The sequence below is a fragment of the Anastrepha obliqua genome, chromosome 1, assembly GCF_027943255.1.
Source record: "Anastrepha obliqua isolate idAnaObli1 chromosome 1, idAnaObli1_1.0, whole genome shotgun sequence".
NCBI classification, from domain to species: Eukaryota; Metazoa; Arthropoda; class Insecta; order Diptera; family Tephritidae; genus Anastrepha; species Anastrepha obliqua.
In genome coordinates, this window is record NC_072892.1 from 134,854,669 (window position 1) to 135,127,840 (window position 273,172).

Consider the following 273,172-nt stretch of genomic DNA (forward strand, 5'->3'; position numbering starts at 1 on the left):
TCATTCGGCTACTTTCAGGAACATCCGTTTGGAAAAGCGTTGCCATTTCCCCCATAGCGTAGTGATACTTATTACTATCGCTTAAGTACCATCCGGCTCCAGACCCTATTTCATTCTTGGACCCATCGGTAAAGAAAATATGCATCAAACCTCCCTGATTGTTCCATTGCGTGATATTGAATCTGACATCAAGTTTTCTTCCAAATGAAACTATGGCTATCAGGTCGTCTTAAGGGGCCAAAAACAATGGATACTGCTCAGATAGCAACTTAAAGATGTTTCTGTGTCCAGAAGTTCAGTCTTCATTCCAGAAACCATATTTATGGAGTCTACACATTGCTTTTATTGCTTCCTGTTGTATCTTAAGATCCAAGGGGAACAAACCTAGCTTGCCAATAGATGTTTGTGTATCGTAGGAAACATTTGTATCACTGTCGCAGGCTGATGTAAAATTGGACTTAAAGAACTCAGCAAAGAGATTAGCGGCATCAGCCGGAGTATTAGCAGCTTTGTCACCGAAGAAAAGAGCAAACGGAGTATTGAAAACAGATTTCTTAGAATTTATAAAATTTCAAAACGCGTTTAGATCAGATTTTAAACTTTCTTCGAAGCTTAGAACGTAGTTTCTGTGTAAAAATTTCTCTAAACAGACGAATTTCTTATCATCCTCTTTATAAAGGGTTTTTTTAGAGGTTAGGTTTTCAAGTTGGCACTACTTTTTTCGTATATGGTCTTTTTGACAGCTGGCACTTGATTTATGCTCAGTTTGGTTTGCCATTTCATAATGAATAGACTTACACCTGAACAACGTTTGCAAATCGTGCAAATTTATTACGAAAATAATGGTTCGGTTCGCGCGACGCATCACAAGAAAATTTTGTTCAGCGATGAAGCTCACTTTTGGTTGAATGGGTATGTCAATAAGCAAAATTGTCGCATTTGGAGTGAACATAATCCACAAGCCATTGCTGAGACGCCGTTACATCCTCAAAAAGTCACTGTTTGGTGTGCTCTATGGGCAGAGGGAATCATTGGTCCATATTTCTTTAAAAATGAAGCCAGCCATAATGTTACAGTCAATGGAGAGCGCTATAGAGCCATGATTAATGACTTTTTCGTGCCTGAATTGGACGATGTTGATGTGGACGACCTTTGGTTCCAACAAGACGGCGCTACATGCCATACAGCCAACGCAACAATCGATTTATTGAAGGAAACTTTTGGTGAGCGCATTATCTCGCGCCGTGGACCTGTGGCGTGGCCTCCAAGATCGTGTGATATAACACCGCTGGACTATTTCTTGTGGGACTATGTGAAGTCGCTTGTCTACGCAGATAAGCCCGAGACGATTGACGTCTTGGAAGAGAATATTCGGCGCGTTATTGCTGACATACGGCCCCAATTGCTGCAAAAAGTGGTCGAAAATTTGGCCTCTCGGCTGGAATTTATTCGAGCCAGCCGCGGCGGCCACTTGCCCGAAATCATTTTTAAAACATAACGGCAAACCCTTATCTTTATAATAAAGCTAAATTCTTGGCCATAACATTAAATTATATACGTTTTATTTCATGTTCAATAAATGAAGCAGATGAAGATGAACTAGAGGACAACGTCGTAAAAAGTAGCGATCATCAAACAGACTCTGAACAAGAACTTTCTTCGGCTGAAGAAGAAACTAGAAGCCTACGCAGAGAGAAAATCAGATGGCCATGAAGATGAAAAGAAAACATTTTAAGGTCTGGTTTTATTGAAATGATTGATTGGAAGAACGATCAACCATTCGAAACGTGTCAAAAGAAGTGGGGCGCCGAGCACGGCACTTACTTGGCTTAGAAGACCCCTTACCGCCTCCACTACCCGAGGTAAATTGTATTTAGCGATGCTATATTTGCGCAAGGAGTCATAATAAATCCAGCGCCTAACCGCGTGAGTAAAGTCTACGCGCCTAATGGAGGGTTAAAGTACAGACAATTTATTATAAGGTGCGATTCATATTTATAAGACACCTTTGGTATACAATTTTTGAACTGCGACAAGGTCGTTTTTACTTTCCGGAGTAGCTTTTATTTGACGTTATTTTAACAATTATAGACTTAAGACATGCATCAAGTGTTTCTGGTGCGAAAGATCACTCTATTTCGTAGAACCGTAACCTTTTTCCAAGAAGCTGCACGTTTGCTAGTCTTTTCGGCGTTTCATAATGATAAGACACTAGTCGAAAATAAGCTTCTGAAGATATAGAAGGTGCTGATTATTGTTTTGGATGACTTTAATTATAATTTTATTCAATTTAACCTAAAATGCCGAGGGGTTTAATATTATCACAAGAGGAGCGTGGATAAGATTTTGGCCTAAAAGGATTCAGGCTTGTCAATCAAATTAAATGCAAAAAAAGGCAGAAGTCGTCATGTTATCCGGAATTTTTTGCGGAGTCCTGAGAATTACAACATTTTGAAGTCCGTTGGAAGAAAATTATCACTATTGAGTCGAAAACAGCGAGCAATCATAAGAGAAGCTTTTAAGTCAACACAGTCTTGCGCCAACTTGGCCGCCGTTTTTCAAAATAAAGCTTCAAAAACAAACAGTGTGGCGCACATTACAGATATGCAGTCATTTAAAATTATCAAAAATAAGAAAAGGACCCCATCTTTTACCACGGCAAAAGCTGGCGCGCCTTCAGTTTGCAGAAAAACACCTAGACATCAACTGGGACACAGTAAGATATTTGAAATATTTTTAATGTTGCCCAATTTCATATAATTTTTTCAAAAGGTTATATTTTCGGATGAAAAAAATGGAACCTTGATGGACCGGATGGTTTTTTAAATTATTGGAGAAATTTGCGGGAGAGCCCTCTCTTATTTTCGAAGCGCAACTTCGGTGGAGGTTCTGTTATGGTTTGGGGTGCATTTACATTGAAATCAACTCTTGATATACAGTTCATCATCGCGAATGAATAGTGGTGACTACAAAAACGTTTTGGAAAATAGTCTCCTTCCTTTTTTTCACGATAATTGGGAAGTGCTCTACGTGTTTCAGCAAGACAACGCCTGAATCCACGTAAGCAGGGAAACAGCGCAGTATTTGACCGATTGTTCCATAGAAACTATGGACTGGCCGGCGTGTTCTCCAGATCTAAACCCAATATAAGACATTTGGGGTATATTAGTCAGAAGAGTTTACGCCACCAATCGCTAATTTGGCCACACCGACGAGCTTAAAGCGGCAATTAAGGCAGAATGGGCTTCTCTAGATGTAAATTTACTTAAAAAGTCAGCAGCATCGATGAAAAAAAGATTAGTTTGTGTCGCCAAAGCAAATGGTGCTTCCATGGAATACTAAAATATTCTAGACGACAGAAAAAAAATTCGAAAAAAGTATACTTTTGTTAAACGATCACTTCAATTAAACAGTGTCTTATCATTTTGAAACGCCTCGAAATACGTTTTTGCTAAAAATTTTCTTTATGTATAGGGTTTTTCAGTAAGAGCGCTTCAACTTTTGAACTTTTTTGAATAAAACACAAACGGTTTGACTTTTTTAACTAATTTTTTTTTATTATCGAGTTTGAACATATACATTTAAGTATGAAATTCGATTTCTTTTGCATGACCACCGCGTGCACGTTTTACGAAGTCCAATCGTTGAACCCAATTTTCGACCACTCTTTTGCATAAATCGGCCGAAATTCCAGCAATTTCGCGTTCAATATTGGCTCTGAGCTCACAAATCGTCGCCGCCTTGTTACTGTAGACCAATGACTTCACATAACCCCAAAACGGGACGGCTTGTTAAATGGACCGTAAAATGGCCGTATTGCTCTTAAATTAGCAGCAACAGAACGATTATTTTCATAAAAAATTTGCACGATTTGCAATCGTTGCTCAAGTGTGTAGAGTTCCATGATGAAATGTATACTAATGAAGTTTACAAATGACAAGCGAAAAATAAAAAAATTGCGTCGTTCGCCCTCCCTATCGGAAAAAAGTTGAAGCGCACCTATTGAATAACCCTATATTAAAGAAAGTTCTAAATACATAACTTTTTTTACTTTAATCAATGTGTAAAATTTTTATTTTCCTCTGAAATCTATAAATTAAAATACTTTGAAAAATTAGGGGTGTCCTATTATTATGAAACGCACCTTAGATGAATAGCTTTGTGAAAAATGTCTACCTAACTTTTGCGGCAGACGACTTTTAATCCTGCGTTGGGCAAACCGGTCTGACCAGACTGGCTTTTTTCGACTTTGGACGTGAATTTAACATATTTCTGTTGTAGCTAACGACTACAGCTTCCAGGTAGCTTCCTAAAATTTACTTTTCTAACGATTATGCATATAACCGTATGCAAAGGATCTTAGAACAGGGCGAAAAAAGGAAAAAGTTGCATCTTCGGATGGGTGTATGGGACCTTTGCTTACTTTGGATGTCATGGCATTGGCGACGTTTTGTATTTACAATGAAGTTAATGGGCTCAGAAAAAGTAATGAAAAGTGTAATTTTTTTACATCCTTATCGAACTCATTGGTCCTTGCAAACATCGAAAATGGCAAAAATAATTCAGCAGTTATTTCTCAATTCGCTACTCGTTTGGCTTGTGGAAACATTTTTCAACAAACCAATCCACACAAACAAATCTCTGGGAATATTGTAGCCAACCAACCAACAGTAGTCGATAAACTCCCAGCGCAGATTGTCGTCTTCTCGACTACAAGGAGGCGAAAGCTTCGTCGAAAAACTCGTTTCTATTGCATTGCTTGCAAGAATCCGATATGTCAGCAGCACTCAAAAATCTCTTATATACATATTCCGTAGACATAGACTCCGCTGCCCAAACGAAGGTTTTAAAAAAGGTGTCCAACAGAGGGTTAAATCCTTTGGTTGATTTAAATGAAGTTAAAAATAGCAAATAGTTTTTTGAGTTTTTTGTGAAAAATAAATGAATTTATTCCATCTATCTATCTATCAAGTAGCAGGAATACCTCTCTATCCGTCACGGCTAAAGAATGCGGTGAACCTGTAAGGAAGGGAATCGAATCCGCCTTATTGCGAATATGCGCCAACATGTTTTTCATATATACCAAGCAAGCAGAAATGCACAGTAGGAAGCTGAGCTAAGAAACCACAACAGAGTGACCCAAATAGTAATAATGAAGGCATAGTTTAAGGCGTCGTGAGTGTAACGCTGGAAACAAGCCACGCGAATTTGTATCCTTGCTGAGCATTTCTGCGCGCCTGGTATAAGTGGTAAAATTTGAACGCTGAAATGATACGGTATCATGGGCACCTTTCAACAACACAGGGCGACGCATATCTTTTGCGCGAAAAATATGGAACTACAAGGTTTTTTGTTTTTAGTTTTATTTTATTTTTATTTCGCCACTTTCTGCTATTTTTTATGCGCAATGCAGCAATTTAATTTAATTAAAATTTAAATATACTTACGATCTTCAAATTGTTTTAAATTGAAATTGAAAAAAAAAACATTTTTTGCTTTTGCTTTTGTTTTTTTGAATTTATTTTAATTATTAATAAAATCCATTAACTTTAAGAATAGTCAGCAATTTACATATAGTATAAAATCGGTATTTATTATGATTTTTAATTCTTGCGAGAACTTTCATCGATACATACAAACATACATACATGTGGATGTGCATGCCGTTTTTTATAATCCTAATTATCATTTTTTATATTGTATAGAATTTCTTAAAAAAAACGTACATTTTGGTTATTTTAAATAGCATACAAAATATTCACACGAATATAAAGCAAATAAATTGTACTGAAAAATAAAAATCGTTGGTTTGTTCGTTTTTATTTGATTGCCTTCAATACATACAAACTTAAAGTTAAACCCTTTTATAAGAAAAAGGTGTAGTCATACATTTTGAAAAATAAAATTTAAACTACATAATAAAATAATTTACTTTTCTAACTAATCAGTGATGATATGCGTGCAATTAGTTTGGTTGTTGCTGTACATTTAAAGCGCTAATCTGTAGAATCCTTATAAGAATACTTAACTCAGATACAAGTAAGTGTGGTGAATGATTTGTGGAAAGGAAATAGTGAATATTTTCGAGAATATTTTTTGTTATCGAATACTCACACATTTTTTGGTCTGTTTGTAGGTGAGACTCTTCAAACTATTGCCACCACGGCAGGTCTCAGATTTCAAATCTCGCCGGGCGCGCTGAAGGGCTATTTGCCTTTGCCTTTGTACTTCTAAGGTCTTCCATTCTAACGGTTTCTTGCTAAATTTTGCCTAACAGTCTCAAATGTCTGCAGTGAAAAAGAGTCTCAGTTAGATTTAATTCGCCTTCGAACATTTTGCCCATAACCTTAAATGGAAGAAAGACGGCGCTAACAACGCGAGTTTATTCGCGTCCTTGCTTCGATTTCTTAATTATTAATATTTTTTTAATTTGTTTTTTAATCATAGATTATTTCAATGTTGTCAACTAGTTCATACTCATTTCGTATTCTTTTAAATACAACGTTTTGATAAACGCAAATCAATTAAACATACAACTACAACTTAAATGTGTTAACACTTAAAAAAAAAATTAGAGTTTTCAACAGTTCTGTGCTTATTTACAATATTTTGAGCTTTCACCGAAATGTATGTTTTTTTTTGCGACTTAAATAGCTGTAATGATTTATGCTCATGCCTATGCTAAAACTTACTGCACATAAGATTATAAAAAAAATATATTTTAGAAGTTGTAAAGATGGTGAGTTGATCTCTGTTGGGCGAGCGTTGGCAAAAACCTTCGTCAAGCCTGTACTCCAACGCAAGTTTCAATGCTCGCTGATACTAGACAACACCTCATATTTTTTCTCGACTTATACTAGCTCACCTCTCTCTCTCTCTCTCTCTTATTCGCTTACTCTCCTTCTTTCTTGCTTTCCGCGCCGCTCAGCAGTTCATATAATTGGGCGCTTCAGTCGCTGTTTCGCCTGCCGTACCCTCTTTCACCAAATCCTTTGCCATTTCGCCCTCTTTGATGTGTTCCAGATTAGAGCCGATATTCTGATAAACCTCTGCCTGTACCTCAATGCTACCCACCTGCGGTACTGCCACCTGTTTCGGCTTGAAGGAGCTGCATGTGGGCGATGCTTTCATCAGCTTGCCGTAGATGATATTTGAGCGTTCGTTAATTTTGATTGGCTGCAATGTCACACCATTTTGGTATTGATGACTGTTGCTGCTGTTGGTAGTAGTACCAGTAGCAACACCACCACCACCACCATCGTGTTCTTTTGCCTCCATTATTGTATTCAGATAGTTATTGGGCTGTGATGTTGACAGATTTTGGCTGGTGTAAACAGGTATGTTCGATGGAAACATCTGGTAATGCTCGCTGCCGGTGGGACTTGTCGGCATGTTTAGCCTTTGGTGTGATGATTTCGGTGAGGGAAAGACCAGTTGATGACGCTCTTCGCCGGGGGTTGAGTTAGGTGTGAGCACTGGTCGCGGGGGTGGTGGTACGAGATAGTTGTCCATTAACGTTCCAGGTGAACCGAGTCGACAACCAAAGCGTCGTTCTTCGTGGTCGGAGTGTGTGCCGGAGTCACCTAATGATGTGCCACTGCAATTGCTACCAGTGCTGAGGCGGCCTGACGATGAAGATGATGACACGCTCTGCAAGCTTAGTGAGCTAATGGGACGTTGTGAAGATTTGAAGCTTGAACTGGTTGTGATAGATGATTTGGTTTCATCGAGCGCACTATCCGTGCCGACGGTTTTATCCGACAACGGCGTTGTAGACTTATGGCGTGAGAAGAGTTTCTTAATTTTTTCGAATGGTGTCTCCCGTTTTAGCTGCGATCTGAGATTGTCCTGTATACGCTCGTATTCCTTACGCATCTGATCGATTTGCTCTTGCTTTTCACGAAAGCTCTGTTGCACATCGTTGCGATGCTTCCACTTTTCAACCAACACCTCCACATCGCGTATGCTGAGCACATTGTTCTTGAAGTCGTGCATTATCTCGGCCAGCTCGTCATCGGCATTCGAACGCGTTGTCGCGCTCGATGCATCCGAAGCGGTGCGTTTTAATGTGCCGTACGTGGGGTTTTGTCCGGGACGCGAAGATGAGCTCAACGAACGCGTCAGACTGAGCCGGTTTTGTGGCAATAATTCATCCTCAACCGGTCGATTAGAGGGTTGGAAGAGATAGTTGCCGTCATCAGAATTCGCGCTGGCTATGTCTGCTGGCGTTTGTGTAGCAACCAGCTTTGGTGGAATTGGTATATTGGCGGGTTGTAGCACATAGTCATTACCAGCTGTGGTGCCGCTGCAGTTCTCGAGTAATTGTGAGCATTCGTGACTGAACTTGTCAGTTTGATAGGGCGAATCGGTTACATCGACAGATTTGTTCTGCTCTTTCGATTGATAATAGGGTGGCTCACTTATACGCAGTTCATTTGTAGTTATCTCCGGTGTGGTTAATACTTTCTCGAAATTCTTACATACGTCTGCGGACGAGCCCTGCAAATTCTCATCTTCTGCTTCAACGCTAATATAATTCAAGTTCGAAACGGCTAATGTTTCCACCTTCGGCTTAGCGTCCGGTGTGTTTTCACGCTCCGAACCGCTTGACATTTCCATATATTCCGCAGACAGTGTTTCCTGTGGTTCTTGCGGCATGGGCTTCTGTGGTTTGGGTTGCTTAACTTTTGGTGAGGCTGGTGTCGATTTTACCATCTCAATCACGACCTTGTTGCTACTCGGATGGTTGAGGTTTTGATTGTTGTTATCTATTTTGCCATTTACCATTGGCTGATTGTTGTTGTTTTGCGTGCCAGTTCCACTAATACCCTTAAAGTAGTGATACATTGTGGTGAGCTCATGAAACTCGGAGAAGCTGACAATGTTCGTCGCCAGCTTGTGATGTCCCTCCTGTTCGGCCAATTCAGCTGGTGTTTTGCCAGTGCAGTTGCGTATGCCGCATGCTGTGTCACCGCCCGGGCACTCCATCAGCTGTATACAAAGACGATTAAGACCCCAACGTGCCGCGAAGTGTAACAGCGTGGGATATTCCTCGGGACTTGATTCACGTATGGTTAGGAAGTGGTGCTGCTTCTCGTAGGGGCCATTGAGCAAATGAAAATTGGGCGGCATATTTTTCTGGAAGCACTGTAGCAAATGCAAATCGAGCGCATCACGCTCTGCTGGTCCGATACCCAATGAGTGGCACATGAATTCAATGGGTGAGTCTTCAGTGCGTAATAACTGTTCCAGCTCACGCATGCGACTCTCACATTTGATTGGGCGCGCGCCAAGACTCTTCTCGTTCTTCTCAATGCGTATTTCGACCATGGTGGATATTTCCATGCAGGACTCTGAAGGCGATACAGAAAACAATAACAAAAATATATTAGTTGTACTGCATGCACATTACAAAAACAATTTTCTTTGTGCATTTTTCAGCTTTCCTATTTACCTGGTATGGAGAACTGCACTGTGAATGGATTACGACATTTGAAATTTCTGATCTCAATTAGCTCTCCCGATTTCTCTACCATTATCTTGATTGTATCATCCTTTTCCAGCGGTTCGGCTAGCATAGCCACAACCTTATTTTGTCCAATCTTCACTTTCTTCGGTAGTATAGTAAAACCCTCGGAGCAGCTGGAGAAACTGCGCGATATGCTGCTGTGATCGTGGCACGGCGGGCGCTGGCAGAGTGCGCGACCCAAGATATCTGTGGCTATTCCAAGTATGTTGCTTATTTGTGCCTGATCGTTATCGCGTATAGTGCAGCGACGCCACTTATAGTAGCTCGGCAGTGCTGGAAAAAGCAGAAGGAGAAAAATACAAATAAGTATTAAAATAGAAAGCCTTCAACCATAAGGATAAGTGAGTTTAGCGGTAAGCGAAAATATCCAAAAAATTGTTTTTATGAGGAGGTGTTTAATGAAGATGAGGATCTCTTGTGTAGACCTTAAACATTTCATGAAACTTAAACATTTTTTTGATAACGTTTATGGATAAGTGCATTATAAATCATCTTGTTATTGAAACACTAGAAAAGTCCTTGAGGGAAACTCGAGACAAATAAATCAAACAGACGTAAGCAACTTTTGATTTTACTAAAGAAAGGCAGAATCGCTTAAAATGTCTGCGGTAGGTATGAATTTTGACCCAGATACTACGGATAGTCTTTTGGTTTCAGCAACAGGTGAGTTTCAAACACATTAGATTGAGGTTCTATCCTTCTGGGAAGTCTGCCGCCTTTGATAACGCTTTGAAAGAAGAGCGATTTGAATGTCAGTCGCTGTTGTTGTTGATAAAACAAAAAAAAAAAATGGACGAAAATTCCCGAAGATGTATTGTATGGAGTTCCCTAACCGTTGAGCATCTAAACAATTTAGATTATGCGGACAACATCGTTCCTTTCTCAAGTAAACAGTCTCATCTGCAGTCCAAGTCGCATGATGAAATCAATTAATATATAATAAATGCTGCCCAGTCTAATAATATTACCATTGCTGGCCAACACATTGAAGAAGTTGAAGCGTTCAACGTGCCTTAATAGCCAAATTGCTGCCAAAGGTGGCGCTTTCGATGATATAACAGAAAGATTAGCCAAAGAAAAAGCAGCCTTTGCGATGCTCAACAAAGTGTGGTACTCTCAGCAGCTTACGGAGAAAACGAAAATACGTATTTTTAATTTCAACATCAAATCGGTCTTGTGAATCATGGCCAACATGAGTGGAGAACTTTTTTAAATTGTAAACGTTTGTAAATCGATAGCGAATTCAACAGAAGGTGCAATCAAGTAACAATTGACGTCAAAATCCGTAAGAGGAAGTGCCTTAGACACACCCTCAGAAAACCAGCCCAAGAAATACCAAGAGAGAAATGTAGAGGCAGGGGTAGACCAAGGGAATCCTGGCGACGCAGCTTGCATGACGAAATAACCAGCAATGGTGTTAGCTGGACTCAATAGAGACAAAGACAAACAAAGTGGAAATCAGTAACTTTCGCACTATGCGCCATATAATCGGCGCCTAAGCAAACTATGGTCATACTTTTTACTATCTACGGATAGTCACACGGTGGCGAGAATTTAGAAGGTAAGCATCAAAACATCATATCGTTAACTAACTTCCAGCGATTTTTTCCCATTCTCATACACTTTTTCTCTCAGGAAGAGTTTACTTATTTGTCTTTGAATGGATACATTCTTACAGTGAAATTAGTAATATAGTTACTAAAAAAACGATTTAAGATGGTTGACTATGCCATACGGTCATGTAAAACCAGCACCAGAAGAATTGAAAAACAAATTTAGATCTGTACATCTCTTAGAAATCGGAGCATTCATCCCGTAATTAGCTTTCGAGAAACTAATTTTCAAGGTTTCGTACTGTCGAAGGAAGAAATATTAGGAAAGAATATAAGGAATATTAAATAGAATTTTAGTTAAAAGTAAGGACCATCAATAGTTCCAGTAATGATACGAATAATAAATGAGCACAATAGAACAGATCGTCTGCTATCAAGGGGTTTTAAGTCAATCAATAAACATCGATAGCGGTGCGTTGGTAACGCTTCAGAAAAGTTTAAAGATTGGAGCGAAAAACGAGGAAAATTTTTTGAAAAATTTTTTCTCAATCCGGTCAGAGAGACATATTTGGTACGGTCTACAAATAACAGCGGTATACTCCAATCTCGAACTAAAAAAAGCACCATACAATGTTTTTAGAGTGTGTGGGTTAGTCAAAGCAGAACAATTTCGGCGTACGAATGCCTAGCATCGAATATGCCAGTCTTATTACGTGGTTAATGTGGCTAGTGAAATTCAGCTTAGAGTCAAAAATAAGGTTCAAGTCTTTAATTTCTTCAACGGATTGCAGAGGTAAGCCAGCAAACTATACGCAATATGCAAAGTATCGGTTGATTTAGCAAATTTTACGTGAAAGCATTTGTTTATATTTAGTGACTAACGATTTTAATAGCACCAGTTCTGGACATTGTGTCAGTCGGATTGCAGCTTTTCAGAGTCACTAGCACTGTTAATCACCGTAAATATTTCAAGATCATCAGAATAGAAAATATAATTTTGAAGGAGTCAGCCGCAACAGGGGATGTGACAGCGTTTGTTTACGACAAAACTGAAAATGTATTCGTGGCAAAGGAAAAAACCAAGACAATCATTGCTCATGTCAATTCATCATAGATAACTGCACGCGAAACTTTCTCATTTTGAGTGAGAGAGCGCCCAGGAACTCGTTTGAGTATTTGACCACATTGCCAATACCTGGGCTGGTGAATAGCTGCCAGCAATAAGACGCCAAAAATAACTGACGAAAACAGTTTGTTTTTTCGTTAAAGCCGCAAAATATATATTTCGCAAGAATTAATATTCAAGTAAGAGGGAAAAATAAAATTGGAGAAGGTTAAAGGACACACACACTTAGTGCAACGTCAATGCTTTAAGATAATAAAATATGTTGCAATGCAGGAGCTCGGCCAAACACCCAAAAAAGGGTGTCGCGCCAATTATATACATTATATTATATATAAAATTCTGATTTTTCTGCAAGAAAATACTAAAGTAAAGGCTCAAGACAGCGTCAAGAGACAATGAGTTTTCAACTTCCCAAGTCATTTGTGGCACAACATTAAAACGCACACCACAATTGGGAGGAGGACCTCGGGCAAACACCTAACAGAAGTGTACGCGTCATCTATTTATTTATTTATTTTTAAGGAGATAATTAAATTATGATCTGTTTAATTTGTGATATTTTACAAAAAAAAGTGCGTGTAGCGTAGTACACATAACAGAAGTGAAACTTTCAAGGCAGACAAAGAAAGAGGGAGAGATCTGAGATAGAATGAGAGAGAGAGAGAAAAAAAAATATTTATATCTAAATAAATTCACAACATTTGCAGAGAATACAAATATACAAAATTTACAAAAAACGGAGAAGGGTCGACCGGTGTAGGTAAACGCTGGACACAAACCGTGGCAACAACGCGCACTACTCTGAGCGCTTATCATCCACCCAAACGCAGCGATTCCAGGACCGTAACAACGGCACAAATTACCGTAAGGCAATACCAAATACCAATAAATCCGACGCCGGAATGGTTAGCACTTTATAGCACGCACAAGCACTAGCCAGGAAACGGAAATAAACGCCAAAAAGTAGGCACCAAAAATATATTTCCTACAAGTTTGCACCAACAAAAAAGCGCCAAAAAGTAGGCAGTGTTATTTCTCACAAGAAATTAGCAACCAACAGGAAAAACTCAGGAAAAATAGCCTAAAGTGTATCTGAGATATATATAAGGTATAGCTTTCTCTCTCTCCTTTTCCTCAACGTTATACCTTTTTTCTCTCTTGCGGAACGAAAATGCCCAAAACGTTGCATGGCCTTGAAATTTTACTCTCCATTCTCGCTCGTCTATCGACGCCTAAGAAGTTTCACTTGAAACATTTTTTTTCTGTGCTAATTTGTTTGTTGTTTTTGTTACCCACTTTTTATGTTATATTCGAAAAATGCAATATTTTTTTTTATATCTTTAAAATTATGGTTTCCGCCTGCATTATTTTTGTCTGTCAATGTTTGATAAATTCGTTTAAATCTTAATTTTTGAAGTTTTGTTTATTTATTTATTTTACACCGATAGTGCTTATTTTTATTGCATTGTATTTCTATACATGTATGTACGAGTATGTGTGAAGTTGTGATGCGGTTGTGTGATAGCTGCAAAATTGACAATTTGTGAAAAAATATCGAGTTAAAGATTCTACCTATGTATCATACCTGCCTAAAGTTATAAAAACTGCACATTTTTACAGGCTCTCACGAGAAAAAGAGTTTCGCATCTTGCCATCTATATATGACTTCGGTGCCATCTGTGACTTCGGTGCCATCTGAACAATGACTGATTAGATGCATGTGTGACTACCTGTGATATGAGCGGGTGGAAAGAATTGTGAAGGTGTGACCGGAACAGACTGTTATCCGGCTCTCAGCGAGTTTGACAGAATCAGCTGAGGAGTTGACGTAACTTGGGTCACGAAGCGGTCTGTTTACGAAAAAACTAGAATTGTATTAGTCCTATACGAAAAAAATCAACACAACGTCACTTCGTTGCCGCATGAATAACGGATAAATGGACGAGTGTGTGCGGAATGATCGTGCAGAATTCGACTGGCGAATCTGCCGTGACGTGGCAGCCGAAGTTGCTCTCACAATTTTGTTTTTCAGCATAGTAATTGGCCAAAGCGCGTAAATCTATCACCCTAGGCGGAATTCGGCTACCGAGTATCCGGTGACGTGGCTGCCGAAGTTGCTCGCACAATTTTGGCTTTCACCATAGCTAAAGGCCAAACATCATGGTGAAAAGATTTTTAGAGGTGTACTACCTAGCAGACAGTTATCCGGCTCTGAGCGAATTTGACCGATATACCGACGTCATTCGTTTTGCGTTTCACAAAATTTAGCTTTAGTTTACTGAAACACAAAACGAATGACACGGAATCCAAAGTTTTCCTGAAACATTTTTTTCCACTATACCTAGTATATATCATCCTTGGCCAAACACGGTAATATAATATTTTTGGTAAATAGTGTCTACCAGGAACTTGTCTCATGCTCTATAACTGCTCTGCTCTATTGAAAGGCAAACTTCCAAATCTGAAGACACCACATTTAGAAAGCCGAAACCTAATGGTTAACACGATTATAAGACTATCAGTCAGTACGAGGCTCACCAAAAGAACAAAACAAAAAACTGACTACCACCTACTTATCTACTAATTTGCGAGCGCGTATTAAATTTATAACAAAGTCTCTTTTATTTAAAAAAAAAACATACCTGTTTTTTGTATTTCCTTGACTTTTTCTTCGGTAATATCCAACAAAATACCCAACACTTTCTCTACACGTATAATAGCGGTTAACTGTGAGAGTAGAAATGAGTGGGAGAGCGCCAATAGTGCCGGACAGAGTATGACAATCTGTAAGGCTGTGTTTTGGTATTTGTGTGCGATCTCCTCGCTGAAGGGGCCATCTTCGATTTTGATATGTAAAAAGCTGGAATGTACAAAAACAAAAGAACAATATTGTCAATATATAAAATATCTTCCTTCTTGCGCTTTCTGTAACTTACTTGAATGGCTTGCGGCCACGTTGCTTTGTGATCTTATCGAAGTGATTCTTCAAGAAGTTGGCGCGCAATATGGCGCGTTCGCTGTGCTTCGCTGTGATAATCAGTATGTCGTCCATATTGTAGGGACCCGAACCGTTCGATGATGAGTTGCTTACTGTGCCGCAGTTATCTGCAAAATGAAATGAAAATGGAAAGTAGAGGTTAATGGAGGCACTTATGTATGTATGTATGTGTGTATGAACAAGCACCATGATATCTATGTAAATAGAAAGGTATACAACGTAAGGTGAAATATGTGGGTGACATGTTCGTATATGACACACTCACACAGGTATGCATGCAAAGTGTGTACTATATGTAAGTAACTATAATTTAAAGTTCGAAAAGTGTGCGCTTGTATTTACAAGTGAATTTCAAACTCTGATAAGCCACGCACACTCCCATACCCACACATATTGGAGAGTGTGGTCGCGCATACAACTGAAGAGTGATAATTTATGTGTGTATTTATTTAGGATTTATTATTGGCGATTTATAGGCAGACGTTTGATGCAAGAAAGTGGTTGAGCCATTTAGAGTTGTGCAGTGTTTTTGTATTATTTTGTATTTTCAAGTGTCATTTGTTTGTTGGCTGAGTGACAGCAGCAAGACAGCAAATACGTACATATGTCATGAATTTGTTGATAGCTGACTAGTTGGTGAACAAATTGTGCAAAGACATAAAAGCAGCACACCGCCGCACCGATCACAGAGCTGTGCAGATAAGCAGCATGCAGCCGCAGACATAGAGGAATCGCTCGGCGAGATGGGTGCACTAAAGACTTTCTAACATAACTTTGCCTGCCGTGGCATTTGCGTGTGTGCCAACAGTTGTCAACGAGCTGTCAAATAAAACAATATTTTTTTTTTACTATAGTTCAATGCGGAAGAAAATTTATGGCAACGGCCACGGCACAGCATTTGGACCTAAGATCTCGATTTCCTGTTGACCGAGTTCTCATCGATTGCGCGCGTTAGGCCATTGCGATAATGGAGATTAAAAGAGAGAATTTATTAGCTATCAGTTTAAAGCAGTTTGAAGCTGCAACCAGCAGGCAAGCATTGCAACAGAATGTTAAAAATCATTAAACATACGCACATACATACAAACAATGGGTAACAGGATTAGCTTTTAAAGGCGATTGAGAAAAAGTCTTAGAATTTTGAAATGATATGTTTCGTTGTGCTGCTGCTGGAGGAATTCGAAAAGGAATTCCTGGCGCGAAATGTTAGCGAGTGAAATGTAGGCGCTGTCAACATTTATTGTTCTTGTTGTTGTTGCTAGTCTTACACTTGCAATTGCTTTTCATAACGCCTCTGTTGTTTTAATTTTTCGTATTTTGGATTTGTTTTTGTTATTTCCTTGCATTTTCTACAACCTAAGCGAATGCCTTCAGTTGAACCCTTCCTGCTCGCTATTTCCCTTGTATAATGCATTTGTATGATCATAAAATATATATGTATATGTCATATGTATATGTATGTATGCATGTAGATCTCTACCCACTGCTCTGTCATGGCGTGTCGTTGTGGCGTCATAATTTTTTGAGACGTGTCTGCGCTACTTTGGATTATATGGGGTTGTCCCCAAAAGAATTCTTCGCCTGTTGTCTGCTGCACACACCAAACACACTCACATGAGTACACATGTGAATATAGACATACATACAGACATCCATATATACAAATTCATGGCATAGGAAGACATTATTTGGCTTTGCTATTTTTATGCGCTTAGTTTTATGTGTTGGTGTCATAAAAAATGTTATTCCGCTGATTTTAATGCTAAGTAGGGGAATTGAAAGGATTAGTTGGAAGAATTTGTGAACAGTTTTTAAAAGTATTTATGCGCATACAAACATTAATCTTGCATTCAATAAATAAAAGAGAAATAAGTAAAGCATTGGAATTTGTAGTGCTGCGAGGTGGAAATGAAGCTTTTTTCCACGCATATCATTTCAAATGTAGTACAGGAAGATTTACAAGGAAAAATTTTATATAAAATTTGGTTGAAATTAAAAAAAACTAATTTAATGGAAAACTAATTTAACTGAATTAAATTGTTCGCGTAAGATTTATGATCCTTGTCAAACTCCGCTAAAATCTGTTAGCCCTCAAGTTAACTCAAAACTTATAGGTTTACGGACATGGAAAATTGGTATAACTTAAATATCGTAATAAAGGGGGTTGCGAAGCGTAAATACCTTTGGGTGATCAGAATATTAAACCTATTTTGTTACGTAAATTTGTCAATATAACACAATCATTAAATCATTTTCTAAATGCCATTTTAAAAGGACTTGAACTATTGGTTGAAAACTTTTGAAAAAATCAGTGTAAGTCATATCAGAGTAGGTTGCTCGATGAAATTTCTTGAGTGCATTTCCGCCATGAAAAAGCTCCTCATAAAAAACAAATATCTGCCGTTCTCGGCTTAAAACTGTAGGTGCGACCATTTGTGGAACAACATCAAGACCCACACCACAAATAGGAGGAGGAGCTCGGTCAAACACCCAGAAAGGGTGTAGGCGCCAATTATATATTATATATAACTAATTCTACAGTGCAATGCATGGCTAGATCTGTTTGCATGCCTTTTTGATTCTCCTCACCCCTTATGTAATAATTCTGTATGGCCCTCTAACACTACGGGAAATCGACCTCAATGAAATTCGCCCTCAAAGTGCTTCTAGCATCTCCCTCGCCATCGAGCAACACGCGGTCATAAACTGTGCTTTTTGTACCGAATCATCACGGGAGATGAGAAATGATGCCTATACATCAATATGAAGTAAAGAGGGTAGCTCCAGGAAATACGCCAAAGTCGAGAGTCAAGCCGGATCTTCATCCAAAGAAGGTCGTGATATATGTTTGGTCGGACTGGGAGGGCATGGTGCACTGGGAAATACTCGAAAAGAATGCCACGGTCAACAGGAAGCTCTGCATTGTCCAGCGTTACAGCGTGAATGAGGCTATTCGACTAAAAATACCTGAAAAGACCGATCGACATGGTCAAACTATGTATACTCCTTCACGAGTTGCACTCCAAGAGCTCGAATGGGAGGCCCTTCAGCATCCGCCGTATTCTCCGGACCTTGCACCGACTTATTACCATCTTTCGAACTATATGAGGGGCGTTACCTTCGATAACAAAGAGGTTCTTAAGAACTGGATCAACAACATCGCGATCAGACCAGGCGATTTTTGGCAGAACGGCATCAACAAATTGGTCGAGAGATGGGAAGAGGTTGTAAACAGTAGTATAGGCGCAACCCACCGACTTCAAAAACAGATGAAAACATCAATGAAGTGAAAGAAAATTTGATCAATAGACGCAAATAAATCATCAGCGAGGTAGTAGAGGACATGAACATGGCTTATGGATGCGTCCAGGGCATTGTAGTTAATGATTTGAGTCTGCGCCGGGTTGCTGCAAAGTTGGTCCCAAAGCACCTGAATTTCCTGCAAAAACGGGGCCGTGTTGATATCGCCCAGGACATAATTTCCAAGACTGAACATTCCTTAGGCGACCCAACATTCATCAAACTCATCATTACCGGAAACGAGCTGTGGGTTTATGAGTGTGACACGCAATCCAGACATTAGGCGAGTGAATGGAGAACTCTGAATGAACGAACTCCAAGAAAATCCCATCATTTTCAGTCAAAAAACAAAGCGATTTTTATGGATTACAACGGTATTGTACACCACGAATTTTTACTGAGAAAGTCAGACATTTAATAAGGACTATTATTTGGACGCTTTGAGACGTTTATGTGAAGCGATACGCCAAAAAAGAATGAATTTGTTGGAAAACAACTCCATGAAATTTTGCACCATGAAATTTCGCACACCTGAATTTTGTATCAAGAACTTAACGAATGTCATCAAACAGCCATCGAATTCAACTGATATGGCTCTCTGCATTTTTTTCTGTTTGATCGAGTAAAAAAGCCACTGCACGGAACCACTTCGGCGTTTTAACGGCGGAAAGGAAGTAATGCAAAAATCGCAGACGGCTCTTTTGGTTGTACCGAAAATAGAGTTCCAGAAATGCTTCGAGAGCTGTATCAAACGCTGGCATAAGTGCGTTGCAGTTGTTGGGGAGTACTTTAAAGGCGATAATATCACTTTTGAGAAATAAATTTGTATTTTGAATTTGCTGAATACACTCCGTGAACTTTTTGATCACGGATATATGTGTCAAGGTGATTTGTAATCACGTGCTAAATTGTAAAAATTGCTTAATTGTATGTAAACAGAGGATTTCACACATGACCGAGGTGGTATTTTCAATTTTTTTTCAATTTCTATGAAAATTGTTTAAAAAAAATTGAAATTTCATATGAAAACTAAATATTTCAATGCATTAAAAAAGTTTAAATTATTAACTTTTTTTAAATGAAGATTAAACAAAAACATATACGGCCTTATCCTGAATTAAAGGTGAATAAAACATTTCCATAAATTTCAGTACGAAGAAAAACCAAAATAGGAAAATTTGTTCCTGCATTTTATTGTAATTTACGGGAGTACTTGGTCACATGGAATCCATTACAAGGCCGATAGAGTGTACGAGGTGCGATGTCCGTTTTGCAACAACTGCTTTAATACCTAATTTACATATTTTTTAAGCGTCAATTTATGTAGCCAATAAGCCTTCATTTGGTGATTGTGAAAAAAAAAAAAAATTGCGAGCAATTAAATTAGAACAGATAAATTCACTTATTAATTTACCTTTACGTTTTTTCGCACGCGCCAATACACAGGCAATATTTTCATCAGGCATTGCAATGGCGGCAAACCACTTTATTATTCACAAATTTCATAAATAAAATTAAGCTCAAAAACATTATTTGAACACAATTTCGGCCGCATTTGAATTGTTTCAAACTCAATTGCGTACATAATAAATAATGCACTAAGCCCTTTTAACAACAAATTGTAAATCCTTTTTGGTGAAAGTAAACAGCCACTCATACAAAAGCTCAATAGCACATACATACGCACATACATACATATGCATGTTTCGATGAAATAAAAATGCGCCACACAAACTATAAATTTAGTCACGTTTCGAGCATTTAAATGAAATTAAATAAACACACAACACTTTTTGTAATTGCCCGCACAACAACAGCGCACGTCGGTGTGTAGGTGTGTAAGTGTTTGTAAATGTTTTTATGATTTTTATGCTCGCATTGTGGCATTTACTCGCTTTATTTGTTGTTGCACGCTTTTGTCTTTGCTGGCAGGCAATTTATTTTCGTTTGTTGACTATTAAAGTTAATAATAAAATCACAAAATCCGAAGCCAGCCACAGCAGATGCTATTTTCTTTGCGCGCCGGTCATTTTTCCAGTCCGCGTGCATTTCCGTTCCGAAAGCGTAGAAATTAAAAACATAAAAATGTCCTCAAAACCTTGGGCGCGCGCTTTTGTACCGGCGATTAGCACCAAAACATACGTTGTGTAGCGCGGCGTGCAGTCAAATGCAGTTGCAACACCGCGAAGACACACTGAGAGCCTTGAGTGAACAAGATGTTATCGCTGCTGGGCGAAAGAGCAAATTACTGTTGTCTCTACTGCTACCGCCTGCGAACTTCTTGACACCCACCAATGACAGTGGCGGCGACCGCGGCGCACAGTGGAACGCCGACGTATAAGCTGCGGCCAAAAAGAGTGAACGTACTCCGATTTTCTCTTTTCTCTTTTGGTGCACGCAATTCTGCTGCTTGGAAAGAAGACAAAGTAGAACGATGGTAAAGATGGGTTCTCTGCCACGCTTACCTCTTTCGGAGCGGCTATAAAAAGCGAGCATCTAAAATATGGTCATCACGAGTTTTCGCTATGGTTCCCACTGAATTTTTTTTATATTATTAAAAACTAATAAGTTCCAGTGAAAAATTATTTTGAAATTGTTAAAATATACCTATCACCACAAAACTTGGAGTCCTAACCGCCAAAAGAGCGTAAGCGAAAAAAATCGCTATAAAAAAATGTATGGATAATTTGGGATATTTTTTTTTAAATTCACCTCGAAAACTTGCCTTAATACTTCTTTGTTGTTTGAAAGAAATCCCATTGATAACGTCCCAAAACAGCTGATGAAAATTGTACAACAAAAATCAGCTCACCCAGATCGTATAGAAGTTTCATGTTTTCCAGAAATTCCATATATTTTTGGCCTTCATCCTTTCTTTTTTGTGTTTAAAATAAGTAAATAATAAAACAATTTAAAATAAAGCGTATTTCAAAGGTGAGGCTTTGATGTCAATAAGGAATAATTCCCAGACAGGAACTTTTTTATGCCATCTTCGTCATTTGTCGACTATAAAACAAGAATACCCAACGGAAAGGATTGGCAGACCAGAGTCATATCAGATGATAGTCGTCACCATATTTTACTGACGGCTCAAAGATAGACACTGGCATTGAATTGAGACTGTACTCGGAACAATTATCTTTAAGTTTGACTCCCTCTAGACTCCCTTACACGCTGAGATCTACGCTAAAGACAAGGCGACAAAAACTGTAAGACTAATGGACTTACCTCCGGCAACCTTACCATTTTTGTTGATAGTCAAGCAGCGATCAAGGTACTGGTCTCAATTCCAGATGTATTAAAGAATATAGGAGGTCACTCTCGCTTATCCAACAACACATTGGCGCACTTTGTTGGGTCCCCGGCCACTCTGGAGTGAAGGGAAATGAAAGAGCGTGTGAGTGTGCGAGGAAAGACTCTGGGCTGGAAATTCAGCGAATGGTATAGGATATAAGCACACCGAACACCGCGATTGACTTGAGCGTAAACGCGGAAATCAGTAGAAGGTAGTCTCTGACTCAACAGATCAACTACTAGCGTCCTCACAGGTGTTACGAGTATAACGGGTCACTGCACTATTGGCACCCTAGCCAGTAGAATGGGTGAACCTCAATGACTTCTGCAGGAGTTTTGGAGATGAAGAAGAAAATGAGTTGATACAACCCCTCCTCTGTGAATGTCCTGCATTTTAAAGAAGCCGTGCCAAAATATCTTGACGATTACTTCTTTCAAGACCTGGGAAATTCGCAAATTGTCTCACTGGATTGACGAGTTACCTTCTTATTATAAAAATGGTCGATCTTTTAGTGCAAAATATCGCAAAATTCCTAATTTTTTGGAGGAAATTATCTTCCGAATGAGTTGACCATTCAAAGGTTAGTGAAAAAAGCTCAAGAAACTGGTTCTGTCCCGGATAGAAAAAGGGCTGGAAGATCAAAAACTGGACGTTCTCTTAAGAGTTATTGCTGCTGCAGCGCAGGAATTTCGTGAATTGGTTCTGTGACCATAAAGCTGGTTTTTCACGCAATATTATCTTGAGTGATGAAGCTCATTCCGTGTGAATGATTTGTTAATAAACAAAATTGCCCCATCTGGGCTGAAGAAAACCCCCCGAGTGATTTCAGAAAAATCAATACATTCACTAAAATGCACTGTTTGGTGTGGTTTTTGAGCTGGTGGAATAATTGGCCAGTTTTTCTTCGAAGATGAAAATGAAAGAGTTGTTACTACCAATGGAGATCGCTTAAGATAACTTATTGACGTTTTTTTGTGGTCAACAACAGGGTGGAATCACAAGTCCTACAACACAGGAAACATTGCCTTACTGCGATTTAAGTTTCCCGGTCGATTAATTCCTGGAAATGGTGTCATAAACTGGCTACCTAGTTCATGTGATCTAGACCCGAATGCTGTGCTTTATTTCTAGAACCGTTCTTGGCTTATTCTCATATACTCTACTTTTCATAAACCCCACAAAAAAAGTCTATGTGAACAAGCCAAGAACGATTCCAGAGCTTAATCACAGCATTCGGGTCAAGATTGCTGAAGTCAATGCGAGATAATGTGTGAGCGAGAACTTGAAAGTTCTATCTCTCGTATGCCAGCTTGTAGACGTATGGGGCATTTAAATGATGCAATTTTCCACATATAATTTTTAAGAGTCATATTTTGAATAAAGATAGTGAAACCTAAATGAAATTAGATTTTTACATTTTTCATTTTAAAACAACCTCTAGGTGTGACTTTCGAAAGATCCTGTATTAACTTTCCAGCTCTAGCCAATACAAATGTTTTTATTACCTCAACTTTGAAGCTTTGCCATATGATTTTAGAAAAAACAAATTAATTTTTCGTTTAGTTCGAGTATTGGTTGTCTTCATTAGCACAAATCCTACCATAATTTTAACATAAGATTAGCCGCATTGTTACACTGTGCGGTGGCGGCGGCTGCGTTTTTGCCGGTGACAACGTCAACGAATTCTGCTAAGGTTGGGATGGGCGAGCGCAACGAAAACAACGAACGTAAAACTTACCGCACAGTAGCAGCAATTGTTGGTTGGTCGCTTCGCTGCGATATGCAAAATATTGGCGCTCATTATGAGCATATAAATAAAAATACGACAAAATTCCCTTTTTATAGTATTCATAAACATTTGAATGTGAGTTTCACTTGTTTTTTGCCGTCTTGAATTTGGCTCCGGTAGACGGGTACAAGACTGTCAAGTACATATGCCCCTACGTACAAAGGCCTGAGCAAGAACGTTCTTCAGCATAAAAAGTAAGTATGTTGCACACCCACAATACGCATACATAGCAGCTGCAAACTATTTTTTGTGCGACTTTTTTTTCGTGACAAAAGGAATACAACTTCCAACGCCAGCACAAACAGAAGCTGTTAAAAATAATATAACATAAAATAGTCAAACACGCAAAAATGTACGCACACAATCAGAGTTGCCGTTTGAGTCTTAATAAATATCGAATTCCTTAAATCAAATGCTTTGCTTTTTATGAGTAAAAGTCATTCAAGTTTTTGGAAGGCAGAAATATTAGTACTTCATATAACATTGAGGTTGTTTTTGATGCACGATTTACATTTATTAATCAAATAGACGTTATTCTGTTCTGAAGCGAACTCCATTCTTGATTTTATAAGGAGGGCTAGCTCCAACTTTGAAGACCTTTATACTCTTAAGTTGCTATTTACCGTAAGTTGCCGTATTTATTTGGAGACCTTACCACCAATTCTCTATCGACAGAATTGAACGAGTTCAAGAAGTTTTATTTAAGTATGCTCTTTCTTCTTTGAATCCTCCCCTACTCCTATCCTGCCCCATCATCACAGGTATTTATCCCTTACTTCTAATTAACATTAAACAGCTAAAAATTAGAAGATCGATTTTGTCGGTGTCTTTTTTGCTTGATATTATCAGCGGGGAAATTTACTGTTCCTCTGTTTTAGAAATGATCAACTTTAAACTTTAAACGTAACAAATATCAGTTCCATTTGAATAGGATCAGAATAAATTATGCCTGCAATGTTGTTGTTGTTGTAGCAGTAACTTTACTCTGTCAGTGTAGTGTGATCACTGGTCGTTTTTGTCTAGGTCATCTAACGCTAGGCCCAGGAAACTTGATGTTTCGCAGGTTGGGCCCAGAGGGAGAGGGGTGTTAGATGAGTGCGTTTGATGGGGCATATGAAAAGGTAATTAGTGTCGTGCGGGGTGCCTTCACATGTCGGACATATGTTTTGTATGGGACCCTCGGGGAAGTTGGAGCACTTAATTGTCTGTCTGTACACTGCCCGATCCAGTAATTGTCGGTCTGTTTTGTTCTGGATCTCGTCCACGTAGTTAAGGAGATGCCTCCTGAAATGCCTGGGAGGTAAATGTAGATGTTGTATTGGGGACATCAGTAGACATCCTGTGTCAGCGGAGCATAGTTTAGAAACGACCGGTATATTGCCTTAAATGTCGATAGCAACATTTCTTTGTCCCAAGTGCTGCCGGCAAGCGATTTGACTCTGGAATTTAGTGGTAATAGCGGTTGTATGCGCTGAGAAGGAGAGCAAACTGTCGAAGGTAACTCCCAAGATTTTGGGGTTGTTAACAGTCGGAATTGGTGTGTCATCGACTATTACCTTAAGTTGCAGTTTGACCTCCTTTGTCCAGGTGGTGAAGAGGGTCGCCGTGGACTTCGTGGAGAAAAGTTGTAGATTCCTCGCAGTAAAGAAGCAAGAAAGGCAGGCGAGGTAGTTGTTCACCTTAGCGCACAGGCCATCAATGCCATTGCTCTACGCCATTATCGTGCAGTCGTCGGCGTAGGAGACAAAGGCGACTCCCTCTGAATAACGACCACTCAGGTAGTTGGCGGCCCACCTCTTCAGCTCTGGCGGGAGTGTCGACTGTAAAATATCATCTAGTAGCGTGGCATGACTGCCTGTGTCGAAAGCCATTTTTAGGTCCAACACTACTAGGACAGCCCTTTCGCAGGAGCGGTTTAGGTTGAGTCCGCGGTTTATCTGAGCGTTAATGACGGTGAGTGCTGTGGTGGTACTGTGCACTCTTCGGAAGTTAGATGTTTCGTGTAGAGTGGGAGTAGAAGGGCTTCAAGAGTCTTCACTACTAGGGAGCCTGCAGTGCTCATACTGCTCGCCCTATTCATGAACTCAATGAAATCTCGAATTCTATTGAATTCGATTTTACTTTACTTAAACTGTATGTAATATGTATATACTTATAATTTGTTTTTGGCGCTGACACCCCTTATTTGATGTTTGGCCGAGGTCCTACTCCAATTTATGATGCTCGTCTTAAGGTTGCTGCTCGAATGGAGGGACCTACAGATTTTTCTTTTAACTTTAATTAAAATGGCGGGATGAAAATCCACAAAACGCCAGAGTATTCCATCGTCTGTGGGACCAAACTGTATTTCGTACTTGAACTGTGGTCATGGAATTGTACTTATCTGTATCGCTACTGCGACCGTTCTTTATTAACTTTATAGAGTAATTTTTTGGATTGAGTGAAATTATTTTAATTTTTCATCGATGGTTTGAAATTCCTTTTACCAGTGTATGCTGGTATGAAATTGGAAGGTATTGATGACATGAAAACAATTCTTCTTTTGCATGTAGCATTAAATTATAGGCCCTTTCAATTAGTATAGAAATATCAAATTGTTGTAATATGAAGAAGGAGTTCCATCAAAAAATATTTGGGGAGTTTTGCGTGCGGTACAATGCCTGAGCGCATATGAACCTGGATCAGTCAGGTGATGGGAGCGCATCTATAGAGGAGATGAGTAAAATAGCTATCCATCTAATTTCGAATGAATATCGACTTTTCACTAAATGCAGCATTCTAAAGACTGTAAAGGAAAAACATCAAGGCGCACACCACAGATAGGAGGAGCGAATTATTTATTTTTATTTTTAAAATTAACAGAAATATTTTTCAGAATTGTTTGCCTTTACACTGAGTTTGAATTTCAATATGCATTTTTTCATTGGATAAGATTACCAGTTAGTGGATAAAATACTACCTATTTGGCATCAGGGATGTCTGAAAGTTTTAAGGAGTTAGGGGTAGTCAGAATTTTCAAAAAATTGTTTTTTTTTGCATTTTCTTAAAGTATAATTACTTTAAAATATTGAAGTGAAAATTTGAAATTTGAAGTGCATACGGCAAATACTTTTCGAGTTATTCAACAATTAACAAAGGGCGCTAAGGTGCACCGGAGCTCGATAGCAAAACTTAAAATGCGTTTTTCTCAAAACTATGTTTTTTGAACTGGTGATCACTGTAACTTAAAAACCGTTTGGTAGATTTCAATAAAAGGTATACTGCTTTTGCTCGTGCAAGCTCGTGCCTGATGGAACGATTTTTTTTTTTTAATTTCGATTTTTTAAAGATCTAATTGCCGGTTTTTTTCTCGAGCATCTGAAAAATATTTCCTAAGGCCGCCATATTGTTAATTTTGAAAAAAGCTTCGATCAAGCACAAGATTATCTATTATTTAATAAAACTAATTCCTCTTGTCCGATTGATTTTGGATGAATCTCCAAGGACTTGCGATGATCACCGCAAGGAACTTCCGGAGAAACGAGCCCCACACAAACAGCGATACCTTTTACAGTTAATAATTTTTTGCAAAATAAAGCAAGTGACTAGCAGAGAAAAAGCCCCTTAAGTCAAAAATATTTATAATAAATTTTTCTGCAATTTAGTATTTATTTCTCGGAACTGCGTAGATGATTGTAGGTTTATCGAGAAGTAATTCTTCTTGGCCTTAAATCATGAATATGATTCGTACATAAATTTTATAATTCGTGGGTTGATTTTAATATTTTTTTTAATATTTATTTATTAAAAAATATTTTATCAATATCTGAATATAGTCCCAATAAAGTTACAGTTTTATATATTACAAATCAGTTAATAGTTTCTGCTTTTAGATCAATAAATTCCGAAATTTTATAAAAAGTTTAAAATTTCAATTAAGTTTTTAAGAAGACATCTGACTCAAAAGCCACACGCATTAGAAATAGTTTAAATATTGCATTGAAATCTATAAATTTAGTTCTTGGTAAGATACAAATTCCAAGCCGATTTAATTTGTTTCATCAAAAGGCCACATAAATGCCTTGTTAAATCGATTTTAAATATTTTTTCAATCTGTTCTTTAATCAATTAAATCCAGCAGTACTAAATCTAGCCAGGTATGGGAGGCCTTTTGGTGGCAATCAGATAAATACGAGTGGCAACTCTGCACTAGCACACTCGCTTGTAGCGCCAACGACAATAGCAACATCAAACGTCACTCACAAGATACCCCTCGCATGAACAGCAGCAGCAACTGTGGCAACAACAGCTGTACCAACATCAGCAGCCACATCTCCACTCAGTCCGCTGCGGCACTTAAATTTGCTACGAATTATTATTCTTTGTTTTGTTTTTGTACTACACAGGCTTTCTTCAGTAGTGTAGTTATTTTTATTGTTATTGAGGATTTTATTTCTTGTTTTGTCTGTTGTTGTGGTTTTGTGGCTACATTTTTTTGTTCTCGTAAATATAACTTTGCCATAGTTAGTACATAAAAATACCGCGAACGATGCTTAAGTGGCCGAGTGCTATCGCAGTACAGAGTAGACAGTTGACAAACTAATTAAACTCGAAAACTTTCGAAAAATCATTTGAGTAAATGGCTTTCGAAAAGTTTGCGCAGCCAGATTCGAGGAAGACACGCATGACTTAGACCGAAGTAGCAGCTTAGTTTTCGGCGAAATTGTTTCGTCAAGTTACTTAATTCCACATTTGATTAATTCCTTCTTGCAAAAATTAATGGGCTTTGAAACCGACGTTGTGATGACCGCAACTTTTGGGCGGCTAATGGACGAAAGTGAAGGCGGTTGGCAATTGCGTTAAGTAAATGACAAAAAAAAAAAAAAAATACAATACAGAGCTCAGAGGTAAATGAAGCAACGAAGAAAAATATTGAAAACGCAATTACCCAGACTTTTGATACAGTTATGTAGATATGTAAGTACATATAATGAAGCCGAGCACAACTCCAGGCGAGAATTTATTTTTAAATCAAAGTCGTTACGAAAAAAAAACGAAAGATCAAAGGGCTGTGTCTAAGGGCAGTCTAGAGTAGATTGACGTGAAATGCTTTATAGGAATTGGACTGACATTTTTGACACTAAATGCATTTTTTTATTGCCAGTCTGTTATTTTTGTTTTTTTTTTTTATTTATTATTGTATTATTTGTTGTATGCCAGTTTGTTGGATAAAAAATTGATTAGGCCCAGATTAGCCTAAAGGAAATGCTTGTGAAAGCGGTAGTCTTCAACTTAAACTATGTACATAAATATACGAGGGTCGTCATTATATTATGCGCCATGGCAACACTGCGTGTGATGAAATGTTATTCGATATTTTTATCGAAAAGTTTGGAATTTTTTAGTATGAACTTACATATAACGTTTTTACTTACGAAATTTATTGCACTTTTTTTCAGTGTGTTGAAAAATGTATTTCGCGCAAAAAATGGAATCAACTCCTGAAAATTTTCGTGCGACGATTTATAAGGATTTTCGACGTAGATTATTGAGACAGAAGTGCATTTATTAACTACTTTTGACGTTGAAGCACTTAGCTACTATGAAATGTTGGTACCATGAGTTCCAACGTGGTCGTCTATCCAGTATGAAGTCCACCCAAAAACGGTTGTTGCGCCCAAAACAGGCGATGCTATTTGCCATCATGTGACATATCGTGACATAGAGCCATCCTTGGGCATTAGTGGGACCAGTATTCATTCAACATTGCATGAAAATTTGGTCTTCAAGAAGATTTGTTTGCGTTAGATACCACATAATTTAACAATTGCTCAAAAGAGGACTCGTATCGATTGGTGTAAGCAAATCTTGAAGAAATTCAGCCGCCGAGGTCCAAAGCAAATCTGTGATATCTTAGCACGTGACGAATTTTGGATCTATGTATATGAGTCAGAAACAAAACAGCTATCGACAGTATCTATGTTCCGAGGCGAACTTAATAGACTAAAGTTTTCCACGGAAGAAGCATCTCAAAGCAAATGATCGCCTGTTTTTTGGGAAAATCTGGTTATATCGTAACTGCCCCACTAGATAAATTTAAAACCGTCAATTCAATGAGTGTTACACAAACGTCGGTTTACCAGAAATTTTCGGAGAAATAATGAAAACCAACTGGCGAAGACGAATCATACTTCACCCTCCAATGCGAGCTCTCAGTTATCGGCTCACACTACTGAGTTTTAGAACACTTAAAAGATCGAATTAATGGATCATCCCCCTTATAGCTTTGACTTGGCAACCAATGATTAATTATTGTCCCCGAACATCAAAACTAAAATGCGAGGTCAACGTTCTTCATCAACGCCTGAAGAAGCTGCTAAAGCCTTTAAACAGCTTATTTTGTAGGTAACCACTTATGAGTGGCAAGAGTGCTTTGAAAATTGGTTCAAGCGAATGTAGAGGTAGGAGAATATTTTGAAAAACAATAACGCCATTTTTATTAGGCGAAAATGTACTAAAAAACTCTTGCATGTATATACTTATATGTCGAATTATCTAAGAAATTACAAGCACGGACAGAGCACAGAAGTGCGAAGGTTTCACTGCCCGTAGACCATTTAAGTTCGATAACCTAAAGAACTCACTAGCAAAAGCAGACAAATCCATCGTCCTAGACGAGTCATGAGTCAATTGACCCTGCACAAAAGAGGTATCGTATGGAGTTTCACCAGACATCTTGAGGACCTGAAGTTCGTCGATGACATCTGCCTTCTCTCTCACAAACTCACTAGCATGCCAGCGAAGGGGAACAGACTAGTTACGCAGACACACACTGTCGAACTGGGGGTCAATTTCGCCAAGACCGAAGCCATGTGAGTGAATCACAATAAAGCAAGACCTATAATGGTAAAGGGCTGCCCAGTGGAATCTGTCAAAGCTTCTGCTACCTCGGCTGCACTATCACAGCAGACGGTGGAACAGATGAAGATGTTAACTGCAGACTAAACAAAGCAAGTATGGGAAAGTTCGCAAATCACCAGGTGTTCTAAACTGGTGCTCAGCCTATGTGTGAAGTCAGTATTGTTGTACGAAAATGAAATGTACGGCTGGTCTCTAACACCATCCCACGAAGGCTACAAACTTTTCTCAATAAATGTCTCTGCATTATCTTTAGAATATTCTGGCTGAACACCAGCAGCAACGACGCGCTGTGGAAATCAACGAATGAGAAACCCATTCAATGAAAAATCAAACACAGAAAGTGGCGATGGATAGGACGTTCCCACGACAGTCGGCTCTACGTTACCGGAACGACCCGGATTTATATCCAGCCAAGGACTGTCACTTCAGCAGCATTCCCCACATATGCTGCTACAACAACAAAAACATGGATAGGTCACACATTGAGAAACTCATCAGATAGCATCACGAGAATGGTAATGGACTGGAACCCGCAAGGGAGCAGAGATCGCGGTCAGACAAAGATTACTTTGAGAAGGACGATGTTGCGCGATAGCAGATGCCGACATCACATTGGACGGTGCAAAAGCAATAGCACAGAACAGTGCACCATGAAAGAGTCTTATCGAGGCCCGATACTCCCGAGCGGAGTATTCATAATTTTATAGAAAAACAAAAACAACATTAGTACTGCTAATTAAAACTCGCCCACTCAAAATCTGCATGTGCATGTAACCTAAATCCATGACACTGCATTGAAGCTTATCGAAGGCAGACGCAATTACTTTGCACCACTGCGCCAATTACAAAAATGTCATATTTGGCATAAGGCAAATCCCACATTACGAAAGGCATGCAAATTGTACTTGGCCATATGTCTACGAATTCCAAGAGTTACACTATATTTGTTGTTATGTGTGTGTGTATATAACATATCATCCAAAGGACTTACTTATGCGCCCCACACATTCATCTGTACATATGCGAGTATGTGCGCACGCATAAGGCCTGTTGAATGACAAAGTTAAAAGAACGATTGCAGCAAAAGTGTTACAGTGGGGCGAGGGAATTTCTGCAAAATGCGCTTTTAATCTGTTTAAAAATAAATTGCAACAGCCGGTGTCTCAGACTTCAAGGCACACATCTGTTAAGTGTTACATTCTCGTAGGAGATCTCGTGCGCGCCAAGAATAAAGGGCACAACAGACGACGCGGTCCAAGCGACCCTTATCTGTCTGCCGCTTTAAAAATATATACTTAGAGTTTTAATGCAGTGGTTTATATACCTATATAAATGTATATATATGTATGTGTGTATATACATGTTTTTGCATATAAGAGATTTAGTATAAATGTGCGCATGTGTGCGTTTTCATGGCAAAAGACATTTGTTTAAATATAAATGCTGATATTATAAACAAACAATGTGTTGCACAAAGATTTCTCATATCGCATGCAGATCTAGCGAAAAAACAATACCTTTGTGTGGACTTATGTGTGTGTGTATGTATATATGTATGTGCACTTGTTTGATCAACTAAAGCGGATTTTTCGATGACAATTAAATGCTACATTTGAGAATTTTAAAGTGAATATATTCTTTGTTTTTTTTTTTTTTCAGTGCGCTATTTGGCTCACTTGAATGATTTGGGCCAGCTCTTCACTGTCACGTCCACTGTTTTTTATATATTTTTTCAAGCAAACCTTTGTTCACTTTACAGGCATACATACATATATATTTGTCGATAAGACAATTTACGTATGCGCTTGCCAATTTAAAATAATTGGGAGACAACTTGGGAGTGCAATATATGTACATACATACACTAGTGTTCACAATAATGTCAGCGCGACATGCATGGGGCAAAATTCTTGGACTATTTGGTTATTTTTTGTTTAATTTTTTTTATACAAATTTAATTTACACTACAATAAAATCCATATAACTTAGACTTTCAAATTTATAGAAAACTAAAAAATTAAAAAATTTTTTTTTTTTTAATTTTCATAAAATTATCAAACTTTTTAATCATTCAGCATTTTTTGAAAAATTTCAAGTATGCAGTTTCATAGCCGATTGAATTTTAGTATAATAAAGTGCAAGTGCGGAGTGACTCAAAACTCGCATTTTAGACAATTTTTTTTGCTGCCGGTATGGTGGATTTTGTTCATGTAAAAAAAATGTTGAACATTCAGTATATGGACGAAAATGCGTAACGCTATCAATAAAAACATTATCAAAAAAGGGTACAATATTATTACTCATATTGAATGGGCTACTAAAAAATTTGAAATTTCTTTTTACTTTTTACAAAACTTAAACTTTAAATTATATTTTTATAAAAAAATAACATAAATGAATAGGCTATCAAAATTTTTCTAAAAAGTTTGAAAACTTTTGAATTGAAAAAAGAAAATTGCGAAGTTTGGAAGAAAATTTATAGCACCGTCAAAAAAAAAATTATAAAAATAAAGCTTGAAACTTTGAGTTACATGATTGTTGATTGTTGTTGTTGTATTATTAAAAAAGAAAATACAAATAAAAAAATAAATGAATAAGGCTACAAAATTGTTTAAAAAGTTTGAAATTTTTAAAATTTTTTAAAAGTTTGAAACTTTGATTTACATGTTTGTTGTTGTAGTAAGAATTATATTTTTATAACAGAATAAAACAAATGAATAAGGCGACAAATTGACTAAAAAGTTTGATATTTTCATGGAAATTTAAATTTTTTTTACATTTTTTACAAAGCTTTAAACTTTGAGTTTCATGCTTGTTAATTGTTGTTGTTGTATTAATAAAAAAGGAAATAAAAAGAAAAAATAATAAGGCTACAAAATTGTCTCAGAAGTTTGAACGAAATTTTAAAATTTTTTTTTTAGTTTTTTAAAAAGTTAGAAAATTTGAGTTGCATGATTGTTGTTGTAGTAAGATAACATTTTTATAAAAAAATAATTTACATGAAGATGCTGCAAGATTGACTAAACAATTTGATATTTTCATGAAAGTTTTTAAATTTTTGTAATTTGTTACAAAGTTTCTACAAAGTTTGAAGCTTTAAGTTGCATGATTGTTGTTGTAGTATATAAATGAATAGGCTACAAAATTGGTTAAAAAGTTTGGTATTTTCATGGAACTTTTTGAATTTTTTACAAGGTTTTTGTTATATGAAAGTAAGAATTATATTTTTATAAAAAAATAAACTAAATGAATAGGCTACAAAATTTGCTAAAAAGTTTGCTAAAAAGTTTGAAATGTTCATTAAATTTTGTAATTTTTTTAGCAAAATTCGAAACTTTATAAAAAAGAAAAATAAAAAAAATAAATGAAGAGGCTATAAAGTAGAGCAAAAAGTTCGAAATTTTTATTTAAATTAAAAAAAAATTTGAAGTTTGAAATTAAAAAAAAAAAATTACAAAGTTTGAAACTTTGAGTTCCACTATTGTTGTTGTAGTAAGAATTATACTTTTATAAAAAAATAACATGAATAGGCTACAAAATTGACTAATAAGATTGAAATTTTCGTGAATTTTTTTTTAATTTTTTGTTGCTGTAAAATGAGCTATGTTAAAAAATAAATAAATCAATAGTCAAAACTTTGCACTACGTCGCACTGCTATTTTTATGAACATAGGTGTACATATGTACACCAATTGCTTGCCAGTTTGTACGTTTAAATGACAATGTGACAAATCAATTGCCGATAAGTTTCAATAAAAAGTTGATTTATCGCCAATCGATCGAGTTTAATATATTCACAGCCAAACGTACAGAAAAGTTCAGTGAGATTTTCTCTTTAGTTTTCCCTTATTTTATTTATCCAGTTATCCGCTCACCCGCCATTTCCAAGTCAGCCAATTCTGGATAATCATTTGTGGATGTTTTGCGTGGAAAAGCACAACTCACGAATAGTTGACAGGTGCTGCACGCTTTCTTGCCACCACCCGACGACATATTCACTTACAACTTTTTCGCTTCTATGGAAATATTTATATTTTTTCTGCTATTGAATGGTTCTACACAAACGAATATTTCTTTAGTTTCAAATCACTGGAACGAATATTGAAGATACTCACTTATCGGTCGCCCGTTTGCACTAATTGTCAGTTTAGCAATTAAGTCGCTACTAAAGTGTGGAGCTAACGATCAGCCCCAATTTGGCGACGGCCTAAGGCACGCGAATGTTATTAGTAACTAAATTTTATATATCCGTAAGTAAGTGAGTATTTAAATATGGATGTGCACACATAAAGTTAAGTAAAATAATTTGAGTTTTATCTTGAGGAATGCGTCGGACATTACTGAACTTAATTGGCTAATTGAAATGGCGTCTAATACGAAATAGGACGCGTGTTCGGTCATTACAGCGACTACTGGTTGGATGCGGATTTTAGTATGAACTACTAAATTTAATTAGACGCATACAAAGGAAGGCGAGAAAGCAAGATGTGTATGTATATGTGTGTGGTTGAAGGGATTGAAATCCACTGATGGACTCAGTATATAGGATTGCTGTATTTTCTCACAAAAAAAAAAAAAAACAAAAAAAAAAATAAAATAAAAAATAAAAATAAATATAAAACAAATAGAAACAAAATTGAAGAAAAAAAAATCAAAAGGGAAAATTTGAATAAAACATTTCAACAGGTTTGAGAGATAATGTAACCGCCTAAAAACGTCATCGCTTCGATTTTGATGAAATATTATATTATATATTCAAGACGTTCTACACTGTACAGTATACAGTACGAATACAGTGGTACACCTCGACCTCGACAAGACTCTTCCATCATACACGGTTCTGTGCTGTTGTTTTTGCACCGTCTCATGAAATGTCGGCATCTGCTAGTTCGCGCATATATATATATATGTATATATATATATGTATACATAAATCTATAGTTCAGAGGGATCACTCCAAGTAAGTTGAGCCTTCCATCAGAAATGCGATTTTAGGCATTTTACTCTGTTCACCACTTGCGGCCGGCGATATACCCTTTTTGCTCATGTGGGTACATATCGGGTGTTTTTTAACAGCTTGAGAACTTAAAATGATAATACAAAACAGAAATATTGTTAGAATGATTTTTTCTTATTATAATTTCATGACATTTATTTTCTGAATGTGATATTTGGCATATATCCGCCGCGGCTAAGAGTTCCATGGTCCATTCATTCAGCCCAGCATATCGATTGCTAAGCGCGCTGTATGGCAAGTTACGACGTATTTTTGGAACCAAATATCGTCGATATTTAGTTGACCAATATTTAGTAGCAGAAATTCAGTCAGCATAGCTCGATTATGCTTGCCATTCAGCGTAAGTTACTTCCTCAATTCGAAGGAATAAGGACCGATGATGTTGTGAGTGATCTATAAACTTCGCGAACAGATTTATTTATTTTTTAATAAATTTCCACATTTTGGAAGTGTTGTTTTAAAACCAGAGATTAGATTTATGACGACGATGACTTGCCAAACTTTACTGAACAGAAACAACAACAACGCCTTTTGCCATTCTTAGCTGACAAACCATAGTTATCGACAACGGCAGTTCTCATGCAGCCAAAAAAATACCCATGCATTTTGCCAATTCACACTCCACTCATAATTGCCACTACATACATACGGAGGCCCCATACGGACGCATTCAATAAAGTGGCTTTTAAAATAATTTTTCTTAATATATTTTTACGAGGTGAAGTCCAAAATAAACAAGACTGGAGTCATAAAAATGTTTTTGGCGACGCCCTTAATGAGTTAGTGCGTTGGAAGCTACATCCCTAGCTGACTCCTAGTGAAAGGTTGGGGACATTCGGTTCAGTGGAAGCGAAGTTATTGCGTCTCAAGTGTCAGAATGTTTGTGTCATCGGTACAAAAATGAGTTTCGAACAAAGAGCTAATATCAAATTTTGATTTAAAATCGCTAAAACGTCTACCAAAGCATTTGAATTGATGAAAAAGTCTATCTATCTCGTGCCAGAGTTCATGAGTGGTTTACACGTTGCAGAGAAGGTTGTGAGGACATAAATGACAATGAACATACGGAACAAAATCAGTAATCACCGAAAACTCTATCGAAATTGTTCGTAAATTTATCAAAAATGATCCGAAATCATCGTTGAAATTCATGACGCGGCTGCGAAGATTCTAGCGGTGCGAGAAGCAACTAAGAAAGCCGGCCTGAAGATGAATATCCAGAAAACCAAAGTCATGCGTATAAACACAGGAAATATGCAACATTTCTCAACTATGGCATCGATCTCGAAGATGTTCAATATTTCTGCCTATTTAGGCTGCGTTATATCGGCCTCTGGAGGTTCAAGCGATGGTATCAAAAGCTGAAAAAAGAAAACTATGACGGCATCTGGCTCCCTGCAAGCAATTCGGAACGCATCACACAATTCGCAGCGCACAAAACTGCGAATGTTTGACTCCAATGTAAAGTCGACTTTACTTTATGGTTGTGAAACGTGGAATGCGATGACAGCTGAGACAAGCTCATTACAAGTTTTTTCTTTCAAAAAATGTTTAAAATATTCTGACCAAATATTATCGCGAATGCTGACTTATGGACCAGAAGCCAATACTATTAGAGATTCAAAAGAAAAAATGGGGCTGGATGAGCTATGTTCTACGAAGAGGAGATGGTGCCTTAACAAGGGCCGCCATTGACAAGAACCTCCAAGAAAGCCGCAGCGGTGAAAGACCAGCGAATACCTGGAGTCGACTACTGGAGTGAGAAACCCGCGTCATGCAGCTTAGCTAGAATCAAAATTAAGAGATTGGCGCAAAACAAACCCGAATGGAAGAAATTGATTGTGGCTCTTTGTTCTACACTGGAACTCTAGGAATTTATGATGATGATGAAATAAATATGAAATGTACTCATGTAAGTGAGTTAACCACATATTGAAGGTGCAAGGGAACTAATTATAAGGTGTTTCATTATAAAATTCTATAGGGTTTTCCCAACAGAGGTGTTATTTTGTTAGTCAAAGAAACATTTTATTTTTTAATATAAATGATCGGATTTTTATTTCATTGTAAAGAGGAAGGTATGCCGTTAATAGTGGAAAATGACTACCACGACCACGCTTACAGGACAATACCCTTCTCATGAAATTTTCCATAACCAAATTGCAAAGTGGCTGCCTATGTCCTCGATAGCCTCACGAATTCTATCCTTGAGGTGATGAATCGACCCTGAGCTGTTGGCGTAGACCTTCTCTTTCCATTGGCCTCCAAGAAAAAAGTCACAAGGTGTTAAATCACAAGATCTCGGTGGCCAATTGTGATCACCTCTTCGAGAGATAACACGGTCCGGAAACTTTTCCCGTAAAAGATCAATGGTTTCATTGCTTGTGTCACACGTAGCGCCTTCTTGTTGAAACTAAACGTTGTCCAGATCAATACCAGCCAATTCCGGCCATAAAAAATTGTTAATCATCTCTCGATAGCGCAATCCATTCATCAATAACCCTCAACAAAGTTTTATAATGTCGCAAAACGACTATAGGGGAGTAAGTTTCAGGTATGGAAAGTCATATAAGGTATGAAGGTCGCTACCGAAATTGTGAGCACTGGGCAGGTACATAACGCGATGAGTAAGATTAAGACTCATACAGAACCTGCATCTTTACATGCTATATACTTAGTTTGTTGACAAAACAAAAAAAAAACACACAAATACAAAAACAAACAAAGGCCATAAAAACGCTTGAAAAAAACACTTCGTTTATATCAATTAAAAAAAAAAATAGTCGCTCTTAATGAGACACCCCTTACATTGTAGACTTTACTCCCTTTAAAAGAAGTCATTGCTTGTTCAAATATTGTATTGAGCCTCTTTCATTCGCTTGATCACCGAAGCCCGAACAGCCCAGCTGGTCAATTTAAATCAATGGCTTTGTTTGACACAGCATTTGGTGGCGCATAAATCAAAATTAATGCGAAATTAAGATTTTTAGCTTTACAATATTTTTCTGCGGCATTCAGTAGGCTCATCCACATGTATGTATGTATGTATGTATATTTGCAATTAAAATTGAGATACATAAGAACGCGAGTACATCTATGTAAGCACACATACGCGTAACATAGCTGCGTGTATACTTCAAGTGTTTCTCTTTTGCTCTTACTTTGTTGTTGTGAACATTTGCAGCAAAGAAACGCACAACCAAAAACAAATTAACCCCAAAAAAGCAATAATTGTTAAATAATGTCAACTTTAACTTAATTAAGTCTGTTCTACAAACCAGCAAGCAACCGAGTGTGGTCCGACGTGCTTGCGGTCGCAGCGTTACGTGAGGGGCAGCGAGAGTTTGTATGAGTGTTAATATGTAGCTGAGCTAGTGTTGAAAATACCAAACTGGAGCTCAGTGTAATCACCAGAACAGTAATTTTTTTTTTTTTTTGAATTAAATGATTTTTGAGAGTTTGCTTGAAATTCTTTGCTGTGAACGGCTGTGTTTGCATTTGGTTTGTGCTGTGAGTGGATTCAAACGAAAATTTCAATGAGAATAGATACAGAGATGTTTTTACGAAATTACTTTTACTAATTGTTTACATCCTTATTATGTTGAGAATTTTAAGAAAGTGAACATTTTTTAAAGCGTTTTTATGCTGAACCTTAAAACTAACTATGTAGGTGTGTGTGTATGTATGTGCGGCCTCGGTAGCGTAAGTGCATTAGTCTGCCTTCTCATTCCTCAAACCCAAAACCTTATCCATTCCATCCTTACTTCCGCACAATAGTCAGCGCATTAATTGCATTGTGGCTGCTAAAACAAGCAAAAACAAACAGTTACACATTACATTAGTGGCGCCAGCAAGAGCAAGTGGGCAACCGCAGTGATAGCGTAGACACACCAAATTTAGCGAAGTCATCAACCATCTGTGCGATCCTTCTGGCAGAAAAATGTGAAACACAGTTGGCGCTCCAAGCAGTAAGAAGGCGTTGTTCCCAAGCAACGACAGGTGGGCATTCTCACCACTTAGGACTGGTAGCGGCTAAGGATTAGGACTGATAGAGCGTAATCACCTACCCTGTCAGAAATCAAATAGATTAACGAAAACAACGCAAAACAAGTTTTGTCGAGGTCCTATGCTCCCGAGAGGAGTGAACAAGGAGAAAAAAAATGTATGTATGTATATTATTAATAATATTTTCGAATAATCGATGTCTGATTAAGCGGTAAAATGGAATATGATTAGTAGATGGCTAAAAAGTAAATTCTGATTATCTGGCAAGCGAACATCTGTGAGTTACGTTTTCAAAAAGTTTAATAAGAGATATGCTGCCGGTTGGCTGCTAGCCAAAACTAAAATTGGCTGCTGAGCGTGAGAATTTATAATTTCGTTATGCAAATTTATAATTTTAAAGTTTTTTTTATATATTTTAAAGACTTTTTTTAGTAATGGAGCATTTATGACGAATTCCACTTTTATTTATTTTAAGTCAGAGCTTTTTTACTACTCTACTCATTACAACAATGATTACTGATGAGTTTGGATGTACTTTGTACTTGTACTTGTACTTTATCCATACACCTTTTTTAGGTGTTTGGCCGAGCTCCTTCTACAAATGGAGAGACATACAGTTTTAAGCCGACTCTGAACGGCAAATGGTTTTTATGAGGAGATTTTTCATGGCAGAAATACATTCGGAGGTTTGCCATTGCCTGCCGACGGGCGACCGCTATTAGAAAAAACTTTTTTTCATTTTAGCCTTTCACCGAGATACGAACCTACGTTCTCTCTAAACTCCGAATGGTAGTTACGTACCAACCTATTCGGCGACGGCGGCCATCGTGAAACCGTAAAATTGTATTAAGAAAATCGACGTTCTGTGAAAAGTGTTCACCGCGCGTTCAGGCCAACTTATGGCGTACATAACCGTCCCAGCGAACGCACTATTCGGCAAACCATCCATAAAATTCAGACTAATTTTACATTATTGGATGATATTCGACCGATTAGACCAGGTACGAAATGAAGAGAATATGGCGGCTGTCAATGCGACTTCGAAGACCCAGTTAATTGATCTATCTCATGGCAATATTTGGGCGATTTCACACAAAGAGCTTGGTTTGAAAACGTATGAAATACAGCTAGTCCAAGATCTGGAGCCGGCCGAATTTCCAAAGCGTCATAATTTCAGTCGGGCTCTTGAAGAACTCGTCGAAGAGCCGCATTTTAATGGCTGTGTTAATAAGCAAAGTCGCCGTATTTGGCCTCAAGGGTTGCTCTTGAGCCATTAAATCTATTGAAAACAACCATTTGGTGCGACCTATGTGCCCATCAGTCCATATTTCTGCAAAGACGATGCTAGCGCCAATGTAACAATGAATGGTTTGATGGCGGAAATTGAAGCCCCTGATCTCCATAACATTTGGTTCCAAGAAGACGGCGCTACTTGCCATACAGCCTGTGAAACAATGGACGTTTCGAACCAGAGGATTGGCCACTTGTGTGAACTTTTATGTGTGGGTGTATGTAAAGTCGAAATGTTTGTGCATAAACCAGCTTCGATTGAGGCATTGGAAGCCAACATTACTAAAGTTATTCATGAGATATCAACCGAAGTCCTCCAGCGATTCGTGAGTCATTCAAAATTGATGTTTACGGATGCCCGAATTACGGGGCAGTTGCGGCTAACATTTGAAAAAGATAATCTTTAAAAAACAAATGCCATGAATGGTTCTACACAAAAATTATAAAGATTGCCAATCAATTTTAATTTTCGTTTTATTTCAATTTATAATCCGACACCTCTAAATTGTTTACCCCTTATTACATTGCACTTGTTTCTTCTTTTGCCTCACACTTTGATCTCTGCTTGTGAGCATGACAACTTTTACAAATGAGGAATATGCGGACTCTGCGAAAAAACATCGTCGTGGTCACTTGATGAATTCATACAACGATAACTCCTTGCGGTGTATGTAATGCTATCACCTTTACTAGAATTTCTTGAAGGCTCCATGAAATTTAAATCACAAATTATATAAAAAATAATCTCCATATGCCTTTTGCATCAACGCACGAAATGCGCGATGTACCCATAATACTTTGCTCCGGCGAGACGTAACATTCTTTTTCAACAAAATTAAAAGAAAAATAATTTTGATGAAAAAGAATGTTACAGGATTACCAAAATTCTTTACTTTTCTCAAACTTTAACAAAAAAAAAAAAACTTATTGCGGACTATTCCGCTCTTGGTGATAAGAGAAAGTTTTTGTTTGCGAATTATTCCATGGAATGATGAAAAAGGTTAGTACCTAGGACGACTTTATCAGCCTAACTGCGTAATGCTTTCATCGCTTTTTAAACTTTTTTCTTTTAAATATTTATTTTTTAAATATAATTAAATTTTTTAAAATAAAAAATTAAATAAAAACGTATACTCCCTATTACAACAATAATGCACTAAATCTCCTCCACTTTTTGCTGGTAAAGCATCTAAAATATATATTTTAACTAACTAAACTGACCCCAAAAGCCGATGTAAACACTATAAACAAAAGTAAAATGAATAAATGAATGTGCAAAAAGATATAAAAAACAGCAACGCCTGTTAAAGACACCGCTTAACAGAAATTTATGCTGTCACACAATATACAAAGCCACTAATTTACGAACACTCACACAGGCATACATATTTGCTGTAGCTGGTTTCATTCGCTTGATTTTATGCCATTTATGATAATTTAACACTGCTAATCCGCGCCAACAAATCCATGCTGAAACAATTCTCAGCAATGCCACTCCACGTTTCAGTGCTAAGCGCACGCGAACCCATACACTTGCACACCATATGGCGGCAAATTTTTTCTAATAATTTCCATAACGAAACATAAATCATAAGTGGCTGCGAGCTACAATGCACGCTTCTAGGCGTCTAACGCGAGCTTGATGAGCTAAGTTTTAGTTAAATGCGCCAGTTAGTTGATACGAAAAGAGGCTGGATGAGGCTGGCATGCACACACGAACACACACACATCCACATGAGCATGGATGTGGCACAAATTCATAATAAAATCTGGGGTAGGATGAGATGAGAACGCACATAACGTAGTTACTCGCTGGTTTTTAATAATATAGATGTGTGTTTGTTGGCATTATGTTGGTGTGCACATTAGGATGTCCCGAAATATTTTTTTTTAGTTTTTCTAAACGCAAGACCTCTTAAAATTTGTGTAATTAATTGTAGATTCCAAAAATAATTTTTAAATAAAAATGAAATTATATCTTCAGGTCTCTACCGATCTTCAAACTTTAGAATATTTTACCTTTTTTTGTAATTTTTCGCATTTTTTAATTTCGCTGAACTGAATTGAATATACAAAAATATTAACTTTTTTATTACATTCAAGTATAATGTAAACATAATATTTTAATTCGCATGCATTGACAAGTTCCCAATCACTAAATCTTTGCTAGGTTTCAACCTGCAAATACCCTCAATTTTCAACATAATTCGAAGTGTTTCTTACCTTAACTAGGGAGTGTTTTCTTCAAAGCCACTCAGTTTCTTGTGTCGTTAAAGTGCAGTTGCGATTGTTTTATTTTTAAAAGTGGATTAAATAATGAGTTTGAGGCGCGAGTGAAACTACTTGTGCTATATTGGGACCTTACGAAGAACTTGGTGATCGACAGCTACCAACCATAGAGGACGTCATTAAATATATTTTATTCGTAAAACACGATCTAAAATTGAAGTACAATGGAAAAGATCCATCAAATTCAGATACATTTGCGATTGTTTCTGAAAAAATATGCGATATTTGGACCAAAGCTTCGATTCCAATCGTAACAAAAGAACGAATTATTCAATTACAAAAACAACATTTCGAAAAATATCTCCATTTAAAAAGATACCCCAAAAACAAAAGAAGTGATAGCTATGAAAATAAACTGAAATGTTTCTCAGTGTTATCAGAAAAACTCTTCGACGTTGCTGTTTGTAAATGCACTTCTTTCAAATTTTGTTCATGTTTAAAACCTAAAAAAGTTCCCATCAATGAAAGAAATTTTATGTTGGATCAGAGAAATGACAGGAAAATGGCTATTGGCGGAATTGATAAGAAGGAAACGACTAGATTAATGAAACGACAGCAGAGACAAATAGAAGAATCAACAAGGGCAACAAAAAAGTTCTGTTCTACTCAAGAAACCTATTCGGACTCAGCCTGTTATGAAGATGCGATGAGTGAATCTTGTCTGGAAATAAATCCGATATTAGAGGGATCATCGACCAGCATGCCCTCAGTAGAGGCGCCATCAACTTCAACGGCAAATCGAAACACACTGCCGTTGCCTCCCGTGGCTAAGGTCTGTGACAGATACGGCTTATCGTTGCGATCTGCTGCGGCTGTAACTTCGGCGGTTTTGGCAGACGTTGGCTTGGTTTCTACCAAAGAGTTAACTCTGGTTATTGATCAAAACAAGATCCACAGAGCGGTATCTAAAGCCCGGACCGAAGCCTCAAAAGATATTGGAAGCACCGTTATAAAAAGCATTTACTTTGATGGACGTAAGGACAAGACTCTGATAAATGAGAAAATAGGGAATCGCTACCGTCGCAAAGAAGTTTTAGAAGGACACGTCTCAGTTTTGGCTGAACCTGGATCAATTTATTTAGGTCACACAACGCCGAATCGTGGGACTGGGAAGGAAATTCAGATTTCGATCACAACTTTATTAGAAGGACAACGTTGGAAGTTAGATGACCTGATTTGCGTGGGATGTGACGGAACTGCAACTAATACCGGTTGGAAGGGTGGCGTGATTCAAAATTTAGAGCAATATTTAAAACGGCCACTCCAATGGTGTGTTTGTTTACTTCATGCTAACGAATTACCGCTTCGTCATCTATTTTCTACTTTAGATGGTCCCACTTCTGGGCCTAAAGAATATTCTGGACCTATCGGAAAACAATTAGTTGGCTGTGAAACTAAAACCCCCGTGTCTTTCTATGCGGTGGCTGGTAATTTGCCTGACTTGCCGAGAAATGTGATCGATGATCTTAGTACAGATCAAAAATACCTTTATCAGATGAGTAATGCTGTATCAACTGGTTTCTGTGCTCCTGAGCTGGCAAACCGTCAACCTGGAAAAATGGCGCACTCGAGATGGCTTACTACTGCTAATCGTATACTCAGACTTTATATAAGTACTCTTCATCCAACAGAAAATTTGAAACTGCTTGTCAATTATGTTGTTAAAGCATACGCCCCGATGTGGTTCCTTATCAAGCAACAAAGTTCTTTTAAGGATGGCGCGAAGCATACTTACCAATTGACTCAGTACTCTCGATTTCTGCCAGAAAATTTGAAATCTGTTGTGGATCCTGTTATCGAAAGAAACGCCTTTTATGCGCACCCAGAAAACCTACTTGTCAGTATGTTATTTGATGAGAGGGATCACATTCGGGAGCTGGCATTACAGAAAATAATAACAGCTAGAGAAAATGAATCTTCAACAAAACTCAGAATATTCAGGCCACCAAAACTTAACTTCTCGGCCCGAGATTACACTGAAATGATTCTATGGGACGAATGCCTAACTACAACACCCCCTGTTCTTCGTCACATTTCAGACGAGGAGCTAAAAAACATGGCAAAAGATAAGATCTTAGAAATCGATGACTTTCCTTGTCATACACAATCAGTGGAAAGGTGTGTAAAACTGGTAACAGAGACCTCACAACGTGTAACTGCCGCAAGCTCTAGAGATGGTTCCATTAGAACCAGGCTACAATCTCGAGCAGAAATGCCAAATTTTGGGCACAAAATTCTTTTTAAATATTAAGATTCTTTTATTAATTGACCGCTTTACTTCGTTTATTTTATTTTATTGTTCTGTAGTTCACTAATTTGCATAATAAACCAGCTTATGAATTTAACTTTTGTTTAATTTTCGGCATATGGTTCATTATTGTAAAAATGTAAGATTTAATAAACTTTAACGTTCTGTAGAGCCCTCAAGATAATATGTAATTCAAATTTTCTTATGATATTCGTAATCTGTGTAAAATTACGCAAATTTTGACAACTCTTGCGTTTGGATATCTTGAAAAATAAAAAATTTCATACATTGACGGGACACCCTAGTGCACATGTGTATGTACATCCATACATTTGTATGTACATATTTGTTTCGTTAGTTCGTTAAGTAAAATAACGCGTTTCCGCCCACGAGTTGAACTGTATTCAAATTTTATTACTGTTTCTTTTTTGGGTTTTGTTGTTTTTTTAATTTGGTTTGCTCATAGACAAATGATGTGTTCCTACACTGGCGCGTGTGTGTGTGTGTGCTTATGTTGCCACTAGCATTAGTTTAACCGTTAATTGTGCTGAATATACCCGCATCAAGTAATCAAGTGTTAAATTTATTCACAGTTTGCGCATAAAATTTGTGAGAAAATTAGGGCAGCTTAAATTGCAGATGTGCATATACATACATACATATGTATATGTGGGTATGTATGTACATATGGTACATATATGTGTATGGATGTATGCATTTGTAGCTTGTAAGCCAGATCATCGATAAATATATTTTGGATTAAATCGTTAAACCTTCATTAAGTTTTCAAGTTTTGTATCATTCAGAGCTTTAATTAACTAATTTAGTTATTTTTTCGGGTATTTTTTAAGAGCTTGAGAACTAAAAATGTTAATACAAATTACAAATATTTTTGAAATGTATTTATTTTTATTATGATCTGCTAGATAGTTTCATGGCATTTATTTTTTGAATACAATATCCGGCATATGCCCGCAGCGGCTACGAGTTAGTAGGTCGAATGGACCATCGATTATCCCAATTTCCGAATAAATAAAGACCAATCAATGATGCTGCCAGTTAGTAAACCACATCAAACGTCAATTTTAATGGGTGTAAATGTGACTTTTTCATAGCTTGAGGATTGCTTTCGCTCGTTATACCGCAATTTTGCTTATGCAGACCACAGACGGAACACAAATCGAAACAATCCGTTGAAAGTCCAACAAATTGACACCGATCGAAAATTGGAAAATATTTTGGTCAACTTGCAATCCGTTGCGTGTGTGTGACGAGGTAGACGATTTTTCTCATTTCTTTTCAAATTTCGAAGTGTGCACAAGAGCGGGCAAATGGCAACATTGAGCAAAACATTTATTGAGGAACTCATAGATTTGTTCAAAACCCAGCCAGCAATGATGACAGAAATGTAAAATTAAAATCGTAGCAAATTTTATTTTGCAAAATATAAAGAAGAAGACAAAAGCGCCGATATATTGTAGAAAGTATGAAAAATCCTCCTCTCACAAATAAGTTTCAACCGATTGTTTCGATTTGTTTTTGGTCTGTAGCCTGCATTATTGACTCAGCCGTCTAAACAGGAATGAGCTTCAGCGCTATGTTGTCCGTGAAATGGACGAAGTGCTCTATGAACTTCGCGAATAGATTTATTTTTTTCAAAGCAAATGCCCACACTTGCCAAACCTTTGTCAAACCATAGGTATCGATATGAATAATTCTGATGCAGCTAAAAAAAAAAGAACTCGCAAAATCTAAGCAAAAACAGTTTCCCTGTATGAATACGATTTAATGAGACTTGCCTACTAGCAGAGAAGAGTTATACCAGTTTTATTAGGTGTAATCATTCTCGCTAGCGGCTAACGGAAATATTGCTTCATAACTTTATTGTTGCTGTCACATGCAAATTTTTCGTCAAGTGAGCAGAGCCTAAAGAAAGCATGCAGAGAAGTGACAAATCGAGGGTGCGACTCAAAATCAAATGATTCATATTCTGATTTCTTTATGTGGTATTGAAATCCAGTGCTCCAGTAGAATTGGAATAAAATCACAAATAATTCTTCAAAACTCTTCACAGAAACGCATCGTCTGTTGTAGCCACCTCACATAAAAGGCCATCATAAACAGCGAAAGAAATTGTTTGCATTTTCTAAAAGCAGCTACTGCAACAAAAAGTTCATTTATTATTTTTAAAATTGAAATCCAAATACTTTTTGTTTGTTTTCTTAGTTTGTGCTAAGAATTTTTAAAGCATTTCATAAGTTCTTGTGCACATATAAATATACATTTGTTTATTTAGTTTTTATATTTATTGTATTATGAAAATAATGCACCTTTGGTAGCATAAAATATAGCATACATTTCTTGTATTCATAGCGCATCATTGCAACGAGGTGCAGAGTTATGTAGCACTTTTCCCTGGAAGCATACATTTGTGTAGAGCAGTTGTTGCATTTGCATACATTTTTGTTTTGTTATTATTTTCTTACTCTAATACAGTCAGAAGGGCATTCAAGCATTTAATGGACTCTGAGAATTTTAACACCATGTAAAAGTCGGAGTTGCTAGTGCATAAAACGGGAATGAGTGAGCGAGGGTGGAATGCAACGAGAGTGGAGTGAGCAGTGCAGTGTTAAGCTATGCGCATTCTTGCTGTTGTAGTTGGGTTAGTAGATAAGTTTGCTGCTGCTGCTGCTGCCACTGATTATTATTATTACTCAGCATAAACGAGCTATTTCCGTTTCTAATATGAAATATTTTCTGCTCTGTTGCTGCTCTTAACTACTAAACAGTAGTCTTATGCAGCTTTTTGAAGTGAGTTTCTAAGACACGACAGAAGTAACTAATACTAATAATGAAAGTATGGATGCTGATATTTTATTTAATGAAAATTACGATTTTTTTTTTTTTTTGGTTGTTTACAAAACATTCTAACTATTCTCTTTTCTCGCTCTTTTAGAATACCTCTCAAGTGAATGGACAAATTTTACTTTCGTGAATGCTACTTTCAAACAAAAAGGAGATATCAGTAAGAACGTGAAATTGATTGGTTGCAGAGAGCAGGGAAAAATTCTGTTTCACCTGGACTTACAGAGCTTCTCAACATATGTATTTATGTAAATAATGCATGTTTGTGAAATATGTTAATAAACCATTGAGATATTGCCTGATAACACACGTAACTATGGAGCAAATTGAGTTTCATGCAGTCTTTGATTTCCGTGCTAAGCAGACACACCAAAAATTATCATGGAAGATATGTCGTCAAACTGCATTGTTAGATATACTGAATTACCTCCGTTTTTTATTGTTTTTTGTTTTTTTTTTGTTTTTAAGCCGAAATGTACAAAAATCTTTCACAACTAAAAATTTTTATTTTTATTTCGAATTTAATACGAGTAGATTTCTTTAAAATTATAAAAAATTGTAAAACATGAATGTTTCTTTTCTTTCTTTTTTAGTTTCCCCTATTATTTTTACTGCAGCTGTATGTTTGTATGTATTTTTGGCGACTGCCGAATGCATTAAATATTCCAGTGTTGTTTTGTGGCATTGTTTACGTTGGTGGTGGCGTTAAATGCATTTTAATTTCGAGCTTTTTCAACGCTACAGGGTGGCCCATCAAAATTAATGATTGACGTATGAGTTCAAGTAGTGTTGCCGCAGCAGCTGTCGTGATTTATGCTTTCACATTGCTTTTTCTTTTTCTTTTTTTGTTTTTGTTACTTTTACATTTTATTTTTTTCAAGCGCATGGAATGCCTTTTTTAAACAATCGCTGTGCTTCGGTTGTATTTCATTGGAAACAAAAATAGTGGCCTGCTATAAAATGCGACTTTAAGCAGAATTAAAAAACTTTTTTTGTATAAGCAGAATTTTGTCATCTGTAAGTATTATTTATTTTTACTGCCATGTTTTTGTTCCTGAACTATGTTTTAAGGCTAATTTTGGACTTAAATAACAGTAATAATTTTGAATCGAACTAATCGATTTTGGCTGGTAAAAACCCTCTTGGTTACTAACTCCACGTGGGTGGTGACTGGGCAAAGGGTACCACTGTCTGTTGCGCATGATGGGGTCTACCTACATACATATACCGATTGCAATGCATGCAATGTGATGCCTAACTAAGGGCAATGCAAAATTTTCCATCCCCTTTGAGGTGAACTACTAATTAATTACACGAGTTTTTCTCAAAAGAAGACTAGGGGTTAGTACCGAGTCCATCGCTATTGAGGTTCTTGGCGACTAAGAATAAAAAGCTATGCGTAGGGATCCCTGAATTAAAAATCTGTAATGGACGTCGACAAAGGAGCAACGCGGGTCAGGACATTGGCCCAAACGTCGGTGGGAGAAGAGTCTGCCACCACCGGTGGGCACAGAGAGAAAACAAGCTGCGTCGCCAGCGGCCAAACCTCTATTACAACGAGAGCAGGTTTTAGTGGTCTCTGTGCCCACCGGTGGTCTACAACCACTAAAATCTGCTCCCATTATAATAGAGGTGTGACCGCTGGCGACACAGCTTGTTTTCTCTCTGTGCCCACCGGTGGTGGCAGCCTCTTCTCCCTGCAACTGCCAAACCCAAACCGAAAAGCGCTCTGCATCTCACAGGTGCCGTAGTCCACGAAGAATCGGACTTTGAAAGTGTTGCTAGCGTTAATACTACTGAAGAAGATGCTTGACTTCGTTCTCCGGTGAAGTTTGATGATGTCAGTTCTGCTAGCAAGAAAGGACCAAGAGCTAAGCCAAGTAAGGAGGGGTTGAAAGCAAGGCTGCAATCAAAATCTGCCGTGACTAATCTGATGCAGGCTGAAGCGGAACAACAGACATGGGCTAAACAGGAAGTGGAGAAAGGGCGCGCCTTCTTTGCAACTCGGGCTGAGTGTGCGGCATCAAACCCGAAGTTCGTCAAGAAGGTTGAGGAGAAGCTGGCTGAAAAAAGGCAGCGGTCGGCTGAAAGCGAAGGAGAGCTACCCATCACAAAGCGAAGGTGCAAAGATGTTACTGCAAGGCAAAATGTAAAGTACAACTTGAACAGCAACGACGAAAAGCTGACAACGTCGAAAGCAGCGGCGGCGGCCAATGAAATAGCCAAAAAGCATTTAGCTGTGGTGCTCACTGACCGCAGTGACCCGCTGAGACAGCTGTCGCAGAAGAGATGGAAGATAGTGGAATCGTATTTGAATTCTATAAGTTAGCCAGAGAAGCAGATAATGAATCCTGTTGGGATGAATATAACATTTACGAAGAACATACAAAAAAGAGGTGCGTGGGACCAAAGGAGAGTCATGGAAAGACTTCTGCGACAATATTGAAAGCACAAACGAAGCACACCAGAAGATGAGCAACTTCTTGGTACTATGGCTAAAAGCGATATATGCAGGTTGCTTGAGGTTTAACGATGTACCTGAACTTTGGAGAGAGGCAAGGGTTGTGCTTATACCGAAAGCAGGTAAAAACAACCCTTCATTCTCAAAAGAATACAGGCCTATGAGCTTGACCGCATTCTTCCTGAAGACGCTTGAGAAAATCCTAGATGCCTACATTAGAGAAAATTAGACGCCAGACCTTATTTTTTAAGCTATTTTAAGAGGTTTAGATACAGAAAGTTCAGAACCTGCTGTCTATTCGTGGATAACGAACCTCTTGAGTTGTAGAATAATAACAGCGGAATGGACCGAAGCTGAACTTACTAAATCTACATGTGAGGATACGCCTCAAGGTGGTGTTCTATCGCCACTTCTCTGGTTACACGCAGTTAATCAGCTTTTAAAGAAATTTGAAGCTACAGCATCGGAACTAGTAGCATATGCAGATGACATAGCCATAATAGTGACGGATCCTTGACATCTTAAGCCACATAACAAATGACACACTGGCAACAGTGCGTCACTGGGCAACACAGGCAGGCCTGGGGATAAATGCTGATAAAACGGACATAGAAAGTCCCAAATTGGCTCCAACCGCAGCTGAACGGCGCGGAACTGCCTCTTAAGGACAACGCAAAGTACCTCAGAATATATTGAATAGCAAACTGTCATGGAAGTAAAATATATTAGAGAGGAAGAGAAAGGTCAGTAACGAACTATATGCATGTAAAAGGATGCTGAACGCTACATGGGCACTCTACGGTGCTTTAGTGTGGTGTACTGGTCTAAGGAAAATAACAAACAAAATACCTATGAAAAGTATTGGTGCACTTTACACTATAGGGGCAAAAAGGGCAGAAATCCACCCGTAGTTTTGCCATTGCCTTCCGCCCTTCCGCGGAGTGGCCGCTATTAGAGAAAACCTGCACTTTGCACTCTACTTTGAAACATCGAACAAAGAAACTTGAAATTTTTACTCACAAGGCAACGTAAAATTCGCCCGAATGTCTACAATTTGTTTCCAGTGAATGACCGTCTAAATTGAATGAAGTGACCACTTCACACGCAAGCGCCAATTGCGCACAGTAAACCACCACCGCCACCAACAAAAATATTCGAAACGGGATGCAGCTGCACAACCGTCAAATCACAGCGCAATGCAATGAAATTCATTGAAATTGAACTTGACAATTGAAATTGACAATTGGGTGCGAGTATTTCGTATCGAAAAAAATAATCACAAAGAGGAGAATATGGCATACCATACGGTAGGTGTACTCGCACTTTTGGAAATCATTGTCTGTCTGAGCTGTGTCTTATTTTAGCAGAAAGTGTAGTACGCATTCTTTGCAATTTGTAGCTGGTAGTAATGACTTTGGCGCTGCTGATTTTTTTTGTTGTAGCACAGATATTGGTGCAGTGCGCGTTTTCTTGTGTATTCATGCAAATTGATTTTTTGTTTGTTTTTATTTTTGTGTGAAAATTGACAGCACAGCTGATGGCGTTTCCGGCGCCATGGACTGCAGCCATTCACCAACATTCAACGGAAGTTGTTGTTTCCAGTTGCTGTTGTTGTGCTGGCAAATTGTGTGCGCGGCAATGATAATTTTCAACAATTACAATAATTTGAAAAAATTTCGCACTTTTATTGCATTCTGCGAGAGCTATAAATGTATTCAGATGTGGCTATAAATTCACGGCGAGTTAAGCGAAAAATATTCAATATTCGTCAAAAAATCTCAATGCACTTCCTTTTTGTATTGAAAATGCCTCGCAGCCGCATATTTACCATTCAAGAAAATAATGTTCCGATTAAGCGTGCGTGTGTTAGAAAGATGCTTGGGAATTGGCATTTCCCGTCTACAGCATCCCCAGAGTCACTTGAGACAATGGAGCGCGACCAAAATCTCAACACTTTTATACATCTGTGGCATGCAATATTTTCCTTTTAGCTTTTATTTATTAACGTCTTGTGGACAGCGCGGAGTGCTTTTGAGATAATTTCATATTTTTAATTATGGGAATTTTGCCGGGTGAACAGTTTGGCATATCTTTGTGTGCAGTGTTTTAGTTTAAAAAGTGTTTTGTTGAATTTTTTTGTTGTTTCACAAATTGTTCTAGTGAGGGAAAAAGTTTTCATATACAACAAAAAATAAGTGAGAGTGTTTTATTAGTTCATCCACATAATTCCTTTGCCTAAATATCAGCCGCCGTAGCCATTAGGAATTCAGGGAGAACGTAATTTCGTATCTCGAAAGTTTTTTCTAATAGCGGTCAACCCTCGGTAGGTAATGGCAAACCTCCGAGTGTATTTCTGCTATGAAAAAGTTGCTCATAAAAAATAGCTGCCGTTCGGAGTCGGCTTGAAACTGTAGGTCCCTCCATTTGAGGAACAACATCCAGACGCACACTACAAAAAGGGAAATATCTAAATATTTACATACAATGTTCCCACTTTATAATTAACCACTTTTAAATCAAAATAAAATAAAAAAAATGAATTGCAATAAATGGAAATCCATTATTTTCTCGGTGAAAACTGTTAATGGACACGACGAACCCGATTCTTTTATACGGATGCGAAATATGGGCAGATTCGCTAAGGGGGCAATGCTGGCAGAAAACTCTGCAATCTCTGCAACGCACCTGCGCTCTCAGAGTGGCTTCTTCATACAGAACAGTATCTGAAGCAGCGGTTTTAGTTATCAGCGAAACCATCCCTATAGATATTCTAGCACAAGAGCGCAAACGAAGATGAGATGCAAAAATATCAGGAATCCCAGTCCACGCTTCTCCGAAATTAGATTTCAAATGCTCACACTTTGGCAGGCAAGATGGAACTCTGAACGGTACGGCAGATGGACAGCGAGACCAGGTATTAGTCTAAAAAAGTGGGTAGAAAGAACGCACGGTGAGGTTACCTATTACCTCACACAGTTTTTATCCGGACATTGGTCCTTTCGCAAGTATTTGTGGCGAATGGGAAAAGTGAACCTACCAAACTGCATATATGGAGATACTGAGTATGATGAGGCGAAGCACACCTTCTTTAAATGCGAGAAGTGGAACATAGAGGGAACAGGTCTGCAACGAGCTATTGGTGTATTTACACCTGAAGAAATAATCGAGAAAATGATGATATTCGAAGAAAAATGGAATGCCGTCGCAAATTTCGTGGACGATATTATCCGAAAAAAGAAGCTTGAAATGGAAAGTTATACTGAAGAGCATTGAGCATAGATTTCTCAAAGCAGGCGATCCTGGACGCAGGGTGAGTAAGTAAGTGTTCTTCTTACGACGCCGTCTTGGTCCTCTACCTCGAAGCAATGCGGAAGCAGTCTCGGGGTGGACGGAAAAATCCAAGAGAAGAGAGGAATCACCACACACGTAGTAGCGACGGTTACTATATGGTGTGAAGGCATTTTTAACCCAACCACACCGCCAAAAAAAAAACAACAATCATTTACTCGGAGGATAGCTGTGGTGATCGATATCTCATCAACTATCTATGAAGCAATTTAAACTTTATGCTTGTTATCAAGGTGGCATTTCATACCAAAAAAAAATTGTTTTGCTTTTTGGAACAAACAAAAAGTGGTGAATTACAGGGTGTCAACAATGGAAGTCAACAAAGAAAAAATTGGGAACATTTTACAGTTTTTCTTTGATAAAGGCGAGAAATGAAAATATAAGCCAGGGCGCTGAAATTGTGATAGCTGATATTTTTCCCAACTGGGTACATATTACTATTATTATTATTATTGATTGGCTATTTGTGCACTGCGACCTGAATAGATCTATTGTGCAGCCATGTAGCCCATTCGAACAGTTTTACGCTATTAATAAATCTTTAAACTGTTGCAGGCTTAATTTCTACCAGTAGGTTTGGATTTATAGCTTCATTTCTCAGGTAACTTAATCTGCGTCGTGCCACTGCTGGGCAGTCGCATAGTTGCTGTTTCTTGTGCCTCTTTGCAGAGTCTACAGAAATCGTTTTCTATCGCACCTATCTTTTTCATGTGATACTTAAGTTTACAGTGCCCTGTTAGTAGTTTAGTGGAAAGTTTTATGTCCTTTCTGCTTAGGTTAAGGATTGCTTCTGTCTTTATTCGCTCTGGATCTATGAGTCTTTTCGTTTGCCGCATGCCCGATTGGGCTCTCCAGTAATCGATTAGGCCTCGTTGTTCCTGCTCACGCAGAAAGCCACTTTTGAAGTTGTTATTTACCCCGCAGAAAGGTTCAGGACCTATGAAGGGAGTGTTTGCCCTCTTTTTCGCTTAAGTGTCCGCAATTTCATTCCCTTCGTGCCCCTCATGTCCCGGAACCCACGCCAAGGTAACAAAGTTTAGTGATGCTAGGGTCTTGCGGATTTTAAAACATTCCCAAACCAACCTTGAATGGAATGAAAAGCTATCCAGCGATTTTAGAGCTGCTTGACTGTCAGAGAGAATGTTAATATTGACACCGCGCGTGCCTCTCCGTAGACATTCTATGGCACACAGCTCTAAGGCGTAGACCTCCGCCTAGAAAATGGAGTTGGTTTTTCCTATTGCAACTGCTTTTTTGAAATGTGGTCCAACAATTTCAGCCCCGACACTACCGTCTTGCATTTTGGACCCATCAGTAAACTACACCTGTGCGCCCAGTTTTAGGAATATTTCATTATTTCTCCACGCTTATCGGTCACTAATGACCACTTTGAATATCTTGAAGAATTCTGGTTTCCTTTCCATCTGAGGGTACATATGTACATACGCATGTATTGATAGGTAGTTCTTGCTATTGTTGCTTTTTATGTGATAAATCTTTCCAGCTATCCAAGCGATTGCCACACATTTTGCTGCATATTTTATTATTGAATTTTGTTTATAAATTTTTTCATGAAATTCCAATACATTCATATGTTCGTAGATATTAGATGGTGATGCAAATACCTACCTAAATACATACATATAAATGTATGTACATATCATGTATGTCCTTCTTTTGAAAGCAGCCCTTTGAGGCAGATATGGAGTAAGCAAATTTCAGCGGAAAAGAAGCTTTTGTGATTTATAGTTGCGCATAAAAATTTTACATTTTAAATGTTCAAGTTCAAAGTTTTTTGCCTTCAATAGTTTGAAAATCAGAGCATGAAATACAAGACAGAAAAAGTTGCTTCTAATAGCGGTCGCCCATCGGTAGGCAATAGTAAACCTTCGACGCATTCGACGTCGCCAACGATCAAAATTGTATACATACATTGGAAAAGGAAATCCATTAGTTAGCGTAGAATATTTTCGCAAATGGTTTAAAATTGTGTTAAGGTCGATTTTAAGCTCCTGGAAGCTGCTATGTCTACTAACTTGACGGTAAACTTCGATTATTTCTGTGATTTTATAGACATTTTCGACATTTTATTTAACATAAAAAATGCCTGAAATTAGCTGTTACAGTATTGACATCATAAAAAACATTCCCAATTTCAGTGGCCTGGCCTTCATTTGCGCTTTTACCAAAGAAAGACTGGGAAATGTATTGAGTTTTCGCTTTGTTGACTTCCACCATTAGTCTTCAGCACATATCGTGTCAAAGATTTTTCGCAGAACTCTCCATTCGCAGAATTCGCTTATAAGCTTCTGCTTATCTGCTTCTCTGAGTGACCAGGTTTCACTATCGCATAGCTGGTGGAAATAATAATTGAGCGGTACAGTGAAATCTTCGTGCTCCAGTTTAGAAGACGGATCTTTAGGAGATTACACAAAGGGAAGTAGCAACGGTTCGCCGAAATGATTCTGTGAGCAATTCTGCAGAAATTTTCTTGTCATGATTAATGGTTACTCGAAGATACTTCAAATCCTTCACTACTTCGAAACCGTAATCACCGATTTTAAGTATTTCGCCCACATTGTTGTGTGTAACATATTCCGAAGAAGTTGAAAAAATCGATTTGGTTTTGGCTTCATTTATTTCTAAGCTATATCCTTTGCTGCTCCTTCTATACTTTCAATGGTTTCTCTCAAAATAGGCAGCGATGATGCAATAATGTCTATGTCGGCCGCATAAGCCATCAACTGCACCGATTAAATTAAAATAGTTCCCTTTGTACTGGCTCCTGCATCCCTAATAAGCTTTTCAAAGTCAATATTAAAGAGAAGGCATAAGAGCCCATTCCCTTGCCGGAGTCCGTTTAGGGTGGCGAACGCTTGCGACAGATCGTTTTGAACTCTTACGACATTCCCTACGTTGTGCATAGTCGACCGCGTGTTAGAAAAGTGTTATGGGCCGGTAATTTTCACATAGCAACGTGTTGCCTTTCTTATGTAGAGGACAAATTACTCCAAGTTCCCGCATCTTTGGCGTGGATATGGTATGGATGGTTTCATTGCTCATCTGCTTGAAGAGCTCTGCTGGGATATCATCCAAACCACAGTATTTTTTTTCTAGCTTTGATTGCTGCCATGAAGTGAGTTTTTCTATTATTTCTGAAAATTTTAAAATAAGATTAAATACCAGTTTCGGGACTAAAATGTTTCCGTACTAGGTTGGCTTTTCCCTGCAGGGTATGCACTGACATGTATGCATGTACATATGTGTGCGCTTAATTGTACATCTGTACGAGAAGATTAGTAGATGAAAAGAAATATATTGGCCACAGCATCCTTTCGCATGAATCATATTTAGAGCGGCAACTTCATAATAAAAACAATTGATTACAAAAACGAAGAAAAAGTTTAAATCAAAAAAATGTGCCCTAAATAAGTCTCATATGAAAGAAATAAAACCAAAAAACAAGCGTACAAATGCATTTCTAAACATACCAAAAACTGCTCGTTCTTATTTAGCCAAAGCAAAGCTGTGGAAAATTTGTATAGAAATTAGAACAGCAACAGGAAGTGGCAATTACTCATCTGCGCATCAACGCCTGTCTGAAAGTTTCGAAGAACTTCAAGCATAAAAACTGATATGGAACAACCAAAATTGGAGATTCTTCAGGCGCATATTAAATTCATATACATACATATGTATGTAGGTATGCACATATGTACATATGTGTGCATGTATGTAGGTATGCATTTTAAGGAAGTTTGAATTTTACGGCCAACTTCCTCCCACAAACGAATAGGTGACACTTTCGCTGAGTGGTAAACGCATTTCCTTTGTGGGGTGTGCTATGCATTTGTGTATGTTTGAATGTATGTATGTATGTCCGAATTACAAATGATTTTTTCACCGCATTCATAACATGGCATTGATTAATCGCGTGACAAAAACCGCAACCAACAACAATACGCTACTAACGCTGAGAGACTTTATGAGAGTGCACGACTGTGTTCGACAATTGTGTCAAAATGCTCGATCACACGAACGGTGTCGGTGGGAATATACATAAATAAGTGTGGCTATGTGTGTGTATGTGTGTATTTTACCAGCTACTACACAATAAATTCACGCGCTCGTAAATTTCGTCTAAAACGGTGATCATCTCATTCCTAAGAGAACTAAATATTAATCTGACTGCATACTTACAAGCGTTTGTAGTGTGTGTGTGACTATGTGTATATATTTCCTCTTAAATTTAATCGGCATTTTTTCTTTGACATTTGTATGTACTTATATGTTGTTGGTATGATGCCTTCATTTGATGCACCGTCGTTATGTGTATCAACAACGTAATCGACATTAACAACAGCGCGTTTTGGATATTGATATGGAAAAATACAATTACGTATGCCTATGCACGTACAGTGATGGTCAAAATAATAGCAGCGCAACATAATGCTAAAATTTGTGTTTTGTGTTTATTTAATATTTCTTAATTTAAATTTTGCATTTTTTATACTGCAGCAAAAACCATATAACGTTTCAAACCTTCTCCAAATTAAAAAAAAAAACAACTAATTTTCATAAAAATTTCATTCCTTTAGAGACATTCTAGCAATGAAGTTTTGTGGTACATTCAATTAAAGGATAATACAGTGCAAGTTTAACGTAGTTTAATATTTTTTTAATGCTTGACGGTTTTTTTTATCGAAATCAACACTTTTTCTCCTAAAAAAAAATTAATTAGTTTTATTAAAAGAAATTAAAAAATATAAAAAAAAAATCATGTGCAGCATCGTACACGTGATAGAAATGAGACTTCTGTGTGTGAATGAGTGTGAATAAGAGAGAGAGAAAGAGCGAGAGAGGAAGAGAAGGAGACAGGGATAATTTCAAAAGAAATACAACAGTATAAAATTTGTGTAACCAAAATTCGATTTTATTAACTATATATGCATTATGCCATCATCTGTTGGTGGTTCAATTGATAATACTGATATAATTGGTTTGTGATAGCTGAAATATGAAATACATATATGTACGTGATTCAATATTTTCTAGATAACGAGTGAAAATTTCATCTGGTGTAGTTCCGGATTTTGTTGTTGATTCTTTAGGGTTATTGTTTATCTGCAAACCGAATGTTTCTCGAAGAAATTGAATCAACGGCAAAGAATCATTGGATCCGAAATTTACGTTGAAATCTCCCCTGAGAAGCAATGGAATTTTGTCTTCACCTCTTCCAAGTGCATTTGCACCTGCGTGGCTGTAAACCAGTAGTGAGCGGTGAATGAAATATACTATGTCATCAAGATTTTGGTTCTCTAAAGGTAAGAATATTGTTTAATATTTAAAAAAACAGACAGCACTAAAGAAATGGACTTAAAAAAAATCTGTATAAAAGTTTGAATTATTGATGAAAATTTGTTGAATTTTTCTAAATTTTACACAATATTTTTAACTTTGATTTAAAAACTTAACTTAACTTTGATTGTAAAACGAACTGCGATTTTAGAAGAAGAATTAAATAAAAAATAAATAACAAACCTTTGCAATATATTGCATTGCTATTTTTTTGACCGCCATTGTATATACGCGCATACACATAAATTTCAAGTCAACTGTGGGTGGTTGTAGCTATGAGGGGAAAATACACTCACACACCGACATACAAACATAAATCGTTAGTACTCAGAAGTTATTTCAATAGCTAAAGACGTCATACAGACATTCATACATTTGATGGAGAAAGTAGCAAGCGGTGGAAGGCATTGCTTACGTGCATCATTTGATGTATGACGACAGCGACTCATAAATGTCCTCATAAATTGCCGTATTGGCAACAAAGAGATGCTTTAGCTTGAGTAATCGCTTGATATGTGAAAGTTGATGTGAGTCGAAGTGATGGAATTTTCTTTTCGACAATTTAAATTTTTTTCTGGCCGCCATGGCCGAATGGCTTTTTGCGCTGCTTTTAATCTGTAGGTCCCACACTCGATTTCTGTTATGTGCAAGAAATGTGAAATGATGGAAGGATTTTCTTATTTTTTTCTTGTCATTATACCTCTGCCATTTGGAGGTGTACCATAAAAGTCTTCATTTATAGTACAACTTAGAAATGTATGACACAAACTGGAAACTATGAGCACGTCTCCAGATAATATCCGTCAAATACTCAATTCATGAAAGAGAACGTCCCCTAATAGTGGGGAACGTAAGGTACCAAATATTGAAGATTGTTCAGCAACACTTTGCGCTACTCCAGCAATAATTTCAACAGAACGTCCAATTTTTGGTTTTTGATCTATCAGTGATTTTCTTATTCTTGACCGAACCAGTTTTCGTGAAACACCTAAATGAAGAAAAAAGTTTTTCTAATAGCAAAATGAAACCGTTTTTGTCATCAAACTGAGCTAAATTGGCAAGTTACAAGTCAGACAGTTCGATGCCGATTGGTAGATTCTGGATTGATAGCAATAACACCCAGGAGAGTACCGTTGTTGAGTTTATAGAATAAAACAAAAAGGCTTAAATTTGCAAGAAAACATTTCTAACGTCGAAGCTGGAAAATTGAGCAAAAATATTATAAATACGTTCGCAGATATTTGAAAAAAAAACCGAAAAGTACGGTGAAAAATCAAAAATGGTGTGGGGATGCTCGACGGAGGAAGCATTGGCCCGATATTTTGTTTAAAAGAAAAAATGTGTGCCGTAGACTATTGGAGAGTTATGGTTACGCTTCGCTATGCAAGAAAAGAAATGCTACTAAGCCGAAAGTTTCTGCAGGATAACGATCCGAAACATTTATCAAAATTAGCAAAGGAGTGGTTAGGTGTGGCAGCCGCATCGCACATAGAGACAACGATGCCACTTAGACCACGAAATGGGCCCGTTGTGAGCCGCGGGGGCTGGGCTACAATTCCCTTTCCATATTGAACCATCCTGAGCTTTTGACAAAGCGTAAAAGGTTGTTGATACCTAAAGTGTATAGATTATATATATTCGTTAAGAAGTAGGATCTTAAATATCGGTTTTTGCTTTTGGCTAGCTTGAGTAATCGCTTGATATGTGAAAGTTGATGTGAGTCGAAGTGATGGAATTTTCTTTTCGACAATTTAAAATTTTTTCTGGCCGCCATGGCCGAATGGCTTTTTGCGCTGCTTTTAATCTGTTGAAGTAGGATCTTAAATATCGGTTTTTGCTTTTGGCTAGAGCTGGGCATGGGCAGAAAAGGTGTTGAATTGTTTCCAACTCCTCCTCATTTCTGCAGCTACGACAGAAATTATGCGTGTAAACGCCTAATCTCCTGGCATGATTTCCTGACATGAGACAATGTCCTGTGAGGGCTCCTACTAAGGTCCTAATCTGAAGTCTACTCAATTTTATAATACTCTTGGACAGACGTAGATTTTGTCTTGACCATATTTGCCTAGCAATTTCACAGGTGTTAGCGCTAATCCATCTTTGTTTAGCAGAACTGGTTAGTGCGCCCTTAATGAGAAGCTTGCAAGTTGTGAGAAGTATCTCCATAAAATTACTAATGTTTGGCATACAGGTACTTTCTCTTGCAAGTTGGTCCGCCCTACAGTTCCCTGGTTTATCTCTGTGGCCTGGATCTCAGCATAATATTATACGATTTTGTTTGGCCATCTCATTGAAAGATTGGCGACAACGTAAGGCACTCCTTGATGTTGTTTGGAATGCATCCACAGCTCGTAGGGCAGCTTGGCTGTCTGATAGAATGCAGATACCTTTTGATGATATTCTGTTTACCTTTAACCATTTTAAGGCTTCATGAATACATTACAGTGATCTGGTAGTTTAGAGAATTCACTAATAGAAAACTCTTCGCAATGTAACCCTGATCCCTCACCGGTGTCCATTTTAGATCCGTCCGTGTAAATCTTAACGGGTGTGTTGGGTAATGAATCTTCTTCAAGCCATTCCAGTCTAGAAGGGATTTTTATTAGGAAACTCCTTTCGAAGCAGAGAATGGGAGGGTGATAGTCACAGTCACTGGGTATATCCGTATAAGAGTCTAAGATGGTTGAATGTCCATGTGTGACAGTCTTCCATTGTGACCTCGCTTTGAGCCTTAAAGCGGAACAGGCCACTGAGTATTTGCAGAAGAGATCTAGGGGTGGCAGATGTAATATGATATCCAAAGCCATTGATGGCGTGGTTTTCATGACGGTGGTGGTTAAAAAAGAAAAAGTGAATGTTTTAGAACACCCGTCGCAGTCTCCTGAATTAAACCCAATTGAGCAGCATCTTTGGGCAGAACTGAAAAAGATAATCGGGATGTGGAACTAAATTCAAACGTGTTGGTTCTCTATTTCTCCGGAGGTGCTACGAAATACTGGATTCATTCATTATTCATATGCAAGGGGGCCTTTTTTTTGAATACACTGATTTTTTGTGGCAAAACCTTTTCTTGTTAATATATTATTTACTGGAGGGAAGGTTGGAAAAGAGGCTTTTTATTTTCTTAATTTTCATTATTTGCTTGAACTTGTAAGGCGTAAAATAGATGGAGTTTTCAACAAAAAAAAAACACACAAATTTGAAATTTAAAATTACAAATTACATGAAAATATTTGTTTCTACTATATTTTCCCACAGTGTATGTGCATACTTAGCTAGTCTTCATACTTAGTTTTTCATAGCGATCATTTCGCTCAGGCCGATACAAAATATCTGCATTTTTGGGCTGCCAAGCTGGTATATTTATTAAATATCCCCCCTTATTTCACACACACACACATGAAGTTCTGTAGGTATGTGATGTGTATGTCCTTTTCTAAATTATCTCTTAATGCCTTTACTATTTTGATGCTTTGGCTGTTTTCATATGCATTTATTGGATCTTGAAATTCTAGAGCATTGAGTTTATGATCCTTTACAGCTCAGCATGTGGTCTTTCTACAAATGCTCATACGAGTATGCACCTAAGGGATAACACTTTGAGGTTGCTTTTCGTAATGGAGTGGCATTTGTTTGCATGCCTGTAAGAGTCCTTTTAAGCTATACTTTCTACGATCTAGTCCGTGGCAGACAGAGAACACGTGTTGGTTTCTTTTTAGTAATTAACAAAAAAAAAAAAACCAAAAAAGCGAAAGAGGCAACCAAGCAAACACTTGTGAAGTACTCACACGCATTTGCGGCGTTCAAGTGTGGAGAGAAGTTGCTGGCCGTTGGCGTTGCGTGGCTGTGGCAACTTGTGTTCCTTTCTTAACACTTGTGAGTATAATATATATAGAGTACAGGGTAAATAAAGCGAATATCGCACTTTAGATGTGTAAGAGAATGTTGGGTAAAAAATGGGGTATCCAACCAAAACTATCCAATTGGTCCTACACAGCCATTGTAAGGCCAATACTAATATATGCAGCACTAGTCTGGTGGCCCGCAATAGAAAAGAAATACAACCAAACCAAGCTGAACAAGATACAAAGAACAGCGTGTATTTTAACTACAGGAGCGCTTAGCACTAGTACTACTGAAGCGCTCAATGTACTAACTCATCTGCTATCATTAGATTTACACATTAAAACAATCGCTACTTGCAGCGCGGTGAGGCTCAGAGACATAGGAAGCTGGACAACAAGATCATATGGTTACAGCAAGATCCTCCTACAAGGACCCTTGATGCTCAAAAAGAAATCTGACTACACAGACCCCGCCCTTAACTTCAAGAAAGACATTACGGTACGTTTTCCACCGAGAGTCGAATGGGGCAAAGGGAAGGTGATTGGAAGATACGTTATTGAAATCTACACTGACAGGTCTAAGATGAACTGTGGTGTAGGAACCACACCACTTCCATTCGGAACCGCTCAACCTATCTCAGTCAATTCGACTTCCTGACTATGCCAGCGCATTCCAGCCAGAAATACTAGCGATCAGAGAAGCATGTAAATCATTAAAACTCTACAAGGAAGTTGGCGCAAGAGTAGCTGTCTTCTCAGACAGTCAAGCAGCTATCAAGGCCTTAGACTCCAACTCCATTTCATCCAAACTAGTCTTACAGTGTAGAGAGTAGCTGGAATTGCTTAGTCATTGGCTTGAAATTACTCTGATATGGGTTCCCGGTCATAGGAACATACGGGGTAATGAGATAGCGGATGAGCTAGCAAGGAAAGGTTCGACACTAGACATAGCAGAGGCGGTGGCAGTCGGTACCCCACTCAACATAATGAAAGCATCCATTGCTTCACACGATTATGCTGTAGACGAAAGAAGGTGGAAGCAATTAACTACATATAAATACTACAACAAAAAACACATGGCCGTCGTATAAAATCCAAAGGACGAACTACCTGTTAGGATGCTCCTGACCAAACATTTCACGCATCACTGCAACCCTTACAGGTCATTGAAAGGTAGGAGGTCATGCAGCCAGACTAAGCCTCCCTTTCAATCCCATCTGCAGAAGCTGTTAAGCGGAAGGGGTGAAGGAAAATCTTTTCCGCTACTTGTATGAATGTCCAGGGCTAGCTAGTGCACGACCTCGCTTTTTCGGTAAGCCTTTCCTATAGCAAATTAATGAGAGATCTCAGACATCGAGATAAAGAATTTGCTGCTATACCTGGATCTCACCAAATGGATCTGACTTAGGCCAAAAACAAAAACAAACAGGGCATCATCAGACGAGAACAGTGGTAGCAAAACGGCGCTGGTCGCTAATTAGGACTATTTCAGTAGAAATACACAACCACTTCAACCACAACAACAACAACAATAATAATAATAATATTTTTTTTTTTTTAAATGTCCTTTTTAAGTATGTAAATATCGAAATGCAATTTTCGTTTTCACTAAAATTCCTTCTTCCTACAAAAAATTGCCAAACGCTCACGCATTCGTTTAGCTGGAAATTCGTTACTTTTTCAAATCAAATGCCAACTAAGTATGCAAACCGCAATCACAATTTCTGCAAGCTACTTGGAGCAAATAACAGGCAAATGAAAAATACAAGTAAATAAACAACAACAACTCCGTGCATATCACGTGCTGCGGTGGCTATAATAATAGCGTAGTTGCTTAGTTGTTGTTGCTATTGGTTTGGCCATTTATGATGTGATGCGGTTGTAGCGGCTGTTATTATTATTTTTTTTTTTTGTTATTGTAATGTAAGTGCGCGTGCGCGTATATGAACGATTTCCGGTGCGTGCAGTTTACTGCTTGATGTCAGCTATTTTGTTGCTATTATTGTTGTTTTAAGCATTCACTTTCCGGCCCGTGAAAATTTCCACATTTTTGTAAGCAGAGTTTTTCCGTTTTTTTTTTTGTTTTTCTATGTTTTTCCTTTACTTGACGTTTTGTACACTTTTGATTACCATTCAATTATACCTACATACATATGGATATACAGTAACCGCAATAAATGTTCGGTAATTTCAAGTTGTAGCCTCAATCTGCTGCATATACATACCTGTAAACATAAATAGCAGACTGCGTTTTTTGCTCTTCTTTTTTTGTATATATGCAAAAACACGAAATGTAAGATAAGACTTCATCTCTAATGGCCCCTAATATCTTTGATGGAAAACTTGAAAAACTCTTTTACTATACCTATACGTACCTTATTGCTCAGAACGACAAACGTTGCGAGCCTTACAGCTACGAACTAATTTGGGCGGCTAAATCCAGACACGCGTCCGCGACGGTAAAACGGCTTGGACGCCTTTATGCCGACACTCATCCCCAAAGAGTTAAAACTAATCAGCCCGAGAGAGTTTAGAACAGTCCAAGGTTAACAATACGAAAATATGATTAAAAACATTTCGGGTTTTGAGACGAAAGTAACACTAAACATGCCAGAGGAACTATACGCGCGAACGAGCGCATTATTTTCCGATGGCAACAAAGGGATATTCTCAGTATTCTAATCGCAGCATATATAGGGTGAGCCATGTAAGATTTGCTTTTTGAATCGGCTATAAAAAAAAAAACTAATCAATATTTTTTCAAACTTTTTTTTATTTTGAAAATTGAACATTGTCATTTATGAATGAAAAATAATATCGTTGGCTGGCCTTACAGTAGGCCATTCGATCAACCCAATTTTTAAGCACATTTTCGATTGTTTGGGCTCCAATTTCATGAATGGCAACTTCGATTTCGTGTTTTAAAGCATCAATCGTCTCTGGATGGTTTGCATAGCATTTGTCCTTAACGGCTCCCCACAAAAAAATAGTCCAACGGGCTTAAATCACAGCTCCGAGGTGGCCAATTGATATTGGAATTCAAAAACGGTAGCCAAAAGTTCGAGTGTAACTTTGGCTGTGTGATAAGTTGCACCGCCCTGTTGAAACCAAATGTCGTCCATGTCATCCTCTTCAATTTTTGGAAACAAAAACTCGTTGAGCATGTCACGGTAACGCTCGCCATTTACTGTAACCGCGGAAGAAGAAGAAGACTCACCACTTTGGAAATAGGTTTTCAATATTTCCCAATTTTGTTCAAGCGTATAGCGTCCCATTTCGTAAATGTCAAACCTTTAAGTAAATTATGAACACATTTGACATGTCATTTGTGTTACCATTCTCAAAAAAATAGGTGGTTCAAAAAGCAAACGCTATGTAGAAGAAAATTGACTAACGAAAAACAGCTACTAATATCAGTAATAAATAGAACGAAGAATAGCGGGCCAAAAATATTGCCTTGTGGCGCCCGTGAAGATGCTATGAACGGTTCCGAAAATTCGCTCTCAATCATTGATTACCTCATATCGTTCCTCGGATAAATAAGATTTCAACCATTGTAAGAAAGCAGAATGAAAATCAAGCAACGCTAATTTACGTAACGGAATTGTGTGAGAAACTTTGTCAAATGTGGTCTGCTCACGTCAACAAAAAACACACAACAAAAAAAGTTAGGTAAAGCCATATTTTAGATCAGCCATTATTGTCACTTCTTCAAGCAGTGATTTCCATTTCGTTGAGGTAATAGAAGAAAATGTGCACATAAATACTTTTTGTGAGAAAACTGTGGCAACTCTTGCTCATGTTAGATGTTAGTGTTGTTGTACGGAAGTGAAACATGGCTAGCTGAATTTCTTAAACCACCAACACTCATAAATTCAAACGTTTAAGCAGCTCGCACTTGTGCCAGGTGCATGAGCTTTTCTCACTTGCGTAGAATATGGAGCTCACTAAAGACATCTGGCAGAAAATTATCAGAACTTTTTACTTCACTTAATTTTAGATGTTCGCATGCATATCCGTTTTCGCATTGATTGCTTGCAGATACACAAATATGCACATATTAAATATAGTAGTGTAGTTGAATGTTGCATGAAAACTGTTGAGTGGCACGCACACAAAAGCATGTTGCAGTCAATTTGGGCACCGAAAACACATTTCACGCCCTTCTGCATTCTGCAACTGGGTAATAATGTTGCGAATTGCAAGTGCACTGCTGCTGTTAATCGCTGCTCTGAGCTGGTTGTAGTCGCATTTTCCCAATAACAAAAGAAATAAAAAATATGAAATTCCTTTCAAATGAAAAACTGGCATTTCTGCTTATCCTCCACAACTTAGCAGCACCTCATGTGCTTTCGATTCATTTCGTTGGTTTCAAAGTGATTTTTCAAAAGGTACTTCAATTACAAAAAACCATTGAGTTGCGATTGTTGAAAAGCAGAAAAAGAGGAAAATCGCTATTTTTAAAAACGATTTGTGTGCTGGATTTTGCTTTCAGTTGCGGGCACGCGCTCACTGCACAAGCAAGTGTTCATTTGTATATGAGTATTCTGCGCCGCAGCCGCCCGCCCGCATCTGTGTTTCCCTTTCATTCGAGTCACATCTGATCGAATGCATCAAATGCTCGAATATGAGATGTGGCATCACAAAAAAAACCAAAAAAGGAAAAAGTGTGCTATGAAAATAAGCGTTGCGCTCCAACAAAAAAAAAACAAAAAAAAAAAACGATTACAATAACAGCTCGCACTAAATGCTAAAAGATCGTTTGAAATTTTCGCCGTGAAAATTCGTGGGGGAGTTTTATTACTCTTTGACTTTTTTCTGGAATTCTACGCGCACACGTCTCGATATCGCAGTATTTTAAGGACTCCTTGTTTACTAAATGCGGCGAACATACTTGCATACGCTTGTGTATGTACGTGTGCTCCCTTACACGAGTGCGCGTATATATGTATGTATGCGTGTATACTCACAGCTGCTCGCGTCTTTTTATACGCTGCTCGGCTTTATAAATTTTCTTATTTCTCCCCGAGTCTATTTTACTTTGCCCACTCCTCTCTGTAAGATTTCATGTCTAGACTTTAAATTACTTCGCTTCATAGGAAATTCAATCAATGTGTCTATTTTTGTGTCAATAAAGAAAGGGGAACGCGTCCGCTCTTGTAAGGGGTTAAAAATCGCGTTTTGAAAGAGAAACCGTTTGAGCGCGGAAATTCGACAAGTGTGCACTTAAATTCATTACGAATGCAGACAAATTTTCCTTTTGTCTTAAGTTGGCTGCAAATAGACACGCACGCAAGGATATTTTCGCTGTATGCATCAAAGTATTAAGTTACTAAATTGATTTTGGTTTTGATTTTTAAATGAAAATTGTTTGGGCTTAGACTTCGTGTGTTTCAAATGATGTTGCTTAAGCAGGGTTTGTTATTTTGTTATTTTGTTGTCTTGTTTTTTATTATTTAAAGCACGTAAAAGCATATGCGTTTAGTTGTTGTTTTGTTTTGTTGAAAGCAGGAAACACACAGACAGCATTGGCCGAAAGCATAGGGTGTTTATGTTATGAACGGATATGTGTGAGTCGAAGGTGTGGCAGAAGACAAATTGGAAATTTATTTTGGGGGGAAATCGACATACGGACATGTAAATCCGGTTCAAATGGAAATAAAAAAAAAAATTAAATGAAATTTTGTCTAATTCACAGTACAACTTGTGAGTAGAGCGGCGAGAATGTACCTTTTTGGGCAGTGTAAGAAACATATTCTATTTTTCAATTCACAGCCCACTCATAGATGCAACCAAATACATAAATCTTCTTCTTCTTGATTGGCGCGATAACCGCTTAAGCGATTTTGGCTGAGTTTAACAAAGCGCGCCAGTCGTATGAATTTAATGAAGTGGCATTTAAAACAAGAGATTTGTTAATCAAATGCCACCCACCTTTTTCTTAACATTTTTTTTAAACCGAAATATATTATCCATTGTACACTCATATGTACCTAAACTTTATGTTAACATTTAAATAACAAAAAAAAAATATATATAAAAATAAGTAGTGTTTTTTGCTACTGACTTACTTATTTGTAAAAAAAAAAAATGGTGAGATTTTACAAGACCACAAAAAATTACTGACTAAAGCATGAATATGACTTTTGAAAAACCCTTTATTATAAAATATTAATATAATAAAGCACATTTCTAAAATGACGCCCAGCGCCCAGATGTCAGTAGTTCCGAAACGGTACCTTTTTCTATGTCATCTTTGACATTTGTCAAGTAGAGAGGTGTACAACGCGATGGAACAACGCGTTAAAATTACTGAAACTTATTATTAAAATGGTCGACCTTTTCGTACAAGAAATCACAAAATTCGTGATTTTTTGGTGAAAAAAAAACGTCCGAATGAGGCGACGGTTCAAAGGCTGGTGACAAAAATTTCAAGAAAGTAGTTCAGTCGGATATAGAAAATGGACTGGCAGACCTAAAACTGCACGCTCTGTTCAGATTATTGCTATTGTAGCACAAAGTGTTGCTCAATGTCTTTCAATATCGATGTCTTGACGTTCTCAAGAATTAATCGACGTTCGCGTTCATGCATTTTTAACGGATTTTACCTGTAGTCGTGTTCATGGTGGACATTCAAATAGTGTAATTTTTCACCTAAAATTGTTAAGAGCCGTATTTTGTATAAAATTAATGAAATCTAAAAAATCTAAATTTTAACATTTTTTGTTTCAAAACAACATCTAGGCGTGTCTTTTGAGAGACCTTTCTAACCTAACGTTTCATCGGTAGTGGTCTTTTGAAAGACCCTTCTAACTTAACGTTTCATCGGTAGTGGTCACAATTAATTATTTTACCAAAAAGAGTACTAATGCCGAGCTTCTTTGGGGTTTTTGAACGGATTTAACCATTATAAATTCCTCGAATTCTGTACATTTTTAACTTTTTTCAACTTCTTAAAGATTTGTGCATTAGAATTCTTTTAAATAATAATTGTCACACATTCTGTGTGTTCCAGTTAAGTTCAAATTGTATAGCTCCTAACCTTTTGGTTGTGATTTTTTCAAGTTCGTGCAAGATTGAATGGTTCTTTTTATTGCGACAACAAAGAGCTGATATTTTTGAAATCAAGAAATTTCATCTTGAGGTCTTCCAACACATTCTTTTCGGAATCAAAGTGAATAGTTATATTTGTATATACCCTATTATCAGAAAGTACCGGGAATGTTTAAATAAAACAAAACAGAGTTAAAGTTCGGGCAAATTTATTTTACCTCCCTCAAAATATGAGCCGTCTGAAGCCACACTCATGTGCCAACGTTTAACCCAGTCCTCCATGCACCCCAGGTAAGCCGATGAAGGGATGGCCTACAGCTCCTTCGTCGCATTCTCTTTGATCTCCTCTATGGAATGAAATATCCTTTCACAAAGTGGTAACTTCAACTTGGGAAACAAAAAGAAGTCGCACGGGGCACGATGATATTTACTTGGTATTTGGTCAAATAATCCAGCACAATTTGGGCTCGGTGCGATGACGCGTTGTCATCATGCAAAATCCAAGAATTGCTTGCCCACATTTCGGGATGTTTGCGACGTACAGCATCTCTCGTTCTCTCTCGCTTCAAAATGGATAAATAATATTCTTCATTGACTGTCCGGCCTCATGGAAGGCACTCATGGTGCACTACGCCTTGGGAGTCGAAGAAGGCTGTCAACATCACCTTCACTTTACTTTTTGATCATAGGATATATTTCGTTACGAATTTCGGACGCTAAAATCATCACTCAGATGCAGAAAACATCCCTCAGTAGAATCGATCATATGTGAGACGACAGGGTAGTAAATTTAATTGTCAGCTGATAGAAAACAACGACAATTAATAACAATAGAGCGCAACCCTTAGTCTACGGACCCGTGCGCGAGAATTCCACAAATTAGCTGTAAATGTCGACATCTGAGATAAATAAAAAAACATAATTAAAATACCAAACGATACCTACTTAAGATCGTGTTAACCGCTTCATACTACTGACGAAATTCATCAGTTGCATAATATCTAAATCTACTAAGCCCGTAGGCGTAGTAAAAAAGTGAAAGCCAAGATGTCTAAATTCTAGCCACGCAAGAGCAGAATAGCCAAGGAGAAGGTGCAGAAATGTTGCCACCTCATCCTCCAGATAGACGCTGCAAAAAGTACTCGAAGTAGTGGCAAGTCTCACCAAGTAGATGCATAATAGATACTATCCAGAAAGGACAGCCACAAAATTGGAAGTGTGTACTTTAGTAGTTCCTGAAGAAAGCCTCTGGTCCAACCGTGGACAAAAGAGCCAAAAAGCTTACGAGCTTGTAAGCTGGTGCACTTGCTCAGCGCTCGTTCAGTTAACACAAAATCTACCTTTTAAGGAACAGAACACAGAGAGCCGCATTCCTCTCATTTCGTGGGGCGACCACCTTACAGAGCAACATCTAAAGCTGTTATTAAATATAATCTATATGTCACAGCAGAACAAAAAATGTCAAAACACACCTGGTATTTCTAAAGAATAATTATTGCTTTTTTATTTATTTGTACTGGGTGTTTTTTAAGAGCTTGAGAACTTGAAAAAAGAGAAATATTGTTGGAAATAATTTTTTTTATTATAATCTGGTAGATATTTCATGGCATTTGTTTTTTTAATATGAGATTTGCTTCGAGTTACATGGTCCATTTGATTAGTCCAATTATTGACTACATTTTCCAGTAAATCTGTCCGTATGGCATTAATGGTGGCTTGAATATGCCAAAAAATCGATTGTTAAGCGGAGGATAGCAAACTGAAGTATTTCGAAAAGTAATAGCAAATACAGTCTTGGGTAGTAACTAATTCCCTCTAAAAAGTTGCTTGGAGGTTAACTTTCTGATGCTACTGTTTTGGTTCTTCTCACTGCAAAAGCCAACATTTTCTCGTAGTTTTTTTTTTGTCAAAATTAAACTATTAAATTCCACACATTTTCCACTCACGATTTTCCAATTAATTTTGCTTTTTGATAATTGCAATCAGACTATGGAAGTTTTCCCAAAGTAAATTGTACAGTTGATTGACAAAATGGCGCAAAAAATTAGCACTCATTTTCAATCTATTTTCACCAAATAACATTTCTAACTGCAAAAAAGTTGAAAACGAATTTTTCTTGTCATGTCTGATCGCACCTTAACAAATGAATGCCCGCTGCAGTTGTAATCAGGTAATCGAGTGGAGCATTCTAAGTGCAATACTTATACGAGCCCTCTATATTTCAATAACAGCGCCTTCAAAAGCCACGCAATGACACTTGAGCGTAATTTCAATTGACTTCTATAAAATGCATACAAACAAACACACATTCATTCACCTCGTCATAAACTGTTCTGGTTCGTCTGTAGTGTTGCTCGTATTTATATTTTATTTCAATTGCATTTTAAAACGTTTTGTGTTTGTATTTATTCATCACGTTTTTGTTTTTGATTTTTTTTTCACCTTTTTTTGTTACTGTTAGAGGCGTTTGTCTGCATTTATTTAGTTTTTTTTCGCTTGTTTCAGATGTTTACCGCGGCAATAATTATTTAGAGTAGCTTCGAGTGCCCACTCCTTGGCGCAATTGTAGGCGCAAGTATACATTTTAAGTGGCGTAGTGGTTTTTTTCGAAGTTTTCGAAAATTGTTGTATGTTGCCTCTTTATAATGAAGGAGTTACATGTCAATTGGAGAGCATTTGAAAATCGTTACATGTACATATTATATTTAATTTAGTAATTAGCTACAACTTGCAACTGCTAAGTAATATTAATATATAGAACCTGATATTTATCTACTAAATGAAATATACTTTTACATGTCTTGCTTTTGAATAAGGGTTTTTTTATTCAGAACCTTATTTAGTTGAAGTTTTACAAAAAACAGAAATACACACATATACAAGTATATGTACATATGCATGCAAAGTCGATACAGTTGAAGAAGAAGAAGAACGCAAAGTTGATAAAAAATCACTTCGTCACCTGTTTCCATTTGAATTACGAAGCTGATTAATGTTAAACTAACAGTGGGACATGTGTATGCTAGCTGCTTAGCAGAGTCTGTTATTTATACATTTCTCACAGCATCTTTATTTACTTCATTTCATGGTCATTTTAGTAAATCTCTGGTTAATATGAAGATAATACTTAAAGACAAGACTTAGAAGTAACTACTTTCCATTGCATTTTCATGTTTATTTATTCAGTCTTTGACATGACTGCTGCAGCTTACAGATTAGAGGCATTCAATTTTACTATTACTCATGTAAATGTTAAAAACATCTCCCATAAAAGGGGAATATAAACGAACAACATAGAGCATCAGTGGTAGATTTAAAAACAGATCTCAGTGATGAATAATCAATATTTTTATTTGAGATTTTATTATGCTCTAAATATTAACTATACTCCAAAAGTGCTCCGATTATAGGTGTACAACAGAGATAATTGGCTGTTAGCGCAGGGAGATAAAATACTTGTGACCGCGAAAAGCTTTGAGCTCAGAACAACTGAGTACGTCGTAAACAAGCATGGGAGACATGAGAGTATCTTTAAAATAATTAACATACAAATTTTATTGATTTGAGTGCAAAGTGAATGGACGTGATTCTATTACCAACGAGTCTATGATCATGGCAACTATAGATCGGGTTCTATATAATAGAGGCATACTTGAGTTTTGAACGAATTAAAAAGTTCAATGCAGTGAGGGAGGTTTTCAAGAGCATTCGTAAGCTTTCGGGCTCGAATATTTCAGTCGAAAATGATCTAAGCAGCGATAAAAGGTTGGAGGACCAAGTTTTCTCTCATCTTCAAACTATCCTTTCATCTATTAGCAGCGAATCCAAGGCACAAAATGCAAATATTAGGGAACAAAATGAAAATAGACAACGACTGGCTCAAATGGGGCAATGATAGAATGTTATTTTGTGGCAAAGAATTAAGTGTTAAAGTTCAAAATAATTTATATGATAACTATGGAAGAGTTTAGATATCAATTTTAATGGTATTTTAGCGAAAATTAGCGCTAAAAATCGTAGATCAAAAAACTAAGTAGTTTTCATATAAATTCAAAAATTGCTAATGAAAACATACATAGATGTATGTCGTGTACTCTCTTATATTCCTCGATCTCTTCCTCTCATAAAATTCTCCGATATCTTCCACGAAAGGTGTAGTTAAAGAGCTCTGTACAAATGCTTGTCTAGCTGCCTCAAATACAGGAAACTTTGTTCTTAATATATACTATTTCCATTTTAGCATTCGTTTTTGCTTAAGTAATGTTGAAAAAAAATAACTATATGGCAAAATAATCTTTTTATTTTCCTATGTTACAGTCGTACATTCTGTTATTTATTATTATGCCATTGTAATTATTTGAAATTAATATGAAATAAAGAGCATCAACATTGGTAGACTATAGGGCGAATTTCCATAAGACTAGGATTTTTTCTCACCATTTTCTTGTTTAACTAAAGATTTCTCTGGTGAGCTACAGCGCAGATTTTCATAAAGAGGCAATAGGTCGCTCCCCTCCTGTAAAGTATTACTTAACGGTTGTTGTAACGGGAGCCGGGGTAGGTCATGGATGATAGATACCAGGTTTGGTCGTTAGGTATGGTGAAAACAAATTTTTTGAGAGGAACTTTGGATTCTACGACACTCGTTTTGTGTTTCACTAAGCTAAAGCTAAATTTTGTGTAACACAAAACGAATGACGTCGGCAAATTCGCTCAGAGTCGAATAACGGTCTGCTAGGTAGTGCACCTCTAAAAATCTTTTCACCATGGGGGTAGGTTTCTAGTGGGTCAGTCAAAGGACAAGTTGCACGCATTTCGGCTTTCAATGCTTTTTGCCACCTACACATTAAGTTAAACAAAAAAATACACGTTAATGATATATTAAGCTTATATATTCTTAATTTAGTTCCATTGTTTTTTTATATTAATGAACTAAAAAAATATAAGCTTTTCTAAGCTTAGATATTATTGACATAAGGGTTAGGCTAGGTATATCTGGCTGAACTGAATAGATCTCACATAGATCACAAGAGTCCGTAGTGTTACCGGTGTTGTTGGAGGCGTGTTAAATATAGTTCGTGGTCCATGTCTTGGCGCGTTTGTTAATTATTGTTATATTTTTTTATTAACAGAAAAATATTATACAAATTTCAACAGAATAATTTGTTAAAGTTTTCTTAATACCTATTATTTTAGCTGTGAAATCAAGTGTAAAATTTAGTGTGAAATTTAGTGTAATTGAGTGACTTTAAGGGGTTACATACGTCTAGAATTTTGAAAAAATCGATTTTTTGTTTTTTTCGATATTTCGAAAGTATAGTATCTTAAGAATATACTGTAAAATTTTCATGCGGAAATTCCCAATATTATAGCTTCTATAGCCCATTAACTCGGTAGAGAGCGGTCCGCGCGTACCTGTACCTCGAACTTTTAACTCGTTTTTCTCGAAACTACTACTACGCACGGACTGAAGGATAACTCAAACAGTTTTTAATATTTCGAAAGTATTTTCTCTATAGATTTGATTTTGGCTATTTTTATTAAAAATTTTTATAATTAAATTGCAAAATTTTTCGAAACTCAAAAATCCGGCTCGACAGACTATAACTACAACTTTATTTTACAAGATTTTTTTCATTTTTTACAGATTCATCAACATTTAAAGCAGAAATGATGCAGACCGTGGAGCAACTTTTTTTCATTGTACTTTGGGTCACCTGATTTTCTATATACTAAATTTTGTAAAGAAAAATTAAAATACATTTTTTTATAAAGTTTTTCTTTTAGCGCATTTTCGGCGCTGCTGGACGTATGTAACTCCTTAAAAGCAGCGAAAGTCTACACTTGCTTTATAAGCAACTTGCAGCACTTTCACTAGCAGCGCAACACAATTTGAGCTAACTTAAAAGCCCTTAAATACTTCATAGCTCAAATACTTCAAATCTTTTGGGCAAAAGCAGTTGAGAACTTAGAAAGAAAATTAAATCTAAATCTGAAAGGAGGCTGTGGAATACTGGCATAGTTGAAAGAAGTACAACTTTGAGCTCGACGAACAAACAAAGATTGTGGAAAAGGGCTTTGAAAAGTACTCGCATATACAAATACCTGGATCACATTATTGGTAAAAGCTCTTTCAACGATATGGTTCAAAATCCAAAAAATTATATTAAATAATAAAATCTTTGAAGGCCAAATGCGATCTTATTTACCTCGGAGGCCACAAAAATTTAAACTGCTGTCTTTGTACTTTAAAAGAACTAGAAAACATCGCGCACTTCTTAGGAAGGTGGCCTATCTTGAAACAAATCAGATATCGGCGCTTTGGGGAATTCTGCTTAGACCAAGATGAAGTTAACAGTAGATTGAATAACATTAGTTCAGGTGGTTGGAATAGCCTAGTTTGGCTTGTACTTTAAAATATAGGCACTTAATCGTAAGCGAATATAGTTAAGCTTTCGCATTTTAGTTGTAACAAATTTGATTTTCAATGTCAATTTAATTGTGTTTTCCCAACGGACGATCACTCGGCTCATTGTCGTATATTTTTTAATAGATAGTTTTTAAGATATTTATGTATATTTCCATAGTAAACAAAATAATCGCTCTATACATCTACATCCATAGCTCATTAGCCTTGGCAGCAATCACTTTTATACTTGATGTATATTTTTATAAATATTCCAGCTAAATTCCATTCTAACTAAAAAATGCTGCATACTTCTAAAACAGTTAGCAAAACACACACTCACCACAACAAAACGTTTCCAATTCAATACTCTCCATCATTTTCTTGAAAATATGCTTTATTGCAAAGCACTTCGAAAATGTGAATTAAAAATATTGTATGTCGATTCTCTCTTGACAAACACTTTTGTAAATGTTTTTGAACACACAAACGATTTCTAAATTTCTCAACAAAGCCGTACGAAATTAAATAAATTAATTAAACATTACTTTAACTTTTTTTTTACCACTAGAAAATCTATTTGCGGCCAAAACATATGCAATTTGATTTTTTTTTTTTTTGAATGCGATCGATTCACTTCAGCTGTGAAAGATCTCACATTTCGAAAACAACGCGCAAAATCTTTGCCAACAACTGAACGCGCAACAGTCCTTCGCTTATCTGTGGCGCACACAACGGCGAAGTTGGCCAATAAACTCGCGGCAATGGGCAGCCCGAACAGCCGAAGCGAGCGAGAGAAATTTTCTGTATTTCGCGCTTTTAGCTTAGAATGCTACCAAGTTTAAACGACGCGGCTTAAAGAATCGTACTGAAGTAACGAAGTTCAGCAGCGCACAGCAGACGCCACAACGAAGCAGGAAAACAAAATCAACTGCAATAAAATTGTTAAGGAATAGAAGAAGAAAAAGCATACTTGAAGGCGATAATAAAGAAAACGTGAAGGCATACTTATGTCAACAACGGTGGGTAGACTTGAGCGAGTGCGCTTGTTTGTTGCTATTTGTGTGTGTGTTTAGTTGTACAGGTGTGTGCATGTGTATTTATGTAGCAAGTGAATGTATGTCTGTGTGGATGTGCGTATGTACATTGGTACGTGCCTTTGGTTCAGACCTTTCAGCCGCAAACACACACACACACACACACGGAGTGAGATATTTACGTACTTTTAAACCTCAAAGCGCCGAATCGAGCGCGTCGATCGTGCGTCAAAACCTGTGCTGTCTATAAATAGGGTGGGTGGTTGCTGTTCGCGCATAGTCCATGACCATTGCCATAAACAAATACGGCACTTCACCGCGTTTTTATGAGCCAAAGTTATATGGAAAATTGATGGCACTTTAAATGGTGCCGAGAGTTAATTATTTAACTGCAAAAAGGCGTCACTAGTGGAAGCATAGAAACGCCCAAACACTTTTTTCGGCCACTTGACTGCTTGACTGCTTGAGTATTCCTTTCATTTTGGTGTTAAGACACTTTTTGCTTGCCAATACTAAATTGACATTTTGACAGTTAGAATTTGAAGAGAAAATGACAATTGACTGCTGCATGCCACATTTGCTCATTTGCACATCGCCGCCAATTTGTCACTTGTCACAGTGAAGGCGAAGCGCATAAGGCGGTATGGCAGATCGTTGGTAAGTAACAACGAAATTTGCTGCGAAAGGAAGCAGCGCGCAGTTATAGTGGCGACAAGCTGGACAAATAAGCGCACATCGCCACCGCCGCCAAACTCACAGCAAAATGTGTTTGCGCAGCTTTTTTGCCAGAGGTATGCTCGCACACGCGCACAAACCCGTATGCAGTGGATGCGCTTGTGCAGGTGCGCGTCAGTCAGCGCTTGCGAGCCGTGCTGCAACAAACAACTGCAGGACTGGCGCAACCATCGAACGATTGCAGAAATTGCACTTGCATGTGTTTGGGGCCACTCGTCTATGGTAGGAGCTACTGGCGCAGGCGCAGACGCAACCATTGCATTCGACCATTTATCCATTTGATGCGCCTGTCATAATGACAAATATGCATGCAAAAACATATAGACGCGCTTAAAAATATGCATAAACCTGCCATTTTTATGCTTGTTTTTTTATTTTTGTTTTTTTATTATTTTTTATTATTAATGCCCTTGCCTTGCTGCTGTTTGATTTAAATGCCAGCATGAAACTAAAGACAAGGGCAACGCGACATTTATTGTTTATGAGCGGCAAGACGCCAACAAGTTGCCGCCGCGGTCGGCCATCTACAATAAATCTGCAGAAGTGCTGAAGAAAATTTGCTTTAACGCAAATCCATGAAAATAAAATTAAGGAATAACAACTATAAAAAGGCACAGAAAACAAAAGAAATTAAAACAAAAGAAACTAAAAAACAAAAACACGAAAAGGAAGAAAACATATTTTTACGTTGCAAACTGAACGTGATCGCCATACGTTGCGAGCGGCGCACTTAAATATTTTTATTTTTTAATTACTCGTTTTCTCCTCCACAATTGAATTTTTGTACGAAGTGGTAGCTATGCGTTAAGCCGCGCAGAAAAATTAAAATATTTCTAAAGAAATATGAAAAAATATATATGAAAATGTTTGATGGAGTCCCTTTTTTGGGACTGCAGTTAATTGAGTGTATGTTTTTATTGCTTGTTATTTTGGGAGTAATAAGAATTCACGATTGTTTTAATTTTCAAAGCAAGTATAGAAATGTATGCATGTACAAGTACTAGGTGGTTTAATAAGTTTTGCGGTTCGATAAGAGAGCACGTTGCTACTAATCTCCATTTTTCTGTTTTTATTATGTTGGCACATTCTTCGTAGACTTGAGCCATACTTAAGCTTGCTTTCAATACAATATGCAGAAGCTGTCAGGTGGAGGGGGTGAAAGAAAGTCTTTTCCACTGTTTATGTCCAAGATTTAGCTTGAACAGGACTTCACTCTTTCGGTAAGCCTTTCCTACAGCAAATTAATGAAATCTCAGGCAGAGAGATCAAAAAGTTACTGTTATATTTGGATCTCACGAAATGGATCTAAAAAAAACAAAGACATCGCACGATAACAATGGTAGTAAAACGGCGCTAGTCGCTAACTAAGATTATTTTAGTAGAAATACACAACCACTTCAACAACAAGAACAACTCTCTTCATAACACATGGGCTGAGAAGTACAGCGCCTAACACATGGATGGCTCAAGTTTTATTGCGTTCAACTTTTTTTTACTAACTAACCTTAAAGAGACAGCTGTTAAAATTTCATGACATTCTATTCATTAGTTTCTGAGTTATTGTGCTAAGAGTGACGCTACTTTTGTTATTTTCAAAACAATGTAGCAAACAGCATTTCGTTTTTTAATTTTACACTGCATCTTAGTGGGGAAAAGTACCGTTTAAGCGAAGTAATAGCTTGAAAATTGTCATGGAGACTCCGCTCCATCAGAAACAACAATAAAAATATGGTTTGCTGACTTCAAAAGTGGTCGTGCTGCCTTAAGACACCGCCAGCGGGTCGAGGAAAATAATACTCTCGCGCTCAGGCGTGCCTGTCGTAAGAGGCGAATAAAATCCGGCAGGACAGGAAGAGGCTTGACCTCTTATATCCCGAGAACCTCCAGCGGCAGGGCTGTAAAGCTCATCACGATCGATACCAGTAAGATCTTGATTACGGTATACTGGAAAACATTTCAGATTAGACAGTCTATAATAATATTCTACCACCTTAGTACAATAGGGTGACACCCCAACGAAAAGACTGATAGGGCAATACTATCATCGCCTCCGTCTCGTTAAAACTCTGGCAAGCCTTCAGGTACACTCCTTACACGTCACCATTAAGTTGGTGGTGCAAGCTCAGTTGAGAAATCCTGACTAGTTTTTGTTCTGGCTCTGAACTCTATTGCCCATGAAGCGTAGAGTCAACCCTCGCACGGTCTCCCTGCTTGGACAATGCAGTGGGCGTCCAAATGAGGTAGTAACACCATAAAAAAAAATTCAAAAAATCGTTTTGAATGATCGAATAGCGAAAATTGCTCAGATCTAAAATATTACCGCGTGAGCAAAAATTACACAGGCCAACAACCAAAAAACTTTTTCGATAATTTTAACTAAGGTTTTAAGGTTTTTTTATGCTGAAAACGTATATGACCTTGAAAATGGTCCAGCACGTCAGGATTTTTGGCAAATTGAGGTGAAAAAGTCAAAAAATGCAGATTTTGGCCATTTTTTTAATTTTTTTTGGGCAAGGTAAAGTTTTTTTTTAATTTTCCACAACGGCATCGCAAAGTACTAGTCCTCAGCTTTAAAATCCATTTTTTTAAATATTTTTACGATTAATATAAAAAAAGTTATTCTATTTTGAATTGGAGACTTTTAGATATGCAAATTCAACCTTTCTAACTCTCTAACGCCCCTGCGAAGGGCGAATTCAAAATAGTATAACTTTTTTTATATTAATCGCAAAAATATTTTGAAAAATGGATTTTAAAGCTGAAGACTAGTACTTTGCGATGCCGTTGAAAAAAAACTTTACCTTGCTAAAAAAAAAAAATTTTTAAATGGCCAAAATCTGCATTTTTTGACTATTTAACCTCAAATTGCCAAAAATCCCTTTGCTGGAGCATTTTCAAGGTCATATTCGTTGTCAGCATAAAAAAACCTTCAAGAAACACCCCTAGCCGTTTTAAAAGCTGTAAAAAAGCGAGATTTTGCAGGCCTGTGCTATGAATGTATAAAGCAGTGATACGACCTGGCTGTGAACTGTGGACGCTGGAAGCTAACGAGATAAAACAGCTAAGGTGCTTTGAAGGAAGAGTGGCAGATGGCACTTATCGCATTAGGCTCAATGGCGAACTGGAAGACATAGTCAAGAAAGAAACTGTAATAAGATTTATTAAGTCTCAACGTGAGACTTTAGATGGCTAGATGGCTAAAATGCCAAGGGAGCGATCAACGAGAAAAACACCAGATCTTCGCCCAATTGGAGATAGAAAAAGGGGATGCCCAAGGAAAAGGCGGCTAGCAGATGTGGAAGCTGATCTTAGGAAAATGCGCGCGCAATGTTGGAGAGAAGTGGCTGTAAATCGAGAACGATGGCAAGAAGCTGTAAGGAAGCAATGGTTCACCAAGAACTGTGACGCTAAGAAGAAGAAGAAGAAGAAAAATGAAGTTTCGTGAATTACCTGACATCGTAAATATATCAAAAGAACGTCGTGGATTTATATTGCATGAGCATTTGACTATGAAGAAGCTTTATTCAAAGTGGGTGCCAGGTTTGTTCATTGTTGACCAAAAGCAAAAACGTGTTGATGTTGGCAAAGCTACGTGAATTGAACTTTGAATTCCTCCCATATCCACCGAATTCGCCAGATTTGGCTCCCGGCGACTATTGGCTGTTCGCAGACATAGAAAAAAGCTCGGTGGTAGGAAATTTCGCTCGCATGAAGAGGTTATCGCTGAAACTGAGGCCTATTTTGAGGCAAAAGATAACTCGTTCAACAAAAGTGTGGTATTGAAATATTAGAGCGGCGCTGGAATGATTGCGTTGTTCTGATGAAAATTACGTTGATGAATAAAGCTAATTTTGAACAAAAAAAAAAAAATAAAAAAAATCGTGTTTTCTTTGTTAGGCCCGGGACTTTTCAGTCCATATGTGATGAAAGTATGTGAAGCTTCATTTCAAACTGTTAATCCATTCTTTGCTTACAAGCCATTTAGTATCGACGTGTCACAGTATTTTCTACAATCGAAAAAGTCAAGTGGCATGCATTGATTGAATTTTTTATTTTTGAAGGTTTAAAAGGAAAGGAAATTTACAAAGAAAGGAACGAATGGTGAAATAACTTTTCGCTATCAATTAGTATAGTAGAAAGATGGGTTGCTGAATTTAAACGTGATCGTACAAGCCTTGAAGACGATCCACGTCAAAGACGTCCAAAAACAGCAACCACACTAGGAATCGTAGAAAAAATACAGGATATCATATTGGAAAATCATCGAGTAACTGCAAGAGATTTAGTAGAAGCCCTAAGCATCTCATTGGGCAGTGTAAGCGATATTTTGACTGAAGTATTGGGTTTCAGAAAGCTGCGTGCACAATGGGTGCCGCATTCGCTAACAATGCAACGCATTCGATGCGACTCTCCTTCAGCGACTTTTTCAGCAACATATTGAGCGTTTTCGAAACGATAAAGTGGATTTTGTGCGTTACTTCATTACTTTGGATGAGAGTTTGGGCTATCACAATGATCCTAAATCAAAACAGGGGACTAAAGAGTGGTGTGAACTTGGTTTTTTTGGCTCCGAAACGAGTTCGTGCCCAGAAATCGGCCAAGAAGTTGTTAGCATCAGTTTTTTGCGATGCAAAAGGAATTTTGTTCGTGAACTTCGTGCAAACTGATGAAACAATAAATTCTGAATATTATTGTAGCCTGTTAGACGAGCTGAAGGAAAAAACTCGATAAAAAAGACTCAGTTTGAATTCTTCCTTGAAAGGGAAAACATTCTTTTTCATCAGCATTAGATTAGATTAGATTTGTGGGGGGTTAGACAACTCCAAGCACTCAGTCAGGAGTGCATTGTACTACAATGGATTATGCAACGTGTCACAAGAGCATTTTGGCAATGGCTAAAATCTATCAATTAAAGTTCGAATTGTTGGAGTGTCCACTGTATTCACCAGAATCGACCCTTAGCGACTTCCATCTGTTTCTAGACCTACAAAAATGTATGCGTGGAAGACGTTTTTCATCAAATGATGGGGTCATAACAGCTATGGGAGTGTATTTTACAGCCCTTCCTCACCTTTTCTCATTTCAGGGATGGAATTCATAAATTGAAATTTCATTGGAAAAAGTGTAATGATACTCAGGAATAATCTCCTGAATCTACTGAATAGAAAAGTGCATTTCAAGCCGTAAAATTGTGTTTTCCTTGTCGAAGCGCAAAACTTATTAGACAACCTAGTATATGCACTTACATAACTGCGTATACACAAAATAAGCAGTTTTGGTTGCTTCAAAATTGTGTGTTGCAAGTGCACGCCAAATATACATACATACATACAAAGATCATGCTCACACCTGTATATGCATAAGCATGTCTGTAAATTTGCATACGATTTGTAAATTCTTTATATTTGCTCTTTGAATTTATGCCTTCATAACCGCTCGCATGCATGAATTAATTTACGTAAATTTATTTGCCTAAAATCATATTCGCCTGCTTGTTTCGCTATAAACACCTTCATCTTTTTTTTTCACAAAACATCTACAAATGCACATACATATATACGTACAAATGATACGTGACATGGCTACACTGAAAAAGGTCAGCGAAGGACTCGTTCGTGCATGAACCTTTAAGTTACGGATATGCAGTTTCCGTGTGCTATGGCTGAGGAAGCATGCATGCATTTATGTATGTATGTACTCGTTTATGTATATATGTATGTATATATTTTTGATTATTGCAAAATATATTCACATGCGAGGGCCATTTGAAAAGTTCGAGCAAAAATAAAAAAACTACATAATTAATTTTATATTTTATTTTTTTGAATACAAAATTACTTTATTATTTTTACTTTTTTCAAATAGTTTCCTTTTAGGCTTGTATGTCCAACTGTGTTCTAGTTTGTCGATCCCTTCCGAGTAACAGAATTTGTCTAAGTTTGAAAAATAGCCAATCGTTTCTGCAAATACTTCCTCGTTTGAATAAAATCGTTTTCTCGCCAGGCATTTCTTCAAATTGGAGAACAAATAGTAGTCCAAGGGATTCGAGAGAGAGTCAAGTCTGAAGAATAGGGGAGATTAGCCTGTTCCCACGACAGTCGGTCAGTTCTAATAGGACTATGAATAAGTTCGTGCGGTTTTTTTTCGAAATTTGAATTTCGGATCATTCCCATGGCTTTTAAACGTTTGGAAATGGTTGATTGATCAACTCCCAAAGTTTTTGCAACCTCTTCTTGCGTTTGAGCCGGATCTTGATCGAGCAATTCCTCCAATTCGGTATCCATGAACTTTGGCGGCGCGGCCAAAATCACCACTTTTAAAGCGTGCAAACCACTTCTGGCACGTTCGCTCAGCTAGAGCATGCTCACCATAAACTTCCACCAAGATACGATGACTTTCGGCTGCTTTTTTCTTCATATTAAAGAATTCCCCGCAAAAACACATTATTTGGCACGAAATTCGACATTTTCAAGTGTGGTAAAAATATTGTTGTTTACGCTTCAAATAAAAAACTTATACTGACGTTTGTGCCTTACGACAGTAGCTCTCCAATGAATGTTTGGAAATGTGGATCGATGGAATAATAATCAAGTTACGCCATCTGTTGTAAAACCGCACGAACTTATTCATAGTCCAATATGTAACCGGAACGACCCGGTTTTACATTCGGTCAAGGACTGCAACTTCAGCAGCATTCTCCCATCGCTCTGACTTAGCACGGACGTTTCAAACGACCCTCGTATCCATGTAATGTGAGTTGTTGACCTCCTAGCTTTAGTATAGTTTGTTTTCCGCTTCGTTCGTTCGTATTGCGCCAATGACTTTTATTATCCTTGATCTCGTCAAAAAAGTTATATGCTTATTAATTAAAAATTTAAATTTTGTTCAAGAACTCAAACTGCTTTAATTAGAATTAAAAAAAGTGGTATCAAGTTGTATAGCTTTTAAAATTTTATTATAACAAAGTGAAAATTGAAAGTCGCTCAAAATTCTATTTAATTTTTGGTAATTTTTGTCCCTAGTGAACTTGCGCTATTTCTACGAATTCACATTTTTTATACGGAGAAAATGCACAAGAACGCATGGGAAAAGAATTATCAAAAAGTTACGTGAATTTTGAGCCACTTTAAAATTGCACTCTATTTTAATAAACTTTTTTTTTTTAAATTCTGGTAATCCTTATAAGATAAACTTAACTCAAGTGAAGCCTACAGATTATTGGCAGCAATTGGGTTTGGCAAAAGTTAACAAAATGAGTCCCGATAAAAAAGTACTTTGAATTCAGTAATGAATAAAGAAAATGTCTAAATTTTTCGAAAGAAAGTTGCTGTGGAATATTCTCATATTAATAGCCATAGTATGGCAGTAATCAAACATGATTTATGAATTAATGAAACCGAACAGCAGCCGAGCTCACTGCCCATCCTCATAAGCGACACCTTAATTTAAATTGAAAAAAAAACAAAAATATATTTTCCAGGGTAATATTTTTTAATGGTTTTTATTTTTCTTTTTTTAATAATAAGGCTGACCGCCGTCGCCGAATGGGTTTATTAGTGACTTTAAATCGCTAGAGTTCGGATCTAAAATTGAACGTGGGTATCAAATACCAAATCATAAAAAATAGTTATTCTGCCATGAAAAGACTTTGGATAAAAACCAACTGCAACATTTGTAGACCAACTTGAAGACGCACAGCACAAATTCAACTAGAAACTGGGCCAACACCTAAGACCAAACAGCTAATAATCTTAATTACTTTTATATAGACCTTCGAAAAATAAATTTCGATTACTTTTACTACACTACGTTGAATTTCAAATTTGGCTGTGCTAGAGAGGAAAATTTCAACAATTCAAAAAATCTATTTTTCTACGAAAATTTAACCAAAATTTCCAACAAAAATTGATATGCACCAGCAGTGAAATCTGATAAGCAGATGTTGAGTAGTTCTTTGAAATGCATTCCTTGCCGTGCCGTACATTCATACGCCACCCCGTTCACTGCTGCTGGCGTTATTGCATTACTGCGTAAGCACAACAAACAAAAAAAACAAACACAAGCAAATGCACGGCAATATAAACAGACGCGCATATGTGCACCGGTTCATAAACATTTCATTGAATTGCACGCAATAACAATCACAACAAAAAAAACTTGTTGCTTTCGCTTCGGTAATTGGGATTTTCTCACTCCATCTCCAGCTATTGCGCTCACGCAGCAGCCCGAAAATGCCTTCGCTGGCCGCCATATAAAGAAAAGCAAACATAGCCAAATTCGATACAAGAATGACGTGCGGTAATTGTATTAATATTGACGTCTGACCCAAAATCACCTGCAATATTTCAAAACGCATTGGCAGTGCACATCGAGGGGAAATGGTTTTTGAAAACCGCGGCCAATGTATTTGCGTGAGTTAGGCCACCATGAAGGCAAATACGAAACGAGCACGGAGAGAGAGGGAGCGGTGGAGTAATTATGAGAAGCCATAATGGAGAGTAATGAAATTATGAATAGTTGTTGTTGTTTGCCTTGTGTGCGCGTGTATGTGTGTGTGTATTTGTACATGTGTTTGCCTACTGTGCCAAGGAGAAAATACGCGACACCCAACGTAAGTTTTGCTTGTTTTTGATATTTGTTAAACTCGAAATAAATACAAACAACAAACAAATATACATACATGACGACAAAAATACATATGTTTGCACATGCCTGTGTGCGTGTATCTTACGTGCGCCTAATGTGCGTAAGTCGAAATTGGTGCGGAAATGCGCTTTTCACTAGTCAATTTCAGTTATGCACAGATGCGCTAGAAAAATATACAAGCAAAAGTTAGAAAACAAAAAAGCCGCTTCTCTCCCCTCGTAAGTGCTAAAATATTTTTGAAGTCTTTTGACGAATATTGACAGCTGTTTTAGGTAATTTCTTAAACGTTTTCAACACTTTGTAGTTGGTTGAAGCTAATTTGCGGTTTATGCACTTGAAAATAAACAAAATATATTAAGAGCCATGGAAGAAGTAGCGGAAAAAAGTTGTCGAACAAATTTTACCATTAGTATTCACCACACTTGAAAGCGCACGAAAGCGGGCATTTGAGAATAAGCAGCCGTTTTGCCAATTATGGTATGGCACTTCCTTATCGATACTTACCCCTCCATATGTTGGCATAGCGGAGCTATAAAAAATTGGCACGCGCCAAACTTTTCTTTGCTCACATCGAAACACAGGTACACAACACATACTCAAATTGCGGTAAATAGTACCTGCATGTGTGTGTTGTGAGGCCACACTTTGGTGGGTACCTGCTTAGAATTTCTATAGTAAAATTGTGCTCGTAAATTCTGTAGTTCGCTTCCGTTGTTCCGCATTGACTTGTCCGTCAATAATTAAAGAGTTATTGTTATTGTTGGCAAAAACGACATGGGCCAAAACAACAAAAAAAGTCAACTACTCAGGTCTTTGGAACAGTAAGCAAAACAAAAACAAGCATTAAGACAAGTAAATAAGCAAATACACAACAACAAATGCAATTACATATGGGCTTACATACATACATACACATGTACATATGTATGCATTTATATTCGCTGTCAGACAGCCGGACTTTTGTATCAGTATTTAATTGTATGGATCGTTGGTGATGTCTTTAAATTATTGATTCGTTGTTGCTCGCCCATTTGTCTTGTTAATGCTAGTCATTCACCGTTCAGAAGAGCTGAAGAAATAAACCAACGCACCGACCAAACAGCACTACCACCCGTCACAGGCAGTAAATTTAATAGCCAAATAAAAAGTGTTGCCAAACGGTTGTTGCAAGCGGAAATGTGTGACCGATTAGATGGTAATATAACATGAGTAAAATGAAGAATATGAGAGTATTGCAATCGTACATGCACACAGAAAAATGCTCCTCACATGCATTACTCTCCATTAAAAAAATAAAATAAATAAATAAAAAATGAATAAATAAAAAAAAAAATCACCGAATCACCGAATCACTGCATATTTAAATATTTTTTAATATTTTTTATTAATTAATATATAATATGAGGCTTCTGTTTCAATAAAAAATGTTTGCGTTTCCCATAGTTAAGAAACAAGAGCTGTCTGTGCCTTTTTTATGAATGTTGTTTTCGATAGTAGTCACAGCAGCTTGAATGGCTTCAAGCGGCTGATGCTGCTTTCCCTTCATCGCTTTCGCTAAAAGCAGTTTCGATCATAGTGGAAAGATTTCAAACGTGACCGTTATTCGGCTCTGAGTGAATTGGACAGAATCAGGTGATGAGCTGGCGTCACTTGAGGTGTATAAAAAATGAGATTGTGTTGGTGATATACGAGAAAAATCAAGGAGCATTCATTAAAAGTGGTGGCACTAGATCAACAGTAATATTTTGTACGTTTGATTGTCAACGAATATTATTGGCAAAGTGGAAACAAGCAATGAATTCGCCTTGTTTCACGCTGGGCTGACAGCCACATGGACTCGGCGAAAGAAAAAAAAAAACAAACCAGCTGATTTATCGATACCACCTTTAATAGATTCGCCTTGAGAAAAATCAACCAATGACACTTCGTTGCCACCTGAACCATAGACAACTAGATGCAAAACTCCCTTTCTGTGCATTTTGTATAACATTCGTCAGTAATGTCACACCGGAAGACATATTGATTGGGTATTTTTTAAACAAAAATTAGGAATTTTCAGTTTCCACACCACCATTGACGTTGGTAATTACAGCGCGGTTCCCCAGTAGGCTTATGGCAGTAGTCTGGTCAAATACTCATTTTTTAAAGATATTTTTTAGGATTTTTTTAAAGAAAATAAAATGCGATTGTTTTGATTTTATAGTATGTTATTAGTGACTGTGGGCAAAAAGTAAGGTGAATTTATTTGTCAAACTTCGGGGGATTAAAATTTCGCTCTATTTATTTTTTCATGAGTTGGCAGCACTGTTAATAACATCTGGGCCAACTTTCATGTGAATGTCATTATCAGTAATATATTTACGCTTGTGTTTACCAAACGACCAAGAGTGCATTTTTCGATTTTTACAATGTCTGATTTGATTGAGCAGAGAAGTGCCATCAAATTTTGTTTGCGGAATGAAATTTCGGCTGCGGAAACGTTTAGCATGTTGCAGAAGGCATTTGGTGATTCGACCATGTCACAGGAAAATGTTTATAAGTGGTACAAGGACTTCAAAGAGGGTCGAGAACGTGTTGATGACTTGGAGCGCTCCGGATGACCATTGACGTCAACAGATGACCAACACGTCAATAAAGTGAAGGAGTAAGTGCTCAAAAATCGTCGGTTGACTGTTAAAGACCTTACTGATATGATCGGAAGGATCTGTGAAAACCATTTTGAAAGACCATTTGGGCCTACGAAAAGTCAAATCTTGTTTGGTACCGAAAACTCTCAATTTCTTGGAAAAAAGTCGTCGCGTTGATGTGTGTGAAACAATGCTTTCAGACTATCAGGACAAGCTCAAATGCATCATTACGGGAGATGATACTTGGATTTATGCTTACGACACTGAAACAACCGACCAATCAAGCGAATATCGTGGTAAAGGCGAGGCCAGACCGAAAAGAGCACGTCAAAGTCGTTTAAAAATAAAGGTCATGATGACAGTTTTTTTCGATTTTCGTGGTGTGGTGCACTATGAATTCCTTCCATCTGGCCAAACTGTTAATAAGGAATATTATTTGAGCGTTATGCGTCGTTTACGTGAAGCAATTCATCTAAAAAGACCAGAATTATGGGCCAACAACTCTTGGTTTTTGCATCACGATAATGCACCGTCTCACACTGCACTCGTTCTTCGTGACCATTTCGCCAAAAATTCCACGCATATCGTTCCGCAACCACCGTATTCGCCTGATTTGGCTCCGTGTGACTTCTGGCTATTCCCAAAACTCAAGAGACCACTCCGGGGAACGCGTTTCGAGTCGATTGAGGAGATAAAAGCTGAATCGAAGAAGGTGCTGATGGCTATACCGGAAATGGACTATTTGGCATGTTTCGGGGATTGGAAAAATCGTTGGCATAAGTGTATTTCATCGAGAGGGGATTATTTTGAAGGGGATGAAATTGATTTATAAGAATAAATAAAGATTTTTCATTTTACAACCAAATTCACCTTACTTTTTGCCCACAGAGTAGTATACAAAACAGTTTTTTCACATATTTTTTGTAGTAGGGCGCCACCAAAGTAAGCATGTTTAAAATAAAATAGGTGCCTTGTCAACAGGTATTTTCAAAAGCCCGCCATTTTGTTATTTTTCAAAAAAAATTTCCATTGTAGCACCTGCCAGAATGATAAGACTACAGAATAATAATCAATTTAACTTTTTCGTTTCAGATGGCCGTATGTGAGTCAGTATAAAATACATAAATAAGCACAAAATTCAAAAAATGAGATTTAAGTGAAATTCTTTAATGAACACGAAAAATATATAATAATTATAAAGAAATATAAAACAAAATAAAGATATTATATAATAAAGTAATGCAATTTCTGAAAATAGCATAAAAAAGGGTAACAAAAAAACTAATTTGTGAAACAACGAACAGAATAAGTCAAAGCAAAATAAGTATAAAGAATATATTCTTTAATTTTTTACAACTTGAAAGTAATTAAAAAAGGGATATTTATAAATATAAAGGGTTTTCCAATAAGAGGTGTTATTTTGATATTCAAAGAAAAATGCCATTTTTTAATATATATATATTTTTTTATATATACAGGGTTGCCCATATTCGACGGACCCATATGTTTTTTGGGCCATTCCAATCGACGAGGCTTGTCCGCAGGCAACAATCTTTGCGTCAATTGAATCTTATACGGGAATAATTGCAAATCAATGCGGATAAATCATTGTAATGTTTTCCGAGCAATGCCTAACTGCTTAGAACGGCGATTTTGGGATGTACTTGGCGACGCCTCAACACTGGCCCGTACAAGAGCAATATTCTCATTCGATCGCCTTGGTCGTACCTTTCGTACAAACGTTTAATGGTGTTCTTAGGCGCACCTTTCACATTATTTAATTTTTTATACGCACGTTGAGTTTTCACAATGACTTCTTTTGTTGAATGTAAATTTCAATAATTTGGGAGGTCTCGCGTGGCGTGTACTGTTCCATGGTAAAAATCTGCTTGGACTGACGCTTCCAACGCGGTATGTCATAAAGCGATCTGACGTCTCTGTCAAAAGATACAAAGTTGCCAGATGGGTTCGTCGAATATTGGCTACCCTGTATAATAGTGGAAAATAGCATGAGGCAAATGACCTCCACGAACACGTGATTTCTCCGTGAGAGGATTTTCTTTATTATTCCTACCAGATCACTTCGTTGCTCACAGTTTTTCTATATATGCCTTCCTCTGTATCTTTATTGCTAAAAACGTATCCATTACCAGAGTCTTATTTGAGTGGAAAAGAATCTTAAAATGAATATGTCGAGTTGGATTTCTATTAACCCTTTGCGATACGCAAATTTTTCTGATGGGAGTACCAACTACCTGGAGCAAATTTAGCTTTTCCGAGTTATTTTTACCTTACTGATTTAAAGCAAATAGATGGATATTGCAAAACACAGAATAGCTTTCTACTGATCCTGGAAATATTTCCTTTCCTTTCCTTTCCTTTCCTTTCCTTTCCTTTCCTTTCCTTTCCTTTCCTTTCCTTTCCTTTCCTTTCCTTTCCTTTCCTTTCCTTTCCTTTCCTTTTAATTACAACTTACCACCAAACTGGCGGCACCGACTTTTACGACGACTTGTAAACTGTGGCCACTGTGGAGGTATTAACCGCAAAAGTATAAAATAGCTTAGTCCAAGTTTTCTCTTATTCTTACTTACATCTAAAATAAGTACATCCAAACCATTCGCAATAGTATTTCCTTTTTATACTGCATTCACTGAGTGTTTAGCTGAACTCCTTTTCTAATTTGTGGTGACCACCCAGGTATTTTCCCATAAATTGAGGCATCTACAGATTTATGCCGCTTCCGAATGGCAGATAGTTTTTTTATGAAGAGCTTTTTCATGGCAGAAATACACACGGAAATTTGCCATTAGCTACCGGGAATAGGCCACCATTAGAAAAACCGATTTTCTATTATTTGTTGTGCCAGACTTACTGTGGGTTTTGAAACAAGACCCAACCGAATGATAGTCACGCACAAGCTCATGCGGCTACGGCGACCATACGCAAATATTTATATTCGTAATCAAGATTGAGATTCTTAGTTCTACTCTAACTTCAATTCGAATTCGCATTCGCTTTCAAAGTCGCTAATTCTCAAAAACTTTGAGTTCATCCCCCCGGCGACGGATTAGTATGGGCCCTCGTTTAGTCCAAGCGGAACATTCTCCACCCACATTCCATCAAGGGAGGAGTGGACCGGGGGCTTCACTTGTGGACAGGGCCTGGTTAACCTGTTCACGGATGGCTCGAAGTTCGATGGTAGGGTTGGAGGAGGAGTATTCTGCAAAGAGCTCCCCATCAAACTCAAATTCAGGCTACCGGATCACTGCAGTGTGTTCCAAGCAGAGGTGGCCGCAATCAAAGAAGCAGCTGACTGGCTACTTAGTTGCGTAATAACTGTTAAGAAGTGACATTGTGACATTGCTGGAAACTGCGAAGCCGGTGAGCTGGCCAGACAAGGGGCCTATGAGGCAGTGTGCCCGCGAAAGGAGAGGATCCCCTTGACAACCTGCGATCTACTCCTGGAAGGATGGGCTTTGCACCAACTCAGCGACCGCTGACCACGTTTAGATAGGAGGCGATCGGGGGATATTTTTTCGTGGGCATCCTCACGGGGCACTATCCGCGGGGTATACATGCCGTGAGACTCTGAATTATTTCGAGTCCTTTTTGCCTAAGCTGTATGGAAGATGAGGTGGAATCATCTCAGCACCTGCTTCTTAGCTGCCCAGCTTTCGCGGGACTAAGATTCAAGCATTTGGGTTCTCATTTCTTTTCTGAGCCTGCTGATATAGCAGGCCTTGATATAAAAAATCTGATGAACTTCATAAGCAGCATAAAGAGGCTAACACAACCGCAAATTAGTCACCGTTCATAGTCCACATATACTCAACCCTCCGCACCCCTCTCCTTTTCATCTTATCGTTTTCTTCCTCTTTTTTCCCTCTTGCAAATGGGCCCACTCTCTGGGCAACCATTACTACCTAACCAAACCTAACCTGAGCATCGCTATAATTAGTGTGCTATTGAAAGAAAAGCTTAAGCAATTTGCAATAATTACGCGCTCTTCCATTTTATGTAATTTATTAATTTCTGCATCAACAGGAAATTTCTCGTAGACTACAAAGCTTTACCCCATAAATAACTTCGCGACATTTGTTTCTATTCAATTTCTAGTCTCACAAATTTATGTATGTTATGTATGTATGTGTATGTGTGTGTAGTGTACACGTGTTTGTCGTGTTCCTCTAAGCTTTAAATAATTAACTTTAAATCACTCGAAGCATTTAAACAGCCAATTAATGAAATGAAGTGAGCATATTTTTATTTATGCCCTTAGGACACACCAGTTGCGGTATTCACATGATTTATTTGCTTGCTTTGGCGTTAGTTGAGTATAGGTAAATATTCGTTGACTTTTTGTTTTTGTTTGTGCTTATTTGAGTTTCATTGAAATTTCGCGCATGCGCCTACAACTGCTTCCTACTTGTCAACGGGGCTCGACTGGGATTTGAGCGGCCGCGCCTTAACCTGCCACAACACTGACGACGAACGACTGATGACTGACGAGTGATCAGCGATTCTTCGCCAACGACAAATGCGCTCAATCATTTTCACTGCTGTCAATGTCAAGCCAATAACAATAAAGCAACCTTAACAACAGTGTGAAAGAAACTTCAACACTAGAAGTATACACACAAACACATACTCATATATATATGAAATAACAAATTGTTATGTATTTGAGCTGATTTACGGCAGCAGCAACAAACACAATAAATTCAAATATTGCCGGCAGTCGGCCAGGCGCTGGTGACTGGTGAAGTTACTCCCTTTTCCGCTAAGTAAAAAATAGGCTGCGCTCTACGCTTGTAGCTTTCTGCATTTGTGTGAGTGTAGCCAGTGCTCGTGTTTTTTCTGCCACTCTTATTTATTTCGCTTGCATAAATAGTTGCATAGAAATGCGTTCGCTGGCGCCTGAAACATCGCCAACAACATGCCATTTGTTTTTTTGCTTACTGGTTTTTGTTGCTTACTTTGCGATTTTCGCAATCTTAGTATTCAAACTGTGCTGCTGTGTTTTGCAATCGAAATGCAATTGTTTAAATTGTTTGCGCATAAAATGTCGATAAAACACTCACACAGCCGGTGCGGCTGAACGCAAAGGATTGCCGGCATGCGAGAGCACGCAAAGCGGCAACGGATTTTATTGCTTAGAAACTTAAACAAGGCGTCGGTGTACAGTGTGTCAAAGCTCTAAGGAGTTTACGCACATTAGTTAGTCAGACACAATATTTTATAAGAGCGTACAATTGTTGGCGTATGCCGATGATATTGACATCTTCGGCCTTAATAACCGCGCTCTTAGTTTTGCCTTCTCCAAACTGGATAAAGAGGCAAAGCGAATGGGTCTGGTGGTGAACGAGGACAAAACGAAGTACCTCCTCTCTTCAAACAAACAGTCGGCGCACTCGCGTATCTGTACCCACGTCACTGTTGGCAGTTATAATTTCGAGGTTGTAAAAGACTTCATGTATTTAGGAACACGCATTAACACCGATAATAATGTCAGCCTGGAAATCCAACGCAGAATCTCTCTTGCGAACAAGTGCTACTAAGCTAAGTAGGCAACTAAGCAGTAAAGTCCTCTCTCGACGAACAAAACTAACACTCTACAAGGCTCTCATCATGCCCGTCCTAACGTATGGCGCAGAAGTTTGGACGATGACAACATCCGATGAAGCGACGCTTGGAGTGTTCGAGAGAAAGATTCTGCGCAAGATTTTTGGACCTTTGCACGTTGGCAACGGCGAATATCGCAGACGATGGAACGATGAGCTGTATGAGCTTTACGACGACATAGACATAGCGCAGCGAATAAAGATCCAGCGGCTACGTTGGCTGGGTCATGTCGTCCGAATGGATACAAACGCTCCGGCTCTGAAAGTATTTGATGCGGTACCAGCTGATGGTAGCAGAAGAATGGGAAGACCTGCTCTGCGTTGGAAAGATCAGGTGGAGAAGGACTTGGCTTCACTTGGTGTGTCCAACTGGCGCCGGTTTGCACGAGAAAGAAACGACTGGCGCGCTTTGTTAAACTCGGACAAAATCGCGGTTATAGCGCCAATTAAGAAGCGCCAATTAAGAAGCGCCAATTAAGTCAGTCACCAAACCGACAGTATAACAAAATAACACTCAGTAAAAGCTGTAAATTTGGTCATTCATGGCGTTGTGGAGCCACTTTAAGCTCAAATAAATATGGAAAAACCCCTTATCCTAGTATCACAATTCTTAATCGCATCGAAATGGCACTAATTTAATTAGGTTAATACTGTATATGTAGTAGGGGTGGTCAAGCTCCTTGATAGTCCGAGCCATTTTTAAAAATTTGAAATTTTTCGCGAGCCGCATTAAATTAATATTTTAAAAGGTATGAACAAAATTTAAGGAAATTATATTTATTAAATTTAAATATTAAAAATCAAACACATTTATTTTATTTCCTTGAGGTGCTGGTTAGTTAATACTGATTGATGTTTGGATTTCATTCATTTTAAATTCTGTGTCCAGGTGCTCGTTGAAAATTGTAGAGATGTACAAAAAGATGTCTTTCTATGTTGTGTAGACTAAAAGCATTTGACACTGCGCAATATGACAAATTGTTCAATATTTGAAGATCGATGAAAAGGCAATCCAAGCAATTGACAATTTATACTATCGCCAAACAGCGCATATTGTAGTTGATGGTGACCAAACTGAAGGCATACCGATTTCGAAAGGTGTTTGACAAGGCTGCATGCTCTCTCCACTGCTTTTTAATATTTACTCCGAAAGAAGAAGGAAGCATTAGAAAATATTGAGGATGGTATCAAAGTAAATGGCGTCGTTATAAATAACGTCAGGTACGCCGACGATACAAATCTACTATGTTATAGTTTGGCTGGCCTTCAAAAATTGAGCGACAAAGTTGCAATGCACAGTCAACTAAACGACCTCAAAATCAACATTAGCACAACTAAATAAAGGGTGTTTTTTTTAGAGGTTAGGTTTTCAAGATGAAATAAAACGTATATAATTTAATGTTATGGCCAAGAATTTAGCTTTATTATAAAGATAAGGGTTTGCCATTATGTTTTAAAAATGATTTCGGGCAAGTGGCCGCCGCGGCTGGCTCGAATAAATTCCAGCCGAGAGGCCAAATTTTCGACCACTTTTTGCAGCAATTGGAGCCGTATGTCAGCAATAACGCGCCGAATATTCTCTTCCAAGACGTCAATCGTCTCGGGCTTATCTGCGTAGACAAGCGACTTCACATAGCCTCACAAGAAATAGTCCAGCGGTGTTATATTGCACGATCTTGGAGGCCACGCCACAGGTCCACGGCGCGAGATAATGCGCTCACCAAAAGTTTCCTTCAATAAATCGATTGTTGCGTTGGCTGTATGGCAGTGACTTTTTGAGGATGTAACGGCGTCTCAGCAATGGCTTGTGGATTATGTTCACTCCAAATGCGACAATTTTGCTTATTGACATACCCATTCAACCAAAAGTGAGCTTCATCGCTGAACAAAAACCATTATTTTCGAACCGCGCGAACCGAACCATTATTTTCGTAATAAATTTGCACGATTTGCAAACGTTGTTCAGGTGTAAGTCTATTCATTATGAAATGGCAAACCAAACTGAGCATAAATCAAGTGACAGCTGTCAAAAAGACCATCTACGAAAAAAGTAGTGCCAACTTGAAAACCTAACCTCTAAAAAAAACACCCTTTACATGGTTGTTAGCAGAAGGAATACATACAACAACACATATTTAACAATCCACAGTGCTCCTGTAGAAAGAGTAAATAAATTTAGATGCCTTGGTTGCCTTCTCAATGAAAACTGGGATGCTTCAAAAGAAATAGGATGTCGCATCGAAATGGCACGATCCGCATATCTTAAATATGATAACTATGACAACTAAAAATGCGCTTCATAAAATGCTATGTATGGTCAGCCATATAGCAAGGCATGGAAATATAGACCATAAAACTCTCCGAGCTTCTCCGGAGATTGTTGAACATACCATGGACCGATCACGTTTCTAAAGAAGAAGTGATCCGAAGAGTTCACGGCGGCAGATCAAGTGCATCAAACGACGGAAAACTTCATATTTGAGGCATATTCTACGAAACCCGAAATATGAACTGTTGCAACTCATATTGCAGGGTAATTGAAGGAAGAAGAGGTATCGGGCGAAAGCAGTTTTCTTGGTTGAGGAACATAAGGCAATGGACCGGTATACAACGTGTGGGTCCCATCTTGAAACCAACGAGAGACCGCGATTTATTTTCAAATATAGTACAAAAATTAAATTAAAAAAAAAAAACAACAAAAAAATTTAAAAAAATTGTATTGCATTTAAATTGTATAATCGCTCACACTCGATTACGAATAGCAAATAAAGAAGCAGAATTTTAAAATAAAATAAAAACATGGTTCACATACGTTCGAAATACTTCGACGAGCAGGCTTTTCAATTCAGGATACTCGATCCTGGTACAAATTCCCAAAATTCAGTAATCGACGTCGACTTATACTCGTTTTTCAATTGTAGAGTGCGATCTGCTTGCATGTCTATTAATTCTAATTATTCAGATTCTTTTTGGGTCATAATTGTATTGGAAATGGAAAGCTCACCTAGAATTATGTCAATTTCAAATGGATTTAGAAAAAAATCAAGAGGGGATTTAAAATCTTAAAATTCATTTTGGAATTCCATCAAAATTCTTTCTAGCTTTTTATATACTCGTTGAGTCTTAATATAATATTGGAACAGACTTTTTTAATTCGAGGAAGTTGGTGAAATGTTTTATTTTTGATGTTCTTTTGAAAAAGTTGAAATCTAGTTTGAAAACTTAATATACACTGTGAGAGATCAGATATTATTTTTATATATTTTTCTATATTTTAACTTTCCCCTTCAATTGTAAATTCAGTGTTTGCAAATGTTCGATGACAGCAGTCAAAATCATTAAAGTTCTCGCCTCATTTGAATTGGTGTTTTTTGAGTGTTTCTTGAAAAGCGTGTAAAATGGAAACGAAAAAAGATTTTGTGTTTTTGTTTTCAGTATTTTATTTATTGATCCATTGTTAAAAAATAAGCATTTTTTTGGGCGTACGAGGTTCGTTTAAAAAATTGTCAGCCTTCAAAAAATGGTCTTCACATGGACAATGGAGACAGATATAGCCGGCTCTACTGAACCGATTTTGGTGAAATAAAATTTAAATGACGTAGAATTGATGTCGTTATCGTGTTAACTATGACCATTCGCAAAAAATTTTTTTTTGTATTTTTTTTGGACCTTCAAAGTAAAAACCGGGTCAAGAAATGGGGTTTCACCTTTGAACGTCCGCCATTTTGTCAAATTTTATTTTATTTTTTTAAGATCGAAGCTCACGTTTTTGACTTTTTGATTTCAAACACCTGGCTTCCGTCGCTCAACTGATCATATCTTCACAACCCGTTTGAAGAAAATTGGATTCGACAAATGCAAACAGCGTCTTCGGTGGCACGCGATCAACGCAATGCTAAAACTTCTAAGGACACAAAAAATGTTGTTCCAAGGATTAAGCGTGGCAACCATCCAGTCTTCGTAATGGGCTAAAAAGGGAGTGTCTTGTAAAGGCATTTCTGAGAAAAATGGGTTCAGACCAGAGAAGAAGTGTTCCAGGAGATGGTCTTAGAAGACGTGGTGCAGCAGTTGAGAACGCTCTTCAATGAAGAGCATTGGATCTTCAAGTAAGATTCCGCTCCAGAAAATAGCACAAAAACCACGCAGCAGTGGCTAAAAAACAATATTCCTGGGTTCATAGCCGCAGAAGATTGGCCATCTGGAAGTCCAGCTCTGAATCTATTGGACTATAGTTTGTGGTCAGAATTGGAGAACCCGGCCCGCCGAAGACCTCACAAAAATCTCAATATCCATGGAAACCGTGCGTGCTGCAATAGCTGAATGGCCTAATCGTTTGAAGGTTTGTGTAGAGCAAATGGTGATCATTAATTAATTTTTTTTTTTTTTATATTTACATGTTTAATATCTACATCATTAAAAAAGTATCATAACCCTATATCAATAATGGGACTTATGGCAGGACTAAGTAGTCGTAGCATGGCCCAGGAGCTTCAGATCGACCATGAAACAGTTTTAAGCCATTTGGGCAAAATAAAAATAATATATATATTTTTTTTTCGTTCCATTTGTTGTTGTTTTCCTTTCATTGCATATTTAATATGAAAAATTTCGTACAACCGTCACAAAAATAAGTACCAAAAGCAGGTGACACATTATTTAATAGGTGCAATTTTTCATCACATGCGAATTTCTTTCCCCTTTAATATGTAACAACTCCCATTCACAATTTATGCCGCATCGTACACACTTAAGATATTTTTAAAACAGAAATCACAACAATAACAGCTCTTTTCCTAAAATATTAACTCAAAAATAGGGAATGAAAAAGAAAAAGCATGGCACTCACCTCTTCGTCGATGCAAGCCGCGATACTTATTTGGTGATAAGACGGGCGGTCGTGGGGCCATCATATTCGGCACCTCATCCGGTGTGCTGAGTGCCGTGTTCTTGTGGTGATGGCGTTCGTTCGCCTGCCGCCAATTGCCGAAGGAATGACGTCGAGTATTGCTGTTTGGCAGAGTATGATGATGTTTGCTGCGTATTTGGTGTGGAGAGTGGAGAGAGCAAGGCAAGAAGTAAAAATTTATATACGAAAAGTTAAGGAGTTGAAGAAAAAGTTGCAAATTGCATGCACGATTAGCAAATTAATCCCAAATGTCAACAGCTGCATTCATCACAGTTGTCAGCAACACATCAGCGACCAATACATTCAATGTACGCACACATAGGTACATAGCATTCATCTCGACACACACGCAAATAAGCTGGCATACAACTAAACTTCTATGTAGTCTAATAAACACTTCCAGTCCGTACTCACCTTGAGGGCGACATGCAAAAGACATCATCAAAGTCTGCGCCTCCACCACCGCCACCGCCAACGCTACTGGAATTCGATTCATTGTAGGAGCCCAGCCGTTCGCGGAACGTTTCCGAATGTGAGTTCGACGAACGCTGACGATACATCAACGGCTGCAGTTCAAAAGATTGCTATATACACACAAAGTTCATTCATATATATATGTATGCATGTATGTATGTATGTATGTATGCATGGTCGAGTATTACACAGCGAATGACCAAAAGAGTCGAGTTGAAAGAGATAAATGTAAACAAAATGATGAAGAATGATATTAGAACAACTACGAGTATGAAAGTATGAAAGTTAAAAAGTAAGGCATTTACTGCTGGTAATAGGAATTTTATTGTTTGTAAACAGTTCGCTGATGCCATGATTTATTTCTTGGCCCAACCAACTCATCTTCATTTAAATGCATTTAATTTTTAATTTTTTTTCTGCAAAACTCACTTGTGAGAAGCCGCCCAGAGAGCCGAAACTGCCACGCGGACTGCCTAGTGCCATTGTGGCTGCCGAGTCGAGATTCGCCGAAGTGATTAGCCGCGTTTGTTCCGGTATGATGACGCGCGGACTGCTGCCTTTTGAATTGCGTCTCTTGAATATCGAGAACGCCTTGCTGGAGCTCTGCGAATCCGGTGTGCGTGGCGATTTGTTGTCATTGTAGAAGTAGTATGGATTGTCTGGAAGGAAGTGATTGAGGAAAAATATTAAAAATATTAAATGTGGCGTAAAATTAAGTTCTATGAAATGGAAATAGGAAAGTTAAAATGTTGATTTTAATAGTTTTGTGTAGAAGCAGAATTTTATAAGTATGGGCTTTTTCATGCTAAGTTTACTGATGGGATGGTTATTGAACAATTTTGTTTGTGATGTGAATATTTTCTCGCAAAAAATAGATAGAATAATATAGAAATTGCCACTAAATAGATTTTGAATACATAGTTTTTGGTTTTTTATTTGTTGTTTTTGATAGCCCGTGCAGCGTTCTTGTTTGACAGCTGCCATGCGTGAAAATTAAGATTTAGATATGCAGGGCATATATGGTTGGCGCTTTGTTCGAAAATTTCGTCAAAAGAACAAATGTCACCTATCACCTATGTACCTACACTTCTTTCACATTTGTAAATATACGATTTTACTGCGGCATCCTTTAGGAGACCGCCCTTGTAGTCGAAATGTTATAAACTACATTTACTGAAATTTTCAATCAACAAGGAAGTATTTAACCCTTATACAGCTTTTTCTGTCTGCTTCATTATTTATTTGTAAAACTAACTGGCCTTAGATACAAGATATCCAATATTACCCTACCACTTATTGATTTCGCCTCTAACTGAGACTTTCCCCACACTCTCTCAATTTCCCCAGTGCAAAGTGCCATACTTAGGAGCAATTTTGGACTCTAAACTTAGTAGGAAACTGAAGAATGAAGCCAAAATGGGTATCCCTCACAATACATACAGTAACAGTTGTAAACAACCGGAGAAAAGGGAAACAATCTTCCATTTCGTCTGGGAATGCCCTGCCCTATGGAAGGATAGAATGTTAACCCTGGGCAAACCGCTGTTCGAGAGTCTCTAACAACTGTGGGCTCAGAGGTCAACAACCTAATAACGATCTTAAACTGCACAGACTGGATATACTCGTGCCGCAAATGACTAGCAAACAAGTTGGTAAGGAGGATGTGGCAACAAAATGGTGCGGAAGCGCTAGTTGGATTCTGGACGAATCACCACTTAAACCAACCAACCAACCAAATATTTAACCCAAATTTAATGGACTATAGAACAGCATACACATAATTTTTCTAAAAATTCTGGCTAAGAAGTTTAAACTTTTGACGAAAATTTATTCACTTTTTTTTAAATTTCTATAAACTTTGAAACTTTGAATTATGAAATTTCTGTTATATGCAGTATAAACTATATTAAAATAAAAAAAAATGACTAAATATTCATAATTAGTTAAATCTTAAATTATGTCGCTCTGCTATTATTTTCACCACCACTGTATATTACTTATTGTTCTTAGAATAATTTCAATACAATTTTCAATAGCGGCACATTTCATACTGCAGTAATTTCATAAATTATCAAGTATTGTTGCCTTTTGAGGAACACAAACTCCAAAATTTAAATTTTTTCTTGGCAAATAAGTGAAAATATTTGTTTTAAAATTTGAGCTCTAATTTCCTTCATGGCTACCGATTTTTATTACGTTAAACGATTTCTTTGGGCCCACCACTTCTGACTACCGCTAGTCTCATTCAAAACAGGAAAGCTCACAAGTGTGGAATACACCAAATTTTTTTGTGAACAGTAAAATAGAATTAATATGTTTTTGAACTTAAAAAATAAGTACATTCTTTTTTAGATGGCATCAAATTGCTGCATAAAAGATAAGAAGTTATTCTTCTTTCGAAGAACAATTTGTTTACAAAACCTAGAATTTTTAGAGAAAATAGTAAGTACTTCAAAATATAGAGCAACCCAATCAGAGGTGATCTATTTCAATTGGAAACCCAATTTATTACATAGCTCGATTGAGACCAAAATCTTTAAAGCTTAATAAACCACTTATTTGTACCGCCCGCTTAAACAAGTAAAATGGTGCAATTATCGCTAAAGTGCAACTAAGTGAAAAAGTTGGAAATTATGCATAATGTCAGCGTCAACAGAAAGTGTACACCACATATTGACAGGTTTTGATTTTTTGTTTGTTAATTTCATTTTTTCCTGCTGGCGGTGTTGGGTGTTTTCCTCCATATAAAAAAAATTCGAGCATTCCCTTATATGGAGGAAAACACTCAACACGATCAGCAGAAAAAATTGTTAAAAATTAACGTAATTTTTGAGCCACTTGAAACTTGTCCAACTTACTTTTGGTTTTTCCCAATTTTTTTCTTGATTGCTAGGTTTTTTCTTCTATACAAAAAAAAATTGTCGATCGTATTAGGTGCGCAACTAAGATATCGATGTTGTTTTTTGATGAAAATACAACTTTATTGTGAAAAAATGGTTACAAGTGAATCATTGAAATTATTGCCCATCGCTGGCTACTACTTTTTCCCATCTTTCTGGTAGATCTCGTATACCGTCGCGGTAAAACTGTTCATCTTTTGAGGCTATCCACAGATCAACCCATTTTTTGCTGTCTTCATATGAATTTAACTGCTGGGCAGCTAGACCATGTGCCATCGGTCGGAACAGGTGATAATCGGACGACGCAATATCTGGAGAATATGGCGGGTGGGGTAAGATTTCCCATTTCAATGTTTCCAGGTTGGTTTTCATTTCCCATTTCAGTGTTTCCAGGTTTTTAACCCTTACTTTTTTGCCGCTGGAGCAGTTGTTCCCAGGCGAAAAAACGACTTTCAACATCCCTTGGTTTTAACTCATAAGGAACCCAAGTCCCCTGTTTCTGAATCATTCTCAAAGCATGCAATCGCTTGGAAATGGATTAGCGGGTAACTCCTAATACTGAAGCAAGCTCTTCTTACGTTTGGCAGGGATCCTCTTTGAGCAATGCCTCCAATTCAGCGTATTCGAAGGTGTTTGGTCTTCCTTCACGCAGACGGTCGTCAACATTAAAATCACCGTCTTTGAAGTGATGGAACCAATCTCGGCACATTGTTTCACATCTCCATACACGTTTTGTAGCTCTCGATGCGCTTCAGCCGCCGTTTTTTTTTTGGATGAAAGAGGAAAATCAGCACTTCCCGCAGTTGATCCCTCCTAAGGAGCTGGTGCGATTCCTCGGTATGCTAAATAATTATAATTAAGTAATTCTGGTCGGAGTGCATGAAGGCCTTAGCCTAACCCGTACAACCATTGCCATTACCAAATTAAAATATTCAATAAAACACTTGAATTTAGTGCAATGAAATAGAATTTTAAGGCAGTTATCTGGAATGTATGAATACATAAACTCATGGGTTAGTTTGTTCTACGCTTTTTTCTAATTTTCTCAGATTGATATTTTATTTATTTATTCCGAAATCAATAAACAAATGTTCTTACTACAAAATTATATTTTACAACAAAAAAACAAAAAAAAAAAAAGATTGTTACAAATATTGTTATGAAAAAGTTAAATTCTAATACACAATTTATTTGAGCAAAAAAACAATGTTCAGATAAAGTAAATTAGAATTAAATAGATCCCGAGATCTCATTGAGTTCATGAAGAGGGCGAGCAATAGGAGCATTGCAGGCATAATTTGTTCTGAACCTATTCAATTGGAAGAATATTCATTACGTAAAGACCTGGTAGGGACCGAGAAGTTATTCATTCCTAGAAGGGAAGTGCACCCAATTATCACTTTGGTAATATTAAACAAGAAAGACAGCGACAAAATCGATCTTCTAATTTCTAGCTGGTTAAAATTAAGTAAAAGTAAGCGGATATTACTGTTGATGAAGCTACGTTTCACCACCAAGAAATGTTAAGCTTCTAACTGCCAAATAAAGTGGTAGGACCAGAGCAGTACTTTCCAAGCGGAAGCTTTTGCTGTGGGGAAAGCTGCTGTCCAACGAAGCAGGAAAGCCATAGAAAGGCTAGCCGCAAATAGAAGGCTGCACATTGAATACCGGATCACAAATGCATTAATGGAAACGAAATACCAGATGAGATAGCAAAACTGTTGTTAACCTGCCATTTGAACAAGATAACGGCATATAAAAACAGCTGAATATAATATACAATGGAATGGACGACTGCATGAACAAGCAAGCGGGGGCTAGTTGGACCAATTTGACCGCATGCAAAACTATGACACAAAAGTCTAGCACTAATGGCAAAAAATTGACTCAATTCGTGCTTGCGTTCTCACGAAAAGAGTGCAGAACTATTATTGGTATGCTGACTGGTAATAATTTTTGACCGCTCACGCTTACAAGATAGCTACTTAAATTTGATAAAAGCGCTGACATCCTACGGGATGTCTACTTAAAATCTTAATAGAGGTCAGTCTCCTTCCTCGCGTATCGCTAGGGACAAAAAGTATATACGTGGCTTAATGCCATCCGGGATAACCTAACTGCCCTTTAAACAACATTTAACCAAACTTTGTTCGTAAAAAGGGTTAAAAGTCCATTTCCAGTGGAAGCTCGAAGAGATAATTGCTCTCCAAACTTTACTATAGGTCTTAGGAGGTAAGAGTTATGTGTATTTGAAATCGATTTAGAAATATTGGGTAGGGGAATAAGTTTCCGCCCTCGTAAAAGAGGTGTCGCTGCTGATACTACTTTTGTGTTCACTCTAGTAATATCCCGGTGATTTGAAGATGTATATGTGAGGTCTCGATCGCAGTAGTTGACATTTGTTTGAAGCGTAAAGATCCTCTTTTATCTGACGGCAAAAACGTCTAAATTCAGCCCGAAAAAACAGAATTTGCGAGAAGTCATGCTTCATTATTGCCTTTGAAGGAAAAGTGCAGTTGAGACGTGTTGTATGTTGATCAATATTTACGGTAATCAAGTTGGTGGAGTGGTTTCCACGCTTGCAAAGTGGCAATTTCGACCTGAGTGATAAAGATCGCGGAGGGGCACCGACAAATTCGAAGATACTCAACTACAACAATTATTGGGTGAAGACGCATGTCGAGCCCTTTATAATATATCTAAAGAGTTGGATATTACAGATCAACTATCGGTAAACGTTTGCACGCGATAGGAATGGTCCAGAAAGCAGGTTACTTAGAGCCACATCAATTGAACGGTGACGTGTGAGGTGCTCCTTTATCGAAAACAAGAAAGAGTTTTTTGCATCCCATCGTCACTGGCGATGAAAAATGGATCTATTATGATAACCCTAAGCGTCGAAATGGAGCTTGCCAGATGAACCAGGTCCAACGACAGTGCAAAAAAATATTCATGCTTCAAAGGTTATATTGGGTATCTTATGGGATCAGAAGGGCGTCACTTATTATGAACTCCTTAAACCATCTGAAACCATCACTGCTAATGCATTTGAATCGAGCTCTCAAAGAATAGCGGCCGAAATGGGGCGGTAGACATGACAAACTAATTTTGCTGCATGACAACGCCAGGCCACACGTTCTAAAATCGGTCCAGAAATATTTAGAGGAACTAAATTGGGAAGTCTTGCCCCACCCACCGTATTCCCCAGACATTGCACCTTCGGATTACCATCTGTTCCGATCAATGCAGTCAGCCCTTATTGCAAAGCGGTTCACTTCTTACAAGAGCATCTCAAACTGGCTGAATGAATGGATCAAGTTAAAAGAACTCAAATGTTTTGTCAGAGGAACCCGTATGCTGCCTGAACGATGGAGTAAAGTTGTAGCTTCTAATGGCACATACTTCGCATAATATCAGTTATTATTTAATTGTTTAAATGGTACGACACTTTGACTAAGAAAGGACGGAAACTTATTCCCATACCCAGTACTATACGTAGTCTTGCCATAAACTCTGTGACAAATTTTAAAATGCATACGGCGTGAAAAAAATTCGCTGTAAAAAGTTGCGTTGTATTTGCTTTTGTTCGCATGAATTGTCTACTCATAAATTATGCTCTTAGCAAGTTTCGCTTGTTAACAATGGAGTGGGGAGCTAAGGAAAAACTCATTGTACGATCAATCGGTTTTCCCAAACGAATGAAGTGACAGACAGAAAAAGAAGTGGTCGTCCTCGCGTAGTTCGAACCATAAAACAATTCGAGAAAGAATTCGCAGATATCTCCTTAGAAAGCAGAAAGTCATGTCCAGAAAAATGAATCTGTCGGCCAGATCCACGTCAGGACTAATTAGAAATAATCTCCACATGAAAGCCTTCCGCTCCTTCAAAATTAGACTCCGTAATGATTTGATGAGTAGTGTCTTTTAAAGGCGTTACATCTCTTCATTTCTGCGGGCAGAAGTGTTCCCGTGCCTTGAAAGATGTGATGAAGTAGTTGAAAATTCACTTCAATTTAGAGCGTTGGATCTTCAAGTAGGATTCCGCTCCAGTCCATAAGGCAAAATCCACGCAGCAGTGGCTAAAAAACAATATTCCTGGGTTCATAGCCGCAGATGATTGGTCCTCTGTAAGTCCAGATCTGAGTCCATTGGACTTCACTTTGTGGTCAGAATTGGAGAATATCGCCTGTTGAAGGCCTCACAAAAATTATGTAGGGTCTCAATATCCATGGAAACCGTACGTGCAGCAATAGCTAATCGTTTAAAGGTTTGTGTAAAGGCAAATGGTGACCATTTCGAAGGAAAATTAACATTTTTTTATATATAATTTATATTTTCCCTTGTTCACTCCTCTCGGGAGCATAGAACCTCGACAAGACTGTACTATCGAACACGGTACTGTGCTGTTGTTTTGGCACCGTCCCATGAGATATCGACATCTGCTAGTTTGCGCAGCATCGACTTTCTCCAAGTGTGGTTTGATCGACCGCGCCCTCTGCTCCCTTGTGGGTTCCAATCCAGTGCCATTCTCGTGTTGCTATCTGGTGGTTTTCTCAAGGTGTGACCTATCCATCGCCACTTTCTGCGTTTGATTTGCCTAAGTATGTGCTCTTTTTATATTTACATGATTAAATAAAACTAACTCCAACTAATTCCATTATGGCAGGACGAAGTATATTAAACAGCATACCAAAAATTATTCTCAAAATTTTACTTAAAAAGCTCGAAACTTTTGGTGAAAAATGGTAAAAATTTCATAATTTTTGCTTAAATTTAAAAAATCGATTTGTAAGGTTTTTGTAGCACAATGAGTTGAACTTTTATAGGAAATTATAAACACAAGCAAATTAGCCAAAACTCGTCAAACTGTCACACACCTATTTTATTGTCCATCAGTGTAAGTGCATACAAATTTATTTAAATTTTTTCATCAAGCATCCAAATTTTCCATTTTTTCATTTTAGAAACAAGGACCGCCCAATTCCTATGTGCAAATGTATCCAGTGCAGAATGCACTCTTCCCCTGCAGAAAAAAAGCCAACACTTTCTAACAGATAAAAATAAAATTTGAAAATACCTGAGAAAAACGCGTTGGTTTGATCCAAAGCGATAAACATTTTGTCGCTTTGTGTTTCCGCAGCTTTCTCAAATGGTTATCCAAATTGTGTTGTTTAATTCCGTTAATGCAAATGTTTTTTTGTTTTTGTTTTTTGTTAAACTGGCACTAAAAATATACTTTTGGCTTTGACACACATTGCGCGTTCTCTGATTTTGGTACTATAAATACAAAAAACGTTTCACTTTCACTGCATAAGGTTAAAAACCATTTAGGAAATCTATTTTTGGTTAGTTTTGCATTCGAATTTGAATTTGAGTAACGGTCCCGCTACTTATTTTATGGCTTTGTTTATTTGTCAAGAAAACTTGTAGTACGAAGTTATTGCGAGAGAAGCGCGCGCTTTTTCCACTCTTAACACAAACACGGTAAACAAATGTTATTTGCAACAACAATAACAAATCAATAAATGTACAAATGCAAGTTCGTGCGGGTGCAGTTGAAAAGCTTCGCCTCGATTATTTACTCAGGAGAGTGCGAGTGTGCGTGCGATTATAAGTTGAAGCCGACGATCGCCGATCGATCCTACGTAAACATAAAACAACAATTAAAAGTCTACAACATAAATGTTAATTCCAAGTATCAAACGAATTAGTTGTGTGCGTAGTCGAATGCGCTAAAACATGCTGCTGCACTGACTTCCCGAAACGGAATAAACAAATTTGAAAACTTCAATTGTGCAGACGTGCGTGGCGGCGGCGATTCGTAGCCTCTTCAGTGGTGGCAGCGGCAGCAGCAGTAGCAGCAACAGCAACAGCAGTGACAGTGGCAGCGCCTCGGCTTTTATGTAGAGTTGCTGCCACGCATGAATATGTTGCCGCTTTATGTTGTGAATCTCCCAAGTTCTTCTTCTTCTTCTTGTGCTTCTTCTACGTTTGCCACGTTTGTGTTGGGCCCTTTGATTCTTTTTATTTGTGTGTGCTGCAACAACAATAGCAGCACAGTGCTGTGCGTTGTACACTGCTTGTAGGAAATCACAGAGTATCAGCACCGCACACACACATGCACACATGCATTTCGCGTTCCTTTCGCTCGATCTCGATCGCGCACATTCGTTCCCTCTGTTAGTGCGAGATTACTCGACGTACACAAATACAAATACGCGTCTGGCAAACACATTGCACCCACTCAGGCGAGCCGTGCAGCAGCGCGCCGCCGTTCGAGTCTAGCTGAGCTATGTTGCATGCAGAGCATAGCTGTGCCCCAGCGTCAGTGGAAAACTCATTGCCACAACACAGGCAGCGCATTTTCCAAAGTGTCTGAATCTTTTGTAGACGGCTGTGTGTTTGGCTGCGTGCTTGTGTGCGCTTGTGTGCGTGTGCGTTTATGTGACTTGACTTCTTCCTGCGCCCACTTTTGTCGAGTGCTGTTGACACACACATTTGCTACCTGCTTTGTTTGTGTCCACTCAAGATTTTCCGCAACGCTGTCCGATGGTTTTCATTGATAGCTTCGCAGTGTGCATATGTGATTAGGCCGATCGAATGCGCAAATGGTCGGTAAATACAGAAAAAAATGAAACAACAGCGATTTTGTCTTTTCACGCATTTATCAATGATTTTTCCTTTTCGTGCAACAAAAGTGTACTCGTAGTAGCCAATATTTGTAATACAATCGTGTGTTTTGATCTAAGTGTCCCATGCGCCTGCGCAGCCCACGAGTATTCAGTCTTTTGTGGTATCTTCTGTTGCATGTTGCATTTTTGATTAGCTTATTTGAACATTTACTTAAATGTTTAAATTATCTCCTTTTTTTGGGAATTTTTTGTTGCTATTTTTCGGGATTCATGAGTGTGGGAATTGTGTGATTATAATTTTTTTGTATGGCTCCAACTATCCGCTTTTGTTGCCAGGCCATTTATGAGTTTGTTTGTGCGCAGTTGCGGAAAGAGTTGTTGGTTAAAAAAAAAATGCTTATTTTAACTGTATTTCCCAGGCCTTTACGTCTTTCCAGAGATCGGTCCAAGTGTGATGTTTTTTGTTCTTCTTCTTCTTTATCAATATAGACATCTAAAAGTTTCGTGCCGATTTGAATGTAATCACCCGATTAAATTTCGAAGACATTCAAATGGATACGGCTTTCTTATAGCATTTGCTTTGGGACCATTCCCATACGTTTCGCCTAGCCTGTAGAGATGATGAATCTGTATTCGATTTTTTTAATTGAACCATTTTGGCCGTGTTTAATATAGCGCGCCATTCATTTCCTTCTTGTCCCAACCGGCGCTAGTTGTAAACACTAATTGAAGCCAAGTCCTTCTCCAACTGATCTTTCCAACGCAGACGAGATCTTCCTCTTCCTCTGCCACCACCTGTTGGAACCGGATCGAATACTTTCAGAGCCGGAGCATTTGTATTCATTTGGACGACATGACCCAGGCAACGAACTGCGCTATGTCTATATCGTCGTGAAGCTCATACAACTCATGGTTCCATCGTCTGCGTTACTCGCCGTCGCTAATGTGCAAATGTCTAAAAATCTTCTGCAGAATCTTTCTCTCATGCCTTATCGAATATTGCCATCGTCCAAGCTTCTGCGCCATACGATAAGACGGGCATGTTGAGAGCCTTATAGTGTTAGTTTGGTTCATCAAGAGAGAACTTTACTACTCAGATGTCTATTTAGTCCAAAGTAGTACTAGTTGGCAAGAGAGTTTCTCCGATGGATTTCTAAGTTTTTAAAATTTCAAAAACTTAAAGGAAGACAAAGCATATACGGCCATCTAGTGCTTTTGGTGTAGTGGAGGAGAAAAACGGGATCTAGGCTGGAGAACTGCCTCAGGCAATCCCCAAAAGCCACACTAAGGAACCTCAAGCACCTAGCCGCCAGAGCCGGGCATTTGCAGAGAAAGTGTTCAACAGTCTCTCTCTGCCGAATCTCCACAACTCCCATTGTACGGAAGTCCAAGTTTCTCCGCATGAGTTCCGATCACCCAGTGATCATCAGTTACCACCGCGATGAGTTTGGAAATTGAGTGACGCCGGATCCCCAGCACTTTAAGCGTCCTACTTCTGCCGCCCTGAGGACAATTTCGTTTTTTTTGCGTAGCACTCCATCTGTCTTGCATTTTTATAAGAAAGAAATTGTGCAATTTTTCCTTAACAACGGTCAAGGGGACCCTTATGTCTGAGACGGGTACAACTAAAACCGGTTCTGTCGACCTCTTTCTGACATTCGAGACATTTGATCTTCTCCTTACAGGAGTTGACTACAAGAGAACCACAACATGGCGACGACAGGGCCTTAATAGCAGCTTGACTATCGGAAGAGATATTTATGTCTTCATCGCAACAGCGAAGTCCGCTGCTTGAAAAACATTACTAATTTTCGGCAATTTAAAGTACACTGAAATATTGGCTGATCTAGAGAACGGGGGTTTTCTAACACTAGTTTCCATCTTGGATCCATCGGTGAAAACAGTGGTACCTATGTCCAATACAGCCTGCTTCCATTCTCAGCTCAACCCCCAAAACCCAGTTTGCGGATGAATAGATTTGTACGAAGTTCAGAGAAGGAAGGAGAAATCTGTCATGAGTCATGCTTCAGATCTTTTTATCTTATGCATCTAACACCGTAACAAGTACCAATTCAGCTGAAGTTTTCCTGCACCAACTCAACTATAACTTGCAACATATTCTGCATCACAGCTTCATTCCTCCAATTCATTTACTTCACTTCGTAAGCGATCCCAATGCTGAACTATGAACTATTTCTCTCGGCATATGTAAAGGATGATCAGATTGGATGTACTTTTCCCAATAGGGTTTCAAGAATATTTACAGATCTTAGAATTGTATTATGAAAATCGACGCTCGGTAAAAAGTGTGCATCGCGCGCACAGGTCAACTTTTCGTGTTCAGCGACGAGGCACAATTTTGGCTTCAGGGCTACGTCAATAAGCAAAAAATTGCCATATTTGGGCTAAAGAACAACACAAAGCCATTCAAGAACAGTCATTACATCCATTGAAAACAACCGTTTGGTGCGACTTATTGGCTGAAGGAATCATCGGCCCATATTTCTGAAAAGCCGAGACTGGCACCAATGTAAGAATGAATGGCGAACGATATCGCACCATGATAAACGACTATTTGATGCCGGAAATTGAAGCTCGAGATCTCCCCAACATTTGGTTCCAGCAGTACGGCGCTACTTGTCATACAGCCTGTGAAACAATGGATTGACTACGTCATCGTTTAGTTGTGATATTTATCTCTCGTTTCGGACCAGTGGATTGGCCACCAAGATATCACACCTTTGAACTTTTACTTGGTTGGGGATGTATAGGCGAAATCCTTTGTGGATAAACTGGCTTCGGTTGTGGCATTAGAAGCCCACATTACCAAAAATATTCACGAGATACCGACCAAAGTTCTCCAGCGAGTCGCGAGTCTTGCAAAATCTATGTTTACGGATTGCCGAATTACGGCATAGTTGTTTAGTTTATTTAGTACTCTTTATACTTATAATAAATGTCGGCATAACCTTAAAGCTACAATTTAAACCAGAAGACCCAGAAATTTTTGATATTTCGAAGGCAAAGTTTTTATAAAAATAATTGGCGTTAATCTTCTCATTAGAAGGTTGGGCGTGCTTCTATTTGCTCTCTCTATTCATTTTCACTCATGGAAAAGCCTACGGTTTTATCATCATCATCATTGCTTTGTCTCCGGTTCGGAGCATTAGGTTAAAGTAAAATTTTTCCATTTTGTGCGATTTTCGTTTATATTCTCGGCCATTGTTTTGTCCACGGCTTTGTATGCCTCTTTGATGCAGTGTCGCCAAGAGCCCCTGGGTCTGCCTTTTCTGCGCTGTCCTTGAGGGTTCCAGTCCAGCGCTTGTCTGCTGATTTCAGTGCCACCGTTCCATAGGATATGGCCAAGCCATCTCTATTTACGTTCTTTTATTTCAGTTGCGTTTGGTTGTCGGCTTTGTCGATGTCATTCGGTTTTAGATATCCAGTTGTCTGGCCACCAGATACGTAGAATGCATCTCAAGCAGCGGTTCACGAATATGTACTTGAAGCTTCTGTACAATTTCCGCAGATAGAGCAGAACTGATATAACATTGGAGTTCCCTACGGTTTTATACCACCTCAAAGAAGGGTTTTCCAATAACAGGTGTTATTTTGAATAGCCCGCTATTTCGGTAGATGCCACTTTTAAAGCTGTCATTTTTTGATATTTGACAAGTAGAAACTACGTCATTAATAAAAATGGAGCGATACCCAGAGACGGTTCGTAAAACTCGATTATTTTTGGGTCATCGGGAAACACCCTTCATTACCTGCCGAGAGACGAGCGTAATAAGAACATATTTTTCCATCATTTATGTACTGAGACCCGCCGAACGATAGTCACGCAAAGATCCACTCGGCTGCCAAATTATTGTTTACACTCATATTTTATGAAACTCAATGAAATAGCGAAGCAAGCAATTGCCAGCTATTTACTGCACCGATAAATGGCAGCCACAAACATACATATGCGGAATTTCTGCTAATGTGTTTCAGAGAATCGACAATTAGCAGCAACTAGGGAAATGAAAAACTGCAAAGTCTTTTCTTTCCCTCATAAACAACAAAAGCAATACGAGTATGCACTCATAGGGAAACAATACAAAGTGAAGTGGCCAACTGCTGCGCAGATGGGCCGCATGGCCATGATCGTCGTCTGGCCATGGTAAGGGAAAATTAGACGCTTAAATGGCACACCAGAGCGGATCGACCTATGAAAGAAGAAAATCAAGACTAGTCTGGTCTGGCAGATCGTAAAATCAAAAACGAAAAAAGGAATATGATGAAGAGTCGGAAAAGACGCTAACACTTAGAGAACTAAATAGCGCAGCTCGCAATGGGTCTGAGGGGAGTTCTGAATTTCAAATGCCTGCTACTTGGCTCTGGGCACTTACGGTCTGGTAAATAGGCTGTATGCGGCTAGGAGGCAGCATATGCGACTTCTTTGCAAATAAGCAAGCTGATTGATATTTAAATACGTGCGTTAATATTTTTGTGAGAATGCGCATATTTTTATGCAAATATCTATGAGGCATACCTATGGAGATACGTGTCTTTGCGCGACTATGAAAACATGCGTATTGTGTCTCGTTGGAATGCCAAGCCAAACATGGGCAAAAGGGCTGTGTGCGGATGAACATTTCCACTTTAAGTGGTTCACGCTAAGAAATTTCGATTTCAATACACTTTTAATATAACTTCATTTTTTTTGTACTGTTGGTGCGCCTGATGATGCGTGCGAACGCTTTATGGAAATCTTTACACTTCAGTTGCACGATGTGGTGCAAGTGTTGCATGCTGCATGATGCCTGACTGCACTTCGTAGTGAGAGTACTCAAGTATTTTATTACTATTACTACTTTTTTGGTAACATGTAGTTGAAGTCATAAATCTGTAAACACTCAAGCATTAGATTGGGGCAGTCACAGTGTAGGGGTGCTTGTGATTGTTAAGCCTTTGCGCGCGGCATACCATTCGACTTATTCGTTCAGTATTGTGGTTAAAATGAGGCTTTGACTGGCGGAAGAGTGCCTGCGTGCCAGAGTGATATAGTTTATTGTCTTTACTGTCGTTGTATTTCCGTGCACCGCTGACAGGTTAATTTGAAAGGGGTGGTGCCACGTGCACATAAAAAGGCTCGTACGAACATATTGCAGTGTGCAGTATTTTCTGATGTGATCTCTAAGTGTGGCCCTAAGCTAAGCGTTTCCTCTAACTCGTGCTATCACACAGTAGTACGGAGACTGTAGGTTAGGTTAGGTTTTTGTGGCAGTCAACCAACTCAGACCATGCAGGTCCTTTGTGGTATCACTCTGTAACACGGGAACCTTAATGATTGTTCACAATTGGAACCATTCAGAACCTCTTATGAAGCATAGGATAGGTTTTATCCCAACACCGGATGGTTCCGTAAGAGAGTTAATAGACCCATATGCACTCGGTTACATGCAGAATACACCAGCCAGCATGTGCAACAATTTGTTGCATTATCTAATACCTATACACCTTTGGTGTAATCCTATCGAAGCAGTCTGCTGCCTGAGCACACAACTGATGGTTTCACTGCTCTAAACAGGGATTTGTAAGCTGCTATAACAAAAACGACAATTTGTTGCAAGTAAAAGCGAATACGGGTAAAAAGGGTGAGTAGAACATAAACACTGGCGTATTTTTATAAATTTTCAGATTTTATTTATTTATTTTTTTAATAAAATATTCTTCAACTATTTATTTATTCTAAATTTGTTTTGTTTCAAATTCAATGTGCCACATCTTGTATGTGCCTCACGTTGTTTGCCCCAACAGTGAAACCCATCTTGGCGCCCCTTTATTGTTTTGACTTCTCGTCTAGGTGACCCTTAGCTTAGCTAACGGCCAATGACGTACAATAACAACAATATTGTAACGATCACGTGCAAGCGTCCATAAGGAAAATGTACCTATAGAATAAATGAGGCAAGAATAATATTTTTATTATATGCACAAAGTTTCTATATGTATATGTATGTATATAAGGGCGGTTCGAAACAAAAAACAAATTTGTATTTCTTATTGCTACCCTTAAGTTTGTTCTATGGGGAAAATATTTCAGAGCCCAGATCAGATGCTAATCGGTTCTCACCAAATTTGAAAGAACCAGCTGATTAGCAGACGTGACCGGGGTAATGACAGGATAAAACTAATATTCTCCAGAAGGCCATGGAGAGAAGGAAATACTTGTGTCTCAACCAAGCTAATTTGGCTGCAAATAGATAAAAAAGGTTAGGAGAATTGCTCAACCTCTCAAGAGAGAACATCTCGAAGGTCGTAGTTTGTGTCACCGGCCATTGGCTGTTAGGTAGGCACTCTTCTAAGCTATAAGTACATATTTTCCCATGAGTACTGGTTGTTAAGTACGAGTTGTAAAGACGATGAAGAGGAAGAAACAGTAGAACATTTCCTCTGTGGTTGCCCAGCCTTAGCCAGCAGTAGAGCCAGGTGGTTAGAAAAACACTCTTTTGAGGCTCTTATGGAACTACCCGGTGTTAGGATAAAACCTATCCTACGCTTCATATGAGCGTCTAAGTGATTCCATGTGATGAATAAACACTGAGGTTTCCGTGTTACACAGTGGTACCATAACGGGCCTTCATCGTCTAATTGAGTTGGATATTCTAAACCGACTGCCGTAAAAATCTAGCCTCACCTAGCCTAATAACGAAGTAGACTATCTGTACAATGACTGAATGTGAATGTGTGAATACGTGTGAAATGCGCTGGCAGAATTCGGCAGCCGAGTACCCGGAGACGTGGCAGCCGAAGTTCCTCGCACATTTTTGTTTTTTACCATAGCAAATTTTAGTGCGAAATGTCACCCTGACAACGAGCATCAACTTTTAAGTGTTTGATCAATACTTTACGAGATATCGATCACTACGGCCATATACCGAGAAAATAATAGATTTCTTTTTCCTCAAACTATTATAGCATAAGCGACTCAACGTCCAAAAAAGAAACAACTAGCGCCTTTAGCTAGAGCTGCTCACCAACCACAACAACGCTGATTGGGAAGTTACAAACGTCAAACTCAGGCAGATCGCTCAGGAAAAACTTGGCACAATAAAGACCATCACCGGCAAACCATGGATCTCTGACACCACTTGAGGCATCATTCAGCGCAGAAACGAATTTAAAAGGCCAGCCCACAGCCCAGTCTACAGATAGGTGGCGAAGCAAGTAAAGAATATGATAAGAGAAAGTTCGTTGAAGACCTTGCTAGCGATGCCGAAACGCCAGCAGGAGTAAACAGCATGAGACAGCTGTATCGCATAGTTTGCCGTCTAACCAACCAGCGGCGTAACAGCAACCAGTCGTTCAGAGATCTGAATGGTGCCGTGCTGACTTCCAATGATGACCAGATCCGCAGAAGAAAGTAACACTTTGACGCAACTACCAACATTGCTATTAGCAGTATACCTAGCTTTGAAGTGGGCAGCACAATAACAATAACAACCAGCTGAAGCTCAACAAAGCGGCGGGCGAAGATGATATACAGCCTGAACTAATGACGGTGGAAGCTCTGCTTACCAAGCCAACACACTTCGGATTATAGGAGAACAATAAGTTGGGTAGCGCTCCCCGCTCTACATGCTGTCCGTAGACTTTAAGAAGGCGTTCGAAGTAGAAAGGGAGCTCCCGCCGGGATAATCTGCCTCACAAAAGCCCTCTGCGAGAACTCCGAACTGGCAGTGCTTCACAAAGGCGATATCCGTAATCCATTCACTAACAACGCAGGCGCAAGGCAAGGCACAAAAAAGGCATCATATGGAGACATCTTGATGACCTGGACTGCGCCGATGACATCTGCCACCTCCCTCACAAATTCTCTGACATGCAAGCGAAGGCGGACAAACTAGTCGCGCTGGCACGCACTGTCGGACTAGAGGTCAACATCGCCAAGAGCAAGGTTATGAGAGTTAACCACAATAACGCAAGGTAGACATTGGTTGACGGATGCCCGGTGCAATTCGTCGAAAGCTTCTGCTACCTCGACTGCATCATCACAGCAGATGGTGGAGCAGATGAAGATGTCAACGGCAGACTAAACAAAGCAAGGGCGGCATTTGGGTGAATGCATACAGTATGGGGGAGTTCGCAAATCTCCAGGCGCACTAAACTACGAATATTTGGCTCCTGCATGGAGTCCGTATTGGTGTACGGAAGCGAAATATGGCTGGTCTCTAACACCATTACACAGAGGCCACAATCCTTCATCAACTAATGCCTCCGTATTATCTGCAGAATATTCTAGCCAAAGACCATCAATAACGATGCACTGTGGAGATTAACGAACGTGAAACCCATCCTTAGGCAAATCAAACGCAGAAAGTGGCGATGAATTGGTCACACATTGAGAAAACCATTAGATAGCATCACGAGAATGGCACTGGACTGGAACTCGCAAAGGAGCAGAGGTCGCGGTCGACCAAAAAACACTTGAAGAAGGTCGATGCTGCGCAAACTAGCAGATGCCGACATCTCACGGGCCGGTGCAAAAACAACAGTACAGCACCGTGTTCGATAGAAGAGTCTTGTCGAGGCCCTCTGATCCCGAGAGAAGTGAACAAAACAAACATGTTTGGCCATAGAAAAAATTTAGGGGTAGCACAAGGAAACAATTTTTTTTGGGCCACCCTTATGCTTATACTAAGTGAAATGAGCAGGCTATCAACAGGAAGAGAACGCTCGCATGCACACAGTTACACAGATGTTTTTTTGATTGTATTTTTATATTTGTACAAATGTACATATGTATGTGTGTCTGAATATGTATGTGATCACCGTAGTGGCAATCAAACGATCGATGAATGATCCATGTGGCGGCGCGTCGCTTGGACTGCAAATGTTAATGGCATATTCGCTAGCATAAAAAATACATATTTACACACATACACACATTCAAATACATTTTGTATGTCTGAGCACACAATAAGTGTTTTTGTATTTATACGAATGCATATGAAATATTGTTTCTCCTGTTTATGTTGTTCCCTTCGCAGGCCACTTGCAACATTTGTTGCATACAGCGCAAATAGCAAAGCAGAAGCGTTACCAAATATGTTTAGCTAAACGTAAGTACTCGCATGAATAGCATGAATAACATTCCAAGCGTATATAGCTGCCACTATTGTTGAGGAATTCGTCTATTCAACATCAATTTGATTTGATTGGAATCGATTTGATTTGCTTTCAATCTGCAATGAACTGCTGAACTAAGCAAGGAATGCAAACCACTGCGCCAATGATATCACCACATATGTAGATATCTACAAATGCATACATACTCACATACACTTCCATATGTGTGTGTGCATATGTAGTAAATATGGTTGAGTGGCAAAAGTGATCTTAGCAGACCATTTATGCCACATTTTTTATGCGATCTCTTCAACTATTTATTTACTCAAATTCATTGGAATCGAGTGTGGAAATATAGACAAATATTGGATAGGGGCGAAATTAAAAATGGACACACATGTAGATATGTATGTGGATGCAAGAAAAGAAAAACACTCTGTAAACATCGATAAACCTCCACCTCATAGCATACCCATATCACCTCAAATAGTGCCCACCACATTCCCGCAATGCCCTGACTTCTGCGACCTTAGCGCGCCCGGAAGTACTGCGGCCACATACACTTCTGTGAATTGGAAAGGAATTTTCTTTTATTACCTACTCTTTCTTGTTGCTCTATGGCCGATGTTCATGCGCAGGTGTATGTGAATGTTAAGCCAATTATGAAATTATAAATTCATAATCGAATCTCCTTGAAATGCTGCATTAAAAATTGTTGAGTGGCGAAGCTTATATTTGTTGGAAATTTTGATTTTCTCCATTTACGATGTCGTTTGGAGAATGAGTTTCGTTGAAAAATCCTAAACTTCCGTAATAACTTTGATAGTTTATGTTGCATGTGGCAGTTGGGGCTAGCAGATAGACCGCCCACCAACTGACGAGTTAAGTGCGCTTTTCATTATTTATTGTAGAAAAAAGATGTGTGTGTATGTATGTATGTATGTATGTTTGTACACTTCCATTCTGTTTTATAGAATACGCAAAGTGGCTGGACTTACAAGTACGTGAGTTGGAAGATTCAAGTGAAGTTCGTGGAAAGTGATTAACATTTAAGAAAATATTAAACCTTTTAATGCTCGGCTGCCAAATAAAAGTTATATTAAGTTGACAAGATTGACGTAGCGACATTATCGTTTTCTAATTTATAGACTTAAGAAAAAACTAAAAAATAAAGAAAATTGTCAGTTTCAAGGAAAATAAACTGGTAACCATGGATTTTACGAAATCTTCTTCTTCCTTTTGACAGCAGTCGACATCCCAGTCGAGCTCTTGCCTAGCGCTAATTCACGCCACATGGTGAAAATATTTCAGAGGTGTGGCCCAGTTCAGACCGTTAATCGGCTCCCTCTTAATTAGAAATAATCAGCTGATTGGCTGACTTAACAGGGGTAATAAGAGTGGTTTGTTTCATGGCTAAAAAGATTTCAGAAGTTCGACCACTATCAGACCGTTAGTCGGCTCTCAGCGAGTTTGACAGAAGCAGAGGTTGGACTGACGTAGTCCGGGTAATGAATTGGTTTGCATAGACAATACTCAGAATATGTTAGTGGTATACGTAAAAAATTAACACAACAACGACAATTTGATGAGTGTGTGAATATGTGTGAAATGATCGCCCAGAATTCGGCTGGCGAATCTCCCCCGTTACGTGGCAGCCGAAGTTCCCCTCACAATTTTGTTTTTCACCATAGTGATTGACCATATCTAGTAATCTATCCTCCTTGGGTGGGCTTACGAAAAACTGAGATTGTGTTGGAGATATACGAAAAAAATCAACACAATCTTTGCTCATGTTGCCGTCTGAACATCGACTGATTGGACGAGTGTGTGAATGCATGTGAATTGAGCAAGCAGAACTCTGCTGCAGAGTCCCCTATGACGTGATAGTTGAAGTTACTCTCACAGTTTTGCTTTTCACCATAGCGGATCGCCAAATCTTGTAATCTATTATCCCTGTTCGAGCCGGGTAACAACTAGAATTACTAGAATTTTTCTGGATATGCAATTTATTAGCCCATTGAATTTCAGGATACCAAAGTGCAAAGTTCAAGTGACTACAAAATACTTCCAAATTGTTTTTTTAATATTTAATAGCTTGCCCTGAGTTATTTATTGTAACTGATACTTGTCGTCCAAAGTAATATTTCGGCGAACAAAACTAACACCCTACAAGGCTCTCATCATGCTCGTCCTAAAGTATAGCGCAAATGCTTGAGCGATGACAATATCCTATGAGACGTCCCTTGGAGTGTTTGAGAGAAAGAATCTGTGGAGACATTCCAAATAAAGATCCAGCAGCTTCGTTAGCTGGGATATGTCGTCCGAATAGAAACAAATGCTCCAGCTCCAGTAGCAGAAGAAGAGGAAGGCCTACTCTGCGTCTGAAAGATCAGGTGGAGAAGGACTTGGCTTCCATTGGTGTTTCCATCTGGCGCAAGTTGACATGAGAAAGAAACGACGCATATAATTTGGCTAGTAATGATGTTTTTATTGATAGTCATCCGCCTTATCTCCTTATACCTATCGTCAACCTCAGGTTCTTCGAATTTTTTATTTATTGTTCTTTTTTAATTTTTTTTTAGTGGTAAGCTATACTTGGTTGCGAGTGTACCTTGTATGCAAGAAAAGGCGTGACAACTCGGCGGAAAAAAATTGTCAAAAATCTAAAATATTCTATAATCACTTGCCGACCATTGATTAGTATTATTATTATTATTTGCTATCGCGCCGGTTGGGGCTGCAAAGTGCCGATACAAATAAATTCGGTGGGGGTCGATTTGCTGATTTTGACTTTATCTGCGGCCAAGTGAGCGAGTCGTCAAATATCGAGATTCCATCATACAGACTTCGTTTTCATAATCCTTTTGGACGCCCTCTTCGGCCCGAGCTTTGCTGGTTCCAGTTTAGGGGCATGCTGCTGATGTCTGCCGCAGGTTTATGGATTGTATGGTCTACCCATTTAAACTTTCGTTCGCGTATTTCAATCTTAACCGGACTTTATTAGATTCAAGCGAGAAGCTCGTCATTGGAAGCGGTTTATAAAAGTTTGGAGCTTTTTTGTTGTTGAAACCGCTACTGGCCACATTTCGCAAACACAGAGCAGTATAGACTTCGCATTCGAGTTGAAAATTCTTAGCTTTGTTTTGGTGGTTAGCTGCTTCGCGTACCATATGCTTTTAAGCGTAGCGAAGGATAATCTGGCACTCTTTACTCTGGGTACTCAATGTCAGAGTTAGCGCCGCCATCAGGTGTGATTTGGTCACCTAAGTATACAAATTTGTTTACACTTTCGATGGGTTGTCCGTATACTGTGAATAAGACAGTTCCAGAGCCATTAATGGCCATAGACTTCGTTTTTTTTTTTTCAATGTTAATACGCAGTCATAGCAACAGCGAAGAAATGAATCCAACGTAATTGTTGTTGTAGAAGCGAGCATAGCTTCATGTCTTGAAAACCCAGATAAATTCCTTCTCGGTGAACACATTGCAGTCAGGGTTTAGATGTAGAAGGAGCGGCATCACAGCACTCCTAAAAGTGTCGGATGATATAAGGCTCAACCCTACTTGACCATTCCAAAGCATTTGACTCCATAGACCATAAACTTGTCAGATTGAAGCTTAAAAACTTATTTAGCTTTTCAACGTCAGCTTAAACTCTTACGGAAGCATATTTTAGTGATCGCTTAGTGGTGATAATACCATATCCAACTCTCTAGCTGTAACCAGAGATGTACCTCAAGGCTCTTTCCTTGGCCTTCTTTTATTTGTCTTGATTAATGATTTGTTTAGTGTGATACCTATAAAATTTCGAAAAACAAATTGTTTGTTTTTCGTAAAGTGTTAATATAATCCTTTAAGAATATGCCAAAAAATTTTTAAAACGCAAATTTAAGATGAATTTTCATGTATTCAAATTTTAGTCGCGTTTTTTCTCAAAACTATATTTTTCGAATTGGCGTACACGATAACTCGAAAAGTTATTGACCGATCTCCCTGAAATTTTGCATACACCTTTTTTATGAAATTACTATCTATGTGAATTTACAAAACGAAAATCAATCGAAAAAATTATTTTTTCGAAGCAAAAATAGTAGGAAAATTCCCCCCAAAATTCATTTTTTTAAGCATTTTATTCCGCGAATTTTTTCCATTTATTGTTAATTCATATAGAAATTATCACACTAATAAACAAAAAAAATTTGGTTTTTTGTATTCAAGTCACTGACGCCGGTGCAACAATGCCCGCCGATTGAGAAGCCCCACTGCGTCCTTCCTGGAAGAATTGAGTGTACATCCACTATTTTAAATGATTAAAATAAAAACAAAATTTTTTATATTATTTTAATGTACAGATAAACTCTATGCCAATTTTGAAAAAAATATATTGACTTCTTCATTTTAAATAATTTTAATGAAAATCAGGGAAAATATGGCCATTATGTCTGTCCCCTTAATCCCTACTCCTACTACTAATATTTTTACCTTACTTTCCTTTTTTAATACCTTCTCCAACTTCTTAACACTAGCTGTAATTTTAATTTTAATTTTGATTGTATTGTTAATCCTTTTAACTACGATTAAAAATAACCCATGGTTGTATGTTCGACTTTAATACTAAATAAATAAAATAAAGTAATATATGTATTAATTCAATTTAGTTATGTATGTAAGTACGTATGTTCAACTTAACGTTACTTTTAAACTACTCCATTCTTCACTCCCCCCTTTCTTCCATCACTTAAGACGCAGCATTTGCAATAACAACAGATTTCTAACGACATTTCTGCCTTTTTAAGTATCGGATGTATTTAACACTTTTGAACATTTTAGGTGCGGAAATGAGTCTGCCTCTAAGTCAACACTGATAGGCAGACCGAAACGCTTGAAATGCGACATGAAGGCGGGATAAGCAATTTGTTCAAACAGGACTATGCAAAAAAGAAAAACAAAATAAAAGGAAGAGAGCACAAATGTGGCACATGGCAAACAGAGATTTATGAAAAATCAAAATTGTATTTAGAATTAGGCTATAGACAATAGGCTATAGACAAATTTTATGAGCATGGAAGGAAAGTGAGGCAAGCAATTTAAGGAGCATAAATATTCACATACATACATAAGTATACCCGACAATCAAAGTAGTAACATCTTTAAGTCCGTCACTTCCGATTTTAAGTACAGCTGAGATCAAGGCAAGTTTCTGAGAGGCAATAAAACTTATGACGAGATTGACTATTCCCTAATTTGTTTTTGCATTATATTAGAAACAAGCAAATGAAATTGCCGATGACTTGGCCAACTGCGGATCAGCGTTTACCCTACAGAAACCAGATACCAGAATATTCGGAACCAGTTCTACAGGAATCACGAGTTGGATTATTCTAGACTAAAACATTGTGACAAGACTGAACAGAAAACTGTCGAACTTTCTTCTAAAATGAGGAAGCAGAGACGTTCGGTTGATGGTCGGTATTTTTACAGAACCCACCATATGACCACCATTGGAATCATTAAAGACCCGATATGCCTGATTTGCTTAGAGGAGGCAGATTGCACTAAACATTTTCTCTGTAAGTGTCCTGCCTTTGCTAGAACAAGGCGTTCCGATATCATGAGAATGAGTCATATTCGTTTCTCTGAAACTGGAGGATAATTTCATATTTGCTCTCTGTCACTTCTCTCCTCTCCTCCTTGACTATCTACGCTTTTACTAGAATACAATGAGCTTTGGGAGTTACTGGGTGTTTTAGGAGTCACTAATCCCTCGGAGCTTCTTGGCTCGTCTTTTTCAAATAATAAATAATAATAATATTGGAAACAATCTGTTGCAGAATCGAATTTTTATTCTAATCCTATTAGCTGATACTAGTGCTCTCGGTTAACGCTCAAATGAGTATACGGCCGAAGTCAACCCCAAATTGAATACTAGACGAATATTTACACGCAGGTGAGGTATTAAATAAAAATATGCATGTATACATTCTTACATTACGGAGTTCTACGCTCCCAAGGTATCAAATGACGAATCTAAGCTCTAAGCTACCGTGCGTGTCGACAGGTTAGTTGCGAAAAAGTCTCGACAAATAAGCAACCCCCGACAATAAGCGGCAGAGACGGAGGGCGCGATATAAAAGCTAGCTGTTCCGATGAGGTTTCTGTGTCGGCATGGTGAACATAAAAAAATCCAGGGGCGTCTGACTCATTGTGAGCGGCTACCTGGTCAGCGACTGTTCTACATGTTAGGAGCGGCTGATGATAGTATGACAGTGCGGCCTGCGGGCCATCAGGATTGGTTCCAGTAAGATTCTGTTCATGGCATACTGGATCGGAAACAGATTGCGATCGGGCTGGGGCAGTAAACCTCTGCAATCTGAGTAGGCGTAGTGAAATCCAACTGAAATGACTTACAGAAGGGTTTGTTACTTCTCCGCCTTACTGAAACCTGGCAGGTCTCAAAAAGCGCTCAAGGCGTCTAGGTTGGGTTGAGATTACTCCCCAACAGTTCCGGTTTGAAGTCTGGTTTGTCAACCCTCGTATGGCCTCCCTGTTCCATAGCTGTGAGAGCGAAGGCATTCTGAACCCTACCTCACCTACCAAAAAATTTACAAAAAAAAAAAATTAAAAAAAAAGAAATAAATAAAAAGAAATACTTTCATTTATATGCATGGCAAACTCCTATATTAAAATTGGTCCCCATATTAAAATTTGTCCCGGGAAAACAATATAAATTCCATTACTCTTTAAGGAAATGCCAACACTACAGTTAACATTCAAAAGTCATACAAATAAACAAAAACACGTGCATTTGTCTTTTCGAGCAGAGTCCAATAACGCGAAAAGAACAAAAAATTGCCTAGTGGAGCATGAATCTTCTCCAATGCGTAGCGATTCTTATCCGTAGGCCCATCTGCTATTGAATAGTCGAAGTAAGGCAGTGCCATATGAAGCAGCGACAGCAAAGTGTGAAATTACGAATTTTACTACCTGCCAGAGGTGTCAAATACACCATTAAAATTTCAAATAAAAGTATTTTATTGGCCAAGCCGTAATTCTACTTTGTGCGTATGTGTGTGTATGGGATGTATGTATGCAAGTATGTATGCGAGTGATACACCCACACCCAGCCACACATAAGGAATCAGCGCAGGCTGGCAGTAAGGCTTGTAGTTGTGGCAAAATAGGAAAAGAGATGCACAACTGCTCTAAGGATTATATGTGTGTGTTTATCTGTATGTATGTATGTTCATCTGCAAGCGGAAAGTAAGATCGGAAATGCACGCAAGGTGTGTTGTATATTAATTAATGGCAGAATAGCAGTGTAAGGACTTGTTAATTTAATTGTCAGAAATATTAACTACTAACCACAGACACGCCTACCTTGCACTGATGTCTCGAGTCTGCTATGCTACCTGCTAGCAATACACACATATATATATATATGTATGTATGTATGAATATGGTATGTAGTATCAGTATTTCTCGTGAGCGCAAGTGCAGTTGTCATGATCTGTCCAACATCCTGGATGTGCATGTGCACATATCTACATCCACAAATATAAGTACAGTGTTGGCCAAAACTATAGCACAGCTCAAAACAATGAGATCAGAAATACTATAAAAATAAAATATGCTATCAATAACATCTTGCGATAGGCCTTCCCATGCTCCTTTCACAGTTTCAAAGAGTTTGTCTTTTGTGCGTGGTATTAAATAAATAATCAGTGCAAATATTTAATCAACAGATGAGTTGTATCGCGGCTTATAAGTAAATATCTATCACCCTCACTGATGCATTGGTGCTACACGGCAGTAGTTAAATCGATATTGCTGTATGGTAGGGCGGGTTGATTAAAAAATCGCTCATTGCTCTGTGAAAATCGTATTCTAGGGATCAAAATAAGAAACTTTGCCGAAGGAACCATACCTCTAAAACGAATTCTGATGTCCCCCAATTTGGGTCGAACTTTTGGGTAGGGCCAAATTTTGAAAAATCTCACTTTAACCCATTTAGAGTGCTCCAATCGAGTCCAAATGTATGACCGACCCCCACTAACTTTGGACGGCCGATCCACCCATGCCAGTGGCACACCCCCTGGAACTCCCCTGGGGGGTTCCCCATACAATCATTTCAAAATATCACCATTTTTGGCCTTTATATGAAAAAATCAGCTAAAGGGCTATGTTTTTTCTTTATTTTTATTTATTTATAATAATATTTATTATTTATTTATAATAATATCTATTTTTTCTCTTAAGAAATTTATTTAGTCAGAACATAAGTAAATGAAAAAATTAATTTAAGTGAGTTTTAGAGGTATGGTTCCTTCGGTAAAGTTTCTTATTTTGATCCCTAGAATATGATTTTCACAGAGCAATGGGCGATTTTTTTGCCTCCCCACAAATCGACCTTAGTATGGTGGACTGCGACATACCTGTACTGAAAACCACTCCAATGACGGCACGGGAAATGATACTCAGCATACCACCTATTGACCTTATGGCGGAAAATCTGGCAGCGAAATTCGCGGAGAGATTAGTGGTTAAATATTCACTTTTAGAACCTTCGGACACAGCTCAATAGGGAAGAGGACTTATAGTTGCACAGACTACGTAATTCCGCACTTTAATTCGGAAAGAAGGTTTCGCACTATAATTGAAGAGGAGGGTTGGCACAGAGGTATGAAGCCTGGCAGTAGGAGTTTTCGAATCTATACAGATGGGTCTAAAACTTTAGACGTTGTGGGAGTGGGCATTTACTGCTCAAAACTAGGGATAAGGCAGCCTATCAAGCTGACAGACCACAGCAGTATTTTCCAAGCGGAAGTTTTTGCTGTGGAGAAAGCTGCGGAGCTAGCCTACACAGAACAAGAAAGAACTCAATAATTAATATAGACGTGGACAGTCAAGCAGCAATAAAAGCAATAAGCTAGTTTTGTATTAAGCCCAAAAATGTTCAACGAAGCAGAGAGGCCATAGAAAGGCTAGCCGCAAACAGTAGGCTGCATATCTATAGGGTACCTGGTCACAAAGGCATTATGGGGAACGAAATAGTAGATGAGATAGCAAAAAGTGCACTTAGACTACAACGGTATACAACGAAATGGACAACTACATGAAAAAACGAGTGGAAGCTAGGTGGACTAATCAGACAGCAAAAGTCATGTGTAGAATAAAGTAGAAAAAACTAGCTCAATTCGTGTTTACGCCGCTCACGCTCACAATAGGGATTGCTAACACGGACAAATGCTGGAAATGCAGAGAGGATGTTGAGAAAACTTTAGAACGCCTTCTGTGCGTTTGTCCGGCATTATTAAAAACGCGTTTAAAATGCCTGGGAGCCCCACTGTTTAAGGATCTGGAGGACGTCTCCCAAGCGGATCTCCTAGCTCTGCTTAGATTTGCGAAAAGCGTTGACATCCTACATGATGCCTACTTTCAGTATTCACAGAGGTGGGTCTCTATCTGGTATCGCTAGGAACCAAAAGGTCTATGCCTGACCAGGCTAACCTAACTTAACCTGTAAGAAAATATCAAAAACTTATTGGCAAGATGACTCTTTGATAAAAAGACACATTCAAAAGAATCCAGCAGTTTCCTCCAGCCAAATCAAAAAAAAAGTGTAGGTTTGTCAGTTAGTCAACGAACAGCAGGTTGAAGCAGGGTTGTCCAGTCGGCGGCCGGCTAAGATTGCATTCATTTGCCAGACTAGAATTTGCGAAAGCTCATTTTGATTGGACGACACAGAAATGGAAGACTGTTTTATTCTAGGATGAATTAAAATGCAATATAATATATGCGTTCCCATGGTATAAGACTTGTGAGAGAACCGAAAGGGCATAGACTCAATCCCAAGTATTACATTGCAACTACCAAATATTGTGGTGGTAACATAATGGCAATGTTTTTCTGGACAAGGGATCGGACCAAATCATCAAATAATAGGAATAGTGGACCGATTCATGTACACCGACATTTTACTAAGCGCGTTGCTGCCATACAGGGTTTGATTGAAAAGTCGAAACGCCTCCCTTCAGCTTTCTTTTCAGGCGCGGGAACAACAAGAAGTTCGGAGGGGACAGGTCTGGGCTGTAGGGAGGGTGGGGAAGCACCGGAACCCCCATCTTGGCCAATACAGAGGTGCAGAGGAAGGCGGTGTGCGCCGGCGCATTGTGGTGATGAAGGGTCCAATTGTTGACGAGGTCGGACCGAACCCGGTTTACAGCGCTTTCTGGAGGTACAAACTCCTTGGAGTCGAAAAAGATGATCAGCATGGTTTTGACCTTGGATTTTGACATGCTCGCTGCATTTTCGCCACTGCAAAATCCTAACACACTTTTAAAACAGCTTTCACGCGCGGAGCGATGATGACTGCACCGCTGTTGCCAGCGAACTGGGACTGGCTTCTAGTGGAAGGGAAAGGTCCAACGATTATTTTTCCCCACCAGCCGATTCAGCTGATCGCTTGGCAGACGCTCCGCGCGGGAAGGCTCATTACTTTTCAATCAAACCCTCTACGCTGAATAGGAGATGTCACTAAGATAGATACTTGATTGCGACGTACTGGTATATACGTTCCAAAGTGGACAGCTCAGTCCCCTGACCTCAACTCCATTGAGAACTTATGAAAGATCGTTAATATGAAAATGTATAAGAAAAACTGTAGAACCAAGGACGAAGTGTTTGCACTGTAAAAGGAGCATGGGCAGGCTAACCATAAGATTTTATTGATAACTTATGATCTTCAATGTTTCAAAGATGCGCTGCAAACATCCAAAATAAGGGATTTTCTACAAAATATTTATTAGCAAAGAAACGTACGAGTATTTGTTCACACCAGTATACGGGGGTGCTTTAGTTTTGTCCATTGTATTTTAAACTGCTACGAACTATTTTACTTTAAACTTTTGAAATGAAAAAAAAAAATTGTGAAACAAAAATAAAGTGAAAAAAATTTCTATTTCTGATCTCATTGTTTTGGGAAAATCAGCAATCGCAAAAAATTCACTAGAGGGGTGCTATAATTTTGGTCAATACTGTATATGTTCCTAGATTTATAAGTGTTCGTATGTCTATAAACGTTTGTGACAAGTGTGTCTCGAATTACAAATTAAGTGAGAATCGTATAAATCAAAATGAGATGCGACGTAGGTGGAGACCTCCGAAATTACTCCTAAAAATAGCATCTTTGCAATGTCGCCGTTGCAGTGCTCTTTTACTTTTATCTCATCTCTCTATGCCGCTGTCTCGCCCCTGTGTAATTCTACTTGTGCTTGGACACTCTAATATAGATACCGTTAATTCCCAGAGGTACAAGAATTGACATTTAACATCAACCTGTGGTTTCTGTCGCTTTCTATGCTGCTCGACCAGAGCGCGCCCTTACTACGTACGAGCATTCGAAAAGAAAAAAAAATCCAAAAAAGGAAATCCATTTTTTTCCGTGATCTTCTACATTGAACACCGGTTGCCGAATGCAACAGTTGCTACATACATATAAACATTTAAATTGTCGTCGGGCGTTTGCTCCCACTGCTATGAGCGCAGAAACACACATTTTTCAGGGAAGCGTCTTCTTACGATTTTGGACGGCTGTTCGTCGCCCTCGCTTTATACGTCATTCCTACTTGCGCGCACATCTCGCCTCTGTATTTTTTACGCGCATCTCGCCTTGTGCGCTGTGCGCATTCATTATTTTCATTATTATTATGAAAATAATTAACGTTTGTTTTGGTGATGTTCGCTACCACATTTCCCGCCTGCCACTGCCTCCTGTCTATACTTGCACCAATCTGCATTTGCCTTCGCATTGAAATCTGTTCAACAGATGTGACGCGCGTCTGTGACGAACTCTGTTTATCGCCAGCCGCCTGGTATCGTGCATATCAATGTAGGTGTTGTATTTCTTTCTTTTTCACGGGGATATTAGATGGCGCGTGTTTTTATGGAGCACTATTAACACACAGACAAAAGCAAAAAACGTTTACAAGCATCAGTGATCGGGAAGACAATTCGATTAGTGAGGATAGGCAGAGCATTTTTGTTGGAGATTTTCGAAAAAATTAGATGTTATGTTGGTTTTTGTATTTGTTATATATGCAAGCTACATCCTATCTATTGCAATGGATTTGAAATGATCGAATTTGGCAGAACTAGACGGATCGTATGGGATAGGTTAGGATAGAGAAGATCTACTAAAGCTATTGCGTTAAGGAAGGCATGTCGTTTTTTAAGATTTCCTACTCGATAAGTACTCGAGTGACTTCAAAGCTAAAAATCTAACACCGAAGTTCTACTTCTAGCAATAAAAGCAATTTCGAAACTAGGCAGTTCAAAGAGAATTAAGATGAAATAATAAAACAAGATTTTCTGCAGCCGTCGTTCTCGGTAGGCAATGGCAAACGTGCAGTTTAATTTCTGGCATGAAAAAACGTCTCATAAAAACCATTCGCTGTTCAGGGTCGCCTTGATAATGAGAGTTCCCCCGTTTCTAGGACAACATAAAGACGCACACCATAAACTGGGGAAAAAGCTCGGCCAAAAACCTAAATAACAAAGGATGAACGCGTAAATTATATAAATCCCTTATGTGAAAATTGTATAGCAAGAATTATATTCAGCACCAATGCAGACGTAACACTCTCGTCCCTTCTCTTCGCCATCGTCCTAGACGTTATGAGCTAATTGACCCTGCATTAAAGGGGATGCATGGAGTTTCACCAAACATCTTGAAAACCTGGACTTTGCCGAAGACATCTGCCTCTTCTCTCATAAACTCACTAGCATGCAAGCGAAGGCTATGCGAGTCAATCACAATAAAGCAAGACATTTAAAGGTTGGCGGGTGTCCGGTGGAATTTGTCCAAAGCTTCTCCTACCTCGGCTGCACTATCACAGCAGACTATAGAACAGATGAAGATGTCAACTGCAGGCTAAACAAAGCAACGGAGGCGTTCAGTAAGGGAAAGTTCGCAAGTTATTGGCAAATCACCAAGTGCTCTAAACGGCGAATATTCAGTTCATGTCTGAAATCAGAATTGTTGTACGAAAGTGAATCATGGCTGGTTTCTAACACTATCCCACGGAGGCTACAATCTTTCCTCAATAAATGTCTCTTCATTATCTGTAGAATATTCTAGCTGAACATCATCAGCAACGACGCGCTGTGGAGATCAGCGAATGAGAAACCCATCCCATGGAAAATCTAACCAGATAGCGTCACGACAATGGCACTGGACTGGAACCAGCAAGGGGCCAGTCACTTACGGACACTCAAGTATCCTTAGAAACTTTGGGTTCATTCCCTTGACAGCAGATCTACCCTCGCTTAGTCCAAGCGGAACACACTCCACTCACATTCCATCAAGAGAGGAGTAGTCGGGGTGCAACACTTGGAGACAGGGCCTAACGAACTGGTTCACGGATGGTTCGATGTTGGAAGGGGGAACTGGTGGAGGAGTATTTTGCAAGCAGTTTCTCATCATACTCAAGTTGAGGTAATCGAATCACTTCAGTGTGTTTTAAGCAGAGGTAGCCGCAATTAAAGCAGCAGCTGATTGGCTACTCACTTGCGTACTAACAATCAAGAAAGTAAATTTTTACTCCGATGACATCCGGATTCTTTGACACAAGGCTCATCTAGGTACTTGGTCATTGCGACATTGCGGGAATCTATGAAGCGGATTTGTTGGTCAGACAAGGGACCAGTGAGGTAGTTTCCCCGCGAAAGGAGAGGATTGCGATCACCTTGACTACCGGCGGCCTGCTCCTAGACAGATGAGCTTCGCCACAATATAGACTTGTATGGTCATGAAATCCTTCTGGCTACGTGTGAATCGGAGGCATTTGAAGGGTCTTCAAAAGTCGACAAAATCTCAGCTCTCGAATTTCGTGCGCGTCCTCAGAGGGCATTATCCGCGAGATATGCATCCTGTGAGACTTGGAACTACTTCGGGGCCTTTTGCGTCAGCTATATGGAGGATTAGGTGGATTCATCTCAGTACCTTCTCCTTAGCTGCCCTCCTATCGTGGGGCTAAGATGTAGGCATCTTGGCTCTCACTTCTTTGCTACGCCTACAGATATAGTAGGCCTTGACATTAAAAATCTGACGAACTTTATAAACAGCATAAACCGTTTAATACAACCGTAATTCAGTCATCACTCGTAATCAACAAATATTCAATCCCCTCCCTTTCTCCCCACCCCCTTCTCTCCTCCGTTTGTCCTATCGGTTTCCTCCACCTTACTTCCTTTGCAATGATATCACAAAGGATGAATTTAATTTCTTCGCCCGCTCTTTGGGCAACCATTTTTTTACTTAACTAGCCTAACGATGTTGGAGAGTAAAGGTAACTTCAACAGTAGCTTCTTGATAAAAACTGTTCGATCAGCATCATCATTTGCGTGAAGATCATTTTGATCTTGGTAATGCAAGCAGTAACTTCTGACGCTTAGAAAGGTGAATGCCGAAGTAAAGATTCTCCTTTAGACAAACGTTTTCCGACCACAAGTGATGGTTTTGAGCTTCGTTAATTGCTCAATGGCATAACGATTTTTTAAATTAAATTTTTAAGTAAAAAAAATTATACTACGAGTATGCTCGAATGCTCGACTTTTTTGCGCAAATGTTTTCATATTTGATCTTATTAAGTAGATTAGTCTGGCTTATTTTGGAAGCTCTTACCCGATAATACTCGTATGCGCTCAATAGAAGCCCCAGCTCTGTGGCATACGGTCAATAAGGAGAGAATAAAGATCCTTGATAGTCGTTACAAATGGTGCTGGAAATCATAAAGTAAAAAATAATGGCTATTGGGAAATGGGGGAATCCGCGTTAATTGAAAATTTTTACTGAGACGGCTCTTGTCTACAAAGGAAATAAAAAAGCTTGGATGACCTTAGCTTTATTTGAAGAATGTTTTCACAGAAAATTGGTTCCAGAGGTATGTTAAGTTTTTCTCAAAACAGAGAATTATGCTTTTTAGCTGGTGCCTGGGATGTTCTTACTGCAACTTCAATTCAGTCATTATTTCAAAAAATATTTGAAAAAGCGTCTGACTGGGATTATCTCCATACCATTCCTCTTTTGGAGTAACGATTACAGATAGTTGATGAGACATCCAATATTCAATGCATTACAACTTTGCTGCGGTAAGTACAACCATTGCAATCTCAATCTGAAATCAAGCAATGGATTGTTGAACCTCATTCGGAACTCACAGCATTAAATGAAGAACACTGTAATGAAGACAAAGAAACGTTCGGTGAATGAACTAAGGACGTCATGCTAAGTGCGAATAAAATTACATCGGAGGAAGCGATATCAGCATTCAATTTATGCTTGCATTGGGCAGAGCCAACCATTGCTTATTTAAGGGGTTACATACGTCCAGAATTTTCAAAAACTCGATATTGTTTTTATAGGTTACATATTATTCTTTATAGTTTTAGGCTTATTTTTGATTGTAAAAATTCCCCATAGATACAAAGTTATGGTAGAAAATGTAACTGCCCGACGAGAGTTTGATGCGCACAGGTTCTTCATTTGAGGCAGCTGACCGTTACTTTCGGAGCCTTTCAGCCTGTTGGTTCTTTTTGTTATTCTAAAGTATGTATAGGGACATCTTTAAAACATTATGAGAGTATGTGTAGGAAGATTAGACGTAAGTTAACAAAATAAATTAAAAAATTCATTTTAACTTCTAACTTTAAAAGCGCACGACCTCGAGCGAAGTGCACTTGAAGGTTTAAACTCGTTTTTCTCGAAACTACTTTTTCAGGCATGGCCTGCATGATAACTCATACATTTTTTAATATTTTTTGAAGCCCTTTGTTTTAAATATTCGACAGTGTTTTCTTTATAGATTTGATTTTTGATATTTTTATTAAAAAATTTAATAAACTCATTAAAAGTGTGAGATTTATGGCGTAAAACGAATACTTTTTTCAAAATGCCGTAAATTGCAAAATTTTTCGAAATTCAAAAATCCGGCTCGACAAACTATAACTACAACTTCATTTTATAAGAATTTTTTACTTTTTACAGATCTATCAACATTTCAAAGAGAAATAATGCAGGCCGTGGAGCAACTTTTTTTTCATTGTACTTTGAGTCATTGATTTTTTATATACTAATTTTTGTAAAGAAAAATTAAAATACATTTTTTTGTAAAGTTTAGGTTCTAATAATCAATGTATACATTTTTTATATTTATTTCTATTGTTATCCCTTCTAAAAACAGTTTTTCTTTTAGTGCATTTTTGGCGCTGCTGGACGTATGTAATCCCTTAAACGATGTTAAGATGCTGCAGAGGCTCAGTAACTGTATGGTACTGAACAAGCGAATGCGTACAAACCAAAATCAAAATTTCAAATTTATTAGTATAATAAAACATATCAACTTTTATTTCCATCAGTAAAAAACAAAAACCATTTTAATTTGTATGGAAAAAAATCTCAGTACTTGCGACAACCTAGAAACTTGCACACAAACAGTCGAGTTTCTACTGTAGTTAATTAAAGGTAGTTTAAGAAGTAAAATTTACTTGAGATCTACTAACTCCAGCTGCATGAAACAATCAACACAGTTTAATGGATGATTTTAAAATTATTGTATTAGGTGCGCAACTAAGTTCTCGCTGTTGTTTTTTGATGAAAATACAACTTTATTCTGAAAAAATGGTTACAAGTGAGCAATTGAGAGTATTGCCCATCGCTGGCTACTACTTTTTCCATCTTTTTGGTAGATCTCGTATACCGTTCCGGTAAAACTGTTCATCCTATCCACGGATCAAGCCATTTTTTTATGTCTTCATATGAATGGAACTGCTGGTCAGCTAGACCATGTGACATCGATCGGAATAGGTGATAATCGGACGGCTCAATATCTGGAAAATATGGCGGGTGGGGTGGGATTTCCAATTTCAATTTCTAAAACTGAAACAAGCTCTTCTTGCGGTTGACCGGATCCTCATTGAGCAATGCCTCCAATTCAGCGTCTTCGAAGGTTTTTGGCCTTCCTTCACGCGGACGGTCGTCAACATTAAAATTACCATCTTTGATGGAACCCATCTCGGCACATTGTTTCACTTAAAGCAACATCTCCATAAACTTTTTGTAGCTCTCGATGCGCTTCAGCCGCCGTTTTTTTCGAATGAAAGAAGAAAATCAACACTCCCGCAAATGACGATTATTCGACACAAAATCAGACATTTTCACAAAACCAAAAGTATATGATACCAAAACAAAATCAGTAATGTGCCGAAGCAGTTTCTTTACAAATGTCTAAGCTTGGTTTATGACGTTTAGTTTATGTTAGAATCGACTATCACACACTGCTGGCGGCATCTAAATAAAGGGTGTTTTTTTTAGAGGTTAGGTTTTCAAGATGAAATAAAACGTATATAATTTAATGTTATGGCCAAGAATTTTGCTTTATTATAAAGATAAGGGTTTGCCATTATGTTTTAAAAATGATTTCGGGCAAGTGGCCGCCGCGGCTGGCTCGAATAAATTCCAGCCGAGAGGCCCAATTTTCGACCACTTTTTGCAGCAATTGGGGCCGTATGTCAGCAATAACGCGTCGAATATTCTCTTCTAAGACGTCAATCGTCTTGGGCTTATCTGCGTAGACAAGCGACTTCACATAGCCCCACAAGAAATAGTCCAGCGGTGTTATATCGCACGATCTTGGAGGCCACGCCACAGGTCCACGGCGCGAGATAATGCGCTCACCAAAGTTTCCTTCAATAAATCGATTGTTGCGTTGGCTGTATGGTGTAGCGCCGTCTTGTTGGAACCAAAGGTCGTCCACATCAACATCGTCCAATTCAGGCTTCATTTTTAAAGAAATATGGACCAATGATTCCCTCTGCCCATAGAGCACACCAAACAGTGACTTTTTGAGGATGTAACGGCGTCTCAGCAATGGCTTGTGGATTATGTTCACTCCAAATGCGACAATTTTGCTTATTGACATACCCATTCAACCAAAGTGAGCTTCATCGCTGAACAAAATTTTCTTGTGATGCGTCGCGCGAACCGAACCATTATTTTCGTACGTTGTTCAACTGAGCATAAATCAAGTGACAGCTGTCAAAAAGACCATCTACAAAAAAAGTAGTGCCAACTTGAAAACCTAATCTCTAAAAAAACACCCTTTATTAATAAACAGAGAGAACTTAGTTGCGCACCTAATAAATATTAGAGGATTAAGGCAGTTGTTTCGTAATTCGGTAATGCAGCGCTTGAATGTGCCACAGAGAGCTGCATAAGTACAGTAAGACGTCCCTTTTGCAAAAACAGCCGGCACCTTTTTTGCCATCAAAGTAATCATGCTTTGGGATACCCACAACTTTAGATTAGGATGGGAACTCACTTGGCGCAGAAGAGTTTGGCAATTGTAAATAGGTATTGATGTCGTTTAGTTTGAATTCAACGCTCTTTATGGCGTTAGGGGTAGTCAGAATTTTCAAAAAATTGGAATTTTTTGTTTAACATTTTCTTAAAGTATAATATCTTAAAAATATTGTGTGAAAATTTGAAGTGAATTCGACAAATATTTTTCGAGTTACTGAAGAATTAACAAACGGCGCTCGGGCGCTCCGGCAATTGAAAGCAAAACTTTAAATGCCTTCTTCTCAAAACTATGTTTTTTGAACTGGTGATCACTGTAAAAGCTGCTTGGTAGATTTCAATAAAATTTATACTGCTTTTGAAAAACATAAAACTGCTCGTGCCTCATCGATGGATTTTTTTCCCCAAAATTTCGTTTTTTTTAAACATCTTATTGCCGGGGTTTTTCTCAAAAATCTGAAAAATATTTCCTAAGGCCGCCATACTTTTCATTTTAGAAAAAAAACTTCAATCAGGAACATGATTATCTGTTAATAAAACTAATTTTTCTTGTGCGATTGATTTTAGATGAAATTTCAAGGATTTGTGATGATCACCGCAAGGGACTTCGGGACACAAACAGCTTTTAACTTTTACAATTACTAATTTTTTTGAGTTATTTTGCTTAAGTCAAGTGGAAACATTATGTATTAATGCTATGTTTTTATTTTTGTAAAATAAAGCAGTTGATTAGCAAAAAAAAATTATTGAAAATCATCATTTTTCGGGCCTCTGATTACCCTAACCCCTTGGACAGCCTCACTTAGCAATGTAATGTTTATGCTCCACTTCTTTACTACAAAGACAGCCGCCGGCTTAGATTTAAATGTGAGAGCCTCAACTTGGAATATGAGTTCATATGCAGCAGCGTTGGTAGACTTTTTTGGTATTTAGATTAAAGTACTAAACTAACAATGAGCGATATTTTATTCCGTAAAGAACTGTATTTTTTATGCATAGATTTTTTAATAAAGTTGAAGATAGTACAAAATAAGGAATATGTTAACAAACCTTTGCATTTATAAAGCCGTTTCCGCTCATTCCACAAAAATTCCTCTGATGGCCTGCGGTGAATTTTGTTGTTGCAATTAAAAAAGGAATTGTTTATATTCATAAAATATTAGTAGTATCAGTTGGCAACTGGTAAATGTGTTATTATTACTACAATAACGGCAATTTTATGAAGTACAGCTAGGCCAGCCCATGTTGCATGTGCAACAAATACACGACCAACAAAGCAGTGTGTTTGTTGTAAGCTATAAACTTCTACATTATATTCAGAAGTCCATTAAAAGTTGCTGAAGAAATAATAAACTTGCCGATCAAAAGCACAACAAAGCGGAGTTGCTTGTGCTAGTACGAACGTGAAAGTATACAAGGGGCTATGCATGTGTGTGCGTATGTGTTGTTGCTAATGCGTGGACAGCGCTGCTCGCTCGCTTTTTGACTTCAGTTACACTTTACAGAAATTCTAGAAAAACAGAAAATAAAAAACTGAAATGTATACGAAAGCAAATAATTGTTTTCGATGCGTGGCGGCAAGCTGTGTGCGTGGAAGGAAGCAAGCACGCAGCGACGTGGCATATTGCGCACGCCAACAAGAAACACTTCCTCATGGATGCGGCATAAACAAATTGGAAGTCATTCCGCGCGTTGTTGCTGTTTTGACTTTTTTACATTTATTTGTATGTGTGTGTGGGTGTGTACATGTAGGTGCTCCTGTTTTCGGTTGCTCTATTTGAACTTCTAATTTGTTGTTGGTCTTTTTGTTGTAGTGCCCACAATGTTAAATCTGCTCCCCTTCGCACACGAATTTTGGAGTAGCACGCAGCGGTGAGGCTAGACATACGCCAACGCCCGGTAGCGTCACATAGCGATCCCCTCAGAGGGCACGCGTCGTTAAAATTCATTTACGAAATTTGATCAAGAAATACACTTTTTTAAGAAGCCATGACAGTAAAGTCGCAAATGTAAACTTAAACAAGCAAAGTAAAATGAGAAGTTTGGAATGGTATTGCTTTTGTACTACATTTTTGGTGGTTTAATTGTCAACTGGGGATGTCAACTCAATTGTGGAGTTGGTGGAAATTTCGAGATGGCGCACTTAGTAGTGCAATGCTATTTTATGCTGACAACAAATGAATATGAGGTGTGTAATTAGAATTTTTACGCTCTTGTTTTTCCGTAATTTAATTATGATGGAATATGATTAGATTTTTCGAGCAAATGCATGTGATTAATGAAGCCATATGGGCTGTGTTATACGCGAAGAGCAGACGAAAAAAACTCGAAAAAATGTATTTTAAGCAAAAAAGGACAAAAAAACACTCTTTATCCCAAGAAGCTACTTAAGAGTAATAAATACTTTTTTAAAAATTTTAGTCGTGATGGTAATTTAAAGAGCGCTTACTTCCTTCACACATTTTAGTGAATTTTTCATAAACATCTTTAATAAAATCTAACTCCAGATCCTTTGAAAAGCCGATTTTTCATTAAAAGAGCTCCGGGCGAATATCAAATGCAAAATAGCAAATATTTCGGCTGATACATGTAGAAGAGTAGTAGAAAATTGTCTTCAGAGAATCGATAGCTGAAAATATACTTGCGGAAGTGATAAAACGACGTGCAAAAACGCGAGATCCTTCTGGCCGCGGGCAGATCAGCGGCGGTTGAGGCAAAAGCTAATAAAGCCGCAATTCTTGAATTTGATAGGTATCCTTACCGGACATTGTCCGTTAGAAGTCCATGCGGTGAGAATTGGAATTCCTTCAAGTCCGTTCTGCAGAAGCTGCCTAGAGGACGAGGAGTAATCATCTCAGCACTTTTTTCTCAGCTGCCCTGCTCCCGTCGGGCAAAGGCTTAAACATCTGGGCTCTCACTTCTTCGCCACACCTGCGGATATTGCGGGTGAAATTCATGAGTAACATGAAGCGAACGAACGTACTAACTCGGCACTGTTGATCGCCATCCTCTAATCCAAGGCCCCTTCTTCGTTTTCTCCACTTGTCTGGTTCTTTCTCTTCTCCTTTCCCTTCGCCTCTCACTGTATGATGTCACAATTGACAACTTATGAATATTTGGCCCCTCGCAAGGGCAGCCATTTATCCTAACCCAACATATGGCGGCATCGACTTCTTCTTCATGATCGCTTAAACGAATTTGGCGAGTTTAACAAAAATCGTCAATCGTTTCTTTCTCGTGCTAACCGACGTCAGTTGGACACACCAAGTGAAGCCAAGTTCTTCTCTACCTGATCTTTCCAACACAAAGGAGACCTTCACAACATGTATTCCTTGTCCGGTAAAGGCTCCCATAAAATTCAACAGCTGAGTCTTTGTTAGTCCTGGAGACTTTTTTGAGCGTCCCTGATTAACACATGTCCCGAAGGAGCTCACGACCTTAGAAGTTTGTGTACTGTCTAGCGCTCGGTGAGTTGACGCAAAGCGCACTTGTTTAGAAGCAGATCACAAGAGTCTATAGTCAAGAGGATCTAAATTTTTTCAATTTCGCGGAAAACCTACCTCACAGGTGCCTTGTCCAGCTAGCACATGTGCCCAGTAGTTTCCTGCCATGTTCATGTGAGCAGGCGCCCAAATGAGTCAAATATCAAAGAAATCGGATACAATCGGAAGAGAAGCCAGACATTCGCCGACCAGTTTCGACCCCACCCGCATCAAGCCAAGGACTCTAATTCTCGCTTCCGTGGCAATCATTACCCAAGTAAAATTAGCTGCGTTTTTAATTGCGATTACCTCCATTCTGGTCCAGTTGCCTGACTCGAAACGAAAATCGGTAGTAACTATTTGAAAACTAATCTCTAAACTTTTGAAGAAACAACGGTGGAAGTATAGCTATAAAATAAGACTAATAAATCAGGTTTTTGTACCAGTATTTATGCCTTTGGCTTTTCGATTTTAATTATTCATTCATCAAAAAATTTGATGAAGAAAATTAATTTGGGATCAGCTGTTGGACGTGGAAAAGTCATTGGCATGGTTAAATTAACAAAATATCTCGAGGAATGGATAAATTTATCGAGCAATGACAGGCGTCGAAAGAGTATTGAATAAATATTTGTCACCTACATATTAAAGCAACTAATGCAAAAAAATAATAGCAACAAAAGTCTGTACAAATAAAGAAAAACTTAACCTCATTCAGTGGCTTAGAAAACTGGTTGTGCGAGCTCTCGCTGTTCTGTTTTAATTTGCATTCCAATAAGCGAATATTGGAGCCACTAGATGTCTAAAACTGGAAGAAAAAGGATGAATGGAACGCGATCAGATCATCATGGCTCCTGGTGGGTGCAGTTTACATGATGATCTTACTGAACTCAGCCTTCATAGTGTAATCTCCTGTAATGGATTAAGGGGTTAGCGGTAGTCAGAATTAAAAAGAAAATAGATGATTTTTCCATTTTCTTAAAGTATAATAATATCTTGAAAATATTGTGTGAAAATTTGAAGTGAATCCGACAAATACTTTTCGAGACATTCAAGAATTAAAAAAGGGCGCTCGGGTGCTCCGGCTTTAAATTCGTTTTTCTCAAAACTATGTTTTTTGAATTGGTGATCACTATAACTTAAAAACCGCTTGGTAGAATTCAATCAAATTTATACTGATTTTGAAAAACATAAAAAACTCGTGCCTGATTGAAGGATTTTTTTATTTTAGATGAATTTCCAAGGACTTGTGATGATCACCGCAAAGGACTTCTGGAGAAATGGGCTCCACACAAACAGCGATAACTTTTACAATTATACATTTTTTTTTGAAATTTTGCTAATGTCAACTCGATGTATTAATGCTACGTTTTTATTTTTGTTAAATAAAGCAATTGGCCAGCAAAAAAAATTATTGAAAATCACAATTTTTTCGGGCTTCTGACTACCACTAACCCCTTAACGCTGGCTGATAAATTATCTGCTTGTAGACTCATCCATCGGATAGAAGAAAGGACATAATTCAATTGTGTCACTTCCACAAAGAAATTCTTTTGAAAAAACTCCTCTTCCTAAGCCTTTGGGCGATAATTGTAGGCAACTAAAGGTTCGATGATTATAGTACATAGGACGGCGTTTCTAACTCTAATCAAATGAAAGATGACTCTTTTACAAATTTACTATGCACTATATGTAAGCAGACAGAAATCGCCATAAACATTCCAAAAATATTTACTATCAAAAAAGATGGCGTACGGGATGAGGAGTCTAAAGACATCACCCCATACGTATTATGAATATCTTTTCCATATGTCATTTAAAATGGATGTATGCATGTATGAATTTGCGTGGTACTGTCATCATTTCAGCAGAGTTGTTGCGCGTGTCGGTGGCTGGCATCTGCTACATTCCTCAGAGATCGTGCAATTATTTGCGTATTTCGTTTGAGGGCGGGATGGTGGAAAGTGTCGTGATAGCAACAATGGGTATACCGGCACACAGCGGTACAATTTATAAGGCAAAATAAATACATTAAAAAGTGATTGCGCTTATTCATACGTACATACAGGGTGGTCCAAGTGCTACTACCTTTTTATTAAATGAAACGAATAAAACTAAATTTATTGTACTTTTGTATAAAATGGCTCAGGATTTCATTCATGTAATTGCCGCACCTGGGTATACTCAAATGTTCCAAAACCTTGCGGATGGCTTCTGGCGCTATCTCACGCATACAGTATTGGGCAAAAGTATTAGGCTTCCTATTAATACTGAATTTTTCGTTTTAAAAAGTGAAGTAATAAATTAAGTTTATTAATAAATCAGTACAAATAAAAGGAATTTGTGATAAAATTATTAATATTTAGCAGTCCCACTCTTTGCTTTGAAAAATAGCAATCCTCTGGGGCATACTGCGCACAAGCTTTGCACATTCGGCGGTAAGGCGCTCTACGCGGGAATTAAAGCACTTTTCAGGGCTGCTTGCGATGTTATGCTGCGTTCCTTTTTCTTACGTTTTAAAATAGCCCACATATGCTTTATTGAGCTTAGATCTGGAGACTATGCTCGCTAATCTAACAAAACAATGTTATTGCCTCTAAACCAACGAATCGTAGTCGCTGATTCGTGGCAAGGAGCATTGTCTTGTTGGAATTGAACTCTATCTAAATAAGTGTGGCCAAAAATGCATGTTAATGAAGATAAAAGTACAGTTTCTAATGCATTTATGCACTTTTGTCTGTCCATGCCACCGCCGCAAATGGCATTTCGCCGACACGAACAGCAGCCATACAGCCCCAAATCGTAATTCTGCCTCTCCCATGCTTAACAGTGCGTACTACGTATCTGTATGGTATTCCTCGGCAACTAGTCGCCTCACGAACGTCACACTAGGTGTTCCAATTACATGTAAGAAATGAACAAAATCGTTTTATAAGCCCACATAACATTAGACCAATCTGCCTCCGTAAAATGTTCGTATCGGAGAGCCGATTCTAAACGTTTTTTCCGATTTTTTTTCTAAAAGCCACGGCTGCTTTCGAGCTTTGCGTCTTTCTAAACCTGCTTACAGAAGCGTCCCTCAAGCACTAACGACACACACCGCCAACATCCAACCAAATTGGCAATCTCAATCTGAGACTTCCTTTCCTCACTTAAAACTTGTGAGAACTTGGAAAAGTGTAATGGCGTAAAACTACAGCTTTTTGGGGAGCAATTCATATCACTAAGGCAGCTGTCGATAGAATTTCCGAACTAAGGCCGCCATAGATAGATAGCGTGACGGGCTGTGCGGCATTGTGGGTCCCTTTGCTTCTTCTTGACTGACACGATAACCGCTTACGCGATTTTGGCCGAGTTTAACGAGCCGCGCCAGTCGTTCTTTTTCGTGCTAACCGGCTCCAGTTGGATACATCAAGTGGAGGCAAACCCTTCTCCACCTGATCTTTTCACCGCAGAGGAGACCTTCCCCTTCTTCTGCTAACACCAGCTGGTGCCGTATCGAACACTTTCAGAGTCGGAGCATTTGTATCCATTCGGACGACATGACCAAGCACACGAATCCGTGGGATCTTTATTCGCTGCGCTATGTCTATGTCATCGTAATGCTCATAGAGCTCATTGTTCCATCGCCTACAATACTCGCCGTCACCAACATGCAATGGTCCAAAAATCTTCCGCAGAAACTTTCTCTCAAACACTCCAATGGACGTCGCATCGGATGGTGTCACGGACATGATGAGAGCTTTATAGAGTGTTATGTAGTTTTTTTCGTCGAGAGGACTTTACTACTCAATTGCCTGCTTAGTCCATAGTAGCTCTTATTGGTAAGAGAGATTCTACGTTGGATTTCAAGGCTGGTGGGAATTGTATTATGCTTAAAACTAAAATTATCCACCAAATTCAGACCACAAAAGAGCAAATTATGATACCACTCCAAAATTCAATTAAAAACCTCTCACTCTCCAAATGCTCTTGGCACTCGGGCTTTTCGATCCATAGTAGCAGCTATTTTAGTAGTGTGATAGGTGCTTCATTATGACCAAATTTTTTGTCAGTAATCGAGTAGTTTGAGCAACGTAAGATTTACATACCTTGGACATAACTGTAATAAGGTATAATAATAACTGGCAGTCGAGAAAAGGCTTTCCGTACCTGTATTTGTTTGACCCTGTATGCACTTTTATTGTTCATCTACGTCATTTTTGTATTTATTTTTTAGCAAGCGGGAGAGATGTTGGAAGTCGACAGTTTAAATCAGACGTGACCGTTACTTATCATTGTAGTCTATGAAAAGAGTAATGAAGTACTATTTTCTGTGTGGAATAATGCAGCTCCGATCAAAATTGAATAGGTAACATTAGCTTAATGGGCTTGAAAATAATAAATCATATATTTAGTTAAAATTAGACAGGAGTATTAATTCTATGTATTTATTTACTTGGTGAAATTCTGCCAATCTCCAAATAAATTTTCCCTTGTCAGTAGGAACGTGCAAAAACAAGTTGTGAATGGGATTTTAATTAATTGCATAACAATTAGCGTGATCCGCTTGCAAGTATGCGTGACCGCGTGAGTGCGTGCCATTACGAATTCTTAACTGCAGATGTACACCAACACACATACAGTCATATGCGCACGCGTTGTCGGATAATTATGCTTTTTAAATTGTCGATTCCTATTTAGCAGTAATTATGGCATTGTTGTTGGCGACATAGGAAATTGCGAATTGTAAACGAATTATGCTTTGCTGTCTATTGTCGATCCTTTCCGATGGTAATTAAAATCAATGAACAGAGGAAGTAAAGTCACGTTTGGATGTATGAGTGCTGCTCCCTTTAGTTGCTTACCTATTTCATGCTTTCCATTTTAACTATTTTATGAGCAGGAAGAGGAAGACAGTGTTGATTTTATTTGTTTACAAATTGCAAAGTTCCACAAACTTTAGGCGGAAAGTTGAATTTAACTTTGTTTTTAGAAACTATTAACCAGTTTTTTTTAAAGGAGTCAAGTAATTAAAAGAGCAGGCATCATAGCGAAATGATTGTACTGAACTATCACTTGACCGGTCCCAAGTTCAAAACCCATAATAGCTATAACTCTTTCCAGTCGCGGACGCGTCTCGACAGGTGAATAAATAAAATCTGTCAGCTGTTAGGAGGCGATATAAAACTTTACGTCCCATTATTTTTAGGCCTACTAAAAGGCACATACAATGAATTGTAGAAGACTGATCTAACAACGGATAAAATATCCTAATATTTCTGTCTTATTGTTGTTTGAGTGACTATGTTTCCCAACCCGAAGAAGAAGCGTCTGGCGCTAATCCTCCTTTTTTTGTGTCCGAGTTTTTAAGAGTGCTATTTTCTATATCTACTTCCTTGTGTCTAGAAATGAAAGAAAACGCCTCAGTTCTAATCCTGAAATGTCTTCAATGTTGTTGAGAAATGGTTGACAACCCCAAACAATTGCAAAAATAGTGAAAATGTGTTTCCTTCTCACCCACTTCTTCGCAGCTACGGTATATGTGGTTGTGTGGCATGTCTAAGCTCCCTACCTTCCAATGCTCAGTGAAAACCCCGGTTAGTCTTGTAATATCGGGTTAACCGTCCCTCTACAGGTTCCTCTCCGCTTGAGCTTAAGGAGGATTCCAGGAGGATTGAATATACCGCTTTTATTGCAGCCTAATAATCCGTGAAGATATCTTACCTCCGGCTTGTGGGATATTTAAGATGTCTTAGCAGGCTTCTCTGACTGGAATACACCACCTTCGACTTGGGTAGTTGTAGAGATGCAGACTACTACTCTGTTCTGACCTCTCAGTCCATCTTGGACACGTTGGTGTAAATTTCTGCATTAAAACCGCTAATCATTCGTCTCCTTTTCTAATCTGCTCTTGAAAGAAATACAACAGAAAAATCTTTTGTGAAGTGAAAGCTCGATAATAGGTGACTAACTAAAGAAAAAATGAATTGAATACAGTTGCCAGGTAGATGTTCTGGCGAAATGAAAGTAATCGTCATCAATATAAAGAATCTTTGTTTAGTTGTACGATGCTTTATGAGCATTAGATCTTGTGGCGTTGAGTACAACTGCTCTATAAAGAAATTCTCACCTTTCAGTTCTATGGTCGAACGTCTACTAAAATGTAGTGCTGGGCGGTGATTTATTTTATCAAAAACTCGTTTTTCTTGACATGATGATCTCAGTTTTGATGTAGATAGGTAGATGAAGTGGATCTGGCATCTCCCAAGTGAGACCACCAACAGGCAGATATCTACAGCCAGTCAGAGCTGTTGATATAATAGAGAAGATTAATGGGATTTAGGTTGGAGCACTGTCCAAGACTGTCGAACAAAGGAGCACCCTGTGACCTCAATCGTTCAGCTGCCAGACATTTACAGAGAAAGTGCACAACGGTCCCCTTCTCTGAAAGGCCCCCACAGCTTCTGCAATGCGGGTTAAATGCTAAACCTAGTTTTTGTGCGTGTGTGCCGATTATCCAACGACCGGTAAAGACAGCTACGAGTTTGGAAATTTAATGGCGTGGAGTTCCCAAGGCTTCCTGATACTCTTTTTATTGCATTTTGGTCAAAGGGTTTTCCAAATGGCACATGAAGAAATGGCGCTCCATCTCTTTTGCCCTTTCCTGATACATAAGTTGCACAATTCCCCTTTAACAACAGTCAGGGGGATGCCTATGACCGGTTATGAGGTCTCTTACACTAATTTAGACTCCATCCTCGTAAGCTCGTCAGCAGTTTCATTTCCCTCTATGTTCCTATGTGCTGAAATCCAGATCAGAGAAATTTTAATTGTACACTCAAGGGATTTGATCTGCTTTTTACAGGAGTTGACCAATTTGGATCTGTACCAAGGCATCGCCAGAGCTTTGATCGCGGCTTTAGTATCAGGAAAAATGTTAATATCTCCCTTGCTCCCGCGATCCTTAAGCATTTTGCATGCCTGAAAAACACTAGCAGGAATCGGCAATTTTAAGCAAATAGATAAATTGGCTGATTTAAGGAAAATCCCTGCTCCGACTCCCGCTTCCATCCTGGAGCCTTCAGTGAAGGCAGAGGTGCAGTTTTGAGCTACTAAAAGCGTTGTCAAGGCTAAAGGACTTTGAAGGATGCAATGGACAGTGCCACAGTGTAGCATAGGCCGTTAGCCCGTTCGGTGTGGCTTGTAGTATTATTTTAGTATAATATAACTCTTATCTGCTTAACAGATATCGGCACAAGAGCTCATGAGTATCTTCAGCTCAAATCGGCAAATATGCGATTTCTTTTTCTATTTTTGTGTGTTTTTTTTTGAGGATCCAATACATTTTGAATATTTCATTTTATAATTACATATTTATAAAGACGTTAAACTTTGGCCATCGCTGTCATACCAAGGAAGACCAAACATTTTCAGGCCAAAAACAAAAAATTAAATCGCATCTCTGCGAATTTTTTTTGAGCGGACGAAATTTTAAAAAATGTTGAATACTTAAATTTATGACATTAAAACATTTATAAAGCACTAACTCCTTGACTTTAAAAGTTGCCAAAAATGCGACGTCTCTATAACTATGAAGATTTGTTAAAATTTAGTATAAATAATGACATTTTAGGCAGTAAAAAGATTACAAAATAAATTTGGGTAATGCGCATAGCACCAACTCTTTTCAAGTAAATAAATTTAATAAATAAATATTTATGATAAGCAAGCAATATTCGAAGGACAATCAGCCGCATTTACTTCTTTCCCACTTATTCTAGTGTATTTGAATTTAAAAAAATGTTAAACGCAACCGAGTAAGAAACTAAAGCAACTGATTTTCATCACAACAAACTCATTAATTCTACACAAACACATAGTTTGCAACCAAACAACCAACAGAAGTTGAAGAGTTCACAAGCCCGTGACATGTACGGCCCACCCACAACAACCGCAACATTTTGGGGCACAACAAGTGAAAACTATAAAAGCCAGAGAACAACAAGTGCAACCAAATCTGACACCAAATAAAATGGGTAAAAAATGCACACGCACACACGCGCACACAAAACATAAAAGGTCAGCCTGGTGGTATGTATGTATGTGTGCGTATGTGCATGAGCACTTTCCTTAGACATTTGCACTGTCCATCAGCTGCAATGTGGTGCAGTTATGAGAAAATGGATGAAAGTTGAGTATGACAGCAAAGTAACAGAATCATTAGGAATTTCCCAGAACGTGAAACTCATCCTTTCGCGCTGGCTAAATGAACATTAATAGTGTTTTGAAAATAAAGACAAAACTGAAAAATGAGATAAGACATTTTAGTGATTAGTGAGGAACAGCCCAGTTAAAGGTAGGGTGTGACGGTGGGGCGTGTCAAAGCAGACACATTACAAGAAATGAGAGCAAAACGGTGAGTGACTAGAGTGATAAAACGTAAAAGATTTTAACCCAAACAGTTATTTATAGAAATAGTTTGCTTAAAACTGGGTTTCTTGTGGATACTTGAAATATTTTCCGAAGCGGCGCAAAAAGCAACTTCTGTTGACAATCTTAATAAATGAGCGGACAAAACAGAGGAAAATTCTTGCTGTGGCTTACCAGCACGACGATTTTGGGTTGCTCGTGATTCCCAGTATTGTTAACAAACGAAGCGCAACGCAGGGATGTCAAACTTCATGCCCGCTTGAACGCTCGCCTGCCTATGCGCTACAGACTTGTGGTGGGAAAAATATGAGAAAATGGCCTTCATTACACACACATTAGAGTTAATAGATTGTAAGCGTGTGAAGCACAGCAGGCGTTACTTGAAAAATTTTATTTGTGCCTCAATTGATATTCTTAGATTATTGTATATATGTATTTACATACATAAGAGCACATCCTACATGCACTAATGTACACATCACGCGTCGTGCAATAATTGCATTAAACCAATTCATCATTTGGACCACTTATTTATGTACGCACACATATACATATATGCAAGTATGTATGCGACTTCATTCCGAATATTTGATACCTTTCTGTCTTATTTCCCCCCTCTCTACATTTACTAGTAATTTATTTTACTGATTGCTCGACTTTCTCATATCACAGCACGAACTGTCATTTCGAGTCGCCACTGAGGTCATCTATTAATTTGTTTCGCTTCACTTATTATTGTCTTATCGTGGTGTGATATCCCAAAGGCATTCTGCGGCAATCTGTTTGAGTTGAATATTTTATGTGGTTTTATTAAAAAGGAAAATATACATATGTATGTGTGTGTATGCAAGCATATTAGAGTACATCAATTTGTTCTTAAACAACATAACTTACTTTATTTCGACGGCTGTAGTATTCTATACTTTTTTATATTTTATTAAACTTTTTTGTATTAATACGGATGACTTTCGGATAGGCAGGTAAGTAGGTGAAATGATTGAAATGCCGGACTGGCACTCCTCAAGTAGCACTAAAGCGCCGTTTTGATACCAACATGAGACCTCCAACAGGCAGATATCTACAGCCAACCAGAGCTGTTGATATAATGGAGAAGATTGATGGAATTTAGGTTGGAGCGCTGCCCAAGGCTGTCGAAGAAAGTAGTGCCCAGTGACCTTAGTCAGAAAAAATGCTCTTCAGTCTCTTTCTCTGAAAGGCCACCACAGCTTTTACACTGGGTGTTAAAAGGTAACCCTAGCTTTTCTGCGTGTGTACCGATGGTCCAGTGACCGGTAAACACAGCTACGAGTTTGGAAATTTAATGGTGAGGAGTCCAAAGAACTTTCTGAGTCTGAGGTATCTGAGGCCAGTTTAGTTCCCTTCCTGGCAAGCTCATCAGCAAATTCATTTCCCTCATGTTCCTGTGGCCTGGAACCCAGATCAGAGAAATGTTACCTGCAAAGCCAAGAGATGTGATCTCCTCCTTACAAGAGTTTACTAATTTCGTTCTGCACCCTGGCGTCGTCAGAGCCTTCATCACGGCTTTACTATCGGAGAAAATGTTAATATCTCTCTCCCTCCCGCGTTCCCTAAGCATTTTGCATGCCTGTAGGATCACGAAGACTTCTGCTTGAAAAACACTAGCAGTATTCGGCAGTTTAAAGTATATAGAAAAATTGGCTGATTTAAAGGCAACCGCTGCTCCACTCCCGATTCCATTTTGGAACCGTCAGTGAAGACAAAGGTGCAAGCTTTGGTGCAGATTTTCCCCTCGATCCAATCCTGCCCATTTGGAAAGATTGCCCCAGCACGACCCTCAAAGTCTAGTTTGCGGATAGAGAGATATGTGAAGTTCGGTGTAAACTGCCCGACTGTCCCTTGAGAGATTGTCACCAGAGGCCAATCTCTTTTAACCTGATTGCACTTTGCGATGGGAAGTAATTGCAAAATGACATTCAGAGCAGCACTGGGGCAAGTTTTACATGCTCCGGTGATGCCAATGCATGCAGTCCTTTGCACCCTCCCCAGTTTAGTGATTTATAGCCCTTCCCACCAAACCTGACATCCATACCTTACCAAAACCAACTGCGTTGTACATCCACAGCACGACCTGTGGCTTGAGTCCCCATTTTTTACCGAACATAGATTTGCAGGAGTAGAAGGCTATATTGGCCTTCTTTACCCGATTTTCAATGTGTAGCTTCCAATGGAGCTTGGAGTCAAGTATCACTTCACTAAGTGCTATGTCGTGGGGACAAATACTTCATTGTGAAGGGAATGTGAGACCGCGAGCATGTATTATCATGCCGAGGTTGATCGAACACACGATGTTAAAAGAGCTATGCTCTGGAGATATCGTTGCTGCAAAAATAAAGTACTGGAAAAGTGGGAACAGTGTCGAAGCTATCATAGTTTCGGCTTACCTACCCTATGACTCTGTACAGCCACCTCCTTCGAGGGAGCTAAGAGAAGTGGTCAAGTACGCAGAATCCAATAATCTGGGGCTAATAGTGGGCTGTGACGCAAATTCACAGAACATTGTGTGGGGAAGCAGCAAATGCAACCCCAGAGGTCTCAAGTTACTGGATTTTATCCTGTCATCCGATTTGGTCATTCAAAACACTGGTAACAAACCAACTTTTGTGACCAGAAGGAGACAAGAGGTGATTGATTTAACACTTACCAATAGGTCAGTTGGAAATCAAATCAACCGATGGCGAGTTTTGGAAGAGGACTCTCTTTCTGATCATCGTCTTATCGAATTCCGACTGGGAATTGACACAATATCAATACCTTCCGGTAGGAATCCTCGAAATGTGGACTGGGACAGGTATGGTGAGCTTGTAACAGAGCGATTACCAAACCTGAAAAAACTCAAATCAGCAGAAATGATTGAAGATGCGACTAAGAAATTAGAAGGTACTTTAATCAATTGCTTCGAGGAACTGTGTCCACTCAGGCAAAGCAGACAGGGGAAAGCGGTTCCTTGGTGGAACCCTGAACTGTCGAAGCTTCGTGTACGGTCCAGGAAACTTCTTAATAAGGCCTTGAAGACCAAAACAGAAGAGGACTGGGCCAATCATCGACTTACACAGAGAGAATATAAGAAGAAAGTACGGCAAGCCAAACTTGAATCCTATAGAAATTTCTGCAGTAACGTCGAAGAAATGAGGGAAACAGCGAGACTTTGTAAGGTCCTTCATTTAGACCGCTCAGTAAGGCTGGATTCCATTCGAAAACCTGATGGTTCATACACCATTTCCAAATCGGAAACGTTTAATGCCTTACTCGAAACCCACTTTCCGGGTAGTAGAACTCTCTCTGAAGGTGAGAGTGGCATGAACAACAACGGTGGCAATGGTGGAACCTCTAGGTACAGCTGGTATATTGCTAGTCGGATAGTGACAAGGGAATCGATAAGGTTTTCCTTATCTTCCTTTGAAAACTTTAAGTCCGCTGGACCTGACGGAATATATCCAGCAATGCTTAAAAAAGGAGGAGACAGGCTGATTGAGGCCCTGAAAAGGATCTTTACAGCCTGTCTTGCATTTGGTTATATACCATCTCAATGGCGACGCGTAAGAGTAGTATTTATTCCGAAACCAGGAAAAGATGACTATTCCCTAGCAAAAAGTTTTAGACCAATCAGTTTGACATCGTTCATGTTGAAAAGTCTGGAACGAGTGGTGGAGAAACATATTCGAGTGGGGGTATTGCCGAGAAGTCCACTTAGTAGAAATCAACACGCTTACCAGAGTGGAAAATCATGTGAATCAGCCTTACACGATCTTGTTAGCAAGATTGAAGCTGGGCTGGAAGCTGACGAATACACAATGGGCGTGTTCGTGGACATTGAGGGGGCTTTTGATAATGCCACTTTCGGCTCGATATGTTCTTCTGCCGAACGACACGGAGTTAATCAAGCCATTATAAAATGGATATACTCCATGCTCTCTGAGAGGCTGTTAACCGCTGGTGGGAGCGATGACGAGCAAATCACAGTCAGGGCCAAGCAAGGATGTCCCCAAGGGGGTGTTCTTTCTCCGCTGCTGTGGTGCTTCGTCGTAGACTCCCTATTAGTGGAGATGCAGGAACTCGGCTTTCATGTCCAAGCATATGCGGACGACGTCTGTGCGCTAACATCGGATAAATCCTTAAGGAGGCTTTGCACGAAAGTGCAGAGGATTCTTGACAAAATCGATGATTGGTGCATGAGACAAGGTCTTTCCGTTAATCCGAACAAAACAACCATAGTCTTGTTTACGAGAAAACGGAAATTGGATGGACTCAGTCTTCCAACACTGAAAGGTGTGACACTTGGTCTTTCCAACGAAGTTAAATATCTAGGAGTAATTTTGGATAAGAAGCTGACTTGGGAGACACACGTTTCACTGAAGGTGAATCGTGCATTGAAGATTTTTCAGCAATGCCGTAGAGCCTTTGGCAAAACTTGGGGTCTGAAACCTGCTGTGGTCCTATGGATATACACGGCACTTATCAGACCAATCATCACTTACGCTTCTGTGGTCTGGTGGCGACGGAGCATGGTTAAGTCCACAATCCGGGAACTATACAGGCTGCAAAGAAGTGTATGTTTATGCATCACGGGTGCCATGAGTACAACCTCTGGAGATGCCCTAAATGCTATGCTCGATTTGCTCCCCCTGGATCTTAAGATACAACAGGGAGCAATAAAAGCAATGTGCAGACTCCGTAAATATGGTCTCTGGCACGAAGATGGAACTTCGGGACGCAGAGAAATCTTTAAGTTGCTGTCGGAGCAGTGTCCACTGTTTTTGGCACCTAAAGATGACCTGATACCCACAGTTTCATTCGGAAGGAAATTTGATGTCAGATTTCCATTGCGTGAGCAATGGAGCAATCCAGGAGGCATGCAGGGAGGTTTGACGGATATTTTCTTTACCGATGGGTCCAAGACTGAAATAGGGTCTGGAGCCGGATGGTACTTAAACGATAGTAATAAGTATCACTACGCTATGGGGGGAATGGCAACTGTTTTCCAAACAGAAGTTTTTGCCATCCTAAAAGTAGCCGAATGGATAATCGAGAGGAGATGGAGCGGGAAACAGATTGGAGTCTTCAGTGACAGTCAGGCTGCATTGAAGGCCCTGGAGAACGCGAAGCAAACCTCAAAGATTGTTCAAGAATGTAAGAAGAAGCTTAATTCTGTCGCAAGACAAAACAGGCTTGTACTTATATGGGTTCCGGGACACTCCGGTGTTCAAGGAAACGAAATTGCCGACGAATTGGCCAACCGTGGATCAGCGGTGCCCCCACAGGGGCCAGAGCCAATAATCGGAATCAGTCCCGCAGGAATCAAGAACTGGATCAACGATTATGTAGGCAATCTACATAAAGAGCGATGGTCCGGTCTAGAACGCTGCAGAACTGCAAAGTGTTTTGTGACAAGTCCGAACAGAAAACTGTCAAACTTTCTACTAAAACTTAGAAGGAAAGACATTCGGTTGATGGTCGGCATCATTACAGGACACAACCCATGGGGTCAGCATATGACCACCATTGGAATCATCGAGGACCCGGTATGCCTGTCATGCTTGGAGGAGGCGGATAGCACTGAGCACTTTCTCTGTGAGTGTCCTGCCTTTGCTAGAGCGCGACTACGGGTATTGGGTTCCGATGTCATGGGAATGGGTAATATTCGTTCTCTAAAACTGGAGGATATTTACAGATTTGCCAAAGAATCTGGAAAATTCTCACAGGACTAACTATCTCTATCTCTGTCTCTATTCTTTCCTATCTCTTTCTCTGATACTTTTCTCCCTCCCTCCTTGACTATCTACCCCCTTTCCAGAGCTTTAAATACAATGGGCTTTTTAGCCTGAGTGTTTTAGGAGCCACCAAATCTCCTGGTGCTCCTTGGCTCGACCTTTTCAAATTCAAATTCAATTCATCACTTCAAGATACCTAACTTCCGATGAAAGCGGTAGAACGTGGTTGTTTAATTTGGGAAGGCGAAAGGGTGGAGGTTTATATTTTCTGGTAAATAGCACCAGCTCCGTTTTGTCAGAGTTCAGCCACTGACCTTTCCAAAATCTCAGCCATGACTGAGGGAAATGGTCCCGATATCATTAGGACCAAGTCATCGGCTTATGCACCTTGACCCCAACCTTATTTAGCATTATCAGAATATCGTCAATAGCAACTAGCCAAAGTAGGAGCGAAAGGACACCACCCTGCGGCGTCCCCCTGTGAACAAATCTAGTGACCTTAGCCCTTCTTGCTACCGCATTAACTTCCCTGCAGCCAAGCAGGGACGAGATCTAGAGACAGATAGGTCTTTCCACCTCTAGTTTATCTAACGCAATGACAATTGACTCCGCCCTGATATCTATGAAGGCCGCCAAAGTGAATTGTTTGCATTCTAGCGAAATAAGAAAATATGCTGTTGTATGTAGACTTAAGTTGAAATGTTCTTTTCTTTGGTAAAGATGGAAAAACAAAAAAATATTGCATATCCTAAAGCACTTGAATGAAATCTCATTAAAAAATCATTAAATTTCAACGAGTGTACTGATTAAAAGTTACAACTAAACAAAATAACGCTTTCAATCAAATTAGTTTTTCTGCGAAACCGACGCGCCAGGTAATAACTGGTCGATTACAAAAGTTTCGTTCGTAATCCATAATCGGTATGAAAATTTTACTACTTGCCAAAAAAATATTTAAATTGCTAAATCAAAAGCTAATCGCCGATCAAAACATATGTTTCGATGCAGAAGTAGAAACATCGTAAAATTAATTTCCCAGTAATTTTTAAACAACTAATCGAAACCGTAATAAGTGTTTGTACTAAAATATACCCGCAATTTGCTAAGTTTATTATGGCGAAAAAATGTACATATTTACATACAAATATGGAAGCGCGCATTTTTAGTGCGCAAAAAAGTAATTACACAAATCAATAAAAGTTTATAGGCATACATAAAGATGTATGTGTACGTGTGGAAGTGTGTGCATGAACTTACCCACAGACATTTTGTCAAACTTCCGTTAGAAAAGATACCACGAACGTTTCGGCGTTCGCTGCGCGACAAAACTTTGGCACTGCACTTGTTGCACCAGCAGACGACTATGTTTGGGCGCGAGTTTACTTTTAAAAGCCAGCTCCACTGTGTCCACGGGTCGCTGTCAATATGAAGATAACCAAAAACGAATATCCGCCGGATGTGCCGTTAAACAGTATAAGCGTTGCTGCGCGTGGTGCGTTTAATATTACAAATTCATAATAACAATAAGAAAGAGAGCTGCAAGTACAAGAAAAAAGTAGTTGATTTGAATATTCAATAACGTTATGGAAGCTTATTACAAACAAAAAATATATATGTAAACAAATCATATACCCACACACACACACATAAAACAGTTTTAGGGTACTAAAAAGTAGTGGAAGAGAAGAGAAAGAGTTGAAAAGTGGTTGAACTTGCGACCAACTCCGTAGCTCCAACTTAAGGAAGTGCTGTGGAAGAAAAACTAAAATTATTAAAAATATAATTTAAAATGTACAGCGACAACCTAAAACTTATAAGCGTTTGCACATACATGGATACTCAGAAATATACCCAGTAGTAAAAAATTGGCAGTCGCTTGCAGAGTTAATTATGTACAGACATATTGGGAATTTCGATAATATCTGCGAGGTTGGGCAAAGCGGCTACAGAGTGGTGCAATTGATGATTGAATAAATACAAATGAATGAACGAATAAATACAAATTCTAATGCGGCTTTTGAAATCTATGCAGTGGAGTCGCGATAATTCGCACCCCGTTAATTCGACTCTTTCCCGTTAACTCTCTTTCCTTCTCTCTCTCCCGTTCATTAAGGGGGCTCGGTGGTCTAGAAATTTCGAAAAATCGATTTCTTTTTTTCGATATTTTAAAAGTATAGCTACTTAAGTATCTATACTGTGACATTTTCATGCGGAAATTCCTAATATTAAAACTTCTACAGCCCATTGACTAGTTAGAGAACGGTCCGCGCACCTCTGCACCTCAAACTTTGAACTCATTTATCTCGAAACGACTTTTTTCGGCACGGCGGGGATGAAAAAAAAAAATCAACTGAATCTCCTGAAATTTGAATATGTTGTTCGCAGCATGTATGAGTATGAAGTAGAATCATAATAAATTCCTTTTTTTTTACACTGAAAAACTAGTGAAAAAATACCCGTTTTTACGAACTTTTTTTCAAAAGTGCGCCATTTTGTCAATTTTTATTTTTTTCGATTTGTTCTAGTTCCGACCATAACTGTTTTCTGTCTTTCTGATTATGAATCTTCTTGAATTTTGTGTTTCAGATGAGTAGAAGTCTTGAAATCACCTACGCCGTTGGGGTCCGATTTTTTTAAAGGGTCATCTTCAGCGACATTTTTATAATAATAAATATTGTTTTTGAAATAAAAACAAAAAATTTTGTATGGTCAATAGATGTAGTAATAAACACAAAAAGTTCAAATTTTTAATGAACAAAAAATCGTGAAAATATTTGAAATTTGTGTGCTCTAGACCGCCGGGTCCCATTAAATCGAAAATCTTAATAATTTGCAAAACAACTGTTGGCCCCTTGAAAAATTCGCATTCATTCGCAAAATTTTCAAATATTTTGGGCTCTTTGTAAATTCACTTTTTTTTCTTGTGACTATGCAAGTTATGTTCAATATCTTTCAAATCTTAATTAGTTTTTAAGAACCTATGGAAATGGCAAACCAGCTGTATGCACAAAGCTTGATTTTGCTTTTTCGTCATGACATACATACATACATTGTGGGACAAAATTAATCACCCTATCGGATGACCTATAATTTTTCAAATTTGTCACCTAACAATCAGACCGCTGCAGTATACAAACAGAAAAGCAATGGAGCCCATAAAGGTCGAATAAAGATGTTCGTCCTTCAAAACCATTTTTTTTTTTATTTAAAAAAGGTGTTGCGAAACAATTGGATGATTAATTTTGCGCTACCTTGTAGCAGTATTTTTAAGTCACTGATTGTTTTGGAAAACACTGTGGACGAAATACGCTCAACGAGCTTGAGATTTAAAAAAAAGACGAGCCAAGAACCACCGAGGGATTTGATAACTCCTAAAGTACTCCGGTCAAAAAACCCATTGTATTCAAAGTTCTCGTAAGTAAGTAAAAGGGCAGATAGTCAAGGAGGAAATGAAAGAAAGACATACAATAAATAGAATAGAGATAGAGACAGAGACAGCTAGCCTTGTGAAAATTTTCCCGATTATTTGGTAAATCTGAAAATATCCTCCAGTTTGAATAACGTTCGAAGAGAACGAATTTTACTTATTCTCATGACATCGGAACCAAAAATTAGTCGCCCTGCTCTAGCAAAGACAGGACACTCACAGAGAAAATTCTCAGCATTATCCACCTTCTCTAAGCAAGGCAGGCAAATCGGCTCCTCAATGGTTCCAATGGTGGTCATATTCTAATCCCATGGGTGTGTCCTATAAAAATACCGATCATCAACCGAACGTTTTTTCTTCCAAGTTTTAGAAGGAAGTTCGACAGTTTTCTGTTCGGGCTTGTCACAAAACACTTTGCAGTTCTGCAGTGTTTTAAATGGACAATCGCTCTGTATGTGAAGTGTATACATAATCGCTGGTGCAATTCATGACTTCTATAGAACTGATTCTGATTGCTTGCTCTGGTAACCGCTTATCCGCAGTTGGTCAATTCATCGGCAATTCAATTTTCTTTTGAGCTTAAACGAACGCAGAAAACAGATTTTTACAATTCAATTTATTATAATGCCTTCAGCCCATTGCTATTTCGCAACACATTACAGTGTAAATCTATGTTAGGTAAAACAGTGGTGGGTGTGTGGTGGACACCCAACACAGTCTGACCCCATTAGCACAAAAGATGCCATTTGATGATGAATCTGCCAAACCGTCTATTTTCTTTTCACCAATTTATTTCAAGTTAACCATCGAGAATTCCCCCAGCATTCTGTCGACTTGGGACTCACAGAAATAGTGAAAGACTGTTTCCTTAGATTATTCTTAATTGCTGCTTCTACATCTATCGTTTACGGCCACCCCAACTTCCTGGCTTGGTCTCCCAAGAGCCAGTGGCCAGTTATTTTTGACGTAATTCTGAATATGTCTGCTCGTGGCTTTCTTAACAACTCTTCACTTCTAGATTTGTTGAAATTGGGCCACGTTTGTTTAGTTATTTTGCAGGTATCCATGTTAGTTCATCTGCCAACGGCCTGCTTCTGGAATAGCGAGAAGATCTCCCTTTTACGCACACCTTGGTGACAGTCTATTCCTACGGCTTCGGATTCGTTATAGGATGCCCCCTGTCTTGCCAGATCATCAGCTGTCTCATTTCCTCCTATATTCCTATGTCCAGGTACCTAGATGAGAGTGATATCTATCGTGCGCGCTAAAGCATTAAGTTCTGACGATTTTTGAATTGGTTATACCTGACTTTAAAGCTAAGCTGGCTGCTTGACTATCTGATTGCATATGAAAATACATACTTCCGATAGTTATTGTAGATGGTTTCTAATTATCCTGCAAGCTTCCCGTATCCCGAGAACTGCTGCTTGAAAAATATTATTCCAATTCCCCAGGCGAAAAAACTTGAAAGTTTCGAGGTCTTTCGAATATACACCGGCGCCGATGCCACAGTCCATCTTGGATCCATCAGTGTACAGTGCAGTTGCAGGCCACCTACTAATGCTCCTATCCGTAGTGGGTACAGAGCGGTAACCAGTATCGCCCTCAAATGAGCCAGTTCTGAGCTAATTCTCACCTACTTTGATTTTCTGCAGGGCTAAACATAAACAACATATGGCTGCACATAAGGCGCTGCCACTTCTTAAGTTCATTTGAATCGTTGCACCTGTTGTGGCCGCCATGTCTTCCTGTCACTTGTTCTGCTGCACAAGTACAAATGTGTCCCTCAGGTTAGTGGCACCAATCGCGCATATTAAATGAGTTTTCCCCTCCACTAACAATTGAACCGTTTAATAACGGAAGCAAAACACTTTTCCATCATAATTCTTATGCTCGTCAAAGTGCAGCAATTGAAAGAGTTGCTGTATGGAGTAGCGTGGAAAACCCCAAGACACGATTGAGCAAAGTTGATTGCCAACGACAAGGAAAACCAATAACAAAAAAACTATTACATACTAAATAAGTAGTACATGCCATATAGCTTTGGGCTCTACGTACAGGTCACTAGGTGGGTGTCTGAGTTGTTTTAATTTTCCCTTACAAATATGTATGTCTGTATATGGTTTTCTATGGATATGGACATGAGGAGATGGAACGTGATATAGAGGTTTTTTTATATTTACAGTGGGTTTCTTAAAGCAGAGTTGTGGACTATATTAAATTCGTTTGATATCGGTACCAATGAAGCAGTAAATTTAAAAAATATGAATAAATACTAATTCCGCAATGCAGCGAGCTCTTCAAGTGGTTGCATATTAAGGCAATGAGTGCTGTATAAAAGAAACGATTTGAAGCTATGTTACTGGTAAGTCATCCAAAGCCCGTAAATGTTTACAACCCAGGCCGCTAACTATTAAAAAAAAATTAAGTCACTTTGTAAGAAAGTGGAACCATAAATCCCAGGTTGACGGCAATGTCAATGACAAGCCTGGCAGAGGTTTGATTAAAACAATCTCAAAAAGCGATGACAAAGCCATAAAAAATGTGTTTGTGGATAGTTCTGTCATAAGCCTAAGGCAGGTGAAGCAAAAGCTTTCGTCAAAAAGCATAGACATTCCCATTTGTACAATCAGATTTAAAGATTGGATATTGAAGAAATCTGACATTGGAAATCGGAAAACTGTTTAAAAAACCTCTTTTTACTGAAGAAACGCATATTCAAAAACGATTGATATGGGCAAACGAAAATTTGAATCGTGATTGGACGAAGTTTATGTGCACAGGCGCAGATCATCTTTTGCCGTTGGGAATTCCTGGAACAAAGCGTGAGTTGGTAAAACGCAAATATTTGTTTAACAACCGGTCAAGGCTCTTATATACGGATGCTTTTCTGGGTGCACACAAAATCTCGGCGCAAAGTTAATGACCAAACTTCATAAGAAATATTTGTTAAAGTTTGCAAAATGCACCGAATGCAGCAGATAGAAATATTCAAGAAAAAACACCAGAGTCAACTTTATACAGTCAGCGAAAGCAGAAAGAGGCACACTTGAGGCTTGACTGACGAACGCAAAGTCTGGATGCAAACTCAATCATCAAAGCTGTAATGTAAGCGAAGATTCGGTGTACAAGAATGTCTACAATAAAATAGCTTGTCACGAGGCCCAAAAAAAATCTTAGCGAAAATTCTTCAAGGCGATGTGAAGCTAACATAGACGGCAAAGGGAAATAGATGGCCCCACAAGGGCCAGAGCCAATAATCGGAATCAGTTCCGCAGGAATCATGAATTGGATCAGCGATTATGTATGCAATTTACATAAAGAGCGATGATCCGGTCTAGAACACTGCAAAACTACAAAGTGTTTCGTGACAAGTGCGAACATAAAACTGTCAAAATTCTACTAAAACTTGGAAGGAAAGACGTTTAGTAGATGATCGGTACTGATACTTTTCTCCTTTGACTATCTATCCTCTTTTCAGAGCTCTAAATACAATGGGCTTTTTAGCCTGAGTGTTTTAGGAGTCACCAAATCTCTTGGTGCCTCTTGACTCGACCAATTCAAATTTCATTTCAACTAGGTATTGAAGCGCGCCCTTAGGTATTGAAGTATGTAACTAAAAACAAAAAGTAAAACTTTTACAAACTTTATCTCAAAAATTTTATTGGCGAATCTATTTTATAAAACTCATTTTATTGAATATGAAAATAAGTATGTCTGAAGCAAAGTATTCAGCAACAACATAAAAATATATGTATAAAAAATAAATAATTGGCGCGTACACTTCCATTCGGGGTTTGGCCGAGCTCCTCCTCCTATTTGTGGCATGCGTCTTGGAGTCGGGGGAGGAGCTTTCTCAAGGCTAAAATGCACTCGAAAGTTAGCCATTGTCTGCCGAGACACGGGCGCTAGAAAAAACATTTTCTATCTCTTTGCTTTTTTAAGCACCGAGATTCGTACTTACGCAATTGTCAAAAATTGGACTGATAAAATGGGACATGTAAATGGATGGCAGCCACGGTGGTCATATACTGGATACCAGAAAAAGTCATTACCACAATATTTCTGTTTTGTATTATTATTTTACCTTTCTCAAGCTCTTAAAAAACACAGGATATCACAGTTTGCAATTAATGAAAAGGTTGACCAGAAAAATATATTTTGTAATTGTCTTGTTTAATGTTCGCCAGTGGTTACCGAACTCAGGTCCTACTGTTGATATATTATGCACGAACAAACTCGGTTCCGTCGGTTTTATGGGCTAGGAGGGCATCACTGGTGCCATATTAGCCACTTAAATACCTAGACTAGATGGAAGGATGGAAGGAGCTCTTGTGGCATCACAAATATTGACGTTAAAAAACCATTTGGTGCGGATAGCGGGCTCATGGCATGACGCACCAACCCATTCGGCTATGGCAGCCACCTGATCATGACCTAGCATGACCGAGTTACGGCTCTTCAAAGCTGAAGAAAATTGCCATCGTCAATATCGTTTGGCGTGGACTCACCTGAATATTTTTTGGTTTCAACAGATTTATCGCACTGCCCGAAAAAGCAGCGACATACTGAAAATTATTTTCAGAAATGATATTGTAATATACACTCACTTCCGAGATCATGAGCTTTGATGACTCTAGTGATTTTGTTGGGGTTATTAGCCTACACTGTCAGATTGGGTTGGGTTTATAAAATTGTTTACCCGAAAGTATCAGCAGATGGATGGACGGACACAAAAAGTGGACATGGTTTCTATCTTATCTCTATAATAGTAGTAAAAGAAATCCATTATTTATGCGTAACATTTTTGCGCAAATGGTTTAAATTGTTTTATGATCGATCTTTAGCTCCTGAGCGATGCTACGACTACTAATATTCCGGTTTCGAAGTATAACTAATTAAAAAGGCCATAAATTTATCCATTACTGATTTCTTTTTTCGCGTTTACTCTCAGCAAAATGCTTCGGCGCACTTGTAAACAATACTCTGAACTGTCATTTAGCCAACTAACAGACAGCTGATGCCCATGAATCCGCTACGCGAGAGATCTGAAGTTGGTTACACTTCGAGTGCCGGAACCTGTATTTCAGATCTAAATAAGAGGGGGAGCACTCCGCCTACCAAGTTTAGGCGAGATTTATCAAGCCTTTAGCAAAATATACGAATTTACACAAAAGTGGGGCTGGCACCACCCATTTTCTTAATTTTTCTGGCGTCGTTTTTATTTTCTTGGGTTCATTGTACCAAATTTGGGTAATTTTTCGTATTTTATAACAGAAACATCATTTTTTTTCTGAAAATTACGGTTATATGGCAGATGGGGGTGGTTGTTGACCAGTTTTGCCTATTTCCAATACCGAACTACCTTGAACAAAGAATCACCTATACTAACTGTACCAAGTTTCATTGAAATATATTAAATGTTTGCCTTAGTTATCGTGCGCACGGGCAGGCAGACAAAGCTAAATCGAATCTTCTCATCGCCCTGATCGTTTTGGTAAATATATTTCCATATCTATCTTGACTCCTTTATGCTGTTACATACAATCGTCATGTGAATGAAATTAAATTTACCCTTGGACTCAAGTGCGCGAGTGTAATTACGTAAAAGCTCAATTAGCGTTCAAAGTGGTATGATTGAAGTTCCATAATTTCATAACTGAATTAAAAGTATTTTTTATTAATTTCTTTTATTGCCCCTCCCCCTAATTTATTGCACAATTAATCCAGAGTCACGTATGGAACTAATCGTCTGTGGAGCCATTTAAAAAATATATATTTAAGTTACCTTATGAGTGACCAAAAATAGTACATAAAAGTCTAAAAATATTGAAATAGTTCATAAATAAGTGATTAATATGCTGACGACGTGCCTCTTGCAAACCGCAACATACTTTCCCAGCTCTTTACTGTTGTTCAATTAAATTTGCCCCTATGTTCGATTGTTTTTGTTTTTGTTTTTTCTCAATAAAATCTTTGCCAGTATTACTGATTCGCATAACTGCATGTGCTTCTAGATTTCTTTGCCTATTTGCAAGTGTTATTTTCGTAAGCAGGTGCTAATATAAAAAACAAAACTCTGAGTTGTGTAAAAAATGATTTACTCATCATTCAAAGCAGCAGCACCCGTACAAATAGCTCCGGACGCGTGCAAGCAATTTCAAGTTCACATTCCCGTCCGCTAAGCCTTGCTGGCTCATTACCTCCCAATTGCGCCTTGATTTGTTGCCCTTTGTTTGGTGTTCAATGATGTTTTTATAGGTGACTCCACTCGTTTTATTTTATTTAAGTTATACGAGTATGGCAGCATTGCAAGCTAAAATATTCCTATTTGCTTGTTTATATATACAAAGTTTTATTTTTTGGTGCTTTACCCGTCTGTGCGAGTATGAGCTAAGGCCAAGATGAGTGCGCCTTATGGGAACTGAATCGGAGTTCTGTGTGGCACTTCTATTGAGTCTTTCATACTAAAAAAATCTTTGACCGAAGGCGCTAAATGATGCCTCAAGTTCAATAATAAAAAGTCGTTTTTAAAATATGAGAAAGGAATAATATTCGTTCGAGTTTTTGGAAGCTTTTAAAACTTACTATTACAATTCAAATAGAGTGGCTGGTGAAACTCGCTACCAAAAAAAAAAAAGTTAAGCACTTTTTCTGAGTAAATAATGAATTCAATTATTTTAATTTACAGGCTGCTATTTAGATTGAGATGATGAGACACATACGCACCACTGTAGGTTTAGAGTTTTAATGCATCTCCGAGCAGTTGCCCCACAAATGCTAAATGGTAGTAAACGCTTAAAGTATTCTCTCGAAGGGCTTAGCACGGTAGTTGGGAAATTTAATTTGACTGACGAGGATGCCATTGTTGGGATAAATCAGCTTAAGCCTTCCACTAGTACCGACGTTGATGGTCTATCGGTTATTTTAATTAAAAGTTGCCCAGCTTTGATTACGCCTTTAAAGCACATTTTCAACATGTCACTTTCCGCCGGAGTTTTCATTGAAGACTGGAAATTAACTTACATTACACCTATCCTTAAAAGCGGCAATAAAAATAATATTGAAAATTATAGGCCGATTTCCAAACTATCTACAGTTTCGAAGTTTTGAGTATATAGTCAAAGACAAAACATACTTTGCTGTTAAACATTTGTTATGTCCCAATCAACATGGGTTTATACCGGGCAGATCTACATTAACAAATTTAGCTGTCTTTATGGAAGACTATTTGGAAACATTTTAAAAAGGTTTCCAAATGGATGCGATCTACCCAGATTTCTCTAAGGCTTTTGATAGGGTATCTCACCCAATATTAACTGCTAAGCTTGAGCGTTTCGGCTTTCACTCTCAATTTTTTAAGTGATTAATTTCCCACCTCAGTAATAGACACTGTGTCTTATCCTTTTAATTGCTTCGTCTGGTGTTCCCCAAGGTAGTGACCTAGGTCCGCTACTATTTATCATCTTCATTAGAGCCTTCCTTGCACACACATCCACTCTTTCATTTCCCTTCACTCCAGAGTGGCCGGAGACCCAACAAAGTGTGGTGTTGTGTTGTTGGATAAGCGAGAGTGATCTCCTACATTCTTTAAGACATCTTGAGTTGATGCGCGCTGAGACCAGTATACTGATCGCTGCTTGACTATCAACAAAAATGCTAATGTTTGCCGGAGGTAAGTCCATTAGACTTATCGGGCTTACCAAAGAAATCACACAATTTCGTCTTAGTATTCATAGAACATATCCGTCCTACCGAACTTCTGCGATCACTGTCTTAACATCAGCTATCATTTCGTTGTTTGACAACTCAGTTTGCATTTTACTAGTTTGCCATTTGCATGCGTGAATACAGCGATCCGATTTGCTGGATGCCGTTTTGAAATTTAATTATTAAGACAGATTGTGATCAATTTAGAGTTATCGGATTTAAAATTGAAATAAAATAACGGAAATCCAAATTGATTGGCCAATCTTTATTATTTTTATGTATAACCATTTATGACAATTATTTTTTAAATATAATCTCTTGCAAATGTTGGCCGCAACTGCGCCGTAATTCTGTCAACCGTAAACACCAATTTCGAATGACTCACGGTTCGTTGGAGGACTTCGCTCGGTATCTCGTAAATATCTTTGGTGATGTTGGCTTTCAATGCTTCACTCGAAGCTAGTTTATCCACAAAGAGTTTAGACTTTAAATACCCCCACAAATAAAAGTCCAAAGGTGTGATATCACACGATCTTGGTGGCCAATCCACTGGTCCGAGACGACAGATAAACTGCTCACCGTAACGAGCACCAATTGCTCAGTAAATCCATTGTTCCACGGACTGTATGGCAAGTAGCGCCGTCTTGTTGGAACCAAATAGGGTATTTAATTTCCGGCATCAAAAAGTCTGTGAAAGTTTATCAGGGCGCGGTTGCGTTCGCCATTCACTGTTACATTGGCGTCAGTCTCGTCTATGCAGAAATATGGGATGATTTCTCCAGCCCATATACCGCACCAAACGGTTGTTTTCAATGGATGTAATGGCTGTTTGATGGTTCTTGAATGGCTTCGGGTTGCTCTTCAGCCCAAATACGGCAATTTTTTGCTTATTGACTTAAGCCAAAAAGGGCCTCATCGCTATACACCATAAGTTGGCCTGAGCGCGTGATTCAACGATTTGTAAACGTTGTTGAGGCTAAATCTTTCCATGATGAAATATCAATGAATGCTGAAAAATTTAATGAATTTAGTTTGACAATAGTTACGAGTGATCTGTCAAAAGACCCTATTGGAAAAAGTGCCTCCAATCTGATCACCCTTTATAACTGTCTTGATACACCAAAGCTCAAAATTCCACTTAAACGCTTCATCCACTTAAGAAATAAGTCAAAATGGTAAATATGTAATGTTAAATTTTTTTAAACTATTATTGAAATGGCGGGATAAAAATCGACAAAATGCTTTTTTGTTAATTTTTTTTATCATCAAACTGTACTCGTCTGTTCCGTGTAGAATTCTTTCAATACGAAAGAAACCCTGATGCTAATGAAGCCCTTACACATCTAGAACTCTTAAGGGGACAGATACCTGTAAACGGTCATATTTTCGCTGATTTTCATTAAAATTATTTAAAATGAAGAAGTCAATATATTTTTTTCAAAATTGCCATACAGTTTATCTGTACATTAAAATAATATAAAAAATTTTGTTTTATTTTAATCTTTAAAATGGCGGATGCACACTCAATTCCTCCAGAAGGAAGAATCGGGGGCAATGTAGCATCGGCGTCAGTGACCTGAATACAAAAAACCAAACATTTTTTTGTTTATTAATGTCATAATTTCTATATGAATTAAACAAAAATGGAAAAAAATCGCGGAATAAAATGCTTAAAAAAATGACTTTTGGGGCGAATTTTCCTACTATTTTTGCTTCGAAAAAAATATTTTTTTCAAAACTTGTAAATTCACATAGAAAGTAATATCAAAAAAAAGATGTATGCAAAATTTCAGGCAGATCGGTCAATAACTTTACGAGTTATCGTGTACGCCAATTCGAAAAATATAGTTTTGAGAAAAACGCGTCTAAAGTTTGAATACAACGTAACTATACCTCTCTCAGCGCGCGAACGCAAAGAATAGAGTATTCACGGTTGACGATCTATAATATAAGAAATACTTAAATTTACGTTCTAAAAATTTTTGACATATTCTTAAAGGATTATATTAAGATTTTATGAAAAAAATGGGAAATTTCAAAAAATCTATTTTTTTGTTTTTTCGATATTTTGAAAGTATAGTATCTTAAGAATGTACTGTGAAATTTTCATGCGGAAATTCCCAATATTATAGCATCTACAGCCCAATATTATAGCATCTACAGCCCATTAACTAGGTAGAGAGCGATACGCGCGCTCCTGTACCACAAACTTTAAACTCATTTATCTCGAAACGACTTTTTTCGGCCTGCTGTTGTCAAAAAAAAAATATTCAACCGAATTGTCTGCAACTTTAATATGTAGTTCCCAACATCAATGGCTATTCCCGTACTAGAATCATATTAATATTTCAAATATTTCGTATTATTGAAAAACTGAAAAAACCGATTTTTAGAGTGTCAAATTCAAAACCGCGCCATTTTGTCAAATTTTTTTTTAGTAGCGAAACATAGCTACAATCATACAGGTTAATAATTTTTTTGATTTTCGCGTTTCAGATAAATAGAAGAGCCAAAATGGACAACACCGTCGAGGTCCAATTTTTCGAGAGTGTCAACTTCAACGCGATTTTTTAAATTATTTAAATTAAAAAAAAAGAATTCATTCATGTACGTAAAAGAAGTGAAATAAAAAGCCTCAAAAATTTAAATTCCATTTTCCTTTTTTTTTTATTGTGGCAAAAATTCCTGAAAATACCCTAAATTTTCGAGCTCTAGAACACCGGGACTCCTTAAGGGTGCAAAGAAAACGAAGTCTTTAAATCAGAGTGACAAACCTCAATGCATATCACAAAGTTGCTAAAAATTTACTTTTTTATGAGTACTTTGCAGCAACAGATTTTGAAATACAGATCAAAATGCTACCTTTGAGTCTTGTCAGCAAAGTTTTCGATTTCAAATAGGTGCAGTGATAACAATTTGCTCAAAAGTCAGTATTTGTTTTTAAGCTGAAGATACATACAAATACTCATAGATACATATGTATTCGCATGCATTCGAAATCGAAATACGGTAGAGTCCACTGGCTTTGCAATTTAAGATACTCATTCATTTATAATGTAATTCACGTTTGAAATGACCCTCGTCATTGTCATAATTTCTTCTTCACTACTCGTTTACACATTCCCTTGAGTGCATATAATTTCTTCATAAACATATGTGTGTGTGTGTATGTACATATTTAACTCGCGTGTGCATGTATGTGTAATAAATATTTTTTTGTTAAGTTGCAATTAAGTTGCTTTTTTACGTCTATTTACGATTATTATTCCATTTAAGAAGACGGTGACATTCACTTACATCGCCAAAGTGGTCTGTCGTCTCGGACGTTTCGAGGCTGCGGCTGCGTTTTACTTTAAATAACTCAAGCGCAGCTTTGCTAGCCATGCATCTTGGCGTGCACTAGTGTGTGTGTATGTTGCAAATACCCTCGGATCTGTGTATGTATGCATGCATGTGTGTGTTGCAGTGCAGTGCAGCTTTTGAGCGCATTATTTACTGTTTTTATGCTGATTAGTTTTGTGTTGTTGTAGTGTGGTTTTTTTCTCATGCACACATACATACGTACCTACGCATAACTCGCACTCTTTGCGGGTATGTGGATGTAAGTTAAAATATATGTACATGCATATATGTGCGTGTGTGTGTTCATCTCGTTATATGAATGTACGTCTGTTTGCCTGTTAGTTTGCTAGATTTATTTAACTACACACATACATACATACTCTTTGCCGGAAATTCCAATTTAGGTAAATGCGACGTTAAAATTGTTTTTGGGATTTTCACATTTACATATACACGGAGGGGGGGCGGCGGCATGAACAGCCCAGTTGTTGGGATATTATTGCGAACTCGGATTAAGAACAACCACAAACGTGCCACAGCGCTTGTAGTTTGCCCCTAACTACTCGCGCATACATACACGCACACATACAAACATACAAAAGTACACATTGTTGCATGTTGTGGATTAAGCGCGTAGAACAACAACACCGTGACGTCGTACACAATCATTTAGAAAGCACCGAGAGATTTCAGTCGTGCTACGCGACTCGACGCCACAGCGACAAGATCAAGTAGGTGGGTACAACAATTGGAGACAAATTTTTATGGGGGACTGCATGCGAAATTAACATGACATACACTCTACATATATACATACGTACACTCGCATCTGCATAGGTATGTTTTTATGAATTTGGGTACTAGCGATAAACACACATTCATACGTACGTAAGTGGACAAGTATCGTTGAGCAAGCAATAGCAACAGGCAACTCGCCAAAAGTCGACTCTGCGCGCGTCCCTCCATCACAGGGATAATGAAATTTTTGTCAATCTGCTCGTTGATGAATACAAATCATGGACGCAAAATGAAAAAATGAACGAAAATTATGATTTATGAGTGCGAACGGGCGGCGAACAGACGAATTGGCGTTTCATGCAAATACGCGCGCGATTAAACATACATACATACATATGTACATACACACTTGCATATGTATGTGCCAGCTTTTTATATACATATGTACCTACTAGGTTGTTCCATAAGTTTTGCGGTTCAAGTAGAAAAACAGAATTTTATGGTTTGAAATACACTTCGTTACGCAGTATAGTCTCCCTGAGCCTCAATACACTTTTCCCAACGAGACTCCAATTTATAAATTCCATACCTGAAGTGAGAAAAGGTGAGAAATGGCTGCAAAATGCACTCCCATAGCTGTTATGACCTCATCATTTGATGAAAAACGTCTTCCACGCATACATTTTTGTAGGTCTAGAAACAGATGAAACAGAAACCCGCTCTGGGAGCAGAGGTCGCGGGTCCACCAAACACACTTGGAGAAAGTCGCTGCTGCGCAAACCAGCTGATGGCGACATCTCATGGGACAGAGCAAAAATAACAGCTCAGAACCGTGTACGATGGAAGAGTCTTGTCGAGGCTCCCGAGAGGAGCGAACAAGGAAACAGATGGAAGTCTCTAGACGCCAAATCTAGCAAATACGGTGGATACCCTAACAAGCCATTGTCAAAATGCCCTTGTGACACGGTGCCTTGTACCGATGAAAAATAGTTTTTTCTTTTGCAAACTGGGTCCCGTTTTACGAATTTTCTCCTTCAGCTGTTCTAAAAGGCTACAATAATATTCAGAATTTATTGTTTACCAGTTTGCAAGTAATCCACAGACAAAATTACTTTGCATCCCAAAAAACTGATGCTAACAACTTCTTGGTCGATTTCTGGACACGAACTCGTTTCGGAGCCAATGAATTTGACGAATTTTTGATTTAGTAACAGTGCGATAGCCCCAAATCTCATCCATATCTCATCCTTTCGAAATTGCTCTAAATGTTGGTGAGGAAGTCGAATTCGATTTTTTTTCATAGGCATTTTGGTAGCGCGCTACCCTCAAGTGGCCTTCTGAAACCAGGCTGAGCCTGTTTATTCTCATCACCTCTCGCCACGCGAATACTGTCCATTATTACTTAGCGGAGAGAGAAGGCGATAAGCCGCCGCTGCTGTGTCGTAGTCTTTCCAGAGGACTCATCTCTTTCATAATCTCGGCCACTAAGTCGCATGCCGCATTCCACTTTTCCTTCCTTCCGGTATAAATATGCTTTGAAGCATCCATGTCCACTCAACGACTAGGTCAGGTAAAACTCCACTTCTCCATGTGGTCTCGTTAACCAAAGCTTTAGGTTGGGAATGCATTTGTACGTCCAACACCCTTTTACAAAATTATCCCACCTTGTTTGCCACTTATCGATGTCATTCTCTCGTAACGCCGCACGAGTACACACGCGTATAGGCCTCTATGCCCTCGCTATTTGGGCAGCTTCCATCGCTAATATGTCTAGCGGGTACATGCCAGATATTACTAAGTCTGTATCGTCGAACACCGTTTTAAATGCGCTATATAAGCGTAGTGCGCACAACCGGCAGGTAGACTGTAGACCTCGAAAGTATAATACATGATGTGTTTTATTCGCCCAAATTGGTGCACCAAACAAAATTTGGCTTTTCACAGCATTAGCCACAAGCTGACGGCGACTTTTTTTAGATTCGCATTTGAATGTGTTTTTGTTCCATTGTTAGCGAATGTTGTACCGATTGTGCGCACAGCTTTCTGAAACTCTATAGTGCAGTCAAAAGATTGCTTTCGCTGCCCAATGAGATGCCTAGGGCTCCTACTAAATCTTTTGCAGTAACTCGACGATTTTCCAACAAGATATCCGGTATTTTTGTATGATTTCTGGTGTTGTTCCCGTTTTTGGACGTCTTTGACGTGGATTGTCTTCAAGGCTTTTACGACCACTTTTAAAGTCAGCAACTCATCTTTCTACGATACTAATTGATAGCGAAAAGCTCTTACGCACTTTGAACATTCGTTCCTTCTTTTGTAAATTTCCTTTCCTTTTAAACCTTCAAAAAATAAAAATTAAATCACTGCACGTCACTTGATTTTTTTTCCATTCTAGAAAATACTGTGGCGTGTGATACTAAATGGCTTGTAAGCAAAGAACGAATTGACAGATTACCGACATGACAAAACAAAAGCAGACTAGGAACAACCACAACTGGCGGCCACCGAATTGGATGGTGCGTGATTACCATTCCGAGAACGTAGGTTCGAATCTCCGTGAAACACCAAAATAAAGAAAAAGTTTTTTCGGCAGGCAATGATACACTTCCGGGTGTATTTCTGCCCTGAAAAAGCTCCTCATAAAAAAATTAACTGCCGTTCGAAGTCGGCTTAAAACTGTAGGTCACAGCATTTAGGGAACATCATCAAGACGCACCCCCAAAAATAGGAGGATGAGCTCGATCAAACACCCAAAAAGGATTTACGCGCCAATTACAGTCTGTGTCAGAAGGAAAGAACTGGTTTTTTTCTTGTAACTTCAAGATATATCTGCTTTTTGCTGCATAATAGTCTCTTTAAAGGGCTACGACGCCAGTGCTAACTCAGGTTAGTGTCGTTCGAAACTTTCCTGTGAGCGCAACCAAACAAAAATGAGTGAGAAGTACGCGAAGCGTTTTGATGCGGTATTTTTATGCACCCATCAAGAAAGGGTCGAAATTATCTTACGCCGCGGCTGCAAAAGTAATTAAAAAATCAAAAAAGTTTGTTGTGATGTGGAATCAGCGGTATAAAGTGTAGAAAAATGTTGATGACTTTTCCGAGCGCGGCTTGAAGCAAGTGACGACAAAAAAGCAGGATAAAGTGATCGTCTAACTTTTTAAGCGGTACTCCTCTTTCTGACTACGCCAAGCACGATCAGTTCTTGTTAAAAAGGAAATAAATGTGAGTATCAACACCATCGAACGTCGACTGAAGGAGGCCAACATATCCTGACGTCCCACATCATCAAAACCATTGCTCTCAGAAAAACACATTGAGAAACAACAAAACAAGAATATGGCGTCACAGTATTGGACTGGCCTTCCCAGTCCCCAGACGCCAACCCATTGAAAATTTGTGGGGAACTAAGAAAACGCATCTTGCCAGAAGGCCAGTCTACGATTTAAAGCAACTCGTGCGTCAAGTTCACACAATCTGGTCCTCTTTGTTGACGAGCTACCCAGAAAAGCTGGTGCAAAGCATGCCGAGAAAATGCCAGGCTATACTCGACAACGATGGAGACTACACGGCTTATTGAGTAATTACGACTCGTAGTTTTGTACATACTTTCATGTAATATAAAAAAATTTAAAATATATATCTTTTATACTTCATGAATAATCGCGGTTCCGTTTTTTTGTCACAGACTGTATATATATAGTAGCAACCACAAAACTTATTAAACAACCTAGTATGTATGTTCATGCGCACTTGTGTGTGTATTATGCTCTTAATTTAATATATCAATGACTATTTTTTATTTTTTTTGCATTAAAACAATGCAAACCATTTCTTGGATATTAATTTGAACCAATTTTATTGCACTGAATTTTTTCTGAAAATTATAATTCTCAATCATACATTTGATTAGTAAATGTGTTATCTGGCAAAATTTTGAAATAGATTTTGAAAAAGTTTTTAATAGTTTTGCTGAACTTTTGTGCTAACTCGTATTTTCATAATTTTTAACACACTTTTATTACCTCGGGTTGTATGTATGTATGTATGTAACAGAATCTTTGAGCTTAATTTTCACTGGCTTCTAAAAATCTGATCGACTTGGAATTTTGCACACCTATCAAGGACCGATGACAATGCAATAATTCGATTAAAGTTTTCCATTATCCTTATTAGGATTGCCAGGATTAATATTTTCTTTTTTTACTAATGTGGGCAAAAAGTAAGGTGAATTTGGTTGTAAAATGAAAAATCTTTATTTATTCTTGTAAATCAGTTTCTCAGACTCCCTTCACGAAATAAGTTCTTCATCCCGATTACTTCTTTATCACGGCCGATAACTGCATAGCTTTAGACTCACAGTCGATAAGAAAGGAATTAAATATAACACAAATATATCGAATCATTTATTCACTGACTGCAATGATAACAATAATTTTCATTCATAATAAAAAATAGTTTAAATAAAAAATAGTTAAAAAAAACCTAAAAACACGCTTTTATTGCTAATCGAAGTAAAAAGTAGAAAATAAAAAATAGTTTAAAAAAACTAAAAAACACGCTTTTATTGCTAATCGAACTAAAAAGTAGAAAATAAATTTTAATGACAAAGGGACCTACCTATAAGGGAATAATAGCAAATCGTACGATCAGTCATAGTCAACTACCTCAGAACAGAATTATAACAAAAATTAAGATACAAATAGAGTAATTCAAATTAGAGTTAAAAGCGTGGGAAGCATTTTGCTTCACTTTCATAACCCTCTGTACATAGGTAGTTGCCAATAGAATGATTGTAATATTTAATATATCAAGCACAACTCATTAAATTTCTGCAGAAAAATAAGTTAGCCATTGCAATATTAAGTTTTGGTCATGTTTTTTTTAAGTAAAGGGTGTTTTTTTTAGAAGTTAGGTTTTCAAGATGAAATAAAACGTATATTATGTTTTAAAAATGATTTCGGGCAAGTGGCCACCGCCGCTGGCTCGAATAAATTCCAGCCGAGAGGCCCAATTTTCGACCACTTTTTGCAGCAATTGGGGCCATATGTCATTCTCTTCCAAGACCTCAATCGTCTCGGGCTTATCTGCGTAGACAAGCGACTTCACATAGCCCCACAAGAAATAGTCCAGCGGTGTTATATCGCACGATCTTGGAGGCCACGCCACAGGTCCACGGCGCGAGATAATGCGCTCACCAAAAGTTTCCTTCAATAAATCGATTGTTGCGTTGGTTGTATGGCATGTAGCGCTGTCTTGTTGGAACCAAAGGTCGTCCACATCAACATCGTCCAATTCAGGCACGAAAAAGTCATTAATCATGGCTCTATAGTGCTCTCCATTAACTGTAACATTATGGCCGGCTTCATTTTTAAAGAAATATGGACCAATGATTCCCTCTGCCCATAGAGCACACCAAACAGTGACTTTTTGAGGATGTAACGGCTTCTCAGCAATGGCTTGTGGATTATGTTCACTCCAAATGCGACAATTTTGCTTATTGACATACCCATTCAACCAAAAGTGAGCTTCATCGATGAACAAAATTTTCTTGTGATGCGTCGCGCGAACCGAACCATTATTTTCGTAATAAATTTGCACGATTTGCAAACCTTGTTCAGGTGTAAGTCTATTCATTATGAAATGGCAAACCAAACTGAGCATAAATCAAGTGACAGCTGTCAAAAAGACCATCTACGAAAAAAGTAGTGCCAACTTGAAAACCTAACCTCTAAAAAAAACACCCTTTATTTACTTAAAACAATGATTTTTGAGCACAAGTTTTGTGTATTCCTGTTTATGTGAGACAACTGGGGGCAAACGTTTCTTGCTGAATACTTCTGTTTATTTACATGCATACATTTATACAAATATTCATACATACATACATACATGTTTATGCATTTTCTTGAGCGGACAGGTCATTAGCTCATTGAAAATCGCTATGTATTTCCGCGAAGTCCATGATTACTCATAGGAAATACTCAATGCCTATTTGTTTATGAGAATATTTTCGAGTGAAAATATTTATATCATACTTACGTATAGATATATTTTTGGGATTAATTGGCGCAAATGGATGGATGATGAAAATGGATTTTAAGGAAGTTTCTGTAAAATTTCAACCTTAAATCGAAATGCCGGTTGATTTCTATAAGAAAAGTTGGCCAGGAAATTCTTGCACTATAAATGAATTGATTAGTTTTGAAATGTCAAGTGCACATAAGTACACTCGCATGCTAATACTAATTCAAGAACTATATACAAGGTGGTTCAAAAAATTAATCACCTTATCGGAGGATCTATAATTTTTGGAAATGGTGTCGCATATCCCTAATACTTGTGAACCAACATAGACAGCTGCAGTTTACAAACAGACAAGCAATTCAACGCGTGAGAGTCAAAATAAAGATTTCCAGTACTCAAAGTCTTTTTCAAATCAAAATTTTATTCAAAAACAAAATTTGATGATTAATTTTGTGCCACTATACATATGAGTACATACGTTAGGGTTAGTACATTTTTATGGTATAGTTTGGTATAGTTTTTTTCGACGCCTTTCCTGGCAGATTCGGAAATTTTAAGGGAGAACGCCACTGTGAAAATTCAAACAAATCGATTTCTGTAATTGAAAATGTGGTAAAAAATTTAATGCGAAATTCGCTTTATTCCCGCTTATATGTGCACTTAAGTGAGCGCCCGTCGATTCGGCCCCGTAGCACTTACGATACGATGCTTTATTTTAAACGCGTTTTTCTCGAAACGATTTTTTTTGATACGGTGGCAACGATTTCTCGAAGGCTAATGAACCGATTTTAATTTTCGTTTTTGCAAAGTTTTTGTTATAGCATTGGCTATCGTTGTACGTAGCCGATTTTCAAAATTTCGAAAATAACTATTTTTTTGGTCCTGCTGAAAATAAAGAAATGGTGAAAATCACATATCGAAATTCAAATCACCACCATTTTGTCAAAAAAAAAAAAAAAACAAACGGCTACGTACAACGATAGCCACTATTGTGTAGATTAATAAAATTTTGGGTTTTCTGTATCGCTGCCACCAGATGACGTCATTTTTAAATGAAAAAGTCCATTAGAGCATGATTAATTTTGCGCCACCTTGTATATAAACGCGCAAATTCATAGCAGGAAATAGGCCGGTTGTGTAGTTGTTAAGCAAAGATTTTAGAAAAAAACCATAGCTTAGACGAATTAGTACCTTTTTTCAGCTTAGAATTTAAACCCATCACAAACAGGTATAGGGTGGGCCATGTAAAATTTGCTTTTTGAATCGGCTATAAAAAAAAAAAGTAATCAATATTTTTTCAAACTTTTTTTTGTTTTGAAGATTGATTGTCATTTATGAATGAAAAATAATATCGTTCAAAAGACTGCCACGACTGGCTTTACAGTAGGCCATTCGATCAACCCAATTTTTAAGCACATTTTCGATTGTTTGGGCTCCGATTTCATGAATGGCAACTTCGATTTCGTGTTTTAAAGCATCAATCGTCTCTGGATGGTTCGCATAGCATTTGTCCTTAACGGCTCCCCACAAAAAATAGTCCAACAGGCACAGCTCCGAGGCGGCCAATTGATATCGGAATTCAAAAATGGTAGCCAAAAGTTCAAGTGTAACTTTGGCAGTGTGACAAGTTGCACCGTCCGGTTGAAACCAAATGTCGTCCATGTCATCCTCTTTAATTTTTGGAAGCAAAAACTCGTTGAGCATGTCACGGTAACGCTCGCCATTTACTGTAACGAAAGAATAAGAAGACTCACCACTTTGGAAATAGGTTTTCAATATAGCGTCGCATTTCGTAAATGTCAAACCTTTAAATAAATTATGAACACATTTGACATTTCATTTGAGTTACCATTCTAAAAAAAATACGTGGTTCAAAAAGCAAACGCTATATGGCCCACCCTGTACTAAAGTTGATTTTAAGGGAACCTGGTGGTCTAGAAATTTCAAAAAATGGATTTTTTCAGTATTTCGAAAGTATAGTATATTAAGGATATACTGTGAAATTTTCATGCGGAAATTCTCAATTTTATAGGTTTTACAGCCCATTAACTACTTTGAACTCATTTATCTCATAGCTACTATTTCGGTTTTTGTGTTTCAGATAAATATGAGAGCCGCAATAGACAACACCGTCTAGGTCTAATTTTTCGGGTGGATCAAATTCCGGGCCATTTTTAAAATTATTAAAATAAAAAAACAAAAGAGTTTTTTTAATTTTTTTTCCAAAATTTTTTTTTTTCTTTAATTTTTGTATGTAAAAAAAATTCCTGAAGATACCCAAAATTTTCGAGCTCTAGACCACTGGGACTCCTTAAAGAAATTGAAATCAAAAGGAATATTCCGTTCTCAAGATATTCAAAGAGATTTTGATAAAATAAAGGGTTTTTCAATTGGCGCAGGTCGATTTTGGCGCCCTGTGGCAGCCATTTTGTTTTGGTGACATCTGTCAAACCTTTTGTTTATTATTCAGTTGTTTATGCCAAATCATCGTGGCAAGTTACACGATTGAACAGCACGTTCAGATGGTAAAACTTTATTATCAAAATGAGTGTTCATTAACGCAAACGTTGCGCGCATTGCGCCCATTTTTCGGTAGACGTGGTGGCCCTTCCAATTTCTTATGGCCCATATTGAACCATATGGACCTAGACGACATGTGGTTCCAGCAGGACGGCGCTACGTGCCACACAGCAAACGCCATTTTATTCCATTTCAACATCTACCCGCCCTTATTAAAAAACCCTTTATAAAAAGAGAGACACCTCAAACCATTTGAGTTGGAGAAAACTGCTTTTTATCAATAAAGAAAAATGATTAAAAATCAACTGTAAACCGTCATTTTATTGTGCCAAAATTTAATGACCTATAAAACTGCATACTTGAATTTTGATTAAAATGTTTGAAAGTTTTCTGAATTTTTTTCAAACTACTTTAATTTTGTAAAAAGTGCGAAACTTTAAATTATATAGTTTTTGAACTATGTTTTTATAAACAGTAGTAAACCAGGTATAGGTATATCAATATCAAAAGTATAAAAAAATATATTTGTAAAATATCTACAATTTTATTTAAAATTTATTTATATTTTTCTCTTCAGCCGTTTTTAATTTTGAAAATTAACAGGAAAACAAAAATATTTGAATATAAACTTATAAGTTTAGCAAAATTTGTTAGATGGCATTGGAATATGATAATACATTTTCACTAAAATATAGTACTAAATTAACTAAAATGGAAAAAATAATAAGCACGTAGCTGAGGAATCGCAGTAATCCATCCAAAGCGCATAGCCTAAGCATTGTATAATTTATTTTGAAAAGTTTATTTCTAATCCATTCGTCTTAATTTAAGTTCAGGTCCACGAATCTCTCTCGTCAATTTGAAAAACAAAATCTTCATTAAAGCTGCATCGCCAAGATTCCAAGCTCATTATACATTCACGGATGTGACGATTCGATAGTTGAATATATACATTTTCTTAAAGTATGTCTACCTTCTGCTTATCTTTGATTGGAATTTCCGATTTCTTCTCTTGTACAAAAATCTTTCCTGCCTTAATATTATTATTAGTTGCATTTTTATTAAACTACTGCGCGCTGTGACCAAAATAAATCTATTTTGCAAAGCCTATGAGGCACCCTATATTTAAGTCTATTTTTAAAATTTGGCCCATTCTGCGCTTTATTGTTCCACAATTTATATGAATGCATATCCATACCACCAAAGTGGTGTTGCTTTTTCCTGCCTAGTGCAGAGCATTCACAAAAGCGGTATTCTGAATTTTCAGAGTCGATTTCATAAAATAGATAGATTATGGTCTCGAAGAGACCAAGTTGTTTAAATGATATCTCAGGCCCTATGCTCCAACTTGGAGCTTTAGAAATTGATAATAATGATTAAGATATTTCCGCCTACAGTGACCTGTAAAGTAACCAATTAAAAGTTTTAAGTCTACTCTGCTAAGCGAAAGTTGCTTATCAGAAATTCCTGTGTTCGGAAATTAGGAATTGTTTTACTTGACGCTGAGCGATAGAATTTCGTCAGTGTTACATGAATTTACAATATTATCCTCCCATTTTCTGAGAAATTCCTTAATGTGTCCTTTTATAAGTCCACAGAAAGGCTCAGCTCCAAATAGAGGCATGTTAGCACAGTTTTTTTTTTTTTGCTAAATGATCAGACTTTTTATTTCTCTCATATCGCTCATGTCCGTCATGTGTGGGGGTTTCCGTAATACTGCGTTGAAGTTAGCTAATGTGCGAAGAAGGTTCAGGCAGTCATTTATCATTTTTGAGGTGATTATAGTTTAGGGAAGAGCTTTCAACGCCATCTGACTATCTGAAAAGCCTCTCATTTTCCTACGGAAACTTTCCCTCACATATCCCTCGTTGGCATGTATTTCTACACGGAACATTGTCGGATAAAAACTCATTGGACTCGATTTTTGGAAAAAGGGTCGCTTGATTCTCGTCTCTATCCTACAATCTTCTAAATTCGACCCACCAGTAAACCATATCTGGGAGCTATGTTTGAAATTTATAGAATTATTTATCCTGGTCGTACGTTCACTAATAAGAACTTCAAAGTTCCTGAAGAGAATGGGTTTGGGTAATAATGTATCAACCCTATACAGAATAGGATTATGTCGAAAGGCTTCCAAGACCTTCAGATGTCCTTTCATATCCGCACTTTTTAGATCGGAGATGTCTTTTAATCTTAAAGGGCTCAAACGAGTTTCTTTCTCGATTAAATTTGGAAGCGCTGATAATGCATAAGAGTCCAGCTAATGCGTCAGTTGGGCATGTTTTCATTGCTTCTGTTAAACTGGCCTAGACGAGATGGTGCAATTTGTTGAGTTAATTTCCTGCTCGTTTTATCTGTGCTGACATTTAAGAAGCGTAAGTCTCTATGGGGTTTAATAACTGTAGCGAATGTCCAGTAAATCATTCTGAGGTTCAGTCTTTAAGATTTTCCAAAAAGCCTTGTACAGACAGAGAAAGCTCTTGTGGCTTTTACAGTAATTCTCTCAAGATGAGAGTTGAAAGTGAGCGTTTTATCAAGATTGATGCCAAGTTAGTTCGCTTCTGTGGCGAGTTGAAGAGTTGAATCATTTAAGTTTTAGGTTGATTTTATGTTAAGATTTGAGGTTAATGTTCCTTTCTCTTTTCCAGCTTTAATATACTTTGCTGCAAACAATTTATTATGTAATCTACTCTTCAAAGACATCACACGAGAACAGTGGTAATAAAACGGCGCTAGTCGCTAATTAAGATTATTTAAGTACAAATACTCAACCACCTCAACATCAACATCAAAATCAATCTACTCTTCAGCAAAACGTTTTTTATTGGAGCCAATTAAATAAATTTTATGATAAAATAATACAACTTTCAACAAAAATAAGAATAAAAACTCGGCAAACACAAATCAGTTGAGCGAAATCATGAAACCTTTCAATACAGCAAAATAAAACGGTATAAATCAATTAAATTGCTTTGCACAAATTTGTCACAGAGCCAATAAAATTAATTAACCGAAGAAATATACGTAGACTCAGCCATAAATACATTAAAATTAGAAAAAAGTACGAAGGCAACTACAAGCAATAAAATTAAGAATACGAATTTTTTTTTTTATTTGTATTTTGTTTGCAATTTGCGAAAATTTTTTGCTTTTTCACTGAAATCAAAAAGCAAAAACAAAAAACCTGTGTCTCTTCGGAAAATAAACAAATAAAGAAAATTGCAAGACAGAAAAAGTACATAAAATAAAAGCATCAGTGCCGTGACGGTCATTGGGTTGGCTGCTGCTTCTAACTAATTGGCAGTGAATAGATGAAGGAAAATTCAATGATTTCGCAGACGCTAATAATATTTATAGTTAAACAAAACGAAGTAAATGAACGAAAGAATATTGAACGAACTGTGTAGCGAACAGCTGAAGATCGCTTTCAGTAGCGACGAGGTAGGAAGAGAGAACTCACTTACTTATTTATTTATAAATTACATTAGAATCACATTGAGACTGAAGAGCTACGAAAACTAAGAATTTTAAGAAAAGCAAAAACACTATTGCACATATGGACACACCTACATACATACATACATATTTCGAATACTTTCGAATCTCTACGCACACTCAATGACACTCAAAAATGGACTCGAAAAAAATTAGAACAAATTAGTTAACAAGAAAATTTAATTGGTGGGCGTAAAGAGGTGGTGGCGGTGGCAGTGCAAAAACCGGCGTAGAATCCATTTGCGCACTGACCATATGTTTGTATGTGCTGATTGTTTGCGACGCGCCATCAGCTGTTTTTGGCTGCGTATCTCAGGCACAGTGGGTCAGTGAAAAGTTTTCGGAGGTGGTATACCATAGGTAAAATAGCCCAATTCGATTTGGAGTAAATTTATAATCAATCCTAATCTCATGATTGGAATTAACGCTAGTTTATAGTGAACGAATAGGTGCTTTTTTTTTTTGTTTTGCGTTCCCACGACAGTCGGCTCTACGTAACCGGAACGATCCTAATTTATATCCAGCCAAGGACTGTCACTTCAGCAGCACTCCCCGTACATGTATGGGCAATGTTTATACTGATACAACAACTACAATAATGCTTTTTTTGTAATTTTAGAGCAATCTTCAAAATGGGGAAAATCACCCTATCGTAAGATTTATAATTATTGCAAAAGGTGTCGTGCGTCAATAATATTTAACATATATGATGAGGCGCGTAAAAGTCAAAATAAAGATTTCCGTCACTTCATTCTTTTTTTATTTAGTAAAAAAGCTATTCTAAACCAAATTTGGACGATTAATTTTGCGCCACCTTGTATGAACGATTCCTCCAACATTAAGAAACTCAGTTACGTAAATCACATAAATTGAGAGCGGCTTCCTTGGGGTTCAAAAACCTGCTCTCAGCCTCCTGGTAGCACACATCAAATGGTGCAGGCGCACCCTGGTTAATGCTATGGAAGGGGGACGTCGTTGCATCATGGATGGGGAGGGAAGCAAGGTGTACTTGCCGGAAGTAGTAGCTAGTGAGAGGGGTGCATGATGTACAACCCAAACATTGTGCGGTGAACCCCAACGGCGAAGATGGGTTAGGTCAGATGGGCTGGTAAGACAAATCCGGCGGATGAGGATTCTAATCTTTTTATGGGTGCCAATCTTGGGCTGTTGCTGCTTATTAGTATATAATCCAGATTGGATTAGCCCTTAAGACTGGGCTGGGGTCTTAAATGTAGTCGTTGCTGGCGGAGGAACTCTCCTGGACTCACCGGCATTGGTCTTTAGCCCGATTAGGGTCACCAGTTGGCGCGCCCGGATGCCTTAAAGTTGGATGGTTCATCCCCAGGGTAGGGAGATAAGATCGGAGTGCAGACCTTCTGATTAAATCTATTGTCAAAGAAGCACCAACCATGCCTCGGATAAGGACTGATCATTCGTCGACGACTTTCGGCTATCGAAAAATGGCAATGATTGGATTTTGGAATATTATGAATCTTCTTGATGATCGCATGCACTGCAGTCGCAATGCCAAATATGTTCAGCTGAAATACGTCGTCTTACATTACAAAATCGATATCCTGGAGTAAGCGAAGCATAATGGCTCGGTAGGAATTTACAACTCTCCAACTGGGCAGACTGTATTCCTCTCTTCCGGAAGGAATATTGGTTATAACCGCGAGGCCGGACTTGGATTCCCGATGACACCCTCAGCCTACAGCGCTTAATTACAGCGAGATTCAGGAATATCACCATCATACGGGATTATGCACCCACGAAACAAGCCTCCGATAGTGAAAATTATGCATTCTACACCGAATTAACTGCCATTTATAAAGACATGCCTAGGGTTGACATAATCATAGTGATGGGTGATAAAATGCTCAAGTCGGCCAGGACAACAGTCAGTTAAAGTGCATTATGGCTATACACGGAGTCTGACAACGAGCGATAACGGATAACATTCGAACTATCGTCGGCTGCTTCTAGTTTCAAATGAATGTCGGCTGTTTAGTGCAGTTTATCCTTTTCTTTCTCGTTTCTATTTTCTTCTCGTGACATTCCAATGTACAGAACTTTGTTGTTGGCCTTGTGCCATCACGTTTAATACATGCGCCTTAGGTGAACGCTATACAAGAAACGCTTTCTTTGATTTGATCTTTGGTGTCCATAGTAGACTTCGTATCCGGGCCAACTGAATGTAATCACCACGACTTCACTCGGGCCGGCGTTTGCGAAAGTCCAATACAACCCTTAACGCTCGCTTAACTTAACTCATAGTTCATTATATTCTAAGAGGGATATATGGTTTTTATAAATTTTTTTTCACTCATTTATGAATCTTGACCCAATGTGCGCACGTCGTCTAACTCCAGATCACTCATACGACACGTAGGCCACGTAGCGCCGGACAGCTGTATTTTTGTATTTTATTATTATTTGCATATAAGCTTTTTTTCTTAATTTTGCCAGCGATATTGGCCTTAAAATATGTTTTCAAAAAAATTAAAAATTATAATTAAAATAAAGCATTTATAGAAATATGCGTAATTGTGTAAAATATTATATTTAAACAGTTTTATGCCAAGCAGTGACACATTCGAATACGCGTGGGCACTCGGAACGCATAACACATTGTAGACAAGCCAATATTTCTGGTGTTTCAATTCATTTGTACATTCATTTTTCACGACTCTTTTCTTAATGTGTTTATTCGTTTTTTTGTTTTTTATTTCTTGTTTTTGTGATAATTTTGGCCAACGCCATATAATCATTGTAACATCAAATGTAGTGGAAATACTTTGATCGTTAGTGCTTGTAAATAGACTTTGTTTCGTGTACACTGAACTTTAATGCGCGCTTGCCAGTCTGATTTAATTTTGGTTATTGCCTGATCATTGTACATTAGGGTGATCAGGCTTACGAAAAACTCTCTGAAATTACATTGGCGCGCCCTTGAAAGGACGATTGCTAGGGCTATGAATTGGTCATGCAGATTAATTCTAAGTGAATGGCTATTTTTCCCCCCGCATAAGATGCGCAGGAAAATCAATACTGCCCCAGGCTGCATAATCGGGGGTTTGCACAAGCCGACGTGACACCATCCATAGACGCAAAAATTTTCATTTGCGTTTGAATCACAGAATTTTAAAGCGGCGTGCAATGTAAAAAATAACTATCGTCGAATAAATGACGAGAATGAAATTATTTTCGAATCCAGTGAAAATCTGACAAAAATATTTACATATATTCCCTTTCTTCGGACCAGATCGGCGTACTCGTATGAGCCGCAGTCAATTGAGACGTTGACGGGGCCAGCTACAACAAGCCTAAAATCAAAAATGCCATCAAAATGTCTAAGGACAACAAAGCAACAGAACTCGATGAATTGCCGTCTGGAATATTAAAGCTTATTGATGATCATAATAAAGAAATTCTGGAAAAACTATTCAATTATTTTACGATACAGAAAAATATTCTCAAGATTGGCTGAAATCTACTTTTATTGCGCTTCCAAAAAGATTTCTGCAAAAAAGTGCTGTGATTACAGGTTGATAAGATTAATGAGTCACTCATTAAAAGTATTTTTAAAATTTATTCATAACTGAATATATAAGAAATGTTAATTTACAATAAGAGAAAATTAATTCGGCTTCAAAACAGGGATGGGAACACAGGAAGCTCTGTTTTGTATTTACGTTCTGGTTAAAAAGACAGAGATGTGCAAAAAGATGTATTTAGGTGTTTCATTGATTATGAAAAGGTATTCGAAGCTGAAAAATTGATATTGAGACTAAAGCTATTCAATAAACACTGACAGCAATCCGCAGCAGTAAGCGTAAGCAATGAGAGTACTGACGAAATTCCTATTCGAATTCCTATTAACATTAATAATACCAGATATGCTAACGACAATACTCTTCTAGCAGACAGTCCGAGTAGATTACAAGCACTGGTCACCAAGAATTAAGTGGTTACATACCTCCAGAATTTCCAAAGGGTCGGTTTTTTACAGATTATTATTCTTTATAGTTTTAGGGGTATTTTTGTGGAGGTCGATTGTAAAAATTGCCCATTGATACAAAGTTATGGTAGAAAATGTAACTGCCCAACGAGAGTTTGATGCCCACAGGTAGCTGTCCCTTGTTTGAGCCAGCTGGCCGTTACTTCCGGAGCCTTTCAGCCTGTCGGTTCTTTTGTTATTCTAAAGTATGTTCTATAAAACATTATGAGAGTATGTGTACGGTCGATATGCTAAATTAAAAAACCCATTTTAAGTTTTTGATTTAACTGCGTGCGACCTCGAGCGAAATGCACTTGAAAATTTAAACTCGGTTTTCTCGAAACTACTTTTTCCGGTACGGTTTTTTTTAAATATTCGAAAGTGTTTTCTCTATAGTCTGCCGACCCGAATTTTTGATATCTTTATTAAAAATTTTATAAACATAATTAAAGTGTGACATTTATGACGAAAAACGCATACTTTTTTTTAAATAAATTACAAAATTTCTCAAAATCAAAAGTTCGGCTCGACAGACTATAACTACGACTTTATTTTACAAGAATTTTTTTTCCTTTTTACAGATCAATCAACATTTCAAGTAGAAATGAGGTAGACCGTGGAGCAACTTTTTCTTCATTGTATTATGGGTCACGTGATTTTTTATATGCTAATTTTTGTAAAGAAAAATTAAAATAAATTTTTTTATAAAGTTTAAGTACTAATAAACAATGTATACATTTTTTTATATTTATTTCTATTGTTCCCCATCTAAAAACAGTTTTTCTTTTAGCGCATTTTTGGCCTTAAGGCTTGAAAATCAATGCTAACAAAACGAAGTACAGTAGCAGAAAAACACTTATGTAAATACAAGCTTCACCGTTGACAACTTAAACATACAACGAGTGCAAAATTTCAAATATATAGGCGACTTGATTACCGAAAACGGGGATCATTCTAAAGAAGTAAGAGCAGTATTTTATACGTACAGAAATAAATTAAGTAATCATGACCTTAATATTAAACTTAAAGTCCGTATTGCTAAATTTTACGGTGAAATGGACAATAAAAACCGTTGATTTAAACAAACTGGAAGCATTTCATATGTGGATCTTTTGCAGAATCCTAAAAATAAATTGGAAAGACAGAGTGACAAATGTGGAATTCGGGAAGATCGAGAATTGCTCACTACTAATATTAAGACACGAAAAGTTGCATACTTAGCACATACAAGGTGAAGTCCAAAATAAACAAGACTAACGTCATAAAAATGTTGTTGATGACACCATTAATGAGTTAGTGCGTTGGAAGCTACATCCCTAGCTGACTTCCAGTGAAAGCTTGGTGACATCCGGTTCAGTGGAGACGAAGTTATTGCCTCTAAGGTGTCAGTATGTTTGTGTCATCAGTACAGAAATGAGTTTCGAACAAAGAGCCAAAATCAAATTTTGTTTTAAAATCGGTAAAACGTTTATCGAAACATTTGAATTGATGAACAAAGTTTATGGCGATGACTGTCTATCACGTGCCATAGTTCATGAGTGGTTTACACCTCTCAGAGATGGTTGTGAGGACATAAATGGCAATGAGCCTCCCAAAATCAGTAATCACCGAAAACTCCATCGAAATTGTTGGTAAATTTATCAAAAATAAACCGAAATCATCATTAAAATCCATGGAATCGGAGTTGAGTATCTCCAAAATATCAATTTATAGCATTTTAATTGATCATTTGGGATTACGAAAGGTCTGTGCAAGTTTCATTCTGCACAAGTTAACTGAGGACCAAAAATTACTCAGAATTCAACATTTGAAAAGACCTCATTAAAGAGGCGAGAAAAGTCAAGAACTTCTTTTACAACATTGGAACTGGTGATTAAATGTAGTGTTTCTAACATGAATGTGAAACTAAGCGTCAATGAAAGGCCCCAGACGACCCAACACCCTAAAAACCCAAATGTTTGGAGAAATCAAAAATCAAGTCGATGCTCATTTGTTTTTACGATTCCAAGGGAATTTTCCACTAGTAGTTCATGCCAATGGGCCAAACCGTCAATGCAATTTTCTATCTTGGCGTTTTGAAGCATTTGTTGCATAGCATTTGTCGAATAATCCCGGAATACCGCGAAGGAGGAAGCTGGCGCTTATTATAATGCATCATCTCATCGATCTACTTTTGTGACTGATTTTTTGACTAGAAATCGCATTTTACCCATCAATCACTCACCTTATTCGCCTGATATGGCTCCCTGTGACTTCTTCCTATTTGGAAAATTGCATTTGGCCACGAAAGGAAAACATTTTGCGTCCGTAAGGGCCATCCAAAAGGTTTGTACCGTCATCTTGAAGGACATTCCGGGCAATGACCTGAAACACTCTTTCGAAAAGCTTTTAGATCACGCAAAACAGTCTATCGAGGCCCGAGGGGAGTATTTTCAATAAATAAACTCGAAGTTATCAGAACAAAGCTATTGTGGTTTCTATTTTAGTTCATAGAATTTGACGTTATGATTATTTATAGTAATTTATTAGTCATTATTTACAAGTGCCATAACTTTTCAAATCTTATTACTGACACTAACTTTTATTATTTATTTTTCATTTCTGTGCAATTGTGTGATCGCCTACATTCGAAATCGGATTAGCAAATAAAGAAAAAGATTTTAGATCCAAAAAATACTACGTTTCAAAAGGCACCTCCTTAAAGCGGGTTGTCCACCCGGTCACCCTAATGCACATACATTCCTACGTACGATTGATTATATATTTTTTTTAGTATTATTTTACCGCCTCTGTTCTTCAAACTTGAAAATTTACATTGCTTTTACATGCTTCAATTCTCTTTGATGCATTGCCGTATCAAATTTTCATATTTTGCAATCGCTCATTTGTTTTTATGCACTTTCATTTTCGCTACATTTGCTTGTCGAAAATTTTATGGATTTTTCTTTTTGCTTACAGCTGCCAGAATTTTGTGGCACTTTGCACTGAATTTTGAAGAGTGCTGTGGCAGAGTTTACTTTTACACATCCATTTAATTATTTCGTACGAATTAAGATTTTCTTACTACAAAACGACAAATACATGTACCTACATATACAGGGTTTTCCAATGTGGGCAGATTGTAAGCCGTATGTGAGGTACTAATAAAACTTTTGTTGGAATGGAACTCTAGTCGACCAGTTTGGATCTGCGTCATGGCCACATCAGAGGCTTGATCGCGGCTTGACTATCAAAAAAAACGTTAATATCTCCCTCGCTCCCACGTTCCCTAAACATGTTGCTTGACTGCAGGATCCCAAAAACTTCTGACTGGAAAACTTTAGCAGTATTCGGCAGTTTAATCAACAAGCACTCTAATTTTCTAAGAAAAAAAGAAAACATTTAATGTCTCTCTGATAGGGGAAGAGTGAATATATAAAAGTAGCAATAATTTTTGGAATAATCCATATTGAAATGCTTTGCAGCAAAGAGAGCATCAGGAATTAGTGACCTTGCATATCTGATTGTATATCAGAGAAACAACAAATGAACAACATTTTCTGAATTTCTCATTTGTATTTCAGTTTGATGTTGACTAAATGTTGTAGCCAAGGTTGAAAAATATTCGTATTAATTCTAATATATAAGTAGTAGACACATTTGTTTGATGAATCCAACAACAAACGGAACTGATGGTGGGTTAGCAGCATCTGAGAATTGCCAAGAATTGAGGCTTGTTGCAGGACATAAAAATGAGAACAACTTAAAAACGAAATGAAAATAATTTGACAATAAATAAAAATATTAATTATAGAAATGATATCAGCTTGATTAAAAATAAAATGCAGGGCATTATCGATAAACATCACGATTCAAAAACGGAGCGCTCAGCGCTTATGCCTAAGGGTTTTATTATTTTCACTTTTTTAGCCAATGCACTTTACCGAATTCCAGTCGATATTTGGCGTTAGATATAGTATAGCTCTGTTTTGTGCCAAAAATAAACAGATTGGTTTTAGAATTTATTTAACAGTAGAACTGTTTTTAAAAACTGACGTGAACGAAATGAAATTTATTTGCACTAATTTCGAAAATTCACTCATACAAATACATACAGTCATACATACGTATTTCCGTAGAAAATATAAATTTTAACAAGTTTACATAATTAATTGAGGAATACAAGGTGAAGTCCAAAATAAAGAAGACTGGCTCATAAATATGTTTTTGATGACGCCATCTTTTCAATGTTAAATTAGTGCGTTGGAAGTGATATCCCCAGCTGACTTCCAGTGAAGGCGAACCTCAGGCGAGGAAAAACGGGATTCTCCTTTTTTTTCCTTGTTCACTCCTCTCGGGAACATAGGGTCTCGATAAAACTCAGTCTTGCGTTGGTTTCATTAATCTGTTTTGATTTCTGACAGGGTAGGTGATTAGCCTGTCGCTACCAGTCCTAAGTTGTGGGAATGCCCACCTGTCGTTGCTTAGGATTAACGCCTTCTTACTGCTTCGAGCGCCATCTGTGTCTCACATTTTTCTGGCAGATGGATCGCACAGATGGTTGAGGACTTCGCTAAATTTTGGTGCGTCTGGTGTGTCTTTAACAGCCACAATGCAAGTAGTGCGCTATTTTTTTGTGCGGGAGTAAGGATTGGAATCATAAGGTTGTTGGGGTTGAGGACTGAGATTTTTTTTTTTAGTGCGAGGACCGTGCTGTACGTGGGATTCGCATCCCCAAGCTCTGGAATGGTAGGTTAGTGCACTTACGCTAGACTACCGAGGCCAAGAACTTCCTTTACAACATTGTAATTGGTGATGAAACATGGTTTTTTCAACATGAACGGGTCACCATCCAAAAAATCGCGTTTCGAGAAGTCATTTGTTCGTGAAAAGTTCGTGCCAACCGGCCAACCGTCAATGAAATTTTCTTTCTTGGCGTTGTGAAACGTTTGTTGCATCGCTTTCGTCGAATTCGTCCTGAATACCGCGAAGGAGGCCTGGCACTTATTGCATAATAATGCACCATCTCATCGATCCACTCTTGTGACTGATTTTTTGACTAGAAATCGCATTTAACCATCAAATACTCTCCGTATTCGCCTAATATGGCTACCTGGGGCTTCTACCTATTCGGAAAATCGAATTTGGCCATGAAAAGAAAACTTTTTGCGTCCGTAAGGGCCATCCAAAAGGCTTGTACCGTCATCGTGAAGGACATTCCGGGTAATGACCTGAAACACTCTTTCGAAAAGCTTTTAGATCGCGCAAAACAGTATATCGAGGCCCGAGGGGACTATTTTGAATAAATAAACTCCAAGTTATCAGAACAAAGCCCCTGGCGTTTCTATTTTAGCTCAGACTTGTTTATTTTGGACTTCACCTTGTAGGTACTTATTTTCTTAGATTCTCTCTTTTGTTTTTTTATCGTTGATGTTAGCACTTCTTGTGTTCTATAACTTCTCATTTTTTCCTACACAAAAAATTTAAAATCTTTGAGCATAATTTTAACAGGCCACATTCCATTTAGGCGCGTTTCTACAGAACCACTTTGTTGTGAAAGCAAAAATTTCACTTGAAAAACTTTTATCCACCGCGATTCACAAATGCGGCTAAGGGGCCATCTGATGGATAAACGACTAAATCAATAACAAGAAATCGGGAAGGGCAAATAAGTATGAATTACTCGTAAAACTGAAACACACAGCAGCTCATCCATTGCAAAAATTTTGTTGCGTTAATAACGCAAGGTAACTGCAAATGAAGTCAGGCGCGCGCATGCTTAGATAGCCATCAAAGCGAGGTACTTAAAAAAGACGCTCCGTATACGAAAGGCAGTGGGTGGTGTATTGTAACACAGGTTTACAAATAACTAATTATTTTTTCATCCAAGAACCAGACCATCCAATATCAATGTAAAATCGATCGCTGAAAGCGAAAATCCACATACTTTTTTTCCTGATATGTAGTTCTTCGAGATATGGCCAAGACAAAGGTTTTAGTTTAGGGCAAAAAAGGTAGTTAAAAAAGAAATCATTGACTTAAATTTGGACTTTCAAAGGGTATTGCTAGTTTGCGCCGGCCACCGTAGTCGAATGCCTTGGTGCATAAATATCATACGGAATTCGGAGAACGTAAGGTCAAATCGCCCCTCGCAGTCGCCCTAAGCGCCGTTTGATACCATTATGAGACCTCCAATAATCAGATATCTACAGCCAGAACTGTTGATGTAATGGAGAAGATTGCTGGAATTTAGGTTGATGCACTGCCCCAGGCTGTCGAAGAAAGGAGCACCCAGTGATCTTAATCGTCTCGTGCCAAATCCGGACATTTACAGAGAAATGGGCTCCTTCTCTGAAAGGTTCCTACAGCTTCTGCAATGGGGGTTAAATGGTAAACCTGGCTCCTCCGCATGTGTGCAGATCAAGTAATGTTACCGGTCATCAGCTACGAGTTTGAAAATTGACTGGTGTGCAGTTCCCAAAACTTTCTGAGTCCTCTGTCTATTCTACTGGGGCCACAGGGCTTATGAAATAGCACATGAGGACATGGAGCTCCATCTTTTCTGCGCTTTCCTGAGAAATAAGTTGTGCAATCCCTATTTAAAAACCTTCAGGCTGATGCCGATGACCGGGTAGGAGGTCTCTGAGACCAATTCAGCCCCCTTCTTGGCAAGCTCATCAGCAATTTCATTCCCCTCTATGTTCCTATGTCCTTGAACCCAGATCAGAGAAATATTACCGGCACACACAAGAGATTTGATCTCCTCCTTAATGTAGTTGATTAGTTTGGATCTGCACCATTGCGTCGTCAGAGCCTTGATCGCGACTTGACTATCGCAAAAAATATTAATATCTCTCTCGTTCCATAAGCATTTTGCTTGCCTGCACGATCGCAAGGACTAGCATGTTAAATTTAAAAAATAAATAAATAAATTTCGAAAATCCTTTCCTTATGTATTCTTTACAATATAAATCAAAAGCTTTCATATTTTTGCAAAAAAAAATGTTGCTAAACTTTGCAAAAATCTAGAAAAAATTTAATTTAATGAAAAATAAATGAAAATCAAAATACTTTTTTATCTCTTTTATCTGTATTGTCCAGATATTAGAAATCTCGGTGATTTTTTTTTTTTTTTTTTTTTTTTTTTTTGAAACCAAAACGTTTTGTTGGCTATATCCCGAAACGAACATGTCGAAAAAAAGTTATATGAATTTCCGGACTCAACTGATTTATATGTAAATGAACTGGAGATAATATCTATATTTTCACTGAGAGCCAAGCGGCCATAAAATCACTCACAAATCAATAGGCAACGTCCAAGGTAGCCATGAAATGCCGCACATCTCTAAAGAGATGGCTGAGTCATTTCACCCAAAGGCATCATGGGTTACTTGGTTGGCCATTGCGATATTGAGGGGAACAGCAGGGTCGATGAACGGGCCAGACTTGGCACTAAGTTGATTGATGAGTGCACAGACAATGACATACCCTTACACACTTGGGAGCTATGTATTTTTGAGAAAATTGTAAGAGCAGCTAATGCATGATGGCGTAACGAACCCACCTGCAGGCACTGTCTTATAGGTAGACACGCTGAGAGGCTAGGCGTGCAGACCAGTACCACGGTCCTGCTCTATCTAGAAGAAAATTCACCATTTTAGGTGCACAATTTTTGAATGAGTTGGAATATCTTAGTATTTGGGAAATCAGGGATCTTCTAAAAATGTTTAAAAGTTCACACTGGTTTAGGAGAGATAAGAACCAGTTCCCCATGCGACATCACAATGGGTTATGAACCTGAGTGTATCCCATAGTGGATAATCGCTACTTCTGAGTCTACATAAGAGTTGGAAGGTTTGCTTCTTGGATTTTTTACTTTTTGGCTGTAGACTAGTGTAATATAACTATGTAAATGCAGGCATACATGCGCTAAGCTAGAAAAGTAACATCAAAGGATTAAAGATAATGCGGCACTGTGGTCAGTAGTTGGCAAAAAAAGATTTAATAGGTTTTCTTTTTTAAATATTCGCATATTAAGCGCTGTAGTATTTTAATATTTTTTTTTTTGAGTCTTATTTACAATTCGAAATTTTACTTTGTTAAAAATTACTTGTTGACTTTCAATTAGTTTTCCTAACCTTATAGAAAATACATTTCTTTAAATTTTCTACATTTCAATTTATATTTAAAGGCTTCATTTGGCGTCGAAAATCTTTTTATAGAATAAATCATCCACAAAATTTAGCAGCTACCGGGAAATCCTGCGAAAACAGCAAGGATTCATGTAAACAATTTTTGCTCAGCGGCGACATCTTTTTATTTTACGCCACTCTTAAATCAACAGGGAGAGAGTCCTCCTGCAAGGGTAATAGCGGCTCACATATTGGTTGCCAAATTTCATAATTGCGAGTAGAATTTCTACGTATTCGATGCGTTTTGATACCATTTTGAGACCTCCAACAGGCAGATATCTGCAGCCAGCCAGAACTCTTGATATAATGGAGAAGATTGATGCAATTTAGGTTAGCGCACTGCTCCAGGCTGTCGAAATACCATAAGCAACTGTAGGAACATTTTAACGCATATTCAATCGAAAGAAATCCTTTTCACTGGCTTAAATTGGTGGCACTACGTTTGTTTAACTCACAAGCCACTTGGAAATCACAACATTCAACTACTCCCCTTTGGTCAGCCAATTAGGGAATCACTTTCGGTCAAAAACTAATGTAATAAGAACTCGGTGTTATTTATATAAGAAACATAAAAGGGATGCAGATTCTTATAATCAGTGGGAAGTTGAGTTAAAAGGCCTGGCTAGAGGATGAAGTTTCGTTTATAAAAATGAAAATTGCAAAAACGACTTGAACGACAAATTAATCCGTGGAATAATTGTTTTACATGCTCTTGAGCCAATGAGTCAACATTAAAGAAAATTTTGCAGATAGCAGATTTCGGTAAACCAAAGGAAAATGAGTTGCCATTATATCCACGCTGTTTTAAGAAGCATGAGAAGATCAGCTGTTAGAACGGATGGAATTAAATGAAGTAAAGTGTAAAGTAAATTCAAAAATTAGTATACAACTTTTCCTACAAGCCACGTGAAATGAATTGGTCCAGAAGCTGATCTTTTCAACAATATTTTCCTGAAATTTTTAAAAATTAGTATACGACTCTTCATTAAGAGTTGATCTTTTAAACGATACTCATCACGCCATATAAACTCTTTTTTGAACACTTTATATTTTTAATGGGTAGCTAGAGTTTGTAGGCCAAGGTATCGCTTGAGAAGTTTTGGTAGAATTATGAGAAGTAAATACTAAATTCTATTCGAATTTCTAATAGCGGTCGCCTCTCGACAGGCAATGGCAAACCTCCGAGTTTATTTCTGCCATGAAAAAGCTTCTTTTGCCGTTCGGAGTCAGCTTAAAACTATAGGTCGCTTCACTTTGTGGAGCTACATCAAGACGCACACGGCAAATAGGAGGAGGAGCTCGGTCAAACAACTTACAGAGGTGTACGCGCCAATTATTTATTTATTTTAAATACTAGTAAATTACTGTCAATAACAGTCGCAAAAATGTAATGGCAGAATTTTTGTATAGTAATTTCGAAAAATTCGGTGAAGCATTTATCAAGCCTGAATAAATTTTCAAATTTGGTATATACCACCTTAATAAAAAAGTTCCCGGAATATATTCAGAAAATTCAAATTACAAGTTTATTCCTCAAAAGTGATATTATCGCCTGCAAAGTACTCCCGACCGACTGAAACGCACTAATGCAATGTTTGATCCAGCGCTCGAAATATTTTTGTAACTCTATTTTCGGTAAAGCCATCAGGGCCGTTTTCCATTAATTCCATTTTCCAGTACTGCTGCAGTGGATTTTTGACTCGGTCAAACAGAAAAAAATCGCACTAAGTCATATCAGGTGAATTTGATAGCAGTTGGATGGTATTCGTTTGGTTCGTGGTCAAAAAATCACAGATAATAATGGCACTGTGCGACGTTTCGTTATCACGGTGCAAAATCTATGAGTTGTTTTCCAACAAATCCTTTCTTTTTTAGCGAATTGCTTCACGTAAATGTCTCATAACGCCCATAGCGCAAAAGATCTTACTAACTGTCTGACCCTCTGGCAAAATTTGGTGGTGTACATTATCATTGCATTCCATAAACGTTTCATTGACTGAAAACGACGTAATTTTTTCGGTCTTGGTTCCTTCGGAGCTCCCCACTCACTCGCCTCATTTCTGAATTGTGTGTCGTACTCATAAATCCACATCTCATCTCCAGTAAGGCTGCGTTTGAAGATGGTTGGGTCGAATTCAGTATTTTAAATTATATCTTAGGCGATATCAGCGCGGTCTCTTTTTTGTGAGAAATTCAAATTCTTTAGGACCGATTTTGCAGCAAGACTGCACAAACACAAATCCTTAACTACAAAGCCCTGAAATGATCCATAAACAATGTTCCAAGTCGTCCGCCAGCTCTCTGATGGTTATTTTGCGGTTATTGATCAACTTTTCTTTTACTTTCATCTCGGGGAAAATTCTAAAGCATATCCCCGACAGAGCAATGATTTATCTTAGGAACGTTTTCAATGCTGCTATAAAGCTCAAATACTTCCCAAAGCCAAGGAAAATTGTCGAAATCATTGAGATCCCAAAGCCCAATAAAGACGCCAATTTTGCATTGTCGACCAATAAGTCTGCTGCCGACAATAGCAAAAATATTTTAGAAGCTACTCTTTGATCGCATAGATCCTATTATAACAAATATAAATTTAATTCCCCAACATAAGTTCGGATTTAGGCGAAAACATTCGACAATCTAACAAGTGCACAGAGTCACTCTCAAAATTTATAAAGACTTCAACAATAAACAAATATACGTGGCTGTATATCTCGACAAAGATATGCAAGCCTTTGACAAAGTACTGCACCCTGGATTACTGCACAAACTCTAATCTCGGTTGCCATATGACTACTTTCTAATGCTAAAAAGTTACATCCAAGATAGACAATTTTATGTTAAGTATAACGACATACATTGAACCTATGAACGCAGAAATTCCTCAAGGCGGTTTATTAGGACCCACTCTGTATCACATCTACACCGCTGACTTAACGCAACCGTCTTCAGGAAATTGCATGATTGCGACGTTTACAGATGACACTATACTAATGGCATCTCATAAAGACTCGAAAATATTACAGACAAATTTACAAAACGACCTAAACAAAACACTGGAGTGGTTCAAAAAATAAAATATAGAAATTAATGGCGTCAAAACAATTCAAGTCAATTACACGAGCTATCTTTCTGACCATAGACTCATTAAAGATTGGAATTCGGACGCGAGTACTGAAACGAAAGCTAAATACTTAGGCAATACAATTGGCTCTAAACTGGAACGACCATATAATAAAAAAAGAGATGAAATTAAAAATCGCTTTCGGCAATTGTACTGGCTGCTAGAACCTCAGTCAAGGCTCTCGCTGCAAAGCAAAACCTTAGTCTACAAAACGACAATTGCACCAATTTGGAAGTATGGTATAGAAGTTTGGAGCACAGCTTCTAAATCCATTTTGACAATACTGCAACGTGCCCAGTCGAAGATACTTAGGACAATCACAAATGCGCTATGGTATATGCTAAACGCTGACATTCACCGCGACTTAAACATCGACACAGTTGATGAAGCAATTCAAATTGCGAGCAGAAGGCACATAAGCAGACTTCTGACGCACACAAATCCGACGATGAAGAAGCTTCCTGAGGAAGTAAAATTTAATAAGAAGAGACTTAAACGAAAAACACCAACTGATCTTTTGTAATAAATAATAAGAATTATATTTAAGTACTTATTTAAGGGGGGAGCCTGGTTTATGAGGTCTAAAAATTGCATCTCTTTGCGATTTTTTTTTTAAGGAAAAAATTAATTTAGCACTGCAAAGTTTTTTCTATTTTTTAATGAACATTTAAAAAGTATAAAAAAAATTTTGTACTGGTTAAAATAAGTTGAAAAAAATATTTAACATAGAAATTAGTGGAGCGCTGCAACGCTGGAGTTTCCAACTGGCGTACAAGATACAGCTCGTAATTATTATCTAAAGCAAAAAATTCAAATGGATTTCTAATTATCATGATTTTTTATTCTAGATGAACTAAGAAAACTGAGAGAAATTCCAAAATTTCAACTTTTTGGAGGTTTTAAAGAAAAAAATGCCTTTCTATAAAAAAAAAATTCATTTCAATTTGGTATAAAAATCTTGAAAAAATTTTTTTTATCTATTTTGTTAGTTCAAATAGAAGAGAGTTTAATACTGAAGGGAACAAGCTATGATTCATTTCAAAAGGTTCATTAGTTTTTTTTCATTCATGTACGCCAATTCAAAGAAATAAAAATAAAAATGAAAAGTCGAGAAAAGAAGATAAAGTTTGTACTATAGCTGACCGGTCACAGCGTAACTACCTAACGCTCGCCTACCTTTGGCTTTGTATCTACGGAAATATTGAGAATTAGGCTCTGTAACTTTGTGTGAATATTCTGAAATATATTAGGAATCGCTTAAAATGAAAAAAAAAACAAATGATTTTTTCGACCTTATAAACAAGGTCGCTTAAAATGAAAAAAAAACAAATGATTTTTTCGACCTTATAAACAAGCCCCCCCTCCCCCCCCCCCCCCCCCCCCCCCCCCTTAAATTATCATGGTAAATATTTTACAAATGAATTACATATTCCTAAATTATCCTGAAGAGCAATGGTCCTACAGTATCACTATATGGCCATCTATCGTTACGGATTTGAACTAGGAATTATTTCAAGAATAGTAACACTTAGCTGTCATCTGATTTGACAGAAAATTAGTTTTATTCTTCCGCTGAACGAAAATGCTTGTGTATACGCTCAAAGAACGCTGGGAAATATTGCGACATTACTTTGAAAACTGGAAAACTGAAAATTACGTACGGCAATGGGAAGAAGAAAAGCACCGAATGAAGCGCATGTGCGTTACTTTGCGAAAAAAGTGAGAGAAACTGGGTTGCTTATTGACAAACCAACGCGTGACCGACCAAAAACCGTGCGTACTATTATCTTTGGGGTGCCGTCAAAGACCAGTGTTATGCCAACAAACCAGCAACAATTGATGCACTAAAGACCAACATGCGCGATGTCATAGCTGAAATACAGCCTCCTACAATCGAAACTGTGTTGAAAAATTGAACCGATCGTATGGGATGGTGCATGGCTAGCCGAGGCAGCCATATGAATGAAGTTCAAAAAAAAAAACAGTTTGGAAAAATATTGAGTAGTTTCTTTTTTATAGCGTTTTTAATTCCGTAAAGTTATATTGCGGCCCCTGTATATCCAAATATCTTTAAAACAAATTACTTATTGTTAATATACATATATAGACAGGTGTAATATTTTTTAGAAGCAATAAAAAAAAAACACTTTATTGATGTTTCCATGGGTTTTCGATATCGACGGCGTGTCATTACGTTCATCATCTTCAATGGACTACGGATCTTTTCAGAGTATCATTACCGAAACAGTTTCCCAATATTTCTAATATTTTGCATCATTGAATCCAATTTTAACGCGTCAACTGGCGGTTGTTCCGGGAACTGTTTTATGAAGGTGGTGTACAAGATGGCGCAAAAATAGTTATCAACTTTGTTTTGAATAACTTGTTTACTAAATAAAAAAAAATTATTTTGATCTATGGAAATCTTTATGTTGACATTTAGGCCCTCCAGTACTTGGCTGTTTGTATACGGCAGCTGTCTATTTCACAAGTGTCAAGTGTGATTGACTCAAGACCATTTGCAAAAATTATAAGTCTTCGGATGAAGTGATTAATTTTGCGCCTCCTTGTACAAGTATTTCGCTTTTAGTTATTTGGAAGTTGCTTTTGTACGTACTGCCGAGTCGTTTGATACTGATGTGATGAGGCCACTGGTAGATTGCGTAGCTTGAAGAGATTTTTTGGCGCTTATAAGCCGAGTTTTATATTTTTTACTTCATTATGTACAATACTTCTATTTACGTACTTCTTTTTTTATAATACACACTGTTGTTTTATGCATAGAAAAGTAAAATTTTCTGTTTAAAAATTATTGCTTCCGAGGATTGCCTTTTTCACCACTGTGCATTGTTTCAATGCCACCGCTATCGCCACCCCCGCATAATCAATAACAGATATGCTAAACAATGTTGGCTATGTGAACAAAAACAACAACACACAAACAAAACAAAACTGTGGCAAAATAATAAAAGCAAAGTAGCAGGAAAATAATATAAATTACAACAATAACAATTTAGGTATCACCAGCAAACTTGCAAATTTGCCAGCCAGAACGCTGGGCATCACATTATCAAGTTAACGACTGGAATATTAATTAGGTGTCGCCAAATCGATAAATGCAAACGAAAAGGTAATAAAAGAAAAACGAAAATAAAAACTAAAAAATGTAAGTTCGCATATGAAAGCGCTTCTCTATAGCAAATTGCTGCTAATAAAGTTTCTTTTTGTTGCTTTAATGTTCTTTTTTTATAGTTGCCCATGAATTTATAATTGTTGCTTTTGTTGCTGTTGCTGCTGATGTGCGTATTGTTCATGGTGACGAAAACATGTGGATTAACAAGACATTAGCAGTGAAATATTTGTTTTGCAACTAAGCAAATACGATGTACATTTACAACAACAACAAAACATATTCGCATTCCAGCGGAGAAAAGCGCGTCGTCAACGACATTGGCGGCAAGATCGCTTGCTGTGTGGATCGTCCGTCGGGGCTCGTAGATCATTTGCATGCGAGCTTGCATGGCTGGTTATCTGCTTCTAGAAGAATGTACATTCACACGAACGTATGTATGTAGGCACTTGTGGCACATAAAGATTTTAGTGTTTGCGCATGTGCGGCTCCCATTGCGTATGCGTGTCGCGTGACGATTTTCGTACTGAGATTTTTCTTTGCTCATGGTACCGATTTTATTTTCGCAAGTTCAATAATTTGTTTCTGTGATTTCGATTGGATTTTTGCCATTTGTTTAGTGTGCTTTTGTTTTTGGTTTTGATTTTGTTTTCAGTAATCCCCACTCAGTTTGCTCAGCAATTCTATATTTTGCGTTTGACGACGTGTTCAGTTGACTTTGATCGACAGCTGACGCTTTATGCCACGTCTGTCAAAGCGCTGACTTTAAATGTAAAAGTGTTTTTCATTACATTTTAGAACATATTACATTCTGATACGAGCAATTTTAATTTTACGAATTTAACGAAGTTTTCTGCAAATCAAGAATGATAGAAAGAAGTTTGCGCCCATCAGAAAGTGCGTGACGTCACGATTTTCTGAGTTGTGCAGTATTGCCAACCATTTGCTCTTCACAATAAATTTAGTGCTTTTTTATAAAGAAAAAGCGAAAATTTTGAAGTTTCGTGTTTGTTTCTTTTTTTTTTAATTTAAAGCTACCGACACTTTAAGTTAAAAAAAATGTATTATTATACAAAAGAAGGTTAAAAAAGGCCACTCTGAGAAGATTTTAGTGCTAATGAAAATTAGTTGGTTCTTATAAAATTTGATATTTTGAAAGTGTGAATTTAATTTGTTGCTCCTCTTAAGGCTATTCACGAATATTAAATGTCCCTCTCTCAACGCTTCTTAAGATTGAAAACCTTTTTACACATTTTAAAAGGCGTTTGAATTTATTGAATGCGGATTAAAACCATAGAGGTGTAATCGTTTCTTCCGGCCGTCAATCCTTAGTGGGACATAGGACATCAAGAGGTGTATTCATTGCAAAAATAAGCCACTAATTACCAGAAAATTCAAAAGAAACCATACTGACATTTTTACAAAAAGAGTACCTTATCTAGTTACATAACCTCAAATATAGCAAATAAGTCAAAAAAGTCTCGCTTAACAAAAAAAAACTCACAAACTAAATTGTACATAAGCATTACACATTTATTAAAAAAAACGCACATCCTAAAGACAATTTGTCACACATACAAAGTTCTTTAAGTGATTCAATAAAAATTTGGTGTTTTATTTTCTTTAAATGGGCATTTTAGTGTGTTTTTATATCCAAAGCTAGGCAACACTGCAGTAGAGAGATTTGACTGCCGAAAGCAGAAGAACACCAACAACACCTGCAATCGCGGGCAATGCCGCCAGATGTTAAAAAAAAGGAAAGCTTAATAAATCTGAGTGAATTATTTAACTAATTATTAAAAAATGTATATTTTACAAAATTATAAACATTACATTTTAAATGTAAAAAAATGTCATGAAGAAAGAACTAAAACTCCGAGACTAAATAACAAACAAAAATGCTAAATCAAGTTACGAAAATGGTAACCTGGCCATACTGGTGATAAAATCACGTAACTCGTTGTCAAATTCGCTGAGAGCAAAGTAACGGGACCACGATAGGCGCCATCTTATTATTCTTTCCACCATGGCTTCAAATATGTATGAAAATGTTCTATAAAACCACGGAAAATAAATAAATTTATTAATTTAATGAAACTAAAATGATTCTTGAGATGAAAAATACAATATGGGGTAGCCCATAAAGTTAAGTTAGCCAAATCTGAGCAGTTTAGTTTGAAACTAAATATTTTTCGTATCTGGTGTAAATCAGTTATTCCATCAGTGAAGAACGTTAGTGCTTTCTGAGCGAAAAAACCCGTTCAAACGCATTTTGTGGACCTCCATTGATTCCAATTTTACTCCATCAAATTCCAAATAGTTCGGCAGATAACCAAAAGATTTAAGGGGTAACACCACTGTACACGAGTAAAATAAACACGATTTTTAAAGAATTTTTTTGTATAGAAGGAAAGGGGAAACAATCACTCTGATTTGGGAAGTTATTACTTATATACTAAAATACAAAACTACAAAGTTTGATCGAAAAATTTTACAAAATGGCGGCATTGGAGACATTTTTGTAATGTGGTTTCTCTTGAAGGAGCTCCTCGGCACGCAGCACAGAGGGTGCAAATTTTAATCTGGAACAAAGAAACATTTTTTTTCTTAATCTAGATAAGAATAGCTAGAGAAACACGTAGGGGATTTAAAAAATATTTATTTTTGTGGAATTAGCAAGCATTTGAGGAAAAAACTCTATTTTGGACTAAAAAAACGGCACTTAAATAATTATAACAATCGTTTAAATTAATCTATCGAAAATAAGAAGGTTATTATACAGACGTAGTGAAAAACCTAATTAAAAATATTTAAAATTGTTTGAGTTATGCTGCGTGCCAATTTCAGAAAACGTGTTTTGAGAAAAACGCGTTTAAAGTTTGGAAATTTGGAGAAGTCGTTAGGTAGCAGTCACTAACGCTTGGTTAAACGCTTAAAATATTTATGAAATAGACTTCGGTAACGTATAAAACTTTTTGTTCTGTATTTTAAAAGGTTCAAAGAATTTTTTAAGCTTATAAAAAAAAAATCAATTTTTTGAAATTTCTACAGTGGTGTTACCCCTTACATCCTGATGGTGCAAGATCGGAATTATATGGTGCACGTATCAAAACTTCGCAACCAAGCTTCCTCTGTTTGTGACCAGCCATCTGCATACGCCACCTTTTGCCATCAACTCTATAATCTTTCGACAAAGCAACATTAGAGACAGACATTAGAGTGATATAGTGATATAGACAGGGCTAGTTTACTGGGGCGGCAGACCTTGGTCGGGAAAAACCCGAGTCATGCCGGTGAGGTAGAACCGGCTGCCATGGGAATGCAGGGAGAAGTCCCACTACTAAAATCTGGGGAAGCCGCTAACCAAGGGGAATCTTATCGGCCGATAACTCTCCTTTCCCCAGTAGTGAAGACACTTGAAGCTCTCCTACTCCCACTTTTCACGAAACACCTGGCCCCAGCCCCACATCAGCATGGTTTCCGATGAGTGAATAGCACCACCACTGCACTCACCGTCATAAACGCCCAGATAAACCGCGGACTTAACCAAAACCGCCCCTGTTAGAGGACTGTTCTAGTAGTGCGGGACCTGAAGAAGGCTTTCGACACTGTCAGCCATTCCACGCTACTAGATAATATTTATCAGTCGACACTCCCGCCAGAGCTGAAGAGGTGGTCCGCCAACTATCTGAGCGGTCGTCACTCGTCAATGATTTTTCGAGACCAAACATCAAAACACGGGAAGATCAAGCAAGGTGTACCGCAGGGTGGTGTCCCTTCGCCCTTGCCGTTCAACTTCTATATCTCGAAACTTCGCCAGCCACCAGAGGAAGTCTCCCTGGTGTCATACGCTGACGACTGCACAATAATGGCTTCAGGCAATGACACCGATGGCCTGTGCTCCAAAGTGAACAACTACCTCACCGACTTTTCTCGCTTTTTCACTTCGAGGAATCTCCACCTTTTCCTCACTAAGTCCACAGGGACCCTCTGGACAAAGGAGGTCCAACTGCCTCTCAAGGTAAAAGTCGATGGCACACTAATTCCGACGGTAAGCAATCCCAAAATTGTGGGTGTAACCTTCAACAGTTTGCTCTCCTTCTCTGCGAACACAACTGCAATTGCCACTAAAGTCCAAAATCGGAACAAGGTCCTCAAATAACTTGCTGGCAGCACTTGGAGCAAAGACTAAGAATTGCTGCTATCGACATTTAAGGCAATCGGCCGGTCGGTTCTATACTATGCTGCGCCTGTCTGGTCGATTGGAACCAGTGGCACGCAGTGGATAAAGCTTCAGACATGCCAAAACACTGCCATTCGGACAGCGATGGGTTGCCTCCTGATGCCCCCCTTCAACACCTTCACAATGAGACACAGATGCTCCCTGTAATGGAGCACAACAAACTGCTCAGCGAACAGTTCCTGTTAGGGTGCTACAGTAGTTTTCACCCTTGCAGACACCTGCTTGAGCCAGAGCTGCCTCCCAGGCACATCAGGAGACACCTTTTAAACTACGCCGACGAGATCTAGGACAAAACTAATATACATCTGCTGGGCCAGACAGTTTTTAGACAGACATTAAACGACATTCACCGGGAGACCGTTACGACCTTCTTAAGCTCCGTTCATCGAATGTATCGTAATCAGAGTCCAACCACCACCTACAGCAGATGAAGCGCTCCAGCTTCCGCGTGAGACCCGCGTAACTCTGGCACAATTACGTTCTGGATACTGTAGCAGGTTAAACTCCTACTATCCAGAATTGACCCGAACATATGTCCGGCATGTGAAGGCATCCCGCACGACACTAACCACCTTTTTACATGCCCTTTAAAACCTACCCATCTAACCCCCTCCCTCTGGACTAAACCTTTCGAAACAGTATGTTTCCTGGGCTTACCTTTAGATGAGCCAGACGAAGACGACCGGTGATATACCCTACACTGACGGGTTTCTATTACTGATACAACAACAACAACAGACATTATAAAGGTTTGCTTTTAAATTGATAATATAAATATAAAATAAATAATATTTTTATACATATTTTATTAGGACGTATTCTTAAATCAAGACTTGAAATGATTTTTAATTTCAAAATAAGATTAGAACTCAGAAGTTTCGTGTTCGCTGGGTAGAAAGTCTTACGTCAACTTAAGTAGTTTTGTTAAAAGTTCAAAGCATTATTGAAAGTAGAGATCAGAACCAATCGCTTGACAATATACATATACCCCTTCTGGATGGGCGCGACAACCGCTAACGTGATTTTGACCGAGTTTAGCAAAGTATGGCATGAAGGTATTCATGTGTTCGTTTAGTATGAAAGTTGTGATTTGGTGTTTGGAAAGGGAAGTTCCGAATAGAGTTTTTTACAATCAGGACTTAGAGGGGTGCACGGATAATTCAATTGGGACCATTCAACCTTTTTCAAGTGGGGAAGAATGAAGGTTGATAATTTTAAGAATGTCATTCGAAGAGATTATACCGAAAATAATCGAGTGGTAGGAATATGTATTTTTGGCTGCTGAATCGGCTTTCGCATTTCCAGGGATGCCTATTTGGCTAGGTATACATAGAAGCTTTATTTTTTTAGGATATTTTATTAATTTATACCTGATTCGACAAACGAACTGATTAATACTAAAGATATTTTTAGCGCTAGACATATTGACGGCTGTCTGTACATATTAGGAATTTTCCCTTATTATTTGTTGCACATTTTGACGCTTGTAGTATAGTCAAGGCCTCGACAAAAAATGATTGAGCTATATGGAGTCAGCCAACTATCGGATATTAGGCCTTCGCGTGCTATGGTCAGTACTTGAGCCATCGGTGAAAATCGGTACCCAATCTTTTAAAGACTGCGAGTGAATTAGTTCCACAAAATGTTGTTCAAAAACTACCTCATTTGAATGTAACGAAAAAGTAGATGAACTGGCAAGAGGGGGATCTGCCATGACGAAATTGCAGAATTGGTATTCACACTGGACCTAGTGGAGTCAAGAGTGCAATTTCCTTAAAATACCTCCGAATCGCGGAATGTAGATGGAGAGACCAGACGAAATGCAAAATTAGTAGAATGTTATGGCCCACCTACAATCTTAAGCAAACCTCCACATTGATGAACATGAAACGACGCCTGGAGACTAACGGCAGTCATAACTGGCTTTGGGTCTGTCGGAGAACAAGTAGCCAAAATGGACATCCCTCACAACGAACACTCTCGCAGTCTCAACAACCTAGGTAACGAGGTTGTGGCAACAAAATGGCGCAGAAGTGCTAGTTGAATTCTGGAATAGTCACCACTTTAACTAACCTCATTTGTTGTTCCGAAAAATTTAAATCATTTTGCTTCAATAATCAACAAAAATTATTAACTTTAAAAATTGTGTTTCATTGAAATCAAAGCAAAATTTCAAAATGAATCTCGGTGTGTAGTTGTTTTTTTTTTTTTTTTGGTTTTTGAGAATATGCGCAGTTATATACTACGTAATATTATTTATTTTGATAAGCAATTTATTTAAACAGCTGAAACAATAGTTTTTCACAATATTTTTATTATTCATAATATTTTGTGACGGTTAAATATTTTTTTATATTTTTGTTTTTTTATAATTATTGAAGCAATTTATTTTTTATCACGTTTATTTATTTTCCATCATGGTTAAATATTTTTTAATAATTTTTTTTGTATAATTATTGAAACAATTTATTTTTGTTACACACTTAACATTGATAATATCAATTACTTCAGCAAAAACCAAATTTAATTTGTTAATTATAAAAATAACGTTATTATGCACCCCAGTATCAACTACCTATTTACAAACTTGTTGTTTACAGGCTCAATAAGTTCAAAGGCCAAGCGAATTTTCAATAAAGTTACTGCAAAATTATTAGTTGAAAAAAAAAATTGTATTAATTTCATATCGTAGAAAGACAAATAAAAACGCTTTGTTTAAAAAGCTTAATTTTTCATAAAAGTTTGGGACCTTTTCCACCCCCGTTGAGAGTGGATATGGAGGATCTACCAGCAGTAGGTCCTGAATCGAAATTTAATTAATTGCAAAAACAAAAAATAAATACTTTCTGTTGCTTATGACAGTCATAAATCTGCAGAATCCTATATTTTCACAACAACAACAACAAGTACCACAAAATTCCAACGGAAGCTTGGTCTGATCTTTTGCATGTCCCCTGCAATATTATTATTTTTTCAGTGATTATTTTTTAATACATTCACAGAGGTATTCCTCATTTTAACTTATTCAGCTCCTTTTAATTCATTATAAGTTATAAATACCTTTTTTCAGTTTAATTTTCTGACAAATAAATACGCACCTTTTTTTGTTTACTCTTAGGAAAAACTCATTACATTTCTGCTGCAAAGGTTTATATTTCTTTCCGCTCCCTTCTGCTTTTGAACTACAAATGCACTGTATTTGTTTTATGTATTTTTGTTTTTTTGTTTTTGTTATATTTTCATTTTTGATTCTTTGATCCCGTAAGCACCACAGATTTCCACACCAACTAGCACGAAAAAAAAAAAATTAACGGGACTCCCTTTCCGCCTGCGAGAACTCTTTTCTGCACTATGCACTTGTTTTTGTGGTCACTTATTTCGTTTTTAATTATTCCGAAAACGTCCGAAAATATTTTCGCTACATACTCGTACGTACTTTAAATCAATTTCATTAAATCAGAATTCAATCACGCCCGCCACTAGCACAAAACTGTTCCACGCCGAACTGTTTACTCGTTACCAAAACGAAAATGAAAATAGCTCAGCGCCGCTACGCTCCTCAATGTAGGCGAAATAAGTTTCAGAGCGAGCGCCCGCTATGAGAATGCTTTTTGGGGCGCTCACTAGCTTGCACAGCCCAGCCAGCTACATACATACATACGTAAATAGCTAACAAAACACCTTTCTGCCACCCATCTCACTTCTCATGCCGGGTCTCAGTTTATATCTACGTACCCATTTAATTTTTCTATGCCGCCCGTTTTGCGCCCGCTATGTGTGTGTTTTTTGTTGTTGTTGTCATTTCGATATGAATTTGTATTCGGTATGTTTACGACGCTCGGTTTCGTCGATTCAAATTGGCCTCTGCTTTTTCGACGGCCGTGCCAACTTACGTTGCTCATGAACTACTGTTTGCCACCGTCTTTGAGCGGTTTGCGATCGCTATCTCAATATGGCGCTGACAATGGCGTACTCTCATCGCGCGCGCCTTTTGCACGATTACTCATTCGGCCATGCTGTCGCATGTGTATTGTTGGCTCGTTGAGAGTGTGATATGCTATTGTTAAAGTGTTGTGCTCTTCTTCCTTCGGATGAGCAGATAAATTGCAAAGATGTTGCTGATGTGCTATATGCGTACATACATACATACATACACATTTGCAAGTTGCACCAGCAGCGGCTTCTTGTGGCATTGCACTCACTATCCATCGAGGTATGCGCATATGCGAAATATCGTACAATGTGCGAAAGTCGTCATCGCTCCTAATTCTTGCGGCAACGGCATTTGGAGTTGACCGCATTCTTTTGCATCAAAGCGGAAGAACAAAGAGGTGATTTGTGTAGAGCGAAAATGTTTTTCAAATAACTTTATCGTTTGTGTAAGTTGAGGTCAGCGGAGTTTATCAATTCCATGTGAAAATATGGGAATAAGTGAAGTAGTTCTTAAGGTATTTATGTATCTATGGATGTAAAAATGTGAAGTAGCTTAGCATTTTCTAGATATAAAGCAATATTTATATATATATATATATGTATGTAGCACAAGATTACAGATTACTAGGTTTTATTGATCTAAAAGCAAAGACTGCCTAAGCCAAGTAAGATGTATTATCAAAAGCGCGTCAAGTTAAAAGTGAAATATTACAATATGTGATCCCACAGAAAGTCTTGGAAAATGTATAACATTTATTTAAATTAATTAAAAGTATTTAAAATATTTTTTAACGGGATTGAAAACAATTTTTTTATGAAAATATTACGAATTGCTAAGTAGCTTCGAGAAAATATACAACATGGCTCTCAAATGAAAGCGCCTGATTGGCGCAATAATCAAAAAGCACAAAAGCAACCGGCGCCAGTTGCTTACTCCAAGTGAAGCCAAGTCCTTCTCCAGCTGATCTTTCCAACCCAGAGGAGGCCTTCCTCTGCATCTGGAAGTACCTTGTAGGCGTTATTTAGAAGACAAGTCCCGCGATAATTGGCACAGATTGCAGGATCACCTGGACTTGCGGATTGGGCAGAGCACACTTAAATTCCAATCGGCAGGCATGCTTTCATCCGACCATATTTTGCATAGAAGCTGATACATGCACTTTACCAACTCGTCGCCGCCATGTTTGAATAGCTTAGTCGGCAGTCCATGGGCGCCCGCGGCTTTGTTGTTCTTTAGCCACGTTATCGCTTTCTTACCTCGTTACGTGCGGGTAGTGGAACAACAGTTCTGTCGTCAACGATTGGGGTATCGGGATCTTCACTTTCTCTGTGACATGCACAGCTGTCACTGTTTAACAAGTCTGGGAAGTGTTCCTTTCGTAATTTAATTAAGCTCTGGTTGTCAGTCACCAGATCGCCGTCTTTGTTATTAGAGGAATACGCCTCGGTGTTGAAACCTTCTGTAAGCCGTCGCACTGACTGGTAGAATTTTCGGGCGTTTTTCCTATTGGCCAGCATCTCAGCTCCTCCCACTTATGTATTTCGGGCTCTCGTTTCTCCTTTCAGATAATACGTCTCTTTTCCTTTCTTAGCTCCCGGTAGCGATCCCACATGGCTCGCGTTGTGCCCGATCGCAGCGTGGCTCTATAGGCAGCATCTTTTCTTCCTGCGGCAGCATGACATTCCTCGTCGTACCAATTGTTTTTTCGGGCTCGCCGAAATTCTACTACTTCTTCGGCTGCGGTACGTAAAGAAGGAAAAATGTTGATCCATTGCTCGTACATGCTAGATTGTTAGGCAGTACTCTCTGAGAAGAACAGAAGTGAGAGACGAATGGCGAGTCTCCTGGCTGTCTGTTGCGATTGCAACTTTTTGATGTCGGACATTCTTTGTGTAGTCAGATGTAAGTTTTTTGCTACACAAAGGCGTGTGCGTAATTTGGCCTCAACAAGGTAATGATCCGAGTTAATATTGGGTCTCGGATCGTACGTAGGAGTACATCTAAAACACTAGAAGCGTGTCTTCCATCTATCGCAACATAATCGATCTAGTTGCGCGTTTTTGGTGTATTTTTTTGCCTACCATGTTTCGAGACCCGGTGAAGTCGATCAGCCTCTGTCCGTTACCGTATATTTCGTTTTGCAGGCTGAATTTTCCAACTGTGAGACCAAAAATTTCCTTCTTGCACATCCTGGCATTGAAGTCGCCAAATACAATTTTTGTATCGTGGCGGGGGCAGCGCTCATAGAAGTAATCTTTGGCAACATCGTCCTTTTCTTCCGTCGTGGGCGCAAATGAGCGAAAGGTTAAAGAATTTCACTTTGATGCAGTTTATTGCGAGACCCTCGTTCACTGGAGTGAACGAAAGTACTTGGCGATGAAGTCTCTCTCCCACAATAAATCCAACACCAAATTTGCGCTCCTTTACATGGTAGCTGTTGTAGACGTCGCAAAATAAAATGATCTTCTTGCCTTACCGCGTCCATCATATCTCTTAAATGGCAGTGATGGTAGCCTATGCTCTCACGAGGGTATCAACCAGCTGGGCAGAAGCACCTTCCTCACTAAGGGACCGGACATTCTAGGTGCAAGCCTTCAAACCGTAATCTTTAGTTCGTTCACAGTGGTCGTCATCAGTATCCGTATCCCAAACCCAGCGCAAAACCAGATATCCTGGATTAATTCGCCTTTTCACATTAGCTCGCTCCCAAATGGATGTTCGGAAGCTATCTAGAGTATACTTGGGCGAAGTCCAGAGGACCGAATGCAACATAAATGTCCTGGCCACTCCCAAGGGAAAGGCAATCAGGTACTTTGCCCACTTGCGTGGACTTCTACACACAGAACCATTATCCAATATAAAGGCCAGAAATAGACAGAGTAAACAAGAATTAAATTGGACTATATACGATTTATTACATTTTAAGAAAATCCTCTAACGACCAGAGAATAGGAGATATTTCATGTGATGTGTTTTTAGAGAAGGAGAAACAAGATCTGTACCAAAAGGTACAGGCCTTCCTTGCGACACGTGTGAAAATTTCATTAGATGAATATTTGCCTCATTCAAGGACCGCATATTTACTTTTCGTACTAATTAAACTCTTTATTTCTCTATATTCACCTTTTATAACTTGAACGTATTTATTATGATTTTTAAACACTGTTTGTCAAGTATAAATTCAAGCCGCTGTATTAGATTCCAAGTGTGCTTATTTGCCTTATAATAAAAACAAAAACTCATCACTTCAGGTGCCTGATTTGTACCAAGGTGAATGTTTCAAATATTATAATTTATGTATTTTCTAGCCTTTACACTTCACACCTCCTGCCACAAACCCAAGACAAGAACCATCAGAACTTTGTTATCGACACCATTTCCTGGAAAAGTGCGATATTTGTGGACATTATTAGGCCTCTTCTTTTCGCCAAGAGTTAGCAAGTGGCGAATAGATGAAGCAACTGGTACAAATGAACATATGTCGGCAATGCGGGAAGAGAGCTGCCTCAAAAATTACATGTGCCGGTAAGGCAGTGCGGTATACCAGTCTAATGAGCTATAGTCATACTCGCTAGTGGCGAATCTTACTCGATAACTTTGTTATTGCTTTCGCATGCCAATTTTCGTGAAGTTAATCGAGCATAGGCATAGCGAGCGGGGAAATGGCGATTAGAAGAGCTCTTTATAATACGTTCACATATGAGTGGATGATCTACTTTTTCGAGCTTAACTCAAAATCGGTAATTAAAAAGCGTGATTTCCCATACAAAATTTCTCTCCCAAAATCTGAGATTATAAAATAATCCTAGATAATAACGATTCTTTTCGACATACAACCCTGTGTTTTCTGTGTTATCGATAATTATTATTACGAATGTAAGGAGAAACATCAAAATAAAAACGAAATGAAATGGGTGCCGGCAAAGAAAACAGGTTTGTAAACATAATTCTAATAAAATTTTTGTTAAATAGGGATTCATTTTACAGAAAAAAGCGTATGTCCATAAACGTTTTGTCCTCTTATCACTTATTATAGTTACGTCGCCTACAGATTCCCTCCAACCAGGCCCGACGAGGGTACTATCGGGTACTTTTTCCCCTGGGCCCGAACTCGAGATTATACGTATTTATATGAATTAGACATTATTGGAAAGGGCCCACATTTGCAATTTTCGACCGGGGCCCGGATATGCTCTCTACGGCCCTGCCTCCAATTTTTTATTATTAGCAGCCAATTAATTACGCAATTAAATTAGCTATTCTTTCTTCTTGTATTTTCTTCATATCGTTAATAATAATTAAAGAAACCAAATACACCGAAATATTCCACCAAAATAATTTCTATGAAGAAAAATCTCTCAAAGACGTATTGACCGCTGATTAGCAATTTTGCAGGTAATCTGCCATATATGAACGGGTAGATTAATTTGGTGGATTTATAAGTGATTAATGCATATATGAACGCATTATTAAATACATTAAACCTATACTGAATTTAAATTAACAATCTAATCAAAAGTAATACGCCATTGGAAAGCAACAACTGGCAATATAATCGGTAGGGTTTTCTCAGTGTCTAGATGTCAATATTTTAAAACTCTATACAAATAGAAATGAAAGAAACAAAATGTGCTACGTAAGACTAGCGAACCCTTTTATATGAATCGGTGAAAAACGCACCGTTTCGCTAAAAAACAACAAAAATGATGGACTTTTTATGTGTTTAAGTGAAACCTTCCGTAAAACAAACTGAGAGAGAATGAGACAAAAGCAACATTAGGAGCGGGATAATTATAGGTTCATTATAATATTGCTACAAAGTTCATATTTTATTTTCTTCATTTTATTATTATTCATCCTCAATGTTTTCAATTTCAACAAATGATACGAGTGGCTTATGATAGCTAAAATATGATACAAATGCTTTGGTTTCGATGTTGTCAACATATCTTTGAAATACCGCGTCAATTGTTGTTTTTGATCGTGTTGTCGATTCAGTGCCATTGTTACACATTTTTAAATTGAATGTTGTATTGAGAAAGTCACACACATATACGTATATCAACATATAACGCTTCGTAGTGTCGCTTTTTCGTTTCATCGAGTCTCAAATCACTCCTAACGATTCTAAACAAGTTTTCACTTCAATAATACCTTTCTCACTCTTAAATCCTATAATTTTATGCCACCTCCGAACAGCAAAAGTTTTTTTATGAAGCCAAGTTTTCCGTGCCAGAATTAGATCAGCGGCTAAGGGCCGCGCTTGAAAAAAATAACCGTCATCAATCCCAGTCCGGGTACGCTATTATTGTGCATGATAGGAATGCAATGTGTATAAACGTTGTTGCTGTAGCCGAATGAGTTGGTGCGAGAGTACCATTCGGTTGGGCCAAGGTTCGCAACCTGCTGAGAGCACAAAACATCAAATTATAGAAACGGTTTTTTCTAATAGCGGTGGCGCCTCGGTAGACAATGGCAAGCCTCCGTCTCTATTTCTGCGATGAACAGCATCTCCTCTTAATAACATGTACCGTGGGGAACAGATGGGGAGCAAACAATGTGGCAATGTTTAAGTTTGGGTTCTCGAATGTAGAAAATAGTCTGAGGAGTGTTTCCCCATTCTTAAAATTCTTGCTTACTATACATCTGCACATGAATCCAAGGGCACGATATGCTCATAGAGAAATGTGGGTAATGTGTTCAGCGAAAGATAGTCTGTCATCTACTGAAACACGTACATAGATCTTTATCGAGTAAGCAGAATAATAGTCCTGGCCACTGGACTGTTCTACATGTGAATGAAGATCAGGGGCTTCCCCCACTTGCATGGACTTTTACACACGAAAACATCCTCCTAGAGAGCGTCTGGCGGTTAACAAGGGCAAGACGAAGTATATGCTGTCCACTAGAAAGGATTCACGGCGTTCTGGATCCAGCATTTCAGCAGGCAGCTATACTTTTAAAAGAGTATGAACCGAAGATGAACCGACGAATCACGCTTGGTAACTTGGTGGTGTTACTATATACTGAGCAAGCAAATAAGTAGCAGAGACCTCTTTCGTCCGACAAAACTAACACTCATCTTGCGCGTGCTACTTTATGGGTTGTGTCGCAGACTGATGCCGCCGCTTGGGGTATTCGAGAGGAAGATACTTCGGAAAATCTTCGGTCCTCTTGGCAATAACTACTACCGCCGAATAAACCAAGAGCTGTATGAGCTCTAGAACGATGTGGACATAGTGAAGCGCATCAATATTCAGCGCTTGCGCCGGCTGGGCCACGTGATGATTTGGTCCTGTCTTCCTTACTCAGTTTTAAGAAAACTATTAGGTATACTATCAGGTTCCGCACATTTACTGACATTTAGAAGTGTCAATTTGTTGAATACGTCATCAACTCGTACTTCAAATTCAGATATGGCTACATCTTTAGTATTATTTTTCATATTGTACGTTGCACGGTCAACCGTAACTGAATGGTTGGTGCGTGACTACCATACGCAAGTGCATAGGTTCGAATCTCCGTGCATGAACGTCAAAAAATAGAAAAGGTTTTTTCTAATAGCTGTCGGCCCTCGGCAGGCAAACCTCCGAGTGTATTTCTGCCATGAAAAAGGTCCTTATAATTCACTCAAAATTCTGCCGTTCGAAGTCGGCTTGAAACTGTAGGAACATTTGTGGAACAACGTCAAGTCGCACACTACAAACAGGAGGAGAAGCTCGGCCAAACACGCGTCAATTATTTATTTATTTATTTAGGTTGCGAGGTCCCCAGATTTCGTATATATAATATGAAATTAGCTCACGGTGAAGTCTTCACAAGCCATTGTTAACGAAATATCAGCATCATTGCGGCGCTTGTTTTCTTTTCCAAAACTCCAAAAACTATTGGGGTTAGTTATCACATAATTTTTTACGTTAATCGCTGCTACGTAATCGCTTACATTTCTTGTACGCCTTTTCAGTCAAATACTTCAGCAACAGTATTGTCAAGATTAGCGGTAGTACCAGCCACGTTACATTCCCAAACAGTCGGTTCTACGTAACCCGGTTGTATATCCGGCCAAGGACTGTCACTTCAGCTGCATTCCCCGTATATGTACGGGGAATGTTTATGCTGCTACAACACCACCAGCCATTACTTTTAACTTGTTCTACAGACCTGGCTTATTTTTAGAAATGCTCTCAAGTTCAGATTTGATGTTGATCAGTCATCTTCCGTCATCTTATTTCTAAATCGTGTAAACTATTTATTAAATATGCTCTCTAGTTTACATGTTATAGGCTCGTTACAGGCTTTATCGTGGCCTAGATCATCAGACACAATTATGCTAGCCTCATGTTGAAGTTATCCCAGCACCGTTTGAACTTTTTTTTCCTGATATTAGCCATAATCCTTGTAAAATCCTTTGCAGTGATGCCCGACAATGTTTGGTGGTACCAGCTATTACAGCTATCTGCAGAACACAAAATTCTGGACATATTTTCCTTGATGACATTATTGCAACCACTCCATGTATGTACCACGGACACCATATCGCGGACTTGACGTTCAGTTGAACAGTCGTTATAAATGTGGTTTGCTCTGCAATTTTATCAATCTTAATTAGTTACAAATAAAAATTTCCCCACAAAAATTACGAAAACTCTTATTTAAAATTTAGGTAAATTTTTAGTCTAGTATGGTAAAAATTCGCATTCTGTCATAAAAGAGCACGTCTATTATAAACACAAAAACCGCGAAATTTTCTTATCGGAATATTTATTGCCGTGCGATATGGCAATATTGCTACACCTTCAGTAGGCAGCGTAGGCCAGCACTATTCACCGTTCGCCCCGTTTTGGCGTATTCAATAAATTGCATTGGAGTAGATGGTGGGTCATTTGTGTGCATTGTGTGCTTGAGAAAATTCAGATTTAATTGGTTTCAATGCTCAGAGTGCAAAGTAATACTATGTATATTACTCTTATAAGCGCGCAATTTTTTTAACTCGTCTAGGCTACCGAAAAGGTGAAACTCCGAAAGTGTTCGCTTTAAATACAGGGAATTGGTGTAATTTTTCAGAATTTTATCTTAGTGCTGTGATGTAATCGCGTACGACTTCGCCCGATCCATGTCTTAACACCTGGCAAATGATTTGTTATGTGCTCACTTGTTTGATTGTTATATTGCTCCGGTGCATAGTAAGCGGCAAATGAACTTGTAAAAAGTGTAAATAAATAAACCACCTTAACCTCATTTGGACATAACCTCGTAAATTTTGTTTGGAATTGGAATTTTTGTTCGATTAAATTGGGTTGGAAATTGATTGGTAGGGTCGGGTAGCCGATGATATGCAGTTCGAGTTTATTAATCGGCAGCCATTGTCGATAAAGCAGTGAGCGAAAGAGACAACTGTGTGATAAGGCTGTGCTATGTGTTATAACTGCGACTGGAAGAATGTGCAGTGCTACCGTTGTGATTGCATAAGAAATTTTAAATAAAAGTAAAACAACAGAACTTTGATAAATGCCTTAGTATCATTATATTATTATTTAAAAAAAAATATATCTATAACTGGAGTTTAATTACGGGATTATTCCTATTAGGGATTCCGATTATGGGAAAAGTTAGTGAGTCCAGTTTGATTTGCGTTTGAGACCGGATTTTGTTTTCAAATAATTGGCAACTTTAGTATTGTCTCGTGGTTGATTTTTTGTCCAGTGCTCAGTAGGGGACTGGATAATTAAAAATTTGGTGAAACGCGAAATTGATACCGAAACGTTTTATTTATTACAGAGTTTAAAATAAAGTTAAAGTGGCGTTAGTATCAGAGCGGAGTTATGGACAGACAAACATTTGAAATACAATGGATAGAAGGAAATCCTGAAGACTTGAAAACTGCCGGTGGACAGTTGATCGTGAAGCCACAAGTTCCATCCGAAGAAGAGCTACTTGCTAATGGTGTCGTTGGTGGAAGTCGTGCCACCTATCACCTAGTCTCTGGCGCTGATGATAATGATGGAAATGTTCCAAACGAGGTTGATATCGATCAAATAGCGGCTGAAAATTTAATCTTCATGGCACGCGATGGACAAATGGTAACGGAGATTATTGGTGACACTACTGACGATAACGGTGCCGTTGTTGTAGCCGCCACTGCTGGCATTGATTGTGCAGAGGCATTGCAACAAGCAGCGGCGGCAGTTTTAGCTTCCAATGAATTAACCCATGTGCAGGAAGATACCGGTGGGGGATTTGGTGAAAATTATGTCGACAATACGCCACAAATGGTAACCGAAGAAGTGATAACAGATGACTGGGTACAACATCAGGGCGAGGAACGGTAGGTAGCAGTGCTATTTGTACCAAAACACATTAAAAAAAAAATACTTCAAATTTTACTTGTAGTGTGGAAATACCAGCAGATCAGATAATTTGTTCTGGTTCGCAGGTTATGCTTGATATGGAAGTACCCCTACCCACTGTGCAGGATGAATACACAGCTCTCCGGCCCTACCCATGTGATTTTTGCAGCAGACGCTTTCGTAAGAAGACAAGTTTGATGAATCACATTGTTGCACACCAGAATGATAGACCACATCTGTGCAAATTGTGCGAGTCACGCTTTTTTCGTCGGTCTGATTTGATAAATCATTTAAAAGAACATGCCGACGCACCAGATCCTGAAATGGATGCAGAATGTGAGTAACTTGTTTAGCTCAACAGATAAAATAATACTTTATTTCCGTATTTCCGTACTCCGTAGTTATGAATTTTGTGGAACAGGAACAACAACAAGCACGGCAGCCTATTGATCATTACTACGAACAGGATTGGACCACACAAATTAATTCATTGCAACGCAGCGTAAAATCTGTGCGCAAACCGCATAATGCTAGCGGTAACAGCTCATCTACCTCAACTTCGACGACAGTAGGACGCGGACGTATTAGTCGGTTAAAGCCAAAAGAAGAAAGCTATGTGCTGAATGAACCTCTGCCAAATGATCTGGAAGAGGCGGTAAATGCGAACATAACTGCTGCCGCTTACGAAGACTGCCAGCAACTTCAAGCCTCCACTGCTGTGGTAAAGTTCAGCCAAAACCAATCGCCAACACCTCAAGAGAGATTTCCTGTTATCGATGAGAGTAAACCGTTTGTCTGCCAACAATGCGGTTTGGCATTTGCGCGCGAGAAGGCATTGCTCGCACATACAAAGGTGAGAGTAGTAAAACGCTTAACAGAATGAGGCATTCTTGCAAGAAGTCAATGCACAGATAAAATGTATGTTACAAGTGGAGTGATTGTGTTTCATATCTGATGCATATATATCTTTGTGTTTGTAGTGAAACTCAGTAAATTCACACAATTAAAATGCATTTTTTTATTATTTAGAATCATCGTGACGATCAGCCGCATGAGTGCAGTCAGTGTAATGAGATGTTTTGGGATGCAGCCAATCTCCAGGAACACTTGAAAACACATCAGTTCGAAGACAGCAATTCAGAGTATGATCCAGATGAAGCGGAAGGGGAGGACACGCAAAGTGAATCGGAATCAGAGCGTTTGCATGGCGAATTCTACTGCAGCGAATGTGGCATGTCTTTTCACCGCGAAGATTTGCTTCGCAGACACTCCAAAACACACATAAAAACCAGAACTGAAGCTGACATGGAGAATGACAAAGATCGACATTGTTGCAACACTTGTGGCGAAACATTTGCCGAAGCGTTGGATCTATTGGCACACGCAGAAATACATGCGCGTTATCCACCATTTAAGTATGTGAATTTTTGTATGATAGATAATTTACTAAGAAATCTCACAATTTCTACTCCAATTGCACAGATGTGTTCTATGTGGCGAAACGTTTTTTGAGGAGCTCACAATCAAGCGTCACTTGCAGACTCTACACCCACACGATATGACAGCCAACTCGTGCATCCTCTGTGGCAAGGAGTGCCGCGATCGCAAGGCTTTAATAAAACACGCATGGGATCATTCACGCGAAAAATGCCACTCTTGTTCAAAATGTGGCAAAAACTTCCACAATAAAGCGCGTTTGAAACGACATATGGCCTCTCATCGCGACAAGTCTGTGATGTGTGATGTCTGCCATGAAGAGTTTCCTGATGGACGCAGTCTCTCCAATCACCGCCACTCGCATACTAACTCTTCGGGCAAAATGTTTCCATGTCATGAGTGCGGCAAAACGTTTGGTTCACGGAGCTCGCAACAAATACATGTACGTATACACACCGGCGAAAGGCCATACGGTTGTCGTTTCTGTTGGAAGGCTTTCGCCGATGGCGGAACGCTGCGCAAACACGAACGCATTCACACGGGCGAGAAACCCTACGCCTGCTCAGTGTGCTCGCGTGCATTCAACCAGCGTGTGGTGCTACGCGAACATATACGATCACATCACTCGGGTTTGGATGCGAAACGCAACACTTACTACTGCACAGTTTGCTCCATGGAGATGTCGTCCTCAAGTGATCTGGTGCAGCATCTAATACAACATAGCGATATGAATACGGCTATGCAGCGACAGCCGGTGGTAAGACATACCTGAATTAGAAAAGTGTAAACACGAAATATTTAAATAATCATATTTTATTTTAGACCGGCCCACGTAAGTACAAACGGCGACGAAAGCTGAAACCGCACGAAATCGCGCGCTTACGCAGTGAGAGTCAGCAAAATGCCAATGGCAGTGACATTGAAATCTCAGATATGGACCTTGATATGGACAATGTGGATGATCTGTTAGGCATTGCAGATCCCCCCGCTGCTGCCAAGTCAACTTCAAAAGCAAAGCGTGGTAAAGCCAAAAGCAGCGCTGATAAATCGTTGATGAACGAAGTCATTTTGCCTGATAATGACCTACTTATGGAACGGTCTAGAAAGCCGCGCTATAAATCAACTGGCAGCAACTCGGACACATTATGGCAAACGAAGCTCATCAACTCCAACTCCTTGCTATCGAATTTAGAAAACACTTTGCAAAGCATCGACACGCTCGTGGTGGGGTCTTCACATGCGGATACCGAGGAACGCAGGTCGCGGTACAGATCGGGTGGCGAGCTGAATAGTGGTGGCTCGCAGCGCACGCAGGAAGTACAGATTAACAAGAACTATAGCGCAAACAGAGAGCGCAAGCGACCTGAAAAAACTTCGTCATCCAAAGTAACGCGTCCGCGCATGATTCATACCGAGAAGTGGCCTGCCGGCAGTAATGAAGGTGGGCGTAAACGTTCTAAGGCGATTGTTACCCAAAAAGAAAATAGCGGCCTGGATTTGTTGCGCCCATCCACAACAATTGTTGATGACTACGAAATCATTTCACCAGCCACTGAGTTGCCCAAACAGATCAGCTCGAGCCCGCCACGCATCAAGGAAGAAGGTGCCGAAAATTACCAACATCAGCAGCATCACCAGCAGCGTACACACTACAGCACACATCGCACGAGCTCGTCACGGAATATCGATCTGTATGACACACATTTTCTTGGTGGCACCGCTATGCTGCGCAAAGAAGCCTATGAGAAATTCAATCCCAGCATAGTTAACGATCTGGAAGATATTCTGCGTTCACCTATTAAATGCGATCGCACCGAGCGGCACCGCTTCATTAGTGAATCATCCACGCAATTCCTCGAAGAAGAGCAACATAATATGATTAAAATCGAACCAACATCGCCAGATCTGCGCGAGATTGTGGTTGGTGCCAGCGCCACTGCTGGCGTGGGTGTAAGTAGTGGTAGCGCCAGCGGCAGCAGCAACGAACGCCGCCACACACGCACTGTGCGCAATCGTACCGGCACTATGAATCGAAAATACCTCGAGTTTGAGCCTGATTTGCCAGTGAATGGTGCGTCGCGTGCACAAAAGCGTAGTACGCCAACCGAGAGTAGTAGTGGCAGCAGTTCGAAGAATAGAAAAGCCAGGAACAACAGAAGGGAGAAACGCGAAAGTTCCATGAATAGCCAAAGAACCCCCATATATTCTTCCTCCTATAGCATAGATGGTTTCTCCAAATCAAATGGCAGCGGCTCACTTACGACCAACAACGATTCATCCTTCTCTTCACTGTCGCCGACTGATGGCGTCACTTCGGTTGCGGCCACCACAGCGGTATCAGCCTCATCATCCACTGCACCAGCGGCTGCAGCGCAGCCCGAACGCAAACAACGTTATTTCGAGTGCGAGATGTGTTCAGCCGTCTTTCCAGACCGCGCACAGCTGCTGGATCATGTGCCTATTCACATATAAGGCTTCCGAGTGCTCAATATACTCATATATAATGATACCGATTGAATCCAGGATGGAACGGTGTGCCAATGGGTTGTTACTGTTGTGTTTGACTTTGCCCCAATGTCCAAATGATTTTCATTTGCCTAATAACCTATCTCCAACTGTATTTTTAAAGCAACTTTAGTTAGTAAGTAAGAGCTGCTAATTTAATTTCTTCATTTGGTATGAAAAGTATTTAAAGAGATTTTATAGAATTATCTATGTGTAACTAAGCTATTACTACCACGTAAAATAGAGTTAAAATACCGTAATGTAGTTTGTAGTTAGCAAAACAAAAGTCCCACACCTACCTTACTTACACTTAAACACACTTTATTATATAAATTTTTATATATACAAAATACATATATGTATGTATGTAAAATAGCGCGAAAGCAAACTCTGAAACCTAAAATGGCTAATAATATTTGAAAAATAAACAGTTGAAATGTTCTTTCAAGAAATAAAGCAAATCTTGTTTGTCTACCGACCCACACCTGTAAGGCTGCATTTAATTAGTGATATCTTGATGTTGTTGTTGTTGTAGCAGCATACTTAACCCTGTCAGTGTTATGTAGTTCACCGGTCATCTTCGTCTAGCTCATCTAACGGTAAGGCCCAGGAAACTTGCTGTTTCTACAGGTTGGGTCCAGAGGGAGAGGGGGTTAGATAAGTAGGTTTTAAAGGGTATGTGAAAAGGTGGTTAGTGTCGTGCGGGATGCCTTCACATGCCGGACATATGTTCGGCATGTCGGGGTATATTCTGGATAAGTAGGAGTTTAACCTGCTACAATATCCAGAACGTAATTGTGCCAAGGTTACGCGGGTCTCTCGGGGTAGTTGGAGCTCTTCATCTGCTATGGGTGGTGATTGCACTCCGATAACGGCATTCGGGGATCGGGAGCTTAAGAAGATGGTGAGTGTCTCCCGATGAATGTCGTTAATAATCTGTTTAAAGACTGTCCGGACCAGTAGTTGTCGATTAATTTTGTCCTGGATATCGTTGGGGTAATTGAAGAGATGTCTTCTGACGTGCCTGGGGGGCGGCCTTGGCTCAAGTAAGTGTCTGCAAGGGTGAAAACTACTGTAGCACCCTAACAGGAACTGCTTGCCGAGCAGTTTGTTGTGCTCCATTACAGGGAGCATCTGCGGCTTGTTGGGAAGGTGTTGAAGGGGGGGACATCAGGAGGCATCTCGTCGCTCCCGTCCGAAGAGCAGTGTTTTGGCATGTTTGAAGTTTGGCCAACTGCTTATCACTAGTTCCAGCCGCCCAGACAGGGGCAGTGTAATTTAAAACAGGCCGGCCAATAACTATAAGAGTTGCCAAGAAAATTTCTTCGCCTTTACCTCAAGTACTGCCGACTAGCGATTTGAGGATCTTGTTGCGGCTTTGGACTTTAGTGGCAATAGCAGTTGTGTGCGCAGAAAGCAGAAAAGGAGAGCAAGCTTCCACGACAGTCGGTTCTACGTAACCGAAACGACCCGGATTTATATCCGGCCAAGGACTGTCACACCAGCACCATTCCCCGTATGTAAATATGGGGAATGTTTATGCTGCTACAACAACAACAACAACAACAGCAAGCTGGTAAAGGGTCTCTGGGTCTTCTATTAGATTCTCACTTTTCTGGCAGTTCAGGCACCCATAATGGATCTGCCACAACTGCGCTATATCATAAGGAGGGGTACAATAACGAACATTATAATAGAAACTTTGTCGAAATCGAAATCTGAAACCAAGATTCGATAAGCGGCTGATAATTTCAGACCTTATAAATCACCTGGCACCGACGGTGTCGCTCGTGTATAGCTTCGTGGCTCCAGGTCGTTTTTAAAAGTGGCCTCAGGCTGTCATTATTATATATTCCCTATAAGTTGAGAGAAACCGATGAGGTTTTTATTCCCAAACGCTAGGCGCTCAAAGACGCTACTTAATCGGTCAAGGAACAACGTCTCGATGTAAATTCCCAAAGCGTTAGGATTTATTTGACCGACCGTTCATACGAAGATTTGACTCATCGATTGGCCACCAGGAGGCAGCACTCGCCACAGGTAATAGTTTGGGCCGCTGTAACCGCAGATGGGCGCTTTCCAATCGTTTGAGGTGGCTCTCCAATCGATGAAAGGTAAATGCGAAATATTATCGGGAAAGTATTCTGGAGGTTGCTTTGAAGTCGTGGGCAGACAAACATTTCGGTGGCAGACCATGGACGTTTGAACAGGACTCGGCATCGTCTCACAAAGCCCGAGTGAACCAAGAACGGCAAAAAAACAACGTTCCGAATTTCATAACGCCCACACAAAGGCTCTATTCTCTTAGGGACATTTTGGAAGTCAAGGTCCGAACTAAAAGATTCACCAGTCTCCAGGCGCTGGAAAAAACCATTGTCCGCGAGTGGGCCAAAATACCTGCAAGTCAGATCCGGGCAGCTTGCGATTCGTTTCTGGACCGTGTCAAGGCTATAGTCAAGGCAAAAGGTGGTCATATCGAGCGAAAGTAAATTGATTCTTAATTTTGTATTATTTTCACACATTTTTTACTTTGAATTGAATAAAAGTAATTTTCCAAACTAAATTTATGGCCTTTTTAATTGGTTACACTTCGAGTGTTGGACCCTGTAAGGAGGACCACTTTGGAGTTTTTGTTTCGAATTGGAAGTAGAATACTTCAGTCACCGAAACAAAGACGATTATGTTTTTCAAGAACAAATTGACCCGCCCTAACTTACATACTCGTACATGTAAATGGAAGCATGAAAAATTGCTTTGTATTCTTGTGCGTGTGTGTCGGTGAATTGCTGATTTCGAGTGAAAAATGTTCGTTCAGGTGTTTAATTATTGAAATATTCGCGTTGAACTTCGAAAAGTGTTAATTGCTTTATACAGAAGTCAAGAAGACGTCAGTGGAATGTTGCTAAAAATACAGGCAAATGAGTTTATTTGTTACCACTCGCATGCCTGTTCCTGTGAACATATCCACATACATGAAGATGTATGCGTGTATGTTTGTATGCATGCAACCTTGTTTTGTCGATTTCATGCTTTTCCATTCACTTGTCTGTTCGCAGAGAAAGCATTTGAATTTTTTCCGCAGATCCGGTCGATGTGAAAGCAAACTTCTCAGGCAAGCATTGCAGTGGCTTCTCGTGCGCCTTATAAATTTAATTAATGCAATGCAAGTCAGATGCACTCATACTCGGATAACCTTTATTCAAATGCGTTTGACAAGTTCATTGCCTTTGTCGCGAGATGTGTCAATTGATGTTGTGCATTCTCGTTGCTGATATGGCTTAATGCAGCATTCAGAGCGCTGACCCTTCCTTGATATGTCATGCCAATGGCAAAAAGAAATATGCAGGAAACTCGTGAGTCAGGTGGTTTTGAAAGCTAATGAGAATTTTGTATGTAGTGCGCACATTTTGAAATATATTATGAATATTTTATATTAAGGGGGTCTTCTGGTCTCCAGCGAAAAAAAAATCGATTTTTTTTTTTTGCATAATTTTGTTGTATGTGTATGCGAGAATACGCCACAGAAAGGATTTTTTGAAAATCGCATTTTTTCACATTTTTCTGGGCACCGAAGTGTACCCTCCTCCGGCCGTTTTATCATAAACTTTATCTTTAAACGCGTTTCCCCGAAAATCGTGTTTTTTAAGCATTTTGGTCACACTTTTCATAGTAGTTATACTCCGATTTCAATGGTTTTGGTCTTAAAAGGTTCGGAAAACTTACCGCTAAGTTTCCCCGTGTACGATTTTTGAATTTTTTTTTCATTCCATTTTTATAACCTTTTAAAGTTCAAAAAATGAGCAAAAAAAAAAATTTTTTTTGCAAATTGTTGCATAACTTTTGAAAAAAATTAAAAAAAAAAAATCTGTCACGGGAAAACTTAACCAGGGCAACTCTGAAGACAACGCATATCTAATTTTTACTTTCTGATTACCCAGGTGGAAAAACCGTGACCAAAATGGAGACCTGTTTCGTTTGGAGATGGACGTCTTCAGCGCCATTTCAAGGTCGCGGGTGTTAATTTTTTTCAAAGTCAAAACCATTTTTTAAAAGCCAAGACATGTACCTTTAAAATAAAAAAAAAAAAAATTTTAAATATTCACAGGATTTGTCACAATCAATCCCCAAAAAAACCCTTCATTTCAGGGCCTCGAGACCAGAAGACCCCCTTAACAATGCAGATAGTAGTTGGGAAATTACATTCTTATTTATAGGGAACTTGTTGGAGAAGAATAAAAAGGCCACTAACGCACTAGATGGATGTAAAAGAATGCTGGGAGTTATATGGGGACATCTCCTTCAATAATGTATTGGTGCTACTCATCTGTAGTAAAGCCAGTATTACTCTATGGTGCTCTAGTGCGGTGGACTGCATTGAGAAAATCGACACACAAAACACCTATGGAAAATATTCAACGTCTTGGTGCACCCTGCACGACAGGGACAATTAAAACTACTTCTACGGTAACACTTGCAAGAATGCTCAACCTACCACCGATTGACCTTGCGACAGAAGGTCTAGCAGCTAGGTCCGCCACAAGGCTTCACGCAACGGGTGAATTTACCTGTAAAAGATTCGGACATAGCTCAATATGTATGAGTTATCGGACCAATACGGACTATACGACTCCGAAATACAATTGGGTGAAGAGATTCCGAACCTGAAACCTAGCCCCAATTCGCTTAATGTATTTACCGACGGCTCGAAAATGATGGACGGAGTAGGTGCAGGGATTTATTGCGCAGAGCTGGACATCAGGCGGCCAATTAAGCCCCCTTGCCATTGGAGTATTTTTCAAGCAAAAGTCTTTTCGGCTGGAAAGGCTGCAGAAATAGCACTAGCAAGGACATCGAGCAACCCCATGTCGTTCCCACGACAGTCGGTTCTACGTTACTGGAACGACCCGGATTTATATTCGGCCACGGACTGTCACTTCAGCAGCACTCCCCATATATATATATACATACATATCCCCCATATATACGGGGAATGATTATGCTGCTACAACAACAACAACAGCAACTCCTACATAAATAAAGGAATTATTAGAAAACATAACAGGTGTTAGGTGTTAAGCAGGAGAGATGATTCACGATTTTTTATGGCCGGAATGAGATGGTTTCGATCTGGATAACATTTATTTTCAACAAGACGGCGCTATGTGCCACACAAGCAACGAAACCATTGATCTTTTACGGGAAAAGTTTCCGGGTCGTGTTATCTCTCGAAGAGGTGATCACAATTTGCCACCGAGATCTTGTGACTTAACACCTTGTGACTTTTTTCTTTGGGACCACGTTAAAGAGAAGGTCTACGCCAACAGCCCAGGGTCGATTCAAGACCTCAAAGAAGGAGCTCGAGAGGCTATCGAGGACATAGGGCAGCTACTTTGCAATTCGGTTATTGGAAAATTTCATGAAAAGGATATTGTCCTGTAAGCGTGGTGGTGGTGGTCATTTGCCTGATGTTATATTCCACTAATAACGGCATACCTTCCTCTTTATAATGAAATAAACATCCGATCACTTATATTAAAAAATAACATTTTTCTTCGAATATCAAAATAACATCTCTTATTGAAAAACCCTTTATATCGTTGACAGTCAAGTGGTAATAAATGCATTAAACTCATATGAAATTTCATCTAAAAACGTTCTTAGAACCAGGGAAGCCATAGAGAGACTAGCCGCAGACAGACACTTACACAACTATTGGGTACCCGGACAGAAGGGCATTGCAGGAAATTAAATTGTAGATGAGATTGCCAAAAGCGCTGTATACATACAATTCGAACAAGAACCTTTAACACTAAACCTACCAGAGCGGCCAAATGACCGCTTTTGGCATTTTAATCAAAATTATATTACTAAATTCCAGGTTTTTATTTTTCTTAAACTTTTTCTAACATATTTAGTGGTCATATGTGACTAACTTCAGACATGTATTTGGGTGCATAAAGAAACACACAGATGTAGCTCAATGCACTTGTCATGCCCAAGTGTGCTTATACTTAACTGTCAAACTCATAACATAACATAACATAACATAACATAACATAACATAACATAACATAACATAACATAACATAACATAACATAACATAACATAACATAACATAACATAACATAACATAACATAACATAACATAACATAACATAACATAACATAACATAACATAACATGCTGTTCAAGCAAGGTAACGACGCATTTTTTGGTGCGTGCAGCCGGCTACATAGAATTATAAAACGTTATCACGTCAAAAAATAATAGCATTAAAACAACAGGTATTATTAACAAACTTGGTTTTATTTTAAATTCTTCAAGTAAATGAAATTAATAATAATAAGGCATATATAAGAAGGCATATGCAAATACAAATACGTGAATTTATATACGCACATATGCGCATATACATACATATATACGCTCACTTAAGTAGGAGAGAGCAAGATGTCGAACGTTGCCTTTCGTTTGCTTTGATTGCTTTGTCGTTCGTTCCGCGCTTTCGCTTGCAGTTCATTCAAGGTAACGGCAATGAGCAAGGTAACACTAATGAGCAAGGTAACGACACATTTTTTCGTGCGTGCAGCCTGTTAAATCGAATTATAAGACGTTATCACGTCAAAAAACAGCGAAACAACTCGAAAAAATACCAATTTGCTGCCGTGCACTTCGTCGTGAACACTTTGCGAATGAAAAATTCATAATTTTGGATGATGAATCGTACTTCATATTTTCTCATCATGAATTGAGTGGCAACAACGGTTTTTACACTGACAACATCGAAACAACACCAAACGAGGATAAATATGCCTGCAAATCAAAATTTGAGCTAAAGGTGCTAGTGTGGGTGGCCATTTCTTCGAGGGTGTTTCAGAACCATTGATTCGCAAAAACAAAGCCAAAGCGATCAATATCAGTCAATGCTTGCCAAAACTGGAAAATTCATCGATAATTTCACTATAGCGACATAATCGTGTTTTGGCCAGACCTTGCAAGCTGTCATTATGCAAAAAAAAAACATTGGATTAGTTAACTGAGCAAAAAATACCATTTGTGCCAAAAAAGGACAATCCTCCAAACGTGCCACAGGCATGTCCAATAGAAAATTTCTGGGCAGTTCTCAAACGGATGGTGTACGAAAAGGGCTGGGAGGCACGAAACGAGCAATAGTTGATCAATCGAATCAAGCGAAAGTTGAAATAAATCGATATAGGCATCGTCCAAAACTTAAGGGGGGGGAGGGGGGGGTAGGGTCACAAAATCGATTCATTTCAAGAATGTTGTGTCAAAATTTTAAGTGGATCGGAGCAGAACTCTCAAAGTTATAGCCTTTGTACGCACTCTACCTCGAATGCGGAACATCGATAATTTTTCAGAGTCATTTTTTCAAACGCGTTTTTCCCGAAACGACTTCTTAAAAGTCGGTGCCAATCACAACTCCGAAACTATTCAACCGATTCTTTTCAAATTTGGCACACGTTTTCTAAATCAAAAATACCTCCCCCCCCCCACTGTTTTTTTTTATTTTTTTTTTAAGGTTGTTTTTCACTTACAAATATGGCGAAATTTTTCGCCAAAAATGCTCGTTTTACGTTTTTTTGCCACCAAAACTACAAAAATGAAAAAAAAAAAATTTATTAAGGGGGGGGGGGGGGGGGGGGCATTACGTCATACTTTAACTGAAAAATTCGACTTTTTTAGTTTCAGATGATTCTACGACGAATGCCGATTGGCACCGCAGAGCACCTCTCGAAAAACATATCTCCAAAAAAACTCTGTCATGGGCTTATTTGTCAATATTTTATTATTAATATTTTTTAAAAACTTATTGAAAAGATGTACAATAACATGCAACTGATTTTATTAAAGTATCTTAAGCCATATTTCTGTAAAAAATTCAAAAAAAAGTGTTTTTTTTAGCGCTAAACCCTACCACCCCCTTAAATCAGGACATTAGCTCTACTCTACGAAAAATCGAAGACAATGGTCCATTGAGTGTAATCTAAATGTATTCTTGATATGTAACCAATCGACTGAAGTACCAAATAAAAATAATTTTTGATTCAACTGTTTGTTATCAAATGGCGTATGCCAGAAGTTTGTCTCAATGTTATAATGCATAGCTGTTTAATTATTCAATAAATATTTCTCTTCTTCTTTCGGTTTTTCTGATAATAATATGTACTCTACCGTTGCCTAGCCTGAGCGGTCTTCTGGCCGCTAGAATATATATGAAATTTTATGAAGTTATCTGCATTGCGATCTCAAACTTTACACAAAAACAGTAGTTTTCCAAAAAAATTTCATCCGATTGTGTTCTAGGAAAACGCCATGTGCTAAAAGATTGTTTTATGCTGGGTACAGAGCGACTGCTGGCAACTCACGAGTTGAGGCAAAATAGCGATCATTCAATTTAGATACCAAGGTATGGAATGCATTTATAGAAAATAGTCAAAACTGCTACAAACCAGGTGCAAATATTATTGTTGATGAAAAGCTATTTGCGACAAAATCAAGATGTATGCCCAATAAATCCGATAATCCGATTGGACGTTGAAAGTAAGTATATTGTGAATGGATTCCCGTATTTGGGAAAAGATGAGACGAGGACATCAGCAATATAGCTTAGTGAATTTGTTGTTCACTGAACCATTTATAGGGTGCGAACGAAATGTAACCACCGATAATTTTTTTAAGAGCACATCTTTAGCAACAAAATTTTTATCAAAAAGAATTACCTTAGTAGGAACTATCCGGGCGAATGAGAGGGAATTACCCAAACATGCAAAAGAAAAGAAAGACAAAATGGCAAATTTTTCAACGCAGCCTTACAAGCTAAATATAATTGTACTCTAACTCAATTTACAAAAGCAAACCAAACAAAAAAGTTCTCTTACTGTTATTATTATTATTATTTATTAGAATAATATAAAAAAGTACACTAACTTAAACAAAAGAGCATACCAGCTGCTTGGGCCTTTGATGGTTCTCTTACTAAATTCGAAGCATAAATATATAAAAATTTAAGAAACAGGTAAACGTATACCCGAAACTATTGTTTTTCATAATAGCACAAAATTTGGATATGACGAATCAAATGGCTAGAAAGTACAGCATAATATCTAAATCTAATATATGGCCTGTCCAGGTATTTTTCAATGTTCTGGATTTAGCTGCTATAAATAATTCGATTTTATATAAGCAAACAGAGAAAGCTGGAGAATGGATATCGCGACAATAATTTCTATTTCAGTTCGCAGAGGAACTGGGCACCGAATACGGTCTTATACATGAACAAGAAAAAATGGAAAGTATGGCGAAAACTTCAGCATATTCCCCTACAATTTCTGAAAGACGAAACCGGAATGAAATGCTTAGGAGCTCTACAATATGAGATGTTAGAATGCCTCTCGGTGTTAGAGCTTAAGAGTTTACTTATATTCGCAAAAGACGCTGTTTTATTACAAGAAGCCCACTACAAGGAAACGTGAGGGTCAAACTTCATCTGGTACCACTAAGACCCAATAGGTCCATGTGATGACTTTCAGCCAGCCAGGTCAACCTAACCTAATGCATTTTTTTTTTGCTTTTGTTGAGGTGGCATAAATCATTGAAAGCCGAAGACTTGACTTTCGGCTCACTCAGTAAAAACCCACACTTTCTATTAAGTATCACCTCACAGGAGGGGAACGGCCTATTGTCGATTCATGAAGGTATTCCTGTAGTTCAGAGCGACGCTGAATGTGATCAGATTGATAGGTGAATTTCCAATTTAAGTTCCATGGGTATATGATTCTATTTGGTGCTTTTACTTTGGTGTATAATCGGCACCTGCAGTAAATTGCATTTCTTTATCTCTTTTCATTTCGTGTTTAGGTTTGTGTTTTGCGAGCAACTAAAATTCAATTTGGTGATTATCTTAGGTCACCCAAGATTAGTTTTTCTTTAATAACTTCGTAAATAATTTCTTTCGCTCTTTTTCTCTTTAGGTAGTCGAGTTGTATTTTAAATCCTGTATAAAAACTTATTAGCGGCATTCTATTATTAATTTATTTATAATTATAAGGTAAGTTTTTCGATAACTAATGATGAACAATTGGTAACATTTCGTGGAAAATGTGCATTTCGACAATACATAAAATCAAAACCTGGTAGATATGGTATAAAAATTTTGGCTGCCGCTGATGTGAAAACGTCATATTTGTATAACCTGCAGTTGTATACCGGAAAGCTTCCCGGTGAAAAAAATCAAGGTGCACGGGTTGTTGAAGAACTCGTTGAGCCTTGAAAAACAAAACGACACCCAACGAATTGAAATTATCAAAAAATCGGAAGGAGTATTCTTTGATACTTTCTTTCACAAAGACCATATTTATGGTATCATATATTCCTAAAGAGAACAGGATGGTACATCTTCTGTCTTCCCAGTGTGCAGACCATTCTGTTTCTAATGAAGTTCATTCGAAGCTAATTATAATTATGGACTATAATCGAACTAAAGGAGCAGTAGACAATAGTGACAAACTTATAAGAGAGTACTCGTGTGGCAGACGAATTGGCCATTTAGAATATTTATGAATATGGTAGACATAGCTGCACTAAATGCTTTTATAATCTTCACGCAGAAGAACCCTGAATGGAAACTTTCAAACTCATCACAAAGAAAGGTCTTTCTATTAAATCTTAGACAAAAATTAGCTGAACCAACTAACTAAAAGAAGCTAAAACCGTTCCATTGTTGAAAGAAGTAAAATTGAGTTCCTTAGTTTGTGTTCCTTATTTTAATTATTAATTATAATAACTTTAGTTTATGTCAAAACATGAAGTGTTTGAAAGTGCATAGTATTTTATTTGTTTATTAAAAATAAATGTTGTAAATTTAATTAAATAATCGTTTTTTAATTTACTAACATGACAACTTATAAACAAAACAAAACAATTCTTGTGTGGGGGACTTTATGTTACAAAATAGACTCCGTACTCTAAGGGTTAATATAATGTGCGGAGTGAAATTTTTGTTACAGAAACGTGGAGGATGTAGCAGAAAGCCTTCTAATTCCAAGATTTCTCAAAATGCAAATTTTTTCAAGAAGACAAATAAATTGTTGAGAAAAGTGTGTGATTAAAATTAAGTGATTACAGTCGCAGTTGAACGCCTTCAATTTGCAGTGCTTGAGTGACTAGGCCGACTACCCATATACATATATAATATATAAGTAGTTGTCATGAGTTTGAGTAGTTAAAATGATTAGATTTTATAAATATTCTCAAATTAAAAGGCTTCCTGAATCATTTGTCTAAAACGGTTATTCACTCCCTTTCAACGTTCAATACCTCCGCTTCGCTTCAGTTGTGCCGAGCGATGATTAATGAAGCTTCTAAACAGAACTCAATTATTATTGAAATAATTCTATATTTAACAAGCACCGAGTATAGACAAGTATGTATGTATGTGTGTACATATTCATGCACTATTGCCGTTTGTGTTAGTACCGTATTTCGAGTCGATCACGTTGCTGGGGAGTTAATCACGGCGCGCTGGCGATTGATTTAATAAATATAAATTACACACTAAAGTATGATAGTTAAGTATTTGGAAAATTTTGCGCGCTCCTCACACTTAATTGTACGTTCCGCCGCTCAATTTAATAAATGAAAACATTTATTGTACAAAAACTCGTACAAATATGTTCCGCATACGCCACAGTGTGCAATTAAGTTAAAGCAAGAAAGGGAATAAAAAAAAAGAAAAAACAATACTAAAAAATACAAGGGCGGATCTTCAGAAGTTTTTGGGGTAATTAACCTCCTTCATCTTTCTCAATTGTAAAACAGAGGTCAGCAAACTTGCAAGTGATATAGAGGGGCGAGCGTAGAATAACTGAGATGGTCTGAACAACGACTGAGTGGAAGAGCGGAAGAATAAGTAAGATGAACACTGGTGAGAATAATTCAAGGGTGTGGCCAACAACAGACCGTTAACTGGCTCTCAGTGAATTTCAAATAATCAGCTGATGTATCCGGGGTCACAACAGCGGTTTGTTTTCGAAACATCTGAGATTGTGTTGCTGATGTGCGAAAAAAATCAACCATTGACAACACTGCGTTGCTAACTGAACAATGACTGATTGGAAGAGACGTGTAAAATGATCGTACAGAATCTACGGTGTCGTGCCAGCCGAAGTTATTCTCACAATTTTGCTTCGGATGGCCAAACCTGGTAATCTATCATCCTTGCGATGAACACACTGTTCAAGGCAATAGCGGTAAAAAAAGTAAAAAACATCTTACAAGTATTTTGATTTTGCTTTTGGTATACAAATTTCTGACTTCATACTCTGCGCTCGAACCCTGCCCCTTTTTTGTTATTTTTTCCTTGTTCACTTGTCTCGGGAGCATAGGGCTTCGACAAGACACGGTTCTGTGCTGTTGTTTTTCCACCAACCCATGTGATGTCGGCATCTCATTTTACGACAGTCGGTTCTACGTAATCGGAGCGACCCGGATTTATATCCGGTCAAGGACTGTCACTTCAGCAGCATTCCTCGTATTTGCACGGGGAATGTTTAGGCTGGTACAACAACAACAACACCATGTCGGCATCTGCTAGTTCGCGCAACATCGACCTTCTCCAAGTGTCTTTTGGGTGACCGCGACCTCTGCTCCCTTGCGGGTTCCAGTTTAATGCCATTCTCGCGATGCTATCTGTTTGTTTTCTCAATGACCTATCCATCGCCACTTTCTGCGTTTAATTTGCCTAAGGATGGGTTCTCGTTCGTTAATCTCCACAGTGCGTCGCTACTGATGGTGTTTGGTCAGAATATTCTGCAGATGATGCGGAGGCATTTGTTGATAAAAGATTGTAGCCTCTGTGAAATGGTGTTAGAGTCCAGCCATGTTTCGCTTCCGTACTACAATACGGACTTCACGCATGACCCGAAATTTCGTAGTTTAGTGCGCCTGGAGATTTGCGAACTCCCCCATACTGTATGCATTCACCCAAATGCCGGCCTTGCTTTGTTTAGTCTGCCGTTGACATCTTCATCTGCTCCACCATCTGCCGTGATGATGCAGTCGAGGTAGCAGAAGCTTTTGACGAATTCCACCGGGCATCCGTCAACCAATATCTGCCTTGCGTTATTGTGATTGACTCTCATAGCCTTCGCCTTGGCGAGGTTGACCTCCATGCCAGCGCGACTAGTTTGTCCGCCTTCGCTTGCATGCCAGTGAGAGAGGGTGCAGATGACATCGGCGAAGTCGAGGTCCTCAAGATGTCTGGTGAAACTCCATACGATGCCTTTTTTGTGCAGAGTCAGTTGGCTTATGACGTCATCAAGGACGATGGCGAAGAGAAGGGGCGACAGGGGACAACCTTGCCTTACGCCCGCATTGGTAGGAAGTGGATTGCTGATATCGCCTTTGTGAAACACTGCCAGTTCGGAGTTGTAGAGGGCTTTGATGAGGCGGATTATCTTGGCGGGAACTGCCTTTCTACTCAGTGCCAGCCCTGCTCCTATTTGGTCATTCTTTTATATTTATTTTAAAGTTTTATTCCAGGTGGTGCAAAAATAATAACCCTATCGCGAAATTTATAATTTTTTAATGGTGCCATACGTCACTTATATTATTATATATAATATGCTATAAGCTGTTGCTTTAGTATCACCTTGTATAGGATCGCCTTGGCACTGGTTGTACTAGAAAACTTTGCCGATCTCTGCTGTAAATCCGCTATGACCAAATCAAAAAACAGAATTTGTCATTCGAAAAAAAATATTGGGCACAATTTGTTCTAGAGTATCGTGCGAAGTTAGCGAGAAAGTCGTTCATGATGTTTAAGGCCATTATTACTTAGTTAGCCGTTTCCGAGATAATCGATTGTAAAGTTTATTTTAAAATAGATTAAAGATTATTATAAAAATTAAGAAGTTATGAAAAAATAATGTTTTGGACACATACAGAAACGAAAAACATGTTGAAACCGTTGAAAACAAAAAAGGGAAAAAATAATACAAAAAAAAAAACTCTCAGTGGAAAAGGTAAACTTATTGGAAAAATGATCGATAAGTAGACAATTTATTATGGCTTAGCAATAAGGAGAAATTGTGATTCCATTAAAAAAATCTATAATGCTATCTGGGGCACATATTATCATTATTGTTCAACTGACGAAAGTGAACGCGATAAGTGCCCGGACGGATCAGACTCATGGTGCAGCTGTCAGAGGCTGCAGCTGCCAATCAATTAAAGTGTTTTTCAAACTTTAAATGCGTTTTTCTCAAAATGGAGTTTTCAAAGCCGGCTAAACTGTGTTTGAAAACGGCTAAACTGATTAGTCTCAAATTTTAACACGATCTTTTTAAGTATATATTTTTAGTAATTAATAGAAGATTTTTTCTCACCGATAAATTTATTTTTCTATAAACAATTAAAGGCCGAAATTTTGGTCAAAAATCGATTTTTTTTTTGAGAAACCGCCATTTGCTCAAAAAAATTTATTTTGCTTATTCCTTCGATCAATGAAAAGATTTAACATTACTTTAATGAAATCTGTTTGGCTTTTTAATTTCAGAGGATCCCGTTCAGAGATATAGGGGCCATCGCAAAACGTCTTTTTTGAGTGGAGCTAATACTAAGTCTTAAAATACAGTTAAAAGATAAGCAAGGATATGTATACAAATTTTTAGATCAATACATTTAAAAGTTTTCTCAGAAAAAAATTTGGAAAATTTGCTTTTTTTCGGCCCTCTAACTGTATATAACCCCTTAAAGAGTACACTATAGGTGGTACGTGGGTTCAACTAGTGGAGGGTAAAACTTCATAAGAAGAAAAAAATTAATAAATACGTAACTAAAAACAAAAAACTAGCAATTCAAACTTTTTTATTCATTACAATTCATTCTCGACCATCCCTACCAAGAATAATTCAATTTTTTCCCCCTAAATTACTTCAAAACTCGTGGCAAAGAAGGTATGAATAACTACCATAATGCTCATTATAAGGCTCCGAAAGACCCCAATAAAACTAGAACAGAAGGATTGCAGAGAAGATTTAGCGTCAATGTGTGACTGAGATTGATTTCCAATTATTTGATTGTGTCATTATTTTTGCCTGATTGCTTGAGTGGGGTGGGTTATGAACATTTTTAAGGGAAAACTTGTATTTAACGTGATGAGAGCGCAGGTCACTACAACAGAAGTGTTCTAACATTTTTTTTCGTTGTTCACTCCACTCGGGAGCATAGGCTCAGTCTTGTGTTGGTTTCGTTAATCTATTTTTGCTTTTTGGCAGGGTAGGTGATTAGCCTGCCGCTACCTGTCCTAAGTAGTGGGAGTGCTCACCTGTCGTTGCTTAGGAACAACGCCTTCTTGCTGCTTGGAGCGCCATCTGTGTTTTACATTTCTCTACCAGAAGGCTCGCGCAGATGGTTAAGGATTTCGCTAAATTTTGGTGCATCTGGTGTGTCTTTAACAGCCACAATGCAAGTAGTGCGCTACTTTTTTGTGCGGGAAGGATAAGGTTTTTGGGGTTGAGGAATACATTTTTTGTTTTGTTTTAGAAATTAGGAAAGTAGTTAAGTTTGGAAAAGTGCGAGGCCCGTACTTTACGTGAGATTCGAACCCACAACCTCTGTGATGGCAGGCTAGTGCACTTACGCTGTTCTAACATGACTCGGCACTAATTATTCCAATAAAAGGGGGGGGACCAATATAATGGTCAGCGAAGAGCCTCAACCTAACGTCGATGGTTTCTCATGTATGGAGTCAAGTGAACTACATCGTATACAATGAGGTGACTCCGAGCCATAATGAGGATGCCCCAAAACAAAAAAGATACTTGACGCAGCTGTCTTTAACCGGCATATTACCAATGACCTAAATATAATGATGTTCTGAAGTATTTAGGTAATCCAACATATTACTAGAAAATTAGGAATTACTAGTTTTTGCAATTATATGACTTCATTTCAATTACACATCAAAGTGTGTGTTATTGAACTTTTGTTATCTAAACTGTTCTTCGTCTCGGGCCAATAAAGGCTCAAGTTAGCTGAAACTGCAATTTGTACATTTTCGTTTCATTCTTCATTCTATAGATACAACAAAACTAGCGTTTCTGAGGGCGTAGTCGCAGTATTAAATGGTACTTTAGACTCGTTCACCTATGATCGTACAGTGCTTCATTATTTTGTGGCGCAAGATGAGGTCTGCCGTCTGATGACAGTCGGCAGCTGGTATGCTATGACAGGTAAAATATGACTAGAAGTGAGAGCTTCATATAAGAGAAATGTTGTGTTGTCCCATAGCAAGAAAGGGCTCGGGTGCTATTGAAGGCAAGGGCGCAGACTCTCTCGTCAATGCGTTCGCTATTTCGTTACCAGTTAATCACTCATTCCTTCAATTGAAGTGCGGGGTATTTTTGAAAGTGGATGCTGCATTGACTTAACTCGGGAAAATCAAAAGAAATCTGATAAGCTTAAAAATACCTGCTTAGAACTATGAGTGATGGAGGAGTAGGTTTAAGCGGGCTTGTGAAAAGGTGTCGCGAGGCAACTGAAGCTCTTTGCCTGCTATAGGTAACGGTTAGACTGCAATGACGACATTCAGAGGCAAGTAATAGTAAATATGATAATATACAGGTATGCTCGGTGAATGTCGTTCAAGTCTGTCTGTATTTCGTCAAATCCAGTGAGTGCTTAATATTATTAGTTTGGAGAAAGAAATTCGTTATTTCCTCGATAGATGGCTGTAGTGATAGATATCTTGTAGAGTATCAAACAATTTAAACTTTATGCTCGTTGTCAACGTGACATTTCACACTAAAAAAATTACTTTGCTGTTTTTTGTTTGTCCGAGTCGGTTTTGTGTTACAGAGCGTTAAAAATGCAAGCCAGGCCGCTGAAATTGTGGATGGTGTTTATGGTGCCGATACTATAACAGCTAATTACAGCATAATTTTGTGTTTTTGGGCGAACATCTATTTTTGATGAGGAGCGACCAGGACGCTCGGCAGATGTGGTTACTTACTCCTCCTGATTCTCGTTGATGGACGAACGAGAATGCGCGAAGTAACCGAGGCCATGGGTATGTCGACCGGAACGGCTTTTAATATTTAACATGATAAGTTGACGATGAAAAAATTGTCGGCCCGATAGGTGTCGCGATTGCTCACAAGCAACAACAAGCGGATGCGGCTGTTAACTTCGAAGCAGTGTTTGGAGCAATTTAAGCGAGATCTGAAGGAGTTGTCACCGTTGATGAAACCTGGATTCATCATTGCACACCAGAATCTAAGCAACAACCAAAACAATGGATTTCTCCCGGTGAATCTGCTCCAAAGAAGACGAAGACATTCCCATTGGCCGGAAGGGACATGGCGACGATTTTTTGGAAAGCGAACGGCATCTTCCTCATGGATTTTTTAGAAAAAGGAAGAACGATCACTGGACAATACTACAGTGAGTTATTGAACCGCTTTCACAAAAAATTGAACGAGATACAGCCGCATTTGGCGGAAAAGAAGGTGCTGTATCACCACGATAACGCACCAGCACATTCATCCGGAGTAGTCATTGCCAAACTGCATGAATTGCGTTCTGAATTGCTGCCGCATCCCCCGTATTCCGCCGAACTGGCTCCCTGCGACTTTTTCCTTTTCTCTATCATGAAGAAGCGGCTCGCGGGGAAAGAATTTAATTTGGGGAGTTCGACAAATCCTATTTTTTGGTGGGGTTAAAAAAATGGGTGTACGCGCACATTATATATGTATTTATATATATATATATATATAGTCGGAGTGTTGGGAGAAGTATATCTTTCTAAAAAGAAATTTAAAAAAATGGTGTCTTCATTTCTAATTATTTAACCCCCTTCGTATATCAGCATTTTTAATCTTTATATATAAAAATTAATGTTTGTCTGTATGTCATCGGTGAACTCAAAAACAACTGTACCGATTATTATAAAAATTGGTATATATACTTATGTATTTTTCCACGAAGAAGGTTTGGAAAATATGCTCATTGATGCCACTCGCCACCAGGTGGCGCTGCAGAGTAGCAACTTCGGCTCGGTTCGACCGATTGTCATACAAATTAGTATGACCATGTAAAGCGTTTTTCAATAGGTGCGCTTCAACTTTTTTCCGATAGGGAGGGCGAATGACGCAATATTTTTTATTTTTCGCTTGTCATTTGCAAACTTCATTAGTATACATTTCATCATGAAAGGCTACACACTTGAGCAACGCGTTAAAGTTATTCAGGCTTATTATGAAAACGGGCGTTCAAATCAAAATGCATATAGCGCACTTCATCTTCAGTGAGGACGCACATTTTCACCTCAGTGGATTCGTCAATAAGCAGAATTTCCGCATTTGGGCGAAAGATAATCCAAGAGAGATTGCCGAAAAACCAATGTACCCACAAAGAGTGACTGTTTGGTGCGGTTTACATGGCGGCGGCGTAATTGGCCCATATTTTTTCGTTGACGAGAACGATCGCCACGTTACTGTGAACGGAAATCAATACCGTGACGTGATAAACGATTATTTTTAGCCGCAATTGAATGGTATGGACTTAGACGACATGTGGTTTCAACAGGACCGGGCCACAAGCCACACAGCACACGCTACAATTGATTTGTTGAAGAGTAAGTTCGATGGGCGCATTATTTCCAGAAATGGACCGGTCGAATGGCCGCCGCGCTCGTGTGATTTGACGCCTCTAGACTATTTTCTTTGTGGTTATGTGAAGTCATTGGTCTACAGTAACAAGCCGGCGACGATTTGTGAGCTCAGAGCCAATATTGAACGCGAAATTGCTGGAATTTCGGCCGATTTATACAAAAGAGTGGTCGAAAATTGGGTTCAACGATTGGACTTCGTAAAACGTGTACGCGGTGGTCATGCAAAAGAAATCGAATTTCATACTTAAATGTATATGTTCAAACTCGATAATAAAAAAAAATTAGTTAAAAAAGTTAAACCGTTCGTGTTTTATTCAAAAAAAAGTTGAAGCGCTCTTACTGAAAAACGCTTTATTTTTACACATCGGAAACGAATATGACAAGTTCATAGATGTGTGAATGTGCAATGTCTCACAAGAAAGCATTGAGAGATTTGGGAGGAAACAGACGGATCTTCGGTGGCGCATTCCTTTTATTGTCTGATGATTTTCGGCAAACACTGCCCATTATACCACGTTCAACACCCCCTGATAAACACATGTCTTAAATCATCAGTTCTATGGCAGAACTGACTTTGAAACTAACATGCGTGTACAATAGGGTGGTCCAAAAATGCATGGGAAAAAATTTATATTAAAATTTTTATGCTGCCGCCCCCCATAATGGTAGAGAATGAAAAATAAAAAGACCCGTATTTTTTTTTTTTTTAATCAGACCATATTTAATGGTGCCGCCGGGGCTTTGAAATATCCCATGTATTTTGCATGGGAAAAAAATACTTTTTCGTAGATTTCATGTAAAAACCTGGAAAATGAATATATTTTAACCGGATACCTCAGTTTCTCTTCATAATTGGTCAGGCAATAACAACCAATTATGAAATAATTAATTTTTTTGTATTAACTATTTTTTATAGAACCCCAAAAAGCCCCCATAAAACGAAAATCTAAGAAAAAATCGAAAAACAATATTTTATATTACTTTTATGAAAATAGTTAATACAAAAAAAATTAATTATTTCATAATTGGTTGTTATTCCCTGACCAATTATGAAGAGAGACTGAGGTATCCGGTTAAAATATATTCATTTTCCAGGTTTTTACATGAAATCTACGAAAAAGTATTTTTTTCCCATGCAAAATACATGGGATATTTCAAAGCCCCGGCGGCACCATTAAATATGGTCTGATTAAAAAAAAAAAAAATACGGGTCTTTTTATTTTTCATTCTTTACTATTTTGGGGGGCGGCAGCATACAAATTTTTTTTGGACCACCCTAGTGTACAACTACATATAACGGGATGCATCGGTTGGAAATTTTGCAAAACAATTCTTGGATATTGGAAATGGGCGAATGGAAATTGGTGAATCTACACAATGTATCACCCTACCAGCAAACTTCTGTAAGATCACAGAAAGCATCGACGAATTGGTGCAACAAGTTTTCCCAAACACTGCACAAAACTACAAAAACCATCAGTGGCTCAGTACGCGTTTTATTTTTAGCAGCCAAAAACATCGATGTCAATACCATCAACTTCACCATTCAGCATGGAATACCCAGTGAAGCGACAACATATAAGTCCATCGATACTGTGGAGAATCAAGACGTGGTTGTCAACTATCCAACTGAATTCGCTTGATTTGCCAGGCATGCCGCCGTACGTTCTTACATTGAAAATTGGCGTACCCATCATTCTTCTTCGAAACATAAATCCACCACGACTTTGCAACGGAACCGGACTCTCAGTCAAGAAAATGATACACAATGCTATCGAGGCAACAATTTTGACTGGAAAATTCAAAGCTGAAGACATACTGTTGCCAAATATCCCAATGATCCCCACAGATATGCCATTCGAATTCAAACGTTTACAGCTCCCGGTGCGACTCGCTTTCGCAATGACTATTAACAAAGCACGAGGACAATCGTCACAAGTGTGTGGATTAAATTTGGAGAATCCATGCTTCTCACATGGACAGCTCTATATGGCTTGCTCACGTGTCGGAAAACCTTCTGATTTATTCGTCTACGCACCAGATGGAAAAACAAGAAATATTGTGTATCCCACAACACTTCAATAAACATCGAATTGAAACTAAACTTTGTAATGTCACCACTTTTTCGAAATAAACAAAATAAATAAAATGGTTTAGAATGAATTGAATATTTATGTACTGATTTTTATTTAAAGTTGTTTTTCTTAAATTTATTTTAGTTATTGGCATAGCAACGGGCGCCGGGTACAGCTAGTAGTGAATATAATAATTAACGCGCATGCGTATATTGTAGGCTTGGTACGGCATGTTCTGGCAGCTAGGCATTTCTTCCAGCACCGACCAGTTTTTTAAGCAGTTCTTTAGGAGGAGTCGGATATACTTTGACTTTTTATGTAACAATCGTTTTTTCTTCAATGTGAATGTCAATTTATTAAATATTTTATTAGAATTATGTTTACAAATCTCTTTCTTTTGCCGGCATCCATTTTATTTAGTTTTCACTTTGACCCTTCTGCTCACAGGAAACACAGGGTTATACGGAAAAAAGCTCGTTAAACTAAAATTATTTTATAATATCGGATTTTGGGAGAACAGTACTGTACGTAACATTTTTGATGTTAAAGAAAATGTCGATAAAATCACAGAAATAATCGAATTTGGCTAGGATGTTAGTAGTAGTAGCATCGCCCAGGAGCTAAAGATCGGCCATAAACAATTTCAAACCATTTCTCAAAAATTTTACACAAAAATAATGCATTTCCTTTTCTCCAAACTGTGCAAATCTCGTGTGTAATTCCTAATTTCAACGGCTTGGCTGGCATTTTCGCCTTTATCAAAAAAAATTGTAAAATGTACCGAATTTTCTCTTTGTTGACTTCCATTTTTAACACCCTGTAACACAAAACTGACTGGAACAAATAAGAAACAGTAAACGAATTTTTTAGTGTGAAATGTCACGTTGACAACGAGCATAAACTTGAAATTGTTCGATCGACACCTTACGAGAAAGCTCTAAAATATTCTTGCACACGACTCTGCCCCCTACAACACGTCTCCGAATCTGCGCCAGTGTCAATATATATTAATTTAAACACACAAAAAACAAAAATGGATGAAAAAAATCATTGTATAATTAAAACAATTGAAAAATGTAAAAGTTCAATTACGCCAAGCAACATAAGGCAACAAACATAAATGCTAATAATAGACAGATAATTCAGGTGGCGGAAAGTTTGTCATGCTGCGCATACACCTTTACACACTAAGACTTACATTTGAAATGTAGATAGTGTAGGCTATGATATACTTGTATGTGTATGTGTGCACGACGAGTACATTGACTGAATAGAATACTCATTCATTAGAGTCAATTGCCGCGCATGTTATGGGACGTACAGACATACATATGTACATAAATAGTTGTGTTTCACATCCGTAAGCTATTAGCTGCAGAGTGCCATATGTGAGAATATGAACATTTTTGTATATACCTACGTAAATACATACATACATATGTACATGCTACCACAGACTACCTTGCCTATTGAGTGTGTTGCAGATAAATCTCAAATTTCATATCCCAAGTTCAAGGCCAATTGACATAACAACACCGTAACCGACTGACTGCGCCCGTACGTGCATATGGATGTATGCATGTGTGTGTATGTATGAAACGAGCGAGTAACTACATTGGCAAACTAGCGAGGGAGCTTTTGCAGTTGCTCTTTGTTGACTAGCAAAAAGTGTTAGTATGCAACAACAAAAATAGTAACATAAGCTGTTAGGTGTTTTTGGTCTCGCTGAGCGATTGGTAATTTTTAAAGGTGCATTAGTAGACATTGCAGGCTGTAAATAAAATCGATTGTGGCCACAATGCAAACTATTTGCGCGCATATCTACGAGTAAATTGCAGGTTAGCTTAAGTGGAAATAAACAAAAGAATTTGTTTGCTGAAAGAAAACTTAACCACTTGATGATCGTTTTGTTTTTGACAAAAATGTAATCAGATTTTTTTTCGTATTTAAAAAGTGTATATTGTTTAAAAATATGGTAAGTATTTAAGGGGACAGATACCTGTAAAATTTAGAAAAAAAAAATTTATAAAACCTTAAACGTAAATTTAAGTATTTCTTATATTATAGATCGTCAACCGTGACGACTCTATTCTTTGCGTTCGAGCGCTGGGAGAGAAATTTTCATGTATTCAAACTTTAGACGCGTTTTTCTCAAAACTATATTTTTCGAATTGGCGTACACGGTAACTCGAAAAGTTATTGACCGATCTCCTTGAAATTTTGCACACATCTTTTTTATGATATTACTTTCTATGTGAATTAACAATTTTTGAAAAAATATTTTTTTCGAAGCAAAAATAGTAGGAAAACTCGCCCCAAAATTCATTTTTTTAAGCATTTAATTCCGCGATTTTTTTCATTTTTGTTTGATTCGTATAGAAACTATGACATTAATAAACAAAAAAAAGTTTTGGGTTTTTGTATTCAGGTCACTGACGCCGATGCTACATTGCCCGCCGATACTTCCTTCCTGGAAGAATTGAGTGTACATCCGCCATTTGAAATGAATTAAATGAATAAAATAAAAAAAAATGTTTATATTATTTTAATGTATAAATAAACTGTATGCCAATTTTGAAAAATATATATTGACTTCTTCATTTTAAATAATATGGCCGTTTACAGGTATCTATCCGCTTAAGGGGTTACATACCTCGAGCTGTGCCAAAAATGCGCTAAAAAAAACTGTTTTTAGATGGGAAACAATAGAAATAAATATAAAAAAATGTATACATGTTTATTAGTACTTAAACTTTATAAAATTTTTTTTTTAATTTTTTTACAAAAATTAATATATAAAAAATCATGTGACTCAAAGTACAATGAAAAAAAAGTTGCTCCACGGTCTGCATCTTTTCTCCTTGAAATGTTGATGAATCTGTAGTATTTACGACATTTTTAAAAAAAGTATGCATTTTACGTCATAAATTTCGCACTTTAATTATGTTTATAAAATGTTTTAATAAAAATATCCAAGAAAGTAACGGCCAGCTACCTGTGGGCATCAAACTTTCGTCGGGGAGTTACATTTTCTACCATAACTTTGTATCTATGGGGAATTTTTACAATCGACTTGAAAATCGAAAATCGATTTTCTAAAAGTTCTGGACGTATGTAATCCTTTAAAAAAAATATATATAATGAAAACTATTCTTTTCTTAGAGAAAGTGGTACTGGAAGATTTACAAAAATTAACTCAAGTTTGACCAAGAGAAGAATTATACATTTAGTAAACGAGAATCCGAAAATTTTTGTAGTTAGTATTGCCAAATCCATTAAAAATTCATCAATTAGTATGCCAAAAATCACCATAGGATATTTTCTGCTCAATATATATACAAGAATACAGGAAGAGAGACGTACATATTATCATAATGAAGAAACGAGAGGCCGAAATACATGAGCGTGAGGAGCTTGATATACTGGTCAGCAGGGGAAAAAACCCGAAAGTAGTACCAGAAAGTTCGGCAGCTTACAGGAGATTTCACGACCGATTCAATTTAAATTACGGAGGAAATACTTCTCAAACTGGGTAAATAGTGACAACTACGCCAGATAAAGCGAAGATTCCGATACCCTAATCATTGAGGACGAGACTGTTGTGCCGCTACCCGACCAGGACGAGATGAGAATAGCAATAACGTGGCTAAAGAACAACAAAGCCGCGGGTGCCGACGGACTGCCGGCTGAGCTATTCAAACATGGCGGCGATGAGCTAGTAAGGTGCATGCATCAGCTTCTATGCAAAATATGGTCGGATGAAAGCATGCCTGCCGATTGGTATTTAAGTGTGCTCTGCCCAATCCATAAGAAGGGCGATCCTGCAATCTGTGCCAATTACCGCGGGATTAGTCTTCTAAATATCGCCTACAAGGTTCTAGCGTGCGTATTGTGTGAAAGGCGGAAGCCCACCGTCAACCAACTGATTGGACCTTATCAGTGTGCCTTTAGAACTGGAAAGTCTACCATCGACGAAATATTCACAATATGCCAAATCTTGGAAAAGACCCATGAAAGAAGAATCGACACACACCATCTTTTCGTCGATTTCAAAGCTGCATTCGACAGTACGAAAAGAAGTTACTTGTATGCCGCGATGTCTGCATTTAGTATCCCCGCAGCACTAATACGGTTATGCAAACTTACGTTGTTCCATACTCGCAGCGCCGTCAAAACGACAGACTTCTCCGAGCCGTTTGATAAAACGAGGTTTCAGACAGGGTGACTCGCTGTCGTGTGACTTCTTTAACCTGATGTTGGAAAGAATCGTAAGAGCCGCAGAACTTAATTGTTGGCGTATACCGATGATATTGAATTTAATAATATTTGATGTGAACGAGGACAAAACGAAGTACCTCATGCCATAAAACAACCAGTCGGCGCACTCGCGTTACTGTTGACAGTTATAATTTTGAGGTTGAAAAAGATTTCGTGTATTTAGGAACCAGCATTAACACCGATAACAATGTCAGCCTTGAAATCCAACGGAGAATCTCTCTTGCCAACTAGTGCTACTTTGGACTAAGTAGGTAACTGAGCAGTAAAGTCCTCTCTCGACGAACAAAATTAACTCTTTATAAGGCCCATCATGATGCCCGTCCTAACGTATGTCGCAGAAGCTTGGACAATGACAACACCCGATGAGGCGTCCCTTGGAGTGTTTAATTGAAAGATTTTTGGATCTTTGCTGGTGGTAGCAGAGGAAGAGGAATACCTCCTTTGCGTTGGAAAGATCAGGTGGAGAAGGACTTGGCTTCGCGTGAGCGGTTGTTGCGCCAATCAAGAAGAGGAAGTGGGAAGTAGTAAATTGTAATGTTTTTAAAATTTTTCCCCGAATTTCTTTTTTTTTAGTTATGTGGTTCTTTCAGTAAAGCACTATATGCATACACTTGACATGTAAACATGAGGTGATTGTATATATAATGCAAACTTACATACATGTAAATATGTATGTACACATAAAAAATGTATTTATTGCACATTAAAATGGATGAGTTGTCAATTGGCGTCATAAAATGAGCGAACACCAAAATCACATCTTCAAATGATCAAAACGACTCAGATACATTGAAGCATGCATATGCACTTATCTACAATTTGAAGTTGTCCGACTACGTAAATATGTTTTTGTATAAAATGATTTTCCTCTAATTGATTTGTAGCTATGGAACACCTTAATCACTTGCCTTGTGCCGTAAGGGTGTTGCGCTTCGTGGTCATTTGGCCTTTTTTTGTTTGTTTTTTTTTCATCCTCTGCTTTGGCGTATAATAAAAAGGTGTTACTGCCAATAAACAAAGAGACGAAACAAAAAGTTGTAAACTTCGATGAAGGCAAAAAATTTTGAATTTGTGGTTTGAAAGCAATGAAATTGATTTTTAACAAGTTTTGCCGCGCTAATGGAGTTGTTAATAAGGTTATTAGTTACACAGTTGATTGGTTTTGACTGATTATACAAGTACATTTACTTTGAACATTTTCAGTTTTATTTGAATTTATGAGGAACTTTAAATTTGAAAGAGAATAAAAACAACAAAATTAGTGCAGCTTTACAGAATCAGTTCTAATTAGTAAAAACCTTTATTATATTTAAGTAGTAAATCGTTGCAAGCTAAGTAACATTTAAGGTAGCGACGGAATTAGAATTGGTGACCGTGAATTGCTGTCAAATTCGTGAGGAGCTATGTAGCCTCAATGATCGCTATAGATATGTAAAATCAATTAAACGTCCGATTATATTTCTGCGATAGAAAGGTTTCTCATAAAAGAAAATCATCTGCCATTCGTAGGCGTTATCTTAGTAGGGGCTATCACTATAAAGTAGGTTTGGTTAAGCGCGGCTTCATTTCCTGCCTCTCCACCTTTTTACAGCTTATGCATTCATCCGTTATGCAACTGTGTGAAAGTCATAAGGTATAATTATTTTGAAGCCAATATTCTGATTTTCCACAGCTACCAGATGCTAAATTTAATAAACCCGTTTACTTTTGTTTCGTTGAACTCACAAAAGCATTTGACAGGGTGCAATTAAATGATGTGATATAACTGCTGAATAAGAAAATAAGTCCAAATATCTTGGCTACAATATGCGAATTAAACTAGCGATTAAAGTTAAAGGGAAATTAACAGAGTTTGATCTGGGTACATCAGGAACTCGACAAGAGGATAGCTTAAGCCCAACACCGCTCAATGCTATTATGGATGAAATCATAGAACAAGTTAACACAGCCGCCTCGGGTTTCCGCATGATAACTGGTGAGTTTAAAATACTACTTTACTATATTACTAATACTACTTTTCAAATTTGAGAAAGTAGTTTAATCTCAACAATAAGCCAATAGAACAAGTCATGCGGTTCACATACTTGGGTTCAAAAATTATTAGCAGTCTAAGATGGGCGATATGGAAGAACCAATTCTAACGTACGTGGCCAACTGAGGCCAACTTCCTTGGTACGGAGCTCGTTCTGGCACTCCCTTCTGCAGCCATCAAAACCATGGTTGGTAAATGCGTTACTCTAACCCACAAGCAAGCTTGGCAGGCTGAGATCGGCTGCAGCTGGAAAAACTGATCTTACCTATCATGTCCGACCGACTGTCGCAGTTCCCCCTGTCACTAAGCAGAGCGGACTGTAGGAGGTTGGTTGGACTGATGACGGGCCACTTTCTATAGGCAAAGCACATGGAAACACTGCACTCTGCCCAGCATGTGGAGAGGAGGATGAGACGACGGACCACTTTCCGTGCGTCTGCGCAGCCTTCGCTTGAATCAGGCTTGAGGTCTTTGGCACTGATGTGTTAAGAAGCGACCACCTTGGGTCCTTGGCACCACAAGATCTACTCCAATTTCTTTGGATTTCGAGTAGATTTAAAGAAAATTAAAAAGGGAATCCGAGTGCCGTACAATGGACTTAATTTTGTCTGAGTGCTGTATTTGCTAGTCTGTCCCGACTAGAGCAAATACTTCCATACACCAGCAGCACATTGGCACTGTCGAAATGAAAACACTACGGACAATAACAGGATGATTAGAAGACCAAATGACGACATCAGAGAGATTTGTGATGTACCAGACGTAAGCCGTTGGATGGAAGGGGAAGGAGAGAAATGTGGAGTAGTCATGTTCGCAGAATGCCGAGCAAGTATGGCGATGAACGGCAGAATAATCCACACATCTAAGAGATAGCACGAATGGTGGATTTCCAAATCTACTGAGTAAAAGTTATGCAAATATCTTCTTGTAACCAGGAGTTTTACTAAATAAACGAAGAAGAAGAAGACACTTAACCAGAAGATTCAAATTCAAGTGCAATGGTTTGAATATAAATTTGATGCAACAATGTGCGGCATCTTTTTAACAGATTAGAGTGAAATTACAATTGGTCAGTTTTTCATAAAAAACCTACACACATTAATTCTTGCCGACTTTAACCCTAGAAGGGTACTGTGAGTAAAATTTACTCACATAAGGAATAGATTTGTTCGTAAATCTGCAGGTTGGCCACATTGAAAGTCAAGCCACTAGCAGTGCTTGGCCCACTTTGTCATTAGTCGGCTGCCGCAAGCATTGAATGGTGTTGTTTGATTTACCGCGCTTGTGGACAATTTAAAAAAAGTTAGTGAGTAAAATTTACTCATCGGTACCCTTTACGTACTAAATTGTGTGAGTCAAATTTATTTATCAGTAACTTACTACGTGTCTAAAAAATAGATTTTGTGCTGAATTATGACAATTATGTTTATGTTTTGTATTATGTTACCGTAAAGAAAACTACAAAGCATACAAATGGCAGGTCGCGGGCTATCAGAACAAAATATTTTGGATGCAATACTTGAACTAGAACTGAGGAAGCAGACAATTTGGAGTTGGAGCTTTGTAATTTTGATGACAATTCTTGGGACAGTGTTGCAGCAAATGCAAAAAATTCGTTGTGTCCTGCCAGCTGCTTCAAACTGTTTTTTACTCCAGACATATTGGAAGAGATTTTGGTTTATACAAATATGGAAATAAACATTCAAAGGGAAAACTATAACGATAAATCTCACGCGTTTTTGTCAAATTTGGAAATGGACGAACTTGAAGCATTTCTTGGTTTATTAGTCTTGTAGGCTGTTCTCAAAAATAATCACTTGGCAACACATATGATGTTTGACACTACCTACTGTGGGGAAAGGTACAAGGCAACCATGCCTGAGGGAAGGTTCAAATTTATCCTAAATTGTCTAAGGTTCGATGACAAAGAAACAAGAACTGCTAGAAGAGAAATGACCAAACTAGCTCCAGTTTCTTCTATCTGGGACAAACTTCTAAACAATTGCAGAGTGAACTATAAGGTTGGAAGCGATATAACCATTGATGAGCAACTAGTTGGATTTAGAGGCAAATGTCCATTTAGGATGTATATTCCCTCTAAACCCAAGAAGTATGGCATCAAAATTGTCATGTCTTGTGATAGCGGAACAAAGTATATGTTGTCTATTGAAGCTACAGATATAAAGTTTCAAAAACGAGCCGCATCCACTTCATTGTTTATATTTCATGAGGATTTGACAGTTGTATCATACAAGCCCAATAATAATAAACTTGCGTGTAGTATGCACAGTACGGGTAGTATTCATGAGACCACTGGAAAACCAGAAATAGTGCATGTGTACAACTCAACAAAAGGAGACCAGATGTGCCAAAACATTAACCATGGCAGGAAACCCAGAAGGTGGCCTCTAGCATTTTTCCAAAATATGATGAACATAGCTGCAATAAACGCATACATCATTTACGCGCACAACATGTGTAGCCGTGGGCAAAAGCCAGAATCCCAACTTAATTTTATGTTATCTCTACACAAGGAGTTAACGGAAGGATTTCAAAGTAAAAGATTAGAAACTAATACAAACATGAGCCTGGCGTTGAAAAAATCCATTCAGAATATTGTAGGCGCAAGCCAAGAGGCCCATAGTGCCGGAGAAGACCAAAAGGGACCAAGAAAGTACTGTAATTTTTGTAGTTATACCAAACGTAGATACACCACCACTTATTGCAATTGTGGATTAACTATTTGCGGTGAACATGCACAAAAAAGTGCCCTGAATGTACTTGAAAAACAATTTTTTGTATACATAATCGACAAAAGCCAATAATAGAGTATTATTTTTGCTTATTTTACACATTATAATAAAAAATTACACTTATACACTTATATTATATGCTGGCTTTAAATTTTTTTAATTTAAAACTACTATTTTACAAAATAAATCAGATAATAACGTAAAAATTCTGAAGTGAGTAAAATTTACTCATCGGTACCTATAAGCGCCTACAATTTAACCGTACCCTTCTAGGGTTAAAGTAATTCTCAACAGTACAATGAAGCAGCCTGTATGAGACTGTTCACATCTATTTTGCATATCTATCAGATTGGAGGTATTTTTTCCCACTCTCAAACTAAATTCATAGGTTTTTTCATTATTCATTTACATTTCTTCAACGACGTTTGCAAATCGTCCAATTGTATTACGAAAATCGACGCTCGGCCAAAAGTGTCCAGCGATTAAGTCCATTTTTAACTTAATGGCTACGTCAATAAGCAAAATTGCCGTATTTGGGCTGAAAAGCAACCAGGAGCCACTCAAGAGCAGCCATTAAATCCATTGAAAACAACCGTTTTGTGCGGTCTATGGGCTGGAGGAATCATGGAGGCTGGTGCCAAAGTAATAGTGAATGGTGAACGCATAAAAAAGGTATCGCCTAGGTACTATTCACCACTGATATCTATCATTTGATAGACTATATATTTAAATATTTCAGCAGATTTAATACATTCATTTCTATTTGGAAAAATATACATTGAAATTTCGATCAAGCACAGCCAAGATTTAATGAAGATGCCTTCAAACTGAAGTCAAAATATCAACAAATAAATAGTAATAGTAATATAATTTGTTGTTCTATTGTTAAACTGGCCTTGAGTTCACAAAAAAAAAAGAAAGAAAAATACAAAAACTATATATTAAAATTTTTAGAAGGCAAGCTAACAGAAAATACCAGGGTCATACACATTTTACAGATTACTACTAATTTCATATTAAACTTCTAGTGAAAGATATCAGATAGAGGCGGCACAATATATGTAGTGTCTTACAGAAAACAAAAACTAATTATTTTAATATGTAAATTTCTTTTCCTGTTTATGACAATTGCCATTTTCGCAAGCAAAATAGGTGAAAATTGTGAAATGTAGCTTCAAATCGTGTGCACAGCAATTAGGCAAGCTCATAAGTGCTCATAAATGAGTACATGAGGCCATACATACAGACACACACTCATCCATACATACATACATATATGCATGCGAGCATTGCAAATAAGCGAATACATGCAGTTTGTCGCTTAAGTCTTTCGTAGTTTGGCAACTGCGGAAGTGACAGCTAATTGAATGCTACTTTACGCGTGCTTTGGACAATTTTTGCGATAGTTGAAACGGAGCGTTATTGAATTAGTCAACTTTTTAGCAAATTATTGGTTTCACATATATTTGTTTTGCAGTTTTTTTGCAGCTTTTTGCACTACATATAAGTATGTACACGCTTACATAAACAAAAGTAAATGCTCTAATAAAATTTAATAAGCAAAATATTCATTCTATAAGGCGTTTTGCGGGTCATAATAAGTGTATATATTAATTCGCTTATTTGCTTATTTTTAATGAGTTGTACTTGAACATTTTTCAAAAGTTCTATATTTGGCTTTTTCATTTTGTTTTAAGATTTAACTCAACCCAGATTGGCAATGGTAGAGTTTTGTTTTCTCACTAGGAAGTACCTGGGTAACTGAGGCTCGTTAGACGCTTGTCATGCTGAAATTATTGGAAAATCAAATGAAATACAGAACAAAATGAATGGCCTTTTAAACAGCTTAAATCCAGATATGTTTTTGAATAATGTTGAATCTGAGTTTAATAATAAATTGCTCGCTCGATTTTTTATTTAAAAAGTTAAGAAGAATCTAAGTTGGGACAAAACTGAATTTTATTCAAGGTGGCGCAAAATTAATCACCCAATAGGAAGATTTATAGTTTTTGCAAATATCGTTGCACGTCAATTTTATTTGACACTTGTGAATAGCTGTTTTATACAAACTGACCAGTAATCGAGCAAATGAAGATCCAAATAAGGATTTCCATTACACGAAATCATTTTTTCTATTTAGTAACAAAGTTATTCATAAACAAATTAATGAATGGGAATGGATGATTAATTTTGCGCCAACTTTTATATGCGGCGCACGATTTCGGAGTAACGTCGTAGTGAAAGTGGCAGTTGTACAATGATCATATTTTTAATTTAAGATAATTCGATTTATTGTAAATCCTCTTGAGTGTTTTTTTTTTGGTGTATTGGACGGGTCCATACAAGTAAGATGAGTACTTTTGAACTAGTGGACATAGCGTAATCTGTTTCTCATCATTTTTATATAACTTCATTTACCCTATGATCAAAAAGTACCGGGAAGGTGATGCTGACAGTTTTCTCGGTGCGTAGTGCACAATATTTACCTTCCATTGGACCAGACAGTTAATAAAGAATATTATTTATCCGTTTTGAAGCGGTTAAGAGATGCTGTATGTCGCAAACGGCCGGAAATGTGGGCAAATAATTCTTGGATTTTGCATGATGACAATGCGCCATCGCGCCATCGCGCCGAGCCCAAATTGCGCTGGATTATTTAGCCAAACACCAAGTAAATACCATCGTGCAAGCACCGTATTCACCTGATATGGCCCCGTGCGACTTCTTTTTGTTGAAGTTAAAGTTACCACTTCGTGGAAGGAGATTTCAGTTCATTTCAGTTTCAACTGGAGGTCATTCCTTCGTCGGCCTACCAGGGGTGCACGGGGGACTGGGTTAAACGTTGTCACATGAGTGTGGCTTCAGACTTGTCATATTTTGAAGGAGATAAAATAAATTTGCCTCAAATTTAATGGCGAACCTTTGAGTGTATTTCTGTCATGAAAAAGTTCCTTATAAAAATGTATGTCGTTCGGAGGCGACATACAATTTTAGGTCCCATTCGTGGGACACCACAACAACACAAATTGTCAGTTAGTTAGTCAATTTTATGTTAATTTTATTTGCTAGTAAAAAATAATTTTTTTTTCTTCGTTCACTCTTCTCGGGAGCATAGGGCCTCTTGCGTTAATATAATTGATTTCTGACAGGGTAGGTAATTAGCCTGCCGCTAGCAGTCCTTACTGCTTGGAGCGCCATCTGTGTTTCACATTTTTCTACCAGAAGGATCGCACAGCTGGTTGACAGCCTGTTCTGATTTTAGCTAAGGCTGAACAATTGCAAAGGAAGTACTCTACTGTTTCTTCCTGCTCCTCATCTCTACAGCTTCTACAATATTAATGGGAGACTACTCCCAGTCTCAAGGAATGCCTGCCAAATAGCCAGTGGCCGGTGACACAAGCCACGACCTTCGATATATCTTCTCTTGAGAGGCTTAGCAATTCCTTTGTTCTTTTTTTGTTTATTTGCAGCCATAGTAGCCTAGCCGTTACGCATGTATCTTTATCTTCCCATGGCCTATTGACCTCTTGGGTAATATTGTTTTTTATTATTAGTTTACTCGTGGTCAAAGGTATTCCAATGGAACAGTTGAAGAGCAGTACCTTTTCTGGCTAGCTCATCAGCTCTACAGTTTGCCTCAATATCTCTGTGTCCCGGAACCCAAATAAGGCTGACCTTGAATACGACACTAATATCATTTAGTGCTGCTCGGCATTCCTGTGCAACCTTTGATCTTAGTATAGCCGCATTCATTGATTTAATGGCCGCTTGGCTATCCGAGAATATATTTATAGTACTTTTTGTTACGGCATGCATATTTAGGTATGTAGCCACTTCTTTTAAGGCTAGAACCTCTGCCTGATAGACGCTGCAGAAGTCTGGTAGTCGAACAGATAGTTCCAGTCCTAATTCTTTCGAAAATGCTCCATAGACAACTTTATCGTCTAGCTTGGAGCCATCTGTATAAAAATTTAATTCCCCCCTTCTCCATGGCCTTGGTGTTTGCCACTCCCTTCTTAATTACTGTAGTTCATAACCTAAAAAAAAACGTAAAAATCTCTAGTATATGGCTCATAGCACTCAGGCTCATAGCCCGTTGTGATGCCGTGTGGGGAGCTTGTCCCTATCTCACCTGAAACCAGTGTGTGCTTTTCAGAAATTTTATAATATCCCTGATTTCTGCAGAATTGAGATCTTCCAACTCATTAAAAAATTGTTTACCTAGAATAGTAAACCTGCGTTTGGATAGAGCAAGACCGTGGCACAGTAGGTGCGAGATTATCTCTTCCTCGTCCTCATCTCGACAACATCTACAGAAGTCATGCGTTCACACACCCATCTTTTGGGTATGCCTACCTAATAGGCAGTGCCTCATCAGTGTGCTAAGACTATGCTTATTTTGGCTTAACAGAGATTCTGTGCGCTTAGCATTGAGAGTCGACCACAGCTGTCGAGCGATTTTGCAAGTGGTTTCATTACTCCATCTTTCGTTCGCTGCTCTTACAATTTTTTCAAGTAGATAGGATAAGTAGATTGCATGTCTGTAAGGGTATCCCTATGTCATTGTCTATGCACTCATTAGTCAATTTGGTGACAAGTCTTGCTAGTCTATCGGCTCTACAGTTCCCGTCAATGTCGCGATGGCCAGGAACCCATGTTACCTTTAGGTGAAATGACTAAGTCATCTCGTTAAGAGATGTGCGGCGTTTCTTGGCTACCTTGGAGGTTGTCGACTGTTTTGTTTTGTCCCTTGGCTATTGACTGTATCAGTGCCGCGGCTTTCTTTATTGCCATCAGTTTCGCCTGAAAGACACTACAGTAGTCGGGGAGCCGAAAACTGAAGGAAATCCCCAGATGTTCGGAGTATACACCTCCGCCCACCCTGCCCTCAAGCTTTGAGCCATCTGTGTATACATGGATGGACTCGCCCTGTCTTACATCGTCCCGCTCCCACTCTTCCCTTGAGGGTAGGCGGGTGGTAAACGCTGTAATGGCAAGTGTAGGCGAGAGTGCATAGTCCACCAGTCCGGGAAGCCTCAAAGTGCCAGACAGGATTTTACCGTGACCATAATCCGTGTTTGACCACTTATTTAGAGTGTTCACCCTTATTGGGTGCGTTATATATTGCCTGAAGATCTACCGGAAGGAAGTGTAATGTGGCATATAATGCTTTCGATGGCGTGGTTGACATTGCACCGGTTATAAGAACAGATGCAAGTGGTTGAACCTTGTCAAGTTTTTTGATGTTCATACCCTTCTCAAGGGCATTTCACTATATTACAATACCATAGTAGAGTGTGGGCCTAACCACTGCTGTGTAGACCCAATGTGTCATTCTGGGTTCCAATCCCCATTTCTTTCCAATTAGCCTTCCGCAGGAGTACAACGCGGTCATAGCTTTGCGTGCTCTGTCTGCGACTGTGAGCCCCCAATTTAGCTTCCTATTCAGTACAATTTCTAGATATTTTGCCCTTTCTGTTACTCTAAGTGGTTTCCCTTCCATGAATATTCGTTTGAGAATAGGTGTTTTATGTTTTCTGCTAAAAAGTATCAGACTTTTAGTCTTCGACTTTTACATTAAAGTGATCATCTGTTGGGAGATCTTTGTTGAAGATCACATAATGTTGGAAGGAGTTTCCCCGAGATTGCTGTTGCAATAACCATAGTCAACGGAAAAAGTTAGCGAATGCCGGACAATTTTTTGTCAGCCCGAAAAAAAATGTATTTAAAAAATCAGCGAGATTTTTGAACAACTTGAAATTTGCACTTTATTGTACAAAGATCCAGTGAGCTGTAAAACTGCATACTCGAAATTTTCCTTAAAATTCTGATTAAAAATGTGAAATTTTCGTGGAAGTTGGATGATTGTCCAAAATTTGTTTTGGTTTTTTATGGTTTTTGTAGGATAATTAACTGTATTTTCATACAAAAAATTTTTAATTTAAATTGGGGACAAAAAAAAAGTTTACACTTTTTAATAAATTTAGCGCTATTATTATTTTTCTTATTATTATTAATTTCCAAATAATATTTTAAATAATTAACCGGTTGAGAGCCGCGTGCACCACTGACTATTCTGTTATTAGTATCCAGTATGGCGCCGGTGGCCACATGTATAACTAAACTTAAAGCGATTATTTTCTGTAATACTTCGCCAAAAATATGTAAGTACAGTTATGGTACCCAAAAAAGTAAAACTTAATTACATTTTAGTATTTCGGTGTAGAATTGATTTTCAATTTTGGGAAAATAATTTAATTTTAATTATTTCATTTTTTTATAATTTGTGCCTTATTACAATAGGGAAACGAAAAGTATAAAAATTTCGTATATGCTGTGGCTCTCAAAGAGTTAATTATATAAGAAAATATAATTTAAAAATAATTGCCATCCCATTCAAAAATATTTATGAATTAAAATTGTCAGGACACCTTTTATTTGAGCCTGAGCACTCATTTAAAGCATTTCAATTTGGTTGATCATCAGGAAATTGGATGATTATCCACCCGTTTCGACGCAATTATGTGAAATTCAAATATGCGCCCTAATTGAGTTACTTCTAAATTCAGTCATGGACTTTGGTGTTCAATCACAGCTGAAAAAGCTTACAAAATAATGTTGCCAAATTTTACTTGCAATTCCCTCGGCTTGAGAAGTAATCTGCTATTTCTGCGTAAATGCGCTAAATTTTCCGCTGGTCACGAAGTTCGCCCATTCACTCTGGCTAAAGCCGTAAGTTATAAATGATAAACCAGAGTCTCTGCTTTCAACTTTGTTTAAAAGAAATTAATTACTAAAACAAGATTTTCATTAAAAATGTTTTCAAATTTGATAACCATAAATTCTTCCTGACAGTAGTTTTTGATTGTTTACCTTTCCCTATCTCTCTGCAAATTTTCATTAACCATAGAAAAAAGGTATTTCGTAAAAATTAATTTTATTCAAATATAAAATATGAGTTTTCAAAAATATATTTAACCTTTGGCCTAATGTTTTAACTTTTTTTGAGGCATCAACCATTAAAGCCTTGATCGTGTCTACGTTAATCTGATTACTCGCTGACAACCCGCGAAACCCGCTATGACTTCGTTTGGGACTCGCTTCATTGCCTTTACTTTCCTTTGCATTATGGGCCAATATTTCTAAATATCGTTCTCAGACGGTTCGAAAACAAATACTGGAGTCGGTGTGGGAATCAATGGTCCAAACAAGAAATTCTCAAGCAATTTGAGTCCTTGCGAGAAAAAATCAAATGAGGGACAAAAAAGGTGCATCAAAGCTATATACTCGGACAGTCAAGCTGCAATCAAAGCACTAGCTTCACATTCTAGTGTACGAAGGCCTTAACAATCTAAACCAACTTACCATAGCTTTTACTTGTTTACTTTTACCTTATCTCTCTGCAAATTTTAATTAACCATAGAAAAAATTTGTTTCGTATAAATTCATTTTAATTCATTATTTCGTCCCCTTAGTATAATAATAGCCTATGTGCTCATAGGCTATTATTTTTTTATTGAATTTTTGGATTCTCCATCGTCGATTTTATATGTGGTCAAAATTTTGTCAAATTCTAGTTCCACAAAGTTGGTCAAAACGTCAGTCAAAAAATAATAAATATTTACAGACATAACGAGATTTGAGTGAGAGCTACTTTCGACAAAAAGTTTGAAATTCATTTTCTCAAAACATCAAAAAATTTATAGGCTATTTTAATACTAAGGGGACGATTTGTACCTATTTATTGAAATATAAAATATGAGTTTTTTTGTTTTTGTAGTGCAACAAATAAAATTGTAATTTGCTGGGTTTCGGGTAATTCTGGAATTGAAGGTAATGAAATTGGTGGTGAACTCGCTAGAACGGAGTTGGCAGGAGATTTTCATGGTGCAGAATGATACTGTGGTGTGAATGTTCCTCAACTTTTCTTCACATATCTGCAACGTAAAATTCTTACCTTGAAAGCTAATTAGATTAGACATTACTTTTGTTTCATCACTCATTAGGCAGCAACCGATCAGTTTGAACAAATCGGTTTGCAGGATTTTAGCTCGTATTTTTACTTTATTATTCTTTGCTGCATAATGTAGTTCGTCTACTCTCAATACAGCTGATCAAAAAATCTAAATCTAAGTCTGTGCAGCTGAGAAAATGTTTTGCATTACTCTTACCTTCTAAAAATAATCTACAGAGTGGATCGTTAATGATATCTATGGAGACCATATGCCATCTCCATGAATTGTGCGTGTAATCGGTCCCATCAAGGCTTATAGCTCACTCTACTATGGCTGAGAAGGAATTTTGCTGTCATCCTGTCGGCCCGTTTTAGGTAATCCTTATCAGCTGTATGAATGAAATCCTGATAATGATGATTGGATATGTTCGATGAAGTTCTAAATTTTTTATACTAACTCACGATACGTTTTCTGCCGAGAGCCGAATGGAGGAAAGGGAAAGTGACTGGTAGATTTGTTGTTGAAATCTACACTCGCGGCTCTAAGATGAACTGTGGTGTGGGAGCTGGCCTCTATCAGAATTGAGCGCTTCCAAATTAATTTGACTTTCTTACTATGCCAGCGTGTTCCAGGCAGAACTTTTAGCAATCAGGGAAGCTTGCGAATCACTGAAACACTACAAGAGTAGCTATCTTTTCAGTTTTTTCAAAAAAATACACATAAAATTGAGAAAAATGCATGAAATTTTTATTTAAATCAATAGTACATATAATAGTACATAATACGAGGGGTGCCTTTTATATGTCGGGATTTTGCAACCCTGGTGTTGCAATCTGGCAACTGACAGCTATATCGCAAAGTTTGACATTTTTTGGCTTTTACGTACTCAGAACGTTTTGAAATACCAGCGTTATTTGTGTTGTTTACAGTAACTTAAAAGATTCATCTCGGTCCAAAAGTGGAATTAAATCGTGAACATTTTCGTGCGATTATTTTTTACAACTTTCGACGTGGATTAACTCAGCCACATTGCATGGATGAACTTAATTCATTTTTTGGCGATGAAGCTTCATCAAGGACCAGTGTTTATCGATGGTATGGTGAATTCAATCGTGGTCGTAGTTCACTCCAAGACGAATTTCATGAAGGTCGTCCAAAATCAGTTGTTGTTCCGAAAACCATTGATGCTGTGCGCGAACTGATATTGCAAGATCGTCATGTGACCTATCGTGAGATTGAGACAATCTTAGGCATTAGTGGGACCAGCATACATTCAATATTGCATAAACATTTGACTGTCAAAAAAATTTGTTCGCGTTGGATCCCACACAATTTGTCAATCGCTCAAAAAAAGGCTCGTGTCGATTGGTCGAAGGAAATGCTCAAAAATACGATCGCGGGGCTTCGAAACACGTCCATGACATCGTGAATCTTGGATTTATGCGTATGAGCCCGAAAGTAAACACCAGTCGACTGTATGGGTGTTTCAAGATGAGCCAAATCCAACAAAAGTTGTTCGCGCACGAAGCACTTCCAAGCAAATGGTCGCCTGTTTTTTCGGAAAAACTGGACATGTCGCAACCGTACCACTAGAACAACGCAGAACAGTAAATTCTGAGTGGTACACAACCATTTGTTTGCCAGTTGTCTTCCAAGAAATTAGGAAAACCAATCGCCAAAGACGGATCACTCTTCACCAGGACAATGCGAGCTCTCACACATCGGCTCAAACAACTGCATTTTTGAGCACCCAAAACATCGAATTAATGGGTCATCCGCCGTATAGTCCTGACTTGGCACCGAATGACTTCTTTTTATTCCCGTACGTAAAAAACAAACTGAGAGGTCAACGTTTTTCGACACCTGAAGAAGCGGTTGCGGCATTCAGAAGGCATGTTTTGGAGGTACCTCATTCAGAGTGGCAAAAGTGCTCCGACAATTGGTTCAAACTCATGCAAAAGTGTATAGATCTTCATAGAGAATATTTTTAAAAACAATAAAGTGATTTTCGATGATTAAAATTTGTTTTTGTTCTCTAATCCCGACGAAGATTATTCCATGCAAATGATGACCGCGACTGCGCTTCAAATGGTCCATCCGCTTAGTCCAATTTTGGCATACTCTTTCCAATGTTTCGGCCGGTATCTCACATATAAATGCTTTAATGTTGTCTTCCAATGCGTTAATTGAAGCAGGCTTGCCACAAAAAATAATCTAAAGGCGTTATATCGCAAAATTTTCCTCGTTGTTGTGTAACAGAGGCCCAATTGTTGCGAACGGCGACGAATCGATAATTGATGATCATCATTAACACTGGCCGATACAGCTGCGATATTTTCTTCAGTTCGCACTCTACGTAAGCGTGTTGGTGGTTTGATGTCCAATAATGTAAATTTGGTTCTAAAAGCCGCTTCTGTGGGTCGATTAAACTGACCATAAAATGGAAGAAGCGCGCGATAAACTTTCTTAACAGAACAAGCATTTTTATAATAAAATTCAATAATTTGCAAGCGTTTTTCGTTTGTTAGACGATTCATGGTTAAATTATAGACCAAACTGAAGATGTTTGAAACGTGCGTCAGCTGTTTAAACCAACTGTATAAAAAGATAATAGCTAAAAAATCACCCGTTAGTTTCACAATGCAAAGAGGAACTAGAACTGCTTGGGCATTGGCTTCAAATTACTCTGATATGGGTTCCTGGACAGAGGAATATAGAGGGTAATGAGAAAGCAGACGAGCTAGCAAGAAAAGGTTCGACACTGGACATAACAGAGGCGGTTGCAGTCGCAACCCTTACAGATCATCGGAAGGTAGGGGATCATGCAGCCAGACCCAACCTTCTTTTCAATCTAATCTGCAGAAGCTGTCAAGCGGAGGGTGTGAAAGAAAGTCTCTTCCACTATTTATGCGAATGTCTGGGCTTAGCCAGAAGAAGACTTCGCTCATTCGGTAAGTCTTTTCTACAGCAAATGAATGAAAACGCAGACATAGAGATACAAAATTTGCTGTTATATCTGGACCTCACGAAATTGATCTGACTTAAAAAAACAAAAAAAAAGACATCACACGAGAACAGTGGTAATAAAACGGCGCTAGTTGCTAATTAAGACTATTTAGTACAAATAGTACAAATACTCAACCACCTAAACAACTATAACAACTCACTTACCCTAATAAATTTTCAAATCGATTTTAATTTAGTTTGATTAAGTTTTTCTAATCAATAACTTTTTTTAATTCAAGAGTCAATTGTATAACTTATATTAATTTGTTTTGTTTTATATGCCTCAAGGACCCCCTTAATGCGCCATGAATACTCTTTCTAACTTCCGTATCTTCCTATTTTCCTGTTTTGAGCTTCATATTTCTTGGCTAATTATTCGCACAGCCTTCGAATTAAATCACATATTTACATATTTGCATGTATTTGTATTTTATATTTTTATATAATTTTTGTAGGTTAAATAAAAAACCATAAAAGGTGAAGGGCCTTTAAATTATATAGTGGCTCAATCGTGTAATTTTGTAACCTCGCACGTAAAACATGGAATATTTATTTATATATATTTATATGTATGCGCATTTTTTATTATTTACATATGGCCCACATGCCCACTAACTTGCAGCATTGATTCCAATGACAAATGCTAATCCCATTACAAGGCGATTCTTTGCATTTCCGTTTCTATTTCAACACCCATCACTCATTCAGCCATCCACCTACAGTCACTTGTAGTTGTACGTAAATATGTATATGAAGCATTGCGGCACTCAAATGCGGAAGTTTTTTTACCTTTTGTTTAGATGCAGCTGCTATTCTTGGCAATAAAAATTATGTGAATGCACACAAACATTCATACAGTAGCGGATAATGAAATTTTGACACTTGTGCGGTAACTTACAGTTGAACTTTGAAGGAATCAATAGGCCTAAAAATTTTGTTTTGTGTCACTTAGTTCACATCTCTTTTTTGTCTTTATTTCGGTAGTGGGAAAACGCGAACGAGAAAAATAATCAAATCTGATAAAATTAAAATTTTAACTTTTCCCATCGCGAAATTAGTTTAGATTAAGTTAGATTTAGTAGGCAAACAGGTAGATTTATTCTAATTTTATATAGGTATTATTACTTTTCGACAAACGAATTCAACTTCCAGGCAGCAAAAATTAGGGCTATTAAAACTTTAAAAACTTTTTTTAAGTAAATTATAATATAATTTTCGCCACTCTTCGCCAAACTCTCTAAATTTTTTTGAAATTAATTTCGACATATATTTCAGGTGTGAAAACATATTTACACTAATAATTGTGTGGATTTTTCACTGCTCGGATTTGAGTGCCCTTTCGTTTACAGAAGCACTCATAAGCGCTCAAGTATATATAAAATTCAAAATGGTGACGAAAAAGTTGTAGAAAATGTACAGACGAAGTTACACAGAGTGGACTCAAGCTATTTCTGCTATGTGGACATTTTCACTATTCTGACGTTTTTGTAGTTTTTTTATGAGTACAAGACAGGTAAAAAAATAAAAAACGAGATCAAGAAAACAATTCAAACATTCAATTTATCAAAAATCAATCAAAAAAAGTTAAGTTTTTCAAAAAAATTAAATTTTCAATAAAGGTGCTTTCCATTTCAATTCAACCGGGCTATTCGGGTCATGTTCTTCGATTTCGATGAAACTTAAATATGTTGCTCTCTGGTCAAAATAATGAGACACGTATTTTTTTGTTCGCCCGAAAAAAATTTTTTTCAAAAGTTATCGGCGATTTTGTTTTTCGGCTCAAACTCGATGTTTTTTAATTATATAAGAAAAATTTTTTTTTAAACGCCCATAACTTAGTCAAATATGAACCGATTTTAATAATTCTGGGTTCAAAATGATCGTAATTACTTACACGAGCGACTTCATGTAGAAACAATTGCAAAAAAGTAGTTGAAAATTTTTTATTTAGCAAAAAAGAAAAAAAATTGAAATTTTTTCGAAATTCAATATTTCAAAAAGTGTATTTTTGTTTTTTTTTATAACTTTTTCCAAATCAAGAAGACACCTCAAACTTCAATTAAGCTGAATGCCCAGTAGCTAAAATGAGTTGTTATGGAGTAATGAATTTTTGAATAAAAAACCTGTTTCGCACTTTTTGTTTTTCGCAAAATAAAAAATTTTCAACTACTTTTTTGCAACTGTTTCTACATGAAATCGCTCGTGTAAGTAATGATGATCATTTTGAACCCAAAATTGGTAAAATCGGTTCATTTTTGACTAAGTTATGAGCATTTAAAAACAAAATTTTCTTATATTATTAAAAAAAAATCGATTTTGAGCCAAAAACAAAATTGCCGATAAAGCTTGAAAAAAATTTTTTTCGGGCGAACAAAAAAATACGTGTCTCATTATTTTGACCAGAGAGCGACATATTTAAGTTTCATCGAAATCGAAGAACATGACCCGAATAGCCCGGTTGAATTGAAATGGAAAGCATCTAAACTTAAAATAATTAAAATTATTTAAACTTTCATTACAAAAAATTAAAAAAAAATTAAATTTTGAAAAATATAAAAATTTCAACAAAAAAAATATACATATATGTACATATATTAAAAAAAATTTATGAAAATTCGTGGAAAGCTCTTTTTACCATTTAATTTCCCTTTGGTTGGGCACCTATTGCGGCGCGTCCCAGGTGGTGGATAGGGTACGCCACAGTTATCTTCTGTGGTTAAGTAGGTCATAGCCTTGGTAAAAGCCTACTCGCGAACCAGCCTAGTTCTCGTCAACCAACAACTATGGTAGGGGGAACAACATGTAGTGCAGTGTTACTGCACGCGTGCCGTAACTGCCATAATTGCTGGCAGTGACCCATATCCACTTCGGTGGAAGGCGAGAAGCCACTCGTATTAGTAGGTCATGTCTCTGCTAATACGAATGGAGTAAACATGGACTCACGGGGAGAAGGCCACTTCCTTATATCAAAGGCTACCAATCCAAGGTGGAACAGCATACGCCGAGGGATGCATGGCTTAGGGTGAGCTAAGTCGCTAGTATGCGGACTCTGGGGCACCTGTCGCACCCCAGTTTAAATTAGACTTACCACGGCATAGGGCTCTGGCGTGGCGAACCCCATTATTTCCCTACTAAAATCTCTGGTTACGACTGCTGACTCGTCAGCTGAGTGACCGCCCCGCAAATATGAACAAAAATAACTTAAAACAAACAACAAAACAAAAAATTCCTTCCCGACGCGGAAGACCTGTTGGCTCCACCAAACTAATGGCGGAGTCAAAAACCACCCCTTCGGTGGCTAAAGTGCTCACTAAGAGCAAGACCGTCAGGGAGACACCACCGCACTCCCAGGTGGCTTCTACTTCCTCCAAAACCGACTCGGCTGCGGAGAACCCATTGAACACCAAACCTGTTTTGCCAGAAACTGGGAAAACAAGTCGGACAGAAGTCTCCAGGAAACCCATCCCTCCTCATCTCCGTCGATACAGAGATCGAAGACGCGCCACCTTCCTTACGGAAAAGTTCGGCAAAACCCCTGAGGAGGAGCTGTCCGACCAACAAAGGTCAACTCTCGGTTGGGCCCGGGAGTTTCTTCGGAAGTATGAGGCGTCCAAAGAGAAACCGAGTGCAGCTAAGCGGCAGCGGTCTTCAGAGGATCCTCATAGCTCCAACGACCCCAAGAAGCACAAAGCTTCCTCTGAGGTCAAAATACGCAAGTTCTGCGAAGTTGCCAGAGATAGTCTGGTCATGGCGGTGGTGGATAAAAGCCACCCTGACGGTTTCATCTCTCCATCAAACTGGAAGATTGTGGAGAGGAAACTTCAGTTGGGATACCTGGACGTTCTGAAACAGAACCCAGGGCCTCCTCCTTTCTGCTCTGACGCGGGATGGTTCCAGGCAAGGGTCAAGTTGATCGCGTGCTCGGATCAACGTTCGGTCAGCCTGTACGGCAAGGCCCTCGACCGACTCGGCGAGGTATGGCCCGGAGCGAATCTCCAACTCATCAAAAAGAGTGAAATTCCTAACAAACCCCGCGGCAGAGCAAGGATACCTGTAGAGCCATCCGATCCGGAAACCATCCTGGAGCTACTGAAGATCGGAAACCCGAACCTACCCACCGAAAACTGGAGGGTAGTTAAGGTGGAAGAGCCTTCAGGAAACTCCAGACATGTCACGCTGCTCCTGGACCAGGAAAGCGTTCAAGCACTGGACGACCGCAAGGGGATTGTGGCATTCGGGTTCACTACCACTACCATTTGGACCTATCAGCCGAAAAATCTCCTCGCACCCAGCGAAGAGAGTACGGCGGCCCCAGAGATGGATGTCGATAAGCCTCTCTCACAAGATTCGACGATTGAGTCCGACTCGGAATCAAACAGCGAACTTGTGGGAAACTTATTTAACATTCAACTCGAGGACGAGGATAGTCTTTTAGATAGCGGTGATGACGCGAACGCCACAGTCATCGAATGTCCCTCTAAAAGTGCTGCAGATTAATCTGCACCACTCTAAGGCTGCCTCGGCAGCCCTCATTCTTCGTCTCTCTGACCTCAGAGAAGACATCATTCTCATCCAAGAACCTTGGATATCAAACAACAAGATATGCGGCCTGAAAGATAGGCACTACACCTTGTTTCAAGGTGAGGCTAACGGTAGATCGCGCTCTTGTATTCTCATTCGAAAACATATTAATGCTTTTCTTCTTCCCCTTAGCAATGCTGACACCACTGCCATAGAGGTTGAAGCAGTCCACGGCCCGATCTGGATTGTGTCGGCTTACATGCCTTACGACGCAGCGGAGGCGCCTCCTCCTGAAGCAGTGAGGAGGCTCGTCAATACGGCGCATCTGATCCAGAAACGCGTCATTATTGGAGCAGACGCTAATGCACATAATACTGTTTGGGGCAGTACAAACAACAACACACGAGGTGAGCAACTTTTTGATTATATTCTAGCAAATAAGCTTGATATATGTAATAGAGGGGATGTCCCTACGTTTCTTAACTCGTCTAGAAGAGAGGTACTCGATATTACTCTTGCTAGCGAATCATGTACACAACTGGTGCAGGACTGGAGCGTTGATAAACAGCACTCTTTTTCCGACCACCAATATATAACATTCACTTTAAAAGCCGAAACGGCAAAACCCATGAAGTACCTTAACAAAAAACGTATGAATTGGATCAAATATAAAGAACATCTTGCCAATGGACTTCCTGATATCAGGCAGTTTGAAATGGCAAATAAAAACGATATCGAAAACGCTGTCAACATAATAACGAAGACGTGTCAAAGCGCAGCACGACAATCTTGCCCCCTGACGAAAACAGGAGGTAAGCATAAACCTTTTTGGTGGACTCCAGAAATCTCAGAACTTCGCAATCGAACTCGGAAACTCTTTAACCAATCTAAAATAACAGACGAATGGGAAGAATATCGACAATGTCTCAAAGACTTTAAGAAAGCCGTCAGAAGTGCAAAACGCACATCCTGGCGATCATACACTCAAGAATTAGAGAACACCTCAGAAGTAAGCAGACTACGCAAGATTCTTGCTTCAAACCCAGTCTCTCCCAGTTTTATCATGACTCAAGATGGAACTTGGACTACTTCAACTGACCACACTCTTAGAATACTTCTAGAATCTCACTTTCCAGGCTGTGTTGCCAACTTACCTGCACTTCCCAGCACTTTTCAGAGTAATTATGGGAATAGATCAGATCTAATCAGCTCTAATAGCATCTCTACAGCAATACTAAGCTTTAAAAAATTTAAATCACCAGGTCCTGACAACATCATTCCAGCAGAACTTCAAGAAGGACTAGAAATTCTACTGCCTTGGTTAACCAGGATCTTTAACAAGTGTTTAAATCTGTCTTATCTTCCGACAATTTGGAAGAAATCGAAGGTAGTATTCATTCCGAAAACGGGGAAGCCTTCACACTGTAAACCAAACGACTTCAGGCCCATTAGCCTAACCTCTTTTTGCTTAAAAGCTTTTGAAAAAGTCTTAGATGAGCAAATCAAAACCCAACTTGATACTAAGTTGATCTCTGAGGCACAACATGCCTACACTAAAGGGAAATCGACTGAAACGGCACTTCATTCACTGGTGCAAACAGTGGAAACTTCCCTTCACAATAAAGAGTACTCTCTTGTCGCATTTATGGACATAGAAGGTGCTTTCAATAATATTGAACCCAACGCTATTTTGTCTGAAATTGCCAAATTGGGTATCAATTACTCCATCCGAAAGATGATCGAACAAATGCTCCAAAGTAGAATAATCACTGCAGAGCTTGGGTTAAGCCGCATGAGAATGTACGCCGTCAAAGGCACCCCTCAAGGCGGAGTACTTTCACCCCTTCTCTGGAATCTCGCTGTAAACAGTTTGCTCCGAAATCTCGAAAAAGCAGGCTGCAAGGTTGTAGCCTATGCAGATGATATTGCTCTCTGCGTGTCAGGCAAACACCTGAATACTCTTACTGAGCTCATGCAACGCTCAATCAATATTCTGTCAAAATGGTGCACCGAATGCGGACTAAATGCGAATCCAGCAAAGACAGATCTTGTTCTCTTCAATAGGAAACAACAATCTCCTCCACTGCAAACAATAACCTTAAAAGGGGAATCATTACTCCTATCTGACTCAGCTAAATATCTAGGAGTTATTCTAGATAGGAAGTTGAGTTGGAAATTGAACATCGAAAACAGATGCAAAAAAGCCTTCATAGCTCTTTATACTTGTAAGAAAGCTATAGGCAAAACCTGGGGTTTTTCACCTCGGATCATTTATTGGATATATACCTCGATCATCAAACCGATACTCTTCTACGGTGTGGTTGTATGGTGGACAGCACTCGAAAAACGGTGTAGAGTAGCCACAATTGATCGAGTTCAAAGAACAGCCTGCCTCCTGATAACAGGATGCTTAAGTACAACACCTACTAAGGCTCTAAATACGTTGCTTCACTTGCTCCCTATCGATCTGGCTGGCAAAGCGATTGCAGCGAAAGCAGCGACACGCATGAATGCTATATCGAAATGGAATAAGTATCTTGGCCATTCGGCCATACTGAACAGGAACACTGTTATCTCTTCCGACATAGACTATCATGTAAGTCTTCCATCACCACCCTTGCTATTCTCCTGTTCACTCCCAACTAGGGAAGAATGGAAGACAAATCTTACCGAAAGCGACGGCCCTCTGACTATATATACAGATGGTTCAAAACAAGACGGCAAAGTGGGATTTGGAATCTTTTCCAATTCCCCTCACATCAATCTATCATTTAGATTACCCGACTACTGTAGCGTATTCCAAGCGGAAGTATGCGCTATCTGGTATGCTGCGAAAACTCTCTTAGAAAATAGAATATCACTAGAGGATATCCGCTTTTTCACCGACAGTCAAGCGGCCGTTCGAGCACTCAGCTCCTCTTATACCCACTCAGATGTGGTTCGATCATGTCTCTTATCTCTTAACGAGATAAGTGTTCAGAATTCTGTCCAAGTTATCTGGATACCGGGTCACAGTGGATTCGAAGGTAACTGCAAAGCTGATGAGCTCGCAAGAGCTGGAGCTGCGCAATCATATGTCAGTAACTTACCCACAATCCACATTCCGCTCTCAACATGTAAATTACTCATTGATCGAGAATTTCACAGCGTTGCTGATCGGAGGTGGCGAGTGGAAACTACTTGCGTTACGACCAGACAAATCTGGCCATCCTACAATCTGAAACAGACAAAAACCCTTATAAGTCTTTCGAAACACGAACTAAGGCATATAACATCTCTTATCACCGGCCACTGCCTTTTGGGCACTCACGCACGTCGGCTCGGGGTTCCTCAAAACGACCTGTGCAGATACTGCGAGGACGAAGATGAGGAAGTATCGAGCAGACATTTGCTGTGCAGTTGTCCGGGTCTAGCCAGAAGTCGACTCGCTCTTCTAGGCTCTCCAACTATTGACAATCTTTCAGTACTCTCGGACCTGAAAATCGAATCTCTCATCAAATTTTCGAAACGAATTAATATCTTTGACCAAAATCTACAATAAAAATCTCGGTTAGGTGGGGAAATCATTTAAAATAATGAGCTCTAGGGCAACACAACGGACCCAACTTGCGGTCTATGTGGCACTCCGATGCGGGGTCACCCTTAAACCAACCAACCAACCAACCATTTAATTTAATCTTTAAAAAAATTTAACTTTCTAAAACCCAAATTTAAGAAAAAGGACAAGAGAATATTCTAAAAAAATTTAATTTTCAATAAAATGAAATTTTCAAAAAAATGAAACTTGCACTTATTAATTTTGCAATAAAACGAAATTTTCAAAAACATTAAGTTTTCAATAATATTAAATTTTCAAAAAAGTTAAATTAAAAAAAAAAAATTAAATTTTCAATAAAGTTCAAATAATTAAAATTATGTAAATTTTCAATAAAAAAAAATTTTCAAATAAATTAAATTTTCAAAAATATTAAGTTAAAATAACTAAACTTATATAAATTTTCAATAAAAAAAGTTCAAAAAAATTAAATGTTCATAAAAACGAAAGGTTGAACAAAACAATATATATGTATATTAAAAAAAAAATTTTAAAAATTTGTTAGAAACCTCTTTATACAATTTAACTTTCAAAAACTAAAATTTTCAATAAAACTAAATTTTCAAAAAAATAAAAGAATATTCTAAACAAATTAAATAAAAAAAATTAAATTTTCAAAAAAATTTAACTTTGAATAAAATTGATTTTGCAATAAAATGAAATTTTCAAAAATATTCAATTTCCAAAAATCTAAATTTTCAATAAAATTGGAATCGGAAATATTAAATTTTCAATAAAATTAAACTTTCATAAAATTGAATTTTCAAAAAAAATGTATTTAAAGAAATTTCTGAGTTACATAAAGTGCTTAAGGGGGGGGGGGGGGGGGGTTAGGGTCACAAAATCGAAATTTTTTTCTTCACTCATCTTATAGTAAATCATTTCAAGAATGTTGTGTCAAAATTTTAAGTGGATCGGAGCAGAACTCTCAAAGTTATAGCCTTTGTAGGCACTCTACCTCGAATGCGGAGCATCGATAATTTCTCAGAGTCATTTTTTCAAACGCGTTTTTCCCGAAACGACTTCTTAAAAGTCGGTGCCAATCACAACTCCGAAACTATTCAACCGATTCTTTTCAAATTTGGCACACGTTTTCTAAATCAAAAATACCTCCCCCCTACACTGTTTATTTTTATTTTTTTTTTTTAAGGTTGTTTTTCACTTACAAATATGGCGAAATTTTTCGCCAAAAATGCTCGTTTTACGTTTTTTTGCCACCAAAACTACAAAAATGGAAAAAAAAATTTTATTAATGTAGGGGGGAGCATTACGTCATACTTTAACTGAAAAATTCGACTTTTTTAGTTTCAGATGATTCTACGACGAATGCCGATTGGCACCGCAGAGCACCTCTCGAAAAACATATCTCCAAAAAACTCTGTCATGGGCTTATTTGTCAATATTTTATTATTAATATTTTTTAAAAACTTATTGAAAAGATGTACAATAACATGCAACTGATTTTATTAAAGTATCTTAAGCCATATTTCTGTAAAAAATTAAAAAAAAAAAGTGTTTTTTTTTAGCGCTAAACCCTACCCCCCCGCCCCCCCCCTTAAAATTTGTTAAAAACCACTTTTTACCAATATGAAGAAGTCTACTTTGAGTTGATACACCAGTGCCTTTGAGCCTTTTTTTAATCAATATCAGGATCCTCGAACAAATTATTCAATAACAAATTTCAACTTGTTTTCTCATACGTTTTTCCGTGTTACTCCACTCCATTCAGCTGCATATTTCAAAACATGTA

General features: G+C 38.2%; 2 protein-coding genes across 6 annotated transcripts; one reads left to right on the forward strand and one right to left on the reverse strand.

The window, feature by feature from the left end:
* Positions 1-5,553: 5,553 nt before the first annotated feature.
* LOC129236220 (phosphoinositide 3-kinase adapter protein 1) lies at positions 5,554-208,846 on the reverse strand. Its single transcript, XM_054870472.1, has 9 exons — positions 208,391-208,846; positions 156,623-156,901; positions 101,151-101,380; positions 100,662-100,831; positions 100,188-100,375; positions 15,145-15,313; positions 14,851-15,068; positions 9,455-9,802; positions 5,554-9,353 (listed from the first exon to the last, which is right to left on the reverse strand). Exons 2-9 carry the CDS (start codon positions 156,630-156,632, stop codon positions 6,925-6,927), a joined length of 3,762 nt encoding a protein of 1,253 aa, XP_054726447.1. The 5' UTR covers positions 156,633-156,901; positions 208,391-208,846; the 3' UTR covers positions 5,554-6,924.
* An 8,189-nt stretch (positions 208,847-217,035) lies between these two features.
* On the forward strand, positions 217,036-222,976 carry LOC129236221 (uncharacterized). 5 transcript variants are annotated; one of them, XM_054870476.1, is made up of 7 exons: positions 217,036-217,100; positions 218,005-218,551; positions 218,617-218,909; positions 218,975-219,426; positions 219,603-219,988; positions 220,056-220,767; positions 220,833-222,976. In XM_054870476.1, the coding sequence occupies exons 2-7, from the start codon at positions 218,049-218,051 to the stop codon at positions 222,480-222,482; spliced, it is 3,996 nt and encodes a 1,331-aa protein (XP_054726451.1). In that variant the 5' UTR covers positions 217,036-217,100; positions 218,005-218,048; the 3' UTR covers positions 222,483-222,976. The 5 variants fall into 5 exon arrangements, with proteins under 5 accessions (XP_054726451.1, XP_054726448.1, XP_054726449.1 ...); XM_054870473.1 differs by lacking the exon at positions 217,036-217,100 and adding an exon at positions 217,111-217,437; XM_054870474.1 differs by lacking the exon at positions 217,036-217,100 and adding an exon at positions 217,111-217,409.
* The last annotated feature ends 50,196 nt before the right edge of the window (positions 222,977-273,172 follow it).

What these genes read in the sequence shown, in the direction of transcription:
- LOC129236220 (XM_054870472.1), bottom strand. An exon ending in CTCTGGGCGGCTTCTCACAA is followed by an intron (nt 100,832 to 101,150) that starts GTGAGTTTTGCA and finishes GTGTGTATATAG; the next exon opens with CAATCTTTTGAACTGCAGCC. An exon ending in AGTGCAGTTCTCCATACCAG is followed by an intron (nt 9,354 to 9,454) that starts GTAAATAGGAAA and finishes TATCGCCTTCAG; the next exon opens with AGTCCTGCATGGAAATATCC.
- LOC129236221 (XM_054870476.1), top strand. Translation starts at nt 218,049, where the DNA reads ATGGACAGACAAACATTTGAAATACAATGGATAGAAGGAAATCCTGAA. An exon ending in GCGCGTTATCCACCATTTAA is followed by an intron (nt 219,989 to 220,055) that starts GTATGTGAATTT and finishes CCAATTGCACAG; the next exon opens with ATGTGTTCTATGTGGCGAAA. An exon ending in CTATGCAGCGACAGCCGGTG is followed by an intron (nt 220,768 to 220,832) that starts GTAAGACATACC and finishes ATTTTATTTTAG; the next exon opens with ACCGGCCCACGTAAGTACAA.